The sequence below is a fragment of the Botrytis deweyae genome, assembly GCF_014898535.1.
Source record: "Botrytis deweyae strain B1 chromosome Unknown BDEW_009, whole genome shotgun sequence".
NCBI lineage: Eukaryota > Fungi > Ascomycota > Leotiomycetes > Helotiales > Sclerotiniaceae > Botrytis > Botrytis deweyae.
The window spans coordinates 143,459-414,337 of NW_024066216.1; the positions used below are offsets into that span (position 1 = coordinate 143,459).

General features: G+C 42.8%; 64 protein-coding genes across 65 annotated transcripts; 34 read left to right on the forward strand and 30 right to left on the reverse strand.

Annotated features, from left to right (window-relative positions):
• Positions 1 to 385: 385 nt before the first annotated feature.
• On the forward strand, positions 386 to 2,678 carry EAE98_004691 (uncharacterized protein; the record flags this gene model as incomplete). Its single annotated transcript, XM_038952311.1, has 3 exons — positions 386 to 622; positions 735 to 989; positions 1,077 to 2,678. 3 exons carry the CDS (start codon positions 386 to 388, stop codon positions 2,676 to 2,678), a joined length of 2,094 nt encoding a protein of 697 aa, XP_038810961.1.
• Positions 2,679 to 7,477: 4,799 nt separating this feature from the next.
• On the reverse strand, positions 7,478 to 9,178 carry EAE98_004692 (uncharacterized protein; the record flags this gene model as incomplete). Its single annotated transcript, XM_038952312.1, has 1 exon — positions 7,478 to 9,178. One exon carries the CDS (start codon positions 9,176 to 9,178, stop codon positions 7,478 to 7,480), a length of 1,701 nt encoding a protein of 566 aa, XP_038810962.1.
• Positions 9,179 to 9,529: 351 nt separating this feature from the next.
• Positions 9,530 to 14,081, reverse strand: EAE98_004693 (uncharacterized protein). Its single transcript, XM_038952313.1, has 4 exons — positions 12,903 to 14,081; positions 12,774 to 12,836; positions 12,108 to 12,720; positions 9,530 to 12,034 (listed from the first exon to the last, which is right to left on the reverse strand). The coding sequence occupies exons 1-4, from the start codon at positions 13,083 to 13,085 to the stop codon at positions 11,787 to 11,789; spliced, it is 1,107 nt and encodes a 368-aa protein (XP_038810963.1). The 5' UTR covers positions 13,086 to 14,081; the 3' UTR covers positions 9,530 to 11,786.
• Positions 14,082 to 16,571: 2,490 nt separating this feature from the next.
• On the reverse strand, positions 16,572 to 18,659 carry EAE98_004694 (uncharacterized protein; the record flags this gene model as incomplete). The annotated part of the gene is made up of 2 exons (XM_038952314.1): positions 16,572 to 18,354; positions 18,436 to 18,659. 2 exons carry the CDS (start codon positions 18,657 to 18,659, stop codon positions 16,572 to 16,574), a joined length of 2,007 nt encoding a protein of 668 aa, XP_038810964.1.
• Positions 18,660 to 19,103: 444 nt separating this feature from the next.
• EAE98_004695 (uncharacterized protein) lies at positions 19,104 to 20,482 on the forward strand. The gene is made up of 3 exons (XM_038952315.1): positions 19,104 to 19,467; positions 19,947 to 20,035; positions 20,094 to 20,482. The coding sequence occupies exons 1-3, from the start codon at positions 19,339 to 19,341 to the stop codon at positions 20,137 to 20,139; spliced, it is 264 nt and encodes an 87-aa protein (XP_038810965.1). The 5' UTR covers positions 19,104 to 19,338; the 3' UTR covers positions 20,140 to 20,482.
• A 1,215-nt stretch (positions 20,483 to 21,697) lies between these two features.
• Positions 21,698 to 22,457, forward strand: EAE98_004696 (uncharacterized protein; the record flags this gene model as incomplete). Its single annotated transcript, XM_038952316.1, has 2 exons — positions 21,698 to 21,958; positions 22,013 to 22,457. Exons 1-2 carry the CDS (start codon positions 21,942 to 21,944, stop codon positions 22,455 to 22,457), a joined length of 462 nt encoding a protein of 153 aa, XP_038810966.1. The 5' UTR covers positions 21,698 to 21,941.
• Positions 22,458 to 23,326: 869 nt separating this feature from the next.
• On the reverse strand, positions 23,327 to 25,701 carry EAE98_004697 (uncharacterized protein). Its single transcript, XM_038952317.1, has 5 exons — positions 25,302 to 25,701; positions 24,832 to 25,243; positions 24,657 to 24,783; positions 24,493 to 24,533; positions 23,327 to 24,443 (listed from the first exon to the last, which is right to left on the reverse strand). Exons 1-5 carry the CDS (start codon positions 25,423 to 25,425, stop codon positions 23,525 to 23,527), a joined length of 1,623 nt encoding a protein of 540 aa, XP_038810967.1. The 5' UTR covers positions 25,426 to 25,701; the 3' UTR covers positions 23,327 to 23,524.
• Positions 25,702 to 33,927: 8,226 nt separating this feature from the next.
• Positions 33,928 to 36,570, forward strand: EAE98_004698 (uncharacterized protein). The gene is made up of 7 exons (XM_038952318.1): positions 33,928 to 34,796; positions 34,887 to 34,902; positions 34,963 to 35,042; positions 35,096 to 35,220; positions 35,328 to 35,553; positions 35,607 to 35,775; positions 35,850 to 36,570. Exons 1-7 carry the CDS (start codon positions 34,619 to 34,621, stop codon positions 36,175 to 36,177), a joined length of 1,122 nt encoding a protein of 373 aa, XP_038810968.1. The 5' UTR covers positions 33,928 to 34,618; the 3' UTR covers positions 36,178 to 36,570.
• A 343-nt stretch (positions 36,571 to 36,913) lies between these two features.
• EAE98_004699 (uncharacterized protein) lies at positions 36,914 to 38,935 on the forward strand (the record flags this gene model as incomplete). The annotated part of the gene is made up of 4 exons (XM_038952319.1): positions 36,914 to 37,102; positions 37,369 to 37,500; positions 37,661 to 38,687; positions 38,736 to 38,935. The coding sequence occupies 4 exons, from the start codon at positions 36,914 to 36,916 to the stop codon at positions 38,933 to 38,935; spliced, it is 1,548 nt and encodes a 515-aa protein (XP_038810969.1).
• An 873-nt stretch (positions 38,936 to 39,808) lies between these two features.
• Positions 39,809 to 40,111, reverse strand: EAE98_004700 (uncharacterized protein; the record flags this gene model as incomplete). The annotated part of the gene is made up of 1 exon (XM_038952320.1): positions 39,809 to 40,111. One exon carries the CDS (start codon positions 40,109 to 40,111, stop codon positions 39,809 to 39,811), a length of 303 nt encoding a protein of 100 aa, XP_038810970.1.
• A 281-nt stretch (positions 40,112 to 40,392) lies between these two features.
• Positions 40,393 to 41,632, reverse strand: EAE98_004701 (uncharacterized protein; the record flags this gene model as incomplete). The annotated part of the gene is made up of 4 exons (XM_038952321.1): positions 40,393 to 40,726; positions 40,971 to 41,061; positions 41,178 to 41,386; positions 41,496 to 41,632. 3 exons carry the CDS (start codon positions 41,630 to 41,632, stop codon positions 40,985 to 40,987), a joined length of 423 nt encoding a protein of 140 aa, XP_038810971.1. The 3' UTR covers positions 40,393 to 40,726; positions 40,971 to 40,984.
• Positions 41,633 to 42,089: 457 nt separating this feature from the next.
• EAE98_004702 (uncharacterized protein) lies at positions 42,090 to 43,361 on the reverse strand (the record flags this gene model as incomplete). The annotated part of the gene is made up of 1 exon (XM_038952322.1): positions 42,090 to 43,361. One exon carries the CDS (start codon positions 43,359 to 43,361, stop codon positions 42,090 to 42,092), a length of 1,272 nt encoding a protein of 423 aa, XP_038810972.1.
• A 556-nt stretch (positions 43,362 to 43,917) lies between these two features.
• On the reverse strand, positions 43,918 to 46,385 carry EAE98_004703 (uncharacterized protein; the record flags this gene model as incomplete). Its single annotated transcript, XM_038952323.1, has 7 exons — positions 43,918 to 44,723; positions 44,783 to 45,356; positions 45,408 to 45,540; positions 45,597 to 45,675; positions 45,728 to 45,878; positions 45,934 to 46,206; positions 46,254 to 46,385. The coding sequence occupies 7 exons, from the start codon at positions 46,383 to 46,385 to the stop codon at positions 43,918 to 43,920; spliced, it is 2,148 nt and encodes a 715-aa protein (XP_038810973.1).
• Positions 46,386 to 47,749: 1,364 nt separating this feature from the next.
• On the forward strand, positions 47,750 to 48,558 carry EAE98_004704 (uncharacterized protein; the record flags this gene model as incomplete). Its single annotated transcript, XM_038952324.1, has 3 exons — positions 47,750 to 47,999; positions 48,070 to 48,423; positions 48,476 to 48,558. The coding sequence occupies 3 exons, from the start codon at positions 47,750 to 47,752 to the stop codon at positions 48,556 to 48,558; spliced, it is 687 nt and encodes a 228-aa protein (XP_038810974.1).
• An 843-nt stretch (positions 48,559 to 49,401) lies between these two features.
• EAE98_004705 (uncharacterized protein) lies at positions 49,402 to 53,150 on the reverse strand (the record flags this gene model as incomplete). Its single annotated transcript, XM_038952325.1, has 2 exons — positions 49,402 to 49,551; positions 49,608 to 53,150. 2 exons carry the CDS (start codon positions 53,148 to 53,150, stop codon positions 49,402 to 49,404), a joined length of 3,693 nt encoding a protein of 1,230 aa, XP_038810975.1.
• Positions 53,151 to 54,250: 1,100 nt separating this feature from the next.
• EAE98_004706 (uncharacterized protein) lies at positions 54,251 to 56,279 on the forward strand. Its single transcript, XM_038952326.1, has 6 exons — positions 54,251 to 54,571; positions 54,630 to 54,660; positions 54,717 to 54,799; positions 54,861 to 54,973; positions 55,025 to 55,195; positions 55,262 to 56,279. The coding sequence occupies exons 1-6, from the start codon at positions 54,524 to 54,526 to the stop codon at positions 55,302 to 55,304; spliced, it is 489 nt and encodes a 162-aa protein (XP_038810976.1). The 5' UTR covers positions 54,251 to 54,523; the 3' UTR covers positions 55,305 to 56,279.
• Positions 56,280 to 58,346: 2,067 nt separating this feature from the next.
• Positions 58,347 to 60,200, forward strand: EAE98_004707 (uncharacterized protein). The gene is made up of 4 exons (XM_038952327.1): positions 58,347 to 58,896; positions 59,021 to 59,071; positions 59,133 to 59,362; positions 59,431 to 60,200. Exons 1-4 carry the CDS (start codon positions 58,556 to 58,558, stop codon positions 60,018 to 60,020), a joined length of 1,212 nt encoding a protein of 403 aa, XP_038810977.1. The 5' UTR covers positions 58,347 to 58,555; the 3' UTR covers positions 60,021 to 60,200.
• Positions 60,201 to 62,086: 1,886 nt separating this feature from the next.
• Positions 62,087 to 64,195, forward strand: EAE98_004708 (uncharacterized protein; the record flags this gene model as incomplete). Its single annotated transcript, XM_038952328.1, has 2 exons — positions 62,087 to 62,187; positions 62,251 to 64,195. 2 exons carry the CDS (start codon positions 62,087 to 62,089, stop codon positions 64,193 to 64,195), a joined length of 2,046 nt encoding a protein of 681 aa, XP_038810978.1.
• A 1,572-nt stretch (positions 64,196 to 65,767) lies between these two features.
• On the forward strand, positions 65,768 to 66,657 carry EAE98_004709 (uncharacterized protein; the record flags this gene model as incomplete). Its single annotated transcript, XM_038952329.1, has 2 exons — positions 65,768 to 65,900; positions 65,960 to 66,657. 2 exons carry the CDS (start codon positions 65,768 to 65,770, stop codon positions 66,655 to 66,657), a joined length of 831 nt encoding a protein of 276 aa, XP_038810979.1.
• Positions 66,658 to 70,673: 4,016 nt separating this feature from the next.
• On the reverse strand, positions 70,674 to 72,405 carry EAE98_004710 (uncharacterized protein; the record flags this gene model as incomplete). Its single annotated transcript, XM_038952330.1, has 3 exons — positions 70,674 to 71,611; positions 71,665 to 71,968; positions 72,019 to 72,405. 3 exons carry the CDS (start codon positions 72,403 to 72,405, stop codon positions 70,674 to 70,676), a joined length of 1,629 nt encoding a protein of 542 aa, XP_038810980.1.
• A 1,843-nt stretch (positions 72,406 to 74,248) lies between these two features.
• EAE98_004711 (uncharacterized protein) lies at positions 74,249 to 75,503 on the forward strand (the record flags this gene model as incomplete). Its single annotated transcript, XM_038952331.1, has 3 exons — positions 74,249 to 74,365; positions 74,499 to 74,738; positions 75,162 to 75,503. The coding sequence occupies 3 exons, from the start codon at positions 74,249 to 74,251 to the stop codon at positions 75,501 to 75,503; spliced, it is 699 nt and encodes a 232-aa protein (XP_038810981.1).
• A 1,152-nt stretch (positions 75,504 to 76,655) lies between these two features.
• On the forward strand, positions 76,656 to 78,481 carry EAE98_004712 (uncharacterized protein; the record flags this gene model as incomplete). The annotated part of the gene is made up of 3 exons (XM_038952332.1): positions 76,656 to 76,992; positions 77,049 to 78,353; positions 78,408 to 78,481. The coding sequence occupies 3 exons, from the start codon at positions 76,656 to 76,658 to the stop codon at positions 78,479 to 78,481; spliced, it is 1,716 nt and encodes a 571-aa protein (XP_038810982.1).
• Positions 78,482 to 80,246: 1,765 nt separating this feature from the next.
• EAE98_004713 (uncharacterized protein) lies at positions 80,247 to 83,674 on the forward strand. The gene is made up of 6 exons (XM_038952333.1): positions 80,247 to 80,684; positions 80,749 to 80,776; positions 80,855 to 80,910; positions 80,975 to 81,224; positions 81,276 to 82,767; positions 82,821 to 83,674. Exons 1-6 carry the CDS (start codon positions 80,635 to 80,637, stop codon positions 83,414 to 83,416), a joined length of 2,472 nt encoding a protein of 823 aa, XP_038810983.1. The 5' UTR covers positions 80,247 to 80,634; the 3' UTR covers positions 83,417 to 83,674.
• A 607-nt stretch (positions 83,675 to 84,281) lies between these two features.
• On the reverse strand, positions 84,282 to 84,844 carry EAE98_004714 (uncharacterized protein; the record flags this gene model as incomplete). The annotated part of the gene is made up of 2 exons (XM_038952334.1): positions 84,282 to 84,651; positions 84,717 to 84,844. 2 exons carry the CDS (start codon positions 84,842 to 84,844, stop codon positions 84,282 to 84,284), a joined length of 498 nt encoding a protein of 165 aa, XP_038810984.1.
• A 1,899-nt stretch (positions 84,845 to 86,743) lies between these two features.
• Positions 86,744 to 87,691, forward strand: EAE98_004715 (uncharacterized protein; the record flags this gene model as incomplete). Its single annotated transcript, XM_038952335.1, has 1 exon — positions 86,744 to 87,691. One exon carries the CDS (start codon positions 86,744 to 86,746, stop codon positions 87,689 to 87,691), a length of 948 nt encoding a protein of 315 aa, XP_038810985.1.
• Positions 87,692 to 90,193: 2,502 nt separating this feature from the next.
• EAE98_004716 (uncharacterized protein) lies at positions 90,194 to 91,693 on the reverse strand (the record flags this gene model as incomplete). Its single annotated transcript, XM_038952336.1, has 1 exon — positions 90,194 to 91,693. The coding sequence occupies one exon, from the start codon at positions 91,691 to 91,693 to the stop codon at positions 90,194 to 90,196; it is 1,500 nt and encodes a 499-aa protein (XP_038810986.1).
• A 1,897-nt stretch (positions 91,694 to 93,590) lies between these two features.
• On the reverse strand, positions 93,591 to 95,205 carry EAE98_004717 (uncharacterized protein; the record flags this gene model as incomplete). Its single annotated transcript, XM_038952337.1, has 3 exons — positions 93,591 to 94,669; positions 94,722 to 94,883; positions 94,941 to 95,205. The coding sequence occupies 3 exons, from the start codon at positions 95,203 to 95,205 to the stop codon at positions 93,591 to 93,593; spliced, it is 1,506 nt and encodes a 501-aa protein (XP_038810987.1).
• Positions 95,206 to 96,212: 1,007 nt separating this feature from the next.
• Positions 96,213 to 100,332, reverse strand: EAE98_004718 (uncharacterized protein). The gene is made up of 5 exons (XM_038952338.1): positions 99,677 to 100,332; positions 98,494 to 99,624; positions 98,363 to 98,436; positions 96,685 to 98,316; positions 96,213 to 96,630 (listed from the first exon to the last, which is right to left on the reverse strand). The coding sequence occupies exons 1-5, from the start codon at positions 99,702 to 99,704 to the stop codon at positions 96,568 to 96,570; spliced, it is 2,928 nt and encodes a 975-aa protein (XP_038810988.1). The 5' UTR covers positions 99,705 to 100,332; the 3' UTR covers positions 96,213 to 96,567.
• Positions 100,333 to 104,525: 4,193 nt separating this feature from the next.
• On the forward strand, positions 104,526 to 106,769 carry EAE98_004719 (uncharacterized protein; the record flags this gene model as incomplete). Its single annotated transcript, XM_038952339.1, has 1 exon — positions 104,526 to 106,769. The coding sequence occupies one exon, from the start codon at positions 104,526 to 104,528 to the stop codon at positions 106,767 to 106,769; it is 2,244 nt and encodes a 747-aa protein (XP_038810989.1).
• Positions 106,770 to 107,785: 1,016 nt separating this feature from the next.
• EAE98_004720 (uncharacterized protein) lies at positions 107,786 to 109,379 on the forward strand (the record flags this gene model as incomplete). The annotated part of the gene is made up of 3 exons (XM_038952340.1): positions 107,786 to 107,992; positions 108,065 to 108,799; positions 108,858 to 109,379. The coding sequence occupies 3 exons, from the start codon at positions 107,786 to 107,788 to the stop codon at positions 109,377 to 109,379; spliced, it is 1,464 nt and encodes a 487-aa protein (XP_038810990.1).
• Positions 109,380 to 118,738: 9,359 nt separating this feature from the next.
• On the forward strand, positions 118,739 to 123,190 carry EAE98_004721 (uncharacterized protein). Its single transcript, XM_038952341.1, has 3 exons — positions 118,739 to 120,018; positions 120,084 to 122,290; positions 122,344 to 123,190. Exons 1-3 carry the CDS (start codon positions 119,608 to 119,610, stop codon positions 122,855 to 122,857), a joined length of 3,132 nt encoding a protein of 1,043 aa, XP_038810991.1. The 5' UTR covers positions 118,739 to 119,607; the 3' UTR covers positions 122,858 to 123,190.
• Positions 123,191 to 123,470: 280 nt separating this feature from the next.
• EAE98_004722 (uncharacterized protein) lies at positions 123,471 to 124,661 on the reverse strand (the record flags this gene model as incomplete). The annotated part of the gene is made up of 5 exons (XM_038952342.1): positions 123,471 to 123,834; positions 123,901 to 124,001; positions 124,132 to 124,290; positions 124,381 to 124,434; positions 124,571 to 124,661. 5 exons carry the CDS (start codon positions 124,659 to 124,661, stop codon positions 123,658 to 123,660), a joined length of 582 nt encoding a protein of 193 aa, XP_038810992.1. The 3' UTR covers positions 123,471 to 123,657.
• A 2,572-nt stretch (positions 124,662 to 127,233) lies between these two features.
• EAE98_004723 (uncharacterized protein) lies at positions 127,234 to 129,813 on the forward strand. The gene is made up of 9 exons (XM_038952343.1): positions 127,234 to 127,552; positions 127,609 to 127,724; positions 127,784 to 127,997; positions 128,049 to 128,066; positions 128,117 to 128,184; positions 128,236 to 128,281; positions 128,335 to 128,859; positions 128,918 to 129,469; positions 129,533 to 129,813. Exons 1-9 carry the CDS (start codon positions 127,421 to 127,423, stop codon positions 129,650 to 129,652), a joined length of 1,791 nt encoding a protein of 596 aa, XP_038810993.1. The 5' UTR covers positions 127,234 to 127,420; the 3' UTR covers positions 129,653 to 129,813.
• Positions 129,814 to 129,983: 170 nt separating this feature from the next.
• EAE98_004724 (uncharacterized protein) lies at positions 129,984 to 131,767 on the reverse strand (the record flags this gene model as incomplete). Its single annotated transcript, XM_038952344.1, has 4 exons — positions 129,984 to 130,406; positions 130,476 to 131,072; positions 131,127 to 131,615; positions 131,696 to 131,767. 4 exons carry the CDS (start codon positions 131,765 to 131,767, stop codon positions 129,984 to 129,986), a joined length of 1,581 nt encoding a protein of 526 aa, XP_038810994.1.
• Positions 131,768 to 132,969: 1,202 nt separating this feature from the next.
• On the reverse strand, positions 132,970 to 134,410 carry EAE98_004725 (uncharacterized protein; the record flags this gene model as incomplete). The annotated part of the gene is made up of 7 exons (XM_038952345.1): positions 132,970 to 133,279; positions 133,330 to 133,431; positions 133,482 to 133,867; positions 133,919 to 133,989; positions 134,042 to 134,078; positions 134,129 to 134,148; positions 134,203 to 134,410. The coding sequence occupies 7 exons, from the start codon at positions 134,408 to 134,410 to the stop codon at positions 132,970 to 132,972; spliced, it is 1,134 nt and encodes a 377-aa protein (XP_038810995.1).
• Positions 134,411 to 135,719: 1,309 nt separating this feature from the next.
• EAE98_004726 (uncharacterized protein) lies at positions 135,720 to 138,941 on the reverse strand. The gene is made up of 5 exons (XM_038952346.1): positions 138,194 to 138,941; positions 138,014 to 138,133; positions 137,689 to 137,848; positions 137,022 to 137,630; positions 135,720 to 136,971 (listed from the first exon to the last, which is right to left on the reverse strand). Exons 1-5 carry the CDS (start codon positions 138,419 to 138,421, stop codon positions 136,547 to 136,549), a joined length of 1,542 nt encoding a protein of 513 aa, XP_038810996.1. The 5' UTR covers positions 138,422 to 138,941; the 3' UTR covers positions 135,720 to 136,546.
• Positions 138,942 to 139,462: 521 nt separating this feature from the next.
• EAE98_004727 (uncharacterized protein) lies at positions 139,463 to 141,911 on the forward strand (the record flags this gene model as incomplete). The annotated part of the gene is made up of 14 exons (XM_038952347.1): positions 139,463 to 139,669; positions 139,754 to 139,834; positions 139,892 to 139,944; positions 139,999 to 140,080; positions 140,133 to 140,225; positions 140,275 to 140,357; positions 140,406 to 140,487; positions 140,533 to 140,890; positions 140,938 to 141,002; positions 141,064 to 141,223; positions 141,288 to 141,443; positions 141,498 to 141,708; positions 141,761 to 141,818; positions 141,894 to 141,911. 14 exons carry the CDS (start codon positions 139,463 to 139,465, stop codon positions 141,909 to 141,911), a joined length of 1,707 nt encoding a protein of 568 aa, XP_038810997.1.
• Positions 141,912 to 142,195: 284 nt separating this feature from the next.
• EAE98_004728 (uncharacterized protein) lies at positions 142,196 to 143,969 on the reverse strand (the record flags this gene model as incomplete). Its single annotated transcript, XM_038952348.1, has 6 exons — positions 142,196 to 142,611; positions 142,670 to 143,133; positions 143,186 to 143,315; positions 143,380 to 143,457; positions 143,515 to 143,725; positions 143,781 to 143,969. The coding sequence occupies 6 exons, from the start codon at positions 143,967 to 143,969 to the stop codon at positions 142,196 to 142,198; spliced, it is 1,488 nt and encodes a 495-aa protein (XP_038810998.1).
• Positions 143,970 to 145,091: 1,122 nt separating this feature from the next.
• EAE98_004729 (uncharacterized protein) lies at positions 145,092 to 148,100 on the forward strand (the record flags this gene model as incomplete). Its single annotated transcript, XM_038952349.1, has 4 exons — positions 145,092 to 145,886; positions 145,946 to 146,066; positions 146,114 to 146,394; positions 146,460 to 148,100. The coding sequence occupies 4 exons, from the start codon at positions 145,092 to 145,094 to the stop codon at positions 148,098 to 148,100; spliced, it is 2,838 nt and encodes a 945-aa protein (XP_038810999.1).
• A 2,202-nt stretch (positions 148,101 to 150,302) lies between these two features.
• EAE98_004730 (uncharacterized protein) lies at positions 150,303 to 153,075 on the reverse strand. The gene is made up of 3 exons (XM_038952350.1): positions 151,413 to 153,075; positions 151,243 to 151,359; positions 150,303 to 150,898 (listed from the first exon to the last, which is right to left on the reverse strand). Exons 1-3 carry the CDS (start codon positions 152,175 to 152,177, stop codon positions 150,830 to 150,832), a joined length of 951 nt encoding a protein of 316 aa, XP_038811000.1. The 5' UTR covers positions 152,178 to 153,075; the 3' UTR covers positions 150,303 to 150,829.
• Positions 153,076 to 154,445: 1,370 nt separating this feature from the next.
• EAE98_004731 (uncharacterized protein) lies at positions 154,446 to 154,784 on the forward strand (the record flags this gene model as incomplete). Its single annotated transcript, XM_038952351.1, has 2 exons — positions 154,446 to 154,486; positions 154,625 to 154,784. 2 exons carry the CDS (start codon positions 154,446 to 154,448, stop codon positions 154,782 to 154,784), a joined length of 201 nt encoding a protein of 66 aa, XP_038811001.1.
• A 2,238-nt stretch (positions 154,785 to 157,022) lies between these two features.
• On the reverse strand, positions 157,023 to 166,133 carry EAE98_004732 (uncharacterized protein; the record flags this gene model as incomplete). The annotated part of the gene is made up of 4 exons (XM_038952352.1): positions 157,023 to 159,282; positions 159,336 to 159,466; positions 159,735 to 159,822; positions 159,883 to 166,133. 4 exons carry the CDS (start codon positions 166,131 to 166,133, stop codon positions 157,023 to 157,025), a joined length of 8,730 nt encoding a protein of 2,909 aa, XP_038811002.1.
• A 388-nt stretch (positions 166,134 to 166,521) lies between these two features.
• On the forward strand, positions 166,522 to 167,150 carry EAE98_004733 (uncharacterized protein; the record flags this gene model as incomplete). The annotated part of the gene is made up of 3 exons (XM_038952353.1): positions 166,522 to 166,559; positions 166,613 to 166,736; positions 166,968 to 167,150. 3 exons carry the CDS (start codon positions 166,522 to 166,524, stop codon positions 167,148 to 167,150), a joined length of 345 nt encoding a protein of 114 aa, XP_038811003.1.
• Positions 167,151 to 168,192: 1,042 nt separating this feature from the next.
• Positions 168,193 to 170,098, forward strand: EAE98_004734 (uncharacterized protein; the record flags this gene model as incomplete). The annotated part of the gene is made up of 4 exons (XM_038952354.1): positions 168,193 to 168,748; positions 168,802 to 169,301; positions 169,378 to 169,513; positions 169,566 to 170,098. 4 exons carry the CDS (start codon positions 168,193 to 168,195, stop codon positions 170,096 to 170,098), a joined length of 1,725 nt encoding a protein of 574 aa, XP_038811004.1.
• A 1,398-nt stretch (positions 170,099 to 171,496) lies between these two features.
• On the reverse strand, positions 171,497 to 172,846 carry EAE98_004735 (uncharacterized protein). Its single transcript, XM_038952355.1, has 2 exons — positions 172,597 to 172,846; positions 171,497 to 172,540 (listed from the first exon to the last, which is right to left on the reverse strand). Exons 1-2 carry the CDS (start codon positions 172,761 to 172,763, stop codon positions 171,544 to 171,546), a joined length of 1,164 nt encoding a protein of 387 aa, XP_038811005.1. The 5' UTR covers positions 172,764 to 172,846; the 3' UTR covers positions 171,497 to 171,543.
• A 224-nt stretch (positions 172,847 to 173,070) lies between these two features.
• Positions 173,071 to 176,683, forward strand: EAE98_004736 (uncharacterized protein; the record flags this gene model as incomplete). Its single annotated transcript, XM_038952356.1, has 3 exons — positions 173,071 to 175,093; positions 175,196 to 176,522; positions 176,605 to 176,683. 3 exons carry the CDS (start codon positions 173,071 to 173,073, stop codon positions 176,681 to 176,683), a joined length of 3,429 nt encoding a protein of 1,142 aa, XP_038811006.1.
• A 2,229-nt stretch (positions 176,684 to 178,912) lies between these two features.
• EAE98_004737 (uncharacterized protein) lies at positions 178,913 to 180,389 on the reverse strand (the record flags this gene model as incomplete). Its single annotated transcript, XM_038952357.1, has 2 exons — positions 178,913 to 179,814; positions 179,876 to 180,389. The coding sequence occupies 2 exons, from the start codon at positions 180,387 to 180,389 to the stop codon at positions 178,913 to 178,915; spliced, it is 1,416 nt and encodes a 471-aa protein (XP_038811007.1).
• Positions 180,390 to 187,633: 7,244 nt separating this feature from the next.
• Positions 187,634 to 189,919, reverse strand: EAE98_004738 (uncharacterized protein; the record flags this gene model as incomplete). Its single annotated transcript, XM_038952358.1, has 1 exon — positions 187,634 to 189,919. The coding sequence occupies one exon, from the start codon at positions 189,917 to 189,919 to the stop codon at positions 187,634 to 187,636; it is 2,286 nt and encodes a 761-aa protein (XP_038811008.1).
• A 1,865-nt stretch (positions 189,920 to 191,784) lies between these two features.
• Positions 191,785 to 194,765, forward strand: EAE98_004739 (uncharacterized protein; the record flags this gene model as incomplete). The annotated part of the gene is made up of 2 exons (XM_038952359.1): positions 191,785 to 194,667; positions 194,724 to 194,765. 2 exons carry the CDS (start codon positions 191,785 to 191,787, stop codon positions 194,763 to 194,765), a joined length of 2,925 nt encoding a protein of 974 aa, XP_038811009.1.
• An 876-nt stretch (positions 194,766 to 195,641) lies between these two features.
• EAE98_004740 (uncharacterized protein) lies at positions 195,642 to 196,409 on the forward strand (the record flags this gene model as incomplete). The annotated part of the gene is made up of 1 exon (XM_038952360.1): positions 195,642 to 196,409. The coding sequence occupies one exon, from the start codon at positions 195,642 to 195,644 to the stop codon at positions 196,407 to 196,409; it is 768 nt and encodes a 255-aa protein (XP_038811010.1).
• Positions 196,410 to 196,480: 71 nt separating this feature from the next.
• EAE98_004741 (uncharacterized protein) lies at positions 196,481 to 197,837 on the reverse strand (the record flags this gene model as incomplete). The annotated part of the gene is made up of 3 exons (XM_038952361.1): positions 196,481 to 197,591; positions 197,643 to 197,717; positions 197,773 to 197,837. The coding sequence occupies 3 exons, from the start codon at positions 197,835 to 197,837 to the stop codon at positions 196,481 to 196,483; spliced, it is 1,251 nt and encodes a 416-aa protein (XP_038811011.1).
• Positions 197,838 to 198,457: 620 nt separating this feature from the next.
• On the forward strand, positions 198,458 to 201,183 carry EAE98_004742 (uncharacterized protein; the record flags this gene model as incomplete). The annotated part of the gene is made up of 3 exons (XM_038952362.1): positions 198,458 to 198,616; positions 198,681 to 198,936; positions 199,025 to 201,183. 3 exons carry the CDS (start codon positions 198,458 to 198,460, stop codon positions 201,181 to 201,183), a joined length of 2,574 nt encoding a protein of 857 aa, XP_038811012.1.
• A 182-nt stretch (positions 201,184 to 201,365) lies between these two features.
• On the reverse strand, positions 201,366 to 201,985 carry EAE98_004743 (uncharacterized protein; the record flags this gene model as incomplete). The annotated part of the gene is made up of 3 exons (XM_038952363.1): positions 201,366 to 201,384; positions 201,438 to 201,658; positions 201,719 to 201,985. The coding sequence occupies 3 exons, from the start codon at positions 201,983 to 201,985 to the stop codon at positions 201,366 to 201,368; spliced, it is 507 nt and encodes a 168-aa protein (XP_038811013.1).
• Positions 201,986 to 202,183: 198 nt separating this feature from the next.
• EAE98_004744 (uncharacterized protein) lies at positions 202,184 to 204,052 on the forward strand. Its single transcript, XM_038952364.1, has 3 exons — positions 202,184 to 202,512; positions 202,587 to 202,689; positions 202,740 to 204,052. The coding sequence occupies exons 1-3, from the start codon at positions 202,330 to 202,332 to the stop codon at positions 203,969 to 203,971; spliced, it is 1,518 nt and encodes a 505-aa protein (XP_038811014.1). The 5' UTR covers positions 202,184 to 202,329; the 3' UTR covers positions 203,972 to 204,052.
• Positions 204,053 to 206,188: 2,136 nt separating this feature from the next.
• On the forward strand, positions 206,189 to 207,808 carry EAE98_004745 (uncharacterized protein; the record flags this gene model as incomplete). The annotated part of the gene is made up of 1 exon (XM_038952365.1): positions 206,189 to 207,808. The coding sequence occupies one exon, from the start codon at positions 206,189 to 206,191 to the stop codon at positions 207,806 to 207,808; it is 1,620 nt and encodes a 539-aa protein (XP_038811015.1).
• A 2,239-nt stretch (positions 207,809 to 210,047) lies between these two features.
• Positions 210,048 to 211,161, forward strand: EAE98_004746 (uncharacterized protein; the record flags this gene model as incomplete). Its single annotated transcript, XM_038952366.1, has 2 exons — positions 210,048 to 210,149; positions 210,214 to 211,161. The coding sequence occupies 2 exons, from the start codon at positions 210,048 to 210,050 to the stop codon at positions 211,159 to 211,161; spliced, it is 1,050 nt and encodes a 349-aa protein (XP_038811016.1).
• A 913-nt stretch (positions 211,162 to 212,074) lies between these two features.
• EAE98_004747 (uncharacterized protein) lies at positions 212,075 to 213,234 on the reverse strand (the record flags this gene model as incomplete). The annotated part of the gene is made up of 6 exons (XM_038952367.1): positions 212,075 to 212,308; positions 212,378 to 212,719; positions 212,790 to 212,863; positions 212,911 to 212,967; positions 213,025 to 213,168; positions 213,222 to 213,234. 6 exons carry the CDS (start codon positions 213,232 to 213,234, stop codon positions 212,075 to 212,077), a joined length of 864 nt encoding a protein of 287 aa, XP_038811017.1.
• A 2,383-nt stretch (positions 213,235 to 215,617) lies between these two features.
• On the reverse strand, positions 215,618 to 224,874 carry EAE98_004748 (uncharacterized protein; the record flags this gene model as incomplete). The annotated part of the gene is made up of 9 exons (XM_038952368.1): positions 215,618 to 215,637; positions 215,731 to 216,691; positions 216,741 to 218,196; positions 218,246 to 222,743; positions 222,791 to 223,128; positions 223,184 to 224,581; positions 224,635 to 224,674; positions 224,742 to 224,786; positions 224,841 to 224,874. The coding sequence occupies 9 exons, from the start codon at positions 224,872 to 224,874 to the stop codon at positions 215,618 to 215,620; spliced, it is 8,790 nt and encodes a 2,929-aa protein (XP_038811018.1).
• A 564-nt stretch (positions 224,875 to 225,438) lies between these two features.
• On the forward strand, positions 225,439 to 230,870 carry EAE98_004749 (uncharacterized protein; the record flags this gene model as incomplete). Its single annotated transcript, XM_038952369.1, has 7 exons — positions 225,439 to 225,628; positions 225,694 to 226,320; positions 226,415 to 226,648; positions 226,701 to 230,237; positions 230,287 to 230,442; positions 230,493 to 230,761; positions 230,820 to 230,870. 7 exons carry the CDS (start codon positions 225,439 to 225,441, stop codon positions 230,868 to 230,870), a joined length of 5,064 nt encoding a protein of 1,687 aa, XP_038811019.1.
• Positions 230,871 to 231,319: 449 nt separating this feature from the next.
• EAE98_004750 (uncharacterized protein) lies at positions 231,320 to 234,625 on the forward strand. The gene is made up of 5 exons (XM_038952370.1): positions 231,320 to 231,406; positions 231,464 to 232,015; positions 232,195 to 232,387; positions 232,445 to 234,344; positions 234,407 to 234,625. Exons 2-5 carry the CDS (start codon positions 231,597 to 231,599, stop codon positions 234,466 to 234,468), a joined length of 2,574 nt encoding a protein of 857 aa, XP_038811020.1. The 5' UTR covers positions 231,320 to 231,406; positions 231,464 to 231,596; the 3' UTR covers positions 234,469 to 234,625.
• Positions 234,626 to 235,673: 1,048 nt separating this feature from the next.
• Positions 235,674 to 237,080, reverse strand: EAE98_004751 (uncharacterized protein; the record flags this gene model as incomplete). Its single annotated transcript, XM_038952371.1, has 1 exon — positions 235,674 to 237,080. One exon carries the CDS (start codon positions 237,078 to 237,080, stop codon positions 235,674 to 235,676), a length of 1,407 nt encoding a protein of 468 aa, XP_038811021.1.
• Positions 237,081 to 239,126: 2,046 nt separating this feature from the next.
• EAE98_004752 (uncharacterized protein) lies at positions 239,127 to 242,418 on the forward strand (the record flags this gene model as incomplete). Its single annotated transcript, XM_038952372.1, has 4 exons — positions 239,127 to 240,338; positions 240,417 to 240,716; positions 240,778 to 240,849; positions 240,903 to 242,418. Exons 2-4 carry the CDS (start codon positions 240,676 to 240,678, stop codon positions 242,416 to 242,418), a joined length of 1,629 nt encoding a protein of 542 aa, XP_038811022.1. The 5' UTR covers positions 239,127 to 240,338; positions 240,417 to 240,675.
• A 3,327-nt stretch (positions 242,419 to 245,745) lies between these two features.
• EAE98_004753 (uncharacterized protein) lies at positions 245,746 to 246,522 on the forward strand (the record flags this gene model as incomplete). Of its 2 annotated transcripts, XM_038952374.1 has the most annotated exons (2): positions 245,746 to 246,130; positions 246,269 to 246,522. In XM_038952374.1, the coding sequence occupies 2 exons, from the start codon at positions 245,746 to 245,748 to the stop codon at positions 246,520 to 246,522; spliced, it is 639 nt and encodes a 212-aa protein (XP_038811024.1). The 2 variants fall into 2 exon arrangements, with proteins under 2 accessions (XP_038811024.1, XP_038811023.1); XM_038952373.1 differs by having other exon boundaries at positions 245,746 to 246,522.
• A 7,381-nt stretch (positions 246,523 to 253,903) lies between these two features.
• On the reverse strand, positions 253,904 to 254,480 carry EAE98_004754 (uncharacterized protein; the record flags this gene model as incomplete). The annotated part of the gene is made up of 2 exons (XM_038952375.1): positions 253,904 to 254,236; positions 254,316 to 254,480. 2 exons carry the CDS (start codon positions 254,478 to 254,480, stop codon positions 253,904 to 253,906), a joined length of 498 nt encoding a protein of 165 aa, XP_038811025.1.
• Between the last annotated feature and the right edge of the window lie 16,399 nt (positions 254,481 to 270,879).

A 270,879-nucleotide genomic window follows, 5' to 3' on the forward strand; every position in this document is an offset into this window, starting at 1 on the left:
TCAATAAGTCGAGGACCAAGCAATCATGATAACATGCCACTTCGTTTTTCCGAGACAACTCTTCTGTTGCATTTTATCTCTGGGATATATTAACTATGACATAGATCTCAGATCTAATATGTAGCCAAGACTCAGGGGTAACTTTTCCAGCAATGGGAATACCACAGAGTACATAGATAAATTATGGGTCTGACATCGGCCGAAAGAGCTTACCCCGCCTTTTTGAACCGAGAGCTGAAGTACTTGTTGTACTTTTGTGCTTTAGTGGGACAGCATTTCACAATGTTTATATATATATTGGTTTGTTACATGTACCTATGCCATGAGCTGAAAAGCTTTGGGTTTCGTTTCGGAGTAAGTGGTTTTCTTTATTCTCATAGATGATATGGCTTCTAGATTGTGTATTGCGGGAGCGAAAGCAGGAACGGAAGCCAGAGCTGGAATGCGGGGATGGAGATGTGGAGATGGTTTGGGAATTAAGTTGAGGAGTGAGATGGCGAGAAGCCTAGGAGGCGGAGTGAGAGCGGGGAGTACAATGAGAAGTAGAGTTGGGTTTGGGCTTGGAATGCGCTTTCAAAGGAGAGGTCTGTTGACAGAGAGTTATAGTGCTGGACCTAACGAGGTAATTGGTTTCATTTCTTCCTTCTCCTCCCCCTATACTCGATACCCTCTAACCCCGTCTATCTATCTTCAATCTCTTATAACCACCAAGTTAACGATCCGCTTCCTCTCAGCCGCCACTTCTTCAGCATACTATCCCCCAACATTTCCGCAGCGTCGTCAACGCTCATGGTGATAACCTTGCACTCATATCTCGCTCCCAAAATGTAAAACTTACATATCGAGAATTGGATGAGAAGAGTAATGTTATAGCATGTGGGTTGAGAAATTTGGGTGTGCAGAAGGGAGATAGGGTAGCTGTTAGTCTGGGGAACGGATGGGAGTTTGGAGCAATCACTTATGCAATTTGGAAATTGGGTGCTGTGTTGGTAAGTTGAGGATGATGGAAGTGAATCTCAGCAGAGGTAAAGATGGCTTTGAAAGATCGGGGAGGTGCTAATCGCTGTTTGAAATAGGTACCGTTAAATCCAGCATTTAATACGAAACAAGTGGTGTCGGCCTTAAACCACTTGGCGGCTTCTCACCTGATAATTGGCCATGAAACACATTTACCATTTAAGCCCCCCAGGGACAATACACCTTTACTGAAAGATGTCATTGGGGATCTCAGGCAACTCGCGAATGAATGGAAGAGTGAAGCTGTTCCAAGTTTAAAGAACGTTGTTCTAGTGAAAAGTCCGAATGATGAACTTGCGAGTTTGCCAGCTACCATTGATTTTCAAACGATGATGTCGATTTATGGATCAGAGAAAGAGAAGGAAGTCATTCCAAATCAGGAATTGCATAAAGATGATGTAATCAATATTCAATTCACATCAGGTACAACTTCGACTCCTAAAGCAGCTTGCTTGACCCATCATTCAATTCTCAACAATGGCTATTTTATCGGCTCTCGTATGGCTCTCACACCATCAGATATAGTCTGTTGTCCACCCCCTTTATTTCACTGCTTCGGTTCTATTCTCGGATATATGGCAACCGCTACTCATGGCAGCACAATTCTGTTTCCTTCCCCTGCTTTCAATCCTTCGGCAACTCTTCTAAGCATTCAAGAAAACAAAGCCACAGCTCTTTATGGGGTTGCCACCATGTTTCTCGCCGAACTCGAACTTCTTTCTACGGGTACCATTCCTCATACTGGCTTTGAACATTTACGCACAGGTATCGTAGCTGGTTCTTCCGTTCCCAAATCCTTGATGGAAAAGCTTCATAAACAATTAAACCTTACTGGTCTAACAATTTGTTATGGAATGACGGAAACGAGCCCCGTTTCTTGTATGACGACTCCAACTGATCCGATGGAAAAACGACTTGATAGCGTGGGGAAGCAATTACCTCATGTATCTACTAAAATCGTCTCACCCTCTGATTCCAATAAAGTTCTGCAATTAGGTCAACGCGGTGAATTGGCCGTCTCGGGATATCTGGTTATGAAAGAATACTATGCAGATCCAAATCGCACCGCAGAAGTCTTGATCACCGATAAAGATGGGAAGGTTTGGATGAAGACGGGCGATGAAGCGAGTATGGATGAAGAAGGTTATGTAAAGATTACGGGGAGAATTAAAGATCTGATTATACGGGGAGGAGAAAACATCCATCCGCTTGAAATCGAAGACTGCATCTTTGGTATGGAAGATGTTAGGGAGGTTAGCGTGGTTGGAATTTCGGACCACAAATATGGAGAGGTAGTTTGTGCGTGGATTGTACCTAGACAGGATGTGAGTCGAGGATCGGATGATGCGGGGGTCGCGAACGATATCATGAGTTGGGAAACTTATGACAAACTTGTGAAGAACGGAATTAATGCCAGCAGCCATAATGAGATCTTCAAAGCAGAGGCCGGAGCTAAAACCACGGAGGGAGAAAAGGGCCAAGCCCCAAGATTCACTAAAGAAGCAATTCGACACCATGTGAGGACACATTTGAGTGGGCATTTGGTTCCGAAATATATCTTCTGGATGGATGAATATCCCAAGACGGCTAGTGGGAAGATTCAGAAGTTCAAGTTGAAGGAGAGAGCGGAGTGGATCATTGGGAGTGGAGGAGAACAGTAAGAGTAAGACGGTGGTTAATCGATAGAGTAGAGAGACATCTGCATTCAGAAAGAGAAATTAGAGTTATGGCTTTGCATAAGTACTCCTCCACATCTCACTTCGCGCACGCAAGAATCCCTAATCGCAATCACCTTCCTTCCTCGAGGGTGAGATAGGCTCATCTCGAAGTATGCACATCTACAACGATCGAAATTCAATCTCCCAATGTTATTCAATCTGTTATCTCTTCATCATTACCATATTGTCATATTGTCATATTCTCCATCTGATTCGAATTTGAATTCGTAATGAGATGTTGACTGTATATATATATATATATATATCCATATGAGGGTTGCAAGGACATAATTAAACTAGACAGACGACTATAACTCTCGATATTCGAGTACCTAGCTACAGTACCTAGGTATCTACCTACCTACCTATACAAACCAAACCAAACCTGACTCTCAAAAGAGAAGAGCTATCAAGACTCAAGACTCAAGACTCAAGAGGAAGTACTTTCCCACGATCACGATGACCTCGAGAGATGTCACTCACTATAAAATGAGCGAGCATTCGCTCTTCACCTCTAGCTGGTGATGTGATATAGAGAGGGGGGGGTGAATGAAAGAATCAGCGCGCTGTTAAATGATTTTTCATGGCCTGTCGTGAGTGAATTGCGGGAATTCGCTTTGTATTTTTTATATAATTTTTTTTTTTGCTTTTTTTGGCTGTGTGGGTAGATAGATAGGTGTGTAGATAGGTGTGTAGGTGAAGGGGAAGGGGAAGATTTCAAAGGAAAAAAAATAGGGATATAGCTAGTTATTTATAAAGCGATAAATTGAGCTGGTTGGTATGTACCTCCCCTTTTATAATCTGGGTGGATGATGTTGGAATTTGGAAATGTGATTTGATAGGTCTATGGGGGGAGATATATACTAGACAAGGTACCTAGGTACGGTATCTATGTATATATCATTGGGAAGATTTGATGGTTTGGGGAGATGGAGGGTGAGGAGAGTGGAATTGTATACTGTATATTGAGTTTTGGTTTTATAGTGGATACTCAGAGATGGATGGATATGAGTAGAGAATTCATAGTCCATGAGTAATCGATCAATGAGGATGGGAAAGACCAAGTTTCGTGAATGTAAGTAAAGCGAAGCGAAGTGAAGCGAAGTGAAGGTACAAAAACCTCCCTTCCAAATCATTCATATACATCATCTCCCAACCCCCAAACAAATCCCCACTTCCCATCCCAGCCCTTCACTTAAGCCGAGTGCTCACTCCCAGATACTTATAAGGTGTATCGTGAATACCCAATGGCATTCGTTTTGCAATCCGTGAATATAAAAAGTACTTTACTTTCTGCGTGGCGATTGTTATTGTTGTCTTTATAAGGAGTCTTATTGCACCAGGCGGGAGTATCTTTGTATCCGCGTTTCGAGCAGTAGAGTTAGGGATTGGAGAGTCCAGAGGGTGTGTAGCCGGTGGGAGTGGTGGTGAGGGGTTTGCAGGATCTAGGGGGGTAAGTGAGTGATTATGAGAGAGTGGTTGAATGGAAAATAGAAAACGCACGTCATGAGATACGGAATAAAGGTCTGATAACCGCACTTCTTCCGATCCAACATCTTACTAAACGTCTCCGTCGTCGTATACCAGATACTCTGACTCCAGCTACAGCTACAGCTACAGCTACAGCTCGTCCCGATATTGAAACTCTCCGTTATTATCTCACTGATTTCTTTTCCGGTGCCTAGTCTAGACTCTAGAATTAATGTTGATCGAATACCCGTTTGTGACGGTGACGCTCTGTCCTTGACGCGCACTACATAGCAAGCGCCGTTATCGTGGGTGAGAAGGGAGAGGTTGAGTGGGATGAGAGGATTGCGGTTTCTAGGCTGAAAAGGGAGATGCTTTTAGGAGAGACACGATGGCATGATTTGGATAAGAGAACTAAGAAGTTCGATGAATTCGAGAATGTGAATGAAAATTTCTTTAAACGAACGAGGTGAAGGAAATAATCCCTAAAAGTAAATGTAGAAATGAAAGCAAAAGATGAGATGGTTTGAATAAAAAATCCTTTTTGTATTCGAGTACATACCTCAACTTTTTTATACATTCGATATCTCGCATACATAATGAAAATTAATATCAGCATGAACTGTTCCGATATCCAGCATAAAAGGATTCGATTTCCTGTGCGTTGAAACCGACATTTCATTTCTTGAACGGGAGGATTTATCAAGCCAGGTCCTTATATAGACAACACTACTGATATTTTTTCGTTTTATATCTCTTTCATGACCTCATACAGCAAGAGACGAGGAGAATTTAACAAAACAATTCATGGCTTCCTTTGCTTCCGGGTTCATGGCCAACTCTAAATTAAGGCTGCTTGTCTATCTACTCCTTGTTTAGACGAATCCATTTGCCCCGCCTCAATTCAGATCAGATCTTGTCTAGATGTATGTCTGTATGTATAAGGCTGCAAACCTCTAAAGCAAAACATAGATAGGAAGGAAAGGAGATCTTGGGCATCTGGAGTAACAGACATTGATTGATGATCCTTTTCTCGAGCGAGTGTCTGAGACGGCAAGTGGATATCCTGCAGTTTTGAATGATTCCAACAATCTTACGAAAGCTCAAGTTGACACTACTAAACAAGGTATTTATTAAAAGGGAAAAAAATAGCAAGGTTGAGGTTATCAGACCTAATATCTACACGTTCTTTCAGAACTTAGCATTGTTAGCCAATATCGAGTATAACAACACAATCTCATACACCTTCAAGCATTCCATCCCGCCACACGGAACATCACCCTCAAACCATGAAACATAGCGTCATAAAGTTACATTGATCCAGCACAAGCTAACACGCACGTCAAAGAATATTCCACTTCCCGTCAAAGAATTCCACAGGATGTGGAAAAAGTAGATTGTAACCTCCATATTCGCAAGCGAGTTAGACGGACGATATTCACTAGCAAGTTTCGCAATTAGAAATCGAGCGTCATAGTAGTAGATTAACAAAGGGGATACTTAAAAATTACTCGAGTACCTAGACCTTGATGAGTACGTACTTCCCAATTGGAAAATCACCAACTACCTAGGTGGTAATTGGTGGTCGACTCCTCCTCGGTACAAAGCAAGATAGAAGATATACACGATCAAGCATTACTGAACTATCCATGGATCGTCCCAATTCCACCACAATACAAAATTGCATACCTCATCTCGCTAGATACCTACCTAGTTGAAGTCATGGATACTCGTGCTCCTCTTCGCACACACCAAACGAGATTTCGACGCCAGAAAATCATCTTCAATCCAGGGACTCCCCTCATCCAGAATCAATTTTCCACTCCCTCTCCTCGCGTTTTAAAAAGGCGACAATGTAGAGCTAAAACATGCCTTTCCATGAAACAATCTGCACCATCCAAACGGAAAAGATCACGGCGTGAAAATAAACAATTGATGAGGGATAGACAGGGGCTTAGCACTGCCTGCCTTCTTTTGCTGTCCAATCACATTACTCAGTGACAGTCAAGACTATGAGTTTTTATCATTATGGGATTCGACAATAGTGCTCTGTACAATGAGCAAATAATGCATACACTGCCCACATTACCATACCCATAAACGCAAAAGGAGAAATATATCTGCCTCGAAGAAATCCTCCCACTAGATCCACCGTCATTTCAGCATTTCAGTCACCTCGAAGAAACGCAAAGTATGTCTCCAACATTCTATGCTCCACACTCCTCCCGAGCTTAAATATATCTCTATTCATCTCCCACCAATAAATCAATTGCCGATACTCCACCAACTATTCGAGATATCAGACCTTACCTCGTGCAGAGGAAACCGAGTTTGTACTACAATCCCAGGATTCCATTCCGACTCGAGAAGTTAAAATATTGATAACTACACCCAAAGAAACATCAATCTATAACATAAAATTCCGTATTATGACAGCCACTCCTTAATTTTTTTCTCGAACTTGTTCTTTTCTCCCTCTCGCAGTCCTGACCCGGTGTCGCCTCTTAACATTATTTCGCCCCGAACGGCGCCACTTCCAATAGGTACCAATATCAATCTTCTTTCTCCCAACACCTCTGCATTCACCTCCTCTATAATCCATCTCAATCCTGTATCATCCTCTGCTCTGAACAATCTGACCGTTCTCAATTGCCTGAAACGCATATAAAATGCTCCTTTTATTCATCAGGAAACGCCGCAGAAGCTGGCGAGATCTTAAACGAACTTTCGCGACTACAAGAAACGAACGGCGTATTGTATGCACAGCACACAATAGTATTATGAGTGATATGTTTCATTCTACCTAAATAGTGTTACAACTGTAATAGTATCCTTCTATACATGTGCTTGAATATATGCTCCTGTAAGAGTTATTCAGTCGCTTCTATCTTCTGTCCTTCAACAAATTAGAGATTGAATGGACAAAATGAACCCATGAACCAGTATTTTTCCAAAAGACTTCCGAATGAAACCTAGAACGGGCCACCGTTTGGTTAGTAATGAGCCGTGATGCTTGCACGAGGAGCTTGGTAATAATGGTTGAGGTTGGTGAGGTGGTAGCATGCTTAGATACCCAGTACCGGTGCGTTAGAGACTATCTCCAAATCAAAGCCTAGAATTCGCTATGTTGCTTGCTCAGACTTCATTTCTTGATAAACATCAATCGAAATGTCAGCGCGGAGATCGTGTATTCTCTAATCATAATAAGACAATGTTATAATACAATCCATTATCCAATCACAAGTTCATGTCACCGTGTATTATGCTTGATCTTCTCAAGTCGGAGCTTTTGGAGAGGTAGTAATTTGGTGTGTTTGGACTGGTTGAGTCTTGGACCCTCTAGCGAGATCCTCGCTACTCGTAACAGTAGCAGTGACCTCTTGGACAGTTGCCGAAGCCTCGATAACAGTGGTTTTAGAGGTGAACGTAGTAGCAGTTGGGTCTATACATCGTCCGAACCATCCATAACTCTTACAAGATGTCGAGGTTATCGTTGTCGTTGACGTAAACGTTGTACTCGCACTACCTTCATCTAAGCAACCCCACCAGCCGGGAGTTTTGCAAGTTTCGGTACGAGTCCTTGGCTTTGATGTTGTACTTGCAATAGTACTTGATGAAGTAGAGTGAGGTCCCTTTTCTCGTTTCCAATTGAAGCAATCAACGCAATCGGTCTCGGCAACACACGTCGGGGCTTCATCATACTTCTTGTATACATTTCTGATGGAGGCTCTGATTCCATGAGTCGATAGAGATACACTCCAGCCAAAATCTGTAACAACATCGTAGACACATCGTAATCCTGCATGACACGTCGACTCGAGGGCATAACCAGCAAAAGCACAAAGTGATGTAGCCCCATTACACGTACCCATATATACTGGATCAGCGGTGTGTCCAAAGTTCCAGATACCTACATTGTCACGAGCTTCAGAGGCCGAATTGTATCCTGGTGGAGTAGGAAGAGCCAATCGAGAGATTGCTAATGCTTGAGGAACCGACTCAAAGGTCAGTACAGGATGGCCAAAAGTTAATGCAACGAGAGTAGTGACAAGTCCTCCAAGAGAATGACCTGTCAACCAAACATCTGCATTGGGATATTCCTCTGTAATGTTTCCATAAAGTTCCACGGCAGCTTGATAATAACGATTCGGTTTCTTTAATGCTTTAGAAACACACATTTCATTGCATGTGTATGTTGCCGTCATACAATCACATACTTTTCGTAGCCCCCATCCGCCTTGTCCACAGCAACATCCCGCAAACAGATTATCATTCTCCTTATCATTTGTAGTTGTTTCCGCTCCGTCGAATACAGCTGAAGTTGTACCCTTCAGCGCGATAACGATTGTAGTATTTGTATCGTCGGCATAAACATGGCCCCGCAGACCATCCGATTCCCATCCAATGGAAGATGAAAGATTGAAGGGAGGTTTTACGTCTTCCCACTGAGGGTCATCTGGAGTTCGCTGATATGTGTTTGCTGCCATGACAGCAAAATTGACCACAGTAGATTTGTCTGTCACATTTGGCGCCGACACATCATCGACAGACCATGCCGATGCAGGTAAATCGGCAGGCCATTGATTGAAAGCTTCTATATCTTGTACACTTCGCTTTCGAAGTCTGTGGATGCCTATTGGAGCTGTGTAAAGGGTAAAAGGTCCAACTTCAGATTCGCCATCGCTGACTTCGAGGGCCGCTTTCTTTGTCTTCTCGGGATTGATTCTCAGCCGTCGATGTAACTCAGGGTATTCTTTGGTTCCGCGATGATACACGCTTCGCAGAGTGAGGGTTCGACTCTGACTAATGGCTGCATCGCCTCCAGAGTCTTTGGGTGGTGAGGTCCATTGTCGTAACGGAGCTTGAATTGATGATAGGAATGGCACCTGGAAACCTTCAGCCCAATAATTATTCCATCCTGATACCAGAATAGAAGTATAGATCAGTGGAATTAAACACAAGGAAAGTAGTAACATCACGAATTGTTATAAGTATGATAATGCATGTATGAGTATGTAATTGTTTAGATTGATGATAAGCTCTTCTCAGGTCAAGAAGTCAATGAACGAATGCACTGAGACATTCTAGGTAAGCCTCGGTATGATAACTTACCCCAGATATCAACTTTTTAGCCCGTTCACATCACCAGGATACGCCTTCAACAAATCCAGAATTTGTTCAACAACGTTGAAGAATCAATAATTCCTAGATTTAAATCTTGATTTTGGTAGATACTCTCAAAATAGTTAAGGTTCACGATCCAGCCGTTGGAGATAGCTATCATCTTGGATCTATCAGTATCCCAAACATTTACCTATAAATCACCGACATGCCCCTTTATTGCTGCTATCAGGCATAGTATACGCTTGTCAATTCACCATTTCACGAGTTCTACGTTGCCTAGATCAAATAGTCATTATGTCAATTGATTGGGACCAGTAACATTTGTACAATTGGCTGGAGAATCTAGTTCTCCAGAACGTCTTTCATTCATTCTTTTCCTAAACATTGCAGAAAGCTGCAGTTTCAACCGTCATTTATCTCATTACACACCGTCCATTGGTCTACCATCACAGCACTATAGCAAATAGAAATCCAAATAAAACATGAAACGAAAACTAGTAATTAAAAAGCCATGAGTAGCGATGGCGTAATAGCATCTAAATTTATGCCACCTATGCCGTTTTGTGAGATGATTGAAATGATTATATGTGCCAAAGACCACACCATGCCACCGACCGACTGACCAACCGAACCGCCATGCGTATTATGTTTCCTCACAACCCAACCGGAAACGAATATGAAGTCCTTAAACCCTCCACAAAAGTAGAATGAAACCGATCCTAATCGTACAACTCAGGCCCGCAAACATGCGAGCAGAGTTTCAAAGAATGAAATAACAGACTATTGCCACCATAAATTATTGAAATGACACGCTCTTGAAGCTAAACAATCTTTCTGAAGGTTCCAAATTTTGACAAGCAATTTCCTATTGCTGTCAGCAGTCAATGAAGAGGGCAAATTAGAAGGTTTCCCTCTGTAAAAGTCGGCCGTTGTGCCCCGTGGTTAGGATATCCGTCTTCAGAAAGAATAGCTAACAGCTGCTAGTAAATGACCACGGCATTGGACGTCCTGCGTGGATATGCTTTATGAGGGCTGAATGATGATCAAGTATGCTATCCTGGATTTGAAACCACGCAAGAAAATGGAGAGTGCTGAGATTGGGCGAGATATGACAAAATACCGCAAGGTGCAGATAGTCCTCGGAGGGTTCAGTGGCCACTTTGGATGATTTGTGTGTCTTTCTTCAAGCCCGCTTGGAGGGAGCGATGAATCTTGAGTTGAAATGTCGAGTCCAAACCAGGGATATGCTTGCAATGGGTCGATTTACCGGGTCTCTTTCGTGTAGTTGCTTGGGTGTTGGGTATCTGTTTGGGCCACACTCCTCATTTCTCGGGACTGTGTCAGAGCGGCGCACAACAACCTTCTGTAACCCGTGGAAAGGTCAGATGTTCCGGTGTCCTGGAACGCGATGAGATTCATCTGGACAAGGCGACGAAAAGAGATTTAATTGAGCCGATTGGTCCATGATACACACCTGAATCGAACGAACGCAACGGAGGGAATATCGAGAGATAGCACGTCCAATGGTTTGAACTTCTGAAATCCAAGAGATAGTAGTCCGTAAGGGTAGCAATCCCGGTCCAAATGAAAAGAAGGCTAATCCAGAAAGAGGTCCCAAAACCGGATGGTTTGACTATACCTGTGCTGTGAGGCCATGCTTGAAAGTCAGTGATGAAAATCCATGGTCGGGTCTTGACCACAAAGGAATCCATGAGATGATGTAGATGGGCATTGTTTTGAAGTGTTGAAATTATCCTTTGAATGGCTGCTGTCGATGTATATACAAACTTCTCTACAATGCTGCCTGAACCCAGACCCGAATGCTCTAACGAGTATTAAGATACTAACCAAATCACGAAACGTGGTATGGAGGAAATACCAGCCGGCGAGGCTTCCGGAAATTTGGGTCCAAGGCAGCAAGTATGAGGGATGGTATCCTAAGATAATCCAGAAACTTTCAAGAAAACATAAACTCATGATGCGCCCCAACGGCCTGTGCGTGTGCAAAAACTGATGCAACTGACAGATGAAAAATGCAAGAAGGCAAAAACACATCCATTATCCTCATTTGGTCCTTCGAAGCTCATAAAGCCTGGGATAAATGCTCTGCACATGCAAAGTTCATGATAAAACATCCGTGGTAATTCTCCGATAATACATTCCGTATTCGGTCCAGTTGGTTGTAGTCTAGCGATGGGTATGATAGAAAATCCTGGTAATATAAAGACCATACCTCGATATCCAAGATGCAATACCTACTGCATTCTTGGCTTTTTATTAAGATTCCGATGAAGTCGTAAAGTACCCTTTGTCTCGTCTGGATCCATAATTTAGGAGCTTCCTTTGATTGGTCCAGTGTTCCAGTAAATCCAGGGAATAAAGCAATGAAAAAAACGCCAGGACATGATAAAAGTCCGAGGAAACAGTATCGCAAAAATCAATTACGTCCCAGAGAGAAGATCAATTCCTGCGGCGCTGGTGATGTCTGTCACGGTCATCCCTACTGTCCCGGTCACGCGGTCTTTGAGACGAAGAAGTGGCGGTGCCACTTCGTCCGGATGGCATTGGCTGAGAGTATGATACAGGTTCCTGGTATGACGAGCCTGGTTCAGTATATCCGGCATCTTGCATCTGGTAATCTGAACTTTCCGGGTACGCTCTGCTATCGTATATCTCCGGAGTGGATTCATAATTGCCTGATGGAGCAGCTAAATTGTTAGATTACGTTCGTTTGCGAGAATAAGAACAATTAAGAAAATGGATGCACTTGGGCGTACGCACCACGACTACTATAGTAGGGATCTGTTGGTGCATGGGCGGCATATGCTGGAGTTGATGCAGGTGGTCCAGATTGGGAGTAGTACTGCGTTGCAGGTGCTTGGTAGGATGTACTAGGTGGATATTGAGTCCTAGGAGTTGACTGAGGAACAGATCCGCCGCGGCCAGCGGGTGGTTCAGCAACAGAATAATTGGATCCGTGGATATAAGTCCTGGAGTCATGAGGGTATCCTTGGGTAGAAGGAGCATATGGTTGTGATGATGGCTGGGTGTAGCCATCATTCTGGTAACTTGTGGGCTGACTGTAACCCGCCGAGTAACCCTGGCCACTTGGTTGATATGATTGGGAACTGGGCACAGCAGCCGATGGTGAACTATACATCCCTTGTTGTGCAGCAGGTCGAGGCTGTGTTGCATCCATTCTATCCATTCGAGCAATAGATTGATCGAGTGCATTTGAACTTCTGTAGTCAACTACTATAGGGGTGTTAGATTTTCGAACCATCTCGTTCGAATCCCTTAAAGAGATACCATTTGTAGGGTATTGTGCATTCGATCTAGCAAGTCTCTCAGCTCGCCAATCTGCAGACGCCTGCTTTAAATCAAATATCATTGCCTATACCCAAGATTCATCAGCGACATCACTCAATCGATATAACGCGACATTACATTTGTAAGATTCCTGTAAGCTGTGATCACGTAGACAGGCTTCAGTTGTTTCGTCCTCGGGTCCTGTAGGTGAAGGCATTAGTTTTCCATCGCAGATTCAAGACTGAAAATTTAGAGGCGACTACTTACTTCCACGTCACCCGGTTTGACGAGAGCATCGTTACCAAGATACCGGCAGATATCGGCCGTGATAACTTCTCTGTCGATACCTTCAGCGTCAATAACAAACTGGCCTGTCCTGCCAACAGATGAGTGTGGTGGCTGCGGTTGCGAGCGCGAAGCTCTGCTATCTCTATCGTCACGTCGCGACATGATGATGATGATCCAGGAAAAAGTTGGTAGGAAGAGAAAGAGAAGGACCAGAAGTGAGGATTTTGGAATGCAAATCACACACAAGTCAGCCTAGGGAATAAATGTGGTAGCACACAAAATAACCGGTGACAAATTGGATAGTCAGAAAACGGCCTAGAAGAAAATCCTGTTTGGAGAAGTGGAAAACTTTCTCAATATCCGGGGGAGGGGGTATGAACGGGAGCCTCGAGAAGAAGTAATCCTGTGGAAGTAAGAGAAAGGATCGGTTGGTCCTGAGTAACTTTGAAGTTTGGGAAGCGTATGAGAAGAGAGAGTAAGATTTGAAAAGGTCCTATCCAACCCCAGAGAGTAGTAACGCAGAAGACGCGGAAGCTGGTATAATAATGTCGTGTAATATGAAGTCGTACTCCAGGAAGAGGCAACTAAACAATTTAACCTTTTAGACGAATAATGACTGGGATGTTTTCTCTGAGCTGGCGATTTGTTTGTTCCCCTTGTGTTCTTGTTCTTTTCGATGGTAGTTTTGACTCTTGTCTTTGAAGACTCATTCAAAAGAAGAATTGAATTTTAGATAAGACGGTGAGAGAGGAAGAGTGGGAGAAAAGTGGCAAAAGCGAGAGGGAAGGCTGGGATTGCGAGGATTGCGAGGATTGCGAGGGGTGCTCGGGTGGTGTGTCGAATGTGTCGAATGTGTGTCTTTTTTAACCCCCCCTGCCGACTGGAACTGTAGCTGAATGTCCGTTTAGGAAAGGTGCAGTTAGAATGGTTTTAAACTGGCCGCTTTTAAATACCGCGTACAGCCCAACCAGTCAAGAGAATAAGGATTGAATAATTGGACGACAACACCCAGCGGTATAAATAAGAATGCGTGGAAGATTGAAAGATTTGTGACGGGATTATGCTTATTATTCTGTTTGGAAAGGAAGATCTTTTTCAATCGATTTTTTAATGCTTTTGATTTGATTTGATTTGATTTGATTTGATTTGATTTGAATTGATTTGATTTGGCTTGACTTGACTTGACTTGATTTGATTCGATTTGATTTGATCTGATTTAATATTCAAGAAAATAATAGAGCTTTCTTTTTGTTGAGGAAGAGGAAGAGCAGGAAGGGTCTCTCTCTTTTCTTCTTCTTAGATTATCCCAGGTAATTAATACTGATTGCTATGGAATGCAGTCACAATACCAAATTCTTGTTCTTATAGTTAAGTACTATGGTCGGGATATGACGAATAACAAGTGCAATGCAAAACCAAATGTGGGCAGAGTGAGCGAGCCAGCCCTGTTTTCTTAATCCTCCGAGGTACTTTCGTACGGGAGTATATAAAGGAAGGATGACTGGAATCTGGATGGAATGGGTCGACAAGTGTGGCGTAAGGTTGGATATGGTAAGGCGGAAGATAGTGATGGCACCGATGGGGTTTCAAAGAGGGGCAGCAGCAACAACGGCGGTGGCAACTTAAGGGAAGTATACAGCTAGATAGGTTTAAGTACCTAGCTATGTATGGAGATAGAGATAGAGATAGAGAGAAAGATAAATATGCCTCGTTATAGCTAGGCGTCGGAAGAAGTCTCAAGGTACTTGATAGTAAACCAATCAAAAATCAAATTCCCGTATCGTTTGTTCAAAATTTTATATCTTCATGTCAGGAGTATAGTCAAAAATGTTGACATGAATCATTAAAAAAACTCTAACCAAAACCTTCTTTATATTAAGGGTATCTTTGGGTATACTTATTAGAAAACTTTCAGCGAACAAATCGATATCTCGCCCTATCATCAGCTCATCAATTCATCAACCCATCATAATCTCCCATCTTCTCAAGCCTGAACTATTGGATCCAGTCAGGGATTCAAATCCAGTCCATCACAGTACCGTTCCATGATGATTCGGTCCTACGACCAACGACCCAACGTAAATTCTGGGTTCTGGGGAATATAGACTCGCCGACTTTGCCAGAAAGTGGAACTCCTTTCCTTGCTACTACAGCGGGAGAGTAGGGAATTAGATGGATGGCACAATGAGTGTGTAAAGTGATCGAAGATGACGCGTGAATACATCAGAGGAGAATATCCATCCTGTAATGAGCGACGCCGAGGTTCCCTTTGACCAATTCTTCGTTTATTGCAATCAAAATGTTTGGTCCAATCTGTCTCGAAAGCTTCTTGCCTACCTTGACCTTACATGAACATGCTATGCGATGCGATGCCCGGTGCTATACTTACTACCCACACATGTTGTGCACAGGATTCTACCTGTCACATCACATTAATATCTCAATCTACTGGACCGAGGAACCAATGGAAGCTGTGAGATTCGACCCCCAATCCCGAACCTCGAATTGCACAACAGAAACAATCAAGGCTTGAATGTTCTGTGAAGAACGAACAGGAACTGGAACAGGAACTGGTGATCGTGATGGTGATGGTGAGAGTGAATGAGATCCAAAAAAGCAAAGGGCAGCCAGCGATTCCTGCAGTTTTGCTGGCAAGGTTTGTGATCTTGGTAGTTGGGGTGGTCTGTGATTCTTTTGTGGCGCGAATTCAATCGGGTTGGGTATTGATGCATCCCGGCCTAACGCAAGCAAAATGCTGCCTAACCCATATAAACTTCAATTTCACAGGTTCACACTCGTTCAAAGTTAATTTTCATTTGTCTTTCGAGAAGCCATCATGATACTTTTGGACATGGATTAATTTAAGGCACATTGACAACAAATCCATGCGACTGGCGTTTGTAGATTGTCTAGAGTCACCATAGGCCTACCGATAATCCGATAATTTCTGCTCTTTTACTTCTTCTCACACCCACGAGGCTCTGGATCTCTTTGCGTCTTACTGTATATGTACAGGAGGTGATGATGTACTCTGCCGATCAGGATATCTGACGAGAGACGAACGACTCAAAGTTGGTAGGGCTAACGGCATGTCTTTCATCCCATCCAAATAATGGGTGCTTTGTGTGGGTGAGACATTATCTATTGTTCTTGATGCCTTCAATATTGCGCATGACCGTCCTGAAGATCCAAGTACGAGTGTTGCTTGTTAAATCTGACAGCCTGGATCCATGGCAAACCTGCTTATCATTTGTAAGGCCATAATATGGCCGGGTGGCCGGCTCTAGCTGAACCTCTAGAAGGAATGCTATCGCAGTAATGGTCGTTGTTGCATTACTCGTAGCTTCGAAAAGATCATATTCTACAAATTCGTTATCCAATGGAACTCATGCCGCAGAAATGTGTTTGTACATCCGGACATCACGTTGCATACAGAATGTGCGATCCCGGTGAGCACATTGTTCCAGTTGCACAGTATATCGGAGCAAAGTTCGAGCATGAATTGGCCGTCTTCTGGAACCATAGGGCTCTGCCCATCAGCATGAGTGGTAAAATCTCGGCGCATTCACCTATAAGTTAAAGGTATCGTGTGGCACTTCAGGATAGGGTGAAAACGCGGTCGGTGAGAGTTGTTTCATCTGTTTTTCATTATCCAAATGTCAACTTGCTTTGACCCTTTTCTGGTCGGCTACCGCGTCCATTGCCTCGTTTCTTCGAAGCCACACCCCTTTTGTTGGCGGAGGAAGGAGCAGGAGCTGACGATGTACGCCGTAAACGATCCTCATCATGAAGATCTTTAGCGAAATGCCAATCTTGATGACTCTGAAATGCCTCCGCACAATCCAGCGCCTGATTGCAACGGGTGCATAGAAATTCTGTAATTTGTGATTGTTTTGGGGCAGAGGCATTGGCTGATGTTTCTGGCCTTCTGGCCGCCTCATTCTCTTGCGGTAAACGTGCAGCCTTAAAATCCACTTTGGGAAGCGAATGCCCCTTTTCCTCATATACAATACCTGGCCCGGCTAAATTTTGCTCACCGCCGAAATCATCATCGTGCTCTTCGACGCTATCTGTTTTGACGAAGAATTTCTGGATTCCTGCATCAAGTATACGACGTCTCTTTTCAGGTCTCTCTGCAGATACGTTCAGCTCTCGCGGAGCTGGATTGTTTAGAGTCCTGGCTTCATCGCCTTTGACCAAAAACGCCCCGATACCCATGTTACCAGTGGGCACTCCATCCTCAAAACCGCCGACACTTAAACTCAAATTCGAACAAGGCCATACCTTCCCATCAAGCATGATTTGATTTAGAAGTGTCTTGGCAAGTTCAAAAAGGAGTATCTCATCCATCTGCTTTCCTTGCGGAATGGGCGCTTGTCGAGATTTGTTTTGGGCTCCATGCCTGTGGTGCAAATTGATCGTCTTGGGCCTTCTCTTGTTCTCTAGAACCCCCTCCTCCACTAATCGGGATTGTATATCCGCCGCAAAAATGCGGAGCCACCTGTTAGCCTGTTCGGGAGTGTTGATACTAGGTCGAAACGATTTTGCAGATAACATCGACTTTATCTGAGTTCGTGAATTGACATCACTGACATCAATTCCACGAATGACGTTGTAGATCCACGTCCCGGTATCGTCTCCTAATTTTTGTTTTAATTGCTCCATGGGAACAAGCAACAGATCGTTGACCATATCTGTATTAAATAGCTTGACCACTTCCTCACCTGTCTTGCCTCCCAAATTTCTAATCTTAGTAAACTTGAAGCCTGATAAGAATTGCTGAATTGCCCGATTTCGGATAACAGTTTGTTGATTTGGCTTCTTATGCGCGGAACCCAATTTAGAAAGCATTTTGTTTTGGGCAATGCCGGCCGAACAAGTGTATTTGAGTTTCTCACGTATTGCGGCCCGAACTGTGCGTACGATTTCAGAACCAATCAGCATTGCCATATCATCCCAATCTGGGTCATCAGTTTCCGCTTCATCCTTATCTAGATCCACGAGTGCATCCGCTTTCCAGTCGAGAAAAGTCGTGGGGGGTAGCGGCAGTTGTTCCGTCAAATCATCGTAGGGAGCAGGACCTCTCAACTCAGGATATCTCTCCAAAAGCGTCGTATGGACTTGGGCAGATAGATCCATGAAAACCTCATCTACACTAGCTTTCTCTACTCTCTGCAACTCTTTGGGTAGACAATCTTTTATACAAGCCAATATCCGTTTTGATTCGAGTCTGTAAGGATCGAGAGAGACTTTATGTGTAGCAATATTCTTAAAGGCATCGTCGTGATAGGCCCATTTTTCATCGCCTTCGCGCCAAGTCGCAACATGTTGACATATGAGATCTGGACAAAGCTTCTTTGCTTCCGTAATAGTTATATGACGGTTGAGACCAAATGCCCTGGCTGGATAATTGATAGCTATGAGACCTTGCCTATGTTCAACCCACGTATTAGCTTCAGCAGATCCTCGAAAAGCATGATAGTCGACCATTCATTGAGTAAAGAATCCTCACCACTGTTGTACAGCTAATGGTTTGTCCTCCTCAGTTCCTAATCTTACCATCTCAACCTGCGCATAAAATGCGTCAAGGTCTAGATGTGCGATCACCCTCAGAGGGCATGACGTAGCAGAAAGAGCCAACTGTGCGAGATTCCTATACGTAAATTGACTCTTTTTGCGACGCGACGGTGAGGCTAGCAGAGGGGACGATTGCATAAAAGGTTGCGGAGAAGACATGACTTTGGATTTTCGCTCGAGAAATATGATTTTGGCGTAGTAGGTTCGCTATTCCGTGGCCATGCTATGTACATGCGATAATAGAAGTAAGGAAAAGATATTCTGAGCCTGAGAATTAGACTCGATATCATAAAGCAATTGCGCAGTGTTCTTTTTTTCTTGAATATTCGATTTGGATTTGAACATCAGAATAGAATGAAGGGTGCTTGTTAAGATGTTACGAATTTCGAAGGAAATTCTATCTGTGGTCAAAGATGATAATGATACTCTCATACATCTGCCACTAGGATAGTGAAATGACATTGAGTCTTACCTTTGGATACAAAAACTTATTGGTAAAGCAATCCAGCATCCAGCTCAACCGTGGATCGAAGAGATTGATGGATGGCGTGGACGCGTTAAAGTGTATTTTCCATTTTCTTTGTAATGGGAGACGTGATTGCGCGATGTACCGCGCCTTGAAACTATTCCGTGCTGATGTCATGACTCTGTAGTGGGGTAGAGTACTAGGTACGAGGGTACCTACCTAGTAGCTATTATATTGTACCTCCCGAACTCACGTACATGATATATATTCTTTATTGTACATTTTGTATTTATATCTCCCTATTTTTTCTCACTTATTTACTTTGATTCATTTCATTCGACTTTCAACTGTATTCGATAATTCGAATTAATCATGTCGTTTCTACGAAACCCCGCAGCTCTCTTTGCTCTAAATCTCACTACTTTGGTAGGTGTTGTGGGAAGCACCTACAACTTAAGATCGCATATGGTGGAGCTCTCGGAGGACCATGAAGCAAGAATGGTACGTGGGAGATTCATGCCTTTTGGGTTGTCATTGTTATCATTGCGTCCAGGGAAGGTTAGTTGCTCAGATGCCAGTATCACAGGAGGATACCCATCACCCGGTACAGGGGATTGTCTGTAGTTGGCACAATCTCCGTTTATCAGGTCAACTATCGGTCTAGCACCCGTCTACAAATAAGATTCATGTTTTTCACTGTAACCATGCAGTTGTACATTCCTTGACTGTCTATACTTGCACCTTATTCCGGCCTCGTACATCAACGGCCATGCTGTTAATCTCAAATTGATAGCCGTTTTCAAGCGGGGTTTACAATTAGGAAATGATTGGCCTCCAAAAGATCAGACGTTGGGTAGACCCATGAAGATACTGGCCTGTTTGAAATTCTTATGCGTCCTCTTCCACCCAAACATGTTTCTTGCTCAGATTTTTGCGCTTCGAATTGAGCGAACTTCACTGTGTTAACACATCTTCTGCAGGATGAGTTGGAGGGTACCTTGAGAGGACATATTGGACTTATCGAAGATGCTCTTGATAGATTAGAAGGGAAGCCGAATGGAAACAAGATGTAAGACCAGACAAGATATCTCTTGAAATAATTGTAATGTTGACATGATTCTCTAAAGGGAAGAATATTATGGGAAAAGAGCTAGGGATGAGAAGAAAACTTGATTAGCCGGCAGAGGAAATCTGATCTCAGCATTTCCAATTGAGAGGGCATAAACCAAATTTCGGATCTGTGATAGGTGTACTTAGGATCATTGCATCTTTTTCGGGACTAGACTGCTTGTAAAGATGGCCATTCGTGCGGTCCCCTCACGCATGTGAGAACTTCATCCCTTGCACATGAGGCTCTTTTTGTATTGAGATGTGACAATGAAAGAACTGCTACAAGATGTTAAGCTGGAAAAGTAGTCAACTTGAGAAACACTGTTACGGTCTTTCACTCAGAATCAAAAGAAGGTATGATAAACATAATAATTCTTTGCAGGGATGCCTATCCTATCATTCTAGCAATTTCGTATGGGTTTGCTTTTCTGGCCGCTGGCTTTATCTTCAGTCTTGAGTCAAATGTTGATCTGACTGGTGTGACATGAGCTAAGATTACTCGAGAGCAAGTAACCCTGAATGCTAGCTACAGTTGTCATGCTTATATTAGTTTTAGCCAGCACTAGTTGCATATCTCATGTTACTCATCTATCAAAGTTTTTGCGGCTCAAGGAGCGGCTCCTTGAGGATGATGCGGCAAAGGCAAAGCAATGTTACTTCGTACGGCTTGATTCTGCAGTCAAATTATAGATCTTCTGTCGAATCCCAAGTGACTGGCATGGTGTCACACAACAGACTAACAGGTCGGAGATGCAAAACCCTTTTTGCTCAGTCGGGACTCGGTTCTCATGTATGCGAATGAAACGAGGCTGTGAACATCATTTAGATCTTTTCCCCAAACACGATATTTTTAATGTTTTGCTAAAACGTGAAATTAGTTTTGACTCTTTGCTAGCAAAAATCACCCAGTTACTACTCTGATATCTTCTCACGTTCCTCCTCTTGCGGTGAGATATAGCCCCAGAAGTTCAAATTCGGAATAAGAAAGTCATCATGAGCTTGAGCACCGCACTTAAGAGTGCTGGGGCTAAGAAAAGGCGTATGCATCACTACACACAACCCCTGGTTCTTTGCCAGCCTTACCAGAATGTCCGGCCACAAAAATAGGTCGAAGGATTCAGTATTCTCTTGTAGGAGTTGGGAAGATGCACACTTCAAGAAATAGAGATACGTCACCTCTCCCAAGATGCGCGGTAGTGATTTTAACTTCCCTTCAAGCTATTCTCGTTGACCATAATAGTAGGAGTTGGAATACAATTGACTGTGCCAGGGAGGCTGGTCGAACAGCTACCTTGCTAAAGCTCGTATTGTGACCGATCATTGAAGCGCGCTCAAGAATTCCAGGATGCCGTGGATTCGAGGGCAGGCCACTTAGGATGTATGCCCGCAATGACTAGACCTTGGTACTCACATAACCATTTACCTGGTCCATATCTCCACGCGCCCTATACTAGAGTCATCCTAACTTTCTCATTCATCGCGTAATCGCGAGTGCCCGTCTGTCACCGGCGGATCTATTGGCGAGCTTCCACGTAGCTTCCAAAATGTTCTCGTCTACGTCCAAGGGGCTTATAAGCAGATCTTCGGTGACAAACGACCTGGCGAGATGTGCCTTGTTCCAATGGACCGGTTCCTAAAGGATTCTAGAAAGAGTGACGTTACACGAAAATATCTTTCTCGACAACAAACTTACAGACTTCCATTGTACCATTGCAACTTACGACCGAAATAACCTCTCCATCGATACCAGCTGCGCCACCTCCTAACGATGATCCGGGAGAAACTCCACTGCTAGTCACCATGGACGGTGGAGACTTCGAGGGGCACGGCGCCCATCGTTTAGATGCGATATTGGAACATCAGTCATGGGGGCGTCGGAAAGGTGAACAACTCTGATTTAGTCTGCGGAACGTCAATTTTTCGAAGTATTTAACAGTGTTGGTCCGTCAAGACAATTTGAATCCGCAGCAAGATCATCTCAGCATTCAAAACAGAAACAAGACGCAGCATTCCCGAAATTCATCGGCATCTTCCATCCAAACCCACTGCTTGCTGTTTCACCAAGAAAATCGAAACTTCTCAATAGAAAAGGAATCAAAGCTCAAGGTATTCGAGTCTTAAAAGCCCTCTTGATCATTGAAATGCATACTGATGATTCAGATCGACAATGTCTACATATACTGCAACAAACAACCCGAGCCTGGAGGGATGGTGGGTATGCTGCGCATGCTATCGAGAAGTCGATTCCGAGATATGGGACTGGTACTGTCCCGATTGCTCGCATCCCTACTGCACCTATTGTTCCGTTCCTTAGCAGCAGGCTTGGTATTAGACACCGACTGCCATCGAATACGAGATCAAGAAGCTCGTATGGGATATGAGAGTGGTGAGAATACTGTGGTGAAGAGTTGGAGGAAGGGGGAGATTAGCTACCGAGCGGTGTTTCAGAGTGATAAAAGGGTCATGCATGTGTCAAAATTTGAGATCGTTTTTGTTGGACAGGGAGAATAGGTTGTTGGTTTTGACTTTGAATGATAAGGTGCTCATTTCTTCATTTGGTGCGAAAAAGTTGTCGGGATTGATTATGGAGTTCGCGAGATTGGTTGGCTCCGTGGATTATGGCTATTAGAGTTATGATTTATTTCCTTCCTTATGCCGTACCATATACCCGAGACTTTCGGTTAGTGATTTCATGAGTATTATCTTGTTTGAGTATCAATCTGTTGACTGCCACAACAGCATGGAAACTCCTCTTCCGAAAGCGAACCTTAACAACTGAACTCACATTACAATACTTCATATCCCGTACAATATATCTCAAGATGATGTATCGGATGGCCTGTACCTTTAGCGAGTCTCTTCCCTCGTCACTCACGCGACTATTCTTCCTAGTTTCGGTTGCATCACGTGGAATATTCTGTCTTGCCTTCCGAATCATCTCGAATTTCAAGTGAGTTCCTCGAAAATGGGTGCAAGTTGCTCAAAGGTTGGTTCAATTTTAGAACCTGTGATGGACACATATGGGAATATCTTAGCTCCGGCAGTGTTAGTATGCTTAGAAGCCGGATTTAGGTATGGAACAAGGTATACTGCACCTGGTTTAATACCCTCGCATAAATTAAGGAGACAACAAGAGCAGGCATCCCGAAAACAATATGATCCTTTTGAGCTTCGCATTCGACGAATAATCAGGATTTCGAACACAATGAACTGTGAATACTAATAAGGAGAATGCTCGGGGAGCTTAAAGGTATTACTTTCTATTCCAATGCCTTTCTAAAGTCGAATTAGATTAATTATTACATTTAGTGCTTCTATATACTGGCATCGTGATACTCCTGACGCCAATTTCATATGATGTGAGTGCTCGTTTTTGTAGCAAACTCCGCTCCAAGCCAGAACGACTTCCATTAGTTTGTGAATTTATTTAAAAGGTAGTGAACACATATCATCTATGGCGTGAGTTACGAGCGCGGAGATCTCGCAGTTCTGTCTCATCCGTTTTTCGACCCATTTCTTCATCATTTGGGCTAAAATGTCGCCCCGATTTACTCGCTTTGTCTTTCTTGTGGCGATTTGGCCTGATCCGTTGACGATGTCCTTCAGGACGTACCTCATTAGGTGGAATGAAGCAAACTGAGGCTCGAATGCGATCTACAGATGGGCCAATCGAGAAGTGACTCTCTGTATTCTCGTGGTTGCAACAAGGGCTTCTCTTCATGGGCAGAAACCAGTCAAAGAAATGTTCTCCCATGACAGTCTCCCAATTTAAAAGAGCGGATCCAAGATCCCAGGGATTGTCGCCGGGGGTTAGTGTTTCGAGTATTGCAAAGGTACGCACAGCCCTTTGGTCTCTATCCAACCGCTCAGTATTTTCTGTCGGTTTCTGGAGCCTACCAATTGCTGGTGCTTCAATATTTTCAGACGACGAGAGAGCGGTTGACGAATCATCAGCGATGCCGGCTTCTGTTGATTCCGAGAGCAGATTTCCAGGTTGGACGCTCCCGTTAGCTTGCTCGATTGTTGCATTGGCAGGCAATCCTGTGACACCAGCCATTCGCCTTGCGTCATTGACTGAAATTGGCTCGGACAAGCGATCGTGCCTGATAGTTTTCACATACGGGCGATTTACCCGGATGCCGTCCAAAGGTGCCGGAATGTCTAGCGGATACGTTATCTCGGAATAAGTTTGCGTCGAAGCGGCTGTTACACTTATTTCCGCCAACCTCTGTGGGGATGGCTTTAGTATTGCTAGTCGATGGATCTTTCCAAACCTAGAAATGTCTTCGACTTGTGTCAAATTATTGATTGCGAGTCTCACGGATGTCAGGAACATCGTCCCAGTGAACAGGCCAAAAAATGCAGCTCTGAGTTGTTGGTCAGTAATGAAGCGCATCACGAGGATCACTAACTTACAGTGCAAGAACGGCAATGAACTGGCGGTTTACAGACACTCCCTGGTTGGTAAAATTAGTGCATGTCAACAATATTTTGCTCTCGAGCCCTCTGTTTCGATCAAGTGCAAATCTTGAATTGCATTTGAAAGATTGGGAAAATGAAAGTCCATGGGTCAATCATACCTGGGTGCTCCGCTGTCGATGAACGTATACTGCCATAACTACAAGGACATGTGTACAAAATAAGGAGGTGTACCCAACAAATTGAATAAAAAACTTGAAGTTGTTCTCGCCGATAGGCCCTCCTACCCTGCACTTTGTTAGCCACAAAACAAGAAAGGAGTTACAGTGGACATACCATGGGCAATAATGATCCATCTTGTATATACATCTTCCTACAACACTACAGTGGTGCTGGCGATCCAGTTTCCATATGCAACACTCGGAACACCATTTAGGCTTGCCATCCTTTTCCACACCGAAGACGTCTTTTGTGTAAAATAATTCGAGTCCAGGAGAGTCTGGATCATTCTTGGATCCATCAAAATCCCCTGAAGTGTATTCTCCCCCGCCAATATCATCGTTTGTTCGTTTGTTTCTACGCTGAATCGCAGCAGCTCCAGCTCCAAGTGGCGCATAAGGAGGATCGAAGGTCGTCATATACACAACTCGGAAAAAAGACGAGGCCATGAGGACGAACAACAGAAAATATATTATAAGGATGGGCACTGCGGCGCCCTTACTTTTCTGTTCGATTGAAAGGTAATTTACTGAAAAGCAAGACGTTAGCAGGTCATATTGAGATGCTCATGTCATTCTCCCTCCTACCACAAAGAATGGCCACTATGACATATGTTACATAGCCAACCACACCCGCAAGTGCGAAGGGCATAAAACGCGCAGTCCATATGTTCGCAACGCGTTTATTGCGTTCAATATCGTTGTGCGACATGATAAAATAGTCGTTGGCACGAGTGCTAACAGTGAGAGTAATGTCCGAACCTGCAATAACGATTCATTACAACAGGTACTTAAGTATGTATACTGTTGAAGGTGTTGTAACTCCTGATGTCGAATAAGTATGTGCAAACATCTCTTTCACGGTAAGGTATGGAATAATGAAAAGAGGTGGTGAAATTGAAGCCTGTATTGTATGTAACGTGTTTACGAGTGTCGATTTACAAAATGATTCTTCGAATTAAGGTTTCTGTTTTCAAGCACTGAGACTCGAGAGATTGGCGTTTGTGGTCTAAGATTAGAATGAACGATTGATCCACAGCACGACAGTACACTTTAATTACTAGGTACCTAGGTATCCACTACCGGTAAGCTTAATTTGAACCCGACAGACGACACGTGAATTATTTCATTCACGCCAACATCGATCCTTCGCGTTTATAGATATCTTTTGTATATCTTTTCTTATCTCTACACAAAGTCCATTAATTCAATCGATCTCTTATACCTGTTCAACCCTTCAGAAGTGACTTGATCGTTGCGACATATTAAGCTATCGATACGTAGATAGATCCTACTTTGATCGACGATATACGGGTCAAAGAGTGAACCTGGGTCTTAGGTATCACATTTAATCTCTAAATCCTAGACGTCCCTTCAATCTCTCCCGTTCACACAGTTGCTCGGGAGATCATAGAGCACCTCCAGGTTTTCCTGCTCGGCGAGTGAAACTATATTGATTCATCCTACTCTACCCTTGGTAGAACAATTATCGCCTGACTACAGCGGCCAAAACTAAGCCGAAAACAAACAGATATCACTCCATGTTGGCGGCAAAGATCGTACCTCTGATGGAATCGAACGCCTTGGGCGAAGGAAAAGTTATACAGGTGTTGGGTGTTTACCCTTCCATGCATTCCGATATCGTATCTGGGCATACTCTGGCTTCCAAACCAACTCTTTTACTTATTGTTTAACAATCTCTCACGACGTAGGAAGGCTGGTCTTAGTCTTGCCCAGATGACCCTCCTTCACACCCTTTTAAATCCAACACCTTGACTCTTTTAAACAACGAAGGTCACATTAACATGGGTCTCCCATCCTAGAAGGGAGCGGCAACATGTCTCTTTGCTGACAAGGCTGCGCAAACCACTAGCGAACCCCCCCCTCCCCCCTCTATAGCCATGCAATTATACAATTGTAACGAGAAGGTCCGAAGCTCTTGAAATAAGAAGATGCCTCGAATGAAAGTACGGTAGGCAATTCGATCAGAGGATGTGATGAGTCAATTGCGGCTCCTTTGACCTCCATCACCAGTTTGTGTTTTAGCTGAAGTACGTAAATTCATTTCTTAACCGAATTTAATCGTCTATACTAGACAGCGAGACTCCCCAGGTTTTTATTTCATAAATGCATGAATATAATGGAGTTTTGTTTCTAGCACAAGATCTCGAAACTTCTAAATCTCACTAGAAGCTGTGGTATTTTGAAGTAATGGTCTTTCCTATGAAGTACAAACAATCATTTGAACCTAACTACCTACTCTACCCTAAGAATTCTTTGCCCTCACTAACTGTCCACAGGCCACTCGACGATACCGAATCTACCTTCTTTCGTGGTCTGATAGCAAACAGAACGTTGTTCAGTCCAACAGATCTGGACTCGGTTGTTCCACTGATGCTCTGGGCGGCTATACTATACCCCAGGTTAGACATCGTCCCACAGAACACATTTTGATGCTATGGATGCCACTACAAGCTTTCTGGCATAATGGTTACCAAGAACTTATCAAGCCCATAAAAGAAGCATCGATAATGGCACTTAATGAAGCGTGTTATAAACTAGGAGGTTGGAATTTCATTGGAGTGTGGCGGAAGGAGACGAAACTATATTGTCTATTCGTACAATGACTCGAGTCTTGTCGCGGTGCCCTGTGTACTTGGAGGGTTCATTGAACTCAGCTTCACTTGACTTAAGACCTTGTTCATCCTCCACACTAAAGATCCCAAGGGCCACAATAATGTTACAACAGATTCTACACTCTCGATTCTTTGATATCGAAATCCAGCAATCTCAGCGACCCCAGAGAACTTTATTTCTGGATGCAAATCATTCATAGAAGCTCTGTGTAGACGGCTGCTCTAAATACAGCCCGACGTAACATGGATCGTTGATTCAATATGATAGGAAAGCTTATATCTCAACCAACAATTACTTGAGCTTCTCTCTACCGATGTTTTGGCCGCTAAACGTCAACAGCCACCGCCCCATCTGTCTACAACAACAGCTCTTCTTGATCCCTTGTGGTTCCTTTAGTTTCTCAGTTACAGAAATTTGATCACCCACTGCCTGGTTCCCGGCTTTTTGGAACGGGCTCGGACTCGATTCTTCAACATTTCAAACCGTACAGTATCATTCACCGAACTCTCAATTATACTGCCTAGGGAAAAGTCTCTAGGCATTGAGCGCTGCGCCAACCGACCCACTTTTTTGAGCCGCATGCCTAAACAGGGCTCTCACGGGGCTGATTTGATGCTAATGCAGGAACATCATCCAGCCTTGTTGACTAATCATACTATTATCTCCTTTGTAGAGTCATTTTACTTAATTTTATGGAAGTCAAGTGGAAGTCATCGTCGGAGGTAGCCGCTACTAACTAATTTCTATTCCTGCCTTGTTCAACTGGGTCGTTGATAGGGAATGAAGCGTATTACAGTCTCCGACGAATCTAGGTAACTGCACTAAGGGGTTAAGACTCACCGAGGGCATCATTGAGCTAGAAGCTCTCCTCTGGTCGGATTGGATCTCGCTGCGGTACCCCAAGCAAGACTCATTCCTACCGAGGCAGCTTGCTTGTGTGATGGGTTCGCTCGATTGTCCATGGGTGTATGAGTGACTTCTCAAGAAATGGGCCATCTCTTTGTAGCTTACCGCAGATCATGGAGATAGTAGTCTTCTGTGATTTAGAAGCTGGGGTCCAATGCTAAGCCATAATGTTTTGGGCACGACTTCAACAATTCAGGACACCGAAGAATACTTCGGTGAAATCTTCTTCGGGCGAAGACCTTCTATTTAAATGAATGCTTTGATCTCCTTTTGTTTTGCCTTTCCTTGATTTTTTCCATTCAATATCATCTTTTATACGAGCACCACGTCCGAAAGCGTCCAGAGTATTGCTTTTTACCATAAATTGATTCTTCACCTCTGTCGCTTGAGTAACCATATCTCGCAGTTGAAGATAAAGCAACCCTCTCCTCATCTGTATTTTCAGATTGTTTTATTCTCGCCTCCCTTCTTCCTCGAACCAACCAAACTTTTGTCTTCAACATGCCTGCTGTACCAGCTCCAAAAGCCGGTGTGTATGTTTGGTCTTGCTGTTGGTGCCGTGATTATAGTGGTAACTACACGTCCTCTGGAATGACCACAGAAATCATAAACTGCCCAAATTGTGCACACTTGCGGTGCAAAGAATGTCATGCGGAATGGGTCAAAATCAGGTCTCACCACCACGGCTGAGTACGTTGGTACATAAACATTGGGCATATTTTCATTCTAACGTATCGCCTAGTTGACAAAGTGGTACCTCGGTCATTTCGTGTTTCATCATAGACTGCATGCGAAGCATACTTGGGATTGGATTATCGGTATCGGGAAAAAACGTATTGAGGAGAGATGAGGCAGATTCATAAGGAGGGTTGCTACGCTGAACAATTTTGGTGTTCAAATCATTGGTTGCATTTTCTCATATGTCACTGAATTTCAAAAACGTTTGCATTTGGATGGAGTTTTAGATTCAAAGCCTGCGCTTTTCATGCATCATAGACTTTCACTTGGAGAAGATTTCATATCATAGACTAAGACAGAATTTGAACTTTTTGCTTCATAGGTTCTTTCTGTAAGCACATGCTTTTTATATCAATTTTAAGACGTGAAATATGATAGTGGCAAGCTCTCACACAGACAAATACAAACCGTCTCTTGTTGTGTAAATCGTATTCACATCCTTTATCTTGGTACATGGTTCAGCTTGGAATTTTCAACGGTCAAGATTGCAGACCGGCAACAAAAGGATTTCAATTCTGGCTTCAATAAGAACATTCAAATTATTGGAGATTATAGATTAGATTTCAATATTGAGTTGCTTTCAAGTAATCAAAGATCGCATCTAATTTGCAAGCCCGCCTTTCAGACACTCTGATTCTGCCTATTTCCTAATACAGCCACGTCTTCTTTTTCTATTCTTGTGTCTATATTCTTGTGATGCAAAAATAAACGTATCCATCATGATGGCATTGATCTAATTAACCTCGTCCAAGGACTTTTCCCCTCATGATTACCAGACCGAAACGAGAGGGGTTCTAAGCAAATACATCCCCCATCTCGGAGCCTGGCCAATTATAGGATTTCATTCTGGTTCATCATATTTTCGAGTGGTGTATGCCCGATGAGATAATTTCTTGGAAGAAGATAGCTCTTTCTTTACTCTGAAGCTATCACAGCCACCCCGAAATTCCACTATTTTCGAAGGGCGGGATGGGGCATCAATCAATCTTTCCGGTGAACCCAGAGGATTTCAGCTGTGGTCTATCATACGAGGAAACGTTCTGGAAAATATCGCTCACGGTATGGGGCAAGAGGGCCTTGTTCCGGGCTGCGAAGGGCGGCGTCTGTGTTGTCAAATTACTGTAGAGGGCAACCAATTTCAAGATGCCGTCAAATACCTTTGAACGTTTAAAGAATCTTCAAAACCCCTCCCATCGAAAAGCAATTACCACTCTTTAAGTCCTCAAATCGTCTTCATTTTTGTGTAAGCCATCTATAACTTGTTTCCAATTTCTGAATACTTGTCCGCTTGACCATTCGGTTGCATCCCCTCTGTCAAAATGAATCCTCAATCGCCGGTAGTAACAGCTTCAAATCACGATCACAAGCGCACGCAACCATTGTTACAGACTGGCCATGAGTCTAGTCGCGGCCATTCTCATCACAAACATTCGAGCAATGGCAAACACAATCACAGCAGTAAACGTTGCGGACAGCCCACTGGTGAACCACAATACATATACAATGAGGTCTGGTATTGCTGCTACTGCGGTTTGAATGGTGACGGAGCTTTGACGGCCGTTCTAAACACACACTGTACATCATGTGGACATCAAAGATGTGTGTATTGCACCACCGAATGGATTAAAATGCGAGTTGGAACCTAGTAAGTAGCAACTTTAATTGATGAGCCCGGTTTGAAACGAATGTGGAGCTAATCCAAATGCAGGTCAACACATTCTTCTATCCCCATCTGGGAAGTTGGGTAGGAATACAAGGGAGGAGAGCCAGTTGGGATGATTTTTTATGGAATGGCAGCGCTTACATATCTTGACTCTTTTCTTTTCTGTTACTCATCTGTCACGATATTCGGATATCGAATCGTCTTTATTGTTTGCATAGCGCTGCGCGTTGGACAAGATATCAGGTATGATTCACACCTGAATCGGATGATCGTCTCCGTATCTTAGGCTTCAGTTTCTTTCTGTGGATTGTCGGATGGGTTTGGGTTGTGTCTAAGCAAGAATAGATTTCTGTGCTGAGGGATTGCAATTTCGGATTTTCTTTCCTATTTCGGGTACCGCCTGATTTTCACATTCTTGAGAGGCGCTAAATTAGTTTTCATGAGAATTGCTGTTTCTAAAGAAGGGGCCTACTATCTCTTTTGATATAATATAAGTTCAAAGTGATGCTTACATACACTCCATTCATTCATATATGGTACGCAGTCAAGGCCACCCAAGCTATTGATTAGATGGCATGGCCTCGATACTACCTCCTCGGTGTCCCAGTATAGACAATGTACCTATTTATCTGTAGCCCCGATTCTTCGAGGCAAATTCGCCCGGCTTTAGATTCTGGGCAAGGTTGCTCGCGGCCGTGAGAGAAAAGCGGGCAATGAAATCAAAACTTCCACTTGGCATGATTACCCTCACTTAACTTTCTATCCGCCTTGCGAGCTCTAAATAGGCTTGTAGCATCGGCAATGCGGGCATTACCAAGGTGTCAGTCAGATTAGCATGCATTACGCCAGTCACTGGAGCTTTGGTGGAAAAATTGAGGTTTACCTGGTTCAATGGGGGGTTAAACCTACCTTCCGCTGACCAAAGTACAATAGACAATTGGCTGATATTTCTATAGAGGGCATTTACTCACTCTCCCAATATCTCACTAGTATCATTAGACACACCGAAGTTCAGGCAAGAATCAACCTTGCAAAGAGTGGCTGCATAGGGCAAATTACGGAATATAAGCAGTCTGGGGTACATTTTAAGTTAGAGGGTTTTGTTAACACGGTGAGATGATTTGGGAAAGGCAGTTCATCTCTTGTCTAGCAGTTTTGGCGATACAGCATGGTATTGGGACGGAGATTTTAAAAGTGGGGTAGGTTATACTCGGCGACACTGCGCACGTGTTGAGGCTCTTGTGAGGCTCCCTGGAGATGGCATTGTCGAAGAATACTGGTTCATATTTTGCTGGTGTATTATATTAAAACGAAATTGGTGGGCTTGATGGAAGTATCTTAGTACCTTCTTACTCTTCCGAGATCTCTTAATTTCTTTGCTCTGTCACACCACCCTCTACAACCTTCGGATCTTGAAGCAACTCTTTCGGTCACTGACTCACTGCAACACTATCTCGATGTGTGATCTGATCTACAGATCTGATCTATATAACAGAGAAACTATCACTTTCTGCTCAGATACTCGGTTTAATCTGAGTTCGTCATCGATCTAGAACAATGTGCCTCGCAAATATATTACTACCATCCTCTTGCTTACTTTACTACAACAAGGCTATTATTATAGTGATTCACCTCGCAAATTGTCATTTTGGCGCCATGGGATTTCTCGACGAGTAAACGTCATCAGCTCCTCCCGAATCCGATCAGTATTGCGGCTCGCTTCAGCCTTGTTTTACAGCCCCTACGAACTTCAAAAGAGGGTTTTGGTCTCGATGATAATCTTTCAAGGGAGGATTTGCCGTGAAGAGGAACCATGTCAGCCTCCAAAGAAATATGTTCCCACTCGGGAGATCCGCTTTGGAGGTCTCGTGGGCGGGACCGCTGCGACCCCAATACCCGTACTATGTTAGACTTGATTCTTATTTTAACTACTTGGAATTCACCCCTCGATGTGAACGGCACATAAATTGCGAAAGGATTGCTCCTCCAACATTGGATTTGACTTGAAAAGTATGAAAGAACAATATCTCAAAGCGACAAGCTTGACAATTATGGAGGGAATATCAGGAACAATTTATTTTCGTGAACCTGGAAAAGGTATCAAGATAATGCTTGTCTTGGGAAACACAAACCATGCAAGAGAAGGCCTTTAAGCAGGTCACTATCACACTATCCGTTATATACAGATCCCACATCCTCACCCACCATTCCTCTTCGCTTTTCAAGGTCTCGGCCCGCCATCCTGCAAGCTCGCATTCTCGTCCAATAGGAAGGCTTAGATGGCGATGTAACATTAAAAACGTCTTTCCATCCATACCACGGCTTGTCCATAATGTCGGACTCACATCGCATTCAACCGTCTCGGGAAACTTTCCTGGAAACATGTCTGGTATGACACGCTTTAGGATTGAGGCATAGATGTAGGTATGAAACTGGTCTGGAGAATTTGTGATAGGTACCTACTTCGTACAAGAACCTGCTGAAAGTTGATTACGAATACTGACAATCATTTCATGAAACGTTACAAAATCCTACCGACAATGATTGTTGTAGGAAGTGATTTGGGGTTCATCTTTGGGAATTTGCTGTTGTGGTGAGAAGTATGTGTGGAATGATGACTGCATACATAAATAGGTAGTTGGGTAGGTAGGTAGTAAATATATCGAGCAGAGAGAGGATCAAGGCTAGTTTATCATCACAAATTATACAGCAAAACGATTTGAAGTACTAAATTTATACTTAGGTAGATATATACACATATATAGAATTGAGGTATACGTAGATGTGTTGATATATATATATATATATATATATATATATATATTTGTTACTTCAGACAGAAAGAAGTACCTGGCCTGGCCTGCAGTATTGAATCTTCGATCCTTGTTTGTGGTGAGTAATCGATCACGTGTATGGGGAATTTGAGACACCAATCTATTAGAGAATTTCTTTTACCATCATCTATCTCCCTTTATTCCCTTGTTGCTCTTTCAAAAAATGAATGTGATCTAGATTGGATGGGAATAGCATCATTTCTTTTGAAATCTTCCAATTCCGAACCCATAATACCATAATTCAAATATCGTTTCTTCGACGATAGATGCAAATGAAAAGGTACCCCGTATATGTAGGTCATTGGGCTCTCAACCGGTTTACGGTAGATCTGCTCCGTACCTACGTAGGTCCAGGGATTTATTTTGAATGGATAGATTCACCATTTCTTTTTCTAATCGGATGAAATTGATGGGAAGACCGAACTCAAAAAACGTCATGATACCTCCCGACGAAATCCCCCCCCCATCCCCCCACTATACTACTATACTACTATGTATACAGACAGGTACAATACTGAAGACGAAGAAGAACAAGAAGAAGAACAAGAAGAAGAAAAAGAAGAAGAACAAGAAGAAGAAGATACTGCAATCAATAAATCCACTTACCACTTACCACTCACCACTTACCACTCACCACTCACCACTTGCCTCTTACCTCCTTATCATACTTACATTCCTCAAATTTCACCACATCCCGGTATCCTCTTTACTCCAGAAGAACTTCTCTTCATAGATTCAATTGATCATAACCGACGCAATTAACCTTTTCAATTGCTATACACAGACAAAGACCGTATTGGCGGAGAGTAATAAGAGTAAGACTTGCTCGGACTACCTACCTACCTACCTACCCACCTAGTACTATACATACATGTACACTATCAGTCAATCATAAAGCTCGGTCCCAAGTCGTCGCAAAATACAAATATCGGTATCGGTATATCCATAGGAATCTCCATCTCAACAACTGAGCCCCACCACCCCTCGAAATCAAGTACCTCAAGTTTCGCGATAACCGCATGGCTACTGTAGTCTGCTGCTTCCAGTAAGCCCGCGAAGTCTTCCAAAATAAGAGGCACATCCAAATATTTCTTCTCGCGAGACTCTCACCGTCACGTCAAATCGCAATGGCTGAGACCACGACGGCTGCGGCTGAAGAAGAAAGAAACTTCGTGGCTCACTTCAAAGAGCAGCAAATCTCGCCCCCCGGTGAAATCCAACAAAATCCAAGGAATGAAGGTTTGGGAGCAAGTTCGAGAAATTTGAGTGTGCGAGACTTTGAGTTGGTGAGGACTTTAGGAACCGGTACGCTCCGATGCTATGCGATGTGCTGTGTTGTGTAGCTTAATGACGGAACCTGCACGTAATGTATGCTAATTGATTTTCATTCAATAGGCACATTCGCTCGCGTGTACGATATTCACCCTCATGGATCTCTCGCTTGAATACATTCTGATTTTATATTGTGTAGCTGGCTTGTACGTCTTGCGAACCCCGCTGAAGAGGATCGCGATAAGGTTTTTGCGCTGAAGGTCTTGCGGAAAGTCGAGGGTGAGAGTTGACTGGCAGAAGCAGAGTCAATATCATTGACTGACGATATCTAGTCATCAAACTTAAACAAGTCGACCATGTCAATCACGAGCGTTCGGTTCTTTCAGATGTTGCTGGACATCCTTTTATTACTACATTAATTACTTCTTTTTCTGATCATGATTCACTGTATATGCTGGTACGTTCATGAGATTCACTCTACCGAAATTCTCCATTTTCCATTATCAAATTGGATATCCGGGTCCTCTATTTTCTGTCTGAAACTAATTTCTATCTCTTCTAAAGCTTGACTACTGCCCTGGAGGTGAAGTTTTCTCCTATCTACGAAAAGCCAAACGATTCGACGAGAACACAGCTCGATTTTATGCTGCGGAAATAGTTTTGATTCTTGAATTTTTACATGAACGAGAAGGGGTTGCATATAGAGACATGAAGCCGGAGAACCTGTTGTTGGATGCTGAGGGACACATAAAATTGGTCGATTTTGGATTCGCAAAACGTTTGGGAAACAGTAAGCTGCGTAAATTCGAGGGCTCTGCTGGTCGTTTATTGACAAGAATAAAGGAGAAACATATACTTTATGTGGTACACCAGAGTATCTTGCGCCAGAGGTTATTCAATCGAAAGGCCATACGACGGCCGTCGACTGGTGGGCTTTGGGTATATTGATATATGAATTCCTCACAGGATATCCACCCTTTTGGCATTCGAACCCAATAGAGATTTACAAACAGTATGTATCTCATATTTCATTTCCTCATTGTCTTTGAATCATTTGCACATTGTCTGACACAGAATTGCGTCCAGAATTGTTAGCAAGCCAGTTTCTTTCCCTGCCGAACCTGCCATTTCACCCGCGGCAAAAGATATCATTCGCCAATTCTGCACGCTCGATCGATCACATCGTCTCGGAAATATATCTGGTGGCGCTGCACGGGTTAAAGATCACCCTTTTTTTCAAGGAGTGATCTGGGAAGATGTATATTACAGAAAATACCGTGGTCCAATTATACCCCCTTTGAGATATCCAGGCGATGCTCAAAATTTCGATTTATATCCCGATGAAAAAGAAGGAAGAGAACCATACACTGAGGAGCTCGCAGCAAAATACGATGATTGTTTCAGGGGGTTTTAGATTATAACTCAAATGTGGATTCATTGGCGAATGTTGGGACGAGGATGGGATTGGTGTACGGCTGGCTGTATCAATGGATTGGTTTGCAGGTTTTAGATACTGCAAATGGCGTTCTTCGGGTACGATAATGGGTCGGTTAAAGAGAGGTCGGTTGCAGAGATCAGGGGAACATGTCATGATATCGCTTGTACACTTTCTTGTGGAGATGGGATGAGATAGCGGGTATATATGGGCGAGTTTTTGCAAACTTTACCTTTTAGGGTTATAAAAGCTAAGACATTACCAATTGGATTCTTGATTATTTCCATATTAAATGTGGATCTTTCCGAGTTGCGTTGAAAAATTTATCCGTATCTGGAACCGAAGCTCTAAGCGATATGATACTTGCTGTCTTGCAGCTCGGGAATACCTGCGCCTGCGGATTGCCTGCGGATTGCCTGCGGATTGCCTGCGAAAATCATTGTGATATGGAGTACACGGATACTCGGGGGGAAATCAGTAGACCCAACGGTTCACCAGGCTAATGCGGAGTATCTGATCCTCAGCCATACATGATACGTTTATTGACTAGTGAATGCTTGCTTCCCCATGGATTCTTGAATCATCGATGCTTTCCAACATTTGAAGTATTGCCTCCTCCCTCCCTCCCTCCCCCCCTCATCATTTCTTTCGTAAATCGTTTTTCTATTTCTACCTTGAAAGCACAGATTCCATTCCCATCGCACACCCTCGCACCATGGAACTCTCTCTGTATTCATCGCTGCTTATCGTGTTCGTCACTTGGATTTTCTCGTCCCAATTGACGACGTATGTGCGCTCGCGTCGCTACAATGCAGAGGCGCCGTTGGTCGCGAATTCGTGGTGGGATATTGTGACGTGGAGGGGGTTGTCGGGGAAGGAATTGTTGGTGGGTGCGTATCAGAAGGTATGTTGTTTTTTTGTTTTTGTTGTTGTTGTTGTTGTTTTTGGCTTTGGCTTTGCTTTTGGCTGGCTGGGTGTGGTATGGTATGGATGTTGGGATTTTGGGATTAAGGGATTATGGTTTTGTGAATTGAATTGAATTGAATGAGTGTGAGGTTTATTTTCTTGTTGGGGGGGTTTATTTTTGTTTTTGTTATTTTTCATTATTATTATTTTTTAGAAAAAAAAAAAGATACAACGATGGAAGCTAATGGGTGATGAAATAAATAGTATTCGAAAAATGGAAAGGCGTTTCGTTTGAATGGAATGCTGGGTCCTCAGTGGGCATTACCTACTTCTGTCTTTGCGCAGGCGGGGAAGATGGGGACGGGTGATTTGGATCCGTATGAGGCGAATGAAGATGTATGTTTATTATTCATTCTTCTTTGATATCTTTATATTTTTATCTGGTCTGATCTGATCTGATGCGATCTGATGTGATTCCACTCAATTCGATCCATATAAAAAACGAATCCAGTAAGGAATATGCGAGAAAGAATGCCAAACTAACCCTCCAACACAGTTCCTCCTATTGCGACCCTTCATCTCCCCCGAAAGCGAAGACATGATGACCTTTATCATTTCCAAACTAACCCGTTCGATTCCCGAGATCATCCCGCTCCTCCTCGCGGAAACGACGACTGCGTTTCGAGAAAATTTTGCGCCGGACGATTCGAGTGAGAGGGATGGGGAGGGATGGACACACACGTGTTTGTTTCAGCATGTGAATGTTTCGCTGGCGAAGATCGTGTCGCGCATACTGTGTGGGGAGAAATATTCGAGCGATGCGGTGTGGGTACATAATGTCGCGACGTTTGCGCGGGGCATATTCTTTTCCGGGATGTTGTTGAGACGCTTGCCGAGGTGGAGTCATGGGTTTGTGGCGCCGTGGATGAAGACGACGAAGCAGGTTGCGGTGATTGAGAGGATGGTGACGGAGGATGTGAGGGGCTTGGTTCGTGGGGATGTGACCGGGGAGGATTATGAGAGGGGGGTTATCTTGCCCATGTTGGTGGAGGATGTGAGGGGGAAGAAGGTTTTTGAGGGGAAGGGGGAGGAGGAATTGCTGTGGGGGGTTAATAATAGGATTTGTAGGTTCTTTTTTGCGACGGTGGATACGACGACGCTTACGTTTACTCATGTGCTCTATGATGTTATTGGGCATAAGAAGGAACTTTATGTGGAGCCTATGAGGAGGGAGATTAGAGACGTGTCGAAGAAGTTTGGGGGAGTGTGGAATCGAGAAAGCATTGGGGAGTTGAGAAGTTTGGATGCGTTTATGAGGGAGAGTCAGAGATTGCATCCGTTAGGATATACATTGGGTAGCCGGAAGGTAGCGAAGAAAGAAGGACTGGATTTCATCAGCAAAGGCGAAGATGGGGAAAAGGTGATCCACATTCCGTACGGAGAGAGGATTGAGGGGTTGGCATGGGCGATCCATCAAGATGCCGAACATTACGAAGATGCGGATGTGTTCAAGGGATTCAGAACTCGGGATGAGACGATAGCGGGCTCGAATCCCAGTGAAAGGTTTATGAGTTTCGGATATGGTATGTTTGAATGTTTCGTCTGGTCCGAACAATGCTAACCGATACCAGGTCGTCACGCCTGTCCCGGCCGCTACGTGGCTCTCACGATTGAGAAAATCATGTTGATTGAGTTCCTCATGAACTACGATTGGAAGGAAATAGATAGGTTGAAGGATTGGTCGTTTGGATGGAATAATATTCCAGATATGGCTAGTAAGGTTCACATTAGAAGGTTGAGTGCAGAGGAAGTGGAGAAGTTGTGGGAGTAGGCCGCGTATCTAACAGAGGAAGGTGCGATTTGTGGTACAGAAATTATATGGCCTGCGGTTTATAGGTGGAATTATTGTTGTTACAGAAATAGCTTCCGGTTTTACATATCTTTAATTGCGAACTATGAGATTGATTTGCTCATCAGATAGGGATGTCTCAGAATCATGATAGCTAGCCATTGCACTACCACTACGACTACCATGTCGCCCAACATTAGCGATTCTTGCCAGTTAGCTTTTGTATAAGGAACAATCCTCTCAACAATGTTGGTTTTTGGTTTCCTTGTTGAGTCTCCGATCTTGAAAGAATACACAGTATTTCTACCTACACTCTTGGCTGAGGCAAGCTAGTTACATTCGTCTAATAGGTACTCGAGAATAGCGAACCATACGCAGTATATCTGTCCGCAAGCTTCACTGACCTCTGGAGACAAGCCGATTGTATTGGTCTATTACTAGACGTGGAACAGGTTGGTCAACATGGGATTCATATTCTTATGGCATTTCTTTTTACATCGATGTGTCTTTTGCCGAGTTCAATATCGAGACTGGATGTAATCACTCTATCGTAGTATCCCTAGGGTTGTTTATCTCTATATTTTCCATACTCTCTCGCCTATTTATGTATTCGTGATAGAGACTTCCGCATCAATCACCTTGCTTTTACTGTCATTCAAAAGATACCACGGATATTCATTCGGTATAAGATAAGAATAAGATGGATTGAAGATATCTGCTCTTGTGTGTATGTTTCCTTTGATTTTTCTCGAGTCAACACATTTGAAACTCTTTGACACCATCCATCAACCATTCTTTCTCCCCATACCCCCATCTCTTTCCTCTTCTCACTACATAAACGCACACCTACAAAACCTACACAATACCAAAAAACATTGCCGCCTTGAATGTCCCCACATACTGCGGCGCCCACTGCTTCAACGCAGCCAAAATCAATTGATCCCGCGTTAACCCATGGTCCTTCTGAAATTTATCGATCTTCTTCTGTGCCTCTTTCGGTAAACCATCGTACCATTTGTTATAAGCGTCGATTTGTTTTTGCGTGGCTTTGACAGTGTCATCGGGGACTCCGAGAATTGTGGGATCTAAGCGTGGTTTGAGGGAAGAGGGGGGAGAGGGAGAGCGGTCTTGGAGGAAACGGGGTGGGAGTGAAGGCATAGCTTTGGGGATAGAGTTGAGGGTGATAGAATGAGTGTTTATGTGAGAGGGTTGGGGAGGGTTGCTATAAGTACAATGACTGTAGTCGGGGAACTTCAAGCGTGATCTTGTGGGACGAATGTAGTATGAATGAGAGACAATAGCTGGACACCGCTACAAAGATGAATAAGTGAGTGAGTAGATAAACAAAAAATACAGAAACTTCTGTTCACATCATACTTAATTACACACTGGAGAGATGTACCAAACCATACTTGGCAGTTGGTTTGTTCATTCCTTCCACATATCAACCTAACATGCTAAAACGTCACAAGAACACCGCCACGGACATAAAGGTTATTCGGCCTCATAGAGAACCTATTGAATTGGAAGCCTGTTCCGAATTGGAAGAACTCGGGCCGCAAAGATGGTGGTCAAACTTACACGGCGGCTAACGAAAAATACAGACCGGCCCGACCGCATTGCAGTACAGTGCCAATTCTTGATTCCATCCTTCCTAGAATTAAGCGCCGGCGCTTGTGCCTTTCATTCTCGTAATACAATTGGCAAGGAGATCCGAAAGTTTATGGTCGTGAACTGACATCACGCCTAATATCCGTGTGGTTAGGACTTGAGCTAATAAATATCAGCTGATGACTCCCGAAGAAATGGAAATAGTCGATGTGAGATCGCATTTCTCATGAGCATACAAGGGAAGATAGATGAAATAGATAAAAATGGGGACCCGGATGATTCGTTCAAAAAACAATGCATTCTATGTTCTAGAACGACAACAAAAGAGAAAGTTTCCAGAGTCGCCCGTGACGACTTTCGATCCGACTGAAAATGATTGATATATGGACGAAAAGGGGACACTTACAGTAGCCACCTGTATTACGAACTAAATTCCAGCCTATTTCCCGCAAAATCTCTAGCAAAGAATCTGACAGGGTATTCCACTCCTTTCGCTCCTGAATAGGTCAGTCAATATGGGTGATTTATACATTCATTCTCCCCTCGCGCTTTCTCCGCCTTATCTCTCAAGATCACACTTCTCTTCAGAAAAAGAACTACGTGAGAGACTCACCACTATCAACCTCACCAGGCTTATCAGCCTCTCTCGGTCTCGCCTCTCCAGCCTCCCCACTCTCGTAGAACGTCCAAATTCTCTTCTGCAATTCGATCAAAGCCTCTGGACTCGCGACTTTGAAACATGGATGCCGAGAAGATTTTGGCTCCGAAGGAGATGCGGAGTCCGAGATGTGAATCTGTTGGCCTTGGGGCGTAATGTCAAACCTTGGGGATCTATTAGTACAATTCCATGAACAGATATGGGGATTGGAATTGATCGATAGGATCGTAGAATACTGCTAGAGACAGTGAGGAAGAGGAAGACTGGCCATACCAAGCAAGATGATCTTTCTGCAAGACCGGTACTGGAACCGAGGTGAATCCCAACACTTCGTCGTAGAACTTTTTGGCCAAGTGAAGAGTGCCGGGTAGCACCGTAAGATTTACGTGAGCGATTCCTGTGATCAACATTGTAAATCTACGTATGTGAGATAGCCTAAGAATTCTGCGTTGTTTTGCAGTAATATGTGTGTATTTTCTTTCCTGTTTGTTTGTTTGTCTGTTTGCTTGTTCACAACATGAACGATGAAATCGTAGGAGGGGTCAGGTGGGGGTGGATCTCATACCGAGCGTGGGGAACCAATAAGGGATCTAGCTTATAAATCCTAATATATATCCTCTGCAATGCATCTTTTCACCTGGAAATCACGCAATTTAGAGGGAAATTGTGCCTCGCTATACACTGAATTACTAATAATATCACGAGTGTATTGAAGTGAATCAGATAGTCAATAGATTCTTCATGATTTTTTGGAACCGACACAAACAAACAAAACCATGTATTCTAATATATTTCCGAAGCTGCTAACTCCATATGCATTTTCCAAACTCCAACGCCAGTTAAACAAATAAATAATACGCAGATGGACTACGGTACATTTTTGCTGGATAGGCCACTATTTCCCCTTTCCGCACGTCGTCTATCACTATTTGCTTTATAATCCTCTCGGGAGTTGGGTTTTAGATGTTGGCTTGAGGTCGAATTACGACCATCCTGAGAAGTCTTCCCATCTAAAACGTCCTTATTTTCTTCTATTAGTTTGTCCAAGCTAGGAAGTAAGGTGTCAGTGTTTTGGGATAATCTAGATTGCCCCGCTGCAGATGGAGCTCTTGAAGAATGCTTGCTCTTCGAGGATGATGTTTGAAAAGATCTTACAGATCCATCTTCTATTATAGACTGAGCTCTTGGAAGAGGCTGAATATCAGGGGGTGGTCTACGAGAAGATCTTACAGGTCCATCTTTTCTTATAGACTGAGCTCTTGGAGGAGGCTGAATATCAATGGGTGGTCTATGAGAAGATGCTATAGATCCATCTTCTATTATAGACTGAATCTCAGAGCGCTCCTTTGTACGACTCTCCTTTTTAAAGGGGAGGTGGATAGTCGGGGGTCTTGCAGAGTGTCCCCTGGAAGATACTTTTCCAGAATAATTAGACTGCAAGTCATCATTTGCGTTCCTTTTACTTTCATTGTCTGTGTAGCTCGAATCGTCGGATTCAGAATCTTCTTCCTGTCTCATAGATCTGGAATATTCTCGGGCCTTTCCGTCAGTTCCACGCCCTTTTGAATCAGCGCCATCACGAGAGCGGTCTCTACTTCTTCTTCTTCTTCTTTCTCGGCGATCGCGAGAGAAATCTTCGTCGTCTTTGGAATCGTCATGTGTCTCGCCGCTTCCCCGACGCCGATGATGTCTATGTCGCTCCTTCTCACTATCACCACGATGTCTATGTCGCTCCTTCTCACCATCACCACGACGTCTAGATCTTTCTCCATCTTCAACTTTGATAGTGATGTTTTGCTTTCCCAAATTAATATTAATAGGCAAGTTCAGGTTTTTACCCCGCCCATCAGAAGTTTTTGTAGTTCTAGTAATCGTGTGCTCAGTTACACCACCACCGAGAAGACCAGGGGACTTCTCTTTCTTATGACCAGGAACTAGGACATACAAATCCTTGCTTTTGTCCTCTTTATGCTTGTATCTATACATTCTTCTCACTACATCCTTCGCATCCGATTCCTTTGACACTCTCATTTTTTGGGGATTTTCATATTTCTTCAAATCATACTTCTCGAGTTCTTTTTCTTCAATCCAGTTGTCGATACGTTTATCAGAACCGAAAGAGAAAAGTGACGGGCTCATGGTGATTGTAGAAAGGGTGATTGAACTTTCAGAGAAGTTATTGAAATTGCGATGTGACTGGATGCTATGTGCTGTAGATTGACGATGGGATGATTTAGTATGATATGAAGGACTGCATCTTATCTTAAATACTCAAGAGTACCAACATCTGTTTCGTCAAGAACACAAATATCCGAGCATCGTACTACACCACCAACGATACTGCGCAGGCCTAGAAGTTTCTTCCAGATGATCTACATTTCTTAAGATGTGGAGTCACCCTGGAGGAAGTTTTGTATTGGCTGATGAGTGGGCGATAGGGTCATGTTTGTAAAGCTCATTGACAGGTTTTGAAGTTAATTGAAAAGTGGCACGTTTTAGACCTCATGGCAAAAGATATTTTTTAGCTGAACGACAGGTGGTTCTTCTAAGCAGGCCGTGGTCGTGAATGATCAGACTCCGACGCATAAGGAATTATAAAAAGGGAAACAGAGAGACAAGTGGTACGTAAAAATGTGATTTTGAAATTACAAAACTAACGGTAATTGCGTTTGTAAAAATCCTAACAAGAGATTTATCAAAGCATTTTGAAAGCTTGAAGTCTTTTCATACTTTCTTCGAGACTGCGCCTCTCAGTATCGAGGCTATGTCGCTTTTGGGCCTTTTTTGGATTCTCGCCAACCAAGTTGCTTAATGCATCCTCATTTTGTTCCCCATATAATTTCTCTGAAACATACTGAGGAGAAAAAAGACGGAGTGGACCATCCGGACCAAGCAGGTGCCTTTCAATGACTTGAGTTGCAACGTTGTCGGTGAATCGATATCTAGCCAACTCATAGTAGGCCTCGAGACTATCATGAGTATTCAAAACTACCGCTAGTTCCTTGTCATGATATAGTTCGGTTCCCACAATTTTATCCGATGAGATGGATAGATTAGGAATCAGTGCACCGCCTTGTTCTTGTTTCATCCACGCTTTTTCCTTCGCCAGAATGCTCGTAACTTCGTTAATCCTGTTCTGCTGTCTATGCATTCGCAGTGCGGTGAAATGGGGATGCAAGGTAAAGAGATGACCTTCAATTTCATCTGAAATTAGACGTTCGAGCTCCTTCGCGGCGTTGACTGATGCTTTCTGAAAATCGGCATGCAGCCAGTCCCGCAATTTGACACGAAGATCGTCATCTGAGCAAACACTTTGAAATAATGCCTCATTCACCCGTTCAACAATGCTCTCTGCCTCAGCAAGAGCGTCCTCAGCGATGGCTCTCCAGCCTGTGGTCTGTTTTCTCCACAAAAAGTCGACTACTAATGGATTGAGGTCACCAGGGAATTCGGTCCCGCGAAAGCTCTCAATTACTTGACGTATCCAGCCATAGGTTGGATCTATAGATTCATGTCAGCATTTTCGTCTCTTCGTTGTTCATATTAATATCACTAAATACCTTTCATGAGTTTCTCCGACCATGTCATTCCGTCGTCGGCAGGGATAAGCTTCGCCTCTGCTGTACAAGTAACAAAAGGCTTCACTGGACCCTCTGCCTGTAATGTAGTACAAAACTTGTCAAGCCCATCTCGAATTAGCTTTCTCGCAAACATATCAGACTTATCAAGCCCTCGATAGTTGCCATTTAGAGAATTTTCCGTCATTCTAGAGTACTTCGTTGCAATTCCATTTATCAAGGTAAACTGCTGGAAATTGGTATCGCATGGTGGCCCTAGTTTGGAGATATCATTGTTGCACAGAGCAAGCTTTGCTTTGATCTCGGATAGAAGACTGGGTATACTCTGTTTGACATGTCTATTCCGCATCTTTATCAGATTACTTCGTAGATGATGTCTGCCAAGCCTCTTTTTATTTAATCGATTCCATTCATCGCCTGAAAAGAAGGCATCCTCTATAGCGTCTCTTTCTGCATCGCTGATGTTGGCTTCGATTGGTGCCCTGTTACGCAAACCGTACCACCCTTCTTTCAGGTATCGTGGGGATTGGTCATCATTCTTGATGAGCTCAAAAACCTTGCGAAAGTTGTCAATAAGATATTTTATAGAAATATTAGGTCAATTTACCCAGTCGTGTGATTGCTTTTGCTTGGTATCACACTTGTTGATAACTCCAACTATCCTAGACTCTTTATCCTCTATATCGTCGAGCATATGCAGGACTTCCTGCCTTTCGAGATCGATCACATCAATAACAGCCCTTGATGATGTAAGTGGAATGACCAAGTAAGATATTGTCTAAGGGCCAGGACGTACACAATGATGCTTCTTGGGTTATGCATGTAATGCTGGACAAGAGTTTTGGCTGTTTGATGCTCCGTGTTCTTAGCATCACCTGGGATACACTGTCAGCTCTATAAACATAAGTAAATGATGGTAATATTCACCACGGACGAGACCAGGTATGTCTACAATCGCAAAATTCTTCTCGTCGGGGCCACGTCTAGTTATGCGTAGCACAGAGCTACTTAATCTATTGTATTTCGGTCTTCTACCAGGCCGGACATCGGCATGGTCTTCAATGATAACAGATTCTGCCTATGCACTTGTAAGTAACTAAATCGTAGAGAAAAATATCTGTCTCGAGCCGAACCTGCTTGAATATAGAATTCATGGTTTCCTTGTCAAGCGTGGGCCCGAAAGCTAACGGACGCCATGAGGACAATAACTCCTTCCGCTCTTGAGTTTCATTGGAATCAGGAATGATCTCAACGGTCACCGAAACTGTGTCACTTGGCGAAGTTCTTTTGTGCACAATCTCGGTTGCAAAGCGAGTACACATCTTATCATCGGTTGGAAAAGGAATCTCTGTCACAGCTTGGAGCACTGAGCTTTTACCAACACTTTGGTCTCCAACGACGATCAACTAGAACATGTAAGTTTAAAGTAACACGCGCAAGAGAAAAGACATACTTGGGGCAAATTCACATATTTGGAGACGCCCAACTTGTGCAGTTCATCCATGAGCTCGAGCTCTGCTTGTGTCTGTTCATCTCCAAAGTCATGTCCTATGGGTGATTTGAGATCTGGGTATGCGGAAACCATGATGTGATCGCCTTGGAGAGGTTAAGATTGTGTTGTTGTAGTTGAGAGTCTAAGATAATTTAAGTACTATCGATTGAGAAGTGTCTGCGAACTGGCCCCTCACAAGATTATGCAAAACAGTCCTGCTGTATACGATTTTAATAAGAATACGGTTTTGAAAGTAAGTGGGAAATCCAACTCTTTTATAAACTATGCAATTGTATTTGTATTGGGACTATCCCGAAATTGTTGACACGAAAGTGCATGGATTCGAAGATTTACTCCCTAGCAAGCTTTAGATTCTGCAGCCGAAAGGCTGAAAAGTCACAAATAACATTACAAAAATATCCTTCCTATATCCCGAGATACATGAGGTTGCAATACATCCCTGGGCCGCAATCCAACGGCCAAAAGCGTGCAATTCTCAAGGTACAGCGCGTGTTGGTTGGTGACTATTGGTCCCGCGATTATGGTTCGCCAGGGTGCTGTTCTTATCGAATATGTTCACTGAAGATACTGTTTCAAGTGCAAAACAGTTCGTATCTATGTATCAATCCACTAGGAATGCCACATTGTTGGGCCGACTATTGCATGCCAAACGAGATAAAATGTAAATATGGTGACGAGTAGTGCAGCCTTGTGCCGCTCGTTTGTGATACGGGCGCAGATGTGATGGCCTTTACAGACAACCATTTGATAAACTTTGAATACACTATGTATTGGATGAAACGAGATGTAGGAAGAGACGTGAAAGAAAACAGAGGCAACGAAAAAAGGAAGAACAGCAAGCCTACCTAGGACAATAAGTTTGCCCCTTAGACACGAAATGATGCTTCAATGCCAATCTTTCATCGCAAACATGGGTTGATTTGAGACCATGAGATGAACATTCGATACACTCTATACAATTCAGCCACATTTAATGTCTTAGTTAACTCAAAACAATGAAGTGGTGATATCTTTTTGATGGAGAGAATAAGGAGTGGGACACAGCCAGTGATATGATGTGTTCTCCAGTAGTGAGAAGGCTGGCCCCGAGTGAAATTTCGAGACTTGTTGTCAACTACTCAAACAAATCATGCTCCTAGACATGATCGAAGAAGCAAAAACATGAAGGAGATTTTGAATTGTGAATATGTTAGAAACAAGAAAATGGTGACGACATCTACCTCGAGATCTACCACATTCGCTCAATTTGCTTATTGGCCTCGGTATACTAGATGGCCCAAGCTCCAAAATTTGTCTATCAATCCTCAACACGTAAACACCACACTCCCTCCTTCATTCAGATCAACTTCAAGGTCAACAACAAGTTTTTCTTTCACTCACTCGTACTTCCTCCTCTACCCAACACAAGCCCTCTCTCCCCCGCTGCGATAACAACCATGGATCCCCAAGATACCCGCTCACCCCCCGTCAAAAAGCGTGGTCCGAAACCCCTCCAGTCCTCCAATCGCAAAACCCAATACCTAATCCTCTACAACTTTGTGTCCGCACTTCTCTGGCTCGTCGTTTTGGGTCGAGTAGTTCTCCTTGTCCCACTCGTCGGATTTGGGCGTTTGTATCCTGCTGTTGGTACCTTTGTAAAATGGACACAAACCATGGCACTTTTGGAGGTTGTGCATGCAGCTCTTGGTTCGTTCTTTCCCTCACCGTCCTTTTTTATGCGCTTGTGATTGAGACAATACTAATTCTCAATCTCTAGGAGTTGTACGAGCCCCAATTAGCACAACTGGTATGCAAGTAGCCAGTCGACTCCTCCTCGTCTGGTTCATCGTCAACCCATTCCCATGGGTAGCTAAAAGCACTGGATACTCTACAATGCTCATTGCATGGAGTGTCACCGAAGTAATTCGATACTCTTACTTCGTTATCACACTTAGTGGATACAAGCCTGATATCGTTACTTGGTTTCGCTATAATACCTTCTTCGTTTTATATCCATTGGGGATCAGTAGTGAATGTTGGTTGATTTATAAAGCTATTGAACCTGCGGGAGAAATATATGGATCTCTGTATCCTTTAGTTTTGAAAGCAATTCTGCTTATTTATATTCCTGGTATGTTTCATGGTGATAATCTTGAAGATATGGGGATGCTAACGAGATGCAGGTTCATATATTTTATTCACACACATGATTAAGCAAAGGAGTAAGGTTTTCCGAGCACAGCGAGAGATTTTGAAAGATGAATAGAGCACCCAAATTCCCATAGATTATAGATCAAATAGGGGTGCTAGAATGGTTCGGATGGTGTACATATCCGGTCAGCCAAAAATGGAACATTCATCGAAAAGTTGGTTGGCTGCACAAATTTATAGATTTCTTCTAACTCCAAAGCCCGCTTAACCCTCCCTAACTTGTACACGATGACTGTTTGATTACATTGCAATGATTCTACCAAATCTTGCGGCTTACAAGAAGGTATTTCGAATGCATCGTCATATGTCAACTTCTACGTAGCTTTACTTAAACAACATTCACAAGCAAATAGACTCACCAAGTTTAATATCAACGAGCGAAGAAACACATGTTCTATTCATAAGACTACAACTGCAATGTACAGAAACATAGATATCATGCGTGCCTTTATTCAACCAATCGAGTGTCAAAAAAGTTAAAAAGTTGAGAGAATCAAAAGATGTAGTGGAAGGAATCTCATCTTCTTTTCCCCTTTCCACTGACTGACGCCTGTCGCCCCTTTCCCATACCCTGACATCTTTCCTTGACTTCATGAGTATCCTTTGCTCTTCACTTTGAGGAACAAATTCAGCCACCGCTAGCAAAATAAAAGTCCACGTGCTTGGGAAATGGTATCTCATTTCTTCAATAAGTCGATAGATTGTAAAATGAGCCGAAGTATTATGCACGACTTTGGCTGTAAAACCAGCGTGTCCAGCACACCTAGGAGATAATAGAAGAGATTGAGCGAAACTTATCAGATGTCATGTAATTCTAAACCTGAGAATCGAGATGAGGATGATTATGGCGTGGGTATTCATATTATTATAATTGTACGGGATAGGCTTAAAATCAAGCTCAATGACGTGAGGATGTTGGAGGATGCACCCCGTCACGGAAATCGGCGCCATTGGAAACCGGCTGTGCTTCGGGCTTACGTCCAGCTGGCCAAAAGTCGATAGCCTCAACGATATCCTCTCCTCGCTCATCCTCATAAGCATATATGATCTACAATCAATCAGTATTTTTTATAAATTCACGCATGAATGTTAGATGATACACACCTCTCGAGTGCTCGTATGCAGCATACGAATGCTCTTATGAGGAACAATATGAACAGCGTTAGTCTCAATATTCCTAATTTCAATAAAGTTCGGTTCGAAGGCGAGTATCCAAGGGTATGAAAGTGCGAAGCTCTGTGGTAGTCCCTCCCAATCAATCCTCCAGTCAGGTCTAGCTCGCCATCCATTGCGGTTGACGAAGAAAGAGAATTCAGAGTAGTTGAGAAGAAACTCTCCGTTCAATCGCTCGATGTGTATTGGTCGTACGTTCTCTTTTCGAGCAACGAAGTCCAAAGATGTATCTGCCTGATCGAGAAGTGATTGAGTCTCTAGCGTTTCCAAAGATACTACTTCGAAACCACGTGCACAAGCTACACACAATTTGGATTTGAGGAAATGTATGGACGAAGATTCTGTTGGAATATAGAATTCTTTGAATGCCTTCAACTCGTCTTGACCATTGCTGAACATTTTGAAACCTTTTTGCTTCTTCCCTTTGGACATCGCGTCATTGGGCTCAAATACTTTGATAGTAGTCGACAAAGCCGATGATTTAACACAGCACACAAGGTGGCGGCCTAAGCATATCCCCGTGCGGAAGAAGTTGCAATGGCTCTGTATTTTCTTGGGTCGTTTCGAAAGTGCAGGCTCGTTCGGATTCAGCGCAGAAAGAGGATAAGACTGCAAAGATTTATTAGATAAAACCAGCAGAAGGTTGTATTCCTCGAGAACATCAATCTGTGTGACACTGGTAGCATCCAACACTCGAAGTGGCTTTGCAGCAGCATCTTTTGATCTGCGATCAGAAACGAAGATGCCCGAATCCGTACCGTATATCAGTTTACGTCCACCATCGAACGGTGCCACACAGTTGACCCTGTTCACGGTCGTGAAGAAGTTACTAGAAATGATAGATTTATTGTAGAAATCGCCTCGCGCACGTAATATGGCTTGTTGTTCACCTATGTGCTCCATCCATTTGTTCCTCATCCCTGCACTGCTTGCGTACAGTGTCAATTCATACCCACCTCTACCAAGATGCCTGAAGGTGATGGGGAACCCATCTTTCTTACTATTATCATTTGTAGGAGTCTTGCTAGGAATCAAACTTGATGATGGACGTTTCACAACTCCAAGCTTAGGCATAAACTCATCCATTTCGCGAATAGTTAACAGTTCAAGAGGAATTGGGCGACGATATACTTTAATTTCCTCCTTCTTTGCCACTGTCTTGACACGTACGAGAAGAACAGCGTGGTCGAAAAGGTAGGCCTGAATATCAGTTGGATCTGTTGGTGTCTTCTTCAAGGGTCCCTTGTGGATAAGCTCTCGGTTTTCGTCAGTAAGCTTTAAATCAACACGCTCATTGGGCCTGAAACGAAGCTGTTCGTGCAATCGCTTCAGGTTGAAGCGATTCTCAGCTTTTCCGGATTCGGCATTGACCCTGGTGAGGAGTTCACGAATCATCTTCATGGCTTTCGGGATATCTTCCTTGTCCTTGTTTCCATCGTCGGTATACTTAAGAACATTGTCTAGCAAGAGTGGGTAACGGGCAAGTCTTGTTGTCGGCTTTGTTAGATAACCATTCAGTTCAAGCTTTCTTGACTCTTTTCGCCTCTCTGTCTCGTCTACAAATTTAGAAAACGAGGGATTCAAAGATCGCTCGTTCTCAAACTCAAATTTTCCCGCCAGTTGATTTGATCCGTATATGATAAAAGGCTCAAACTGGGGTACAAATTGGAGGAATATATCACCAACACATTGCACGACAGGATGCTTCCGCTGGCGTTCTGTAAGTGCTTCGGCGAATTTAGAACTGATAGCATGAATGCTCGGTGGATCAACAATGTTTGAGAATATGGTTCTGACTATTCTCTCTTTTCGAGCCTCTGGAATAGGTGATGGAGAGAGTTGATTGACTGAGCGTAATGGGAGAATCCAAAAGTCTCGTAGATATTCGAGATCCTTTACAAAATCTCTTTCGGTGTACATAATCTCTGAAATGACTTCTTGACGTTTCTTCTCCCGTTCACCAACGCTATCCGCAATTTCTTGAGAGACTGTGTTAATCCAGAGCTTTTGCTCGTCAGGTTCGTCGACATCATGCAGACTTGCTTCGGACTTTTCGCGACGAAGACCAGGTTGTGGCTTCAGGTTCAATCGAGATTGCTGTTCAAGTCGACGAGGGCAAGCTATCGAATAGCACAACTGATCTCTAGTACACGTTGGAGAGTAACATTCGGTGAGTAAAACGAACACGCCATTGACTTCTGGTGCTTCATGAGGTTCGTCCATCATCGTTTCTCGAAATTGATACATCTCTGTAGCAGAGTCACGTAATCGATGATCGTAAGTGACATCGTGGAAAAACTTCTGGGCATCAAGAGCTCTTCCAAGCAACAAGGCAAGATTTCGATCGGTGGTCTTGATGATATACGAGATAATGTCCACCGCCTCCGCTCCACTGAAAGCATTTTTGTATGTGAGATCATTCTTCGTTCTATCACCGACATTGATTTTTTCTCGAAAGCAGTCGCCAACCCGCGACAATAGTGCCGGATATACCAGAGGAGCTTTGTGTCTAGATGATCCTCCGGCCGTGCTGCTAATTGATTTGGCCGAAGGCCGATGCGTTAAGACATCCGAATGCTCCGGTGGGACAATAGTTGAAGCCATGGACATCGATCGGCTCATATCTGGCGCAACAGTAGAAGCCATACTAGCAGTCCGTGTTGCAGTTGCGGGAACAGGAGGGGGGATAGAAAAAGCTGGTAGCTCCTGCGGCCCATTCCCCGAAGTCCGTCGATTTGGAATCACTCGTCCACTCATAGTCTGATGCTGGTCACGATCTTGTGGATAGGTAGTCAATGACATTGTGCGCTCATCAGGTCTCTCTGGAATATTGCGTCCGAGAGCGGTTGTTTTTGCGGGTTGGTGTTGGTATTGAGCTTGCCGAAACGCATTGGCGGGAGCTTGATTGAAGTTGCTAGGTGGCGGTTGGTACATTTGTGGCCTGGGTATACTCGCCATCGATTGAGACCGATAGGGATCGGAGGCGAGTGCTGGAGCATTGCCTGTGTAATATCGCTGCTGTTGAGGTCTAGGAGGAAATGGTTGTTGGGGTGCAATGCGCTGAGGAGTAGGGTACGGTCGTCGATCGCTACGAACCTGCTGTGGTAAGGAATGAGGTTGTGGTTGTGAAGGTACTTGTCCAGGAGGTGGTTGTCGGGGTCCTTGATAATAGCCATTCGCCATGCCGCCTCCATTTGGTATATTGTTCCCCTGTTGAGGCCGATATCCGCCCTGGCCCGGAGCTTGTCTGGGAGGCATTCCGCCTTGCATTCCTGACACCTGCGAGGACATCGTTTGTGTGCGACCCTGAGGCATCATTGGAGGAGACACAGATGAAGTCATGGTTTGCGATCGGCCGGGAGGAGGGGCAGCACCGAAGATATTTGAGAAAGCGGTTTCCCGTTGATAGTTCGAAGCATGACCATATTCATTCGGGCGACCACTATTCCCCCGCCCTTGCTGATAATCTGCCATTTTATATGCCAAAGAGTATTTTTGTTATGTGAATGCAATGTAACTCTATTCGTTGATCCTTCTGTTGGCCTAGAATGAGGAGCCAAGACTCGAAGCCGAGGGAATTAACCCCGGGACAACCTCAAGACCGGTGATATTATGGACCCTACTATAACATCCACTAGTACGGGGCTTAAAATTCCAATGTCGAATTGATTTGAGGTGGTTGTTGAGGTTGAGATACGGGTAAGATAATGATTAACTTTGTTGTTTCGGAGTCGGAGGATGAGTTGGGGTTGTAAGTAGTTGATCAGCTCAAGCGAATGAATGATCAGCAAGCCTTTCTAGAGTCGTATTGCGTGTTAATTATTTATCTTGTTCGCAGGAGGAGATAAATAAATGGGATAAAAAGCATCGGAAGAATGACGCCGACGTTAAGATGTATGCTTCTTCTTCTTCTTCTTCTTCTTCTCCTTCTCCTTCTTCTTCTTTCCCTTGATAGGCTCAACAGAATGTTATGAATCTTCCCAGGCTGCTGGTTACTCTAGAAGGGTAACCAGGAGTAGGATTCCTCGTTATGGAAGACTGACTGACTGAACTGAATTGTACTGTATTGTAATGTATCGGTGGTGTTGTTGTTGTGTACTATCTGGAACTAAATTTTTGGCTAGTTCGAGTTCTTTTTTGGCGGCGCGCCGGAGCATTGGATGGTACCGTATCCTTTTATTAGTGTGGCTTTCGGATGCGGCGAGAGAGGAATCCTTCTTCCCTTCGAAGCTTGGAAGTCTCAATCAACACTTCACAAAGCTAGAGAATGGGTAGTAAAGAACACGCTTGGAATCAAAGGTAGAGTAGTAGTGAGAACTCCTGGAGGATCAGCACTTCATCTATCTGCCTGTGCACCCTGATCTCTGATAATTGACTTGGGAAGAGTGATTGTGATTGTAATTATTATTCTTGTATTCACGAACATGATATCAAATGCATACGTCTACGAGGTATCGACTTGAACAATTGGATGTTTTTTCGAATTCGGGTGTCATTTAGGTGACTAAGCCGCCCTTGGACAATTTTGGTGGTGTGTGTGTACTCGTACGGTTCGGGGTAGATGTGACTCTGTAGATTATCTGTCAGTGCACTTCACTGGGTGCAGTACGTACTGTATACTGTATTGTGTGTGTGTGCATCGTGCTCTGTCTGTACGGAGGATTGCGTAGAAAGAGAAAAGAGGCGCTTGTCTAACTTCTTACTATTAGCTCCACCCAACTGAAAGCCTGGATTTGGATAGCTTTCATCAAACAACACAACAACACTCATTTCGCAACCTCTCAACTGTCAACTGTCAATTTCCATCCAACTTTAGTACCTCAATACACTTCCCGAGTAAATCAACCATGGCAGAATCAGATCTGGCCCCAAAGTTCGCCCCCTTCTTTGGAATGGTACGAGGCTCAAACATTCGTCGTCTTGTTAATGTCACTATACTAATAGCTTCTGCAGGCTGGTATCGCCTTTGCGATGACTTTCGGATGTATGCCATCACTCCTCAAGCTCAAACTTATTGCACAGTTCACTAATAGCCTCAAGGTATCGGTGCCGCATATGGCACGGCAAAGTCTGGTATCGGAATCGCAGGTGTTGGTACTTTTAGACCTGACTTGATCATGAAGGTGCGTAATTATCCAAGAAGATTCATACATGCTACACGTACTGATTTGGTGCTCGATTTAGTCACTCATCCCTGTGGTCATGTCTGGTATCATTGCAGTCTACTCTCTCGTCATCGCCGTCCTTATAGCTGGAGATATGGGACCTCCTCCTGGCCAGAGTTACAGTTTATTCAAGTATGCACAGCTTGTTGGGGTTTGTACAGGCAAATACTGACATATTCATAGTGGATTCATGCATTTGGCATGTGGTTTATCGGTTGGATTAACGGGCCTGGCCGCTGGCTATGCAATTGGCGTAGTTGGTGATATGGGTGTTCGATCATACATGCAACAATCACGAATCTTTGTTGGAATGGTCTTGATATTGATTTTCGGCGAAGTCCTGGGACTATACGGGTAGGCTCACTTCACAAAATTATCTTCAAATTATCACATTGGCTACATACTAATTTGTTATCTCAGCTTAATTGTCGCACTCATTCTCAATACCAAGAGCAGGGGTTAGAGATTCATTACCAGAAGTAAATACTCTTTTCCGGTCATACGACAACATTATTTGATTAGATATGAGGTGATGGCATTGCTTGGAGTTTGGGTCGTGTATAGTTTGTAACAAACATGCCGCAAATGTTTGAGAATCGATCACTGTGTACAACACCTTCGAAAACAAGCGCGATTATAATCTATCAACAATCGGGCGGCGAATTCGCGCTTCACAAATTCTACTTGTCACACTTGCCTGATCTCCGTTCAGTATGCATGCGCAAAAGATATCTCTCGCGCAGCATACAAATTCCACAGACTCAGAGGGGTTATTCCATTTCTAGTCAGGTGGGGTTTCCATCAAGTTCTGTGTGGTTGTACACCATCTTTATCAAACATTGTATACTATTCAAACCTTATCATTTCTTCTTGGTACACATTTCCAACTGATAGGGCCCGTCGGTGTTTCTTTGTGTTCTCTCGTGTATTGTTCTACGTTGCCAGGCTATCTCTTTCCGGGACTAGATACCATTTTGATGATGTCGATGCACCTTACCTAGCAATTTTTATTCTAGTTGGGCGCCTAGTCGCAGAACATGAGCAAGGCTTGAGTGCTGCAGCTATCTGCGTTCAAAGGGGATACTATGAAGGTGTAGAAAGCACTGCCTGCCTTGCCTGTCCGGTCGTCGTTGAGAGGAGCGGTAGGAGATAGAAAAATGCATGTAATGTCAACTTTATATATCTCCGATCAATCTTTCAAGGTCTTTTCGTGAAGGTGGTGACCATGCATGATATCCAACTCCAAAGCCAAAAACGAGAACTTGATTTTGCAACGAAGATGAACCAGGTTGACCTAAAGATTTAACTCGGAACAACCGTGATTACTCTGAATAGAAACCCAACCTCTTTTTGAGTGTTAAGCTCAACTTGAATGTTGCGTCAAACTAATAATGTACAGTCCACGAGTATTAACCGTCTATCATCAAATAAATTCAATTGAACGAAACTTATCACAATCCGAAGTAATCATTACTATCGACTGGAATATTTATTGAAGAATAATCCTGTTGGCCGATCTCCATCTTCGGATGCCCGCGAACCCATCAGGTCATGGGTAGATTCTGGAGTTACCTTGTGATATTGCAAATGAATTCTCCCATTGGATGAAACTCACGACATGTTAACTTCCTCGCTTCCTGTCCCCTTTTAGTTTTACTTTGTCAGTATGACTGATGATTGTTCCACGACATAGGTAGTGTAGTGTCTATCACTACATTTGTACCTACCTACCTAGTAATCACTACTAGCTGGAGGTGTTTACTCCAAAAGCACGACATCATTGATGAAATTACCTAAATAAACGTTATCGGTATCGGTATCTTAGCGGCAGGTATCAGCCACACAGCCGCCACATTGTCAAATCTCGAAGCCTCCGGCTCCAGGGCTCCTGCAACACAAAGTTTATACTAATCGTATGGATGGCCCCGGATATCTAGTAATGGAATTGATGAGGCTTCAAGTCGGTACCTAAAGCTAATTTGTATACTATACAAACTTTAGAAACCCGGCGACTTTATAATATTCTTAAAATATAACTTTTCGGAGTATTTGATATATCAAATTAGGTATAGAGCTAGATTCCAAGGTTAGGAGATTATTTTTTTTTCTTAGGATTTTTAAACTCCTTTTGGATTTAAAGCTGTATTCGATTATATATATATATATATATATACTTAGTATTATAAAGTTATTAGGTTTCTAAAGTTAGTTACGCTGGTGTATATATTAGTTGAGTATCAACTAGCTCGCGAGTAATAGAAGAAACCGAATACTAAACCTATAAAATATTTAAAAATCTGAAAATAAATTCTTTTCTAAATTGAATCATGATTGGATTGTATATTTCAAATCTTTTCAAATTGAATCATAATTGGATTTTATATTTCAAGTCTTTTCAAATTAATTTAGGGGTATTATTAGTTGATTATTAATACATCTTTGAATCTTTAAGAAATCATATTGATTTTTTGTTTAAATATCAAATTTCAATTGAAGTGTTGATTTTTGGTATTCAGCTTTTTTTTTCACCCGCGAGACTAGTAGCCTCGACAAATACCTTTTCTAGGTGCACGGTTAGTATCTTTAGACTCGCCAAGGTGCAAACTAACCATTCTGCAAAACCTTCTTCCTATCTACAGATTTTGTATCCCCTCTTCCTCGGGGATCCCTTCTGTCGTAGGCGACAAGTACCTCCGGGACTTACTTAGTTGTGAGAGTATTATGGTCAGGTGTCACGACATCTTGTGTTTGGTCAAACCCTCAATTGCTAGATATCGCTAACTGTTCCTATCTCGTACTCAACTTCCTTCACAAGATTAGATGGATTTCACGTTTAAGGGCATTCTTGCCATAATGTATATGATCAACTGTTGGAGTGGAAACCACGTCGACGTGGTCGTGGTCATACAATCCCTGCTTCACGTGCTAATGTAGATCAGGTACAAGTAAAGCTCACGAGGGCTTAAACTGAAGCTTATTTCCACAAGTGTATCTTCTGGCTCGTTTTACTTCTTTGCCTGCTTGAGTTCCCAGCCACTGCTGCACACGATGCCCGGCATTTGAGATTGTTTCTTCATTATTTCACAAAGCAAATTAGTCTGTTTTTGTCGTTATGGCACAATACAATCTTTTTGCTGGGGGACAAAGTGCAGATCTTCCTTTACGGTGAAGTGACTCTCCGCCCCTTGATAAACCTCCTGTTGTCACGGGATCGCTAGTGCCTTCTGTGCTTTGGAATTTGCTGCTGCAGGCAAGCTATGCCTATCAGAAGGAATTCCGCCGTCCTCGGAGAGATGCGATGATACTAACTTTGTACCTATGCAATGGTCGCAGGTTTGTCTTATGATTGGACCAGAAAGATTTGGATCTGCCATATCTGAAGCCGTTCGGATTCGCTGGACTACCCACCACGAGATCATTGCCTAGGTACTTTTGCAATGTCTTTTTGATATGACACAATGATTCACTACTCGTTGTGAGACAGAACGAGTAGTGGGGGATTGCACAGGACGATCAAATCTAAAGGCAATCTTAGGGCACCTCGGTGTTCCCTGGTATGTAATGTTCCTAGTCGGCCACTAACGAGAGCCAAGTATTATAAATGACAGTGAATCCTCTTGCTACCAGGTCCTTATTAAGTCCTCATCAAGTCCTCAATTCAAGGATCTACCATTCTATCTTCAAACTGTACATCGCCCTCGGAACTTGTCAAAGATGCTTTCCCACATCACAGTCTTCCTCGCTCTCGGAGCAATTGCTCAAGCAGCTCCAACTCCAGCTCCAGCAGCTGCCTCTTCTGGTTCAGCCTCCCACAGTGTAACAGCAATTCACAATCCGAATTATGTTCGCAATGGTACTGCATCTTTGCTCAAGGCCTATGCCAAGTACCACATTCAGCCTACCCAACCAATGTCTGATGCGTTCATGTCGGCACTCCAAAAGAGACAGGATTCTTCTGTTCTAGCTTTCCCAGTCGATCGTGTTGAGTATCTCGTTCCTACTACCGTTGGAGGTCAAACTCTTAACCTTGATTTGGACACTGGTTCGGCAGATTTGTAAGTGCCACTGTTCTTGAATACCTCCACCCTGCAAATCGTGATCTTAGAGGTTCAAATTTGCTTCAAGTGACGATCAATGTATCTCTCTTTGTTTTATCAAATTTACTGACTATTCTATCAGATGGGTTTTCTCCTCTCTCCTAGCTGCCTCCTCTCGCAGAGGTCATGACATGTAAGGAATCATTCGTACCAAAATGAGATAGCACAAGTCAAGAACTAACAAAATGCTTCAGCTACACCTCAAGTAAGAGTTCCACATTCAAGGCTCTCTCAGGTTATACCTGGAGCATCCAGTATGCCGATGGATCTGGAGCCAGTGGCACTGTAGGCACAGATACCGTTAAGATTGGTGAGACTACAGTCACTGGCCAAGCAGTTGAACTTGCCGACAGAGTCTCTTCTACATTTGTCACTGATGAATCTGATGGACTCATTGGTATGGCTTTCAGCAGCATTAACACTGGTAAGTCTTCGCAACCTAGGCAATCACTCGATAAGAAGACCGCGTAGCCTAACTTCACACACAATTAGTTAAACCAAAAGCTCAATCCACCTTCTTTGACAATGCCGAGAGCTCTCTCAGTTCCCCACTCTTCGCCGCCTACCTCCCATTCAATGCGGATGGAGCATACGACTTCGGATACACCGATTCTTCCAAATACACCGGAAGTATCACGCGTACCCCTGTCGACTCCAGAAACGGTTTCTGGGAATTCCCCTCTACATCTTACAAAGTCGGCTCTACCGCCCACAGCTTACCAGGATTCACTGGTATTGCCGATACAGGAACCACACTTGTCCTCATGAGCGACGCCGTCAATACTGCATACTATGCTCAAGTGTCTGGTGCCAAGTACTCCAGCACTGATGGAGGATACGTATTCCCTTGCAATGCTACTCTCCCTACCTTGTCGTTCAAAATCGGCCCAACTGACTATGCGACGATCCCGAGTTCTTTGATGAATTTTGCAGCTACGGATGGAAACACTTGTTACGGCTCGCTTCAAAGTGTAGGTGGCGGTAGTCAGAGCATCTATGGAGATGTTTTCTTCAATGCTTACTATGGTGTTTTTGACAAGAGTGGACCTTCATTTGGTTTCGCTACTAGTGCTTCTGCTTAAGAAGTCATGCATGATATGATGGAATTGATCTGGGGGGTTCGGGTATGAAATTATGGGAACGAATGGCTTCATGGGGCGGAGATTTGATTTGTACTTCTGCGGGCGGGGGTTCTGCAAACCTGGCTCTTAATGTCATATATGGTTGCTTCTCTTTATTATGATCTACACATTTACCAATGTTCCTGCTGTTCTTTTTAATGATTTCTGTGATCCTTTGTGTGTGAAATTTGATTCCTGGTATCATGTGCTGTGATAGGAGGAGAAATAAGGGGGGGGAAGGGAGAGAATAGAAGTAGTGAATTCTCCTCGGCTATGCCAAGAGCTAGGCTCGGTACTACGTCTTGGGTGCTAGCGCTATGAATATTATTTTTATATCTACCTAGGTAATGTTTCAGTGTCCTCCCAAGTTTTGGCCGCGGGTACAAATCATAGATTTCAATACACGGACGGTCAAGAGATCGATTACAAACCCAGCGTGGAGTCAGCAGTACTGTTTTAGATGCTCGAGGACTTGGCGCTTCTGCCAAGCTTTGCTACGTGATGGGGATGAGAAGGCAGTGAGTCAAGGTTCCTAGGTAGTTTTTGATGTTTGCTAGATACTGAGATTCGCATGTGAAGTTAAGCTAACAGGACAGGAAATCACTGAGAAACAGAGGTTGGATAGATCATAGTGAATACCAATCTCGTTATTTAAAAGAGACTCGCTTTGAGATAAGGTTGAAAGTTGAAATGCTTGAAGTGTTTCATGGTATTGTGTATCTAGGTATGCAATGCATTTAGGATCATTGATTCATTCCATTCTCTTACGAGGCCTACGGTTTTATATGGTACGATCACCAGGCAATCCTTTACTCTAGACTTGAGTATATAGAGTTTGAAAGGAAGGGTAAAGGAAGGAACGATGGTGTTGTTCCTGTTTTGGTATTCTTGGGAAGGCAGGTGCTTTCACTAGCGCTACTAAGCCCCCTCCTCTCTCTTCAAATCGAAAAGTCCTCTTATAGGGATGTCAGAATGTAGAATCTGCAGAAAAATTGGAAATGCGTTTGGATAATGTCGTCTTTTCTGACCATCTTTGAATTTCAATGTATTGAATAACATGAAACATCTCGGGCTGTAAGATACCTTCCTCCTTGGGACAAATCTCTACTGCATCTATGTTTCCTTTTATATTCTTCCATCTATAGCTACTGTCTCACAAACCAGATGACATGACAAACATATTGGGTAGGTAAATCGGTCTTGGGTTTAAAGACCCGGCATCGACTCTTCGAATGATGCCGACGAATGATGCAAATCCCATTGTGCATAGTCAACAGCTGTCAAAAAGAAAAATGAGTATCTTCACTATCACAGAATTACTTTGGGAATAAAAGTATACATACCTACCTAGGCACCCATATATACCTACCTATTTACGTAGCTAATGATAGTGTATATGAATGTTCTACTCTCAGGTTCACCAGGTGGTTGTAAAGTTCAGATCTTAAAGCTAACAGCCGATACTTCTTAACATTCTCGGCCAGTTTCGATATTCAAAAGCTCAAATCCAAAGCATCATGATTGCATCAATTTGTCACCATTTACACTTTAGCCACTGGGGAGACAGTATTGATAAGGCGAGACTGGTACTTTTAAAGTTCGAAAATGACATCGAACATCAGAGGTGATGTCACACTGGATGGAAGCAAAAATTTGAGCCCAGCATACACAATTGCTGAGTTTCGACCTGTTGACTGCCATTGCAAAATTTGATGTCTACTAATTAGGTAGTTTCCTATTCACTCTACTCGCTTGCCACGATACTTAGCAGAATTTGATATTGAATTCGCGAGGCAAAAGTGAATCTGACGACAACGCAAACGCCCGTACATAAGAAGAAGAAAGTCATTACAGCCAGTACCTACAACCAATCAACAAACTACAACCGTACGATAGAAAACTATAAGAGATTGATAATCTAATGGTATAAATTCACACATACAGTTCTCTTTTCGCAAAATTAACTCTTCCCTTTCCTGTCTCCAGAACTCACATCATCATACAAATTATTAATAATCAACAAAACAATGTCTATGGAATTCGGAAATCTTCAGTCGACGGCCATTGAGGGCGCGACTTTTACCTTCAATATTGACGATGCGCCAGCTCAAAAGCAGAAGGATGGCACGTAAGTAGTATTTATTAATAATTCACGTGATGAGCGTAACAATGCTGACCTTGGAATGTACAGTCCTTTGAAGCCTTGTCCCAGGACCGATTGCGTCGCACATCGAACAAAGCAAACGCAGCTTGAATGGGAGCTCAAAGAAGTGCGCATGTTGACCCAACAAAAGGAAGAGCAGATGTCGACAAGAGTCGCCCAGCTCGAATCCTATGACCAAAGACTTCAAGCAGCACATATCGATCTTGCAGCTTTTGAACCTATCGTTGCGAAATTGGAAGCAGGTTATATCGAAGAAAAGAGGAAGAACGAAAATTTCGCAGTTCTCGAAGAAAGATACATTCAAGAGAAGCGGAATCTCGAAGCAAGATATACCGCAGAGAAGAAGAAGCAAACCGTCGAGTACAAGGATCTAAGAGAGAAACACTTTGACCTACAGGATAAAATGGCCGAGGCAACAGTAGAAAACGCTGCGACTATAGCGGTCCTTGAAGCGCAGATTACAAAGTTGGAGTTACAAATCATAGAAAAGGACAAATACATCGAACATCTCGAAGTTTCAACGGTTGCTAGGGAAGAGGCGTGCAATGTTAGAGAACAGCGATGTAACGATGTCGAGGGAGAAAGGCGCAATTTGAAGCGCGCTGTAACAGACCTGCAAAAGGATGTCGCAGAAACTCGGAGAAAACTGGAAGAGGCGAAAGCGCAAAATGAGTCAATGATTTACGATATTGATGGGTACAAGGAAGATTTGGCGGACCTTATGACTGAAAAGGAAAATCTCGTAAAACGTGTGGCCGCTGAAAAGCAAAGACTTGATGATTTCAGACACGATGCTAGAGAGGTTCAAAAAGAAAACAAAAAGGTCCAAGAGGCTTTGGTGAAAAAAGAACAGGAAACTCAGGAGCTTCTTGAAAAGATGGAAAAGGCCAACAAAGATCTTGTGGCCAAAGGAGGAGTTGGAGTGTCACCGGAAGTGCAAAAGCTGATGAGAGACTATATCGAGATGTGCCGCAGTATCATAAAACAGATTATAGACACTCGAATGGCCCAAAAACCAGGTTTCAACCCAGCCCCAGGAACTTATCAACCCACGGACGGTGATAGTAGGAGAGGTTCAGCGGCAGGAAGCAAAGACTCTAGCGAGAGTAGCAGCAGCAGCAGCAGCTCTTCTGAAGCCGAAGACGAGGAGGAAGAGGAGGAAGTGGTAGAGGGAGAAGGAGAAGGTAGTCCCGATCTCCAAGTCATCAACAAAAAAACCAGACGTCGCGGACATGGCCTTGCTGCTGGTCCTCCTGAGATCCAAATCCAGATTAAAGAAGTAGAAGTGATTCGAGAAGTTCAAGTTCCCGGTCCTATTCAATACGTTGATCGCGAGGTACCTGTGCCAGGACCTACCGTATTCGTCGATGTACCAGGTGCAGATATCCCGGGACCAATTCGTTATACGCCATTCCGAGTGTTCGCTCACAATCCCGTCATTTGCTGGCTCTTGGTCGAATTCAATTTCCTCATTCTTTTCTTCCATTGGTGTAAGCGGTCGTTGAGCGTTCTTAGTCGGTTCCCTGCAATGACTATTGGACTGGGCCCCTGGAATCCACCACCTCCTGATGATGATGACAATTCCGATTCCGACGACGATGATGCAGCTGGAGAACCTCCGGATGCTAAAAGACCACCCAAAACTGGACCTAAACTTCTCTCTGTATTATTCAATCCAAAGCGTGGAAGATTACCAAATGCCTGGGATACCTTTTGGGGTTTGGTATTTCATATGTTCGTCTATAGTGTACTTTGGTTGTTTCTCTCGGTTGCTTACGAACGCAAACTTTGGCTTGCAGAAAACGATTCTACTCGTAGGTGGCTTTACCAAATAATTGCGCAGCACGGCGGTAATGGTTTCCTTGGTATGAAACAAATCTTACCTCAACGTGTCATTCGTCTATTAGAGATATGGAGGTTTGATCTTCTGGAGCGTATGGGCTATCCTCTTGCATATCAGTTCCCTGGTTGATATGTACGCATGTGGGTTCATATTACCTGGAGAATATTTATTGAGGAATTGGGGCATGGTTATCATGCATAACTTCCATGTTTGATGAGCAGGTCTCTTCTTTTCAATGCGCATCTTGCCTCGCTTCCCTCGAGACACTTCTTCTCGCCGAGTTCCTTTCATGGCACACGCGATGCACAGTCCTATGGAATTGGTGCGGTTCCTCCTTCATGGTATTTTGGATGGATGGATGGATGGATGGAATATCCTGAACTTACTGCTTTACGAAAAGAACAACATGTTCATAATTTCTCCTTATAGTCCTGGCTCTACACACTAATGTATTTTTTCTACTTTGTTTTGTTTGGACACGCACCTACTCGGATGACATGAGTAGAGTAAATTGGGGGATTGAACATGCAGCCTCGAGATAGTACAAAAGGCCGCTGTCCTTCTCGATAGCATATGGCTTTATGTCTGTTCGCTGGCTTCTAAGGTGACTCAAAATTAGCATTGGATTGGCACATATGTATTGAATAAGACGAACTTTCATTTTGGACACTGTTCATATGCGTTAGAGCTTGTGAGGTGGTGATTGAAAATACATTTTTCGGAATATCAGGATGTGAGATAGAGATGATGAATATCGATACTCTGTATACTTTTCGTATTGATCGACGACAGAACAAAAGATGATGATTGTGAGAGCCAGGAAGTATTTAATATTTCTGAACAGAAGGACGTATCTGGAACTACCTATCTACTGCTTGATTGCCTTTCCTGTTTCTCATCATGCCATCATGCCGTCATGCCGTACGTACATATGTCATCCCCATGCTATCTCGGCAAGCAAGAGAATGATGAGCTCCAAAATGGTCACACTTTTAAAAAACCATTATCAAATCAACCACTTATGATTATATATGCAATCTAGTTGAAGAAACCCATTGGCTTCTACTATTTATGTATACAGTATAGGATATCCAGATCTTCAAATCATCGAATGGATTACAATTTCATTTCCAAATCCTCATGTCCAGACCCATTTCATCGTCTTTCTCCATCTTTCCCAATTCTAGGCTTTTACCCCCTGCAGACCAAACTGCCTCGGCATGCTGTACCGTATGCTTATTAAACATCCAATGCTTTCTTCAGTCCAGACTTCAAAATCGAACTCCAAATTATCCATTTGCTGACAGAGAATTCAAGATTGAAATGATTGAAATGATTGCAATTGATAGTTTATAAAGGTTCAAGTATCTGTTTCTCTTTATTTTTTCTCTCACATCTATTTTTCATATCAAATCCGTTGTCAGTAAGGTTACCTAGGTACCTACGTCGTACATCTCCTTCGTTTTCGTCTTCATTACATTGCAAACAGCCAAATAAACATCTAGAACGATTAGAACGATTAGGCGTTGATCACGGGATATTCTCCGCATGCGATAACGTCATAGGATTTTGAAAGTCACTCCACCACCCGATTAATCAATCGATATCGAAGAGTACAACATCATTTCGTACAACATCTTTTCGTACAACCCATTTTCTAGTATCACAATATCCACAAATCCGTACAAACATATTTTCATCATGTCCGATAAACTTGTTCCTTCAGATCCTGAGAAAGTCATGGTTATCCGTGATTTGACGCCGAATGTTACGACACTCTCAGTGCCTTTCTTACGATTTGGCATGATCAAATTCGGCGGCAGAGCTACTATTGGTATCTCTCTCTTCTTGGTGCGCTCATCCCATACAAATGCTAATAGATTATCCCAACAGTCCGTCTCACATCTGGTCAACTCGCCGTCTTCTCTCCCGTTGCCCTCACCCCTTCGGTAACAACCAAACTCCAATCCCTCGGAAACCGCGTCGCCTACGTCGCAGCCCCCGATCTCGAGCACCACATCTTTCTTTCCGACTGGCACAAAGCCTATCCAAACGCCCACTTCATTGCTCCCGAAGGTCTTGCGGAAAAACGTGCCGAACAAGCCAAGTCGGATAAAAAGGTCACCAATGTCCATTTCCAAACGATCTTTACCAAGAAAAACAAGGCTGAGATTCGAATCTCGCCGGAATTCGATACAGACTTTGAATATGAATTTGTCGATTCGCATCCAAATAAGGAATTGGTGTTTTATTACAAACCGGATAGGACGTTGATTGAAGCAGACATGATGTTTAACATGCCGGCTACGGAACAGTATTCCAAGACGGGAGAGAATGCTAGTTCGGGATTTGCGACAAAATTATTTAATCATCTTCAGACGACCAATGGATCGGCGATATGGCAAAAGAGAATGTTGTGGTATTTGTTCAGTAAGAGTGATAGAGAGGGTTTCAATCAGAGCGTGAAGAGAATTAATACGTGGGGATTTGAGAACATCATACCTTGTCATGGAGATACGATTGTTGGGAATGGTAAAGGGATCTTTGAGAAGGTTTTCGCGTGGCATTTGCAGGGAAAGAACTCCAAGTAAGAGTATCTGGCTACAGGGTTGGAAGCGAGGAGTTGGAGAAAGGCGTCTTGTGGAGGGGATGGGTGGGATGTGAAAGCTAATAGTAATTCCTTTCGAATATGTTATCGAATATGGAGTGGATGTTTTTCATTATTTAGAATTACAGGATATTGGATCATCGTTTCCTTGCGAGTTCGGGGAGGGTTCTCAAATTTGAGCATTAGCGCTTGTGAAAAGGGAAGAACAGAACTAGAGTTAATACTTAGCTATCAGATTGTTTTCACTCGGGTTTTCTCTCTTTGAACGCATCTGACTTTTGCTTGTCACATTTTCTTCTTCTTATTGGGGAGGTCGAATTCACCTTGCCTTTATTTAGTGATCATTACCAGAGGAATAAGTATTCACCATACCTTGAACTTGAGAATCGAAGGCTCTATCCAAATCCACCACACATCATCCTTCATTGTGCTGAGCCCGAAACACCCGGTAACATTTCTCATCCATTTTATCAACTTTGTTCCTTCTATTTATCATCCTGTGCAAGTACAAGTGCAAGTACAAGTACAAAAATACTCTAGCTACTTTTGAGATTGAGATGTATATGAATTTATGAGTTTCTAGTAAAAGGTAAACAGTCTTGTGAGGATTAGACAAGCATGTAGTAGCCACCCACCTAATTATTTTCAAAAAGTTTTTGTACATCCCCTAAACGTGATATGTGTATTTGAAGCGGCAAGGATGGAATGAAACGGATTGGAATGAATTGGATTGGATTGGAAGAGCCTACATACATGCAACTGCAGGCGAAAAGAGAAACAAGAAGTGCAAATTGGCGAAATATGCTCGTTGAATCTTAGTCTGGGGAGTTGGGGCTTTTTTTTTAAAAAAAAAAAAAAAACCACGATAACTCGTAAGTGCACAAGTGATAACCTGCGATTGGAGTTTGAGTGGAGTGTGTTGATGATGTGCTATACCTAACCCCTGCTTCTGTCGCTTGGGATAGGGGTCGAAAATTGAAATTATTGTTCGAGCCGAGTATATCATGTATCATGTATCTGCATTGTGTGGAAAGTTTAGTGTTTGGTTGGATATTTCTGGGATGAGTTGTTGGCGTGTTCTGGCTTCGGGAGAGTTTGTCGTGTGTTTGCTTTGTGAGTGCTTGGGTTAGTGGGGAATGTAGAATGGAGAATGTAGATGTGGATGTGATTTCGGGTAATCATTTTCCATAACTCATTACTGATGTCTAGTAATCATATCTACACAGAACAAAGCAGAGCAATTATTGTATTACTCTATTCGTGCGCTACGGCAGGGAGTTATAGAATCTATAATTTTCTTCTCTTTCACGCTTCCTCATTCAAGCCATAGAGTTCATATTCCGAGAACTACTCATCTCGATTCTTACTATGACTGCTCTTCTCTCGTCTGCGAATCAATACCAAACCCACTATCCTCTTCATCCATGACAGCTGGCACACTCCAGTTACTTCGCGTCTGGACGGAACATCTGCGAGACGGGAAGGTTTCCAACCGAATGTTTACTCCAGCCGACTTTTAATCTCAAGCCTGCACTACATCTCTTTCTTGCAATAATCGATGATTTGAAACTGATTTGAGATTCATAACGATTGGTTGAAGATGAGAGAAAATGTAAAAGTAATCGTACACTCTTATGAGTATGTCGTGAGTTTAGAAGTAGTACTTGAATCCTACCGAGAGAATACCCGCGCAGAGATATATATGGCTTATGGTGGTGTGCTTCATCTCTTGCTTCATCTCTTGCAGATGAGCATCTTGATTGGAGTCACGCTTGCTGCTGCTCTCGGTGGTGGTAATATTTCCTTGATTGAAGGGGATGCAATTTATGTAGATGCCAAGTAGGTTGCGCGAAAGTTACCTGTACCCGTGGATAATTCATAGACAATGGGCGGATCATTTGCAGATAATTTGCAGATAATTTGCATCTAGTTTCTTATCACGTGTTAAACTTGGTCTCAAGAATCCTGGGTGAAAATCTAAATGAACCTCCTAGAGAACCAATATATTCTTCACTATTCTATAACCGCGACTACACATTTGTTTTTTTTCGTTTGGGGTTTAAATGACATAATGTTGACAGTCGTTACCCGAACCGGGCTAAGCTACACCATACACGTGCATGGAAGTTCCTCAACACCTCGTTTGAGTACCTAGGAGAAATCACATTTCTCACGGGTTGAAAATAAATCAATTAGCAAAACCTATCTGCAGAAATACTGGCGAGTCATTGAAAATGCAATTTCCGGGAGTGCTACTACCCATACCCATACACGCGAGTCTTTCGGCTTCTCATTCTATTTCAGCCGGACACCATTCCACAAACTCTCAACGACATAATCAATTTCCTATTCCTGAAGTCATGTAATCACATCTTCCTATTCTTTAAAGATACCTATCCTATTTAACCATTTCCAAAAAAAGACCTTGCGCTCACCTTCTTCCAAGTTCCAACCCCCTTCCACCCAACCCTCGAACTCTTCCCAACTCCACATCCCTCCACACACATCTTGTACATCCAAACCAGCCCTTCCCTTCCGTTCCCTCCCACAATCTTCTTCTTTCTTTCCTTCATTCCCATCCTCTCAATCCTCCACGCACCACTCACCACACCAACAAACCCAATAAACCAGAAACCCCACCCCACCCCACACATTCCACATCCACATCCGCACCCCATCGGAAGACCGACCAATTTCACCAGTGCGGTGGCTTGGTGTTTCGATTTCATCTGATCTGGTTCTTGCGAGGTCCACCTGCAATCATATCAACTATTCCTCATCTACGATACGTCGTACTCTACCTCGTATATCCATCCATGGGTAAGACGCAAATTATACTTCCTTGGGAATGTGAGGAATGTGATGCACAGATTTACTTACTTGCTTGCTTGCTAAGTAGGTAGGGAGTGCTGGAAGTATCGGGATGGGATGTGTGAGGACCGGGAGACTTGGGGGAATCGAAAGTTTTAAAGGAGGTGGAGGAGTGGGAATAGATGGATTTGGGATGGGAGATTGGGAGATTGGGAGATTGTAGTGGGATGGGTAAGTGAATAAATAGATGAGAGAATAGACGGATGGATGGATGGATGGATGAATGGATGAATGGATAAATGAATGATATCGTTCGATTTCTAACCGACGAAAATGATGCTGATTTGAGGAGATCAAGTCAGTTTACGCTGATAGAATGGCTTATGAAGTGCTTATGCTAGCGAATCTTATAAGCCATCATATCCCAACTTCGAGAAGTTTTTCTCATCATCAATCAAGATCAAAAATAGCCTTAAAAGCCCTCAAACAAGCGTCAACACAGAGCATGAATCTACGTCGTTGATTTAAAACTTTTCTAATGTATTTGAAAACTATATCACTGCACTTATATACTACAAAGCTACAGACAGAAAACAATCTCTCATCTTCATCACCACGCCTCCGCGTCCTCTCACGCTTTCTCCACGACGTCCCTGCATCGTCTCTTCACCACCCTTCTCCTGTAAAGCTCGCCTTGTCACATTCTCACCCCATCTCAACTCGTCGGCTCACCGCGTGTCATACATTCATGCGTTAGTTGCCTAAAAGCAATGCCAGGCCTCATAAAATTTCGACAGTGCACTGAGCGGAACCTTTCTTCTCCAGCCCAAATGTGCTTTCTCATCGATTTTCATTTCATTCCACCCCCCTCGCCTCCTTTATCGCTCGTCTTATTTCTCGCTCTGTTCTCGTCATGACATTACAATATGTTATATTTGTCAATCTCTCATCCCCATTTCCCCAAGAAGCAGAAAAATATCAATAAATCATGCACCCAACCAATCAGCCACCAAATGCTCAAAAACGTAAAAAATGCTCCCCGCTCCACGCTATGCAAATCTCATCGAATCAAGCACCAGGCTGGAACGACCGTATAGGAAATTAGGCATATATACACACACACAATTGATAGAAATTCGTCTTTCGTATAGTACACTCGCTGTTTGAGTTATTCTGTTGTTGTTTTAATTAAATTCCCATCTTTCTATCCAGAATTGAACTCGGAACACGTGAGCCTCTCCCCAACTCGATTTCGTCACCGGGGTGATGTCTAAAAGCTGGGTTCTCACTCATATTGCGTTGATGGCCCTCGGTAAACAAAGGTTCGGGAACCTGTGACCGATGGGTATACGAAATAGGAATTTCTGGCATTGCTGGGATTTCCATGTCACTTTGTTGTTTCCTTTCTACCCGTCCTGTTTGTTGAGCTACCCAGGAATTGACAGTGCGAAATCGTGGCGCCGTTTCCTCTGAAGTTGTCGTGTATATAGTGTCTCTATTCTGTGGCGCACCTTGAGACGCTGTTGTCCAAGAAAATCTTGAGACTGGAATTTGAGGAGGTGCACTATCATCAGGCATGACAAGCGAGTCACCAAATCCTGACGATATTGAAGACAAGTAACTCATATGATTGACCTCCCTTTGTGAAGGATCAAAGGCATTTGAAGATTGTCCTGACAGTGCTGACTGTTGAGATCTTAGAGTTCCTGTTTGAGAATAATAGTAATCCATATTGCTTGGAGGTCCGTATGATTGACCTGAGCCGGCAACTGGACTAGCAGACATACCAGATCCTGAATGACTGCTCCTGGTTGAATTTTGTCTTTGGAGATCTGTACGTAGTTCCCGCAAGTTTACAGTTGCCGATCCTGGGCGTTCGAGTGACGATTTGTTGTCAGAGTTATAGAAACCACCCATTTCCCTTTCAGCGAATTTTTCATCAATAGGATATCCATTTTGTGAAACTTTGCCGCTAGCATAACTGGGAGGACGACCCGGGTCACCTCTGTTTCTTCTCCATCCATACCAACGAGCTTCTTCTTCTGATATCTCTCCTCTTGCTAATCGATTTAGCTTCTTCATTCTGATTACGAGATATATGATAGCGCCAAAGATGACGAATATACCTATTGGTTAAGGTCAGTAACAGTTAGTTATCACGCCATCTTGAAACACAAACCTATTGACCCAGCACTTATTAGAAGCTTCTCTGCCAAAGGACTAAGATCGCCATCATTTCCGTGGCGAAATTGAGGTGGTATGTCGGAAGGAGATGACCCATCTTCATCTGCTTGAGCAGTCGGCGCAGAGCTTGCACTGATGGCCTCATAGGCAGTGACAGTAGATGTGGTAGCCGTGGCACTTTCACATGGAGCTCCATTGGAAAGGGTACATAACCCTTTCCTTCCAGGTTGCTCTGGGCTTGGTATGCTGAATGCGACAGCCCCTGTTGGCAATGAAGATGTGGCAGACGTAATGGATATCTGTCTATAGTCAGTACACCCACTCACACAGAGTTTCTGTCCCAACTCACTGAAGTCGATGTTGAAGATGCCGACGTCGATGTAGAGCTTGGTGTAGCAACAACAACGACAGTCATCACACTTGATGAAGTAGTGATCGCAGTTTGCGTGGTCCAGGTAGTGGCAGTTTGTGTAGTCCAGGCAGTATTTGTTATTTGGGTCCACGCAGTCCTTGTGACCACGGGTGTAGGCATTTGTGAGCCATCGACCTGTTTATCTGGACGATCGTTGCTGCGCTCGTCGCTATGATCATCATCCCTCTCGCTGTTTCTCCCATTCCCATTCCCATTATCATTGCCTCTCCTATCCCTTTTTGCTAATTGAAGATCGTCTAACATAATATTCCTTTGAACCAGTCGGTTCATATACTCTTCTGGTTGATCTCTCATTGGTGCCATTGTCGTATTCATTCCTCCGCCGAGTCGCCGCTGCCCCGTATCGCCGACCGACAGAAGCTAGTTGGATACGGACATGAACTGATGAGTGTTATTCGTTGTCGTTGTCGTCGTCGTCGTCGTTGTAGAAACAGAGTGAGTGTGAGAATTAGATGCCAGATCTGATTGAGAATATTGATCAAAGAGAGAACGTCACGATCCAGCCGTGTATAGATCGTGAGTGAGAGAACAAACGGTTGACAAGTGAAAGCACCCAAGAGGTAACCAAGTCGAGAATCTTGGACCTCCGAAAGATTTGAGACTAGCTAACAGAGTGGAGAAGAGATTCGCGACATGCTGGTTTGGCACTGGACAGACAATTGAAGGAGGTGGACGTTCTATGCTACTCTCGGAATGGTCATGTATTGAATTTGAAGCTGGGGACCAACCGAGAAGTGTACATAATAGACATAATGCAAGGCCACAGTAAAGGAGTGGTGTATGCGTCAAGCACAAGGTAAAAAGGCATTTCGAGGCTACACTACACTCGCAATATTGTGCTCCTCCACTGTGGTCCAGACTAGATTGAGGTTAGGGCCCAGCATCTCAAGCATTACTGCGTTTGACATGAGACTCTAGGTTGAGCGATGCCCCTGTTAAGAAGTACGAAGAATGCTGCAGATCATTGCCATACGACCAGAAAGTCCGCAACAGTATGCTACAGAAATTGACCGGTGGACTGACATAGCATGGGAAAACTTGATGATATCTGGGACGGAGAGAGTGTTTCGCGCACTGTCCCCTGGTTTCATCATGGACCCGCTCGACTCACTTGATATCTGCGGAAGAGAAAAAAAAAGGGTAAATACAGCAAAGTTCGTTCTAGGATTCTTCTGAATCATTGAAAGATAGCTTCAAGCCATTGAAAAAGTGAGTATACACAGTAGTGAGAGCATAAATTCTGTTGTTGCAACTTAGAGAGGTTCGTGAGTTGGAGAGAATTAAGAGAAACGGAGGTTCCAAAGATTTCGCAAGGCTGAATGAACATGGCATAGCATCATGGCATGGCCTATTTTTGATACCTTAATAAGGTTCCAAGGTTACCTTTACTCCGTCCTGCGTACACACAGATGATTCACAACGCTAAACCTAAAGAGGGGTAATCTTCCGAGGATAAGCTTAGATTGCGGTTTGCTGTACGATAGTTATCTAACATTTGAGCTATGGGTGAGGGGAGGGGGCTGAGAAGTTCCAACTTCCAAGAGGGTGAGAATTATGAATTAAAGGACCGGGGAAGCGTAAGCTGATTTCATAATTGATTATTATATTAAGGTTGTTGTCATTATCATCGAATTATGAAGGTGCATGTGGCAATGCCTCGGCCCTCGAGAATACCTACTCCTCTCGTACTCTCGTATGGACATCTAGGTATACGAGAAGGGTGTCTAGGATGGGATTCAAAACACGAAAAAATCTTCAAATATAAAGCAATTTACATCTCAATGCATTGCCTGGGTAGGTATTCTTCACAACCCGAACTCTATTGAAGACCCATCTTCACAGCCACCCACTGGAAGTATCGTGGCTTCAGCAGAAGTAGATTTCGGCTCCGACACGGCTGGCAATGGCAAGAATGGCCAAGGATGGGAAAAACATGTCTTTAAAGCGGCTGTAGCCATTTACAGATAACGAACACCAATCCATGTGTCCAGCTTTCTCCCTGATAACCATCATTGTTCTAGCACAATATCCAGAATTGGGACATACATGTAAATAGGTACCTAGTACTGCTATAAAATTCTTAACCCACATCATTCACCGTCGTACTTTTCCATTTCTTCCTTGGATCTCAATTCGATCTCTTACAATGGACTTCACCATATCTCGACTGACGGAAGATGACATACCTGGAGCTGTGAATACCATTCAGGAAGCATTCAAAGAAGATCCTTACAACCTGTGGATTTACAATTATCGATCAAAGGTAGAGTTTTTCTTCGAATTTTCAAGCGTCGTAGCAAGTATTGGTTCCGATTCGCCTATAGCTGAAATCAACACGAAGGCGTGTTTCGTGATACTATCTCGTTTGTTCGTCACTGACACGGAATTTTTGACAGCTGAACCTAGTCAGAAACTCGGTTTCTCTTGGCATTCGATGTCGATGGGGAATTCGAAACGGCTTGTTCTATGTTGCTAAAGACTCTCAAAGTCATAGAGTTTTAGGCGTTGCAATGTGGTTGCCACCCAAATCTGCTGGATCGCCGGAGACGTGGGCAGAATGGATTGATAGTTGGGCAATGTGGGCTCAACAAGTTGGTATGAATATTTGGTACGGTCGAGGTGGCCTAAACGTGAAGGTAAGCAAGCTATAACGTACCGTATATTCTGTCTCGTTTCCTTTGGCGCAGGTGCCTCAAAGTCATGAGTGCTACTTGTCTCACTGTGTTGCCGCTATCTCCGTTTCTTTTGTCGGTGTGAATTTCAAGCTTTCTACTAGAATTTTGTTTGACGGATTCTTTTGTTCCGAAGATGAGACTCTAGACAAACGTTGCCAAGTCCTACAAGTAGCGAAGCTAAGTCATATAAGCAATGGCTAAGCTAGCCCTACTTCTGACGCTTTTGAATGTTTCCCCTTCATTTCCAGTGAAGTACTCTATCTTTGTCACATACCCTTTTAATGATTCATGAGATGACCCAATGGTATCATTAGGTGCAGGGTGAGATCTCGAAGGTTGAGAATTAGTAGTCCTGAAAAGAATACTGACGTAGATTCGCCACAGCGTTATTACATCTGGAAGGACAGGCAAGCAGAAGCCCAATCCAATATTTGGACCGATCCCCGAGGATACTACTTTCTAAATATAATGGTCGTTCATCCTGACGCTCAAGGAAGAGGAATCGGAAAAGCGCTAGCAAAGGAAGTAACTAGCATTGCTGACGCAGAAGGAAAAAGATGCTATCTTGAATCTAGTCGAGATGTTCCCAACATGAAGATATACGAAACCTTCGGATTCCATTTTGAAAAGAAGATGGTTTGCGACGACGAAGGCGATACTTGCAATATCTATTGTATGGTTAGAGAACCACAAGCAGACTCGCAAGGATCTAAAAAGGATGTATGAGAATGTGCCTCTATAGGTATTGGTAGATGCTAGACGGTCGTTCTTCTTCGCTAAAACCGTTAAATCATGACGATTTGATTCACCCAGAGGAGATGACCGTTCTCGCCTCACAAGCACGGATTAGATGAACCTTTCTGTGTTAATGAATTGGAGAACGCCAGTTTCCCAAGACTCGGCATGGCATGGTTTGTCCAATCATCATTGTCACTTTCGGTGGTTCGGAAATCCGGTAAACTCTCCAAAATCTCCGAACAAACCGAGAATGACTGGTACAATGTTCAGTACATACGAGTACGTAGGAGATAGTACTGGGTAGGAACAATACATACTCTAACCTGTGTAAAGGATAATTTTATCCGAATTGCTACTTCAGGGCATCTTTTGAATCTGGCCAAGTGCTACTCGTAGGTACGAGGTATAATGAACCATAGTAAAGATAGGGCGTTGAACTTGACTCCCGTTGAAGAGTCTGATTTTGGTGGCGGACTCCACATACCAAATCTTACAAACCGAATTGACATTCCTCGAATAGCAGTGGTGAAGAAAAGTATAGTCTGTGGTCTCCATCACAGTGCCACCGAAGTACCACCTAAGCAGACCCACGATTGCACAATTTCAATATACCATGCGTACTCTGTAGGTAGGTGTGCCCTGAGCCCTCATGCCTTTGGTAATATGTAGACAAATTCATGACTGTTTGACCTCGTTTCCTGCCATGCTGTCCTGGATGGAACACATGCTTATAATTGAGATCGAGGAAGAAGATCAATTGATCAACAGGCATTAGATCAAAGACGCTGCGATATAAGTATACCCAGGTATGAGTGAGCGATTTATTCCAGAGGAATTTCTCTTGGTCAATTTGCATTTGATTCCGAGGTTTCTATTTGGGCGCATGTCAATTCCAATTATTGATGAAGCGTTGGTAAAAAGTTGAGCTTATCTTTCTATCGGCTCCGGTGCGTAATTTTATCCCTGTAAATTTTAGCTCAGAATCCGAATCCTAGCTTTTATCAAAATAAAAATTCCCTTTCAATTTGATAATCTGATATTTCTGACTCCCACTGCACTTCTCCATTACTCTCCGCATTCCCCTACAATCCTCACCTCCTCCATTTCAGGAGTTTTAGGAGTATGGCGTTAGCGACAAGAATGATGAGGTTGCCGACTTCAGCTGTTGGTCTTCGAACTATCGCCCAACGATCATATGCGACATCAAATCGGGTCCTTCTCTCAAGTGCGCGACCCAATGCCAGAGTCAATGTTAACAAGACTGCAATCTCCCAAATTGCTCAACGTACTTACGCAGATGTCGCTCCTGTTACTGTCAAGAAGCCAAAGCGATTCAGATTCTTGAGATATAGTTGGCGTCTCACATACTTGTCTTTGATCGGAGGGGCCGCTTATCTTGGATATGAAGTTTGGGAACTTCGACATCCAGAGGAGCAATTCCAGCCAGATCCAACCAAGAAAAACTTGGTCATTCTTGGTACGCACAATACGTGTCTCCACTTTCCATATGGATAGCTGACATCAATTGGCTAGGTACTGGATGGGGTGCTGTTTCTCTTTTGAAGAAACTCGACACGGAAAACTACAATGTTATTGTTATCTCCCCACGAAACTACTTCCTGTTCACCCCTCTTTTGCCATCATGCACAACCGGTACCGTCGAGCACAGATCTATCATGGAGCCTATCAGAAGCATAACCAGACATAAGAAAGCTGCTGTCAAATTCTACGAAGCCGAAGCCACTAAAATTGACCCCGAGAAGAAGACTATCTCCATCAACGACAACTCTGATGTCAAAGGAGCTTCCCACACAACCGAGGTCTCATACGATATGTTGGTCGTCAGTGTTGGTGCAGAAAACGCAACTTTTGGAATTCCTGGTGTCAAAGAGCATTCTTGCTTCTTGAAGGAGATCGGTGACGCACAAGCAATCAGAAAGAAGATTATGGATTGTGTAGAGACTGCCACTTTCAAGGACCAATCTCCAGAGGAAGTTGAACGTCTTTTGCACATGGTTGTCGTTGGCGGTGGACCTACTGGTGTTGAATTCGCTGGTGAGCTTCAAGATTTCTTCGATCAAGATATTAAGAAGTGGGTTCCAGAAATTAGCGACAAGTTCAAGGTTACTCTCATCGAAGCTCTTCCAAACGTTCTTCCTATGTTCTCCAAGCAATTGATCGAATACACCGAGTCAACTTTTAAGGAAGAGAAGATTACTATCAAGACTAAGACGGCCGTTAAGAAGGTCACTGATAAGACCGTCGAAGCCGAGGCCACTGGACCAGATGGAAAGAAGTTCACTGAGGTCATGCCTTACGGTCTCCTTGTTTGGGCCACCGGTAACGCCGTCCGCCCTGTTGTCAAGGACCTCATGGCACAAATCCCCGCCCAAAAAGACTCAAGGAGAGGTCTCGCCGTGAACGAATATCTCGTTGTTCAAGGAACCAAGGATATCTGGGCCACTGGTGATTGTGCAGTTGCAGGATATGCACCAACAGCTCAGGTAGCATCGCAAGAAGGAGCTTTCTTAGCCCGCCTCTTTAACACCATGGCAAAGACCGATACCATCGAACATGAAATCCAAGAGTTGAGTTCATCCTTGAACCTTGGTCCTGGAAACGCCGCCCAAGTTGCCAAGGATATTGAAGCACATGAGAAGCAATTGAGAAGAATTAAGGATATCAAGCCGTTCCACTACACACATCAAGGTTCCTTGGCATACATTGGTAGTGAAAGAGCCGTTGCAGATGTTAGCTGGTTAAATGGAAACTTTGCTACCGGTGGTAATTTGACATATTTGTTCTGGAGAAGTGCATACTTGAGCATGTGTTTCAGCAGTGAGTTTTACCAATCCATTGTCTCTCATTCACTTTGACTAACATGAATTCTAGCGCGCAACCGTGTTTTGGTGGTTCTCGATTGGCTCAAGTCTAAGACTTTCGGTCGTGATGTTTCTAGAGAATAGATGGTTAGAGAGAGGGGTTAAAAAAAGAAAATGGGCGGGCTGGTCGGGATAGATGGGAATGAGGAGCGCGTGTAACAAATAACGAATTTTCGGGATAGACTGGTTTTGGTTCCTTCTTGAACTTTGCATTGGTGTTTTTTTATAGAATCTCCGGCTCGAGCTCGTGGAGAGTCGTTCGGGGAGTTCTAGGGCGCTGCTATATTATACTCAGAGGATTCCATGAATAAGATCATTTTTCTTCTCTTTCTAATATGCGGTTTTCAAATTTGGGGGTGTGATATGTTTGACAGATGAAATAGGTACGGTATATATTTCTACATAGATGCTGATTTCTGTTAAAGCAAGAGTTGTCCCATTAACCCCTTTTCAACCATAAACTTAATCCTTCCCCCCCCAAATAAAGATTTGTCCACGCAATCCTCTTGCACAGTGTCATAGCCTCATCGATACTACGAGTGCCTAGTAGATTGGCTGTACCGAATTGTTTGCCTCTCCCATCATCCTCTAAAATAAGCGCGCGGATCATAGAGGAAGCAAGCAAACTACATGTACGTACGTCGAGTGCTCCACTCTGTCCTTTCTTCACCTCATCTTTTACGACAGTTAATCCTCCAATTATAGAATGAGACTGGATGGAATTTGTAGGGCCTCGTTCGCCACGGTAGTGGAATAATTGATACTCTTCAATGTGAAATGCTTATAAAATTGATCGTGAAGAAAATCCTATTCACTTTTGCAAGGAAGAAAAAGTGTTGATCTAACCACCTGCACTTACTTCCTCAATCCCTCAATCCCTTGAGAACATCACCAACCAACGCATGGTTATTCTGAAATCACCAAGTGTAGACATCCCGTCAGATCATGCAGACCATATTTACCATCAATAGGTGTTCTAGAACTTTCCAGAACACATGAACCGTAAATAGACCTTTCTCGCCTTTGGGGTTATACAAGAGGCGTGGGTGGCATCATATATTTGTCTTAGATGTATATATGTATATATGTAGTACTGGGAGGGAAGTTTGCCTTTCTCTCTTGTGTACCGTCGGATCGGCATCGCAGGCTTGTTGTTCGTCCTACAGGTGGTGCCGACGAACTCGAATGGAATAGATGGGAAGACCAAGGAACCCCAAAAGTTTCACAGTCGGATGTTAGGGTTCAGAACCTATGGATGTGTGTTTGACATGTTGGGGAATACTGATGTTGAGTGAGTGATGTTGAGTGAGTGATGTTGAGTGAGTGATGTTGAGTGAGTGATGTTGAGTGAGTGAGTGAGTGAGTGAGTGAGTGAGTGAGTGGCCTTTCGTGACTCGGGTCCATAGGTGTTGTCGGATCTGGGTGGTTCGGGGATGTGTTTTGAGCTTCATAGCTAGCTGTCCTGATAGAGTTGTTTGTAGTTGTCGGGTTATAGGTAAAGATAGGTAGATATTGAAGGTAAAAATGAACGAAATGAATGAAATGAAATGTGTACCTAGTACCTACCTAGTAGTTATCAATATTGTCAATGTTCCAATAATAATAAACGTACGAGTAAGAGGCAAAGCCATATGAATACAATAATAATACATTTAGAATCAATTTTATATCAATCAATCAATCAATCAATCAACCAATACATACAAGGGATTCTATGACATTCTTTGCCATGCGAGGCTGACTTATTATTGATCATACTATGGCCGTACCAGGCATTGAATTTATATGCGTGGCCTTCTCGTTGCCTGGATACGCTCCTACGTTATCGATTATTCACCCATTTTATTTTACCTTTACCCCAACCAGTAGTCAGTCGCCTTCACCCAACTCACTACGTTTACTGAGCTGTGCTTAAGCGGAAGAAACCAATAGAAAGATTCAAAAGCTCAACCTACCAAATTTAGTGCGGTTCCGTCATATTCTAACGACGCTACCTTAACTAATACAGCCATCTTAGAGCTGTCTTGATCTCCAACACAACCTCTTCTTTCCATAAATTCTTACAAAAACATCCATCTATCCATCCTTCCTGAAAGTTCAATCTATCTTTCATCCACCTCTTCTTTCTCACTTTGATAAAGTCTCTTTTAATCTTAAACTCTATCGCCATTTGAAAGGACTATTTACAAACAGAACTGATCATTTGTTACGACTGTCAAGGTCAACCCTCTATCAAAATGTCTGCTGAACCCGACCACGTCGAGCACAAGAAGAAGGTCAATCTCAAGTAAGTATATCTTCATCTGCCAGTTCATTACCTGGAGAAGACACAATACTAACATCATGGCTAGTGATGCATCTGGTGCTGAACACAAAGGCGTAAGTTGATCTACCAACCGCCACTATATGACGATAACAAAATCGAGATCAAAAATTAACTAAGTCTTCAAATTATAGAATGATGATATTGCAACTGCCATCTTAAAGAAGAAGAAGAAGCCAAACTCGTTGATGTGAGTATATCGAGCAAGCACCCCACCTCGACCGAAGATCTGAACTGACAGGCGGTGGCAACAGGGTTACTGATGCTATCAACGATGATAACTCTGTTATCGCTCTCTCCAACAATACCATGGAAACTTTACAATTGTTCCGTGGAGATACCGTTTTAGTTAAGGGAAAGAAGCGCAAGGACACTGTTCTCATTGTTCTTGCTGATGATGATCTCGATGATGGAAGCGCACGTATGAACCGTGTTGTTAGACATAACCTCCGTGTTAAGCACGGTGACGTTATTACCGTTCACCCATGTCCGGATATCAAATATGTAAGTATTTAAGAGTCTGCGGACATCTCCAAGGTGCTGATATGTCATTAGGCCAAGCGCATTGCAGTCCTTCCTATTGCGGATACTGTCGAAGGTCTCACCGGATCTTTATTCGATGTTTTCTTAGCACCATATTTCCGCGAAGCCTACCGACCTGTACGACAAGGCGATCTTTTCACAGTTCGTGGTGGTATGAGACAAGTTGAATTCAAGGTTGTTGAAGTCGACCCTCCCGAGTACGGAATCGTAGCCCAAGATACAGTCATCCACTGCGAAGGAGAGCCCATCCAGCGTGAAGACGAAGAAGGCAATTTGAACGAGGTCGGATACGACGACATTGGAGGATGCAGAAAGCAAATGGCACAGATCAGAGAGATGGTTGAGTTGCCATTAAGACATCCCCAACTATTTAAGTCTATCGGTATCAAGCCTCCTCGTGGTGTTCTCATGTTTGGTCCACCAGGTACTGGTAAGACACTCATGGCCAGAGCCGTTGCAAACGAGACCGGTGCTTTCTTCTTCTTGATCAACGGACCCGAGATTATGTCAAAGATGGCCGGTGAATCCGAATCGAATTTGCGCAAGGCTTTCGAAGAGGCTGAGAAGAACTCGCCTGCGATCATCTTCATCGACGAGATCGACTCTATTGCCCCAAAGCGTGACAAGACCAACGGAGAAGTCGAACGTCGTGTTGTCTCGCAATTGCTTACCCTTATGGACGGCATGAAGGCTAGATCCAACGTTGTTGTCATGGCCGCCACGAACAGACCTAACTCCATCGACCCTGCCCTCCGTCGTTTCGGTCGTTTCGATCGTGAAGTCGATATTGGTATCCCTGATCCAACCGGTCGTCTTGAAATCCTTCAAATCCACACCAAGAACATGAAGTTGGGTGATGATGTTGATCTCGAGCAAATCGCCTCCGAGACTCACGGTTACGTCGGTTCTGATGTTGCCTCCCTCTGCTCCGAAGCTGCTATGCAGCAAATCCGTGAAAAGATGGATCTTATCGATCTTGATGAAGATACTATCGACGCCGAGGTTCTCGACTCCCTTGGTGTTACCATGGACAACTTCCGTTTCGCTCTCGGTGTTTCCAACCCATCTGCTCTTCGTGAAGTTGCAGTTGTCGAAGTTCCAAACGTTCGCTGGGACGACATCGGAGGATTGGAAGAGGTCAAGCGCGAGCTCATCGAGAGCGTGCAATACCCCGTCGATCACCCCGAGAAGTTCCTCAAGTTCGGTCTTTCTCCATCTCGTGGTGTCTTGTTTTACGGTCCTCCTGGTACTGGTAAGACCTTACTCGCCAAGGCTGTTGCCAACGAGTGTTCTGCAAACTTCATTTCCGTCAAGGGTCCAGAATTGCTGAGTATGTGGTTCGGTGAATCTGAGTCTAACATCAGAGATATTTTCGACAAGGCTCGTGCTGCCGCACCTTGTGTTGTTTTCCTCGATGAGCTTGATTCTATTGCCAAGTCTCGTGGTGGATCTAACGGCGATGCTGGTGGAGCTTCTGACCGTGTTGTCAACCAACTTTTGACTGGTAAGCTTATTCTTGTTTCTATCATGTGTGAGTGGAGGCTAATTTTGACATAGAAATGGATGGTATGACCTCGAAAAAGAACGTTTTCGTCATTGGTGCTACCAACAGACCTGAGCAACTTGACAACGCTCTTTGCAGACCTGGTCGTCTTGACACCCTTGTCTACGTTCCACTTCCCAACGAGAGCTCTCGTGCTGGTATCTTGAAGGCACAACTCAGAAAGACTCCAGTCGCCGATGATGTTGATCTCAGCTACATTGCATCCCGTACTCACGGCTTCTCTGGTGCTGATTTGGGATTCATCACCCAACGTGCCGTCAAGCTCGCCATCAAGGAATCTATTTCTTTGGATATCGAACGCCGCAAGGCTCTCGAGGCCGCTGGTGGTGACGTTGACATGGAGGAAGAGGATGTTGAGGACCCAGTTCCAAAATTGACCAAGGCTCATTTCGAAGAGGCCATGTCACAAGCCAGACGATCCGTTTCTGATGTCGAAATCCGCCGATATGAGGCATTCGCTCAGAGCATGAAGAGCTCTGGGCCTGGAGCTTTCTTCAAGTTCCCAGAAGCTGGTGAGGCCGCCGAGGCTAATGGAGGAGGTGCTGGTGGATTTGGTGATGCTGGAAACGACGACAGCCTTTACGACTAAATCTGTACTCTTAATATCATATTTTTACGTCATTTTACAGCATACATGAGGAGCTAACGATTGGGAGGGCATTTGACCCGGTGGACTTTGACGTAGAGTTTAGAGATTTCTGCAGATCAAAGTTGCATTCATGACCCCTAAAAGTCATTGTATGAAGGGTTGGGAGAGGTATGGAGAGTTTCATTCATGGCGATATGTGGCCAAGGTGGTGCCCTTAGCATAGAATACCTTATAAAAATAAATTTCATTACAATCCGATCTCGAATGCATATTGAGTGAAATGATTGGTAGATGTCATGATCCGTAAAGACCTATTAAGATAAGTTTTTAATCCTAAAAACGCCGCTTGAGTATGCATGGCGCCTTGACTATTCTACATGATATTCGTCATGATTCTCTTGTGCAATATAAATTTGACGTATACGCCCAGAACATTCCCGGCCTTGTAATCCCTCGTCATTCCCAAATCCCAATGGTTCTTTTAAACTCCTAGTATACTCCACAGGTAGTTCACTCATTACATAGAATGAAAATACTGCATAACAGCCACCCATGCATCAGTTCCTCATATCTGCTTCAACTGTGTCGTGCTATCTTGATAAATGATGTAAAAAATAGAAGCGGATCTGGGAAAGTTTTTTGGAAGTCGATTCCAATTTGCCCATGCATCCATATTGAATCCACCAATTCCTTTCTTTAGATGTCTGTATTTGTATCGAGGGGATCCCAGAACAAATGCAGGTCGCCTCCAGTGATATATATCCCTCCCCGCTTCTTCGTCTCCTCTTTACGCCAATGCTGATTCCTCATCACCCCTCCTTACTCAACTCCCAGAAATGTAACAACCCCAAAGACGTTCGAGGGTTCACTCCACAACCTCACAAACAGCTTCTAATGATTCCCTCGTGATCCTCACACCTTCATCCACGACACTTTTCGGCAACGCGAGACTTTGTCCTCTTTCACCTCTTCCTTTGGGCGCGGCGTCTTTTTCTTTTGCTTCCTTTTCCTTTTTGTCTGAAGATCCGTTGGTGGAGGGGTGAGGGGATGCGTTGGAGGGGTCGGATGAAGTAAGTGCGATTGTGTCGGCACGGATGTCTTCAAGTACTTTGGCGATGAGCAGCGGGAATGTGGTGTAGTGTCCCGAACGCAGGAGGGAAAGCGCGTGGTTTTGGATTAGGGTTGGCCAGTTTGTGGGAGAGGAGTGGAGGGAGTGGAGGAGGGTTTCTTGGATTCTGTTGAGGGGAGAGGTTAGTTGGGTTTTGGATTGGAAGGAGAGAGAGCGGGGGCAAAGACATACTTAGCAACATGGCCATCTTTTAGTAATATAGAATTTATCTGCGAGCGCAAATCCGCATCTTGGGTTGTGGGTGTGTAGTTTGCGGCGCTTTTCGATACGCGCACAGGTGTGGTGGGTTCGGAGGCCATTGTGATGGGGTGTGTAGATTCGGGGTTGGATAGATGGGGTTTTGGTATGGTGTGTTTGGATATATAGGGACGGGGTGATAGGAGGAAGTGAGTGGGGGATTTGGGATAAGACGGGATGGATAGAAAATTGACGGTGTACAATGCGAGAGGAAGCTTGGGGCATGAGATTTCCAAGGAAGAATGGAGGTTTGGGTAGATGTTGGACTTGAGCGGTGGAATTGATGGCTTGTTGTATGTTTTTTGAGACCTCGTCGGCGAGGCTGGATTGAAGGCTGAATTTATTTATGTGTTGGACCAATGAGGTAATCGGATGGGAATTTGGTGATGATGTGGGGTAGGATTAGTATTTTGATAGAGACAGTCTCTACGTAGGAGAAAAAAGAGGCCGATTTTGACCACATAAATCTTTAATGAAATCTCTGAATTAATTGAATTATAAATCAATCACAAATAAAATAAATAAATCTGAAAATATCAAATTACTTTTTACCTTTTAATTATACTAATTCTTATTAAAGTTTATATTTTATTTCAGGTTTAAGAAGAAGAATTTGGTTATTGAGGGTATTAAAAAGTGATCAAAACCGGCCTCTTTTTTCTCCTACGTAGAGACAGTTCGGTAAACGAGGGGTTTGCTTCTACTGTTTCATCAGATTCACACATTAATTTCCTTTCATAACATATCATACGTGATTAGTCTACGATATCTCCATGTCCATTGTAATTATATATTCCTCAATATTCTAATTAAGGCCTCACTTCAGTTGTCTACTTTCAATCCGGCCATTCTTATATATATCTACAGCTGAATCAGCCTCAGCTTCAGGAATACATTCTACATGGGCGAAGCGTATTATTATTGTCACACCCATGAACCATTTCATTATCCAATGGATCTTCATACTATTTTCACACTCCACCATAAAGTGAAACCATGAAACCCTTTCACAAGTTTCATAGGCAAACAACCACACAAAGTCTATTCCATTCCCATCTCTTTTCCAAACGCTTTGCTTCTACCCATTGGGTGAGAAGATGGCTGTGCCTAGACGATGAAAATGGGTGCTTCATCCAATGCCGTGTTGCATTCAGGTCAAATTCTTATAAGCCACGGTATTCCTGTATTGAAAGGCTGAATTCAGATACTCGCAAGGTCGAATCAATGATGTAGGTTCCCTTCCTTTACCTATTACCTTTCTCCCGGAGTGTTTGATCAGCTTGCTCCTTTGATCGTCTTTTTCCCGTTGATTGTATTACTCCTTATACTTTAACCTCTCATATATTCATTCCTCTGTTTCCTCGCCCTTTGTTTCTTCTCTGGAAATATCTTCTCTTATTGCATCTCTTTTCTCTCTTTGCGTTCCTGTCATGATGCACCAGCATTCATTATGCATAGTGCCGTTGCCACTTCATATCGAATGAACAGCTCATCGCTATAACGGAACGGGGACCAAACACTAGAACATCGGAATTTCATTTTTTCCCTCCCTTTCTTCTCTAGAACTGCGTCATCAGTCGGCAGGTACCGTTCTGGCGCGAACTACCTTTTCAAATAGCATCATAATTTTTTCAAAATAGTAAAATCCACCGCTCGGTTGGGTTGTATCAGACAGATTACGTCGCGAAAGCAAGGCTATTGTGGTGTGTTGAGTCGGATCATCCAGTACACACGAAGGATCTCAAACGTGACGAGTTTCAACACCTGGCAAACTCTTTCAACTCCCGTCAACACGAACGGTCTGGAGAGCATTATTCCGATCATTATTACGATCTTATTATTGGATACATCATTCAACTCAAGACTTCCACCAGGACGTTGATCCAGGTTTGGGCTACATTCGAACGTTTTTTTCTTTGCAAGACCTGAAGGCCTGCAGAGATATCACCAATCAATGCAAGATGCGGCGGCATCTTTTAACGACTATTGCTTGCTTATTCTGTATTCTACGTCTTACAAACGCCTTGTCACTTGCAAACTTCCAATTAGTCTCACCAACTGCAGTTTCATTGGTTTGCTTTGTGGAATATAATACTGCAATTTCAGATTGCAAACTATCAGACTTCAATGATGGGTGTTCCCTCGACTGCCAATCAGCCTTAACATCAAAAGCTACATGTGTTAGCAATGCTTGTTCGAAAGATAATGTAGCTTCCAATACATTATTAGGAATCGTCAAAGGTGGTGGAATCATTGCAGCTTTATGTCCGAATATCAAAAGTTCTACTACAAAATCAAGATCAACCTCGACTACAACAGAGACGAAAACTTCGACTACTAGTGTGAGTACTACATCGTCGAGTTCGCAATCGACTCCAACTTCAACTTCAACTTCAAGTCCAACTCCAACTCCGGCATCGACTTCGGCTTCATCCCAAAGCTCTAGTTTTACTGCTGCTACAACGACATTCTCTGCGCTTCCCACGACGACCCAATCCACGATTACGGATACTTCGAGTTCCGCTCAAACTTCGAATACTCAAACATCATCATCACCATCGTCCACTTCATCAAAATCCACAACATCTAATTCTTCAGAATCAACATCTACTTCTTCCAATACGAATAAGAATACAGACACAAGCACCAGCACAACACTGACCACGACCCAAGCACAATCCACTACATCCACATCTACAAAAACTACAGCAACAACATCAAAGTCAACAACGACAACAACCGCAGCATCGAATAATGGGAATGGGAATGGGATTAGTGGGGGCGGAAGCCCGTTTGATATCGATGCGAATAGTGGTGGTTTGCCAACTGATTTCGGTAAACTATCACAAAGGTGGATAGCGGGCGTGGTGTTGATTTATGGAGGATTGGGTGTATGGTTTCTTATTTGAGATGTGGGAGATGAGAGTTTATGGGGACTGTGGGATTGGGTTGAAAACGATAATGTTTATAAGAATTCTTAGGGTTTTTGTTTTGTTTGTGTTTTGTACGATTAGCGCGGCTGCGGGATCTCACAGATCAGATCATCATGTCATTTGGACTGAGAAATGATTTAGAAAGAGATGGAGAGAGGTATGGTACAGCATAGCAGAGCAGAGCATGGCTAGCGCGATATGTATATTATTTTATGACTTTATGAACAAATTTGAGAGATGATGTAGGGAGATGAGTATGGGATATGGAGGGTGGAATGAATGAGGACATGGGTTGAGGTTTGGATATGGGGATTTCGATTCTGGATAGCATAGGATGTCATGGGATGGGATGGGATAGGATGATTTCATATAACAGAAACAGAGATCGGTTATGAAAAGCAAGTAATTAAACAATAAATAAATGAAATAACGAATTTGTATCTCTACATTATAATTTTCATGAGCACTCGCGGTACGAGATCCCTCCCCCTCTTTCGATACTCTGCGTGCTGGATACCTACATACCCTGAGCTAGCGAGAGAGCGGATGCTGTGTTTACTATATACATTCATTACAATTTTCCTGATATATATATGTATATCTTTCCTACTCGGAAAAACTCATGTTTCGCTTTGTATATATACTCGTATACTCGTATGTATTTATTATATTATATAATATACAAACCTTGAAAATAATAATTATATGAAATGAATTTTTGAAGTTGGGGATATCTACTTGTATATATATATATAGAATAGAGTAGAATAGAATAAAACAAAGTAGAATAGAGTAAAATAGAGTAGAATAAAATAAAATAAAATAAAATAATAAAATAAAATAAAATAAAAGAAAATAAATAAAATAAAATAAAATAAAATAAAATAAATAAAATAAAATAAAATAAAATAAAATAAAATAAATAAAATAAATAAAATAAAAATAAACTAGATATAGATATAGATAAATAAAATAAATAAATAGAGATTTGTATTTCAATATTTAGTATTTAGTATTTAATATATGTAGGAGATTGGGGATTGGAGGTTGGAGGTTGGAGGTTAGCGTTTTTGAAGACTTGTAGATAGGTATAGATTGGGGATTGAGATTAGATTGAGGATTGGGGATTGGGGATTGGGGATTGGGGAAAGGGGATTTGGGGAAAGGGGATTGGGAAGGGGATTGGGGATAAGGGCGATCTGGGAAAGGGGAGGGTGAAATGAGTGAGGCTAAGATGAGTAAAGATGAGTGAGGCTAAAATAAGCGGAAAAATAAACAATGAGTCAATATAAGCGAAGATAAATAAAATAACATAAGCAAAAAATATAGAATAGAATAGACGGCTGGATTACAAATACAGGATGTAGATTAGAGATTGAAAATAATAGTATATAAAGATACTAGATACTCGGAATTATATATAATATATAGAATAGAGATGGAGGACGTTTAAAATAGTAGAGGGCTGGAAGCTTGTATATGGAGGGGATTGAGGGAAAGACGGAAGGAAGGAAGAAAGCAAAAGAAGAAAGGAAGAGAAGAAAGGTAGAGAAGAAGGATGAGATGAGAATGAAGGATGTAGCTAGGGATTGAGAGAATGGTGATTAGTTAGTTAGTTACTTAGTTAGTTAGTTAGTTTACTTAGTTAGTTAGTTAGTTGGTTAGTTAATTGATTTAGAGTTTGAAGTTTGAAGTTTAATATAGATGAGAAAGTTTAATATAAGTGAGAAGAGAAGAAGAGAAGAAGAGAAGAAGAGAGAGAAAGAAGAAGAGAAGAAGAGAAAGAAGAGAAGAAGAGAAGAAGAGACGAAGAGAAGAAGAGAAGAAGAGAAGAAGAAAAGAAGAGAAGAAGAAAAGATAAGGAAATTCTGAATATATAATATAGCAGAATATAGTTTAGGTAGAAGAATCATAACTTTATATATTTATACTACTTATCTCTTTACTTATCTTATTCATTCATCCAGCTATCTATAATATAAAAATTTATATTTTCAAAGAGATAAAATAAGATATATAGGTATATATATATATATATATATCAACCGATATTTGAGTACCCATTCATTCATTCATTCATCCATCCATCCATGAATACACACACACACACAACCATATACTCCCCATGCACAATTTCAAAATGTCAAATTCAGCCGCACGTATGAGAATCATGCAGTAAGTAAGTACCTAACACCTAGTACCTATGTAGACATATCTCCCAAGAAAAGTCATCGGAACCTTTTTCCCCAACTCCGTAAATATGCCCAGGTATCTCAGCAATATCAACATCAACATCAACATCAACATCAACATCAACAACGACAAAGTGCTTCGCAATTGTATCTCTTCACCCTCTTCACTCCCTTCACTCCAATCCCATACACACACATCATGTATCCCTCCTCTTCACTCCAACCCCATACAAACATATCACGTATCCCTCCTCTTCACAAACCCCACCATCACACCCCCCCCCCTCTAAAAGAAAACACTCCTCTTCTTCTGCACCTTCGTCATCTTCTTCCCGCCAAAAAATCCACTCGAGCTAGCCGTCCCACTCCCCGGCGCTTGCAAATAAGGACTATTGATCTGCGCCTGCGGTCTCGCCTGCGACGACGACGAAGGACCACCCGCCCCAGCAAATCCACTCCCCATCCCCATCGCATAGCCCGCCGGACCGGGCCCGGTACTCATCGGTCTCGCCGGCATGGGCGCACTATACGGCGCACTATACGGCGTTGTAATCGTCGGTCTCTGCGGCGCCTGCTGCGGCGCAAACTGAACTCTCGCTCCCGGATTCACATTCGCATTTGCATTCGCATTTGCATTCCCATTCCCATTCACAGGCATAACGCCATACTGTTTCCTCAAACGTTCCGTCTCCTTTGCAATCTCGGCATCTCTTCTCCGCTGTTCCTTTTCTTCCTGCTCCAGCATCTTCTTAATGCGCTTCTCTTCCAACAATTCCACGCGCTGGCGTTCCCGCTCCTCAGCTTCCACCAACGCTTTGAGACGCGCGGTTTCGGCGTCAATTTCCCACTGCGTGCGCGCATTGACTGTGGGCGGGGGCGAGGGCCCCGTCGGAAGCGGATGCGAAGTGCGACGGGGCGGAAGACCGGGCATGATTCCCCCAGACATCACGGGAGATATCGACGGCCTGCCATTTTCTCGAATGACGGGACCGCTATTGTTGCGCTTGCGCAACGCCCCCGGAGTTTCATTGGGTGAACTGATGTTAAACATTTCGCGACTGGCATTGAAGAATATATCCTTAATCACTGCAGCCGAGAGCAAAAGCACCACCTCCAGACCCTTGAAATCTTCAACATCAACTCGATGCATGTTGGGTTGGTAAATGGTAAGATCTTTCCCCCCCTTAAACATAGCCACCGGAATATCCGGCTCCTTATTCCTCTTCCCTTCGGCCGTCTTGCCCGACAGGAAACACGACAAATCTTTCGAGAACTTCCCATCCTTCTTCCACTTAAACGCCACTTTCGGCGTGAGCACCGAGAAGGCCGGATCGCTCTGACTGCGATCGAGCGCCGACGCCGACGGGGCCCGGAAACTAATCTGCGGCATCTCGAATTCCCAATACGCCGAACTATTCCACGACCCCGCGATTTGCTTCACCAGCACCTGCTGATCCGGATTGTACAATTGGATAGTGAAAGCATTCGGCACGATGGGGACGGGCGGGGGAGGAATGCCATTCTGCGCGCGCACTTCGGCCTGGGAGAGAGTGGGCTGCGTCCATTCGGGCTGGACCAAGACTTCGGCATAGAGGACGTCCGGGTTGCAGGAATCGTAGAGGGCGACGGCGTAGCAATTTTTCGAGGCGGCCAGATTGGGGTCGGGTCTGCGGAAGAGGTATTCGGGTTGGAGGTCGGAGCCATCTTGACGGAGGAAGATGGGTGTGGAGAGAGGGGTATCGGTCGATGCTTTGAAGAAGAAGGTGGGGAGGTTTTCGTCAAGCATGATGATTTGATGGAGTTGAGGGGGAGGGGGGCAGGCTACAGGATGTGTGTGGTTGGGCTTTCAAGGCTTTTCAAATCGTTCAGAAGCAAATGGGTAAAGGGATGATGTGTTGGAGGTTTCTTGATTATCACTCTGAAACACAGAGCAGAATTAGTATAGTAGTAGTAGTAGCTAGGCAGATCTGATAAATCTCGGCACCGCTGCGAATACGATTCGTACAGAGTTAATATGATATGGATGTGTATGATATATACCTACCAGCAACCTTAACATATCAACTCAAATGCGCAAGGTGGATATCCATTACCCTTTTCACAGGGCTATGAAGTATCTGAAGTGCCCGTAGATGAGGCTGAGCCTTCCCGCTCACATGCATTCACCACGCGTAAACCATTGTACAGAGTAAAGAAGATGTCTTGGAATATTCCTTGATGAATCAGATCTGCAAACAATTCCATGCTTTATAAACGTTTATTGGTTCGATTAGGTTTCGGTATCGTTATCCCCATAGCCAATTTCTATTTTTACATCGTTGATCCTTTAGTCTTGTAATCGATTTGCTTATATAAGCTTCTCTCTATACGAGGGCGTGTCTTTGATGAATGCCGGACTGAAATTTAAGCGAATTTCCTTATCAAAACTATGCTTTATTTTATATATTTATAAATGAATAGTAATTCAAATATTTATTATAAAACTTTGAAATTTGAATTGTATAAAGAAAATTGATTAATAATTGATTTGATATTAGATTTATTAATTTTTGAATTGAATTGATAATAAAATTCTATATAGAAATTTGATTCTTAAAATAAATATTATTTCTTATAAATATTTTAAGTATAAAAATTCAATATAAATTTTGATTTAATTGAAAGCTTTAATAAAAAAACTAAACCTATATTATTAGATTTTAAATAAAAATTTATTACTTTTATAAAATTTCAAATATATAATAATATTGATTGATTTAATATTGAATTTTAAAATGAGTGAGTTTGGGTAAATTTTGGTGTGAAAAAGTGCTTGCGCACGGACCCGGCATTCATCAAAGACACGCCCTCGTATATCGTACACCAGATAGCATTGATATCGTCACAAGGAAGTTAATAAGCATGCTCATTCGCTGCTTCGAAATTTGTTTCTCGATGATGTTATACTCAGGTTACGTACTCTTCTACCCGAGGGAGGCTTCGCACACTGATTAAAAGTACCTAGGTATCCAGCAGTTTCCGATTGCATCTAGATAGGCTTTCTCCACGTATTATACGAGAGGGTCTGCAAATGTTTATCAAATGCTTCAAGGCTGGCTACCTGTTAGACAAGATACCTAAATCAATTAGTCGAATATTAATCCCTACGAATCAACATGAAACCTAACTAAAAACTCAAGTCAAGACAGAAAAGTCGTCAATCGATAAATCTCTGTAAATCTCTGTAGATTTCTGCCGGATATCCAATAATAAATCGTCTTCATTTGATTTAAATGTCTTCCTATTTCCTAGTGTTCCTTTTCCACGCAAGCCAACCCAGCCCCTCTCAGCTTTGCCCAAGGAAAATGTCCCAAGGTTGACTTGTCCCTGTCGGCTACCCGTATGTCCCAACCACGAGTTTCATCCAAGAACTCCCTTCCACAGTCAAATTCGACCAAAAACCGAGTATTCAACCATTCATCTCATGATACGCCTCATATAAAAATATGACCAAAAGATACCAAAACAGCTAGCTAGCCGAAAAAATAATAAACTGGATTGACCCTGAATTGTAATCTCCAAAATTCCGTTTCCAATACACATACACTATCCCAAAAATTGGTGATATCGCCTACTTTCGCTATGCAGTGTAAACCAGTGCAGCAACTCCAAGAAATAATGTCCAATCCAAATGTTCGATTAGATCATATAATGCCGCCGGGAGGGTCGTATATGGAATTGTTTCCACCGCGACCACCATTTCTACCGTCCAGACCTGCGCTTCCAGGGACATCTTGTATGCCAGGTTCCGTATTGGGGCTGATTTTTCTTAACATGAACATAGGCTTTTTGCCTTCCTTATCCAATTGTTTAAAGAGAATCAGCGGTTTTTCTTCCATACCCAAACATCTTTCTTTATCCCCATAGACGATGTATAAAGCGTATTGTTCCCAGGGTGCGTTGATATTGTATTTTTTTAATGCAGCAGGTAAAACCTTGTAGCATGGGTCTTCCATACTGACGCGGAATGATTTGAATATTTCGACTGAGGCACCACCCCCACCAGAAGGTGGTTCAAGGGCCGGTGTTTGGGCTCGCCGTGAGGGTGCTGGTTTGGTACTGTCGCGAGAGTATGTCGATGGAGGATATTGGTCGTTGTCGTTCTGAGGGAAATTGCTGCGGCCTGGTGTAGGTTGTTGATCGGATCGGTACGAGCGTGAAGCTAAAGTGGATCCACTCATATGGGAAGGAGGGGAAGTCGGAGAGGGTTGATTGGGCGAAGGTTGTCCAGGTGACAGTGATTGAGAGCCGTTATTCATAGCATTGAGGTGTGAAGAAGAGAGGACTGCCCGCTCGGCAGCATTTGCAGGATCAAGAGCGTGTTCCATCATAGATCTATCCTGGCTAGATTGTAAATTGAAAGTAGGAGACGCATTCTTTGGCGTTGATTCCAGAAACAGCTTTTTTGTTGAGAACTTCCGCGAGAGCCCACCTGATTGACTTGAAGAGGGTGTAGGTGCAGGAGGTGATATCGTATTGTTATTATCGTAAGAATATAGGCTTTGATTGTTGGTCCCAGGGGGATGGTATGGCAAAGGCTGCCCTTCCTTATGCATTCGAAATACCGGTAAGAGATCTTCCCTCAATCGAGTGTACTCAGACGTCAGCCTTCGTAATTCCATCTCTGCAACGCTCATTCGTTCGTCTCGTAATCGTAATTGTTCGACAAGATTTTTGATGTCTTTGAGTGTCGCGGTGGCATACTGGGCCTCGGCGTCCGCTGCTGCAAATGAAGTCAGTTTGATTATTCGGTACCATCCAATCGACCAACTCACAAAGTGGCACATAGTGGTCACTCTCAATAGGCACGTCTTGCTTAATCTTGATGTCGTAAACGTTCTTCAGAATTGTGAGTCGATGTCCCACACTTGCTATTCCCATCTCCTTTAGGTCGGTATGCTGTAATGCCACCAATGCTTCCCCAACAATTTCGTTTTCTATCCCACTCAATTAGATAAGAGGTTAAGGACAACCAATATTGCTTTAAAGCATACCTAAGAATTGATCGCCATACTGCCGCAGTCCCAGACTACCTACAAAATCGGCGCAATCATCTGCGGTCCATTCCGTTATGATAGAATCTGGTAAAGAATCCATGATGCCATGGTTACCATACGTAGTTGGGGTGTGTTCGCTGGAAGAAAGGCCATCGGAATCCTCTGAATCGTTGGCGAGGACCGGGGAACTGTTATGCACACTTCTCTCGTACTCGTCGTCCGCATCAGATTCCGGATATGCGGTGCCGGACTCGAATGCCATAATTATATTTCAAAAGAAAAATGGTAATGTTGCGCAAAATAGAGCAAAAGGCTTTGTCGCGGCGATTCAAACCAAGTTCCTTACAAGAATCGTAGGTGCAGATGAAGTCGCTTAACCTTCTATGAAGGCGAGGTCAAAGCTCTGCGCTTAAATCTATGGAGTATGTAGGAGTAAGAAGCCGCTGGTGGGTTCGCCGGTAAGTTAGCTTTCTTCCTTTCTTTTTATGGCTGATGAGCTGGGTCGCAGAGTGAGCACAAAGTAATCATCGATGGTTCAGAGTGAAGCGGGCGGCTTAACGGGTTTCTCAGTGGATGAAATGAGTAAATGCCTCAAATGGGAGTAGTGTCGTCCTATGAGGGTGAAAATGTATCAGAATTAGATGACCGTCAATGGTAGTATTCAAAACAACTTTGGTATCACACATCTGAAAGCCAGAAAAGCTGACATCAGATTGTCTAGAAAAGTAGGGAGGAATTTATCACTGAGAGTGTGTGGGAACAAGTAGCACCATATCACGGCTGTAATTTGCCCTACGAGTATGGTAAGTTGGTAACATTACCTCCGTGTATAATGTTTGCGTCCAATATAACAACAATAAATGAACGACCTTCTAATTTCCTCTCCAATTCCCACCCAACCAGCCACAAACAGAAGCATACAATATCCAATGAAATCATGACATTACTTCAAACTAGGATCTACACATTAACCAACGAATAGTACTTCGGAGAAATTAATTGGCCATTCCCTAATTTGGATTCGCGAGCGTTAAAATATACCTAGGGGAACGGCCCCATAAATATCCTCAGAGTATTTAATGTAAAGAGGTATTGATCTTCATCATCATCTCATTAGTACTAAGAAATAGCTGCAATTCGCGCGATAGTCGCCGTTTGTTTGCTTATTTGACGACTACATGGTGTAAATATCATCACTTCATGCACATCACCTACAGAAAAAACAATGCATGTAATGCAGTACTTGAATCAAGATCAATTCAGGTTTTACCGAAGTGGACGAAAAGTTTCATACTACATCATGTGTATGTGTGTACCTTGCGTGTAACCGCGAATAAAAGTAATCTTTTGATATATAGACTCATCAAGAGCATTATAAAAGTAGAAAAAAAAGCAGAATCAAAAATAACAAGCCGACAATGCAAGAAGGACTATGTACAAGGTGTCCTTGCCAATGCTGAATGAACAAATCTTTCAAAGATCCAATGTTGTGGTATAAGGTATCCCCTCCCCCATTGCCAAACCAACCCTCCTTTTCCCAGTAGCGCCAGAAATTGTGCCCAAACCAGTCCGGCCTCATCATAAATTCATTGATTCATGTAAGATATACAATTTTATGGAGCGTTCATCTTGAAGATTGTGTCCTCATTTTGCGAGCTAACCAATCACCAAGCATTCCATCCAAGCGCTATAATATAGTCAGTATAATGTAATTTTGTTTCCACGTTCATCAAAAACTCACGTTGGTTATATCCGCCAATTTGGCATTCTCTTCTTTGAAAAGATTACCCACAACTGGATGATCTGATCCTGCTGGTACTACTCCTGATTTGTCGTAGACAACGACTAATAAATCTCTAATATCTGTGTCATCATCAAAGAATGTTCTAAGATGCGAGTCACTCCACGTAGGTGTTGATGCTGAAGTGGTAGAGCTGCCAGTGCCCTTCTTAACATCGTCATTGTCAATCAGGTCAGGCGAAGGTGAATGTGATGACGACATCGGTGACGGTGGCTCTTCTTGACTAGACGTATCTACCATGAGTGCTGGTGGATGAGAATTCGTCGGTGTAATTGGAGAAACTTGTACTGGAGATTCCGACAATCTCTCTTCCATCGCATTACGATTTTCCGTTGCAGGAGTGGCGATGTAACTATCTGGGAAGCTACCTGGAATAGGTCGTTGAGCCTGTTCACCTGAAGAACGAATAGGCTCTTCAGCTTCGGACTCTTCAGAAGTTGAATCAAAATCATCCAACTCGACTCGGGCCTTTGCCTTCTTGGCTTTGACAGGTTTGGGCTCTGAACTGCTAGAAATTGCGGACTGCAAGATCTTGGATATTGGCCCGGGTGACTTAGGACTCGGAACAGTGGGTGAACTGGGAGCTTCCTGCTGATTCGAGGCCGTTGTTTGTGGCTCAGGCTGTACCAAACGCAATGAAAGCCCGGGTGCCGAATCGGCTGCAATTGCGCGCTCGGAAATCGCTGCAAGTTGTGGTTCTATCGACCTTGCTTCCCTCGCGCTTTGCTTTCGACTTGGTGACGTTTCCGGTCGCGGTTGTTTTTGTAACTTACCAGGATGCTTTTGCGCTTCTGGGCTCGATTCTTCGACAGATGCAAGATCTGAGTCTTTGCTAGGGGATGGAGATGATGCACGATTCTCGCTTGAATGTTTGCTTGATGAAATTGAATCTTCGAGGTCATCATCTTGGTGCTTCGATTTCTTGTCTTTTCGTTTAAAAAGCCCGCTAAGCATTCCTGGTTTCTTTTCCTTCTCTTTCTTCTCCTTCTTGTCCTTTTTGTCCTTAAGTTTGTCTGACACAAGATCTTTCTCAAGTCTATCGAGGCTCGGCCTCTGCTTCAGTTTCTCTGAATCATTAGAGGTTCGAGTCGAAGTGCTAGAATCGTCGCGAAGCAGATTTGGTGTAAGTGTAATTTTCCGAGTTTCCACTGTATCATCTTTGAAGAATGAATCCGTGTTGCGTAGAGTACCATTCCTAGATTTGCTACCTTCCGACTTTCCTTCAAGAATCTCGTCACTGCTCCTAGTTGTGTCCAAGCTGGATTTGACGTTTGAATTATCACGTTCTGGACTTTCAGATTTGACTTCGCGAAGTTCATTGCGCGGTTTGAGTGGCTCTATTGCAGCAATCTCGTCATCCTCAACGGTCTGCTTTTGCTGTTCAGTTTGTTGTTCTTGTTGCCCGTAAAATCCTCCATCGCCGTCATCTTCGTCAGAAGAGTAGTCAACATCAGAAGCCTCAACATATGTTGGCGCCGTAAATGTCACAGTTTTGGCATTCCTTCGTCGGATTGCTTTCTTCAGGGGGTTCTTTGACTTCTCTGCTTGATCTCCCAACATGGCCGACGTAAGCTGTTCACGTTAGTAATATTTCGAAACTCCAAAGAATGTCACGTACATCAATATTCCTATGCTTGTTAAGTCGAGCTAATCTCTCAGTAGGCGTTTCGATATGTTCTGCTGGTAAGTAACCTGTGATTGGCAAGAGTGTTAGTGATCATGGTGGAGATAACTGGTGATATGACTTACCTATACTGCTGTCCTTGACTACCCTAACGAGCCACCAATAGCTGTTACTATCGTCTAGTAAAACCATTGTGTCTCCTTTAGTTGCATTGGCTTGGCCTTCTACTGTAGCGACAAAGGTATGGAGCGCGTAGACGAATTCGAAATCGATGTCCTCTGATTCTTGTAAGCACTCTCCACCCCATCCGGAATCAACAAATCTAGAGTCAGCAGCATATGGAATATCATCATCATCATCATCATCATCATCATCATCCTCGTAAAATAGGTCCTTCTCGTCTTCGGAACTTTCGTATGGTATGGTCATTGCCTCGTCGTATTCGTAAGGATCGAAAGCCGAAGTCTGGGCAATATCCTGGTCCGAATCATGCATTGCTGTGAGCTGGTCATGAAAATACTCCTCATTATATTCCTGGTCATGTTTCTCCACGTAAGGCCCGTACTTTTCCGGAGTCACTGGTATGGGCGCATCGGTGTCGTAGTTGGACGTAGTACTATTCGCTCGGTCAAGATACTCACCTAGATGATGATGATGATATTGAATTTCGTGGGCCACCTGGCTCAGGTCCATATCTAGCTGGTCGCTCATAGGCTGTAATGGAAAGAAAGTGGGTGGCTCCACGAAAGGGGATGAACTTTCGCCGCACGCTTGTGAAAACGACGAGGAGCTTGCCCGGGAAAGGGAGTCGGACCTAGAAGGCCATATTTTTGGAAGAGAATACCCACCATCGTCGATTGACGGGGAGCTTGAGATCTTGTCCATCATGTCATCATCCATGCTATCGTCTCCCTCAGCATCCGCCATGTCTCCATCCTCGCCCCCAGAACCTGACAACCCGCCATTTTGAGCAATTGCCAAATCGTCTTGTTGATTGTTTCCATTCATTGCAGCGTTCCCTCCAGCAGCCGAATCGTCACTCGTATAATCTTGTATCATTTGCCCTTCGCCATTGGCCCATTCTCTTGAAACCCTTGGACTTCTATGTTGTTCGTCTGCGACTTCTGCTGCGACTTCCCGCAATGCTTCGGCCTGGTGTGGAGCAGGCGGCCCCGTGCCTAACGGTGCGGTGTTTGCATGTTTCTTCGAATGGTCTTGCGCCGATGGGGCATTTGGGTCTTGAAGGTCAATTGAATCTATAAAATCAGTTATCATGGAAGGGAACGGGTGAGACATTTGAGAACGAACCAGCGCGAATGATTTCCGGGCGCGTCATGTCTCTATTGTATCGTGAGGTCGCAGACCTCTCGAGAATAATAAATCTGGTTCTGACGGTGGTTTATTTAATTACCACTTTATGAGATGATTTGTGACAGGCACGAGCACAGAGATTACGATTAACATCCAAATGAAACCCAGCAAGATTGCTCTGCCACATCTAAGTGTTTAAAAGGGAGTGAATGTGGCAAAAGAGCACCGAATAATGATTATAGGGTCCAAAAGAATCGAGCGATTCAAGCAGTTCTCGTGTTGTTTCCAGGGTTGCTTTTTTCTCAAGGTTAGGAGACCAAATAACGAAATGACAGTCGAGCCTTAGCACGGGGGCTGATTAGGAGGATCGACTTTTCAACCAGTAGGTCATTAAGAAGAGACTTTTTTCTAATGGGAATCAAGAAAGGAGTGTTTCGAAACGTAAAGGCGGTTTGAAAGTTTAAAAGAAATAGATGGATGTATCGAGCAGAACGTAATGAATTGAAAGTATTATGACAGTAATTGATATAATAATATGTAGTAAGTAAGTCGGTCGATAGGTATCTAGGTGTCTAGGTACTCTCGTACGGAATGAAGTGCAGTGTGTAGTAAATCAATCTAGAATCACTTTCTGATGAAATTCTTGAAAGAGGTTGATTATTTACCCAAATGTTTCAGTTTGATTATCATCAATTTTTACTACAATTATATTATTGTATGTATCGTACATATTATCAGTTATAATAAGAAGTTATGCATTACCGAGACGAGCTAGGTGTGAAATGCCAAGACTCTCCCTCCTGAAAATGGTACCGAAAATAGGTGGAGAGGTGTATATAAAGAAAAAGTATAGCTAATTGGAAGATTCCCGTGTCGAAGATTGATGAGAGTGAAGGAGGGAGTGAAGGAGTGAAGGAGTGCCGGAGTTACCTGGGTGCCCAATGAGAGGTGAGAAGTGAGAGGAGGCGAGAGAGAGATTACAGGTACATATCATAAGGGTCGATTTCGCCTCACAGCACGCACATCTCTCGTAGTATCACTTCGCCATATCAAATTACAATCTAATTCCTGCTAACCCCGCGTTTAAGAGTCATTATTGTATGCATATGAGATACCTCGCAGCTGCTAACGTATGCTATATGCTATGATTCCAGCATATCATCATATGTGATATATTCCATGGTTTGCGGGTACCTGTGATTGTAGATCTGGGCGGGATGGCTATTGGAATTCGCAATTCGTTTCATAGAAGACCCTGCGAGTAGGTAGTAGGTAGGTAGGTATTTAATAGGAGGAAGACAGACCAAATCCAAACGGTCAGCTTGTACCTACTCACTGCACAGTCAGTATGTATGATACCTAGGTACCGTCACCAGTACCTGAGCATCTATCATGAAGTGAAGTCATCAAAGAATCTGAGAGCGACATCATGCATGCAGTATCTAAAAAGACTGCACCTAGGTAGGCATTAATAAAGGGGATAATGCTCCCATTCAGACAAATTTTACAGATTTCGGAAGCAAGGAACAAAAAGGTTCATGTACCTGTGCAAGTATCCATAATTCATTTCTCCTAGCCTCCCAACTCCATCAATCCATGTTACATAAGCCACCTGCATAAATGAAAACATGAGCCACATAAGATGATCTTATCTGTGGCTGGGGAAAGTTCGATTTTCTGTTGATTCGGAAGCGGGTAAATCACTGTCCGTGGTGCCTATGTAGGCCCTAGGTAGGTGGCTCGAGGGTGGATAGCTGGGTGAAGTTGAACAAATATACACCTAGGTACCTAGGTAGGTACACCACCTGCAGTAGTAATCAACAATTGAAAATCGCCTGTGATCACTTCAAGCAGCGCATCCAAAAGCCTCTTGTTTGGCTTCATTCTTCATTTTCCTTCATTTCCTTCGCTTCCTCGATTCCTCGTTTCCTCATTTTCTCGTTCATCGAAAAGTACTATCCATATGTCCGATGAATATGTACGACGAATACGATGAGATGAACAGCTTCCAAGATTCCTCTCCTTTCCTTTCCTCTCCTTTCCTTTAGTACTCAAAACGAACATTTGATTTGATGCCTTGGTGTCATGATCACATGTGTAAAGCGACCGACGTACGTAGTATTTTCCGCTTATCATTAAAATTTCAATGGCCCCCCTCCCCCCCGCGAATGCCCAATGACTAGGAGGTACTCACCTATGAGTATGCTGGTATGGTGTCACTACATTGCTCTAGAAAACTCTGGGCTGCAGATATATGTATGTCCCATGTTCCTCCTGCCATCTTGAGCTCCCTACATGAATATCCGGATTTATCCGCTAGAGTAAGGGTGGACATGCGATGCGGGATTGAACAAAACTCATTCTTTGCATTCCCGTTTAAGTGATGAGATAAATATCCCTGACCGCATCTCCCGTCTTCCATTTGATGGAATGATGGGTGAAAGACGGAACGAGACCCTTTGGAGGAAATAGAAGAAAGAGTTTTGTGGAGTGCCGATTGATGGCTAAAAGTCTCGTGTAGTACATAGCTCGATTGTATTGAATTGCTTGCGTTGGTTGTGAAGATGTAAGATCTTACATTTTGGGGGAGAGTTACTTAAGCTTTTACTCTTCACGATGGTGGATCAATCATTTCAAATCATGTATGATGTCTGATTTCATTGCCAATGCCAACGCCAGCGAATGAATTGTGGAAGCACCACCGAATCGTGCCACTTACCGAGATGGAATCCAGCAGACTTCCCCAAATTCCCCCAAGTTTTTGGTCGTACAATACCAAGTTGTCCCCCTTCCCCCCGATAGCTTATTAGCACCAAGCTTTCTTCCAAGGCATGTCACCGTTACTTGGCGATGAGATGAAGAAAAGCCACGCTTTCTCTGCCATTCCACGCTTCTTCGGAGGACGTTTAAGACACAATCAGTTTAGCATTTCTCTGGAAGGTTAAAAGTATAAAGTTCACATTGAATTTCCCACCGTGGTGAAAGGACAGAAGATCCTGAATGAGAATAGAATGCGAATGGGGTGGAATGTGCACGTCAATGTGATTCCGAGCATGGTACGAAACTTTGGGTTCTCTGATACCGAATGTAACCCCATGAGGAATAAAACGAAACGACCCGAGTGAAATTTTCAAGCCCTCGCAAAGTTTTACCGGCCACGATGGAACCATCCATCCTCACTTCCCAATACCACGAGTGTCTCGTTCTAGCTTTGGCTTGAGATTTGCTGGCTTACCCATGTATGATCGGTGGTGCTTTGGCCCATGGCCAGTTGCAACATGAGGGTAAAGGGTAAAGAGTGAAGGAAGAGTAGCACCGGGCAATACAAAGTGCAAGACAGACACAGGGTCAAGCTAGATAATGTGAGCTGATGCGAAAAGTAAATTGGTCAAGTAGCATAGGACTAGGTGTGTACATGATCTTATTGACGACACTGGGACATGACCACGTCCGAGGCTGTTACAATCTAGAGTTCTGATCAATCGGTTTCCATGACCACTCTGGCTGCGTCTGGCTGCGTCTGGCTGGTGTCGTGAATCTAGTATCACCTAGGTAGGAACTTGGAAGGGGGGAGGGAGGGTTGTACCGATACGAATTTGAGTTCGAAATGGAAACATGTAACAGGTGTTTCCGAGAAAGATATATCGGCTACCTAGGTGTTAGTTGGGGGGTTGGAAAGTATAATAAATGGAATGGTGTATTGAATGGTGTATTAAATGGTGTATTGAATGGTGTATTGAACGGTGTATTGAATGGTGTATTGAATGGTGGATTGAATGCTGGTGAAAGGAGAGAACGAAAGGGAAAAGAAGAGACAAGGAAGGAAAAGGAAAGCAACTGCAGTCGAGAATGGAGGATCAATAGGTTGAACATCATATCATACATATCATACATATCATACATATCATACATATCATACATATCATACATATCATATCATATTCATATTATAAATCCGGAGAGCAACCCTGGAAGAAATGAAATGCATATACCTCCCTCCCTAGTAGGTATGTGTGGTATGTACTCGATACGATGAGCGATCCGTCAGCACATTCACACTACTCTCCATCCAGGATTCCTTCCTTTTAATTGACTCTTATCATAATAATACATACCCTTCTCCTCCTTCCCTTCTCCTTCTACCCTTCTACCCTTCTTGTGAGTTGAGACCTTCTCATACCGGTGCGGACATAATTATATCTTACATCCATTCTATCCCATTCTATCCCTAGTTGCTCACGACTCGCCACCAATTTAATCAGATTCAATGAAACTGATCTCGAACATTTCATGAATCCAAACTCATAAACACCCAGCAACACCTTTTTGCCTTCTCTTCCCTTTCTTCCCTTTGGACCCCAAAATAACTTCAATCTCTTTTTACTTTGCTCCCTGCTTCTACTGTATACATTGATTGATTGCACCGTTCATAAAATTCCAAAGTGGAAGTGTGAATAATCTATTATTCTTTGCATTCTAATTGTGATTTTCATTCTCTCTTGGAACTTGTCTTGTCTTTCTCTCCTGGCTTCTGATAATTATTACTCGAAAGACGCACCGCCCCGTACCCTACCGTACTATTCAACGAAGCCTGAGCGACTCGAACACCACTACCTACCTACCTACTACCTACTACCTACTACCTACCAGCTTTTTAAATTGATCTTCAATTCACCACTTCACGACCAACACAACGCAACCCAATTATATATATCGCAATCGTTCAAACAAGACGAAAATATTCCATATCGATTATTGATCAAAGCCGTCGAAATATTATTAACATGTCGATAACTTCACATTGAGTTTGTATGAACGATTAGCGGCAGGGCCGCCCCCCCGACAGATGAAAATGGACCGAAGACAATTAATCAACAATTTGAAGCCTTCCTCGACTTCAGTGGCTACAACCGCTACTCACCCTCATTGCACGCCTTTCACCCTTCCTTCCAACGGAGTTATTAATCTGGGCGCATCCGAGTATTTCACTCTCACAACCAATGCCATCTTCAGTCCCGAATGCACAGGTACGGCCGATATTGTCCTCACCAATGCAGGCACTCCCACTTCGTTCGTCGATCTTCGCGATCCCTTCTACGCTTCCACGATACCGGCATGTTACGCACTCGCCGCCACGACTGTGATTGCATATATGCTAGTCATAATGCTTTTGATTACCCCAAGGACATTTCTCGTCCAAGGCGCCGTGGTTTTAGGACGGCGCGGATTCACCAATGGTCCTTCCGGGAGTGATGCTGGGATTGGCATCGGTGGACGACCTTGGTTACAAAAGGTTGCAGCATTAACAGTTGCAATCTCTTTAACTATTGCGACAGCAAACACATTCCGTGTCGCGGAACAACAATACGAGCTTGGACTCATGAATGCGACGGCCCTACAAGAAGAAGTCGAGGGGGGCAGGGAACTCAAGATCATTCGCATCATCTCGGATACCTTCCTGTGGCTAGCGCAAGCCCAAACTCTGATAAGATTGTTTCCACGACAGCGGGAGAAAATTATAATCAAATGGACCGGATTTGCTCTGATTACACTGGATGTTTTATTCAGTCTCCTCAACAATTTTGTCTACAACGGCAATTCGCGACCCCGCCTTTTTACAGATGCTGTGCCCGCCTTAGCTTACCTCTTTCAACTTGCCCTAAGTCTGCTGTACTGCGCTTGGGTCATATACTATGCTATTTCCAAGAAGCGCTACGCCTTTTATCATCCGCAAATGCGGAACATATGTTTGGTGGCATTATTATCATTGGTATCAGTGCTAGTGCCTGTGGTCTTCTTCGTTCTCGATATATCCAAGCCAACGCTTGCTGCATGGGGTGATTACGTACGATGGGTTGGAGCTGCAGCAGCAAGTGTAGTGGTATGGGAGTGGGTGGAGCGAATTGAAGCTCTGGAAAGGGACGAGAAGAAGGATGGAGTGCTCGGAAGGGAAGTTTTTGATGGGGATGAAATGCTAGAAGTTACTCCAACATCAGATTGGACAAAGCGTTTCCGTAAAGATAACGATGACAAGGGAGGGACTTCTACGGGTTCGGCTTGGCCAGCAATGTCTGGGCTGGCTAATCGCTATAGATCCCATGCCACGAACGATCTCGAGACTGGATCTGGTCCTGGTCCTGGTCAACGCACTGGCAGGCATTTATTAACTGTCCGTCCTCCACTTTGGCCCACTCGACCCCAGCCTGCTGCTACACCTATTAATAGGGCGGATACAGCCAGCGCCGAGAGCACTGCATATACAGTGAGATATCATCCTATAAGTGAAGCAACTCCGCCAATAGTTGCTAGGGATACAACACTCTCGAGAAGTAATAGTGAAGCTATATCCATTAGCAGGTCCATTAGTAATGAAGAAGTTGACTCGGATAAGCCAGTCATTCTGGAGCAGAGGAATCAAGCCCCTGTAGTCGCGGCGGGGGCTCATAATTGGCAGTGGAACTCCTTTAATCCATTTAAGCATCGAGTCCAAGGGCCTCCAGCAGAAGTTTCGTTGCATACTGCGAAGCCTCCAACACCTTTTGGTAGTCATGAATCTTCGAATAAGTGGGATGTGCGTGCTCGAATTGAAGGTTTCGTGGCAACCCAGGCAGAAAGGTTCCGTGAAAAAGCACGTCCTACAGTAGATACAGACCCGCTTCCTCTGACGGTGATTCCAGCACCAACTCGAAGACGTTTTACCGCGAGGGAATTGGGGGAATCGGATACAGATTCAATCAGTCCTACGCCTGATGAATCTTCTCACATAGAGATTACTACCTCGAGGCAAGATAGACCTGCCAGAACAACCGATCCTTACACTCCAGATAGCCTTAACCAACATTCAATTACGCATCGCGGGAGTATATCATTTGCAACTGCAGTGCAACCGGAACTAGATCAACGAGTTGAAAATGCCACTGCTTCCCCAACTCTTGTAGGGAGCCGTCAAACCCCTACATTTTCGAGTTCACGAAGTAGTCCTGTTCAAGCTCGAAGTCCTGTCACACCGTCTCTTCCTCCAATTATAGATGGTTTACCAGTAACGACTATACCGGCACCGCCGCGACGGCCAAGGGTGGAAAATCCTTGACATAGCAATTCTGGTATGATTCTGATTTGAGCATGAGCATAAGCGTGGCGTTAGGATTTGAGCATTTGTACATTGATGTATAGGGACACCCAAAAAGGAGTTTCCCCAAAATTTACGGCTGGACTTTGGGAGGAGGGAAAAGGATATGGATATAGATACCACAGCACAATGTATACGAACTACGATTACGTTATACATATAGTAGTAATCAAAGCATGAGACCACGAATATCATAATGGAGTATTGTTTCAAGCATAGTGAAGAATTAGCAACGTGGTTTGATGTGAATTCCAAAGATACCCCTTTTTATTTTTGGATCGATAATTGCGCCAAGAATATCTACGTAATTCAATTGACATTTGCGATTTGTGAAGGAGTCTGAAAACTACGAGGCCAAAAACTACGAGCCAAAAACTACGACTAGACCAATGAGTAGCATTTTGGGAACACAAGTGGATGCTCCTTTCATGAGGACATCCGGCTCATAAGCAGTAGCATTTTTTGATTAGAGGAACTAGTACCCTTTTGGGTGTCGATTTCAAGCATATGCATGCATGTTCAAGATTCAAAGTCCCGTTTGCGATTTAGACATGACCGAATATGAAGACAATTATGGCATTGATGATGTAAAATCGCTAGAGGTGCATTGTTCTGTTGAAATATCCTTTGATGAACGATAACAGGGGAATGCCCAAAGTGATGTCGGATGGTGGAGATGGATGTCCGAGGATCCTAGACGAATTTGTAAGTGAGCATGTTGTACGTACCGAGTGGTAGTTCGGGATGCTCATAAAAAAGTTGTATCGTCCCCCAAGTTATCGATTCATTGAAGTTTCTACATTTCTTTCAAAACCATTGCATGTTTCTTAAGATTGGTTGAACCATTGCACATACTTCTTTTGTAATTGACCACTTTTTTCTGGTATTCGGGAAGTTGTAAATCAGATAGGTCTACAGGGAGAGGAAAGTTCATTGATTCATAAAGATTACTTGGGTTGTTCATCGTCTTCCCAAATATGCCTTCTACGACGGAATCTTTCCCGCAGCTGGTATCGTCAGCGAAGCAAGATAAATTGACACCGCTCAATGCGCCGAGCAGTATTGAATCTCCGAGAATAAGACGGCGTTCTAGTGGGTTAGGTGGTGAAATTAGAGCTGGAGATACTGGTGCGCCGGCTTTTGCTACAGTCGATGTTAGACCACCCTCTCCCGGGACAATTAAGGTCAGTACTTTCTCTTCTCTGTCTTCTCTTCTGCGGATGATTGCAGACACTGATGGATGTATTGGTATTTAGGCACAGGCAGATAGAGATCGAAAGAAACCATACTCGAAAAGGCGCAAAGCAAAGACACTGTTGCAACAATATAAAAGATATGCATTGAAGCATACTTGGGTTACACCTCTCGCTATCATCGCCGCTGTCCTCTCCTTATACGCCATCAATCCTTCGAAATCCAATCCCCTACACTATTTCATTTTTCCAGCTTACGAACTTCCTCGCGAGGAAGGGTCGGACCCGGGAGCACCAATTCAATACGGCAAAGGACCGTGGGATTTCGCTTTGGTTTCTTTCTACATTGTGGTTTTATCCTTCACTCGCGAATTCATCATGCAGAAATTCCTCAGACCATTGGCTCGCAAGAGTGGATTGAAGAGTAGGGCTAAACAATCAAGATTCATGGAACAGATGTACACTGCGATCTATTTTGGGTTCCTCGGTCCCTGTGGTTTGTACGTCATGAGTCGAACCCCGGTTTGGTATTTCAATACACATGGAATGTATGAGGGATTCCCGCACAAGACACACGAGGCGATATTCAAATTCTATTACTTGTTCCAGGCTGCATACTGGGCGCAACAGGCTCTAGTTTTATGCTTGGGTTTGGAGAAGCCTAGGAAGGATTATAGGGAATTGGTGGGACATCACATTGTGTCTTTGTTCCTTATTGGGTTGAGCTACCGTTTTCATTTCACATATATGGGTTTGGCTGTTTATGTCACTCATGATATTAGTGATTTCTTCCTAGCGGTATGTTTACAATTCTCTCATGTCCTAAAACGTACGACATGGACTAACAATTTTTTAGACATCCAAAACTCTCAATTACTTGGATCACCCTCTTGTAGGACCTTACTTCGCATTCTTCATTGCTGCTTGGGTCTACCTCCGTCATTATCTCAACCTCAGAATTCTCTACTCGGAATTCAATGAATTTAAAACCGTCGGTCCTTATGAATTGAACTGGGAAACCGAACAATACAAATGCCTACTCTCACAAGTAATCTCAACCGCTCTTCTCGCTAGTTTACAAGCTCTCAATCTTTTCTGGCTCTTCTATATTCTGCGTATCGCCTACAGATTCGTTTTCATGAGTATAGTAGAAGATGACAGATCGGATAATGATGAGAATGAACTGGCAGAAGAAATGAAATTAGATGCATTGGCAAAGGAGGGGCTTGATGTCGTGGCTGCTAAGAAGGTCTTAGAGGAGACCCCTCAACCAAAGATCAAGCTGAATGGAAATTCTATTAATGGGAGGGGTACCGGGGTGGAATTGAAGACGGATGGAGTTACAAATAGGAAGGAGAATGTTAGATTGGATTCTTGAGGTGGATTGGAGGGTGGTGTTGGAAGAGAATATGATTTGACCAGAGTAGGAGAAATAAGAGGTTTGAAACCAGAAATTGGGCCAAGCTGGAGGAAACTGAGGATAGGTGGAAATGGTCGAAATCGAAAGAGTCGGACATCCATGGGAATCTCATCTCAGGATTGTGGACTTGGAGGAGAAAATATGATATGAGTATACGATACTCATGATTAATGCTAACGTTCAACTACCACGCAAATGAATCCATCACCACTCTTTACGGTGGTACGTGGTCGCTTATGGGTATAGGCGGTGGCAGGGGCTTATGTATATATTAGCTACTGAATGACTTATCGCTGTATGGATATTTTCGTGTACACAATCGCTTTTTGGGAGAACTTCTTGTGTTGGTTTTTTTTTTGGATTTTGGAAGGTGGAAGGGGGGTTGGAGAGGATATTTTTGAGGGAGGATGTTGTTGTTATTGTTGTTGTTGTGTTGATGTTGATGATGATGGTGGTGGAATGAATAGATGAATAAATATATATATAGGTAGTTTTAATTATATTATGATATTATGGTATGGTATGGTATGGTATAGTATGGTATAGTATGGTATAGTATGGTATAGTATGATGTATGATGTATGATGTTCTTTTCTGAATGATTTTGGTGGTGATTCTTTGTTTAGTGGTTTTTTGGGAAGGGGGAGTGAGAGAGTGAGAGGGTGAGAGGGTGAGAGGGTGAGAGGGTGAGAGGGTGAGAGGGTGAGAGGGTGAGAGGGTGAGAGGGTGAGAGGGTGAGAGGGTGAGAGGGTGAGAGGGTGAGAGGGTGAGAGGGTGAGAGGGTGAGAGGGTGAGAGGGTGAGAGGGTGAGAGAATAGAATTGGGATTTGGAAAGTTGTTGGTATATAGGTATATAGGTATGTAGGTATGTAGGTATGTAGGTATGTAGGTATGTAGGTATGTAGGTATGTAGGTATGTAGGTATGTAGGTATGTAGGTATGTAGGTATGTAGGTATGTAGGTATGTAGGTATGTAGGTATATAGGTATATAGGTATATAGATATATAGATATATAGGTATATAGATATATAGGTATATAGGTATTTTATAGAGGAGTGGGGTGGGAATGGAGGAGTGGGAATGTGTTTTTTTTTTGTATAGGTAGTTGAGTAGTTGGATATGTGGGTAGATGGGTAGATAGGTAGATGTATGGGAGGAGATTTGTGGGAGGAGATTTGTGGGAGGATATATGTGAAAAGGAGGTGGATGGGAGGTGGATAGTAGGTGGAAGGGTGTGAGTGGGAGGGAAGGAGATAGATAGGGTGGGATGGGATGAGATGGATAAGATGGATGAGATAGATGAAATGAATAAGATGAATGAGATGAATAAAATAGATAAAATGGATGAGATAAATAAAATAGATGAAATGAATAAAATGAATAAGATAAATAAGATAAATAAGATAAATAAGATAAATAAGATAAATAAGATAAATAAGATGAATGAGATAAATGAAATGGATGAGATGAATGAGATGAATGAGATGAATGAGATAGAAAGAAATAGGTTAGAAAGAAATAGGATAGAATAAAATAGATTATTTAAATTCTAGAATTATAATATACCAGAACTGAATTTTCTATATTAGAGAAAAGAGAAAAGAGGGGGAGGGGAGAGTTATTCGGGTATATGGTGTGAAGATGGTATGATTGGTGCTGGTGTTGGTGCTGGTGTTGGTGCTGGTGTTGGTATTTGGAAAAGGGGAGATTGGGGATGGGAGATTGGGATGGGAGATTGGGATGGGGTTAGTGTATAACCTGGAGAATAAAATCATGTATGCGCAGTTTTATGTAGAGGTAGGTATGTGTATATGTATTGTATATATATAAAGGAGAAAATTACTAGGTAGTCGTTGTATGTGGATCTTGATGTGGTTTAATAATGTTGAGAGTTTGAATGGAAATGGGAAATGGGAAATGGGAAATGGGAAATGGGAAATGGGAAATGGGAAATGGGAAATGGGAAATGGGAAATGGGAAATGGGAAATGGGAAGTGAGAACTGAGAAGTGGGGATTTGGAAAGTATGGGGGGGAGAAGGGGAAGGGGGAGAGGGGGAGATTTATGAGGAGTGAATCTTGGAGGTGGTTTGGTGGGTGGTTTGGTAGCTTGTTTGTTCCTTTTTATATTTGTGGTAGAATGGATGGATGGGTGGTAGCTTTGGATTTGGATTTGGATTTGGATTATCTGTTGGTGTGTTTGTGTCTTTGTATAGAGAGAGAGCTGTTGGATGAATTTGGGTAGACAAGGAATAGGGATAGGGAATGTGAGGGGTGTAAATGGGCTGGAGTGTTAGAGCGGAATGGATGATTGAGGATATGGACTTTGATGGGTTCGTGGTTGTGGTTGTGAGATTGGGATTGTAGATTGTGGATTGTAGATAGTGGATTGTAGGTATTGTTTTGGTGTATGAGGAGAATGTTCAGGTTGTGGATAATTCTTTTGGGGTATGGGGAGGATGTGTAGGTAGGTGGTGGGCTTTGTGATGATGATGATGATGATGATATATGAAGAGGATTTGTGTAGTTATTCATTTATCTTGTATATGATATTGTGAGTACGAGGTTCTAATATCGTTTAGAGGGGAGAAGGGAGAAAGGCGGGAGTAGATGGAAGTGTCATGAAAAGTTTGTTTGTTGTTGTAGTGTTGTGCTTTGTATAGTTCTATGATTTTTGTAGAGAATGGAGAGTGGGAAATTTAGGGGTAGAAAAGGGATGGTGTGAGCGAGGTGAGGAGAGGAAAGAATACACATAGGTAGGCAAACCAAGATATTTTCACGAGAAATCGAAACAGACTCGCTTCGTAGAATTTGTAAACTGTCGATTTCTTTTCGACCGAGTTTCCTGGGGAGAATGCTGGGGCAACTGTGGTTTGAGTGATGGTGAGATGGATTTGTAGGTAGGCAAGAGATTGTGATGGGGTTTGTGAGGATGATGTTGGATGTTCATGCTTGGAGTAATCTACGTGTCGATATCAAGTGTCTCTAAATAGATTTATGTTCTTATTGCAATGGTGGTGAGTGGCACTATTGATGTAGGTATGCAGATATATTTGATTACTTCCCAGCTTACATGAGGTTAATGTATCTTGTCATCCATATTGTATTGCTGAATCCGAGTCTGGAAAATTATAGTGAGAGATTTCCGTTGAATGGCTACGTTGTTGTTCCTCATACGTATCCGGCATCAGATATAGGAAGGAGATAGATGGTGGGGAGATGAAGGAAAATAGATGATGAGATGAGAGATGTGAACGAGAATTAACGGATCATCAGTATTCGTTTTTCGTCTTCTTTTCAATTCGAAAGTCTCTATTGGAACATCTGGGGCCGGCTTTAAACTTTTGAAAGGATGGAGATCACTCACGTCTCAGCAGATGGAGGGGAGAGGGTGTGTCTTTGAATAGGAGAAGATCGATGATGGGAATAATAGTGATATATGGTGATGTCAGACGTGCAAAGATTCGTTATTCCAGAGTGACTTTCTTTGCAAACTTTGAGTGTGTTCAGCTGAACATCTGATAGGTAAGTTGTATTCAAGTGTCTTGAAATCAGATCTTTTAGTTCACATGTACTATTATATCCGATGATCATTAATGACAGATTTTGAGACTACATCCTTCGCCATGAAAAGAACAAATTGAAGCAAATTGAAGCATGGCTAAACAGTGTCAATTTTCAAGACACTCGTTACAAAAGCCCAGGTCTCAAAGATATCAAAGGATCGTTCATTCCACTACAATGAAGTGTTCTCAGTCCTCCTCGCCACAACGATCTACCTATTCGGAAACATTCCATGCACCCAATTGTCGATGCTATGAATTTCTGCATTGCTATGCGGCTCAACCTTTCACCTAACATTGAACGCTGCAGCTGAATACAAAATTCGCAAAACCTGCAAACCTTTGAAACGGCGGTAAAGATATCAGAAATGTAAGAAAAGGCTTTATGGATTTGATCGCACTTGCACAATCAGGTGGTTTTTCTGCACTCAGCAAGCGAAGGAAGACTTTGCAGCGACATGTGAAAAGACTCGAGTGATGGCGGATTTGAGAGGATAGTGTAAATGAGCGAACTTCTATGTGGAGGACACGAGAGCATATGACAGGACGCTGGGAGATATAAAACGATATTGTGGCTTCTGTCGAGATGACATGCTTGCATGGATACCTCTCGAGGATGTCCCACAAGATAAAGTACATGGGGACACCGAAGTGGGAGTTTTAGCGGTTTTTGGCGCTGCTTTGCGAGATAACCATGCAAGTCGTTTCGCGATTCCTGGTGTAACCTTACTCGTGTTGCCTGAGTGATTCAGATGTCGTACGAGAGAAGTGTGAGTATCGGCAATTCGCCGGGTAGCTGGAAGGATTGCAACGGTTGGCCGAGATGTCGTGTGTTCTGCCTCGTTCTTGCAATGCCTTTCTCTGTGGACCGTAGGGCCTGAACTTGTGGTACCGATTCTCGGGCAAAAGAACCGTGTGATTTATGTGCATGGCGCGCAAACTATATGCCGGTAGCTTGGCAATTCCAAAATCCATTAACGATGAGTTTTCCTCAATTGTTGAGCCCTATCTGAACAATGGGAGGCCTTTGGGTTTCGGTCGGCTTCTCAAACTGGGTACTGCCATGCCCGGTTTCTGGGTTTATACGAACTGTTCATTATAATATTTCGTGCAGCAAAGTAACCTTCTCCTCATCTCTTTTCATGTATGATGAGGAATGCGGATGCGAACCAAGAATTGAAAGTTGAGGCTAAATGAGACGAATATATATGCAGGGACAGATCGCGAAAATTTGTGGTTCGCGGGGAGGATGGGGGCTTCGTAATATGTATGCGCTGATGTCAGCATGGAGCGCTGTGAAAAAGGTGTGGAGTTTAGGGTAACATTTGGAGCTGTATGCAGCAGAATATGTTCCTGAAGAAAAATATGTAATGCATTGAGAGATTTCACACTCTCTCGTCCAATGAAGTTTTGGAATTATTTCAACAACTTCGCGGTGGGATCCATTGGGAGCACAATTCAAGCAAAACTTGCTATATTTCGACCTGTCAGACTCGAAGGACAAGTTCGACCATGGTAGAGGTAGGGATTATGGGCCTGTGAAGACCTAGAATCAACTGATTATGAACTATTCCCCTTGAGGGTATTCTTTATAACTAGGATACTGATTTTGAAGAGGAAAGCCAATTCTTCAGATGGGATAGGTTTCTGTCTAGAAGCAGTGTGCAGTGTTGAAAATGTGATAGCGACGGAAATGCAAGAAGGATGGCTAGCCGCTAGCATATGAGTGAGCGGCAAAGCCGACAAGATGAGGAACATGTATAGTGATGAAAGATCAATTGATCAGATCCGATCTCTTGATCAAGTGCGATCAGCATACATTGATCACACATTGATCGCCGAATGAATGTTGTCTTTCTCCGGCCAGAAATCGGCGAGGTAGAGCCAGCCGAAAGATGGCTTTAGAAAAGCAATGATCCTCACTCGCCTTGTTTCGAAACCCCTCCCCTTTCTTTACCTCATACTTACGAGATAGATGGACTTGGAGTTTTCAGCACTCGTGAGTCGTGAAAAGTCAAAAATTAGTTCACCGGTTCGTTGTTGCAAATAAAATAGACGATATATATGAGGTAGCAGGCATACTGTGGCTAATGGGAAACGATAATGTTTTCCCGTACCCCACAATAGTCTTCTTTTCCTTCTCGAAGATAACATCTACCTCCGGCTAGACGAAGTATACCCAGCACCGCTTAGATACTTTTCAAGGTATATCGTCTAGCACACTCGAAATGATAACATTGTACATGGAGTTAAAAGAAGGAAAAGGAACCTAACGAGGAAAGTCCACTCACACCATCTCTACTCGGCCATTTCACAAGCCTCCGAAACGCCTCTCTCACCGCCAATCTCGATCAAACCTGAGGTAAAGTGGCATGCCGTTCGTTATTGATTACTTTATGTCCACGGAAGGGTTGTTGACAATCACAATCACACCTCCACTCGCATTATTGGAGGGTATCCATACATCCATATATTATTAAAGTACTGTATGGGATGTAAGTTAATGGATTAGAACATGTATTTGTAAGTTGTTACGCATCTGCGCGGTCGGCCCGAGTGTCACGGCAGCTCTGCCCAATTCCGCGAATATGTGTGATATGTATGATATCTGCCCGACGGCAGTAATGCATCATATCGAAATCATAGTCTCTTGACATATTGGCAATGAAAGAGGTACGAGAGTACATAAGGAGATGTCTGCCATCTCTTTGGTGCTTTGACGAGAGACGACGAGGGGTACGGAACGCCAATGTTCGGAGAGGGTGTTGCCGTAAGCCAGATCGAAATTCGCTACCAGACTTATCACTGTCCTGTGCAGTGCCGTACTTTGACAGTAATACACATGTGCGATACCGATGCTTAATGCCTGAAAGATGCAGATATTCACATGTATGACTCGGATCCGACAGTACTTTGTTTGGATATAAATTATCGTGCTGTTCACGGCTTCGTTTCCCCGGCTGGATAAGTAGGCTTGAAGAATCGCATAGGCATTGAAGGTGTATTCTACAGTAGCATAGCAGAGTAGTAACCATGTAGTCGTCCGTGTAATAGCAACTACCTGGGCCCGATAGATATTATACATCGATTATAGATTACACCGTTACTTCCCAAAGACTTTAAGTAAACCGGCAACATGTAGATACCAATGTAGAACTACTCCACTCTCAACAGTACATGGATACATCTAGGCCATGACCTACCACGTGTCAGTAACCTAGTATCTGACATGCAGTCGATCCTGATTCATTCTCGAGTACTTTAGCGGAAATTCTAGTGTCAGGGATGAAGTGGGGTTTTCCTGCAGAGTATGAAAAATTTGGGAGCTTGCCCAGGTGAGGATAAGTAGATGAACGCTCGGACCTCTGTGGCTTCGGGTTGTGTGCCAATTGTGGTGCCATTGGATCGTAAAGGTCTAGGCCTCATCCATACTGGGGGTTGATGTAATATTACCGGTAGAGAAATTTGTAGGGATAAGAGAATATCCTTGGGCAGTAGACGGTAGACTGTCGATGTCACCGGTACGGAGTAGGTTGCAACCCACTAGACAGACACAATTAGACGGGAATTAGACACAACTCACATGTTGCAGATAGACTTCCAGTGTATAGATGAGAATGGTTTTGGAAGTTCGTGCTCTTGTATCACTGTAAGACAATCAAGCAACGAAACAGACGGCAGGCAAGAGCACTTACCGAGACTTACCGAGACTTTGCTTCATCATAGCGTTGGTGTACAAAGTACCTCTGTAACTAATGAATGCTTCCGTAACGTTGTCGGCCCCCCTTATAATATGAAGCTGCTAGCCCCCATACTCATGAAGTAGGAAAGTTTAAAGCCCAACCTAATAGACCATCACTGCTTGTTTTTCTTCCCGCAATTAAACCCCTTCTATCTCAATTATTATCAGGGTCCAAGAACGCTTGTGAAGTAGCGAAATATCGAGTGCCTAGTAGTTTCAGCTCATATATCTGGGCAATAGTAAGAACATCTCGACTATTCGTATTTGTTACACGAGTCGTCAACCACATATATCGGTGCATGATACATATATTGCATACTTTCACAATTGATGATGTATGGGTTGCATGCTTGAGAGGAATGGTAGGTAGGCGAATTATGCAGTGTATAATACTCAAATCACGACTTAAACTCCATGTGGAGTGAATTCTAGCCTGTCTCCTAGCTTTTACTTTCCATCTTTCAAGTCCCAACGCAACCTTCATCGTCCAGGAAACTTTTCCTCTTTGAACATTTGATGGAGCATATCCAAAGCGCATAGGAACCCTCATCAAGCCAGTTCCCACAGCACCTCCTAACCCCCATTGGTGGACATTATACCGGTACCGACGCTCTAATTGATTTGGATCCGAAGCACACTATGCCTTGATTGAATATCATGCCTGTGCTCTGCTGGCGGTCAAAGAAATGAGGAGGCTCTCATGATTCATCAACCATTAGAAGCATAGTACGAAACAACCGACAGAGATGAAAATACGAGAAGAAACAGAAACAAGCCAAAAGAAGCGGAACGCGAAAGTCTAAAGGAGATTATATTTGGCATTGCACTCCGTACATTCTTACCGCACCTACGAAACAGCTACCCTACGTACGTACGATACGTACTATACACACCTACCTACGTGGTTTATTATTAGTACAACAAATATCATACCCACAAGAACAATCACATTGACATATTCAGATCAGTACCCAACGCCATTCACTGACTGCACTGCAATATAAGAAATTGCAACCCCTTCAACCCCTTCACCCCCTCCCGCTCCCCTCACCCAATCATTGAACATACCAAACAAAGTTTAAATCGATGCGGGAGAAATCGAAGGACTGAATCGCCCTTTTGTTTTATTTTCGTTCTTCTTTCGTCCAAACTTTGTTGTAGTTGATTGACATAGGATACCCAATATTCAAGGCTTTGGCTTTGGCTTTGACTCTGGCTTTATTTTATTATTTTTATATGCTGCATGTGCCTCTCCATCCAAGTCCCTGCACACCCTTTTACCACTCACACACCTCTGCCTACGTACCGTATCTACACCTACACTTACACTTACACCTGCATCCACACCTTTGCATCGAACCTGGCGCATCTATTGTCGGCAATCACACTCCCGAAGACAGGTATCCGGGTCCCCATCATTGGATCGATCAAAAAAAAGTTGAGAAGATTTGATTGAGTTCGAGATCTGGGATATAAAAGCCAGCCAAGAAGCATTGAGAAAGACAGCCAGCCAGCCAGCCAGCCAGACAGACAACTTACAACTTGTTGAGAAGGGTACATTGAGAAGTTGATTTGTGCCCAGAGTGGAAGGAAGCTCAAAGAGAGTATAAAGGTTTTGGAAAGTGCAAGAGCCAAAGGTAAGATAAAAAAAATGTTTATATTTCTTTGAAGTTTGGCTATTTAGATCAACAACACCGCCCCCTCCCCGATACAAAGTATCAACCAGCATCAGAATTACCTACCTCCCTCCCTCGAGCCTACCTACCTACCTACCTACCTATCTATTCTCACTCTCATTCTCAATCTCAACCTCACTCATACTTTGGGAATTTCATGTCTTTTATACTTTTCTTAATATAAATTTCAACATTCAGAAAGCCACAGAATTACAATACGTACTACATACATACATACATACATTCATACATACATACATACCGTGCATATTAGTACCTGATATCTTGCTTGACCTTCCAACAAGTTGTCATATACTGATAATTCACTACTTCACTACTTCACTACCTCACTACCTCACTACCTCACTACCTCACTCCCTCATACCTCTTGTATAATTCATCTCATCTCATCTCATCTCGTCTTATCTCGTCAATCTTCTTCTACTTCCACTTCTACTTCTGGTTCTACGTCTAGTTCTACTTCAAGTTTCACATCTAGTCCTACTTCTAGTTTTATTAGCACTGTCAACCGATCATTCATTCTTCTTCGTCTCAATTCGTCTCAATTCATCTCAGAAACTGTCTTCCTCTTCCTCTTCCTCTCCTTCCTCTACCTCGTCTCCTTTCTCTTCCCATTCCCATACCTCTTCCTCTCTCATCTCATCTTCTCATCTCCTCATCTTCTTCACCTACTTTTGATCCTCACTTTATGGTCCAGAAACACAAAGTAGGTATTCAGTATTTAAGTTAGTACACGAAACTATTTAAAGTATTTTTTTTGAGTGAAGATTCCCCACCACCATCTCCGCCACCATCACTTATTTACAACTCCACACTCACATCTACTATTTGTTGAAGCCCATCCATCATCTCCTTCTAAACTCGACAACTGCGTTTGTTGGTTACACCGCAAATCGCAGATGAACTACTTTAACTCGAACTCCTCTCGCTGATCATTCCTCTTTTAATTCCTTTTTAGGTATCAAGTCCAATTTCAATCGTTTTATACCTCGGTATCGCCACACAGCCAGCCACAGCTACTTTGACATCGCGCTTTCTCGACATAGGTACAAACTTCCTCCCCCAAAATTAAGCTCGCCCCAATCGAAAGGGTCATGAGCCGTCCACGATCGCTTTCAAATCCGGCATACTGATGAGGGAAGGAAGGAAGGAAGGGGAAGTCTTTCAAACATAATATAACTTGTAATGGCGGGCGTCGATGAATACTCGAGCTTAAGCTCCAGCATGTATTCAAATGGAACTGGTACTTATACCACAGCGACAATATTGAACCTCACGCACTTCAATTATCCATGGGTTCTTCTAGTCGTCTTTCTTATATCATTCATCACACACAGCATTTTAACTGCGGAATCTTCCGATGAGACTGGACCGATGCTCACAGGTCCTGGGGGAAAACCTTTACCGCGGTCTGCCAGGAGGACAAAACAAGATAAGGATAAGCTCAAGCTGCAGGATTTCACTCCTGTTCAGAAATTGTTATTTCTTTGGCTTTCAGCTGGCATTCTAGTAACGTTTCTCGGCAATGCGATCAACATCGTCGTACACGCTCTTGATAAACGGGAGAATGGTTGGTGGTGTGGCGAGGCAACTGCTGTGAGCATTCACTTTTTCGACTTACCATTGTGGATGAAATAGATACTGATCATTGTTTCATGCAGATATACGTCTGCGCCTCTCTTTTTTTCTATAGTGTCTTTCTCATTTCGTTGGTCGACACAACTCCCTCACCTTCGATTGCACATCAGGTTACATGGTTAGTTGCGCTGGTCGGCGAGATTGTACTTCTTGCCGCTTCGCTATCCTTATACACCTCAGCTCACCGGGAACTCAACTCGCTTTTCAACTTCAATCCGGACTTTCACAAATACGCAACTCAATGGGAAATTGTTGAGCTGGTACTCGATGCAATTCGGGTAGTTCTACTTTTCTTCTGTGTCGCTTTTTATTGCATCTTCACTTTGGGACGTTCAATTAAAGGCAAAAATAGAAGCCGGCAGAGCAGCAGTGAGCCTGATGAGAACAGTCCCCTTCTTTTCAATGGCCGAGCGAATGGAAACGGCCATGTCTCTGGAAATGGCTCAATTGCAAATGCGTCTGCTTCCGACTCCTTATCTTTGAATGGACATGCGACTGCGAATGGTTCTGCAGCACAGGGCGTTGACATTCAAGGAAGACCGATTGGTCAGCAGCGTGTGGACGAAGTGCCTGCGTTTTATAAACCCACAACAGCTACAACCAAAACATGGTGGGAGTATTTGAAAGGATATTCACTCTTCTTTCCATACCTCTGGCCAGCTAGATCCGTTCGCTTGCAAATAGTAGTTGTTGTTTGCTTCCTTCTTGTCGTCATGCAGCGAATAGTGAACATCGCGGTTCCTTTGCAAGTCGGAAGGGTCACTGATGCGCTTACTGGCGATGATGATCACGAGGTTACAATGCCATGGCTGTCCATTTCTCTTCTCATTGCTTTCAAGTTTCTTCAAGGATCTTCTGGAATCCTAGGGGCTGCTAGATCGGTTCTGTGGATTCCAATTTCTCAGTATTCATACAAGGCCTTGACCACAGCCTCATTTGAGCATGTTCATGGTCTGAGTTTGGATTTCCATCTCGGAAAGCGCACTGGAGAAGTCCTATCAGCACTTAGTAAGGGTAACGCCATCAATAATTTCCTAGAGCAAGTGACCTTCCAGGTTCTTCCAATGATATTCGATCTTGGAGTTGCTATCGGTTATTTCGCATATGCCTTTGACGCATACTACGCTCTCGTGGTTAGCATCATCACCTTTTCCTATCTTTATCTGACCATTCGGATGGCAAGATGGCGATCGGATCAACGTCGACAAATGCAGAACCTCAGCCGCGAGGAGGATGCTGTCAAGAATGACTCTTTAACATCTTATGAGACTGTTAAATACTTCAACGCTGAGACTTATGAATTTGATCGTTACCGACAAGCGGTTTCGGCATTTCAAAAGATGGAATTCAAAGTGACCATTTCTTTGAATATTCTCAACATTAGTCAAAACTTGGTCTTTATGGCTGGACTTCTTGTAACTTCATTCATCGCTGCATACCAAGTCACAACTGGTAAACGTCAAGTGGGACAGTTTGTGACTCTCATCACATATATGGGCCAACTTCAACAGCCTCTGAATTTCTTTGGTTCTTTCTATCGGGGGGTCCAAAGCGCTATGATCAGTGGCGAACGTCTCCTTGAATTATTCAAAGAAGAGCCGACTGTCATTGACGAGCCAAGTGCGAAGCCACTGCCAGCATGTGAGGGCCGAATCGACTTCAATCATGTTAAATTCTCTTATGATACCCGTAAGCCTGCACTGGAGGACTTGAGTTTTACCTGCAAACCAGGCACCACTACAGCATTTGTTGGAGAGTCCGGAGGAGGAAAATCCACCGTGTTCCGACTGCTTTTTCGATTTTACAATACCCAGAATGGTAGTATTCAACTGGATGGCCACGACATTAAAGACGTCACCATAGACTCGCTAAGACATCACATTGGTGTTGTACCACAGGACACAATTCTCTTCAATGAGACTCTTATGTATAACCTTCGGTATGCCAACCAAGACGCGACTGATGAAGATATTTACAATGCCTGTCGAGCTGCTTCGATTCACGACAAGATACTTGCATTTCCGGATGGTTACGATACGAAGGTTGGTGAGCGAGGTCTTCGTCTCAGTGGTGGTGAGAAGCAACGAGTAGCCATAGCACGAACCATTATCAAAAATCCTCGAATCATCATGCTTGATGAAGCTACTGCCGCCTTAGATTCTGATACCGAACAACACATCCAAGAAGCATTGAAGACCTTGTCCGAAGGCCGTACCATGCTAGTCATTGCGTAAGAACTCCGACTAATTTTCATTCGCTCTTCACTAATTTTTATAACTATAGCCATCGATTATCCACTATTACTAATGCAGATCAAATATTGGTCCTTCATGCTGGACAAGTTGCTGAAGCTGGAACCCATAGTGAGCTATTACTAAAGAAAGGTCGATATGCGCAGATGTGGAAGAAGCAAATCAGGGCCGAACGAGCAGCTGAGAAAGCATCCGAGATGGTAGCTAGAGCCAGAGCTCTCAGTGAAGCAGCTTCCATTCAGACTCCCAGTCACTCTAGCAAGGTCAAAGGTGGCAACACAGAAGCGAGCGACTTTGAGGCAGACCATCACAGTGATATAAATCTTGTCGCTAAAGTGGAAGCGACGAGAGCTCTTGCTGGTACTCCGGAGAGCCGAATCAATGATGACAGTTCTAGCTCTAAATCTAGTTCCAGTTCAGACACGGATGGCCCAAAATCAGATGAGGAAAAGCAAACAGGAAACGATAAATTTGACGGAAATAAGAGCGCCGACCAAAGTGGCGGTTCGAGGCCACCCTCAAGGAAGCAAAGTCCATCTAACTAAGGAAATACAACAATCAGTCGACAAATGACATTCTGATATTGAGGCCTCAATTCGAATGTCTTCTTTGCCTCAAACTAATACGAAGACATTCTTCTACTATATATTCCTCAACGGCCACCGTTACAAATTGCATGTACTGGTGGCATAGGGGCTTCTTCCATTTCACTTCAGCGCGAATGGATTGGTGTGCTTCTTATCATTGAGTATCGTTGAGCTTTTTTTTTGCCCTTGATTCATCCATGGGTTCATTCACAATACCCCTTAAACAACTTGCAAAATTCTGCATTTGCTGTTCAGCTGTTTATAATGCACATCCACATGGCGACGACGATTCACGACTCAAGCATAAATGAAGCATGTTTGGAGGTTAGCGATTGGGTTTTTTAGTCTTTTTTTTTTATCAACCGGATTATAAATTTGAGCTCGGGAAAGGGCTGGCTTGCGAAATGGAGATGGAAACGTGAGAGCTTGGAGCTAGTTTGCTGGAAATTCGTGGGGTTTGGTTCGCTTCAAAAAAGAATGGGGGGGTGGACAAAATGACACGGAAAATTTGTGCTTTACATAGAAATATTGGAGCAATTCCACACCAAACAAAATAATCGAATGAAAATAAAAGTAGGCAGTTCAAAATTGAAACTTTTAGGTATTGAAAATCGATCATGGAAGCGCACCTTGCATGTAATCAAATCGAGCACGACTAGTGAAAGGTTATGAGAACATGTCAACTTCGCGCTCTACTATTCTACATTCCTACCCTCGTCTAACCTTGTCAACGCACCCGAAACCCCTTCCTTCTCCCTTTATCTGTATTCCGGTTTAACGAAATCAGCAAAGGTCTTTGGCTCTTCGTAGTTGTGGTGTCCATCATCGTGGTGGTCGTGGTGGTGGTCGTGAGCATCTTCTTGTGGACCAACATATTCCATCTTCAAAACGTTTCCGCACTCTGGGCAACGCTCAACGGGGCGGTCGCGGGACATCTGTGGAAGAGTTAGTACTGGAAGGTGGCATGTAGAAAGAAGGAATGAAGAGTTTGTGAGACGTACTGTAAGCCAGATAGTAACATGCGAGTCAACTGGGTATCCAGTACAGCCGGCATATTGTTCATCACCGAAAGACTTGACAATGATTGGGTTATCCAACGTGCCTATACAATCCTCATCGATTAGCAAATCCCTTCTGTTTTAATTTCATCCGTTCCGTTCATCTCACTTCCCAAACCTCATGCACAACAATCCAAGCCGGACATTCACCCTAAGAGACCCACGCAAGCGTACCTTTTCGGGAAGCATCCAAAGGCTTCATATCAAAAATATCAACTCCCTGCATCTTTCCCAAGATCTCAAGACGCTCGAGACCAGTCGCTTGGTCGAGATCGGTAGGGATAGTTCCTGGCGCGGCACCGGGTCCGAGAAGATCGGCTTCGGTCTTGATTTCTACACGTGGTGCGCATTATATATCAGTCCATTTGTCCCCATCTTTCCTTTCTCCATTTTCCCGCGCCCCGGCCTTGCGAATAAACACACCTTCGAACTTCTTAATCTTTCTGTCGCTCGATCCGGCCGGTGGTGCGGCTTCTCCTACGCATAACAATTAGCCCATGAGTCTCTCAAGCCATCCTCTAGCAGTCTATCTTTTTCTCAAGCTTCAAACCCAGGATCTTCGGTACCCGAGGTCGAATAGTTTTCGGGATACAACAAACGAGGATAAACATACTTCTGATGATACTGGACGAGAAGCTGCGTCTCACGACGGGAGAGACGGCTGCTCTGCGAGCAGCAGCAATGGCTGAGCGTTGGAGAAACATGGCGGGTGTGTCAATTGGAGATGCGGTAGTGGTACGATTTGTAGGTATTTTTGGAGATTTCGTGATGTTGCTTGGAGTGAGCCGCTAGTGGGCATGATTAGTAAGCTAGGCTGTTGATACACAAATGGGATGAGAGGTATTGATGATCACGTGTGTGGTGTAATCAAATGGGAAGGTGGGGATTGGTGATGGTGATGTGCGGCTTGGATTGATTTTTTTGGGTGTTTGGAATGAGATTTTGAAATTGCTGTGTAAAATCTACCATCACCACTTTGGTTTGTTTTTCTAATGGAAGATTGCCTCCCCTCTTCAATTCTCTTCAATTCGTACCTTTCTTTTTGCAAGTTAACGAAGTTCCAGATAGTATATGGAATTGCCTACCAATGCTGAAAAGTAGTCTTCAAGGACCCAGAGGTCGGTGAGGAGAACTCATCAAGTTTTTCATTTATATTCATTGCAAGATCTTGCAACCAAGCTATTATTGGCACTTTTCTCTGCATTACACAGACAAAAGTGCTTTAATAATTACTTTCATCCGATGGCATAATCCTCCGGAGTTACACCATCACCCAGAAGCTCTTGAGCGTTGTAAGTGTTCTCATCAAAGTCCATCAATGGAGTTAGTCAATACTTTTCAGAATTTCTGACATTCTACATCATCAACGATCTTGATAGATCTCATCTTGCTCTACAGGAGAAGCCTAAGAGGTTATCTTTTGATAGAGCTTCTCCAAAGTGTCCATAGTTCAATCGTTCAAAGGCACTCTCTTCACAAAATCTACAAAATCTCTCAACACTTCATTGTTTTTCAATTCTTTTTCTTGAGACGATGAGCAGAGAAAGTAGTTGTTTTCCTTCTCATCAAAAAGAATCGTTTCCCATTCCTTTCTGGTGCTATGATCGAAGTCCTGAAGAGCAATATATTCGGAATCAAATGTACGACATGAGTCATGTTCAGTTTTTAGTGAAAGTCGCTTCTCAGATTCTTGTCACCTCCCCTATAGCAATATTTCCTGTTGTTGTTATACGTACCTAGCATGTCAAATATAGAGCATAGTCTACACATTCAGACACAAGTGGACTAAAGAGGAACACTCTCATAGGATCTTTGCTAGGTGGAAATGGCAGATCGCTGACCGCACGTTCGTCATTCAAGATATTAGATGATTATGGAAATTCTCCGGCTCACAAATAAAGTTTATGCCGTGGTCCGTTCGAGAAAAAGTCTGTCAATCTATAGAATGCTGCTCTAGTCAAATAGCTGCAAAACGAAAAGATCATTTGGAAGTGCGGATGTATACACTCGCCTATACCACTTCAAATCGCCCATTATCTGATCTATGTTAGACTAACCGTGCTCATATGAAGAGACATTAACCTTAGGCTTCTGATCTATACCCACATAGAAATCCGCCGAAGACTTTTGCCGCGCAGAAGGTTGTTCACGATTTCAGTACATCTACTTCGAAGTACCTGATTTTATACTCTAAGTTTCCGTTTCTTGACTCTTGGTTGCCCATGTTCTTACCTGGTGGCTACATGATACTGAAATCGAAATGATAGTGATTGAAAGATCGGAAAGTCTCCCCCCCCCTTCCTTCATCACGCATGTTCTACTAGTGGCTCATTAGGTGCGAGTAACATACTAAGTATGCTTCATCTAAGCACGGGGCTAGCATCACAGACCACTTGGTCAAGTGGGTTTCACAAGATCATCCCCTCATCTACCCTGACATAGAATCGTGAGACACGTTACCATTCATCTTGACAACTACTTGGCTGGCTAATGAACGGGGGTTTCGAGACATAAACTCGATTCTGAACCACATGATCGTTAATTTCTACAAGGTAATGGCACAAGCAAGAGCTATTCATTGACTAATCACTTCTTCTCTCACTTATCAGGATCCATGGTAAACCAAATCACCACCAGTCACCCCACCATTGCATTTCGAGTCTCGAATTGGAACAAAAGAGACCCAATGTGAAAAGGATTGATAACCCTGGAAAGAATATTATAGTGAGAGTAATACGATCATTTATCATGATACACCGAAAAACACTTACATAGAAGGATTCTCCTAGGTTTACGGGCTTACACTATGCGTGCATACAGCCTAAATATGCCGCAATATCAAGTATCTCGGGCTTACGGTCGCATTCGGTCGCAAGATGCTCCTAGATAGCTTTGGGAGCCTGTACTCGAAAATTTGCATTGGGCGCATTCACCAAAACAAATTCTCTAGTAGTGAGTAATAGAGGACAAATGACCATAACCCTCGCTAAAAGGGTTCGGAGGCTTCATTGTGCCCTGGAGGTAGCAGCTAAGATATGTCAGCTCAAGATTCGAGAAGAATCGTAGATTTTCCGGATGTAACCAAAATCAAGCTATCGGCATCAATGGCGTGTGTATTTTTAATTTCGCTGGGCTTATTGCATACCCATATCTACTTTTATTTGTCTCCCTTGCAACCTTGTCAGAAATACGGTATTCTCATTTGCTACCGGAACACGGCAGGGATTCAAATACATGACAGCCATGTGGGATTTAGAGCCACGCTCCATAATATCGCCACACGCCTGCATACTTCTAAATGCTGGATCGTTTATTTGAATATTAGCAAAGGCTACTCAAGATCGTTCATCTTTGTACAAGCACAAGTACAAGTATAAGTTCCTGGCTCAGTACTTCAAATTTTTATTTGGTTATACAAGAGTCGTCTTTTGGGGTCGAGAAACATCTCCAAACCTCATTTGAAATGCTCTTCGCCGACTTCATCACCCAAGCCACAACTTTGCTCGTGGCAAGCTTGTCTCAACTTCAGACCAATGGCTTGTCATTATGGGGGACGCTCGATGCACCACAATTACCTCTCTATAACTTAACAAATGTATGTTCTCTAGATGCCATCTTAGCCGTCTACCGAGATTAATGATAGTATTCCAGGCGCCACAGACATCGCTGCAGAACACTTATGGAGCGATTCCAAATACAGGGCGTACCGTATATTATGACTGGACCATAACTAGAGGATATATAGCTCCTGACGGAGTGAACAAAAGGTACTTCGAGACAGATATTCATACGGCAAACATTTTTTGCTAACGAGATTGTAAAATAGCGTCATCCTCATTAACGGGCAGTTCCCTGGGCCGCTTCTTGATGCCAATTGGGGTGACATGATCCAAGTCACTGTTCGAAACCATATCAAAGACGAAGGAACTACAATTCACTGGCACGGGCTTCTGCAGAATGGCACACCTTGGATGGATGGCGTCCCTGGAATTAGCCAGTGTCCCATTAGTCCTGGCAGCCAATTCACGTATCGCTTTAGAGTATGTTCAGCTTCATATGTGTCTTTGTAGCCCTTCCTAACAAACTTGCAGGCAGATCAATATGGCACTGTAAGTGATGAACTTTCCAATACAATTCCAGTCTAATTAAAAAATTCAAGTCATGGTATCACAGTCATTACAGTGGTCAATACGGCGCTGGTCTTTTCGGACCATTAGTCATATACGGGTTCGTTCGCTCCCAATCTTTCCTAAGGTCCTATCATTAAAGTTCAAACAGCCCTCAGAACGTTCATTATGATATTGATATCGGCCCGGTTATGCTCGTAAGTAATTCTTAATAGATCATCCGTGTTCTTGGGCTCATTTTTAATTGCAGCATGATTGGTATCATGCCGATTACTACCAAGTGGTGGAACGACTTTTCTCGGTGCCTGCAAATCCACTTGCAGCCAACAATAACCTGATCAACGGAAAGATGGATTTTAATTGTAGCGCGATCACTGTGAATGCCTCTTGTACAGCCAACGCCGGGCTTTCTATGTTTCATTTTCACCCGGGTAAGACGCACCGGCTTCGTCTCATAAACCCAGGCACAGAAGGGAACCAGAAATTCAGTATCGATGGGCATGTATTGACAGTTATTGCTGTTGATTTCGTTCCAGTCGTACCATATGACACGAATGTGGTAACTGTAGGAGTTGGACAGCGCACAGACGTGATAGTTAAAGCTATTGGCAAGGTGGGATCATCATATTGGATGCGTTCCAACTTTAGCCAGCTGTGCGCATCTAGCCCCAGTCTACAGCCGAACGCTCTAGCTGTAGTATTGTACGACGGCGCCAATCCAAACAGCAGGCCCAAGTCCACACCATTTCCTTACAACGAAACGAATTGCTTGAACGTAAGCGGCCCACTCTTAAGGCCATACATGAAAGTACCATCTCTAACCAGACATTCAGGATCCCCTTAATACAACTACCCCATATGTCAAGAGTACTCCGCCAGTCACACCACAAGTCACCCAAACAATAGACATAAATTATGTTATCAATGGCTCCGGCATGTTTCTATTCACCTTCGGTGGCAGCTCTTTCCGGGCGGATTACAACCAGCCAGTTCTTCTTACAGCCGCAACAGCAAAAACCTCAACATCGAACAGCGGTACATATACCAACAGCACATCGCTCTATCCAACTACTATGAACGTTCAAGATTTTGGAACGCCTGCCTCTGTTCGTCTAATCATTACAAACAGCGTGCCAGTCTCTCATCCTATGCATCTTCATGGTCATAACTTTTGGATACTGGCCGAAGGAGTTGGCACATGGGATGGAACCATAACTAATCCATCCAATCCGATCAGAAGAGATACCTTCATGATGGCAGCAGCTCTTAGAACAGGCCCAAAGGCATACACTGTCATCGAATATGTTGCTGATAATCCTGGTGTATGGCCGTTTCACTGCCACGTCGCTGGACATGTCTCAACTGGGCTGTTAATAAATGTATTGGTGCGTACCTTAACCTGGAAACGAATCCATGGCCTCTATATTTCATTCACTGACTTTCTCCAGGAACAACCGGGTGTGTTAGCAAATAACTCCCAGGCTTTGAAATCAATATTGCCGACGTGTGAAAGTTGGCAGAAATGGACGAAATCTCATTTGGTGGATGAAATCGATTCGGGAGAATAGCTTGCCAGTCTTCGTTGAAATAGATTAGAATATGAACGGGAAATGATATGTGGCGATTTCGCACCACCGTTCTTTTTTTAGATGAACACTGTCACAATATTCGGCGGACAATGATCATTTCTGCGACTCATGATGAGAAATGAGCGAATCGCACAGGTAGACGCGGCAGCTATTTGGAATCAATCTTGGAGTTAGTAGAGTTGATTGGCAATTTACACATACGATACATTGTTATTTTCCATAAATAATGTGAGAATTTGGAAAGTCATGTATTTTGAATTGGAAGACATATAGCTATCATTGAGATATCTAGCTTCACTGACGATAGGTCTCAGGCAGACAATCCGACTTCCTTATCATGTCTCACGACAGGAACCATTTCTAGAACGTACGGCTCCTTGACCCACAAGCCGTATGTCTTTTGCTCCACCCACAACTTCTTGTAACAAAGTTCCCCTTCCCTTCCTTCCGGAATGCGGAAATCAAAATTCCACAACAAACGACCTAGTATGAGCTTCATCTCGGCATGAGCTAAAACTTGTGCAATGCAGTTTCGTGGTCCAACACTAAACGGCTGCACAATCTTGAAGTTATCATCTTTGAAGGTTTCCTTGTCGAAGTATGGATCGGAGGTAGTTGGTTCGAACAGAGAAGATGAGGTTGACGATAGCCAGCGTTCTGGTATAAAGCGGTCGGCATGGGCAAAGTGATCATGGTAGCGATATGCAGCGATTTGAGGAAGTCCGACGAATGTCTTCAGAGAGGTGGAGGAATTAGTTGTGTTTCAATTTTATTAGGGATGTTAAGACTTGACTGAACTCACGCCTCCTGGATACATATCTCCAGCAATTGTGTCACCACCATCCGGCACAGTACGTGGTATAGAGCACGGCACTGGCGGGGTATATCGAAAATTTTCTTGGAATACGGCTGTGAGATAAGGGAGGTTCTCGAGAGCCTTCAGGGTAATTTCAGACTCGTCCGAGAACGTCTCTCTAATCTCTTTCTTCAACTTTTTCATCTTCTCAGGCTGCAACATTAGGTTTCTCGTTGTTGAAAGTAGCACTGTCGAAGTGGTTTCACTTCCTGCAATGACCAATGTTCCTGCTGTTGCTTCTATTTCCGGCATGGTCATTGTATTCTTCGTATTAGCGCCAACGATATATGACATGAAGTCATTGCGACCAGTCTCTAGATTGAGACGTTTTTGTACCCATTCTACACTACGGCGAAAATGATATATACGTTCGTTGAAGGCTGATTTGGGGATACAGTACCATAAAATCTTATCAATTACCGGGTAAAAAGTTATACTGGCTAGGAGGCACGATGCTTTGAGATGGGCAAAGAGGAACGATACCCAGCGATGATATCTTCCTTTCGCGAGACATTCAAACGACTGTCCAAATGTCAAGTCACCCTGTGTTTCCTGTTGTCAGAATCTAACACAATTACACACGAAGATTACACTTGCCGTAATATCAAAGGTAGTAAAATTGTACCAATCTTTCAGATCCAGGAATCTTCGTGTTCGAGCTTCTTGTATCAACAGGCCCGTATACTTCTGCAAGAATGGCTCTTGGGCTTTCAGAGCGCTAGGAGAGAAGGCATGATTCAAGATCTTCCTTTGCCTTGTGTGATCATCCTCGAAAGAATCCAGAATTGAGAAGACTCCATTTGGAGCTGGTCTAATCCAAGCGGGATTTTTGGTAAATTCAGCATGCCCACGACCTCGCGCTCCATAGATGTCATGCCATGCTTGGCCATCGATGAAAGATAGTTCGTCTGGTGCCAATCGTACAACCTTGCCATATTTGGTGTGAATGGCCCAAGTGTCATGGACCAGGTTACCGCGAGACAGAGATATTGCGTATGGAAGACGGGAAATCCTCCAGAGCAGTGGGCCTGGGTACTTAGACAGCGGGTGGAAGAAGTGGTTGTAGAAACATCGGAAAGTATTATACTAGAGACGTTTCAGTACGAAACAGAGAAAGTAGGCACGCAAAATTTAAGGCAACAAAGAGGACTACAACTGTAACTCACTGCTAGAAAAAAAGCCACAAAGTACAGACTGACAGCCTTTAGGCCAAACTCATTAGAAAAATAGTGATCCATTATTCTCCCTATACATGGTGGTGGAGAGCACGGGGAAACGGCAGACTATGTCTGTGTTCAACAGTTCTAATGGGAATGCCCTACTACCCGGAAACCATTCCAGATTTTTCCACATCGTCAGGAGACAGCAATCGGCATGAAAGCATTGTTGCGACTCGCGTAGGCGTCGTGAATGCCATGTAGCAATATCTCCTGCAGAACCCCAGGATTGAGAACCTGGAAAAATTACTCCGGAATAAAGCACGGAAAAGATCTACAAGCTTGACTTAAGCAATGTAACATCTGACGGACATACAGGACCTCCACCACCATCCGTAAAAATAACGTTCCCGTGTTTTGTGTAATCTCAAATTATGGAGGCAGTGACATATGCCTAGGATCTTATTGGGCTGATTTCTGAGGAAGTCTTGGTCACTAATCATAGATAAAATCCCTCAGCTTTGAGACTTAGGGATTGTATATCAATCACCCTATTCAACCTGTAAGTATGTGCTCACTTGCATAAGCAGCATTAGTCTTGCAACTCTCTTGTTTACTCGGGGCAAGAAAGGCTAGCGTCACCAGCCCCCCTAGCATGCTGACCCACCTGCCGAGCTAACGCCTAAAGCTTAATAAGACCATAACGTTTGACAAGACAAACGAGACAAGCTAATGAATGCCTAAACAGAAGGTACCTATCGTACAGTAGTATTAGTTACGCCTCGCCACACGTGTTCATCTGCGAAGTGGAAAGTCGAGATTGATTATCATGACATCTTTTTCATCAGGTGCGCATCACACGATCACACTTTAGTCTCTAAATTCCTTGTTCCATCTCATCAACTACACGATACCAACCTATTCACTCGGAAATTGATATGTATGCATCAGGGCTGATCGACTTGAAGAATCAACAGCTCAAACAGACTGAGATGATTGTCAATTCAAACCAGCCAAGTCACGTGCCTAAACACAAGCGCTCGTCTGGCCAAGAAAGAACGCAACACAAAAAGGACATACTCTCTTCAATATTCAAATCCAATATTTTCATAGATTTTCTGAAAACGCCACTGTGATTCAATATAGGCAAATCTCAGTATCCTCAGTGTAAGAGTTGGCAGCCCACATTTCACGTGTACAAGATTCTTCGGGTTGAATTATTTTAAGATTACAGAAGAGCTCCACCAGTACACGCCACTGATGATACGCTGAGAGCGAGTATTCTACACGACGGTCTGATCTACCGTTCTAGTTTCTCTAATGGCACCATCAGGTATCTCATCAGAAAAACTCCTAGCACTCTTTCTATCAAGCTCAATCTCACTATCTTGTGGTAAATAGTGTTTGGACCGTGGGCCTCGTCGATTAAATCCGGATAAAGAGCCTCTGCTTGCAGAACTTTGAGTTGTACGGGTTGAGCCGAAAAGACTTCGTAAAGACTGTCCAACTTTTGTGTTGGTCAAGACATAGCGGAAAAGTTGTGGACAGACAAGCAGACACGAACAGATGATTGTTACGTTCAACTCGATGGATCTGATGCTTGTTAGTTCAGTATCATTCGCCGCGATTGCAGAATTGCTTACATCCATACGGCCTCGTACATAACGTCCCAGGTTTGATCTGCGTCACTATCCTTAAGTTTCACAGCTATTTCAACGTTTCGAGCCAGAGTAGCTCCCACAGCACTGTTTTCCTGGTCAGAATAATGTTTTTCTCATAGAATGTATCCACTCACAATCCACCAATAGCAAATATTGCTGCCAGTCCCAACTTTCGTCCCCGACTTAGCTGTAATCTGTACAGCATGGGCATGGGCAGAACAAGAATAATGATATCCGTGAGTAGATTTAGGGCACCAATTGCAAGGTCAGTCACATAGCCGTCTAGGCAGACAGCTTTTTTGCCGGGGGTTTTGATTCCGAACGCCGCAGCGACGGGATTGCACCAAAAGATCTGCACCAATGTTGATGCGACGAGGTAACAAATCGTGAATACCAGAGTTCCATAAACAGTCCAGCGAAAGGCTTTGCTTGGTCTGAAAATCGACAAATAATACATCAAGATGGATACTTTGGCGCAAAGGATTCCGGGGGGCCACATTATATCCCCAATTCTATGAAGCTATCGTTCCGTTAATTTGGAGCGCCCTTCTTAATCATCTCTGAAACTTACCAGCCAAGTATTTCGATTAAGTGGGAGACGAAGGTCCCAAACATGATGCGCAATCCCATAATGTTCGATGTCTAAATATTCTGAGCTATTATGCGAATCAACGAAGGATCGAGTGGTACTGACCAACAATGAAGCAGGTGGCTCTGGCAATCGAAAAGGCCTACATGATGTAAGCAAGAAATTCGCATTTGCTCTTGTTGGTAGTCATACCAGCGCAAAAACGATCAGAACTGGAGACACATTAGTATTGTCTGAAGAATGCCTAGTATTACAATGACACTTACCATCATCCCATCCTAGCTTTCTTCCTGCCATAGACACTTTGGTCGTCAGACGAAGTACCACAAAGATGAATGCAACGCATAGTGTTGTGAGAGTTCCTGCCATGTACATTCCGCCATTGCTTTCGGGGTGGTCGAAATTTGGTGTCACTCCTGGTGGAGCCGGTGCTGCAACGAAGCCTTCTCTACCGATGAGGTCAAAAATTGCCATTGTAAGGAACGCACGGGCTCTGCTAGTCCAAAGAAAGTTGTGGAGAAGTGGACTCAATCAGCTTGTTGTAGATGTCTTGATGGCTCCAGTGCGTATATTATACAGAGTTCATTAGATCCAATTTCTCATTCTTGATTGCATAAATAAAGACTTCAAAATTCAAATGTAGAGATCCTTCCTCTCAAATCTTTCGCCATGGTTTCAAAAAGGCCCCCTTCAAATGCTGATGGAGGGTGGTAGTTGGACATACAACTTCGGAAATTCGTGAAACCGTAAGATCCAGTCATCTTGAATGTATCTAAGCAGAAAGATACGATATTGATCCATGAAGTCCTCCAATAGTAACACGCGTGAGAAAATAGCTAGTGGCTAAGCCATAAGTTTTAGTAATGGTAGCAACAGTGGGTGGTATCGTGTCTATCCAATGATGAGATAATGACCCTGGAAATCAGCCTGTGTAATCATATGCCTCCTGTTTCCGCTTACAGTAAATGGGATGTCTGGATGGCAGTAATTACTTGAGCTGACAATAGATCATATCTGACCATATTATTAGCCACCTTGTAATATAGTCATGTATATGTTAAGGGATCTACCGTTCAGGCGGTTAAACTTCAACAGCGCAGTACATGCATCTATTTGCTGTTTTAAGTTGAATACATCCGACGGCGCAGTGCATGTATCTAGTAGAAAAATTAACTCATAAACATACATACTAGGAGGTCGAAATACGTACTTCGATAGTCTATGCATTAGTGCTTATGTACTATAGCATCGTTATTAGTATGTCACCCATCCTGGTATATAGTTTATTGCTGAAGAACTACTACTATAGTATAGATGAACCCCCGAGGTAAGGAAGGGCACATTTTAAGCGCCAATTTTGTCCGGGGCGGGCTGTTTCCAGGTTCAACTATGCGAGGCCGGACCGACAAGGTAGTAATTGTGATAGGATTCGAATGATTTGGATATAGACGAGGTCAAATGCTGAGGGTTGTGATTGAGTGTTTCATTTGTCCAATCCCTACTCCCACTTCCTGCAATTTTGTAAGGAAGCACGATGTGATTGTTCATATCGACTTTGTTTGAATCTCCGATTTCCTGATTATGCACTTTTGAGAACTTGCATAGGCACATTTCTTAAATCTCTTATTCCGCTTGGAAAATACTTGGAATTGTGGTCTAAGACGTTCCGGATGTATTTGAAAGCATCAAGAGACAGAGGTCTGCCCTTGTTCAAGGCTCAATGCTCAACCCCATACCCAACCCCACCCCCACCCCCCTTCATAGGCGAAATCCCGGTATACTAAATCACTTAAATAGAACCATATATTAGAACACGTGTATTTCGATATCTTCCCAAAATGTCAATCTTTATGTTATACTATACTTTGAAACCTCTTAAACATACGAAACTTCTCAAATTTCATTTCAAATAAATGATTGCTCAATTTGATGTCGAATATTGAAAAGAGCGAAACGTTTTGGATCGTCTGGGTTTTTTGTCCTGCCTCCCGTGCATTATCCTAGCCAGCAAAACTTTCAGAAAGGATCTACATGGATCGTCGGATAACAGATTAAAATCTCACATAAGATTTCTCAATTTATCCTTACGCTGGGGTCTCGAAAAAATTTGACTGCTTAGACATCCTATTGTTCGATGTCGGCTTGAGAAAGCCTCGTTTAGTCTTCTGGGGTAATTCCTCGAAAGTTGTTTCAGTCTTTCAGGAAAGAGTTCTTAGTGGTTATCATTTTCCGATTTTAAATGCCTTCCTATTCATGTCCACCTTCATGATGTAGTCGATGAAATAGGAAGGTAAAGCCGTTAGAACTGCCTCTCCAAGCAGACCCCGACAGATTTGAAGTGGTTAATATTGACAATCAAGGGTTGTTATTCGCCATCAAATATGCCTTTAATGTAGATGTGTGAGCGAGAAGGCACAAATAAAAATGCTTCATTCTTCTCAAAGTTGAGTTGGACCGAGTTCCAGAAAACATTAAAATGGGTTTCTAAGTATATAAATTTCAATTCTGAATAGAAGAATTAGGAGCATTCGATTGTAAGAATCAGTTCACCCCCCAAACGTATGCAAACGGCAAGAGAATTTCGGTATGGCAATTAAAAATGAGACACCATTATATACTCCAGGGGCTGTCTCGTTCCTTCATCAAAATATGTGCTGTAGGGTCTGGGAAACAATACTCATGAGCTAACAAATTTCCTGGTCGCGATTTGCCTTCTGGAAATTTGAAATCGTAGTTGAGAATAAGATGAGCAATCAGGATTTTAATAGCATGTGCTGCAAAGAATCTGCCTGGACAGGAGTATTTTCCATGACCAAAATGCATGTTATTCTTATCAGTCATGGCGAATTGATGAAGGTTGCTTTGTCCAGGCTTTTGCCTCTCGTGATAGAAGCGAAAGCCTTGGAAAACACCAGGATCGGGAGTTACAGACTCGAGAGCAATCGGCACGACAGGTACTACCATATGTACACCCTTTGGAAGTATTGTGCCGTCGGAAAGCTGTATGTCTTCCATTGCAGCACGTTTGAAACCAACTAAGCGCGTTAGGAACGTGTCTGTATAAAGCAACTACAATAAAACTTACTAAGACTTGGACCGTTTAGTCGTTGTGACTCTTTCATGAAACTATCAAGCTTTCTCATTTTTGTGAGCGTCGTCTTCTGCCAACCTCCATCCTCCTTTAGAGCCTGCAAGATCTCTTCTCGAAGCGGCTCGAGGTATTCTGGATGAGCAATAATATCATACAGAACCTGAGTTGCTGTCATAGAAGTTGTATGAACAGACGCCAACGCCAAGACAAGTAGTCTATGAACCAGCTCTGCCGCCTGACCATCCCGCTCGTTCCACGCCTCATCCATCAACCATTGCAGGAAATCATTTGGTGGTTTGTAATCTGGATCATTGACTGTTTCCATTCGCCTGCGCTCTTCCACAATGGGTGTGATGAGTCTTTGTGCGTTGTGAAGATTCCGAGAGACGGCCCAAGTAGCTGGCATGAAATATGATGAGATTCGTTTGAGGTAGGGCGGAATGACTCTCATTTGAATTGCAACTCGGAAGACATTCTCCGGGAACATCCTTTGGATTTCCATCCATTCTTTGTTGCGCTCCAATGAGGCAACTGATATTCGTGCGAAATCATGCACAACCAACCTTACTACGGTATCAAACCCAAGTATGGAAACCCAATTATCTGGCAAACGTTAGTTTCTGATAGCTGCCGAGGTGAAAGTGGTTTATAGAAGCCGGACCTTTGCACGGAGGTATCTCTTGCGTCAATGCCCATTTCATTTCTTCACATATCAAAGGCACAAAGAGACCAAGCTTGGGGGTAAGTCGCGTGTGAATGGCATGAGTGTGTAGGTTACCACGCAGCAAGATATCGATAGTGTTATAATTGCCTTGGAAATTCTACATGCAGGTCAGTATGAAGCTTCCAATAGTTAAAAGCGGTGTACTATTCGAAGCCAATTTGATATTTCAAACAATTTGAATCATCTTATTGGTTCCCGACAGTGAAAACTTGTGATTGTAGGACTGCAGTCCGGACTACTAAAAATTCCATGGGTGACTTGCCTCAATATTTGCAACCATAGAGCTGAGTTTTTCTTCCGGGATCGCTCGAAGCTCATTGATGTACTTGTTAGGTACAACTAACATATCATTTCCATTTATTTTGAAGAATTGATCTTTGTACTAAGTACTTATCAGAACAATTGTTTATGGAGTCATCGATGGAGCAGATGAAGGCTTTACCTGATGATATCCTTCTTGAAGGAGGTTCATTGCATTGTTGAGATACTGAACCCTCGCGGGGTAGGCCCATCTCAGGCCAACAATAGGAGCTTTCACTGCAGCATTGCCATGGGGAAAGAGCACAGCCCTGAGCCACGAACCGAATAGAATGGAACAGATTGCGACCAGAGCAAATAACGGTTTTGTTATTGAAGCCTCTCCATAACCCGTGATCTCTATGAGGGACATTTTAATCGAAATTCGTCAACTCTCTGATCGGTTTGTATCTCAGGAATTCCAATAATTCCACTCAGTAGCATATAAACGGATCTTCACCTCTAATGCCCTCCCCCGCACTTTCTACATCTCTTAGCTAGCAATATCTTCGATCCTAAGGTCTCTATCCTTACTATCTCAATCTAGCACTTGCTCCATAGCTTTGCTGCCAATGCACGAATCCTTCGCAATGTGATATAATGAGGCGCAAATAAGACATGTACATATGCACTCATCTCCTGCAGTGACAGTAGTATCTTCATGCGCGACTAACAAGGATACTTCCAGGTTCTCATGAATCAGAATTTGTCATGTGTCGGTGTTATTTGGATATGTACTCCGTTTGCGAAAGTGACTACTCACCTAGCTTAGCGTGTATACCTGGTTATAGAAGTTTGATGGCTTCCTGGGGTCAACAAAGAGATACATCAAGTTACTCAATAGAACCAAATGCCGAAAATACTCATATTTCAATACTTATATGATCATATCACTTTGTGTCGTAATTGTTTAATTTGGTACAAAATATTGAAAATACAATGAATGGGCACAGTAGAGACAGTGCGGAATTCGGTAAATGTAATACATACATGTACCGAGATACATACGGTATAACGTCATCATAGTGTCATCACGGAGTATTTCGCAAGATCCGATTGGCTAAAAAGAAATACATGAATCTTACAACCGAAAGTCTCCTTGCTAGTGCTCACCTTGTACAGTAATAAGACATGATCATTTTAAGTGCAGTGGATATAAACGAACTTGCGAGCGATCAAGGGATACATCGACCCAAAATTACCCCATGTCGTGTTCTACAAATTCTGTTGGACCGCGACCCCAACACTTTCCAACATGCTTCCAAGTTGGTGCTACCTACTAGAAATGGAATAGATAGAAAGAGGCGGTGTCTATAGAAACAAAAAGCCCAAAATGACTGCGGCCACACCTCAAGTGAGTTGCCAGTACTTTCACTGACTTCTCTTACCCTGTACAATCACCAGTCTAGAGATTATGGAATCCAATCCAACGGGCGCGCCGAGAGATTCTAGTGCCGTCAAAGATAACGGTCAATCGGTTATGATGACAGCCGACGAAGAAAAAGCAGCAGCAACAGTGCCTACGGGAGATGAAAACCAGGACCACGATGCAAAACTCGAGACCGGGTCAAGTCAGCCTGTGAAATTGCCGGAAAGACAAAGAACTATACATGGCATCAAAGTATTGTCAAGTCATTTCCTTCAAACTGGCTCTATGGTCATACCTAAACAATAGTGCAGGGACTGACGAGAGTATACCTTTTAGTGGGTCCTTTTAGTTGTCGCCATTCTCTCGAATCTTTGCTTCTATGCCATCGATAATACAATAGTAGCTGTGATTCAACCTGTATGTCCTGCCAAAGCGAACAGGTACCGTGTGTCAAACTTACACCATATTGTGTAGGTCATCGTCAAAGATTTCGGTGAAGTCCAAAATTTACCATGGATTTCCGTCGGGTAATATGAGTCCTTTGCAACCTCCAAAAATGGGCTATCTGACATTTTTTTGAGTTTCTTGATGGCTGGAACAGCCACGGCATTAGTTAATGGGAAGCTCTTTGCGTCCTTCAACGCCAAGATCTTGTACATAGCGGTTTGTACCTTGACGATGACGCTCTTCCACTATAAATTTCTGACACTGAAAGTTCTCGTTACTTTTCGTCGTCGGCTCCATCATATGTGGTGCAGCTCCAAATATGACAGCACTGATTTTTGGTCGTGTGATAGGAGGAGTTGGTGTATGTAACACATCATTCTCCTACTAGCCATCACTGACCATGTCAAAAGGGCACTGGAATGTATCTTGGGGCTCTCACGTTGATATCGGTCAACACTAGTCCCAAGGAAACAACAGAATATATGGGATATCTGTAGGTGTTTCTAGAGATGCTTTAGGTTTCAACTAACGATTCGCAAAGTGCTTTGGTCTGGGGATTCGGATCTGTTATTGGACCCCTCATTGGAGGTGCCTTTACGGATAGTTCTGCAACTTGGAGATGGGTAGGTTTCGTTGATTAGACTTTTTGCTAGGCTCACATTTTCTAGGGATTCTATATCAATGCACCCGTGATTTGCATTTTTATTCCAGTGTATCTCTTCATAATACCATCGTACACTCCTCGTCCAACAGAATCCTTTCTTTCCAAAATTCAAACCATAGATTGGGTGGGCAGCGTACTGAGCTGCGGTGCTTTCGTTGCTGGTATCATAGCTATCAATTTTGGAGGCACACTATATCCTTGGCACAGCTGGCAAATCATCGTTTTGTTTGTAGTTTCTGGAGCATTTTTCATCGCCCTCTTCCTGCAGCAGCACTTCAATTTCTTGACTACTCAGGCGCTTCGTGTGCTACCGATTCATCTTCTCAAGACAAAGGATATGATCATATGCTGCGTGTGTCAAGGTAAAGATATTTTAGATACATTCGAGACAATCACTTACACCTCGCAGTTGCCGTTGCACTTATAGTGCCTGTTCCGTTATACTATATCCCGGTTTTCTTCCAATTAGCTAAGGTATATTGCAAACCCTCACCTCTAATCTTGTATCTTTCCACTAATGTTAGTACTCGCAAAGGGAGATTCTGCTCTCCGAGCCGGAGTCAAAACACTTCCTTTGATATGCTTCTGGGTGACCTCGAGTGCCATTCGTGGACGTCTTATGGGGAAGCTAGGATGGTATCAGCCCTGGTATATCGCCGGAAGTATTTTGAACATTCTCGCTGGTGTATTTCTGAGTATGATTTGTTCTAATTTCTTCTCTTGATATACAAATGGAAGCAATGTTGACTTGTATGTTAGGTCGTATCAACATCACCACATCAGATGCTGTCATATACGGACTTCAGGTCCTATCTGGAGTAGGGACGGGCTGCTATGGCCAAGCAGGTTTTGCAGTAGCACAACGATTAGTGCCCCCAGCCGATATTCATCGCGCAATATCCCTCATGCTAATCGGTACGAAAATTCCCTCATTGCTGACCAATTGTGCTGATCACCCTTCCAATATAGCACAACTCACTGGAACCACACTCGGTCTTGCAATTGCTGGAGCCATATTTCAGAATGTTTCACTACCTCGAGTGCGGCAAGTAGTGCCATCCTTCTCAGCTTCGCAATTGAGTAATCTAATCACACAAATTGGTGGTGGTCTTGATGATCAGCTGAATGAAGTGCAGACTAAGGAGGTTCTCGCCATCATTGTTGATGCTCTGACAGATACGTGAGTATAAACTTCTTTGTGTTTGATCATTTTCGAAGCTAAAACCATTTAGATATATCCTCATTTACGCAGCAGCAGCTCTGTCCCTAGTACTCTCAATATTCTTCACCGTATGTTTGCTTTATCTCCATCGGATGTTTCCCACATATCTATAGGCTGTCCTTTTGCTGATGACTACAATGTAGCCTAAGAAGCTTTGGTAGATTGAAGAAGTATACATGGTAATTGTCAGGCCATTATTCACGTCTTCTTGATGAATGTCGAGGCGTGCTAGCTTACCAGGATACAGTTCAGGTAAAAGGATGTTGAGAGAAAACCATCATATGCCCAGCGACCCCCTTTAAAAGTAACATTTTCTTTTTTGATATTGTGCGGCGTTCAAAATTATAAAGGCCCATTTCCTCCAATTGATTCCCTCGATATTCACTTTTTGCTTTCATCCACCATTCATTTGTGATAGCCATAGAGCAATATAATTACATGCCTTTCAATTTTTCCTTCTCAAAAGAATTTGCTGACTCAAACTGACTTGGTTCTTTTCGCCTTTGACTACATTATGTGGGCGTTCCGTTTGCCCCTCCGGATAGCCAATCTCAAACTCGTTTAAGAGAACCATCAGCAATAACTTAATTTGAGCACTAGCCCAGAAACGACCTGGGCAAGCAAACTTTCCTACGCCCCAAGACGGATTCTCTGAGCTCAAAGAAGAGAATTGGTATCGCTCCTCTTGGCCTGGTTCTTGCCGTTGTATGTAAAATCTCAAAGGGTCAAACGTGTTTGGAGAGGGGTATATCTCGGGGTCCTTGTTGATGAGGTAATGGGTCATCGAGATATATGTGTTTTTGGGCAGAGTCACTCCATTTGAGAGCGTTACAGGTACTGCAAGTTGACGATTGAAAGTCACTGGACAAGAAACATATGTTAGACATTGCGACTTGTATAGTTGTGTTGGTGGTCATACTTAAGCCAAGAGTATTTACGCGATGTGATTCCTTTATGAAGCTATCCATCTTCTTAAGAGATGATAGCGTCCGAATAGTGACATCGGCTTCTTCAGATTCTTCGGTTACGATTGTCAATTCCTCCTTCAAAGTTTTGAGGTCCTCCGGTCTAGCACATAGATCTAGTATGGCGTTTGTCGCGACCTCTGCCGTTGTATGTATGGCAGCTGCGTTGAGAAAAAGCATCCGTGTTACTAGTTTGTCTATCTCTGCATCAGGTCCACGAGCAGAGTCGATTAGCCATTGTACCATATCCGGATGCTCTTTTGAGGTGGTTGACCTGCGCTCCTGTATGAGTGGAAGTAGAAGCTTGCGGGCCACAGAAAACCGATTGCGGATCTGTTTATAGGATTTAAGGAAAGGAGCAATGATAGGGTGGAGAAGTCTATAGTGCTTCTTGAGATCGGTAGCTACATTTCCGGAGCTATAAATGGCATGAATTAGTAGGCAAGCGAGACAGACGATGTTCAACTCACTCTACAGTATAGCCGGTTGCGGTAGCCAACCATTCTGGATCTCTACATAGCTCCGGTCCAACAAAAGCACGAGCATTGGCGCTGGTAATAAGTTCAATGGCGAGACGAAACAGCGGAAAGCTATAAATGCCTGGCAGTCTGTCAATCAAGCTGACCACTAGATATGTTATACATGAAAAATAAACTCTACTCACCATCTTTGCTCTCAGTCTTCTCGAGTTTTGAGTTTATTGTAAATAGTATCTCATCGTATGTAGGCTGAGCAAGACGACCTTTCAATTGTAAGCGAGCTATACATACCTAGCTCAATGAGATCTATCATCCAATACCTATATTTTGAGATAGTTGCCCTGCACAAACAAGGAATTGCAGGTCACTTTCCTCCGCAATGTCGAAGCCAGTATATGGACCAGCGTGTCGAACCGATGCAGTAAGACGCACTTGTTTTCTTGGAAGAACACTGAAATCTTTCATGAACTTTCGAGAAACAATGACTCGATCCATATCTGTCGTCCATAATGAATACACAGAGTCTTTGTACTATTCACGTGTCAGAAACATGGATGGAAATAATACTCAAAGGATCAGCCGATACCTTTGAATAACCCTCTTCAATGAGCTCCAAGCTATGTTTGAAGAAATGGCTATCGGATGTGTTGCCCAAAAGTCCTGGTTTCTTGCCAATGCGAGGTATCTGACCCTGTTGCTTTGTGGGTCGAATGACGAGTAAATACAATGAAGTAAAGGTCGTGACCAAGGTGGCCACTAAAATCATCGACAGCATCTTTTGTCTTCCTTATCAATGAAGGATTCAAGCCATCTCACAAAACAACAGAATTAGAAGTAAAAAGCTTGAGGTGTTAGGTGCCGGAGTGTTGGTGTACCGAAAGGTTACATTGAGATTCAGGGGTGTCCATATCGATCGATACTATATGCACACCATGGGATCCGTGCCGAAAGCCCGCACTACCCCCTCTCCCCCTGAAATTAACAATTGGACTTTCCTCATTCTCACTCATCAGTTTGCTTAGTAAATCTGTGCCTCCGGCATAAATGGAGGACATATAGGCTCTATGTAAGCAAAAAAACAGGCGGGAATTGATCACTATTCGAAAGACCTTCAACAATTAATATCTCTTTTCGATATAATATTAAATAATAAAAACACTTAATCTCAATACAAAGAAGACTCAAATTTTCGTTTGCTTTTTTCAAACTTCAATATTTAATTTGAAATGAATTTATAATTTATTAAAAAAGACCTTTGAAAGAATACTCAATTTCCGCCTGTTTTTTCGCTTACGTAGAGATAGGTACCTACCTATGCAGTGAGAGTCACGTCACATTATGTTCTATGCTGCAAAGCTCTCGTCTTACTTACATTGTTTCGCATTTCATCCGAATCTTCATCCACTCCACCTGTCGCCCGTCGTTCTCCATTGCAATCATGCGAGAGTGATAGGAGAGCTTGCCACGAAAGGAATGGGCATGAAAGAAAGCAACAAGCAGTATCATACCCATAGCCTTGCAAACCTTACCCCGCAAGTTGCCACAGTCGAGGATTAATTGCCCCGCTCCGACCTTCTGGGGTTTGCAATCAACATGCCTCGATTGTGCAAAAACGCTCTTGGCTATTTTCAAGGAGCTTTTGCCATTTATGGTGTCTATTTCCCATGAGATCGGAAATCATCGCTGGTCTAAACTTATCAGCTTGCATTTGTAACGGATAAGCCGACCGTAGTCTCAAGCCAAAGATGATTGTCAGCAGGTCACCAGTGTACATGCAATTGGACTTGATATAGAGGACATCTGGGTGTGCCCTTTCCGGTATGCATTACTTTACCTTGCTTCAATTAGATTCCTGCATACTTTGTGTACATTATTTCTCCCGTTCCAAACAGTACAAATGGATCACTTCGATGTATTAGAAGCCAAGTTTCTAGTCGGCAGTCTAGCCAATGAGTCTTTCCGAGCAGGTGGCTCTGGATCGATGTCTACATCTATCTATGACACGGCATGGGTATCTATGGTATCGAAGGATGTTGACGGGGTTAGACATTGGCTCTTTCCAGAAGCCTTCCAGCACATAGTCGATGCCCAGGCCAAAGATGGCTCCTGGGAATCTTATTCGTCGCAGGTGGATGGAATCTTGAATACAATGGCGGCTCTGTTGGCCTTTGTATCTCATCAAAGTGCTAACAATTCCTCCTACTCCATTTTGCCCCCTGACATTGATGCACGAATACTCAAAGCACAAGGTAGTCTTAGACATCAATTGCAGGCGTGGGATGTCAGATCTTGTGTTCATGTTGGATTTGAGATTCTTGTCCCTGCGCTTTTAGGAATGCTAGAGCAACACAATGTCGTCTGTGAATTTCCTGGTAAAACGCATCTACTCCAACTGAACCAGGAGAAGCTCTCGATATTCCAGCCAGAAATATTCTATCAGAATATACAAGTGACTGCCCTACATTCCTTGGAAGCATTCATTGGCACAATAGATTTCAATCGAATCAAGCACCACTTAAAGAATGGGAGTATTATGGCCTCTCCGTCTTCAACAGCGGCATATCTAATGAATACTTCAATCTGGGATAACGAATCAGAAATATATCTCAGAAACACCATCATTGAAGGTGCTGGAAAAGGCAACGGAAGCGTCCCTTGTGCGTTCCCGACGACGTTTTTCGAGTTCACATGGGTACGATACATCCGTTATTCAATCTAAACTTGTACTGATCAAGCTGATGATTTATCTAGGTTGTCTCTACGCTTCTGAAAGCAGGTTATACCCCAGAAGAATTAGGAGAGTATAATCTTAGCATATTGGTGGACCATCTCCAGCAAGAATTAAGCCACAGACAAGGGGTCATTGGTTTTGGTAGGTCGGAATCGCCCGGAAACAGTCCTTTATAATAACTCTGATAGCTCCTTCATTAATTCCCGATGCTGATGACACTGCGAAATGTATTCTTACGCTGTGCCTGGTCGGAAGATCCGTTTCGGCAGAGCAAATGATAGCAAACTTTGAAGTCAAAAATCATTTTCAGACATACGCGCTTGAGAGGAATGGAAGCATCAGTGCAAATTGTAATGTACTCAATGCTTTGTTGCATATCAACGAGCCCAACAAGTATGTCGGGCAGATCCTCAGCACAACTGAGTTTTTGTGCAATTCATGGTCGGCTGGAAAGATCGATGACAAATGGGTAAGCATATTTATTAGCTTGCTGTGATCGATAAACTTTGTCAGTATGCTAACAGAATGGATAAGAATCTCTCCCGGCAGTATTCGATGATGCTCTTAGCTCAAACATTCAGAAAGCTTGTGATGGTTTGGGACAGTGGAGCATTACCCGACCTTCCAGAAGAACAATTGAAAGATAAGATTCCTGTAATTTTATTACAGATTCTACATCGCACATTGCATACTCAAAATAGCAATGGTTCTTGGGGTACTTCAGGCTCGTGCGAGATAACTGCTTATGGCATCCTAACTTTGATTGATGCGACTTTCTTTCCCTGGGCCGGAGAGCTTGACAAGCAAGTGCTTAGAGCCATTCGTACAGGTCGAACTTATTTGAATCGGAACCGAGATAGTTGGGATAAAGTTACTTATACCTGGGTTGAAAAAGTCAGTTACGGATCAAGCATTTTGTCCAAAACATATTGTATAGCAGCGACCCATGCAGCGAAGAATTACCCTACGAACTCAGCACAATGGAAACCACTTCCAAACATCCTCGGTATTCCCTTTGATAGAGTTGCGAGGTTCGCCAAGTTTTTCTCTGCAATTCCTCTCTTCGCGAGTGAGAGCTCATGGAAGCTTACTGCCTCTATTATGGAAGGATATCTCTTTCTTCCACGACTACGTCGAATTCGCTTGAATATCTTCCCCCGCCAGAACATGGCAGAGGATAAATATCTAGAGTACATTCCCTTCACGTGGACTGGTTGTAATAATAAAGGGATATTCCTTGAGACCGACCTAATTTGGGATATGATGGTCATCTCAATGTTGAATTATCAGGCAGACGAATTCATGGAAGCTGTGCTTGGACACAACGGCTCTGCGAAGCACTTAATCCGAGGCCTGTTTTCCAAGACAAATCTTCGAAGTGATCCTCTATCGGATCAGGAGAGTTCTTCGTTGAATCATGGCGTCATCACACCAGTGAACTCCGATGATGGTTTGCCAGATGACTCCACAAATGATGACAGAGACACTCTCATCCGCTTCAAAGACCACGTTCTAAACCATCCTTCCATCCAAAAAGCTTCAGAATCATCTTTAGCTCATCTGAGCAAACAACTGGAAGCTTTCCTACTCGCCCATCTCACTCATTCAACCGACAATTCTTGGTTCGCGCAACTTTCAGGACACGACTCCGATGCTCCCGTCACATTCCCAGCATCAAGAACCTATTGGGATTGGGTACGCAATATCTCGGCCGTCCACACATCATGTCCCTATTCATGGGACTGGATATCGTGTCGAATGACATCAGAACGAGGAGACGAACCGTTCCCCACCGCGCTCACAAAGTATCTTTCCGCGGAGCTGGGCCAGCATCTCGCAGTCATGTGTCGCATGTACAACGATTATGGCTCGTTGGCACGCGACAAGGCGGAAAAGAACCTTAATAGCGTGAATTTCCCCGAGTTTGAAAAGTGCGCCGGAAGTTCAACGTCTTCTGATGCAACGGAAAAGCAGACTACGGCGGAACTGCAAGAGAGGAAAAGCGCATTGATGGAAATGGCAGAATATGAGCGTGAATGTCTGCTTATCGTCAAAGCGAGATTGAGACCTTTGGTTGATGAGAAGGTAAGAGGCGTGCTGGATGTCTTTGTCAATGTGACGGATTTGTATGGGCAGATCTATGTTGCGAGAGATATTGCTAGTAGGATGTCGTAGACATTTGTCTTTTCTAAACTTTGGATGGCTGATTTATTTCTGTAATATTTTCTCCGGTTAGTTGTGTACTATGTTGCTCTCATTAGTAAATCACTCGCTCGTTGTCGCTCAGATATATGTTATCCTTTTCCTCTCTCAAGTAGCATCCTGAAATAAAAATCAAAGAAAATTGACACAAAAAACAAGAATTACAGCGAGGCCTATCACTACCTAGGTCTGTTGACATGGAAACCCCCCTCACACTCTCTCACCAGGTTCTCTCAAACTCAAGCATACATTCTCACAATCCATTCTATAACTAGAGTCCAATCAGGAAGATATAAATGAATTTCACGATTACTTAGGTACCTATAAAAGAGTTTCTATATATCTATCGTATATACAACGGATATCTGCAATCCCATCCCATCCCCTAACCCTCACCCCTCCTCCTACCTCTCCCTCTCTCCCTCTCTCCCTCTCTCCCCCTCCCTCCGACCAAAACTCCCAAACTCCCCAATTCCAAAACACAACACCCCCCTCCCCCTCCCCTCCCCTCCCCTCTCTCGCCTCGTCTCGTCTCCCGACTTTCCCCCGACGACCACCCCCACCCATCCATAGTAACTTCCATACGCCCCACCCACTTCTTACCGTTACACATATCATATATATCACACATCACACATACATCACACATACATCACACACATACATACATCACAAACCTTCCTAGGTACATATATATCCATATCCATCCCCTTCCATCTACCTAATACATCATCTACCTAATACACTAGGTACACAATACACAAACCCAATATATCACAAACATCATAAATATACAAGAAACATATCTACCTACCTACCTGGTGACCTAGATATTCAATTCCGCTCACTCCCCGCTTCTAGATTTTTTAATCCTCATTCTCATCCTCATTCTCATTCTCATCCTCACCCTCCTCCAATTACAACGAAATAAGTACGAATTTCTCATCCTCCTCCTTTGATTTTTTAAATTCTAAAGAGTTATCTAAATAAATAAATAAATATGTAGAAATAATCAATCAATCAATTAATCAATCAATCAATCAATCATATAAACAAACAACTTACATCCCGCGATAAATACTAGATAAGATTATATATATAGTACCTAGGCTCCTAGGTACTTAAATCGAATCAAATCAAATCAAATCAAATCAAATCAATTCAACTCAATTCAACTCAACTCAATTCATCAAAGACGATTAATTATGATTATGATTATGATTATGATTACTACTCTACCTAGATAGTTTTCCATTTTCCATTTCCCCCCCCTCTCTCTCTCTCTCTCTCTTCAAAATCGCGAATAGGTTATTTACGATATGCTACGATACGATACGATACGATACGATACAATACGATATATATTATACTATCTAATACCTTCGCTCGCTCACCAGCTCCTCTCCCCCCTCAAACTCCCTCCTCAGGCAACACTAGCAACACTAGTAACACCCGCCAAAAAGTCAAGTCAAGTCAAGTCATCCAAATAACCTTCGATAATTTAATTTAATATAATACAATACAATACAATACAATATAACCCCCCCAGAAAAAGATAAAAGAGATCAGATCAGATGAGAATCGAATACCTAGAATACAATACAATAGAATAAAATCGAATACAACAAAAGACCCAGACCCAGAAACCCTGAATCACCACCATGGATCCATAACATAAGCCAGCCCTTCCTTCTATCTCTCTCTAGGTATTCAAAACAAGTTCAAATCTTCAATTCACTATATCGCAAACACACATACATACCTACCTAGTACATCTATCACACCCCTCTCATCTACTCGTATACGCCCCCCTTACATCATGTGTCATTTCCTCACACAACCCCGCTTATCCATTCATTCTCAAACATACTCTTGAATCTTCACCCCTCTTTACCATCATCATCACCATCATCATTATCATCATCATTATCATCATCATAATCCTCACCATCACAGAAATCAAAAACAAAAACAAGAAAAAAATAACACGAAAAATAAAACTCGCTACTAAAATGTATATTCCAAAAAAAATCCATTATTCCATCCAAAACCCTGCCTTGGCCCATCATCCATCATCACATCAAAATAAGGGGTATATGAAATTTTTATAAAAAAAAAAGACCATGTCCAACATGATAAGCAGTCATCCAGAAGATATACCCCCCTCGTCTCCCTCGTCTCACCCCTCTCACCCCTCTCACTCCATCAGCCATCTACCCTATGTAACCCCAACCCACCAATTGTACAATTACAACTTCCTCTCGCCCCTTCCATTTCTCATCATGAATGGTATTTTTTTGTGTATTCGAATCTCGAAAGTTTCCATGTATATATGTGCTCCTCCTTTCTCTCTTTTATTCTTCCTGACTGAAACGAAATATAAGGAAATGGGAATGTAGTTGACCATTAAAGTCCAGAAATAAGCAATGAATAGATAGATGAATGAGACAAAAAGCGATCCAGCCGCTTTTATCCGGTATTAGTTTGTGAACTTCTTGCTTTCGGATTTTCAAATAGGAAATGTTGTATGCTGGGTATGTGTAAATGTGTGTAGTGCAACAAATGAAAATATAATGCGAAATCTGAGTCGCGTCGGTAGTCTAGTCGGCTGTGCTGGCTGAGGGAGTATTGTGTATGCAATGTCTGTGCTTATGGGTAGGTGAGATGCAAAAGAAACTTGACAAAAATTGGTCCGCGTGAAGTTAATATTCTGAATCTTCGGGTAGATTTTCAGGTTCTGGTGATTGTAATTCGGAATCATCGGGGTGCATCTAAGTTGTGAGAAGAAATGGTTAGCCTTTTGTGTGTTTGTGTTACGGAAGCTGAAAAGAAAAGGAATATTAGGTTGTGACAAGCGCATTGATGATGCCACCCAACTTAGGTGACCAATGGACCAATGACTTTTGCTTTTGACATTGCTTTTGGGCAGGGTTTCAAGTAGTCTGGATTGCAGTCCAACAATCAGACTTTCCCAATGTTTAAAAGCAATACGATCTTCAAAATAGATCTGGCATCTCAAACTATTGGAATAGTTTATTTGGATTCAGACATTCAAAACCTCCGATTGTTGGACTGCAGTCTGGACTGTTGGGCATCTTGATTCTAGGAAACTCACCAGTTCAGTCCATTTATCTTTGCAAGCCGTAGATGTAAACCCGGTCCCAACTTTCTGTGCCACAATGCGCCATTTTTCTTGTTCGTAATCATGGACCGCTGTTCGAAGTTTTTGAACCTAAAAGTTTAATCAATTATTGATTCTCAAAATACAAGGTTCAAATATCTTACCGTCTCGTCAGTCCATTGAGTTGTCTTAGCCTTCAATTTTGTGCAGTAGCGGACCTGTAATGTCCCTGAAGAGCGCCCTGGGAAAAACTCCGCAATCTGCTTCCAAGTCAAAGCCTTATTCTCTTTCAAATCTACTAGTAACTGATCATCCTCGGGAGTGAACTTTAACTTTGGACCTCGCGGTCTTTCTGCAGGCATCGGCATTCCGGCAGTGCCAACTACACTAGGTGCACCTTGCGACATCATACTTGAATCCGGACCTTCGCCAAGACGAGGAATCTTCGTACCTCGAGGTCCTTGATTAGGCAATGCATGACTGTGAAAAGCCTGAGGGCCACCACCATAACCACCCATCGTTTGTTGAGCCATTTGTGAAGACATGCCTTGCATCTGCCCATGCATTTGACCTTCTGACACCCTTCCCATCCCAATTTCCAAGTCGTCATGAGTTCTTGGCCTTTTTCCTACACTAGATGGTTGTTGTATTTGCGCACCCATATACCCGATGTGTTGCCCACCTCCATATTGAGGAGACTGGTGGTGGGCCATGCCGTGTGAATCTAGCAATACTTGGTGGTGGTGGTGATGTTGTTGCTGTTGCTGTTGATGATGCCCTCCCAGTTGAAGGGATTCGAGACTTTGCGCACCAACTTGCTGGAGCTCTGGGTGATGCGACCCGTAAACGCGCTCTGGATGTTCTTCGGATTGAGCAGCATAATCGATATAAGGATCGTGCCCTGGATTGTGGCGTGAATAGCCAGACATACATGGATTCCTCCACAGCGAACTGCTCTCGCAGGTCGCTGGGGGTAATTCTAAAAGGTGTTGAAGTATTGCCGCAGCGCGTTAGGTTTCCAGAACGCTTGTTGTGGTTTTGTTGACCGTTGTTTACAAAGCAGATGCGACTGTGCGCGTTTCGAAAACTTATCTATATAATGCCGTTATATAGGTGAGAGCCGAATAATGCATACCTTGGTAATATGCGATTTACCAACGACCAAAATGTTTCCAAACTTTTTCGGCAACTTGTTGTATGAATGAACCACTGCAGATTAGAGCCGTTGATGAAATGGTAAAAGGAAGGAGAAATGTTAAAGAGAGAGGGGGTGCATCTGCATTTATCTATCGTCTGATCTTTTAAGTAAAGCTTGCATAGACATCAATGGCGTAGGGCAGTAGCAGTAATTAAAATGACCAAAGCGTTCCAGCGATTCGCATCGAACGAGACAGCTTCCGTGTTGCGCAATGCAAATGATGCATGTTGGCAGAACTTTAGCAACGTTCTCTGCCGGGGAGATGGGAATTCGATTATGCCTGGCGTCCCAATTAGGGTTCCAAGGTGAGAAGATCCCGAGCGAATGCTTGTAACGCTCAAAGCATGGTTATCCAAAGAAGGCTTGACAATGTTGAGATACAAGGAAGGGGGTGATGAGTAGACCCGCCAAGAAGATTTGGTATCGAAAGTTAGGCAGAGTGGAGGTGGACAGCCATGGGAAGAATGTTGGGTTCTCACTGCTCAGGGCATTAGAGCTCTGGAAGAAGTATAGAAGCTTTTGAAACAAGAAATGGATTGTGGCGAGAATAAGAAACCGGCAACAGGGATTTAGGCCCACTTCACCCAACCATCTTAACTCCTGGATGAACTTTACTTCCCGAGCCAAGTTAAAAAAAACCCCTCGTCCCTATTGAAGTGTGGAGAAGTAAGGCCATGTTCCACCGGCGCTGCGACCTCTTTCTGGGTTTGAAGCATGAATAATAACAAAATTTGTTTTAATGCTCAGGGATTATGGGATTAAAAATAGTATCGAGGCAGGATGTGATAGGATCATGACGATTGAAGAACGGAGATGAATTAAATGGCAAAATAATGCGTTGATTTGTCAAATTGGCTTCTTAACCTTACTCGAGGAGACATGCAAGAATAGTCAGGCGCAATAGGACTTTTGGCCGAATGGTGTGGGAGGGGCGCATAGGGACTGATCAATAACCCTTGAGTAGGTAGGCAACGAAGATACCTATCTAGGTAGCTAACACACGCTGGCTCGAGAGTGGTTCCCAAGTCTCAATTCCCAATTGTAGATTCCCGTCGATGCTTGAAGGTCCCATTTAACCATTTAGCCATTTAACCTCCACGCTATTCCTCTCCCATCCATATCAAATTCAAGGGTTATAAATATAAAATCTCCGAGAGTGACTGCTGGGAATTCCCCTTTTTTCCCACCCCTTGTACGCACTTACTTAAGTCGTGGGAGATTTTCTAATTGATCCATTCATCGGATGATTCCCATTGAAAAGCAATAAGAAACTGAAATGACGCGCGAGATGAGGGCATATGGGTAGCAGCTAACGGAGATTTGAAGTCGTAAAGACCACCATTTCAGCAAATAGGATAATAAATTGATTCTTGGAGTGGAATGACGGATGAGCCGGCTTGGGCTGGCTGGCCTTATCGACAGTGACCCTGTTCCTCAACCTTAACCCCAGTGAAGAAGGCTGAAGAACAATGTCAGAAGGTTCTTCAAAGATCCCAATGATGATCCAGATCCACCTTGCAGATTTCTATACTTAACTTCTTCGTATTTGAGGCTTTGTATGTAACGTACCTACCTAGGCAGTGTAGGTGTTTTCTTTTGGTTTGGTCTGTCTGCCGGTAGTGACATTCAATGTGTAATAGAAGAAAGAGATCATAGCCATGTCCCCGTCCCCTAGATGCCGAAGGAAAAAAGACTCGATTGTGTATTTGTCCAAGGGGGCATTCAAATCGAGCCATGAATGGAGACGTGAAAGCCCTGCTTAGCTTTCCAATTGGTGACATTGATGGAGTTATTCGCGACATTGCCCGTTCATGCTTTTTTGATTGTCGCACCTACACTTTTTTTTTTTTTTTGCTTTCTTTCTTTAAGGCATTGATGTTGACAACCAGGGTCTGTAACCCATTCCCAAAAGCAATATAATTCAAATGACATGATTTCGACTTCTTTGCTCAAAACCCTAGGTAAGCATAAATGATCGGAGCAAGGGGAAAAGACTAATATGGACCAAGCTGAGTATTGGTTTTCTCGAAGAGGGAATATGTAATTGAAGAGCTGTACGGATTTCCATGGTGACAAGGTTTGCTGTGTCGATTGTTGCTTCTCCTGACACCATTTTGTCCGTATGCTTCCAGTATAGTCGCAGTACGTGGGCATGCTATACCGATTGATCAATTGAAGGTATGGATCAATTGGATCAAAGGGAGCGAAACCAAAGGGGGAATGCATGCCGACTGGATATATTGATAATGGAATTACACGTCGATGGAAAGCGAAAGAAGAAGAAGAGGAGGAGGAGGAGGAGGAGGAGAAGAGAGATGAAGAATTATTGAATGAATGAATGAATGAATGAATGAAGGAAGGAAGAGAAGTTTAATTCTGATTTCAATAAAATACTCGACTTATTATTGCCTAGGTACCGGTATTGATTTACACTTTCGGAGAAAAGCGAAGGAGCCACTCTTGACTCTTATGTCTATACTGAGTATACGTACCTAGGTGCCTACATATATTGATTCAAATTGCATCGAATCATTTGAATCATCTCTATGTCCTTCAAACCTAATCTCTGTATCTCCTTCTCCTTTCACAATCTTCCTGTGTGTCCATTGTACACATCTAGAGTGGCCAGCATGACATGAACAGTATGTATGTGCTGGGCAGGTGTCTCGGCGTGCTAGGCTCAGGTACTGACTGGTAGGTAGGCTGGTACAGTAGGCATATATCCCACGGTACTTGATTGAATCCAGTCCAGTGAACCGACGAGTATCCAAGGTCAGTACTGTAGTATCGCAACCTTGCTTGCCACTGCCCGAAAAAAGAAAACATACCAGTAGGTACCGATAAAAACGTTGGAATGGTAATTAATTGGCGTGCATACGGCAGATGTAAAATGTGTGTCCTACAGTCTACAAGGTCAGATACGACCATCACTCATCACTGGCTGGCGTAATTGTACAGATTTTCCTGCAGGTCCCGCCCAAGGAAAAAAGTGACAATGTCACAATGGTCGGTCGGCTCAAGCCTTACGTTCCTAATCCAGCGACAGACCCCCGAACCAAGATTTGGGTGGATCGACACATTGTGATAGGTAAGCCCTTACTCATCTACCTATTGGTATGATCTTTCCACATTCGAATCTGGCCATGCATCCATTTCAAGTTTTGCATCTGGCTCGTTTGATGCTCCGTTCTATAAATACCCACTTCACTGGCAGCGAATGCATTGATGATGTAGCGGTGATTCGTACCCACTGTCGATCATACATGTGATATGTAAGGCGCAGCAGCAAGGAGGCGAACATCGAACGAGAGCGTTGTGTAACCGTAGACAGTCGACTAGACTCCGGTTTCTAGAGATGGCGGTATGGAAGTGAACAGGCTGTAGACACTAGATGGGCGAGCTGGCAGAGGGTACACACAAAGAGTGAAGGGTGGGTTTCGTATTTGTGACGCATACATGGAACAAGAAAGATATGGAGTCCAGCTGTATCATCCGAGTTGCAAGCTAAAAGGCCGTGGGGGTTCAATGGCCTACTAGGTACTCAGATGAAGATAGGATATTCATCCAGTGTTGAATCTTGAGATTATTTGGAATTCCATGACAATCTGAATGTTGAATACAATTTGAACAATTCAAGCAATTTAAACATCCAAAGCAATTTAAATAATCAAAATAATTCAAACGAACATTGAAAACAATCTGAATATTGATATTAATTCGAATACTAAAGACAATCTAAAAGCCCGTTCGGATCGATTTTTTTTAACGATATTGATAACAAATGTAGCCTAAATAAGCCGCTTGTTTACCGAACGCGAATGTAGCTCAACAATTTATATTGATAATAAAATTGAAAAAAAGTGATTTGTTGAATGCTGATGTTGAGCTACAAAAAGCTACAAAATGTAGGTCAACAAAATTTAAAATTTGTATGGTAAATTCGTCAAATCTGTAATACAACTTTGACCAGCATTTGTCAACATACTGTCACTCTGTAAACCTTTAACAATAAATTAAAAAAACAATCCGAAGGGCTCTAAGCAATCAAAAAAAGTCGAACATTGGGAACAATTTGAATACTCAAAGCATATTATACATCCAAGGCATTTTGAGCAATAAAAGCAATTTAAGCATTCAAAGTAATTCGAATCTCGAGAACAATTTAAAATCCTCAAAGCGAATTGACTCTACATCCAAAGAATTTTGAACAATCAAAATAATAATACCCACATTCATCAAAGCATTTCGAGTATTGAAAGCAATTTGAACATTCAAAATGATTTGAGCACTCGAAGAAAAATGAAACAATAGGATGCCACAACTGAAACATTCATAGAGGGTTTGAAAGTTCAAAATTAACACATCATCGTGGCATGATCAAATTCATTTCATTTTGCTACCATATTATTCATCTACAAAAAAATACATTGTTACAATGCGTGTTCGCATCAAACGCCCATTGCCCAGCCCAATTTGATACAGATGCACGCTGATTAATTCATCCTTCCAGTTCCAATCTTCCTTCCCATATTGTTCTGCTTCTCCTTTTTTCAACCCCCTCCCCTATATCATTAATCTAAGCAAGCTTGTCCTCATTGTCAACCCAAATATCCTCCAATTCAGCAAAGTTCTGGAAATGCAATGGTCTGTGTAGGTCGTTGTAGAAAGGCGTAGGTGTATCGACCTTCACGTGTATTGGCTTCTTCTCCAAGCTTCCAAAAGCACTTCCCATAAAACTGTAGTTCCATGAATTGGTCTCGGGTACCAAGAAGTATCCGCGGATCTTGTCACTAAGCAGAAGTTGACATTTCTCACCCATGTTCGTGCTGAACCCTTGTGGCTGGTCGCTACCGAGATCTTTATTCTCCGCACCCCATTTATAACCATGAGGCGTGAGCGCCCATGATGCTAGTGAGACACTTCCGGGAGTGAATGAAACAGTCATAGTAACCGTCTTTTTGTCCCATGATTTATGCGCATTCATGAGACGTGCATGTTGGGTGACATCCATGGCTGTCATATATGGTGGTTCGTTACCAGAAACGGTGTGAATAATTCCGAGAGGTTCCATTTGGTCTAGATACTCGTGTTGTGGTAACTGCTGAGGCAATTGTACATCACGTGTACTACCAATTTGAGGTACCATTACGATACAGCGGATTTCCTTTACTTGGTCATTATCTGGGGGAGATGAACCATACAGATATCCAGCCACTTGAACTCGCAAATCCGCAATTGTGATGAAGCGCTTCAAGATGTTCTTTGGCATGATATAAGTGTAGTGATCATCCTCTTTGACGTCATCCGAAGAGATATAGATGTTGTTAGATCGTGTCCTCAAGTTCGAAGTTGCAATCGCTCTAGTTCTCCATTCAGTCTTCGATGCAAAGGTTTGTTGTTCGAATTGCGAGGTAGTGGTGACAATAATATCCTCTCCGTGAACGTTTTGAGTCTTGGTCGTGACAGCTGTAAGCTGCTGTTGTTCTTGTTGTTGCTTTTCAATTTCGGCCGCTTGCTGGCGTTGCATTGATGGAGCACTGATTTCCATACCCAAAATAATATCACGTACTTCACTACTGGTAAGACTGGAAGTGTTGACATTGTTTTTCTTGCCGTAATCATTCAAGATGAGATCACGCAGTTGGGTTTCAACCTTGATCCAATCTTCATCCGATAACGTGGGCCAAATATGATGCTCTTGAGTGATCACAGTCTTGTCGGGTCGAAGGAGTAACTTTGTCTTATCCTGATTTACGTGCAAAGCACGCAAGATAAGGATCAAACGAGAGAATGCAGTGTACGATGAAATTGACTTTAGCCATTCGTCGTAAAGATTGAAGAGAACCATCTGAGGTTCAGTGGCACGAAGAATCATATCACCGAGCTTCTCGACCTTCATGGCGGCCTGGAAGGGTAATTGCAGCTCAGAGGCACGGATTGATATATTAGGGAAGTCAAGCAAATGTACTTCAAGTGGATCAAGAAGACCCTTTCTCGTAACGATGAGCTGTTTCGGTTGCTCTTCGATAGGCAATGATCGAATGAGAGCGGCAACTTCTTCAGCAGTCTTCCACTTAGCTAATTGTCCCAGACGTTTCTGACCTGCCCAGACACTTGTATGAATGATCTTCAAGAAGAGTTGTCCAGTACGAGGATTGAAGATGAAAATTGCTCCGTTGATTGGTTTGGTTGTCAAGTTACCTTCAAAAGTCTTGTGGATAGTAACACGGTAAACATTTGTGTCGTCAATGAAGAGCTGAATTTGGTTGCTGAAAAGTTCAGAGTAATTTTGAGAATTCAAAAACTCTTGGTTACTTTCGGACGCATACAATTGAAGACCCTTCCTAATACGTTCGCGCAAGACGTACAGAGCTGGGTTTGCCTTCATGATTTTGGCCATAGCTTGCTGTACCAATTGCTTGAGACCGGGGAAGTATTGTCCATATGCCGAGTAGAGATTGTAAGCAAGATCGATACCAATCATTAGACCAGTGGCCGAAGGATAAATACTCATACTATCGGTTGTATAATCAAGGTATTTCGCGCGGACGTATCGTTCAATGTCGTGAGAATCATAATCTCCGTAACGAAGTTGAACATCTACCCAGAACTTGTTCGTTGTGGTAGCTTCAATTACGTCTTTTGTGTCAAAGAGAATGGATGGGCGAGTGACGTTCCATTTGTGGCTCGCGAACAACAGAATATCAGCACAAGAGCTGTTCATCTTGTAAGACTTTCTGGGATGAATAGTCTCCTTCTGTACGGTCTCGATGCCAAGCTGCTCCAATTCTTGATCAAACACTTGTGCCAGATCCATGACTACACTCTCATGTATTCTATAAGATGAGGTTAGTGATGAAGGAAAAACTAGTGGACATGTTAAACTTACTTCTGCCAAAGATGGGCGCGGAAGATTTGGATGAGAGAAATCTTCAAAGTTGGAATTTTTCCGTGCAAGAAAATACCAGTAAGATCTAATTGGACTTGGAAACCAACGTAAACGTTGGCTCTGTTGATAGTCTGAATTTTAACTAGATGTCAGCTTGTGTTCACGACTTCAAATGAATAGGACATTATAAAGTAAATTTTGCCTCAGAAGGCTTTTCGTTATTTCAAATTGGATAGAATATTTTAAAGCAAACTTTGCTTGAGAATATTTTCAATATTCTAAATTGAATAGAATGTTGTAAAACAAATTATGCTTGAGAATACTTCTCAATGTCTCAAATTGAGCTTGACAATCAAATACCCTCTCAGGCAAGATAGGGATTGGAATAATATAACTTACAGGTGACCACCAAAGAGTAAATCGTCGATTAGGAATCTGGTTGAGACCCGATCTTTGAGCGTTAGTCAACTTTTTGAACTTCATAGACCTAAAAATCAAAAGTTAGCCAATTTTGGTATGTATTTCAGGGTAAAAAGGTTCTACTGACTCTTCAAACCCGCTATTATGGAGTACAAGGTAATCGTGACGGAGATACAGCTGGTCTTTATCGACTCGGAACCCAGCCCACTTCGTTGCCTCGGATTCAAGGGAGATGTCTTTGATCTTGAAGCTGTGCGTTTGCGGAATATAACGCTCAGATCCCTTCTTGCGTAGGAGTAAACAGGGCACTTCTTTCACGTTGCCAGATATCTGGGCTACGAGTTCAGGAGTTTTTCGTGAATGGCTCGGATCCCACTTCATACATTTCGTGGTCCAGACGCTGAGACCCAATGATCTTGCCAGGGCAACAACGTCCCAAAAGAGAGTCTTATGCCTCTGTGCGAACCCAAGCATATTTTCGGGATATACGTACCAGCCGTCAGAATCAATCAGACCAGCAAGAACAGCGAGACGAACTTCGCGCGTGTTCTTCATGTAAATCGACGGGATGTGCTTCTTGTGAGCCTCGGGTCCAGTAGTTTTACAAGACACACCAAGCTGTTGGAGGGCACGTAGAAGGGTATTAACACCTGTTTTACGACCGACCGAAGGATCGAACGAACCGGCTGGAGAATCGACCGTGTCGATTATCTGACTCAGGAGCTGGTCTTGCTCTTCAGGCTGCAAGTCACCGTATGCTCGACGTCCACTTTGTAAGCGATGGATTCGTCGTTGAGAGACAGAGTCATCCGAGAGATTAATATTCCCAGTTCGGTCGCTGGGTTCTTCGTCATTTTCGGCTTGGTACTCAGTGATATCATCCTCGTCGTCGCTAATTGTCTCGATAAGTTCCATATCGAGCTCATCTTCCTCATCTTCGGACATATCATTGACATCTACAGGTTCTTCGGGGACTATAGACGGGCCAGCCATTTCCATAATGCCTCTATCGGATCTAAGCTGTGGCAGAGCTTCAGTTGGAATCGAGTCAGCTGGAATAACGGGTGGTGATGAAGGAATAGGCGATGAAGTTAAGTTATCCATGCCATCGACAAGCTTCTGCACATCGACGACGTCGATATTGGCTTTTGGCAAGGGTCTGTTAGCAATGCGAGTACTGGCAACAGTCGGATATGAGAGGCTTCCGTGCCAAACAAGGTGAAGGTCTAACTCCGCAGCATGAGAAACGAGAAACTCCCTGACTTCGTGCTCGTGATTACTGAAGATTGTGGTCGAGCTACGGCTGCCATCTCCTAACCAGAGACCAAGAAAGTAGGGGTTGACCGGGACATCTTGCTCGGGCAACTCGAACCCAGGAGAACGAAAGAGCCTGTGCTTAGATCTCTCATTTTCGTCCAATTCTGCGAACTGGGTTGCTGTCATTAGAACTGTGTCGTAGCGTTCGGTGGAGGAAACGTCTCGGGATGCGGTAATTTGGAAATTCTGGAGAGTCAGTGTATTTTCTCCCTCGTCGTTGCCATCCTCGATCTCTTCTTCTCCTTTCTCCCGGTGGAGGATTAGAATATGGTTTCCCGTGACAACGAGGTCTTCTTTACGTGAACCGACCTTGATTCGGTAAAGCCTGTCTTTGCCACTGACGATATTGAAGGCTCGACGGGGTTCGCCGTCCGGACCGAGAAGTAGATCCCCTTCCTTAACGTCCTGAACGACGACGTCGCTACCGTCGTATCGTAAGACTCTCGTATCCCAAGCAAGACACGCTTTTTCCCAAAATAGGCCCTCCCAGGATGGAAATGCTGTCGCCTTAAAGAGTGTGTGTTCAAGAATGGTTTCGACACCACCAAGCGCTTGAATAACGTCGGTACGATAGGCGTTAAGGTTCCACAATTTACCATCATGACGTTGACTAGTCCACCAGAATGGATTACTCTTCATAAGTTGGTATGTCTTGAACTCGGTACGCGCGCGGAATCCTTTGTCGAAACTCAAAGTGCTCCTATCCTTTTGGAAAAGAGTGTTAATACGAGGTAATCCACGATCCCAACTATCTTCAAGATCCTCCAGTGTCAATCTTCGGTTTTGTTGATTTGCCTCTTGACGTTTCTGAGAGTATTCAGTCCACACACGCTGAGAGTCAATGAATTCTGCTTCCCATGGTATGATGTATCTGAAAATATTAGGAATAAGAGTGTCTTCGTCATGAGTCATGCCTGCACGATAATGCGTAACACCAACATCGGTTTGCTTGGACCATCTTTTATCACTTGTAGGAATGAGGATATGTGATCCAGATATCATACCGAGACCGCCAAGTTCCTTAGGGGTGTAGAAAACCGCAGGAGGGAAACGAGAAGGCATCTTAGAATTAAGACCGATCTTAACTCTGGTCTGAATCTTCGTTTCACATTTCACAATGGTATCTAGCAAGTTGACCGTGGATACAGCTGCTTCACGATAGTATGTGAAGAGGGCGATCAAAGTAGTGTTCCACTTATTAGCGATCTTCGTGAATGTAGTCGAACCTGAGGACATCAGAATTTGACGAATGCGATTGTTGAATTTGGCAATGTCCTCCTCGGTTACCTGCAAGAATGCATGCGCCGTTCTCTCCTTGCTGGTATTATCGACCAAGGACCAGACGCTGTCCTTGACCGGGAATTCGTCATTTTGGTTACGAATCTTAGGGAGAATTCGAACTTCGAAACCGCACATAGAGAAAAGTAAATTAGGGTTATCTCGGCTGTATACACTTGAAAAAGTATCATCCCATTCGATTGTAGTAACAGATCTTGGTAAGCGGTTCTTCAAGTCCCAAAAGACAGCACGTCCCAGGTTGACATCGTGTCTCATAAGACGCATTCTAGAATCTCTTGGCCAACATTTCTTGTTCTTGTAGCCGATTACATTTTCGAAATTAGGATCCGGTTGCTCTGTAAGGAAACGCTGGATGAGATCGCGTGATTCATCAGCCGAGAAGCGGAAGAATACCCAAATGCGATCAATATATCTAGTATATAGACGAATGGGATGTCTCGTTTCCGTCTCGCGGTCGCGGAATTGAAGGAAGTCGTTAGGACCTGCTGGTGGACCGGCAATTTCACTAGCGCGCTGTAGACCAAGTAATAAGAGATCGAGAACAAGTCCATAGTACTGGAAAACGAAAGCCGAGAATTGAAGACCTCTGATCATTCCGTAGCTGTTCACGTGATTCATGTCTTTGTAGGTCAGTTGAACGTTATTTTTAGATGATATGTAATCAGCCAGATTGTGATCCATAATGAGTCGAAGTAGACGATTAAGAAGAGTCAGATCGATCTTCTCATACACCTTAGATAGTTGTGTTTCGATCATGACGTTGCACTCTCCATCTGCAGTCTCCCAAACTTTGTCGAGGTTGTTGATACCTTGAGCCCATTTGTAGGTTAACAAGGGTGGGACTTCGGAATCGGAAGGCTTGATCCAGGCTGGGAAAAGATGGCGTTGATCGGCTTGATACCAGAGGTATTGGTCTAGATAGGCATCACTGATCTTCTCCACGGGTTCGATATCATACACAGGGTTAATCGTGCTATAATTGTCGTTCATATCAATTCCGACTTCCTTAAAAGCTCTCTGTGTTAGTAGGAAGCGCTTGATTCTCTCCAAAGTAGTTCCAGGACTATCATAAGCTTGCTCAATCAAGGCCAATTCCTCACGCTGGCTCTGGTTTAGTCGTCCCTTGACAGAGTATGCTTCACGAAGTCGTTCCAACGCAAGGATAAGGATTTTGGTGTCGTGCTTGTATGAAACACTGGGGAATGGAATGGGCGAGAATTTTCGTGACTCCAGCCAATGAACAGTGGTTGTATAGATGGCGACAGCTTCTTCAGAAGAGACGTATGGGCCGTCCTTCATATAATTGTGTTGTCTCTCTTGTTCGGCCTTGAGCCAAAGTCTCGTGAGACGACCAAGGTTCTTCTTTGCAACTGTTTTATCGACAGTTGCTCCCCGGCGAATACGCTCACGATTGTAGTGAGCGACGGAAATCCACCAATCCGCCTTACTCTTCACATAACGAAGAATGATATTCTCGATAGGTGCTGGTAAACCCGGAACCTTCCAAGGAATATTACTCTTCCAGCATCTCCATGCCTCTGAAAGATGTTGAAGTACAGTCTGAACCTTGTTTTGCTTAATACCCTCCGGCATCATATCAAGAAGATCGGCCATAACCGATGCTCGCAATTCAAGATCAAAGTGCGACTCTACACGTTGTTTTGTAACTGTCTTTGCAACACCTTTACTGTGACGTCCTTCAAATTGCCTAGAAAGGAGGTTTCCAAGCCATCTTTCAAGTAATGGAATTATACCACGCATGAAAAAGAGCCAAACTCTCCAAGCAGGTGCCCAGAAGCCGCAACCAGGTCCTTTGCCTACTGGCCCAGAGTTGAATCGATAATAGATTAAATGCTTCAAATCTTTACACGAACGAATTTGATGCATCAGCTTATACTTATAGCGGTACATTCCAGTCAGCTGACCGACGTGATTGAAAGCGTATAAAATACCATCTGCAAGTTGAAAAGCGTCGATATTGCCAAGACGATACTGAACTTGTGCGTCAACAATCAACTTTGTCATTTTCAGAATCTCACGCATCAGATGGAACGCATTTCCGAATCGAGACTTCTTTCTCTCCTTTGTTGTCAGTGTCTTGACAGGCTTCAAATTGAAATTATAATCAAGATGTAAGTATGTAAGGTTCTTGCGATGAATGAGAAGATTCAACATATTGAAACCCTGCCTGCAGACTTGAAGTCCAGCTTCAACCCAATCAATTGTTGTTTGCTGGAAGAATTTCGTTTGCTTCAACGATTTCATCAAGCTTTGTTTACTTTGTGCTTTTGGCTTCCTCTTATGCAGCTCGTTCAAGACATAAGTCTTCAGAAGCTTCTGGTATGAAACTCGAACCTTTACTGGCTGACCTTGAGGGCAATGCTCAAGATACCACTGCTTAACTAGAGGTACGTCTTGTGCCCGAACCATGCGACCGGATCTTCGATCGAACGGGAAAGGTGCCCACCACAGGGAAATGGCTGAAGCTGTTTCGCTAGTGTATAACTCCTCGTCCGCGAGAAATGGCTCAGCATCGCCTGGTAGTCTGAAAGCGTCTTCTTCTGGCTCTTCATTGCTACCTGGACCAAATATTTCGTCTTCGTGACTGATGGTGATGTTTTTGGGGGCAACAGATCTGGAAGATATTGGGTTGATAACGGGATCGAAATAGAATGCCGGTAAACTTGGATCCTCAGCACGAACATATACCACTTGCGGGTGCGAAAACCAGGAAAGCTTAACGCTACGAGGTAGTGAATTGTATAAGTAAGGAAATGCTACACGATACTCTGTTCGAATTGGAGCTCGGAAGATGATGCGATCGATTGCATTAAACTCTCCGAAATCTTCATCGTTAGGATCCACATCTTTGTACAGAGGTTCAAAACGTGGACCACCAGGAATTGCAACATTCAAAGCTTTGGCTGTTTGAAAGCTCTTCAATTCGAACATGTGAAAGTAGTTCTTGTCGACCAAATCACTCAGTAATTGTCGACTCAATCGATATAAAGTCGCCATTTGAGGTAAAGTAAGGTTCCACTCCTTATAACTCGGGCCGTTGACATGTGGCGTGTCAAGTAGTGGTCGATTTTCGTAGAACCATTCTAAGACAGCAGCATCCTCTCCTTCATCGAGTTCCAGTTGAATTGGTTCCAGTGGTTCGACATCTTCGATATTCTCCGACCACGAAAGGGGTGGTTCTTCGTCATCGAATGGCGGAAATCTCATTCTCTTGAAATGCCGTCTATCACTCTTTTCTCTTCTCATACAAATCCACATCGTAGCCCATTGGGCATGAAACACTGGTTCGATAACTCTTGGTATTTCATTAACCAAAGTCAGACAACCGTTGACGTGGTACAGCACCTTAACCTCCCTCGCAGACTCCCAAGGCATTGGCATGTTCTCCAGCAATTTCATCACGGCATGTGGCATGAATTTGAGTGCACCGAGATAACTTCGTTTATCACTGCTGAATTTCTTTTGTGATACATCTCCAATGTCCTTAACGATCTTTCGCAGATGCTCTGGTGGCATATCAGCTTTCTGAGTTTCTACAAAACCACCCTTTCGTTTTTCGCCGAATCGATTTCGCTGTGTTCGTAACCAATCCTTCTTCTTCTGTGCAAACTTCGCAACATGTGGATCCGCCGGTGGTCGATAACCTGGAGGAGGAGGAGCACCAGGTGGCGCGCCCAAAGGCATGGATGGAGGCGCAGAAGAGCTCCATCCAGGCGGGGGAGGTGGTGGAATTGATGACATTTTTAATGTCTTGGGTACAAAGTCCCAAATTCCATCAACAAGTCGCCTTCTGAATAGAACTTCACTTTGTCGTTGATGGGTATAAAGTTGATAATTGTGTTGTCGCGAGCGCGTTTAGATAAATTTTAACGCTACACGGAGAGCTTAAGGAAATGCCCGCTAGCGCATCCGTTCAATTAATCTTTAATTCTTGTTGCCTGAGTCTTAAGGTGCTGATGTAAGCACAAAGTACAAGGGCTGTCGGATTAGCACGTGAATGATCTAACTATAAGCGTGATAGCTCTAGCGAGTTATCGCGCACGAAGAATTTGTTCAATTTGACAAAACTCAAGATTCAATCGACAACGCCAACGACCTCAATCGACCTCCGAACCAGAAATTCGCCAACATGTCGTCCAACAGATTGACCTACAGACGCCGAAACCCGTGAGTTTCAATTATTCAACGTTGGAAGAAGAGCCAAATATTAATTAAAATAGATACAACACTCGATCCAACAAGGTCAGAGTTGTTAAGACCCCCGGCGGCGAGCTTCGTTATCTCCACATCAAGAAGGCCGGTACTGCACCAAAGTGCGGTGACTGCGGAATCAAATTGCCAGGTGTAAGTTGATATCTTTCGATTAAATTACAAGGGAGGAGGAAAAAGCGAAAACTCGAAAACTCGCTCGCCAAGTTGGAATACAAGCGCGAAGCATCTTTCTACATCGCACCAGTTGTTACTTAGCGATGGCCAATATATGGGCTCCAGGCTCTTGAAAGCAGCGATGGTTGATTACGACGGGCTTTTGATTATAGAAAATTGGTTATGGAAATGCTAATTCATTTCCTGTAGATCCCAGCCCTCCGACCCCGCGAATACTCCCAGATCTCCCGCCCAAAGAAGACTGTTCAACGTGCCTACGGAGGATCAAGATGTGCCAACTGCGTTAGAGATCGTATCGTCAGAGCTTTCTTGATTGAGGAGCAGAAGATTGTCAAGAAGGTCCTCAAGGAGTCCCAACAAAAGAAGCGTTAAGCGGTTGATTAGTTCTGGGTCCTTTGGTGTTTGACTGGGAAGGCTGGAATGAATCGCAGCAGGAAATAGCTGTATAAATCTCAGGGCTTCCACCAATTCATGAGCTTCGACTACACTGAGTGCCCGTCCATTGTGAGGTTGGCGTCAGAATGCATAAAAGTGAATGGGGTTCGATTTGGATCTGTTCACCGGTTAGTGAAGCAGGCAATTAATCGGGGTTTTCGAGCAATTTATGAAGATATTGCAAAGACAATGTTCGCCTTTTCCTACGACTATGTGAGCCGAGTGTATCATCCCATGATGAAATCCATTCGACAAATCAGACAACCGGGAAGATGCACATCTTCAATACCAAACCAGAAAAGTCTTGAATACAGCCCCAGCAGCCTTTTGGAACTATGTATAGGTTTCACCAATGTGTGACGTCGTGACCTCCGCATCGTGATATTTGTTTCATCTCAATTTCCCTTTATTCAAAATTTACGCTGAAAATTCTACCTACCAGCTGCAAATCCATTCATGAATATTGACCAAGCAGAAATCGCTCTTTTCAGATATTTGACAACTAGGTAAAGGCAACAAAATCATGCTCTCTGGTATCAAGAAGTGATTAATCAGTCGCAGTCCCAAATACTTATTCACATAACTTACGCGACCTTGCATTAACGAGTTTTGATACCAAGTGATAACTGACTGTTCTCTAAATTCCATAAATGCTAGGTCTTATCGGTAGGCAGATATCGTTTCTCTCATCAAGTTCTCGGAAGCTCTACTATTGATGTCTGTACTCGAATTGAAAGATTGGTGTGCGTGTTGCGAAGATCTGCCTGACACTTCCTGTACACCGATCTGTTGGTTGCCCAGACAAAATAGCGCCCTGACACTTGCTTGCCGTGCCTAGTGAGCTCTGCTGTCTCAAAACCGGGCTGACATCATTAAGTTACCAACCCCAGTGGTAAGTATCTGTCTGCGAACTCATACCTTTCAACGATAGGTGAATCTTATTCATACATACAACTTGACAACCTCAGCGCAACACCTAATGGCGCCGAATAATAACAGTCCGCTGTTCGCGTCAGGCAGACCCTCTTCCTCCAATTCCGAAGAAAGAGCTGCGGCAGAAGACGATGCGCTTCTTGGTAATCGACGGAAGAATTCCTACGAATCCAAGAGACCTGGATTCTGGAGAGAAATTGGGCTCTTTACCTGGGCTGTTGTTGCTACTGCTGCTGTCATCATCCTAGGCGTTTTATTGTCGCAAAGCCATCAAGCTCCAAAGAAGACAAAGCAAAATGGAAAGCGCAATCTTATTTTCATGGTGAGCGATGGAATGGGCCCGGCATCTTTGAGTTTGACGAGAAGCTTCCGACAATTCCAAGGAGATCTGCCCATCGATGACATTCTTCAACTCGATCAACATTTTATCGGTTCGTCGCGCACGAGATCGAGCAGCAGTCTTGTCACAGATAGTGCGGCGGGAGCTACTGCATTTAGTTGTGGAAGAAAAAGCTATAACGGCGCAATTTCTATGTTGCCTGATCACACCCCATGTGGTACTGTACTCGAAGCTGCGAAGAGAGCTGGTTATACCACAGGCTGTAAGTAAACATCTGCCATGTTCATTCAGACATTGAAGTGCTAACTCCTCCAGTGGTTGTTACAACAGATATAACGGACGCGACTCCAGCTTGCTTTGCCTCACACGTTGATTACCGAATGCAGGAGGACTCGATAGCTTTACAAGAGGTTGGGGAACATCCTCTTGGACATCGAGTTGTTGATTTGATGTTAGGCGGTGGACGCTGTCACTTCCTGCCCAACACATCAGAATCTAGTTGCAGAGCTGATGATCGCGATGTCACAAAATTGGCGCAAGACAAATACGGGTGGACATACATTGATACCAGAGAGGATTTTGACGAGTTGAAGCTTGGAAAGAAGGTTCAGCTGCCACTTTTGGGTCTATTTTCTGATACAGATATCCCTTTCGAGCTTGATCGACGAAACATGAACGATATCTATCCTTCCCTTGATGAAATGGCAAGAACAGCTTTGACCGCACTTGAAGCTGCAACCAAGGATAGTGATAAGGGTTTCTTTCTCATGATTGAGGGAAGTCGAATCGATCATGCCGGCCATGGAAACGACCCAGTAAGTTACTATGGATCACTTGGAGGCGACATAGCAAGTCTCAGTACGAGTAGTATGACTGACTAGTTTTTTTTAGGCTGCCCAAGTTCACGAAGTACTTGCCTATGATCGAGCTTTCCAAAGTGTGGTCGATTTCCTGGACAAGAGCGATACTGAAGGCGCTCTTGTTGCTACAAGTGACCACGAGACTGGAGGCTTAGCTGTTGCAAGACGTAAGATATACCAGCTCACCATACCCATGAGCTATTGCTAATTCATATCCAGAACTTAATCCATCATACCCTCAATATTTATGGTACCCTGAAGTGTTGGCAAATGCTTCCCATTCATCAGAGTATCTTTCTAGGGTTCTAAGGGCTCATGTTGCTTCTTCCGAAGCGATTACCAATGGACGCCCCTTGAGTAGGCGATTCGTGAAAGAAGATCTCATTAAGAAAGGTCTCGGGGTTATGGACGCGAGTGAGGAAGAGATCGATCGCGTACTTGACAATCCGGCACTTTCTGCTTATGCTTTTGCCGATATCATCAGCCGCAGAGCACAGATCGGTTGGTCAACTCACGGCCACTCTGCTGTTGATGTCAACATATATGGCTATGGTGCTGATGTACTTCGTGGAAACCACGAAAATATCGAAGTCGGCAAATTTTTGAGAGATTATCTCAATGTTGATGTTGATGCAATCACAGCAGAACTAAACAGCAAGGCTAATGGTCAAAGTATCTCAGCTGCTTCAACCCCCGATATTCCAGATTTTGGACGATACGAAGAAAGACTCAAGAAGAACTTGCCACAATAGTTTCCAAGTGCCATTTTGTCTTTTCATTATACCCAATCTTATTAGAGCTAGAATCATTGAAAATTTACGAAATTGTTTCAGAAATTTGTTGAGCAGAATCCTAGCTTCCCGTGACCTTCTTTAGCAAACTGTTTCTTCCGATTAGAGTAACACAAAATCTTCTTTGCCCGTATCAATCTTCTCATTCTTCACTTAATACCATGCATGAAACAATCTTCATCACAGTCAGAGATTCAGCAAACAGCTGACGCAGGACCCACTAACTCATCTTTTTGTGTAGCCGTTTGAGGTTTGCAAAATGCCAAACTCAAGCATCAACATCACCTCTTCGCAATCTATATGATGGTGAAGTTCTGATTAGAGGAGTAGCTATCTGCTCGCATCTTTTGCTTGTTGTCGGAGGATTTTCTATGAATAGTGCGCCGTTTGAATAACCGGGGATGATGGCCCGCCTTACAGCGAAGAGTATTCTTTGCGTACAGCAAATGAAGACTCATATTGTAAAGAGCAAGTGTGTCACATTGATCAATGATGGGAGTTTTGAGTTATAGGAGAATAGTGAGAGAGCTTGTGTTTCCGGTATAAGTATACTTCTTGTAGCTTCGTATCCCGAAGTCTTCTTTTGAACAATTTTTGGATTGCAAGTGTGATCATTGATCTTCCTCCCTTCCCGTTCGAATCGATCAACATCTACAATTCATCTAGCTCTCAGTCCTAAGCCCCCAGATTCATACTTGTTAGATCTCTCATCTGAACCAAAACCAATCAAATGTGCAATTACTGGAGCATAGAGCCCCTTTGCGGCCACCGCACTCTCCACGCAGGACCCAACTGTTACCTTCTCTACGCACAATTAGCACGCATCAATGATCCGCGAGAATTAGCACGACCGGGCTTGCCGTTCGAACTTCCAAATGAATGTTTACCGAATCGCTGGAATATTCGGCCGAAATATGTTAATGGGTATTGTTCTTCGGAGTGTAGGAACAATGGGATTTTGTATGCAGGAAGAAGGTGCGGAGAAAGGGATGCGAGATATGGGCCGGGGAGTGAGAGAATTGGGGTAGGGTGGAGGTATTGATGGTGTGATGTTGGACATGGAAAATTCGAAAATTCGAATGTGATCACCTCGTGGATGATGACTTAAGACTGGGCATTGATATGGAATGACTGTGCAGGGACGGCTTCTTGACGCATTGGAGGACGAAGTTCTTGATGGACGTACATAATCAGGGTTGAAATCAGGATTGGGGGTTAGTGTCGAAAATTGGGCTTTAGAACCACATTGCAGGAGTTTTTGATGGTAATGAAAATATGACTTGGATCCGTGGTATCTTCAAATAGCTGGAACTTCAATAAGTGATCATTATGCCACAGACTTTGATGTAACGAGATAGACTAGCCTGCATTTTTGGCTAAAAAATTTGATTGTGAATACTATTACATCAAAGATTTCGTCTAGTATACGCCCAGTATGCCTTGTATGGCAACTTCCATTCTCTTGTCCTGAGCTCTGGCCTGAATACATCAAAATCAAGTTGTTCCAGCTTTTCCAGCCATAATCTCGTAGGGACTGCCTGCATGAATACACCGAATCCTCTCTCTATATCACTGACTTGGGTGTTATCACCTTCTGCATAGTAGTGACCATCCTCACCTTGATGCTCAAACTCGTGACCTGCATCTTTACCCGCTTGGAGGTTCTTCAACATCTCCCTGGCAGTAATCAAATGATCATTTGCTCTGGTCGCCACTGTGAAAATAGCATCTTTCAAACCAGGAGCTTCTGCGCCGTGCCTCAATACATCCTCCTCTTTAACACCGGTTTCGGCCATGACATCTAATGGTAAAACGACTGCTCCTTGTCGCCCACCAGCATTGCCACCCAGAGCGCCACCAAAAGCTGCATTGTTGCTATGATGGTTTGGTGGTGGTGGAAATGCTATCAGTGGCAAACCCCTCAAAACCGCAGCAATTCCAGCCGCTTTACCGATATGACTCGCGACATGATCGGCTGCCATTGATTGTAGAGGTAAAGCTGCTAAAGTCAAGTACATTAATGTTGAATATGTATTCTCCGCGTACATCTCAAGCGCATCCATATTTGTATAAGGTCGATTATCCATGTATTGTTCCCTTGTATTGATCACTTTCATAAACCAACCCTTCATCACACTTGTGCTGATTCCATCATATCGCGATTGAAGAGACGTGAGCGCATGATGTAGGAGAATGGCGACAGGTTCTTTCGGAGGTGTATTCGCAAATGTTCGGTTCAAATTATCTCGCCAGAACTGCATGCGCAATGCTCCAACTGTTGGATTTGATACAATATCTGGTATACGAGCTAATTCGATATTGAGAGCACGAATTGAAAGGTAGGCATCTCTTGTTGAGGGAGGAATAAAGGTTTGAAGAGTATACGATGGCGAATCAAACTTTCTAGACATCAATTAGATATGGGGAATTGAGAAACTCACAGGGCTCGCAGAACTAACTGGATAAGATTGGAACAATATGTCCTGGCTTGATTGATATCTTCTTCAGTCAACCGGGAGGCAAATGGCGCAGGTGTACTGTAGGAGGTAGTAGCATAGGCGCATCTCGAACTGATATATGTCTTGGGACAGCTTTGGAGCCGACGCAGAATTTGGGATTTGTACATTAGAATTATTGTTGTTGCGGGCGACCAGTGAATGAATTGTAAATTGCAAATTCTTTATGATTGTCCCTCTTCGAATGGTTGTATGTACATTGACAAAGCTGTTAACAAAATAATTTACAAGGATAAGATAAGAACCCCCGACGTCACTTCGTAAACATCTTAATTATTTTTTGTCGCGTCCGTCCATCGCGTGACTGCGCGTTTCCATCAAATCAGCAGTGGAATATTACTCAGTTGCCCTTGCTTTTTGTTTTTGTTTTGAAATGACAAATTTAATTCGTGTGAGAATTCCATAGCTTCTGCGGATATGGAGGGGCCTCCAGCAAAGAGAAGAAGGTTCTTTACGGAAACAGCTGAGGGTTTGGAATCTTCACCAGGTGAGGAGGCGACAAATGTACCAGATGAAATCGACGCGCTGCCTCCAGCAATTGCCTGCTCCACAAACGAAATCAGAGACCAGAATCCTCAAGATGATCAAGTTTTGGAGGAAAGAACCCTTGCTGGAGATTCGCAGACTATATTCGACCAGGAAATGTTTGAAAACTTCATTGGCGACAAAGTGACTCCGGAAGAACTGAAAGGGTTACGAGAGGCGTCTGGAAATGATATAGAGAAGGCTGTGAATATGTACTTTGATGGATCTTGGAAACGACCTGCGCTTGTCTCCGGTCTCTCCAGATCTTCGTCAAACTCCAGAAGCGCTTTTGGTTCTTTCGCGAAGTCTGCAAATGGCGGTACTGTTGATGGCCCCAAGGCAAGCTCTCCAAAATCAAACACCTCATCAAGAACAGTCTCGCCTCATCGAACCATGCCAGAATATCGGTATATAGGAGCATTTGGGGTTGGAGGCTGGGCTACGAAGAGTGGAACAAATTTAATCAAACATGGCGAAGTTGTGCGGATAGAGCGTCAAAAGATACAACCACCCAAGACACCGGCCGGAAGGGGGAAAGGCAGAACATCAGCAGCTCAAACATTACCAAAACCTAATAGCGCTGCAGCACGGCGTGTCGATGTCATTGTACGTTTTACCAATTCGAAGGGGTTTGAAGTTGGTCGTCTTCCTCAGGAAACGGCAAATTGGGTTTCTACTTTAATTGATCAAAGAATATGCAAGTTCGAGGGTACATGTGTATATGCGCCTGAAAGAATTCGTACCAATGATACTGTCTTTCTCCAACTCAGGTGCTCATTGTTAAGGACTGCTTTCGATGACCGCAGTTTCCAGGCACCTGATAATCGGGTAACTGGTTTTTTTGAAGAGAAAGAAAGTTCTGAAGAAAAGGGTCTAAGACTCCGTCAGGTCGCGTTAGTTAATTTATTTCAAGAGATTAATCTACTTCCTACGCAAACGAGCGAAGCAACCGCAAAACATAAGCGTCAGGGACTTTTAAGTGCTGCAGAGGCAGCTGAACATTATGATAAAGATGAATCTAAAATTACTGGTTCGGGCACTGCCACTCCCCCATCTGAAGAGGCAGAGGAAGGAAAAGAACTTGAGCAAGACCAACTTGACACGTTATATAGCAAAGCTCAATCCTTTGATTTTAATGCTCCTGAAGCAGAACCAGCAAAAAGTTTTGCAATGGATTTGCGACCATATCAAAAGCAAGCATTGTATTGGATGATGGCGAAAGAGCGCGACGAGCAAGATAATAAGAGGAAAGCCTCGATGCATCCTCTGTGGGAAGAGTACGCTTGGCCTTTGAAGGACATGGATGATAAAGAGGTCATTCAAATTGCTAATCAAGATAAATTCTACGTCAATCCATATTCCGGTGCACTTTCCTTAGACTTCCCTCTTCAGGAGCAGCATTGTCTTGGAGGCATTCTTGCCGATGAGATGGGTCTAGGCAAGACTATTGAGATGATGAGTCTTATCCACTCTAGTAAGTCTGATGTGGCTATGCGGCTCGATGAGAAGCGCTCAAAGGCTACATCAGTAAACAGTTTGCCTCGACTTCCAGCCAATTCATCATCTGTAGAAAGGGCACCCTGTACAACTTTGGTCGTGGCTCCAATGTCCCTTCTTGCTCAATGGCAAAGTGAAGCCGAAAATGCTTCTAAGGATGGAACCATGAAGAGTATTGTTTATTATGGTAGTGATAAAACAGCAAATCTTCAAGCTCTTTGCTGTGAAGCTAACGCTGCATCGGCTCCTAATGTTGTTATTACAAGTTATGGTGTCATTTTGTCCGAGTTCAATCAAGTTACCGCTAGGAATGGTGATAAGGGTGGTCATGGAGGTTTATTTTCGCTCTCATTCTTCCGTGTAATTTTGGATGAAGCTCATTATATCAAGAACCGGCAGTCTAAAACCGCGAAAGCATGTAAGTCAATCTGGATATATTATGGGACCAAAGAATGATAGCGATTGTCTCGTTATTGTTAACATTCTGTGAACCTTGACACTGACTGTCCCAACTTTCTAGGCTATGAGATTGCTGCCGAGCATCGATGGGCACTTACTGGCACGCCCATTGTTAATCGATTAGAAGATCTTTTCAGCTTGGTTCGATTCTTAAGAGTAGAACCTTGGAGCAATTTCTCTTTTTGGAAAACATTTATCACAATACCATTTGAATCCAAAGAATTTATGCGTGCCCTTGATGTCGTTCAAACGGTACTGGAACCTCTAGTGCTCCGTCGAACAAAAGACATGAAGACACCAAATGGTGAAGCACTAGTTCCTTTACCCAAAAAGACCATCGATATTGTCGAAATCGAGCTATCAGAAGCCGAACGCGAAGTCTATGATCACATATTCACGAGAGCCAAACGTACCTTCTCAGCCAACATCGAAGCAGGCACAGTTCTCAAAGCCTATACAAGTATCTTCGCTCAAATCCTCCGACTTCGCCAATCATGCTGTCATCCCATTCTCACCCGTAACCAAAGCCTAGTAGCTGATGAAGAAGATGCTGCTGAAGCCGCAGACGCTGCAAGTGGTCTTTCAGACGACATGGATCTTCAACATCTCATCGAGCGCTTCAAGCTCAACGAAGAATCAATCGACACCAATATCTTCGGGGCACATGTCCTCGAACAAATCCGCGACGAAGCAGAAAATGAATGTCCAATCTGTTCGGAAGAACCAATGATCGAGCAAACTGTCACCGGGTGCTGGCATTCAGCGTGCAAAAAATGTTTACTAGATTACATCAAACATCAAACCGACAGAGGTGAAAGTCCCCGTTGTTTCAGCTGTCGCGAACGCATCAATCCACATGATATTTTCGAAGTGGTAAAAGATGAAGGACATCCCGAGAGTAAAAATGGGAAAATTAAAATAAGTCTTCAGCGAATCGGCTCCAATGGGTCGGCGAAAATCGCAGCTCTGTTATCGAATCTCAAATCCATACGGAAAGAATCTCCGTCTATGAAATCAGTTGTGTTTAGTCAATTCACATCTTTTCTCTCTTTGATCGAACCTGCTTTAACGAGGTCCTCGATCCCATTTTTGAGATTGGATGGTTCGATGCCGCAGAAAGCGAGAGCGGCAGTTCTGGCTCAGTATAAAGATAGTGAGAAGGGAATTGTGCTTCTACTTAGTTTGAGAGCGGGAGGAGTGGGTTTGAATCTGACCATGGCGAAGAGAGTTTTTATGATGGATCCGTGGTGGAGTTTTGCGGTGGAGGCACAGGCGATTGATAGAGTGCATCGGATGGGACAGGTGGGGGAGGTGGTGGTTAAGAGATTTATTGTGAAGGGGAGTGTAGAGGAAAGAATGTTAAGGGTGCAGGAGAGGAAGAAATTTATGTGAGTTTTTGTGATTCTTTTACTTTTGGGGGAGGGGTTGCATTCAGGAATGGGAAGTGGAATATATGCTGATGGTTTATAGTGCGAGTTCACTAGGTATGATGAGTGACGAGGAAAAGAAATTACAAAGAATCGAGGATATCAAGGAACTTCTTTCCTAAACATCATATTTCAGAGTAAAGGATTATAACGGTAACGAGCAAGCTTGCTGAAGTCAAGCGAGGAACCCTGGCATAGGAGATACGAGGTGGGTAGATAAATAAATAGATAGATAGATAGATGGATGGATGGATGAGTAAATAAGTCAAACGACAGACGAAGCAAGACATACTATTCGAAAGATGATACAAGCTTTGTATATAAATACATACCGATTAGGTAGCGTATATTGTATATTTTATTATAACCCTATGGGTATATACATCTACTTATCCAGATCCATATTCATATCCATCCACCAACTCAGCCTCACTCACCTCCACATCATGGAGAGAAGAGAAAGGACAGTCTGAGATGTAGATACACCTACCTACCCACTCACTTAATAGAAAAGCAATGGAAGAGAACAGAATGGAATCGCATCAAGCAAATATCCTTCGTGTATATAATCCTCACCTAGATAGGTGTGCAAATTCACCATCCATCCGTAAAACTACCCACCTTACCTAGATAAATACCTAGATCTATCATCGATCTTCTACTTAGTATTCTCCAAGAATTTTCCCTTTTAAATATCTTCAAACATCCCCTTCTATTATTCAGTAAATATAAAATAGAATCGAATAAAGGAGATGGATAGGTATAAGTAGGTATGTATTTATAAATACATTCCTATAGATATCTATATATATATATCATCTATAAATATAATCTATAATTATCTATTCTTATTATATATTTAACGAGAGAGAGAGAGAGAGCTAGCTACCTACTCACTATATTATACCTACAAGGTACTAAGTAAACTGTTATAGATAAATAGAAATAGAAATAGAAATAGAAAGAAATAGAAATAGAAATAGAAATAGAAGTAGAAATAGAAATGACTCAATTTTTTCAGCTCTCCCCTCTCTCACCCTCTTCGCCCATCTCCCTCCTCTACTCCTCTCTCCCTCTCCTCTCCCTCCTCTCCCTCCTCTCCCTCTCTCCCCTCTCTCCCTCTCTCCCTCTCTCCCTCTCTCCCTCTCTCCCTCTCTCCTTATCTCCCTCTCCTCCCCTCTCTCCCTCTCCTCCCTCTCTCCCTCTCTCCCTCTCTCCCCTCTCTCCCCTCTCCCTCTCTCCCTCTCTCCCTCTCTCCCTCTCTCCCCCTCCCCTACAAAAACAACCTCAAATCTTTCATAACCCCAAACCAACACCAAGCTCTTCAATACCAAACACCCAAACACCCAAACACCCAAACACCCATCCATACCCCATCCAGCCCAGTATCCAGCATCCCCCATCCATCCCCCATCCAGCCCAGCATCCTCCATCCCCCATCCCCCATCCTACCCCATCCAGCAAGTAAGTAAACAACCAAGGTAGGTACCCACTAGACACCACACCTACCTAGTAGATAAATAAACCAAGCGAAATGCGAAATGCGAAATGCGAAGAGTGAGATGAGATGTTTATTTTTATAATATAGAAATATAGATAGATATCTATATCTATATCTATATCTATATCTATATCTATATCTATATCTATATCTATATCTATATCTATATCTATATCTATATCTATATCTATATCTATATCTATATCTATATCTATATCTATATCTATATCTATATCTATATCTATATCTATATCTATATCTACCTATCTACCCATCTACCTACCCACCTACCTACTCACCTACCCACCTATCTACTCACCTACCGACTAAATAACAAGAGAAAATTCAAAGCATCAATTCAATCATAACCACATCACAGAACTCAGAAAACACACAAACAAACAAATAGATAGCTCCCGAAAAGTTGATTCCATTCCAATTCATTCAATTAAACAGCTAATTAAGCAATACCACTTCTATGTATATATAGGTATTTAAACAATTACTAATAACGCTATGTAGGTATATTCTCTTTTCTTCTCATCTCATCTCTTCTCATCTCATCCCATCCACACAAGCAAGAGTAGAATTGTATTCCCTTTGAATTAAAATTAAAAATAAACTCCATTTTTTTTCCATCCCAATTCATTTCAATTCACAAGCATAAACATATGCAAGTGAAGATCCGTCCATAATTTAGGGGGTATATCCGAACAAAGCAAGTACGCCTTTAGCCCAAAGCAAATATCAAATCCTCTTTTTTTCCCCCGGATGCTCTATGCAAATGCATCTAATTTTCCCAAACGCCGATAATTTTCAAAGATTCATGAGTCATGAGATGTATATCTGATTAATGAGCTCCGTGGTCACTTCCATTTGCGCCATCCAAGGCGGGTAACTGTTCATAATCGGGAATGGGGGGTCCGTCATATAATTCCGAATTGACATACGTTGGGGGACTGGCGGGAACATTCTCATATAGAGGAGGTTGTTCCTCATCCCATGAGATGCCCAAGCCCGATCTCTCGGTAACGGTGAGGTTGAAGTGCATTCTTAAAACTCTTGCGCCTCCCGTTGGTGTTACTTGTGTGGGTTTTTTGATAGGTGCGAATTCTTCCGAAACAATCATCTCGACAATGAGAGTGTGGAAGACTTCTGTACCATCCTCAGCTTTCATATCGCAGATTGGTTTTGCATCAGGACGAATCGAGATGGGAAATTCGATTTCAATGGCTCCATCCGCGGTATCGTAATTTGATTTCCATCCAGATTTGATCTCCTCAGTAGCTAGAGTACGGGCATCTTGATGAGCAGCACCTTTCTTGTTCTCACCTTCCTTGGTCACTTTTAAGGCATGTTTGGGGCATGCTGGTGAGATAACTTTGTGAGTTTCATCCAGACGCCATGTCAAACGCTTCAACTTCCAATGGTTCTGTGTCTTTGCGTCCACATTACGGTTGACAACACCATCCATGCGCATGGAGATGTTTGCTTCACCAATTGGATAGATGACGGGAGGAAGTTGACAGTTGGCAGTCAAATTTGTTGGTGGAAAGATTCGGATCGAGTTTCGAGGTGTGTCGGAAGGGATGATGGCACGCTTGATGTTGAGGATGTGGGAGAGTTTCATTGGCTCGCCAGTCTTTGGCACTAATGTAGCTTTGAGGACGTATTCGATGTTGGACAAGCTACCCTTCATACTTGCGGGTAGATGTCCAGGAAGGAGGAAGCTGAATGGAAAGTCATGTTCACCTATAAATTTACATTAGAATTTTTCAACATACATATGAGAATGCAATGTAGTGAAAATTACCTTTGCGGAGTGTAGCTGGACCTTGAAGGAAATTCCAAGTCGTTAAATCCTTTGATTGGTGGGTACATTCCTGGCAATGCGCATGGAATGGTTTCTTTTGCGTGACCTCCAATGCCAATCGCATTTTGAAAGACTCAATTGCAAATTTCTCGTCGTGAATGTGCAACTTTAATTGACCCGAGAGTAATGCGCCGGTACTCGAGCTGGTAGAACCATAGAGAACCAATGGAGGTGACTCAATGGCACAGTCAAGTGTTGCACCATGATATTGGGGAATGGATTTCGACGAAGTCTTGGGTGAGTGAAGACCGGGTATCGAAATACGTTTGTGTGGAAGAGAAAGGTCAGGCATCTTGGCTGCTTTGTCTTCTGCTATAGAAGAGGCTGATGAAGATGGTGTGCGACTTTTCAACGATGGTCTACTACTTGAATTCCTTCGAGAAGTTTTCTTTCCTTCAGTTGGTAAATCAAATGGATGGGAATGAGATCGAAAGAACGACGTAACGTGCTGCATTGTTGCAGGCATTGGTGGGGTCTTTTGGTGGTGGCGTCTTGGACAAGGGAAATAGAGTTTTTTCTTTCTTTCCGTTTGGCAACCGCAGAACAGTATCGATACTGCTTTTAATAGTAAACTTTCATTCGTGTTGGAAGACGTTGAGTTGGAAGTGGTGGTTTGCTTCAAAGTACCCTAGTAAGTAAGAGTGAATGACTGGTGAAAAAGGTGAGAGGCGAGAGGCGAGAGGCGAGACTTGGAGAATTTGAATATCTTTTTGGGGGTGATGTGATGAGTGATGAGTGAGTGAGATATCAAATAGAAGAAGAGGAGGATGATGATGTAATATATAAATCTGTGATATGTAATGTAGGTATGTATTTTGGGAAGATATTTTAGTGATTTTGATATAGAGTTTTTATATTCTCTTTGTTTGTATGGAGATGTGAAAGGGTATATATAGCTTGAGTATCGTGTATATATGTCGTATATGTCTGTCGTATATATCGTATGTCTGTATGTATGTATATATATGAATGAATGAAGCAGTGACGGAAATATTATATTTTGATATTGAATCTTGGGACGAGTATCAAGCACCTTGTTGGAAGAGAGCAGGAAAGGACTGGAGCTACCTACTATACATATTATAGTATTGTATATAAAAATTGCACATGTAAAAGACGACTAAACTACTAAACTACTAAACTACTAAACTACTAAACTACTAAACTACTAAACTACTAAACTACTAAACTACTAAACTACTAAACTACTAAACTACTAAACTACTAAACTACTAGACTACTAGACTACTATAGTATCACCATACATACCCGTGGACGTCTCTTACCTGCTCATTAGACATTCTTCTCCAATTCTCCCATTCTCCCTTCCCTTTCGAGGAATTCTATGTGTCAAATGGATTTCTAGTCCACCAGAATTTGAAGTCTGTGATTTCATCTTTTCCCTGGTTACTAGGTACACATGCCAAAAAAAGATGAGCCATTGCCCCTCAACATGGGAAAATTCGAATTATCCCTGTGAGTTGTTGTGGGTCGTGGACCATGGTGCATTGTTCCTGTTCTGCGGCTGCTCAGACTCAAATACTAAATTTATTATTATTATTATTATTATGGGGAAAAGAAGAAGAAAAAATCGATTTTACCGGTGATGGAGGACGCAGGAATGGTCGTCTGTGTGTGTTATTACTACCTACAGTAGTTGGTCTGTCGTTAGTCTGTACATGGTATGTTTTTGGTCCAGCCGTTTTGTTTGGTGTTTCTAAGTTCTAACTGCTGTGACCGGTCTGATTTCACGCGGTTAAACATCGCACGAGTCGTAGATCATGGGACTAGAAGCATAGAGATTCTACACCGCAGAATGAAGTGTAGATGTAGGTGTAGTATGTGTATGTAGGTACAGTAGTAGGTATGTGTATGTACATGGTCAGGAAACTCTTTGAACCCTTTGAACTCTTTGAGGACTAGGTAGGTAGGTAGGTAGGTAGGTAGGTATGGTCTCGAGGCTAATTCTCTATATTCATCCGTGAAGCTTACTAGGTACCTAGGTATTGAAGGCGTATCATCACCAGAGCTCAATTGGTTTGAATTATACTATTATATGGGAATCTCAAATTCTACGGTAGTGCTAACCGAAGCAGATATTCATACTTGGGTAGATATTCAATGCTGACTACCTACTCAACTCAACTCAAGCAAAAAGAATTGGTATTTCCCTTTTAGACGTCAGGTACCTATAGAGTAGCATTGTAAAGGAGGACCTACATACTCCTAAACACCTCCCTTGTAAGGAATTACGTTTAGCTTCTTCTGGGGTACGCCCTGTGGATCCAGTGCATTCAACGTCAAACTTTTTTTCAAGCCAGTCAAATTCAAAGGTTTAAACAGCTGATGAGCAATCAGATCGATGACTGGTCAAATGTGCGTGAACATTCAACACTGCTATACTGACGACACTTGGGTATGGTCGTTGGTTGAAAGCACGTCAGCAAGTTCATATTCCTTTTGCGATGCATACGATATATCATGTATGAGTCTCGGAGTCTAGGAGTCTATGGATCCAGAAGTCTACTTCGTATACATCTATGACACTACCCCGATGGCCAGCCAGCTACTCGGCCTGTGGCTATTCTAAGATCACGACCGGACCTGAGTCTTCTATCCGAAGAAACGGCCATGTTATGATTGAGACCCTCGCAATTGTTCTTCCTCGCCAATGATGTACTCTACAGTCTGTACTACTATATATTACGATTATTCCAGGCATAATGACGGAAATCCAAGGATTATTTTCAGGATTATCAAGGGGTCGTATGCCAAGCGATGTTGATGGGCGAAGAGACATCGCACTAATTCCTACACAGATGAAGCGTTCATGATATTATTACCTTGTAAACGGTACCTAGTGCTTAGACATTGATATTGAGGATGGCAACTTTCACGAATACGATATTTCTCAATTCCCCATTACTGTACATCGTGTTCGCTCCAAGGAGCTGCACCTCCTGAGTCCTAACATTTCTTCGATTCGTGTTCAACTCCGCCAAAAAAAATCAACCCAAAATTGTGACAGCACGAAGAACACGATGGTGATATCACCACATACCACATGATGTGATTGATGATGGTTGTGGACTCTGGAATAACCCTTAGAATCATATTGAACCAATCTCAAGCCAGTCAACGATCATCACCCATATTATGATATTCTCTTTAGGCCATAAGGCTTGGAGCTCACGCCATCAAATGAAATATGGAGAATCTGGTAGATCATTCACATTATGAAGCGATATGCGAGCATGTCATCCATCCATCCATTAAAACTCCATTTCGGCCCACTCCGATTTTTTTTTTGATCTTCTAGAATCTTTTGGTTGTCAAGGGGATTTGCAATATGCTTCCAGTGTCCACTGTCAGCCATCGACAGCAAGAATTATCATGAAATTACGAATGATTACTAACTCATGGTGCAATCAATTCCAACACATGCGGGGAAATGATACAATTCTCGAGAGTCTACATACAGTCTACACTACAGTCTACAGTCTACAGCCCAATGTGTCAAGCTGTGCAACTTTTGAGAATTGTCTAGTATTTATCCATGAGTCGGTGACTCGTACATTGGGGTTAATTCCCAATCCCCCCACAGAATGGCGTTGCACAATTGAATTTCTCCTCGGAGAGAATCATGTGCTTGACGCATTCCAATTTGATCCTCTCCATCGGATCTATGGCTTCACCTCATGCATACCTAGGGACGGAAGAGAACAAGCGACGACATGGCATTATTTTCCATTCTCACCGTGAATCGTGATACACCGGGAACTTTTATCAACCATTCCAGCAAGAATCCCCCAAATCGGGATATACCTTCCCAATCCGGCTGGATCTGACAATAGCCGCAAAACCCCATCCCATGTGATTCCATCGAGTAAGAAAAATCACATTCGACGACAAACTGGAAACGCATCGTGCAACGAACCTCCATCTTAATTTTCATCGCGCTGTTCACAATTCCAGACCGATCTCTCAGCTGTCCAATGAAACCCGGAAGACCTTCTCAAATCCTATTCGATCATATTCAATACCTGTTACATAACATTAAACCTTATTTTGTCGAATCCTTCACCACTTTTCATGCCCTCATGCCCTCGTCAATATCAAGACTCAAGAGTGGAAGAATCACGGCGAGGTGGGAAGATTTACTCGATGAGATCCACAGGCAGGTACCTTAAGTATCCACCATCGTGTACTGTCGTCGTCGAACTGTTCGAACAGTTGAACGCATACCCAAAAAAAATCAGATCTTCCAAGCTTTCCAGATGATACTAAATTAGTCTGAGAAATTTTTAAAGAAATTTTAGACTTCCCGTCGCTTCGCTCACGGTCCAAGTCGGCTGTATCTCCACTCATGTACCGCATGTACCCTCGATTGCACTTTTCTAGAAATCTGATGTTTTGCGTGCGAGATGAATTCTACCGAGAAAAAGCGAAAGACATGGCGTGACAAAATCTTCCGATTGGATCATACGGATTCGGGGCTGTCCTTCCTTGATCTTTAATGACTCAGGGGGAAGACACGCAAATCCTTCCCCGGTTCGGCGGCTGTCTGTCTCCATATGAAATTTTTCTTTGACCAGCAGGGCAGCAAAATTTGGTGCAAAGCTTGAAGCTTGAGCCGTGAAGCTTCTTCTTCGTTTTTCGCTCACCGATCAAGGCCGATTCTGTGGATCTTCTCTACCTCCACAATTGAAAAGGAGAGCAGGGAGACCCCGAAATAGGAGAGATTCTAGAGCTCCAGAATCTAGATGGTAAAAAGCCTCATCCTTTCATCGTGTTACCATTTGTGCAGGCCTCAGGAATTGAAGATTCATCATCACTGTGGAAACGAACGGTGAAGAATGTATTGTTGGAGAATTGGAGTTTGAACGAATAAATGTGAAGAGTGGAGCCTTTTCTTTTCCTGCTACGTACGGAGTACGTGCATGGTTGTTGCATTGCAAACTTGCAATTGACAGATCATGATGGATGAAACGAAACGTCAAATCTGGGCAGGGGGATGTGGTTCTTGCGAGACGAATGATCATCCTCTGGTGAATTTTCTTCACTGTTTCTTCAATGGTAGGTAGGTGGATATCAGTATGGGTGGGTAATAGGTATGAGAGGTATAGAGTGTCGAGAGTCGAGACGGTTTTGAATGTGATGGGTGCATCAATTAACGTTGCTGGCATGTTACAGATGGCCGAGTATGTGTATCGTTGGCTTTCTCTTCTCCACAAGTGAAAGAGTCCAGATGCATATGGGCAGAGTATCAAAGTCGACAGAAAGTCTATTCAACAATAGCCCTGTGGTCAAATATACACACGCACTGTAATTATTCCAGCAGTAGTGCTGTGGATTTAAGATCATAGAAATCTTCTAACATTCATCGCAACAAGATATCATCCCACGGTTTGGCATCAGGATATCACAGTCTTCATCATTCTTGAAGGGCAAACCTGCATGGCGAGCGCCGGTTTCCGTTATGGTGGTCAACTAAATCATTAGTAGGTAACCTTTCCCACTTCATATCCCACACCCATAACATCATCAACTATTCAATCTCAAACCACCATCTTCTTTCTTGATCTGTATCGAATTTTCTCTCCCTCTTCCCCAGTAATACTAGATGAACATCTTACTTACAATCCATCAATCTACCTACTACGTACATCACTTTACCCTCTCCCCCAAATCTCACATCCCCTCCCCTCCCACAAACCACAAAAAACTAAGCATTCGCACGCACGCACGCTCCCATCCCAATATTCCAAGTCCAAGTCCAACTCCAACTGCAACTCACTAAGCCCTGTCCTGCCCTGCCCTGCCATGCCTAACTAAATTCCCTCACTAAAAAAACCCTTCTAAACTCTCCCCCACCAAACCCAAACAAACCCTCTATCAATCCATCCGCCCCACATGTACAAATAAGTATACCTACCTCAACAACCGAACTAACCAACCGATACATTTCCTCACACCAACTTAATTTTTTTGGTTTTGTCTTCTCCAAAAAAAAAATATAAAAAAATGAATAAATAGGAAAATAAAATAAATGCAAAAATCGATGCAAACACAACCACCTATTTGACCTACGCAGGGATCGAACCTGCAATCTCTTGATTCGTAGTCAAGCGCCTTGCCATTGGGCCAGCAGGCCGGGATTTGGGTGTTTGGATGGTTTGTTGAGGAGTGGTGGGGGAGGGGGATTATGTTGTAATAGTGGGGTGGGAGTATGTGTGGAGGGATGGGAGAGGAGGGGAGGAGAGGTATGTATATATATATATCTTTTTTTAGAGGGATTTTCTGATATATAAGAGGAGTATAGGAGTAGTATAGGAGTATCTAGGTAGGTAGTATAGGAGAGGTAGGAAATATAGGAGAAGTAGGAGAAGTAGGAGAAGTAGGAGAAGTAGGAGAAGTAGGAGAAGTAGGAGAAGTAGGAGAAGTAGGAGAAGTAGGAAAAGTAGGAAATAAATAGATATACTAGGTAGATATTGTGCGAGCGGAATGATAAGGAGCTTGGGAACTTGGAAGGAACTTGGAAGGAAAGGAAGGAAGGGTATGATTTTTCTTTTTTTGGGGGGGGGGGGGGAGGAGGAGGAGGAGTGTTGGGTGAGGAGCTAGGGTAGGGAGGTAGGGAGGTAGATTTAGTGTGTATGTTTATATTTTGATGTTTCTGGTTTGAAATATTGAAATATTTGATTAAGATGGTGCGAGTGTGAGTGTGAATATGAGCATGTATTATATATCATGGATACAATTTCTTCTTTTGAGAGAATAGGAAGGGGAAGAGGGGAGGAGGGGAGGGCGAGGATGGGAATAGCATGTTTTTCTTTAGTTTTTGGATGGATGGATGTGTGGATGTGTATATGGTTAATTTAGTTGGGATTGGAGTTGGAGTTGTTCATTGTGGTGCTGTGGTGCGTGGTGCTGTGATATGTGATATGTGATATGTGATGGTAGGATGGTGGAATAGAGTGGGTATATATGTGTTTCTCTCTTTCTCTTAGTAGAGGAAGAGGAGGAAGAGGAGGAAGAGGAGGAAGAGGAGGAAGAGGAGGAGAGTATAGAAGGAGAGCATAGATTTTTTCTTTCCCGACAAGTTTATCTATGTACTGGCTGGGTTGTTTAGGTGTATACGTGTATGTATCTGGGTGGATCATCATTACTGTTGTTCTTACACGTAAATAGTGATTCGAATCTCCTTCCCTCTCCTCTTTTCACAATACCACACATCTCAATGATCCAACATCAAAATCCTCATTCCCTACTATCCCAAACAACCATTCTTGAAACTTAGGCTCAAATAAAATACCGAAAGCATTCTTTTCCAGAAAAAGAAAAAAGGAAATGTCAAGTGCTCTTTATATTCCATATATCGACATATAAACACCTACAATACCAAATATGAACCCTGGGTTTCATTCTCTCTCAACTCAAAAGTACAAAGATACACCTCCGTCTTCTTCTTCAGAGGTATCGCCAGAATGATAATTCGCTTCGGACATGTTTTGATCTTGCTGATGTGGAGCACCCTCATTCTTTCTATTCGCTTATGATAGATCAGAATGTTCATTTTTGATATAGTGATTGTTGATTATTCGTTTTTCTTCTTCTTCTTTTTCCTCTTCCTCTTCCTCTTCATCAACTTCCCCTACTAGAGATTCACAATTCTCCTCCTCGTCATCATCTACTGCAAACTCAAAAATCCTCATTTTCAATACCATCACCTCCCACTCCACCCATCTCATCCCTCACAAAAGACCCACCATCCCTCCCCCTCTCCTCCGAAATCTCCGTCAAAGAATCCGGTTTCCACCCCCCCGGCCCTCTCATCTCCCTAATCTGCATCAAAACCTCCTCCCTAAAAACCCTCGACATCTCAATCAACACACCCTCTCTAATCTTTTCCCCTTTTCCATCCCCCTCCTCCACATCCGGCGCTCTCCAATTCAAATAATGATTACAATGACTTCCCGGCACTACAAACTTTCCCGGATGCACTCTAATATAATGATAACAGCAATAACACGCCGGCTTACTACACGCGATATTGCGATCCTTGTCTACGAAATGGAGATTCCTTGAGTGGAAATGCTGGAGCAGGAGTAACTCGGCGTGGATTTTGGGACGCCAGTTGGGGTTTGTGCAGTGGGAGGAGAGATGGGTGGAGAGTTGGTATTTGTGGTCCATTTCTGCGAGGGCGGCCCGGTAGGAGCTGATGGCGAGGGGGTCACTCATGGTTTGTCCGATGAGGGCGGAGAGAGTGGGGTTGCGGGCTTGAAGGGGAGGGGGGAAGGACGAAGAGGAGAGGAGGTGGGAAATGGTGAGTTGGGTGAAGAGATGAGGAAGGAGAATGCGGGTGGATAGGAGGATTTGGATGGCTTTGGGGGTATGGTTTAGACGGCCGATGGTGTGGCGGATTTGGGTAAATCGAGTGGCGAATGGAGAGCCGAGTTGGATGAGTAGCTGGAGGTATGTAAATTCTTGTGACACCGTTGTACATATTTTGTGGCAGAAACGGCAGAGTTGAGATGGATACTCGGTGAGACTGAGAAGCCCTTGAAGCCATGTGTGAAGATGAGTCGAGGATTCTAAGAAGTTGATTTTGTCAGATAAGAAGCGAAGACACATGATGCATATGAAACTTCCTACCTTCATCTTGATTATCCTCTTTAATTGTCTTCCATTCTCCCAACACAAACTTGATATCCCGAGCCAAAAAGATGCATAGGAAGAAATTCTCTTCTCAGCATATTTTACCGATAACTCGAATATGTTATCTTCAATCTCTTCCCTCTCTTTCTCGAAATCCTTGATCCCATAATACCCAGCAAATCCTAAAAGTCCCAACACCTTTTTCAAAAACTCCACACCCCTTTCCGGTCGCGAACACTTGTTCCAAGCAACATGATATACAATCTCCCCCGTATCCATCTGCTGCAACGCAATTGCAGTGGTGCTATCGCCTCCTTTTTCATAATCACATAAATAGGCTAGATTTCTTGTAAATGATCTTCTTAGCTTGGTTCGACCCATTTCATCCATTTCGTGCTTCTTATTCGCATCAAGAGCGCTGGTTTTCATATCAATATCCAAAATCTCATCGTCGAAAGTATCGGTTGGGGTTTCTTCCTCTAGAATTCGTGAGCCTCGGTTAGAACCAAAAACGGTGAGGAGAATTAACGCTTCGTAGAATCGCTTGAGAAGTTTGGGGGCAACGGGGATGAGGGATGGGGACGGGGACGGGGACGGGGATGTAAGTGGAAGTAGAAGTGAAGGTGGAAGTGAGGTTGTGAGTGTTAGGGAACGATGTTTTTTGGACTGAGATTGACCTTTTGGCGGGGGTTTGGATAGAAGCTGTGTTGATTTTGGGGGGCACGAGATGAATAGAGGGGGGGAAGTGGTGGGGAAGTGGAATATGGATAAGTTATTCTCATTGAGTCGGTGGGGGGTTGGGATGGTCTTTCGTATACTGTGTTCTTCTGGATCTTTCCCTTTCCCTTTACCCTTTCCTTTCTTTGGGAGGGATTTTAAAGCTACCACACACATAGCTGGAGAGGCGACATTTTTCCCCTGAGAATTTCTGGATTTGGTGTTAGGCGAGTTGACGATACGTTGGCGCTGTATATTTTCTTCGCTTTTTGCTAACTTGTTTTTTGAAGCCTGAGATACTTTGCTTTTCACTCCGCTTTCGACATTTGGGGAAAGCGGTTTAGTGACGATGGGAGAAGAAGCAGTAGAGGAAGAAGTGGATGGTAGAAGAGAATTCAGTTTTGTCTGAACTTCCTCTATAGTCACCCCCTTCTTTAAGGGTCGCGTACTTTTTTGAATAATTGTTGGAGTATCTGTCCCCTGCTTCTTCTTTGTACTGCTTCCTCGCCGATTTAGACTATGCAATGTAGTCACTTGATCGCTATTTCCACCCAATCCAGTTTTTAAAGTAGACTCGGACGTGCTTTTTGACTTTGTTATAGATTTCGTCATCATGGTTAGTATTTATTGATGATAGCTATGAAGAACTATCTCCCTCGAGGTGGAGTGCTAGTAGAGAGCAGTCTTTGTTTTATGTTGCGATAGCCTTGTTCTACAGTCATCCATGCACGTATGCAGGCATCTGCTGGCGCGAGTCTTGACCCCCAGCTTCCCCGTAAGTTGTCCAATGAGTGATATCATTGCGTGCGGGGTTCATGTAGACTTCTACGATATAATTGATTGAAATAGACACCCGAATCGAGAGTTTTGGACGGAGTGCAAAAATCACATATGGGCTCTTTCATACACATCTGATTTGTTACACAAAAATATGTAAAACATCTCATTGGTTCATGTGTAGTTACACTGATCGATAAAGATAAGGATTTACGAACGAAAGATGTATTTAGCTTGGCCTTATCCTGTGGAGTTAAGAATGAGGTGATGGCTTTAACTGTGTAGCGTATATACATGTGCTTCTCATCACATATTGAACTTTCGCGTGCATCTATCGAAATGCTATGTTCTGATACCTAGGAAAAGACGTTTAGGTTTGGTATATGATTTTAGAGTTATTGAAAATACCAATTCCTGGAGCTGTGCAGATATTCAATGTATGTAAAAGATTAAGAATCGGCATATGGATTCTAACACTCCACATAGACCCCCGAGTCTTGCTCTTAGACTGGAGAAGAACCTCTAACCAACCTGACAGCGTAAACAGACCATAGATGATTATGGTATGTATATTTAATGGGAGACATTGGCTTCGAAAGCTACAAACTAAGATACCACTAGACTACAAATTGTAGAACGACCACCCGGCGCTGCGAAGACTCAATTTTCGAGCTTCATCTAAAAATGAACATCATTTTCTGCATTCGAGTTAGGTAAAAATCGGATCAAATCGGATCAAATCGAGCGTCCGAATGTTTACAATATCTTACCAACTCATGGAGGTCCAACAAAAATTACATTAAAATATACCTTGCATAAGTGGTTTTGAAACGATTAAGAACGTATAGTGAGAAGCATAAGATGGATTTTTTTAATGGAGCAGAAATACTCAACAAGTTACGATCTTCTGATGAGTCAATATAACAGCTTCACCAACAGCTTGACTGGACTAAAAGATAACAAGTCCAACTGGGCTTATGTTGAAGGAAAAACGAACACATTGACATGAGTATACATAGAGATACAAGAACATGTTACAAGGGATCGTGCTTCCAGAAATTGCATTACAGAACCCAGGATTAGAGAACAAGGCAGACCAACGCTTTCTAGATATGAAATCTATAAGAATTATCAAAATGACTTCTTTTGAATGAAGTCTGATGGGCCTGGGGACTTTTCGGGCTCAACAAAGACCACACATTGCTCATTTCAGGAAAAATGCTGAGTAGGTGGCCTGCGAAAAATGTGAATCCAGACAAACAGCACATCAATAGAGAGGCTTGAAAACTTCTAGTAACATGTCCCATGAAGTGGTCCATTTGGCCCATATGTGTACGAGTTTAACAATTAGAAAAGTAAGCAATGTTCGAAGAAACATTAGCAAAACTCGAGTGCAATGAAACATGGTCAAAGTGAGACATGGAGATGATGAGGTTTTCACTAGAAAACGGGATGTGATCGTAAGTTCCAAATCGTATAAACAAGCTCACTGTGCTTTCCCAGTGAAGTTCTCCCAAAGAGGCACTCCTGAGGTGCTTTCGAGGTATCCGTTGAATGCTTGAAATTCAAATGGGCAGGCATTTGATCTGCAATTGATTACCTAATCCGAGCCGAGATTCTCCCAATCTAGCTTACGATAACCAAAGCTCCAGAGCTTCATGCCACATTGGAGGTCCATACCCCATTCGACATCATTCATTATGCGACTCCCTCTAAATTTGCTATGTCTGACTCTGTCAATACTTCCCAGAACTTTCGCAGTCTTCGCAGACGAAGCTTACACGGTCGACTACCACCACGAATTACTAGGTCTCCCACAATCAGACACAACCTTCTTCTACAAACCTAGGGAAACTGAACAAGGCGCGCTATTATATACATTAAGTGATCTTGGCGTCCTTGGAGCTATCAATCCAGGCACCGGGGACGTTCGATGGCGACAAATACTGGCGAATGATGATAATCACGGAGAGGGCTTTCTGCGACCAGTTGAGGGAGCTGGTACAATTATTAGTGCTTTGGGCAACAGAGTAGATGCTTGGGATGCGAAGAGTGGAAGGGAAAGATGGGGAAACACTTTCACAGGACAAGCAAAAGATGTGGAGGTAGTTGAAGGTTTTGACAATATCAAGGATGTTTTGACTTTATTCGAAGATGCTGGAAAAGTCGTGGTACGAAAACTTAATGGAGATAATGGAGATGTTGTTTGGGAATATGTTGATGCTAGTGGTGATTTACCTCTACAAGTCAGCACAAATGTTAGAGACATCTTTGTTGTCACTCTTCACGGTGCTTGGGGAGGCTATAGCGTCAAAGTTACCACTCTTGACCATTTGACGGGTGAAAGAGTTACCGAATACACACTCTCCACCAAAGGCGATGTTCATACACCGGAGGATGTTTTACTTGTCGGAGCCAACTCTGCTGCTCCTATCATTGCTTGGACCGATAGATCGCTAAAGAGTCTCAAGGTCAATATCCTGGGCAAACCAAGCGACTTGCAGACATTGCCTCTAAAAGAATCGGATGGCGAGCTTACAAAGGTCTCTATTCACGCGCCTAATTTGGCGCAATCCTTACCACATTTCTTGGTACACAGTCACTCGGCAACTTCAAACAGAGCAGATGTTTATCATATTGATATGAAAAGTGGTAGCATTAGCAAAGCATATGAGATCCCCAAGCTTGCAGGGAGCGGTGCTTTCTCAACCAGCTCGCAAGGTGCCAATGTCTACTTTACTCGTTTTACCGAGGAAGAGACCTTTATATTTTCTTCAATGTCTCATGGAGTTTTGGGCAGATGGCCAATTAAAGCAGAGAAGCAACATGACCGACTTCGATTTCTCCATGGTGCATCGGAGGTAGTCCAGAAAGCACCGGATACTTATGCTGTAAGATCAGCTATGGTGAGTGCGGAACAAGACTGGGTTCTGGTGCGCAATGGTGCTGTAGCTTGGTCTCGTGTCGAGGGTCTTTCTGGTGTTGTGGCTGCCGAATGGGCTGAAATACCAGCCTCTGAATCATTGGCAGAGACGCTCGAGGCAGAAGCGCACAGCAACCCCTTGGAAGCATATATTCACCGAGTCAATCGTCATATCAATGACTTGGAATACCTTCCAGCATACTTGGAAAAGTTACCAACCCGGTTTTTAAGCGCCATCTTACCTGGAGATTTGGTTACACCGAATGAAAGTGTTTTAGAACGAGATAACTTTGGCTTCAACAAGTTAGTTATCGTTGCAACCCAAAGAGGTCGTTTGTATGCACTTGATGCTGGATCTCAAGGGCGCGTTGTATGGAGCTCCAAAGCTTTCGATATACCAGCTGGCAAGAAGTGGGACGTTAAGTCCATATTTGTCAACAATGCTAAAAGTACAACAACCGTTCGAGGTAGTCAAGGAGAATACATCATCGTGAACACTACAACTGGAATGGGACTCGAGGCTATAAACCCTGGGCAGTGGCCACCTGTTCGGAGCGCGGCTATCGTTGACAGTAATCTTGGCAGGTGGGTGTTACCTATTGGTATCGATGGAAATCCTGGCGATATACCAAAAGATTGGGCACCAAAAGAATTGCTCGTGGTTCGGCGCGAGAACGGTGAAGTCAGAGGTTTAAAATTTGACATTCAAGGTGCTGATGCCAAACCTATCTTTACCTGGTCATTTCAACCACCTTCTGGCCAAAGGATCGTCGAGGTAGTCTCCAAACCCGCACATGACCCGGTTGCGTCGATTGGGCGAGTTCTTGGGGATCGTACTGTCATGTACAAATACTTGAATCCCAACACAGTTTTGGTCACTGCCGTCTCAGATGAATCCTCAATCGCCTCCTTCTATCTTCTTGATACAGTTTCTGGCGATGTTCTTTATTCTGCAAACCACGAAGGTGTTGACACTAAGAAACCCATTGCTTCTGTTTTCACCGAGAACTGGTTCGCATATTCTTTATGGAGCGATGAATTATCAACCACCACCTCGCTGCATGGATCAAAAGGATATCAACTTGTCGTCACCGATCTTTACGAGTCTCCTATTCCAAATGATCGTGGAACCCTCGGCTCAAATGCGAATGCATCAAGTCTTGACCCATCAGATGTACCAAATGCTGGTCCAGTTCTTCCCCATGTTATTAGTCAATCATTTGTGGTTCCCGAAGCGATAACCCACATGTCTGTTTCCCAAACCCGCCAAGGTATTACTACACGTCAACTTCTTTGTACTCTGGAATCCAATTCCATCATTGGTATTCCTCGTTATCTTCTCGATCCCCGTCGACCAGTTGGCCGAGATCCTATCCCTGCCGAACAAGAAGAAGGCCTTCTTCGTTACTCGCCTGTCATCGAATTTGATCCAAAACTCATCATCAGTCATAAACGTGAAGTTCTTGGCATCAAAGGTGTCATTACCAGCTCTGCTATACTAGAAAGTACCAGTCTGGTTTTCGCGTATGGAATTGATGTTTTCGGAACAAGAGTTAACCCTAGCGCTGCTTTTGATATTCTCGGCAAAGCGTTCAACAAGCTGAGTTTAGTGGCAACTGTTTTAGCATTGGGAGTTGGTGTTGCAGTTTTGGCACCTATGGTAAGTTATTTTACTTTGTCTATTGTTTCATGAGTGCTGTGCTAATATTATCATAGGTGAGGAGGAAACAAATCAATGGCAGATGGTTGAATGCATGATTATGATAATGTTATAGAATTTTGTAAATTATGATGATATAAGGAGGGTTAAAAGCGTTACTCTCAACAAAGATTAAGGATTTCACTCATGCTATTAGTGAACTCTATGTATGTTTTTTTTGGCATAATTCCATCTTGTTACGGAATTGCTATCAACCATATGAAATGATAAATAATGTTGATGTTTTTGATTTATAATTTTGGCTGACATATATCTTCACCTTGTTTGACTTCGGCAGATTTGTAACCGACTTATATAATCTCTGCCAATGCCTCATCCCCGTTTAACTTTTTGAGATACATACCTATTTATCGTAGGGGCAACGCACATGGCATTAGCAATCCACGAATGAAAATTAACGTTTTCCTTCAGCATTCCTCAATCTCATTATTATTAATTGAAGGTTGTTACCAAGCAAGTATTTACATGTATTGAGATGCTTCTTCATAAATCGTCGTGCTGCGCTTTGACGAGGTGAGGTTCACCAGGTTGAATTGAGGGGATCCATGGATTAGTATAGTAATTCATAGGATGAAGATAGTGTGGAGAACCGTTGACATTCATCTTCGTCATCGATTCTTTTAGTCTCAGAAAAGGTAGGTAGGGTAGGTACCGGTATCTCCACCAAAAATACGGAGTACCCCTCCATTTTTTATTTGTGGAATGGGGAGGGCTGCCGAGTCTTGCTTTATTGATGCATTCGGATTTATCGCTTTTAAGATAGGTATGTCCTCTATACGCGCAAGAGTGTTTTGAGTTTGGTTCGGAATTTGTATTTATATACCATCTATTCGCACTTTGGTTTGGGATTCATTCATCCAGATCCTCTTTCTTCATTCATCTATCTTATTCAATAAAATAGTCGAGTAGCAAACATGCCCGGAAAATACCAAAAGCTCGTTTCCAAACGCGTCCTCGTCGTAGGTGGTTCCTCCGGGATCGGATACTGTGTTGCAGAAGCCTCACTCGAAAGTGGTGCATCCGTTACAATTTCCTCTTCCTCTCCAGATCGCGTCGCCAAGGCAGTTGAGAAACTCAAGAAGAGTTATCCAGATGGAGAAATCAACGGGTTTCCATGCGATCTCTCTAAACCCAGTCTCGAAGCCGATGTTGAGAAATTGTTTGAACAGACGGGGAAAGTCGATCATATAGTTTTCACAGCCGGTGATGCACTATCTCTTATCCCGTTTGAGAAAGTGACGCTTGAGGATATGCAGAAGGCGGGACAAGTGAGATTTTTTGGACAATTGATGGTGGCGAAAGTTGGGAGTAGGTACCTTAGTGAGGGACCACAGGCTTCGATAACGTTTACGACGGGGTCGACGGCCGATAAACCGGTGAAGGGATGGACTGTTGTTACCAGTTTCGCGGCAGGGTTGCATGGGATGGCGAGGGGTTTGGCGGTCGATTTGGCGCCCGTGAGAGTTAATGTCGTGAGTCCTGGTCCGGTGAAGACGGAGTTGTGGAATGGGATGATGGGACAGGAGGAGAGAGAGAAGATGTTTAAGGAGATGGGGGGTAATTTGTTGACGAAACATGTTGCATTACCAGAAGAGGTTGCAGAGTCATATTTGTGGTTGATGAAGGACAGTAATGTAACTGGAACCGTTGTAAGAAGTGATTCTGGTGCGTTGCTTGCTTAGCTGCAGACAATTGTGCTCCGGCAATAGCGCTCAAGCAATACAACCATCGACATTGGATGTATGGTATAATGTCATTGGTATAATTTAGCAATTCTGTTTTTGATAATAAACTGATAAATCTCATCAAAATTATCAGATACCATAGTAATATTGCTGGCATTGATTTTCCAACCAACACCCTCACATGTTTGCCCGTTATTATACCACTTCAATTGTGGAAGCATTTGACTAGCGACCCATCTTGCTGTGGTAGTATGTCGGCTCCCATCCCCAAAAGGTTCGTCCGTACGATCGGGGCGACTTCTTGGATCAGACGAGAGCTCATGTCCCAAAATTGTTGATCGACCATCAGCAAGTGCTTGAAAAATAACCAGTTGATCTTGAAGATACTCATCTACTAAACCTCCCTTTTTGAACTCGGAATCAAGATCTTCAACAACCTTCCCTGCTATCTCGGCCGATATGTCTTCTGGGGTTCTGTCCTTTGTCTTTCTATCGTACAGCCAATCGCGCCCAAATCTTAGTCCGGTAGAAGTGTGAGCTACTAAAAGTGTGTATATCCGATGTGTATTCTCTCTTAGAGCAATATTGATCTTTACTTCAGGAAAGCGTTGCTTAATAGTTGTAGCCAAAGCATTTTCAAGCGGTCCCTGAAGTGTTTCAAGTACTAGGATCGAGATATCTATTTCCTTCACGATTCCGCGTTCAGTTGGCCAATTGGGGACTTTCAGAGACTGGCCGAAAGGTATGGGATGTATCTTGAACTCTGCATGGCCCAGTTTTAATGGACCATGTGACCATCCTCTAACTTTGAGTTCTCGCTCTACACAAATACCGAATCTTTTGAGAGTTGGTAATAGCACTTGATCGAGATACTCATATGATAGAGAGAAACTTCCATTGGTTCCTCCTTTTATGGAAAGACTGATTGGAAGGGCCGCGGCATCATTTGCAAATAGCACGACTGGAAGAATTGCCTGAAGTACAAGTAGGATGCTAGATGCAGAATCTGCATCAATTTTGATATCTCTATCAATAGTATAATGATGGAGAGAGTTGGGCTTAAACTCAATCGTCTTGCTTCCAACAAAACATCCGGTTGTCTCGGCGGATGTAATTTTCGCGAGCCATTTTATAGCAGAAACGTGCTGTGCCTTTAGACCAACATTTCTTTTGCCCAATCTTTATTTATCAGTTAACGTATCGGGTTAAATTTGTAGATAAATGCTTTACCTGTTACCTCTGACATTCGTAATTAGGAGAGGAGTTCCGGTCAGAGCAGCTAGTGAAACCGCTATCCTGACAAGTCTGCCAGAAAGAATCAACAAAGCATGCAAAACTGATATGCTACTTAAACACTCACTGTCCACCGCCTTCGCCAGTTCTCCCATCAAGCTTTACTAATTTTTGTGGTGCCGATTTCGCCATTGTTGCGTCTGTAGACTTTGTCGTGAGAGTAGTAAAGCTATTGATATGCCGTATTGAACGTTTTACTTTCCAACTTACAAGACTCCAAGAACAGCGATGATCTTGAGACCGTTATAAAGGGCACGATCAAACCAAATAATCTGTGAGATCGTTTAATCTTATGCCTCTGGTGTACAAGAATGAGTCATTGACCGAATAAGGAGTCCGGACTGCGGCCATGCTTGTACATGAAGTTCTTCAACAATTTATGACTCGAAAACGATCGATATAACATGCTGTCAAGACACTGCTCTCAGTACCGCGCTTGATGCTTATTCTCGAATTTCTTTTTCATATACCAGGTACATTGCGCTATCGATGGAACACATATTTGTGGCACGAGCACGAGCCAGGTCAACCACATGAACTATTCTCACCCCGCAAACTGATCCGCTCAGCCTCCCCACAGATCTTTGGTCCAGACCTTGGCATTACACTGCCTTAGCAAGAGAATGTCTCGTCAACAGCCTTACATATATTGATACCTCATTGTGATCCTCTACGGCACCGTCCATAATGATCAACAAGAAACTCGACCTCGACACACTGTTCGCAGGAAACCCGACAAGTTCTACATCAAAATGTCGCGAATGGGGCGACAGCAATCGCATGCGAGTGGTTTGAATTCCCACTTGCATCCAAAGCCAGGACGCTTTTCACTCTGGCCCGGGAGGAGAGCAAATGTCACTGCCGCGAGAGAGGAACCTGCTATAACTAGTGGTTCTGGGTTAATGCTTGATGTATGTTCCGAAATATACACCTTCGCGTTCTATCAACCCCTTCATTTCGTTAACATCTCCGCAGCCCCCGCACAGCGATCTAATCGTTAGCTCGCCCGTTATTCTCCCGGAGATCGAATTAACGAAATCCAATATATCGCAAGATCTCTTTATCGGCGCATTGCATGATCCTAATTATATTCAACTGCAAGAAAATGTGCGGAAGGTGCGTCGAGCACTGGTGGGACCGGAACCTAAAAATATAGATGCCGCCTGGGAGGTTTACAAAAGACAGAGAGAGGAATCTCTGGAACATTGTCGAAAGTTGATTGAGAAATCGCGTAAGTCCTTTATTATTTCGGATAATGTACACCCTATTTATAACTTCATTGAATTTGTTCATGAAACTAAATGCAATAATACATTTAGAAGAGCATCATGCTCGAAATCCATCATTCGAATCCAGCATAGGCCCGTTAGATACGCGATCATCTCTCAGCAGTGGATCATTTGACGATGGATCTCTACCATTTCAAATCAATAACTCGTGGCTATCAGCTATTTGTGATTATAAAGCCTTCCAGGAAAAACTTGCCACTACCCTTCGTACTTCTCTTGAAGTAACGTATGCTGCCTACGAGCCCGATGCATCTCAACGCCAGCTTGAAATCTTCTTAGCAGATAAGGAGCATCGGAAAAGTGTTATTACAAAATGGCGAGATACAAGTGTTCGTAGGGTGAAGTCGGAAAAGCCCGAATTCTTCGAAAAGTACAAGATACGATCTTTGAACTTCGATAAATTGAAGCATGATATTGAAGAATCGGAAAGCTTGTTCGACACAGGTCATACACCAAATAGAGTCGTTCGGGAATCTATTATTTATAAGAATGGAGACACAATCTTAGAATTTGCAAATCGCCCTTCGGATAGTCTTCCGGTTATCAGATTTCGTGTGTCGTCCCATTTTTTGAGCCCAGACGATGTTTCACCGTTGTTCTCTCAAATGCTCTGCCCTGGACCAATGATTCCGCCAGATATGATGAAGGATCTCCCCAAAGCACCAACCAAGATATGTGGAAAGGACGGGATTGGAGTAAATGTTTATCGTATGCCACAGATGGAGCCTAACAGCCATGAGGCACTGGCACTTCTCTTTCACGCTATACATGGACACGCCCAAAGGCTTCCACGGGAAGATATTGATTTTCCAGTTTTCGTTAGTATTGCAGATGTATGCTTAAGGTACAGGTGCACATCGCCAGTAGAGTTACAAGTGGAGTATCAATGGCTACCTCAATGGGAGTCTCAAGCTGCTGAAAGCAATCCTGAAGAACTTCTCCTTATCGCGTATACCTTTGGCGCAAGAGATCTGTTCACGCGTATCTCTAGGAGCATCATTTTAAACTCGAAAGATGGCGACGATGAGACTCAAGGTCAAAGACTTTGGCCACAAGCTATCAAGAAGACGATCAAAACACGCAGGGCAATATACATGGAACAAATCCTCGATTATTGTGCGAGTGTTATAAACGAATATCTTCAGCCACCAAGGCAGAGCGCAGAAAGATCTGTTCATGTAGGATCACTTGAGCTCTCCACGGTACGATGCCCAAGGGGATCACATACTTGCGACGCCACAAATTTAGGCTGGCTTATGCTAGTTTACAACGAATTGGGTGTTTCTCCTCTTTCCCCTAAAGCATCATCGAAGCGCAGTCTAAAGGAACTGATTGACTGCTTGAGATTGATGCCTAGTCCACCCCAAACTCATATTGGTGTCTGTGATTTTGCTCCCGACTTTAGGAATAAAATAAATGACATTTCGAATACCATTATAGGTCTTACACTTCACGATGTCTCGGGTCAACATGGATGGGCCTTGAGTAAGGGTGACGATCCACAAGATACGGTCCCAGAAGAGATCTTTGAACTACCCGCACACGTTAGCACAAAAGAGTGTATTGTTGAAGCCGAGAAAGCAAAACAGGCAGCAAAAAGTGCTGTCTGCCTCCGAATTCTCTCCCTTCTCGAGAACCTCGAGGATCTTCATGCGGCAGCAATGATCGATAAGTCATTCTACGGGGCCTATATCAAAAATGAAGGAAGACTACTTCGGAACATAGTAAAAGCCGGATTGAAGCATGCTTCCCGGGTAGCCGAAACACAAATTAGCCCAGCGGATCGGATGGCCGAAGACACTACACAGTCTTTGGAAGCTACCGCTGTTGACCTTATTGATGACTCTGAATCTGCTGTGTCTTCCATTTCGGAGAATGAATCGTTTGATGCTCAAGACGGAGATCTATACGACGTTTCACCACCATTATTACCTATTGATATAACTGCAATGCCTGTACCCACATCAGAAGAGGAGGCACGAGAACTTCTCACACGCAATGTCGAAGCTACCAGTCGAGCCTGGGCGATGAGAGACTCGTTACAGTCTTCCGAAAGGCATGTAAATTTGACACAAAAAGAAAAGTTTCTGGCAGGAGATTTTGCACATATAGAAGACAAAGCTCGGCTAGAGGAAGAAAGCAAACAGTTACAGGCTGAAAGGGATAAGTTTGTAAATCTCAGAGGATAGCGGCATTTCCCCCACCCTTTTATTTCATTTTTGAGGGTTTTCGTCGCGGTGTTTTTGGTCAGATATTGGATACAAACTGCATTTTGATGATTCATGAGGATTTGGTCGGAAAAGTAACAAGGCGCCATATACCCAATTTGAAAGAAAGGTTCAATTTCCACGTCAATTTTTTATAGGGGGGTTTAGATATAGTTAGAGATCCTTCGATATTCATCAATATGTGCCCCATTAGTTCAAGGAAGACGTTAACTTACTCAATCAAATTCCCATCGGGATCTCTACAATAAACACTTCTCAGCTTGCCTTGAGCACCAGTGCGTATCACAATTCCTTCGTCAGTTTTCTCTGGGCTCAAATCGACCATCTCCACACCTGCATCTATTAGACGTTGGCGCACATCCTTAACATTATCATCCGTTATGAAGCACAAATCTGCGCTCCCATCTTTCACATTTTGAGCTTTGGGCTCGAATTCCTAATGAGTTTCAGCGCGGTGAGATCGCATATTCCAAGAAGGGCATCGAAGCAAAGTTACCTTTCCGAGTTGATGTAAATTTATTTTCTGCGAACCAAAAAGAAGCGAATGACGAGTGATATCTGGTGTGGCACTTGAGACGAATTGCTCGGCTTGCATGCCAAGATTCGCCTTATACCATTGGGTGGAGCGGGGTATGGAGGCGACAGTCAAGACGAGATGGTCGAGAGATTTGATATGTGCAGCTGGTGTAGAAGTCATCTTTCGAATGTGTTGAAGATTGGTATGGTTGATCAATTTCGGAATGCTTCTTGTGAACATAGACATAGTGAAATACCGTAATGTTTAGTTGTCATCTCATGAATACGAGTAAAAAGCACAAGACAATTAGCTGAATGATTCACTGTTCCCCATCCGCCCCTCCTTATGTCATATCACACCAATCAACGCCCGGGGCACCCCGCGACGGAAATTGCCGTCAGCCTTTTGTGAATTTCAAAAAAAGTTTCATGTAAACAACGGCGACAATAATATGCGATAAATTCTACAATGGCTTGTGTATAGTTGGGAATAGGCACATACATGACATAGCCTAGTTCCATCATTACGATTACGAAGATTACGAAGACCAACGATTTTGTTACTCTCACGACAGACGATTGTAATCCACCATGTCGAACTTGATCAATCGCGTGGGAAATTCCTCACAAGCACAATTTACAGCCACTGCGCTTGTATCTGGTGCGGTAGTGGCAGGTGCAATTTTTAGTTACCAGGCCCTGAGAAGACAGGAGAAAGTGGAAGATCTAAAGAGCTCGATACCTAGTTTGGGACGGGATCATCATGCTGATTTGGTATGTTTTAGATCTGCCACCCGGCAACCGAGTGAGATTGTACCCAAGTGCTTTTACTGACGAGAGAAGTGAAGCTTACGGATATGGGGATTGCGCCCAAGGGTACGGGCATGAGTAAAGAAGATGAGAGGGGTGCTGCATTGGCGGAGAGAGCGAGAAGGGGCGATTACGACGATGGTACTTTCAATTCTTCTACGAGAAACTATGAGCATCACTGATTTGTGCAGAACTCATTTTAGAACAATTGGCCCGAAATCGAGTCTTCTTGAAAGATGATGGATTACAAAAGTTACGCTCAGCATTTGTGGTTGTGGTTGGTTGTGGAGGTGTTGGATCGCATTGCACGGCAGCTCTTGCGCGCTCAGGGGTTTCACGTATACGTCTTATCGATTTCGACCAAGTTACTCTCTCGTCTCTTAACAGACACGCTGTTGCGACGCTCGCAGATGTTGGTACACCGAAAGTAGGATGTTTGAAGAACCGCCTACAACAAATTGCCCCATGGGTAAATTTCGATTTAAGAAACGAACTTTTCCACGCCAAAGCCGCGGACTCCCTCCTTGAAGAATGGGATGGTAGAAAGCCGGACTATATTGTAGATGCAATTGATAACATCGATAGTAAGGTGGAATTGCTGGAATATTGTTACAAAAACAAATTACCAGTGATTTCGTCCATGGGCGCAGGATGCAAATCAGACCCTACCAGAGTCTTCGTTGGAGATATCTCTGCTAGTACCGATGATCCACTCTCTCGCTCCACTCGAAGAAGACTCCGTTTACTAGGAATTACGTCTGGTATCAATGTAGTATATTCAACAGAAAAGCCCGGACCAGGAAAGGCGCAACTATTACCTTTACCGGAGGAGGAATTCAAGAAAGGCTCAGTTGGCGATCTTGGTGTATTACCTGATTTCCGCGTACGAATATTGCCAGTTTTGGGCACTATGCCTGCTGTCTTTGGATATGTAGTCGCCAACCATTTGATCCTTCAAATCACAGGTTATCCGTGTGAATACGTTCCAGCCAAAGGTCGAGACAAGATGTATGATGGAATACTCGCTCAACTTCAAGGATTTGAAGAAAAGCTAGCACGTGCTACCACTGAACATGAAGATGCACAGGGATTGAAGGTCCCATTAACATCTGCCGATGTGGGATACATAGTTGAGGAAGTTTACAAGGGAAAATCGGCATTGAGTGGGGTATCAACAAGATTGTCGTTGACGAGGTGGAGGAAACCTGAAGAAGGAAGTACTCTAGATTCGAGTGTTGAGGGACAGAAAGTAAGCAAAGTTAGGGCGAGAGACTTGGTCTGTATGACAAGGGAGGAGGCAACAAAGCACGAGAAACTTATATTCAAGGAGGGAAAGAAAGTAGAGGATGTGTATGATAGTACCACGATAGAGAAAGTAGAGGCAAGGATCAGAGAGGAGATTGGGTATGAAAAGTATAGATGAGAACGAAATATAATATCGATATACTATGCCCTAAGAAAATAAATGGTTATAGAAGATGTATAAAAATGCCGTTGAAGATATTCAATTTTACTATACAATATGATAAATAAATAAAGCAAGATTTTGGGTAGAAAAACTGTAAGGAAATTGTGTGAGGAATTGGGCCAAAAATATGCATCTGTTAACGTTGAAAGGGGATGTGTATCTATGACGATTAACCGTTTGAAAGATCGACAAAAAGCGGTAAGGGGGGTAAACGAAGTAGGGAAGATGAAGCTATTCCCAATTTTCGAGTTGATCTGAACTTTAATTTATCATTCATCAATGAATCACTATTTCACATTATGTGTGAATGGGTTGTATTACCATTGAGCAATAAGTACTATAATGTATCTCTCAAAACACTTTTGCTAGTAAAAAGTGTTTACATTTGGAATTTCGAATAAGTTCGAGAAAACATTCCTTTCTACGCCCATCTTCTACCTTTAATTCTTTCAACCTTTTTCGAAATCTTATATCTACATCTATATTCTCTCTGTGAAAGTTTCAATTTCTTTCAAAGTTTGAATATTTCATTCTTTCCCAAGTATTTGTACTGTAAAATCGGTTCGAAGGGGCGCCGGGGGATCAGAAGTCTAAAATAAGGGAGAAAACTCTAATGAATAGGGTTGGTAAACTCTAAAAAGTGGTTTCAGCTGAATGGGAAGAAGGTTAGAATTCAGAGGGATAAGCTTATTCTACTCCTTTCTGTATGGGTTAGAAAATGAAAAAGGGGATGAAATGTTATGATTGAACATCTGGAACGTAGATTTCCATTCAGGATGGGATGGCTGTAGAACTTCTTAGGAGTTCTGATGGTTCGTTCGTTGCTTGCTTTCTCCTGTTGGTATTGACTATACTCTAATTCGTATGGTTGGCGATTCAGTATGTATCACCAGATAATCTACAGCACACAACATGCAGCCATAGATTGAAGATAATGAAGCTATACCTACATATCTACAAGTTGTTGACAGAATTGTTTGTATGATGCGATGGTTCTTACGATGCTATGAGAGCAGGAGTAGCTAGTCCCGGTTAGGGTTAGTGCTAGGAGTGATCTGACACACCAGGACTTGTTTACTTCACCGATTCCTCATTTTTGGATCATTGTACAGTCTGAATGCCTTCATTCTATGAGCTTTATACTTCCCGTCTGTCCTGTGAGGAGTTATAAAGTTACACTTTGATAGAGATATTCCCATACAAACAAAGATCATGATTGGCTATTCTGAAAATTGTGGGAACAGCTTGAAAGATCAGGCACGGCCCGTAAGCCCAATTTTATTCCATGGTATCCAATCATATGGATTTCTCCCACGTTTTTCTCTCGCGTTCGTTTGCTAGCTACTTCAGAAATAGTCAGCGGCATGGATATTATCAACTGCAAAGTCCACTGTATTTCGGACGAACAGGATAGAAGAAGCGAAAGTAATCTGCTTTCAGCTCGCTTATGTGTTTAAATACCTATTTTTGCTATCTCATCGTTCCATTGTGGTACGTGCAGAGTATCGACCTTTCAGTCTTTTCAGATCTAGATTGCTCACAAGTAATCTAACACACTTATCTAGCCCTGCGCGTGGGAAAGCTCTTCAATTGCGTTGATACCAAGGGTAGTTAAGCTTCACGCTACAGTAGTCTGTTTAAGCTCAAATAGATCTAGAGACATGAAGCTGTTTTGCTCGAAGATCTTAGATCAGGGGTTCAATTTCTCCATACCCACTTTCTGACTCTTTCTCCAACGAAGCAAAACTTTGGCCATGGTGTATAGATCTGGGAAACCCTACCAGTACCTTATTTCTATCAAGGTCATCTAAAAATGCACAGCCGCAGAGGCCTCTTCCTCTCCATTCATCTGGATAAGAAAACCTATGCGCTGCTGATTAAGGCCTAGCGCCACGGCTCAGAACTCCACAGTTCAAGCTATTGATATTGACAGCAGCATTCAGCCTTCAACACTGTTTCTCTGCGGTTCAAACTTGATGAGAAGCTCATGGGTCCATCATCCCCGGACATATCCGAATGCAGGAGTTCTTCTGATATGTCCCAACACGGAGGTAGACCTTCGAAAAGTACTTATTTCAGTGGTTTCCCATCTTCCCAAGGGCTTCTCGAATCGACATCGTAGACTCTTGAATCCTTCTTTTATTTCTCGAGTTAAGCACAATAATCTTTATAATGGTTTCCACACTCCTTCCATTAGTTGTCCTTGCGACTCCAGCCGTTTCTGCCATTTTGTCAAATGGCACATACCCAGCTTCAGCACTTGATGATCAATTGTCATGTACCACCTCATTTGCTTCAATAGCACCATACAGTGTTCTTACATCCTCCAAGACAGAGACTTCAACCCGGATCGATACAAGTATAGTCACCTATACTCCCTCCATTTCCTTGACCCTCCAAGCAAGTACTCTTACTGTGGGAGAATTCGCCACCACCACCGAAACAACTATCGTTCCTCAAGTTACCGATACGTTTTACAGTACATCAACTTGTCTCGCCACAACCTCCATCACCAGTGCTATTGTTGAGACAGAGACCGCTGCTGCTACAACGACAATCAGTGCAAGCCCAGAAACTGTTCACATCGCAGCTCCATATGGCTTTACACCAATCGGTTCGGCTGTTCCTGGTGTAGCCAAGCGTAGTGAATGTGGGCCGGCCCAGCCTTCCCAGGCACCACTCACCGTTACAATTACAGTAACATCTACCCTTGTTTATTCAAACGATGTATACTATACTGTCACAAAATCAGGCGAGTGGAATCATCAACGACCAAACACCTTGCAGTCTCTCACGAAAACTACCACCGACTCTCAATCCGCTTCAGAAGCTGAGCAGCAAAGTACAGGAGTGCCTGCGTTAGCTCCGTCTGAATCTTGGTCTAGATATCATTACTATAACACCACATCTCGCTACATCGCTGCCTCTGGATATGCACCATCTGTCAGTAAACCTGTGGACACAGCTACCAGTAGCGACATCAAACCATTTGAAGACCCAAGTGCTTCCATGTACGCACCAACTGGCGTCATTCCTTCCAGTATGGTTAGCTTCACACACGTTATCAGTGCAGACCCAAGTCCTCCAACTGGTGTCATCCCTTCAAACAGAGTCAGCTTCACCCCCGTAAGCAGCGCAAACTCAACTACCAGCTCTACCTCCCCATCCATCTTTGCTCATAGCACATCCTACCCAGCAGCGGTCGAATGTACATCGATATTGAACATTGGGTCTATCACCACAATCACCGAGACGGCAGCAATGGTTACCAATCTTGCAACTCCCTACGTCACAGAGACTTCAACCTCCACTATAACAACAACAACAAGTGTTATGGAAGAGGATTGTTCCACAACCCTCGTAGCTACCGAATATTCAACCATCTCAAGCATTGTCTTGGCCACTTCTACAACAACCCTCACAGCCACTCAAACCGTCAGTGAAGTTTCCGGCGCAACCCCCACCAGCTACGCCGCTTGCGCCGCTAACAACTTGATCTCTTCCGTCAACGGAGCACCCGTCACACAAGTTCAATTCCTCACGAGTGTCCTCTCCGCGTTGAAGACAAACTCCGCTTATGATTGTTGTGTAGCGTGTCAGACCGCCGCAGGCGGTTGCGCTGGTTCCGTCTATTTGAACAGTGGCGCTTGTTACTTGGCCGCACCAGGCGCAACCTGTGGCGTTAACAGTATTATCACGAACAAATTCTACACCTCATCATCGGCAGGTACTGCTGGTGCCTTCACTGTTTCGAATGGACTGTGTGGACAAATGAGCTATAGTGCATATTGAGGGAAGAGGTATTTTTTAGATATGTAATTGTAATTGATATAGTTTAGAATAAATGAAATGTAATCTTACAAAAAATTAATAGATAAAAATCAACTAAGTTTTAGATTTGCAAGATTTGGTGATGAATATTGCGATGTATATTTTGTTTATTCGAATATATACTATATGATAATGAAGTGATTTTTTCGTCGTTCAATAGTTTTATGGAAGACGCCCGATGAGATGAGTATCTACCTCGTTCCTAAATTACAACTTCATTGAAATTTTCATCAGGGTCCATAAAGCTTTGGTATATCGCCATCCCCCAAAGATAAAGACAAAGATAAAAATACGCGAGTTCAAACTCAAGTGAATCCAGTATTTTCATACTTAAGCGATTGGGACCGAAAGAAAATCTAAACGATTTCCTGCTACTAAACAAACTTCCATCCCCTTCCAATAACAAAAAGTCTTGCATACCCTCCTACTTGACTCCCCTCACACACTCTCATACTTTATAACTTTGAGGGGCGCAGATATATTGTATTCCTCGTTTATCAAAAACGAGGAATACGAACGCCTCTTCCCCCAACATGCTAATAATATATACAAAATTGAAAGACTCTCTGTCACATACGACCATAGACTGAAGAGAATTGGGCATCCCGTCCGCTCTGCCATACACAAGCTTCAGATCGGTGGATTAGTAGTTGGGTGGGTGACCACCAGCGAATCCCCACTGTTGTATGTTTTTTTCCTTTTGGATCTTCTATATGTGGTTGGGGCGGAAAGGATGTTGGTCGATGATCTGGATGCCGGTACCTGTTGGGAGATTTTGTGTGAGATGTTCCTTTCAAAAGTTTTTTTTAGCTGGGGTGAGAAGAGAGAAGTTCAATCTTACAGGTCGAGGGTCTTCCTGGGGTTTATCGGCCTCACAAAGACCCAAAGGACACCTAGAACGGGGAAAGCTGTGTTCTTCCAAGGATTGTAAGAGATATCTAGTGGAAGAAGTAAATCACAGTATGATTTGATAATTTAGATGTAAATGATACGTAAACAATCAAACGAAGCGAATAGTTTTCTACCTGCTCTGGTGGTTTCTGGACGCTCAAGTTTTAGATGTTTAAGTCGTCTATGGTCTGTGTCTGTTGAGGAGAAGCGAGAAGGGATATGAATATAGATAAACTTGGCTATACCGGACTGGGATATACCGGAATCTTGAATATGGATACTAAAGTAATTTTCTGATTTGATTACTTTTTATATAAAAATACCGGATTTTGAGCAAAATCAGAATATTGAATTAATTTTTTGTGAATCTGATATAAATTTTAATAGTAGATTTAATTAAATAAGCTTTTTTTATATTAAATAAATAAAACTGATTATTATTATATAATTTTTCATAAAATTATTCAATCTAGAATCTAAAATCTAGCATAAATTTCATTCGAATATTTAGATTATTATTATTTATATCAGAATCTTCTTTATACCGGATTTGATTGATTGAAAATTTCAGTCCAATATAGCCAAGTTTATTTGTAAGAGAAGGAGGTGATGGATTGGAAATGATGCGAGCAAGTTACAGAGCGAACCTCTTTCTTTCTGCTTCTACCTCTACTCTACTTCTCTTATCATCAATAAGGCTTTTGGACTTTGTGACTTTGAGAATTACATATTCGGGGAGGGGAGCTTCAAATTTTCGCGCTTAGGATCTGATTCTGTTGATAGCCCTTACTTACTATACATTTTGATCCAGTAGTATACTACCTAGGTAAGGATAGATTGAGAAAAACAAAGGTTGTATTAGAATCACGGGAAACAGTGAGCTGGTGAAGCAGAGTGTTTGTTCGTTGGTTCACTAGATTTTTCATCAACGCTTGACATCTCTATTGAATTGACTTATTCTATTATCAATCAAGGTTGTCCACATGTAAACAGCGATCTGATTGGAATCTATATACCAGTACCTGGGTGATTTATTGTACCCCTGCTTAGCGTATTCTGGTACAGCGACAGCTGCAGCCCTACAAATGGCTCGAGCGTTTTTTGGAAAATCTGGGGTCAATGCCTTTGATCCCATTCCCAAATTTATTATTTAATAAGGACTATTCATCCCCCAACATATATCATATCTACCATCATCATAACAAATATACCCCACTACCTCAAGTAACATACATTTCTCCCAGATCATACATATACAACTCGTCAATATTGGCACCATCTCTCCGCCAAGTATTTACACCCGATCAAGATGTTCCGACGAACACTCTTGAGATCTGGATCGCCCATCATCTGGAGACCACATCGTGTAAATTTCCATAGGAATATGCAGAGTCTACCCAATCTACAACAGGCTAGTATCTCTATATTATAATTGTTGCAGGTTCCACATGATATTATACTAACAATGATTACAGCAGGGAAATACAGCTGATGGATCAGCCAATCATTCGGGAGGCCAGGATTCCACTTCTCCTCAAGATCAAACGGTCAGTCTTCTTTTGAATCAGCCAAAGGGAAATACACTCACGAACCATGGCTATTCCCACGATATAAACAGCATCACGGTCAAAGAGATGCTAAGCGAGAGGGAGTCAAGACTACAGAAATTGGAATACAATTCTCAATTTTGTAAAAAGAAACTGGACGATATTCAGTTAAGCCAACAAAAATTGAAAGACGATATCAAGATATTACAAACTTATAGAGACCGAGAATATGCTGGAGGGGTGGTTAGCATAAGGAATCAACTGGCTCAGATGTTTCTCCGCACGACGCAAATTGTACAACGTAAACAGCAAATTGCTAATCCAATCGATATACGAGTCAATGTATACGATCAAAACGAATTAGCATACGACGTCAATTTGTCAACAACAATAAATCAAGCTGACATGCACCCTGACTACTTTGATATCTGTTTAGATACGGTTTTCGGAGCACCAAAGAATCACATCAAAATTTTACTTGAATGGGATAAGACTGGTGAAAATCAAGTTTACAGCATTTTAAGTGACCATGGAGAAGCTTGGCACAAGGGTTTTGCCAACACCTGTCCAGCGCCTTTCAGAGACTGGCTGGAAGCAATATATTGTCTTCATCATTACGAATCAAATATGCTCCCTGGTGGTTCTTCTCTCGACCATATGCTCCCTGGTGGTTCTAGTCTCGAATATATTCGGATGCAAAAGGAGGGAGTTGAGGAATGTTTTCAAGAATGGAACGAAGCTTACACGACGGATAGGTCAAACTACGGAAAGAAACGAAAGGAATGTCAAAAAATAATTACAGAGGATTACAGGAAGAGAGGATTAATCCCACGAATCAAGAAGAATTTATTCCATGGGGTGAAGTTGGATAAATAGAAAAGTGTTCGGAGAACGAAGACCAAGAGGGGAGGAGGGAGATTCTAGATGCTTCTTATTGCGAAGTTGAAGTTGAAGGATCAGGAGACTAGAAACTTAGTCATAGGATTGGGCAAATTTAGGACATGGGTGATTGGAGCTATTTGCAAGCTCACCTACCTGATATAAATGATAAAAAAACATTTCACCTCTCACATCGTGCTAAGAGAACTTCCAAAAATTTCAGATCTTGCATGGGTGATTTATATAGTCTCACACAAACTTGTGAAAGAACTTTTGAGAATCCAAGTCGTGCATGTTGGCTTCAAACTCTTGAAATACATAAAGATCGGTGTAAAAATTGAGAAGGCTAGGCTACAGCGGATACGGATACTTCGCCGCTAGATGAGTCCAAATCATAACTAGAGACACCGAACCAAGAAAAGATGTTTGAGGTTGTGAGAACTTGTTAGCGTATCATGAGAATCTCATTGCAACGGAGGGACTATCAAATTTCATGGTAATGTATGGACGAATCTTGGATTGCCATAGTAAATTGAAATGTCTAAAAAGTTTCATCAGGTCTATCTGCATAAATAGACTAATCATTGAGAGGATTGAACCCACTTCCAATGCGTCTTGATTTTATTCAAATATAGAGCGCCCACAACTAATCTGCTTGTGAGAAACACTGAACACCCTGATCGAACCCCGAAAGTATTGTCAGAAGGCCGTGAAAGATTTATTAGCAAACTAAACGCCAGACCTGAAATCTTCAATATCATTTCCACTGTCTTACCCAACCTAAATGTATAAATTCTAATAAACTGCGCTGAAACAAACGTCCTCCTCTTGAATTTCTCTATTCATCCCAATGTATTCACCCAAAGTATTCATTCCCATACAACCATTAATATTCATCCCTAATCAACACTCACTTCCGTGAACTCAGATCTTGCAAGCTGGATCCACTCAGAGGAAGATGCGACTTTTCTCTCTGTTGTCTCCATCCGACATTCGTCAAGAATTTCGCAGGATGATATACATTGAACAGAACCAAAACCGGCAGCATCAATGCGGCCTCAAAGACATAGAAATTCCATTCGTGAACCGAGAGATACCCATCGAAGCCGGTTGTGAACTCTACCATTCTGTATATCGAACGAGCCTGGCTATGTGTTAGCACTCAAACTTTGACGCGCTCGAGATAGTAAGGGAGAACGTGGGGTGAACTTACAAAGATCAGCCCACTAGCAATGTTAATCGCCATCAACAATTTCTTCCACTGTCTATCCGGCCATGAACTTTCGAATTTCTTTGAGAGGAAATGGAATCTCAAAGAAATGACTAAGAAAAATCCAAAGCATACTAATTGGATAACCAGACCAACTTTCATAACATTATAACCCCGTTGAACAACCTTTGGATCTTTGGAAGTGGCGGAGGTGGCGCCGAATACTTGGATCAAAAAGGCGACGATGTCGCAAGTTACGAAGATGGGTGTCATCCAGCGGGGTGGTACCCAGAGGTTCTTGACGTTTCGGAAGGAGGAGGGAGTGATGTGGAGAATTACCCGGCCCTGGGGTGATGTTAGACTGGCTTCATGGAAAACAGTATGATGAACAAGATGGAGAGAGACAAGGACGTACCATTGCCATGTAGCAAGACGCAGCCATAAGCGCAGGCGCGAGGAAAATGAGAACAAATTGAACAATGTATGCGTCTGGTTCGTTAGCATCTGAACTATACATGCCGTGCTTCTTTACTCACTTCTGTTAGTTGTGTCATATACCGAGACTACTCGACCTATGTACCCGACAGACTCCACTGTTGGGTATTAGCATTGTACTTCTAATCTTTTATCTAGGATGTAGTAAGACTTACTAGCTGCCGCTAGTACCATGAACAGCCAGAACCAACTTTTGAGCCAGATGTACTGGAAAAGTGTGTATATAAAACTGCCTGTGTATAAGATGGCAAAAGCAATCGCGGCCCCCTTTGATGGGTCGTAGTCGTAATAACTAGCATCTGTGAGATGGATGTGAGCTTTTGAAGACCTGTCTTGCTTTGGAGAAACCTACTTTTGCTAGACATCTTCACACAGAATGCTCTAAGTACTAGAGACAAAACAAGAAGGGTTATAGTTTTTTTGTATATAATGATCTGAAGAGTTCTGAATATTCAAATCTAACTTCGATATCGAAATTTCACAGTGTTGAAAATCCCTGAAAGTAACGAGCGATTAAAGCAAAAATTGGTGAAAAATCAGAACTGTAAAAATAACCTATTATAGAGAATCTGATAAATAACGATAAAAAAGGGATCGGAGGATAAGATATTCATTTTCCAAATACCTATCTTAAATCAATCAAAGCTCAAATCCATGCAGGAGAACATGTCAATATGCATATATCAACAGCATGCCTCGTGTTAACCGAGCTACCCTTTCATTCTGACACAGCCCACTCCCATCCCATGCGTTGACGCGTCCGAACTTCCTGGTTACCCTTTTGGGAACCATGTGAGATGAATCTCGTATCTAGCGAGATCCGATAGGTCAAAGCACATTCGCGAAAAGACCTCGGGAAACCATCATTTGTTTCGCGTCCAGTCACCTTCTAGAATTCGATAGGCAGGTGCCAGAAAAAGCATCTCGATTGATGGGATTGTATGAGCAGTGTGAGGACCCGTAAGGCTGACACATGGAATGAGACAATGAGACTCCGCCCCCTTTGGTAATTTTGTTTTCCTCGCTTACACGAGAGATGTGGGCTGAGAAGCCCTTGCCAGACGGACATCGGGAGCGGACCATGAGTGTCTCCCAAACCCGCCTTTGTGTATCTCCGTCCCGGTACCGAAAAACACGGTTCATGATTGGTTGTGGAGCAGCACTGCAGAGAATTTTATTCAGGCTATCGTATGCTTGAAGGGGTTGTCGATTCTGGACCCACAAACCAATGACAGGGTCCAACGACAGGGTCCGTACGAACCAATAGTCATTAATTGGGAAGAAAGATTGTGATGTGAGAATAACTTTTTTGGCATCTCATTCGCGTCGAGATAGAAGGCGAGATTCCATAAAAGTCTGAGAAAACCAGGTTGTAGAAATCAATGATGCCTTTCAAGTCAACATAGGAATTTGCCCTAGGTTGATAATGTATATAGGGTGTATGAATTCCTTGCTAGATATGTACAACGCACCTCGTAGCAAATGGTCAAATCGAATGGGACAATTCCTTTGAATTGTTAGCACTAATACTCTTCTCGAGATATTGAAATAATCGATGAGCAAAGCAGTTTAACCAAGCCAGAGCAGAGCCGTTATATGGAAGTTTCAATATCCATCAGAAACTCGATACTTGAGAGTGAATATAAATATCCTGACAGGACCAATAAAATACTTATCCTAGCAGTGATACCGAGATTACATATACAAGAGCGAATATGGGGTTCGGGTTGAGACGCAGGTCTTGATCCAGCCAATAGAAAGCCTATCCGATTCGTATAAGACATGCAACAAAAGAAACCGGCATATGAAAGAGTGAATCTGGAGTATCAAGGGCGGACCAATGCATTTCCAGTACTGTAATGCGTATCCGAAGTCACGAATCTCGAGTACTGCCTGCGTCTTGTTTGAATGGAATCAAAATGAATGATACACGAGCATACGTCTGAATGGAATATCTGAAACCAATCGTGCAGCTTCTATTCAGAAATTCCGTGAATAATGTGTGCAAAATTTGTACATAAGAAGTGCTTGCTCTTTTCTTTCTAGACAAACGATTCATAAAACTACACCCTACTACAAGCATCTCCGCAAAGAACAATCCATCAACGTACACCCTACTACAAGTATCTTCGCAAAGAACAAATACATACAAGCACCACATCAAAACAACTTGCATCTCCAATACAACATGGCGCTTTGGTATTGCTCCAGTTGCAAAGCCATCCTGCTTACCGGCGACGAAATACCTATCTGCAACACATGCAATATTCCAATGACCAGTCAGCCGGCCGACTGTTACTTTGAGATCTTGGGAGGAAGAGAATTATGGCTGAACGGAAGGGGCGCATTTAGGGGAGATGGGAACGAAAAAAGACTCTTCAATATTCAATTCTAGAGGTTTCCTGGTGATACCTAGTCAGTGCAATACGACACCCTATTCTGACCTCAAGGGTCAAGGATGCTTTGTTCCATCGTTAGATTTAAGTTCATTACATCGAAGTGAATGAATATTATTTGCGAGGCGGTTGACAGTGCACTTTAAAAGTGGTGATTTCCGTCCGCCAACTTCTCACAAATCAAAAAATATTCATTATTTCCGCTTCATATAAATCATTGAAATGATGACTATCTATCGCAGATCTTATTTTGGAGAGATTCGCTAATCTATAGCACCAAGCTATGCCCGCTAATAAAGTAATTGAGATTATGAACATTTCCCGCAAATATGATAGACAGCTTAGCTACCCTCTACGCGTATGCAGCCCAACCTATATATATTAATTAGCGTTTGTTACGAATAGATAATATCAGCATGTAAGATGAAGATATGGGAGAGACGGCGGGAGTGGGATAGAACATACCTGAATACAACACTGCCAGATTCTTCTCATCCCTCGCTTGATTGATCAAATCATTGACTGTGGCCTCTACACTTAACGTTTTTGACAATTTCTTGTTGACCACGGTCAGAGCTTTATCAGCTTCACTCGGTTGGTTGACAGTTAACCTTTCACCACCTCTCTCATGTCCCATACCAGGTTCCGGCGCAACACTTTGCGCCACCTGCAATTTTGCAAGTCGCACGGGTGATATAGACCAGCTGTACAATGGATCATATCGTAGAACATCAAGAATAGTCATGATACTATAAACTTCCTTGCGCAAAGCGGAAAGAGTGAATTCGCAGCAGCGTCTGAATACACCTTCGGTTTCTGTTATGCCCATTCCGTCGACAATATCGCGGGTGAGACGGAAAGGTACCAATTCTGGGACCGGAAGAACCCGACCCATTTCAAAAGCCACACCAAGATCAATATGTACTACTTCACCACTCTCAAAATCAAGAAGAATGTTGTGACCATGCCTGTCGCCCAATCCGAGAACGTGACCTAGAATCGATATAGCAGCTGTGCTACGAGTGTATGCTAGACGCTTGGTGAACCATTCGTCAGGATCGTTAAAATGCTCTGTAAAGAAGTAATGCATAACGGGACGAAAACGATCGATGACCCATCTATATTTCTTGATTCGTACTTCTGTTGGTTGACCTTGGACTTCCCCAATCTCTTTGCGACATGCATTCCCTTTTAGATCTTTTGGATTGAAGCGCTCATGTGCTGGCATGAGATATTCATGCAAGGGAATTGTGTTCGGCACAAATTCAATGACTCCAGCTATGGACGTCAATGGTAGGACTTTGTAGGTTCTGATGCTGAGGTTTCTTTGTCGAGTAGCTCTGTTCGTTTTCAAGAGTTCACTGACTTGAGCAAATACCTGTTCCATGATGGCATCTTGGCGCAGATCATCATTGCCACCTTTTACCTAATATATGTTAGCTAAAATAGTGAAATGCAATATGTCGAATACTTACCAATTGTTTAAATCGCGCTCCATTATCCGCCACAGCAGTGATGATTTTCGGTGCACTTACTCCTGATGCTATACTCATCTGTGACTCGAATTTGACCATTTTTGGCACCTTAGAATAATCTTTATCTGCGCGAAGATTTATTTGTATTGTCGGAGGAGGTATTGGGTACTTCTTTAGAATGTTGTTGAGTCTCAAACCCGAGGGGGAATCTTTCATCGAGAGCTTTTTGCCTGTTTTGTACTTCTGATCATCTTTCTCGCCCGCAAGCTGAGTATATGGCTGGATAACATAATTCAACGCATTCCAAATTGCCCGCGAGCTCTCAGCTCTTTGTAGTTGCTCAGAAACCTTGAGAGTTGCCTTATTTCTCGAGATAGCTACTTCATCCTTGGTATTTGGCCGACTGTGAGATCCAGCATATATTTGGTACATACCGTGGTATGGATGATCCATACAGATCCGTAGAACTAGACCGAAGAGATGCTGCTGAAATTTTGAGTCATTTTCGAGTAACCGAGAACTGAGCTGGTTCATGAGCGTAGCAAATTTTCGACTAGGCACCTTGGGTAAAACTTTGGCTACAGCTTCATTGGCAAAGTTCTCTGCAGAGTTTTCAAGCCATAGAGCGGTGAAACGTAGCGCATTACTATCATGATTATCCGAAGCAGCTAATGAGAGAAGGTAATTCTCCAGGCATTGGCGTAGAAATTCGTCCCTGTTGGAGCAATGGCGGCGATATTCTCGCTCATCTAGTCCGAGCCACGTCTTGGCTTTCTTGAGATAACTTTGATGTCTTTGTCTCTCTGTTGAAGATGTTGCATTCTTCAAAAGTTCCTCGTAGTCAGCGACATCGTTAGATCTCATCTCGCTTAACTTCTTCATTCGCTCTAAATCTTCCAAACTATCAGGGTCCTGCAGTTGTTGATCACAAAATACGGCAAATTGATGGAAAACTTTCGCAGCTTCATAGCCATCGGAACCTTTCAAGTCCTTGAGAGCAGGTTTTAGGTATCTCTCAATGATTCGATCAGGCTTCTCAAGTCTGGCTTCGGAAACTTGGTAACCAATCTTTGATAAGAGATCAGGACGACCAACAGATATAGTCTGCGATTTCAGGAAGGATGCATTATCCAAAGCTCGTAATATACCTATTGAGGACGTCATTTCACCTTGCTCCCACAAGGCATTTGCGGTCTCCATATGAACGGCAGCTTCAATGTTTAAACCAAGAGACTGACACGGTTTGATAAGATCAATCAAAGAAGTTGTCAGAGATAGAGATTCTTGTAAGGCGCCGTGGTCACGATTTAGTGATGAAGCCATGAGGGCAACATGTACCTCGACTAGTCTTGTATCTTTGGAGGAGAGATTGAGTATGTCTCGAAGACGCGGTTGCTGGCTTAAGGTGCTTAAAGTTGTCCCCCGACAAGAAATCAACTGACTAATGTCATCAAACCTATCTTTGTATTAGTTATGATTACGGTAGAGTGTGTAAGAATTTTTACCTCCCCGTCTTCATCCATTCGGAACGATTCCGAAACCTTGATAGAATCTGTTCAAACTCTTCGGATCCCCGAGAGCTGAGTACTTCATCCATCTCGGAAAGAGCCGCTAGGGTTCTAAGAGATTCGTGAAGAGCACTGGCGCTAAGGTCATCTCGCACGAGTCGTTCCATTGTCCCCTCAAGTCCTTCGTTGATTACTTTCATGAAGGATCCACGGTCTGTAGCAACATGAGCCGATTGGAAAGCCTTATAGAGAGTGACTGAGTGATTATCGCTGGTAGGAACAGGAATATCCCATTGTTCTAGTTTACGTGCGGTGCGAAACATAGAATCTAAAGACGTGCCAGCTATTCCAGAACCCTGCTGTGCTTGTAACAGAGAGTGAGAAAGACCACTGAGGCTAAGCATGTCTAATGCACTAACAAGAGACTGCGCATCCCGGGCAGCTCTAGGATCTCGCTGCTTAACGTGGCTGTCATATTGCGCACCTCTAAAAGCAAGACTTTTGGGCCCATCTTTCTCATATTCCAGTCTCGCTAATATGGTGCTTAAACTAGCTGTTTGCTGCACTCCGTAATATAGATCTGGATCATCAATGTTTTCAAAAATTGCGAGAAGTAAGTCTGTGGGTATCTCGGGGATCTCACCGCCATCTTTGGTCGTCGAAGACCGTCTAGAAGATTTTACTGGGATCAAATGGTGTTCTTCAACAAACATCAAAGCCGTTTTAAACATTCCACAATGTATGGCGGCTGTGGCGACTTTGAGGTAGTCAAGATCCAGCCAATGCAGACGATCCGCTGAAGACTTCTCGTGAGGCAGAGGTTGCGTCCGTAAGTACAAAATCGAATTAATTATAGCCTTTAGATTGTTCCTTTCGACGGATTGTCCTCTGGAGAACCACACCGCAAATGCATTGGATATTTGATTACGGTTATTCTTTTGTGCAGGCGAATCTGTAGAGAGCACGAGGTGAAGGATGAAAGGAAATGCTTGATTGGCAAAGTCTGGCACGTTTCGAAGAACTGGTGCTAAGGCGCACAGTATGGGATCTTTAGGGACAGCTCTGACCAATGCAATAGAGAGATCTCTTAACCAATTAGGAGAAAGAATGCAATCTGCCTCGAGATGTTTCCTTAAGCTATCCTTATCATCTGTGGGTCCTGCCATCTCACATGGAGGAACAGGATAAGGATTCCACGCTGACGCTTCAAATACTGGGGGCGATAGAATTTGACGGCCAATCTCCAAAATATGCGCGTCTGAAGTTGTAACAATGATACGCAAAGCCGTTTCGACAATTCCCACCGTCGAACCATTATCCCCCAAGATCAACGATTGTAAAAGACTCAATATACATGCTCTTGAGGAAGAACTGACTTTGGATGATATTTTCAGTTCCTTGATTTTTGACAAAGTGGATTCTTGCAAAAGCTCCTGGTGCACATGCCCAGTAGCCGCAAAAGCTCTTCCGAGAACCCGCGCAGCCCAAGACATATATTGTTTGTTGGAAGAATTCCCTCTGCAGGACTTCCATACAACAGCAGCCATTCCTTCAGCAGCTGCATCCTCACCGTATATATCACTCCGGTAGGAGGCAGGGCATTCAAACTCGGAGCATAGCATACTGAGCGCGAGCTTCCGAGCAGGCAGAGTCAGTAACGCGCCTCCATTTTTTTCGTCCTCTAGTAACCGGTCCAGTAGTGTACTCTCTATTGTTCCTCTTTCAGCATTTCCAATTGCTCGAATCTCCTGGGCAGAGGCAACGAGAGCTTTGAAACTCGAACTCAGAGACCCCGCCAGAACAGGAGATTCATAACGTGAGGCGTAATTCCCAACCCAGAGGTGAAATTTCTGGGCTTTGGACATTGTCGCTTGGTGTTGACTTTCTTGGGTTGTGCTAGATCTACGCTCCTGCATGAATACGCGCAGAGATCCGAGTATTGAAAGGGTAATACTTGCAACAAAAGATGGGGACAGCTTTAGATACTCAGAACCATGACTCAGCAGATATTGTAGAATGCCAATAGCATCATCAGCACATTCAGGATCGTTGAGAAAGGGCCTAATGGATCTTAGAAGCATTTCTAGAGGATAACCTTCGGTTACAGCGTTTCCGGCAAGCGAGATAAGAACACGAAGTTTTCGCAACACCGAGCAAGCATGTAGCGAACCAAGTGCAGGGTGAATAGTCTTCAGTAGTCTTCTAGCAATGAAAGCTACTAAGCTTGGGGTGTATAGATCGCCTGCCTCATGCACTGTTCTCTTACACAAGAGTTTGATTTCGTGAAAGAGGTACTTTGCCTTGAATGCAGGTTGCTGATTGGGAGGCAAAATCATCTCAGACGAGCTCAGAGATTTGATCTCTCCCATGATTTTTGCGGCATATCCTAAGCTCTCCTCTTTTGCAAATGACTTTTCCACATGTTGCTCTTGATCTATAACATTAAACAGGGTTGCAAGTATATCTGTGAAATGCAGATTGACGCATTCCAGGTACAGTTCCTCACCGAGGCAGGTTTTCAGCCGATGCTCACCTTTATGTTTCTTGCCACTCAAAGGTGATATGCTTATCTCGTTAGCAATACAGTATGCCGTGACTTTGGCAAAGCATTTCTCAAGCAGTTTGACAACAGGAATCTTCAACAATTCAGCGAGGTGTTCTAGCTGAGCATCATCACCCCGCATCATTATCAAAGCGGAAACCTCTTCCTGAACGGATGCCAATAAGTCGCCGAGAGCGGCGAAGCCAAAGATTTGGTATGGTATATCCTCTATTGCCTCTGCCTCGAGCCAAGTATAGAGTATTTGAGGCGCAAACAATGCGAAGAGCTCCTGCGGACAGTCTACTGCGAGCGCAGAAGCAACATCGAACAAGCACCGAGTAGCATGTCGAATAGTACCTGGAATTCTACCCGGAATTTCGAAAATATGATAAATGCATCTTCGCAGAAGAGTTGACCAACGGGAAGCTAGTTTTGCCAGGACGTAAAGTCGAAACGCGATACCTTCCCACAATTCTGGTGCAGAAGGTAAAAGTGCAAGCACATCTACAAAGATTTTGTCATGCTCCTTCAGCGTAAAGAGTTCGAATATTGTCGAAATCTGGTCGCCAATGAAGAATTTAGTAGCAGTATTGCCTTTCTCTAGGAGCTCCAATAGACTTGTACGCGGTGAGGGCTGAGAAGGGGCATTTCCATAGTTTTGATTTGCTCGCAGTAGTTGTAATAGCAGATTAACAATGCCTAGCTGCACGATTGTGGAATCGGCGTTTCGCCGGATCCGAAGTATAAACCAATCATACAATTGCTTAGCGTGATTCACAAAAGAATTCTGCTCTTCCATTGACCAAAAAGGTAAAAGTCCTATCATTACGTCCAAGCATGCGCACATTGCAACTTCGCTGGCAAGGAAATCATCTGATGAAAGAATTTGTCCCACGCGCTCGAATATGCGATATGCATCTGTCTCATTCAGAATGAGATCTGACTCAAGCATACTGCGCATAAGTGGACGACACGAGAGTAGTTCTTCATCCTTCATAGAGACCAGCTCTTCAACAAAAGAATTTGATACCGCACAGCTTTCAGAAGACTCGTTCAGGTCGGCGGCCAACATCAGTCGACCTATTGTATCTATATAAAAGGACGAAGAACTCATTTCCAGCGCCATGGCTCGCCTAGGAATGTTCAATTTTTGTGCTTCCGTTGACAAGTGACTTCTCTGGCTAGAAATCTCATCGTCGATATCCATGGGATCATCATCACGCTCTGGAATTGACTCTTCGGCTAAACGGCGACTTTTGATATATCCCGAGATATGGGATAGAAACTGCAGCAGTTGAGATTTGTGTTCCGCGACATGCTTGAATTGAGCAGTATCGCAAGGAGGTAGATGGGGTTGGATTGTTTGCAAGATAGTATGGACAAACTCTTTGGTGGCGTGAAAGTCTTTAGCATCTGATCGTCTGAGGTATTCCAATAACTCATCGCTCAAGTCCCGGAGGTCATTCCTTAGAAGAGATAATGGCTCTAAATTAGCGTTGGCAAAATGTGGTAGTAAATGAAGACTCGTGATACATGTATTTAATGAGCCTCGATACATATCAGTTGAAACCTGCGATCTTTCCGTATTGAAGCTTCTCCAAGATAGTAGAAGCTCGCTACACTTTGATGACAAGAACTCGAGTATCATTCTCTGGGTAGAACTAAAGTGAGCACTATCCAATCGAAAGATAACATCATCATCAGCCGTAGACTTCGGGCAGTGTTGGCAGGTGAAATCTGCTTCGACGGGTTCATCGGCATCAAGTAGTAAGAGATAACGAAGAACCTTTTCTTTATCTAAGTGTTGTTGCCATGCTTGAAACAGCGCACCTCCTATTTGGCGACTATTTGATTCATCAGACAATCCCGGTAGGCCAAGGCTCGTTCTTATCAATGCAATGATGCTAAAAGGGTGTAAATGTTTCCCATATTGAACAATAAATAATCTGTCAGCTTAATATGTGTCAGCTCTGGTCCGATGAAACAAGCAGACTTCGTACCTGGATTCCATCTTCCGAAAAGCCAACGGATCACATGCTGGCAGGCAGCCAGGCTCGCGCCAGGAGCTTCATTAACCTTAACTTGTAACAAGTGATTAATCAGGAAAATCGACGAGTCACAGAGGACTGGCGGGCCACTGATATCAGCCGTGGTGATGATGGCGTTCACACTGTCTTCAATATCACGATAATCTAAGAGGCATTTGGCATGTATTGTATGGAGTGCTAGAGCAGCAGCACGACAGGTCCCCGCAAAAGTGAGCGCTTTAGCTCCATTATACCAGTGCTGTTTCCAGTCTATTGATGGTCCGTCTGCAGCACATACCTGATAAGTACAACTGTGATTTTGTGGTCAGTTAAACTAAGTCCAGGGATAACATGGTACTGACTGACCTTGCTATACCAAGTAATGCCCATGATGCAATGTTACCACGCTTGTCCAAAGCAAAAATGCTCAGTTGATCCAGTAACTCTTCTAGAGAAGAAGCTGGGAGTTTGCAGTTTTGTAGTACGAATGGAATTAATTGCAAACCGGCCAATAGTACTTTCTGATCGCCGGACTTGAGAGGTTCAAGTAGTCTTTCAGACGATTGCGAGATACGTTGACGCTTTCGTGGATGGTTATCTAAGTCACCTCCTGATTTGGGTTTCACTTGAAGCACGTGCTCTTTGACTCTCACCAATCGTTCTAGGACGGCCAGAGCGAGTAGGTTTGCCCAATTACGCTCGGCCGTGCGATTATTGTGAGATTTCAGTCGGAAGCAATGTAGACGAAAAGGATCGCAGCTTATCTTTCGGGTATTCAAATTTAGAATCTCCACATCGTCCAATTGAAGCTGATCATTGTCTGTTCGCCGAAAGTAATCTGCTCTTAAGGCGTCAAGTAAATCATTCAAATCACTATGAAGCTCGACATCATCATCGTTTATGATATTGCTCTCCAGGTGTAGATGAGTGTAGTACAAACTAATCAGCATTTCATCTCGAACAGAGTTAACCATTTCGTCTTTGTGCAGAGCTTTAACTTGCCAAAATCGACATATCAAAGGAAGCAACTCTCGGCCAATTGAAAACGAAAATGAGGTGTGATCTTCACCGAAACATGACAAAACGATATTAAGGACTGAAAATGCTACTTGATGTAGCTTGCTTACACTCGAAATATGGTACTGCAGCAAGCGCATGATTACGGCGGCCACTCTCTCAACAATTGGAAATGAAGGATTATTGGTAGAATAGAGAAGCGAGAAGAGGATTTGGCAAAGTTCTTCTACGTTGTGCTGAGATACCGAACTTTGTACCCTTGGTATACTCCCAAGCCCAGAGGAAGACCTAGGCAGTGATGGGTGACCAGCCCCATTGCCAGACTGTGAAAGATCTTCACCAGTATCTCCGAGGTACGATTCGATACCCACGATGGAAAGGTCGATGAGTTCGACCCGAAGATTCTTGAGGCTTGCTACAATTGCTGGTTGCCCAAGCAAACAGCCCAGTGCTTTGAGATAGTCACTTAATATCGGCTGACAGTAATCTCTTGTTGATATCGGGATCGTATCAAGAATATGCTCAATCAGAGCGTTGACAGTCGTTTTCTCGAACCTGTGTACTCCAGCAGTCACGATGTAATTTATGGCCTTAGCACATAGTTCCAGCCTAGTGACCGATACTTTCACTGTTGGCCTTTTCGACTTGCCTAAATATTTTCGTTTCTCCTCAATAACAATTTCGAATAAAATCTCGAATAATTTGTCGTATGTCTTGCTTTGAAGTTGTCCATTGATGTGCTGGCCGCTGATGTCTAAGTTAGCTCGCAGCCTTCGATACCAAATGAATGTCTGACTTACATATTAGCAGCCTTATGGGGATAAAACATGTCATTGAGATCTATATCCCGCTGTCAACATCTGTGAATCTGCCAAGTAAGTCCATGGCTTGGATCGAATGGATTTACCTTTCAAAGACTTCGTGAAATCTCCCTTTCTACTCTCCAGGGTTCCTGAGTTTTATTTAACTTTTGTGTCGGCGACTGCCAATCGAGAATCATAATTACCCATAACCTGCCTTAGAGTTATATCTGCAGACATGTTGAGATGAATTGCGACGACACAGGTTTCGACGCATTCCTAGCTTGGAGCTCTCACAACTGTTGTGGATATGGAATATGACGAGCTCGGTGATGTATAAGTAATCTGAGAGGAGCTCCAAATACATTAAGGATTTAGTAAAGATCAATTCAAAAGTAGTTTATAAATTGAGCAGCATCACAATTTTGAGACTCGCAGAAAGTAGACAACACCATGGAACTAAGACATCTTGAAATTTCATCAGTAATTTATTGAACGACTTTTTTTTTTTTTTTTTTTTTTGGTGGTTGGCCTTGGTTACAGTGCAAGTTATGACCTTTCGCGACGCGATTTTTCGTGTGCAGGGACCTATTGTACAGCTTCAAAATTAACATCGCTTGTTTGTTCTATCAAATAATTTTCTATGTGACAACAGGTAGCCCAAATTACTGCTTACAGCATCCGCGACAACGAAACAATTACAACTTGCCATGAAAGGGATACAAATCTACCCCTTTGAACTTTTATGAGTTCTATGCCAGATCGATTCCCTGTGTTCCACGCCTCGGCGCAACCTTCTCAACCATGGCGGAGCAACCCAGTAGTAGCTTGAACGAAATCCAGGCCTTGCATTCAGACCTTCTTGCACTATCAAACTCCCGTCTTTCGAACCTTGACCGATTAGCCATTGAACTGGAAGCTCATATTACAGCCTTTCGTAACCTCCTGAACCAGAAGAATCGAAATGAGCAAAGTCGGCAGAGTATCACAAAGGGTATGTAATTTTCTACAGCCATGAACAACCCGACAAAAACCCCAAAACTAATATAACCATAATAGAAATCTTGGAGCGAGATGGGCAGATATACAAGATGAACGAGGACTTCCAACAGGGAACCTTTCAGCTAGCAGATGAATTGAACCTTGATGAAATTGAAGCTTCCCAAATCTTTTTCGACGCACAAGACGACGCCGATGCGACAGGACGTTCAGTTTTGTCCTGCTCTATAATACGCTTTCATCAGTGGCGAAAGCTTCTGCTGGACTGCTTGCGTCTTACGCTTCAACAAATTGCTGAATTGGAAGGCAATACGGAACAGGAGCAGGAACTGAAGATATTCCTAGAACATATCATCAAAGAAACGATCACTCCAACTACGGCCACTACTATAAACGCAACGAGAAATGCGCCAACGTTCATTTCAAAGTGTATCTCTGCCATGGGTGATATCAGACAGTGGCTTCAAAAGATTTCAGACAAAGTTAGTAGTGCGTCTGTATTAGGGCAGCCATCACAGCCAGAGCTTCTGGAAATCATGGAGTATCAGCGACACAGTCTCATCAAACAACATGAGTTACTAGGCGTCATTATACTCTATTTGGTGAAAGCAGATCGTTCTAGCGTGGAAGATTTCGAACTACTACTTGGAGTCTTGAAGAAAGCGGATAAGTATGATAATGTTTTGGGTAAGCATTGTTTAATTTTGTAATCAGGATCAGAGCTGCTACAAGATGTCGTCTGTTTTACAGCAGTACAATTTTAACTAACAAATTATTACAGTGCATCATTTTCCGGCTCTAGCTGCTTATATTTGGCGCTTTGGTTCTCCGGAAGGTGGATCAACGATACAAGATGCAAGAGCGCTGGACAAGAAGATCAACGTTAAAAACGACCAGAATGCATGGGTATTGCCTTATGCTCATGCCGCATTTCGAGCATGGTGGTTGGCGGAATATAGTGGGTGGTATGTGGAACACCACGATGGATTACCACATGGCATTAATCTTGAAGAAGGTTAGTCATGTATGAACCCTCGCTTCTCCAACTAATCTAACGAAAGCGTCAGAGGCCAAACAGCGATCTCAACAGTTCAACGAGGCTTTGAAAGATGGAGCATTCGATTTCTTATTGTCTCTTTCTGCTGATGTCAAGGCCGCAAGCTGGACAGAACCGTCACGTCAAGGATTTCGGTTGTGGCTACAGAGAAAAGCTCCTCAGCTTTTGTCTGATTCAGTCTCTTTCTCCGATTTCTTCGAAGATCAATTCATGGAGCAACTTCAGACGTTTATTGAAAGTTTCATAACAAACTTGCCAGACGTCTTAAGGAAGTTGAGGATAGATGAGGATGAGCAACGTCAACTCAGTCATGAGCATGAGCACGATCTAGATCTAGAGCGATTTATTATTGTCATCTCTTATGCCTTTGATGGACGCCCAAAAGCTGCTTTGGATGGATTTTGGGATGTTCCAGATGGTGTGTTGATCGGTTTCATGTACTGGGCTTCGCGGCGTGCTTCAACCCCGCTGGTCTCGGCATTTTGTGAAATGCTCCAGTCCATTTCGGGTGATGATGAGTGTGCAACTGCTGCGCACGAATTTCTGCTCGACGAAAGCCCTCAAGCCGGAAAAATGAAACGAGCTCATGCACTCACGTGGAATCAAATATTCAAGGAACTAACGTTTTTCACCAATAAACTTCGGGATCAACCAGTACCACAAGCTCAGGCTTATCGCCATGGGAAGCCAAATCACGACCAAGCAGAACTAGAGCCAGAATCTTATATTATGCTGGAGTCTTATCTCCGCCTCATATCTCAACTCTGTTCGCATAGTGCAGTCGCCAGGCAATTTTTGATGCAGCATCCATCGTATCAGCTCACAGACCTACTTTTCCAACTTGCATCCAGTTCGATACCATCGCGATTCAGAGCTGGTGCTTTCACAGCACTGCGTTCTTTGCTAAGTAACAAAACAAAAGCGGCAGCCGAGTACTTGTGGACAGCTCTTGACATCTGGGTCTCCGGGGGATACGTGCATAATCCCAGCACCCAAAGAAATACAGCTCCTCCGTCCTACGCACCTGACGCAATTCTCCGCAAGTTTGGCACAGGGTTCGAAGAACCAGATTCATTCATCCTACTTCTCCATGCTCTTGTACTACCTTACGAAGAAGATAGTGCCCTACGAGATGGCTTACCATTCCCCGAACTTCTCGGAACTTCCAATCGCATGCCTGGAATAGATCCATATGTCGATTTCGCGGTTGGCCAGGTGTTTGGATCTAAAATGAGTGAGATAATGGATCCCATACAGCTGAGACTGCTACAACTGACGTGTCTTACTTTCATTACAACTTGCTTGGAGACTTTCAATGAAGATCTTGTGATATTTGCAAATCGTTCCAACATATCAGTTGACACAGCTATAAAAACTTCCGATCTACAAACTTACGTTTTATTACATCCATTTTCTAGGGTGATGGAGTGGATGTACAACTCCAGCGTAATGGATGCGATATTTGCTGCAATTCACCAAGACGTTAACGAAGTTGCCAGTGCGGCCCCTGATTCACCATCAATCATGTGTCTCCTCCAAGGGATACGTGCAGTCACCTTGATCATGGATCTGCAACCAACTTACCGAGATATCGTTCGACCTCTAATTAAGCATCAGGCTAGCCATCGGCGCGCCCCGGTTCCAAACACCGCGTACGCATCTTTTGAAGACGGAGTACTCAACCACTTGAGTATCATTCCTGATCTGGGCTTATACTGTAGCTCCGGCAATCCCGAATTGGTGATAGCATCTCTGAAACTGCTTGAGAAGCTTTCTGCCTCGCCACGACTTGCCCCCGCTCCTAAAACAGGTAGCAGAAGGATTGACCGTAATAAAGCAATTGCTGCTCTAGAGGAAAATAATGCAGCGGAGGCTATCTCACGCGTACTCCTGCAAGAGATGGAAGCAAGTATTGATGAGACCCAAGGTCAAACGTCCGATTCATATATCATCAAAGTCCAAATACTAGATTTCCTCATCGCCTGTCTCGAGGCGTGTCCAGGTCAGACTACAATAGCTCATTTACTTCTCGGTTTCCAGTGCAGAGATGATCATTTAGAAGTCGATGTGGATTCGCTTTTCAGCCGTCGGATTTCGCTCTTTCATTCGATATTAAGGTTGGCTAATGACATATCTTTCGAGGGTGAGGGAAACATCTCTTCATGGCTTGTCTCCCTAAGATATAAATGCCTGCGACTACTTAAACAACTATGGCATTCGCCCATTTCATCGAGCCTTGTTATGATAGAGATGCGGGCAAATAATTCATTTTTCGAAATGTTTATCAGACAAACTTTGATTACGCCAGGCTTACTGTGGGATGGCCGAGATCTCGCAGATCCTGAATTTTTGGACGCGACTTCCGCCTCCTGCCTCTCAAACTTTTTAAATCAACGTGCCAACGTCTTGCAATACACATCTGCCGAGTTACGCCAGATAGCACTCGATCATCTGCCTTCTCTGAAGGAGCGAATGTTTAACACACTACTTGGGTCAACAATTGTGGAAGAAGGCCAACAGGTTGATAATTGTTCCGTTTTTGATCTTTTTGACTTCATGGATATACCTTTGAACCAATCGATCGCTCTTGGCTCGTTATCCTGGTTCAAAGATATTGATGTCAGCGCATGTGAGGAGGTCCATACTGATTGCCCTCCATTATTCAACATGATGAAACTTGAAGAGCTTCTCACTTTGCGAAGATCTGAGCTCGCCGCTTTGAAGAGACTTGAAAATCCTCAAGACGTAGTTGCATTCAATAACGAAGCCCAAATGATGTTCAACTACTATTTTATCGATAACAAATTGAAGGAACTGAGAGCAGCTCGGCACAAGGCGCTGCAATCTTGGGTCCAATTATTACTCGTGATGGTAGAGACTATGTCTTACGACGAACCGACCAAGATAGTCTTTGTATTGCAGACTTTGCAAATAATTCTACCTAGGCTAGAAAACTGCCTAGAAAATGCAGCTGATGCGTTAGAGCTAGCTAAACTCACCAAGGCACTCTTGTTCAGCTTGAATCTAGATTCCAACACTTTCAAGGAAGGTGACTTGGGACAAAATTTAAGCGATAAGCTCTTCCATGTGTTCGAATTGTCGCTTAGAGCTATAAACGCCGTTGGGGCTAACGGTTCCTTAAAAGAAATTTTCTACAGTATCAGCTATCGCTATCTTACAGGAACGTCAGAAACTGAAATTCCAGCTATTTCCGAATCAGGTAGCCTCAACGGCGACACGTACCGTGCTGGTCGGAGCAATCAAGCTCCTGCTCCTGCTCTTATTCCTGGGCTACGCAAACCGCATAGTACGCAAACAGTAAAATTGGCTGGTGATCGATTAATAGATATAATCTGTGATGATGCTTTGGTCGGAGAACATAACTGCAGAATTGCAGCATTGCTACTTCTTGGGGCCTTGGTGAAAATGGCTAAACAAGAAAACTCCAATTATATCATTGAATCTCTCAACCGTCTTAACTTCATAAGTATCCTGGTAAACTCCATTAGGGACTTGGCAAGGAGTCTACAAGAGACTTCGCGCGAAGGTAAGATTGTATTCCTCGTTAAAGCTAGACATGTATTAACTTGATGCAGACTCAACCATCCTTCTTTCCGATTTTTATGCTAGATTGGCACTTCTTGTTCACATATCACAAACTCGCTCTGGAGCTACTGCCGTCCTGAATTCGGGCCTATTTTATGCCATATTAGCCTCCGGGCTATTTGCCCTAGATACCGACCTCGAAATTGGTAAGTTACTCCTTCGAGCAGACCCCTATGCATATGCTAAGTATCTTTAGATTTCGAAGACTCGGAGGCAGTCAGTAGGCATTATAGTTTACTTGCGGCAATCATGAGGGTCATTTGTTGTGCTCTCGTAAGTCGTGGCTTGCAGAATGAACAAAGTTTGGACCAAGGGAGGAGATTTCTCGCCGACAACAGAGCTGCCATATTGGCAGTACTTAAGAAGTCTGCCGGACTTGGGACTGGGAGTGATTCCGCAGAGCAGAGCATCGTTGATATATCAGACTCATTCATGCTACTCATGACTATAACTCGCTTTGTCGACGTAAGTTGAAAATTCCTTCTATAGCTTTTATCCTTTCGACCTCTGATAGTTTTGTTAGTTTGAAGAGACAATCATCCAAAAACGACCCACCCTGAGATCTTTCACTTGAGAAAATGAGCTAGGATTGGATATTTTGTGTATCAAGGAGATGTGGGCGGTGATAGAGGAACTGCTCATGATATTGCCTAATCAGAAAGGAAGGATGACTTGGTGCTCATGTATAGAGTTTAGAATGCCAAATATCATGAATTGATCAAATCCTATAATCATCAAATTTCTCGTGTCTGTCAATCTGGAATCTAATATCACCATAACATATCGTCCATGCCATTCTTTCTCTTCTAGCTGTATGAATAGTGGCTTAATTGACCTCCATATTGAACTACCACCATTACCTATTTACAAGTCTCATTCTCATTACGAGTATATCATCCATCAATTGAGCAACCTCGGAATAAAGAAACCCTCTTATCGCCGTTATCGCCTATCAGTAATAACCTTGGAATCTGCCATCCATACCTACCTACCCATTCGCGGCTTCCTTCCAAGCATATCATCATCCCGTGCAACATTCCTATTTCTACGATATTTCCCCTCATGTAACATCCACGGGAATATCAAGTTACAAGAGGGAAAAAAGAAAAGGTATATCCGTCATTAATGTACCATCAGCATTAATGTTGTGATCTGACACGTAGAAAGAGCTGCAGCAGGAGTTACAGCATTTAATCTCCAATCCAGGGAGCTCCCCGAGCTTTGCGGCCACTAAGATCGACCCCTCACCTCACAAGAGAACGGAAGGCGAAATTATATCATTTGTGTTTACTTCACTTCGATGTGGCCTTCACACGATCGTGCAGTTGATCTCTCCTCGACATCCTCCAATTCATCAGCCAAAAGAAAGCATCGCGATCCTCAAGGTCCAAATCCAAACTCGGCGAACACGCCCCCCAGTACATCCAAGGTTGATTATCATTCTTCGAAAAAGCTAAGGTCAATTTCATCATCAACAAGTCCAGGTTTACGGTCCAACATGAACAAGACAATGGGGTTTTCGCGTCCAGGAGTAGTAGATTTGACGAGGCCATCGAATTTTCAACCGCACACTGGAGCGAAGAGATTGGTGATTAAGAACCTCAGGATAAGTTCTCCAAATGATGGAGAGCAGTATTTCAAGAAGACCTGGAACGAGTTAGATGCTGCTTTGACATCAGTGTTTAGCAACGAGCAGCCAGTAACACCATTGGAAGTTCTGTAAGCTTTATTGACTCTTTCATCTTGCACCCCGATTGTCAATCCTCTTTGCATCTTCTATCTTCTCCTCTAATCCCGCTGCTTCCATTCCTCGCCCTTTCTGATAATCTTGCTCAATGGTCAATTACGCTGCATCTCATCTTTCCCAACAGGCAATCACTAACCCTTTAATATTGCAGATGTCGTGGAGTCGAATCGATTTGTCGGCGTGGAAAAGATAAGGCGGATCAACTATACAGACATCTAGAACTGCAATGCCACACACATATCAAGGATGGACTCTTACCAAAATATTTAAGCAAAGGAGATTCCAGCTCGGTAGAAACTCTGCGGGCTGTTGAGACTGTATGGGGGATATGGAGAACCCAATTGGTAGGCCTGCTAATAGACTTATGCCAATCTAGAGAAAAATACTGACACCGAGGTCAGATTCTATTGAGGTCCATATTCAGCTATCTCGACAGATCATATCTGCTGAACTCGAAGACACTTCCGCAACTCGAAGATATGGGTATACGACAATTTCGCCAAATCGTGTTTTTAAAAGGAAAGGAGATCAGTAAAACTGGAGCACAAGCTATACTGGGGATATGTGAACTGGTAGAGTATGATAGGAAGTCTTTGGATTTGTTTGATTCATCCCTTCTCCGAGCTTCCATCGCCACAATTCACATACTTGGTATATACACAAGCCTTTTCGAGGAACGATTCCAAGAGCTTTCTTCAGCCTACCTCGAGAATTTTGCATCAGAACGGAGCTCTTCGCCACTAAGAGAATATATCTCTTCTTGCGACGACCTGTTACGACGAGAAAGTCTCCGTTGCGATACATACAACTTTGACAGCACTACCAAAAAAACGTTGCTTGACACCGCTCACGATATTTTGGTCCGCAAACGCGCCGATGTCCTCCTGGAACCAGTAGCTGTATCTAAGCTCTTGGACGACAAAGAAATGGCATCATTGAAATCTTTATACCAGCTATTGAGACTTTCGGATATCCAGGCACAGCTCAAGAAGCCTTTCGCCCATTATATAAAATATGTTGGATCATCTATTGCAATGGATAAAGAAAGGGGCGATGAGATGGTTGTTCGTCTGCTCGAACTGAAGCGGTCATTGGATACTGTCATCCGTGATTCCTTCAACAAAGATGGGACGTTTACTTTCTGTCTTCGGGATGCGTTTGGACAATTTATAAATGACCGCCAAGTTGCCAAGGCATGGGGTACAGACACCTCTAAAGTTGGGGAAATGATTGCGAAATACATGGATGGTTTACTGCGTGGGGGACTTAAGGCCGTACCTCGTTCTCTGGTATCTGATGCCACAGATCGCAATGAGGCTGAGAAGAATGGACAAGCTAGTACCGGGGATGAGGATGCAGAATTGGACCGTCAACTAGAACAAGGTCTTGAGCTGTTCCGTTTCATTGAAGGGAAAGACGTATTTGAAGCTTTTTACAAGAAAGATCTGGCACGTCGCTTGTTGATGGCACGCAGTGCAAGTCAAGATGCTGAGAGGAATATGCTTGCTAAGTTAAGAGGTGAATGTGGTAACAGCTTCACCCATAACCTCGAACAGATGTTTAAAGATCAAGATATCTCTCGGGATGAAATGATCTCATATAAGCAGTCTCTAAGCAATACAAGCAAGACAACACTGGATCTACAAGTTAGTGTCCTCTCGTCTGCTGCTTGGCCAACTTATCCGGATATCGAAGTCAATCTTCCTGTCGAAGTTGCGAGACATATTGAAAAGTACGACCGGCATTATAAGCACAAACACAGTGGGCGCCGATTAACTTGGAAACATTCTCTGGCACACAGCGTTGTCAAAGCAACGTTCAAAAAAAGCGTTAAGGAACTTCTTGTTAGTGGTTTCCAAGCTATAGTACTTGTTCTTTTCAATGATCTTGAAGATGGCGGTCACCTTTCCTACAAGGATATCTCTAAAGCAACGGGTCTCGTCGATGTTGAACTAAAACGAACCCTCCAGTCGCTTGCATGCGCCAAAATTCGGCCCTTGGCTAAATATCCTAAAGGCAGAGATGTCAATGATACCGACACTTTTACCATCAATCTCAATTTCTCAGATCCAAAATATAGAATCAAGATTAATCAAATTCAATTGAAAGAGACTAAGGAGGAGAACAAAGAAACGCATGAGAGAGTTATTCAAGATAGAAGTTTTGAAACCCAAGCTGCGATTGTTAGAATCATGAAGTCTAGAAAGACGATGACGCATCAGAATTTGGTGGCGGAGGTTATCAATCAAACTAAAGGGAGAGGTGCCGTGGAGCCGGCGGAAATTAAGAAACACATTGAGAGTAAGTCTTCTTATTTACTATTGGACATTCACCGAGGATACAAGGACTAACAGTTTTTGAAGAATTAATTGAAAAGGATTATATCGAGCGAGAAGACGGCGGTCATTATACATACCTGGCATAGAAGGCATGGTGACGTCTCGCATGTGGGAGTTGTGGCTAGCATTGTAAGGAGTCAGGATTTACGTCCATATGTATGGTTTGATATGCATCTACGAATATAAATATTTTTAGCAAAGATTCAATGTTGTCGAGGAAAAAGAACACTCATAAATTTGTTGTTTGTTTCGATGTGAGAGACTTTATAGTAGTTCCCTGTGAAGATGATTTGGATGTATAATTCTTTATTGGATCAGAATACAATCACTTGATATTTGTTGACTCATACGCGGTTGGAGGTTAATAAAGCGGTAAGTTTTGATCTGGGGTCCGACATGAATTAAATGAGAGCATTGTTACTATTATAGCGTTATTGTAAAGCTTAAAGAAAGGAAAACCTTCGGAAAAGATTGCATTGGGAAACGGATTGTGAGGAGAGATGGATGGATGGTATGGTATAATGAGAAATGCAGGGAGAAAAGAATTCGCATCATTGAGCTTTGAAGGGTGTATTTTTCTTCTGGGGAGGGTACGGGAAAAGATATCGTGAGGTGCTCGTTTGGATTGCATTATTGGATGGATGTATTGAGATATTTGGGTAGGTGTATTGATAAATGTAGTTGGAATTCATTGATGAAGAGCTGGTGTTTGGAGATGGGGATGACGATCTAATTATATATATATAGAGAGAGAGAGAGGTTCATATTGGATGGTATTAATATTCACGAGACGTGTGTCGGAATTACATTTACGACATAAAGCAGATATGCAAGTTTAAGGATGTTCTTATGGTGAGTTGAAGACTGGCTGGTTATTTTGTGGATAATTATATTGTTATTATGGTTACTATTACTATTGCTATTACTATTGTAAAGACAGTGCATCTAATGTGCCCAATGCAAATATAGAGGAAAAGAAGATTGGCGATTGTAATGTTACATTATATCTTTTCTCTCCGTATCTTGCTTTGAGCCGTGTGGTTTACGTCGGATGTTCTCCAATCTTCACCTCCTGGTTCACTAGAAACACACTGTCTACTAACAAGCTTTTCGCACGAGTATTCTCTGCCTTGAACTTTCCTGTACTCCCATGCCATACCCCAACCCAAAACTTGCTGCGCTGATATCCTAGATATCCGTTTGATGAAGCAGAGACGGGAATTCCATTCGCAAGTATCGAAATCCCCAAGCACTGACCACGCACGCAAGCCTACAGAGCACAGTTCTTGAATTAACAACGTCGCATTAACCTAAACATATACCATCCAGCTTCATAGGAGGTGGTAAGTACCTGCCAATCGAGCAAGGTCATGTATCGGATAGTATCCGTACCACCCAACCATCCCATGACGATCTTGTGAGCGTAGGACTCCTGGAAGCCGCATTGGGTGACGAGGTTTTGGTAGATCCAGTTGCGCGTATCGGGGGTGTTCCAAGACCACATTGGCCGAGAGTTCGCGCAGATAGGGGGGTCGGCAGGGGGTTGTCGCATGATTTTCCACGATTCGGGGAGTAGGCTGGGACCTTCGAATGGTAGGAGAGGGCCGGTGGAGGCGGGGGCGCTGGGGATGAGATCCATGTTTCTGGTTACGTTCCTGAGGAAGGATTGCTCGAGTTCGGGTCGGGAAAAGCTGACGCTGGGCCATGTTAATGGATATGTGGAACGGGGTGGATATAGGAGAGGAGAAGTAAAAGCTCGCGGGGGATATATTGTGGAGCCGGGTTGACATTGGAGCGGAGAAAGATAAGGTCGCATGAGGCGTCTGATGGCTCCGAAGTTAACTGGTGCGGAGGGCTGGGGGCTTGGAGTTCCTTTAGAGCTCGGAGCCGAAGTTGTGTTGCGCGAGGGTAATCGTGGGAATGTGGGGTAGGACTCCGAGGGAGGCGATGAGGGTGTCCAATATGAGTTGTAATATTTGTAAGGGGACCTCAGGTGACTAGGAAGCTCATTGGAGGGATTGTTGTCCTCGCCGCCATGCGTTCCGGCTGTTGATCTCCAGGCGGAATCATTACTATCTGCAGGATTCAATGGCGTGGTAGATACAAGACAATTACGCCTTCCGACTATTGGGTTCATTGTGGAATCATTACTATCTGCAGGATCCAATGGCGTGATAGATACAAAAGAATTACGCCTTCCGACTGTTGGGTTCATTGTGGAACCAGCACCTTCTGTAGCATATCTTTCTGCCCCAAACTCTGACCTGGCACCACCACCGTGCTGACTATCTTCCCTCTCGCATTGTGCTTGCTCAGTATGTCCTTCGGCGCCATTTTGTCTCATGTGATAAGCAACCGTGAGATGATGTTCTGTTTCCATTAAACTGCGGGCGCTTTCCAGGTGTTTCAATTGGGAAGCCCTCAACATTTCGCACAATCTGTTGTATTCGTCCTCATGGACATTCTTGCCTGTTGAGCATTGCTGTGTCTCGGTGGTGGTCGCGCGTTCTGGGCTTCTTCCTCTAGGAGCTACAGTGCCAACGGGATATGTGAATGGATCTCTCATACGTTCGACAAGACGTGTGAATGCCTCTAAATCAAAACCCACATTTGGGTCATTGCCACGACGCGAATGATCGCCTGATAGGCGCACTCTCGGAGAGGCGCTTCTTACGCGAAGTGGGCGATCCTCACTCATTGCTGCAAAGACGTCTCGAAGATTTTTGGAAATAGATGAGATCTGGTAACGGGGAATGAGGAATAGCTGTGTTGATTGAAGTAGATAAGATTTGAGTATTGGAGATCGATAGTCGCTTAAGATGGATATATCTAAGGACTAGAGATGAGAGGATATATTGAAGTAATAGTTGTGTTGATTGAAGTAGATGAGATTGATAGTTGCTTAAGATGGATAATATCTATGAACTATTGAAGAAAATGTTGTTGGAAATGGAGATGAAAGGTTTGGAATGAACGAAAGAGAAAATTTCTCACAATTCGTTTTGTGCGAAAAATTTAATGCTACTAATTTAGAGCTGGTCCTAAAGACAAAGCTAACGTCTTACTATATCCAACTTTTGAACACCTGTCTACATTGTGGAATATTTTGTTCACAGGAAACAAACAGGGAATGCAAATAGAGCCTCTTGAACGCTTCATATGTTACTTGATTTTTGTCAGAGATCTTAATGTCGGTACCCGGTAGGACGTTGTAGATTTGTTACAAAAAAAACTCGAGAGTTTCCCCCTGGGAGACAGCAGTCTCTCTGGCATTCTCCAGTTCTCCGTTCATTCGATGGGCACCCGTAGAAGACTACCACTGGCGCCATTTTGGGCAATGACGATGAAAAGATGCTGATCATTCCAGAGACGAACATAATACTTGGCTATACGAACCGTCTCCCGTAGTATATAGATCCATGATTGTACTTTCCCCTTAGGGCTCAACGATGAAAACTTTCAAAGAGAGCAATGGTGGTAACATCATAACCACAACCAACTTCATCAATTTCATCATCAATCTCACGTTTAAAGATCGAATAAACAGCGATGAAGGACCACTGTCCACTGAGACAGTGATTGGTATGGTACCGTCCAATTTACGTACGAAGTTGTACGCAAAGGAACGTTTGTGACCTGGTGCTCAGGTGTATGAAGACCCTTCCAATCCAAAGAATACGACCCAAGCAGCATTGATAATCCCATGTGGCTTACGAAAAGACAATACGAGGTAGTTTTGTCGATAGAGAATAAATGGGGAGATTGAATCCATGTAAAACAACAGCATTTGAGGCATGGAGGGATTAAAAAATGAAAATTACATGTTTTCTTGTTTGTTGATACTGTACCGCGCCGCGTACTGTCCTGGCCTTGCAAGAAGAGGTCACGGCGTGGACTTTGGCGAAGATAACTTTCGGCCTTAAAGACCATCGCAACGGTCAGGCCACATCTGTTGGCAGAGACTCAAAAGGTCGAAAGGCTTTTGGAAAGGCTCTTTTCTCTCTTTCTTATAGACCGAGAAGATGCTAATAATAGTAGTACAGAGGCTTGTCGTACTGACTGCAAGGATAGAAGATTATTTGTCGAATACTAATGGTCAAATGGTCAAATAGTCAAATAGTCGAATGTATGAATTTTGGTTACAATACCAAGGTAGGTAGCCACAGGAAGGTAAACGAATTGATATACTTTTGGAGATCTCAGACCCGAAATTGGTACACATCTGTGCACACCACACGAACAAAGTAAAGGTACAGCTCATTTCAATTGCTTGGGAATGGGACGGCGTTATACCTCATAAAAATGTCATTGAATGCACCGGTAAGGGTGCCTATGTACTTTATAACTCGCCATTCCGGATAGATACTACCCAGATACTCTGTGTCCAGTCAACTGGCAAACTTAAGCTATGATCTATTGTGATCTTTACCATCGAGTAGCAGGCTAATAGGTCTCTGGCTTCCGGGAGAGGGGATATATTATACGGTATATGAAATACCGTTTGTTCTACTTCTCCCCGGACACCCGCCATTTGGATTACTACGGAGTATACAGAGTACGGACTCGTCGAGAGTCGAGACGGACTTGAGACGGAGTATAGCCACCCAGCCGTGCCAGCCAACTGAACTTGGAGCCAAGAAATTCAAGATCCACTATGATGTCCACTATGAATCTGTGATCTCTCCTCGTGAATCTCGTCGAATCCCTTGGTTGGCTCTTGCACCCTCAAGAATTACGACATAGGTAAAGATGTTTTGGAATCTCACATCATCATTGATCAACATCTCCTATTTCATCCCAACTGATTCGTGAATGGCGTTCTGGTGTTTCCAAAATCACAGCCACAAATCAAATCAATGATGTCGAATAGCTGACCACTCCAGCAAGACACACTCAAAATAAACATGTTTGATGGTCATGAAAGCGCCCTGATGGAAGAAAGAGAATCGGTTGGTGGTGACTCTTTTACACCAAAATTGGATCTCCACAAGGGTCATGCAGATATGGCTGGTGCGACACACTAAAAGGGATAACCGCCGTTCTACCGCCGTTCGAAAGTAAGAATTTTAACGATGATTCGAAACTGCCAGCATTCAAAAGGTCAAAGAGCAACCAAAGAATTCATCTAGTAACATCTACACCCGCGCTTGGTCAAATATAGCGTCAGGGCACTTCTTCCATCTCCAGTGATTCAAGTGGCGATCACTTCAAATTGGACAAACATTCCGACGTTGTTCAGTCACAGCGTTGCTTCCCCCCACAGCATGGCCAGACGAGCAATCCGAACACAGTATGGAATTTGTGGAACAAACATGCTTCGCCATGTGAGACGGCACTCCAATGATTGTGTCTAAATCTATACATTCATCGTGAAGTGTGGGTGACCATTGACTGGTCTTGGAAGACGCCCCTACTTATGCTGGGTGCTGCCATCAACCTCCAATATGCTTCAAGGATTGAATGGCACGGTATCTAGTCGATGCCGTGTATTCTTTTTAAAAAGGTTGTAATAGCTCTGCTGATCTTCTCTCAATCTCAAATGTTCTTTTGGAAATTTTCTTTTTCTCTACTCGTCACTCTTTCCTTGAACCATTCCTTCATGGGAAATATCCACTCCTTTACATCAAATATCTCTTCTCTCTTTTACATTCCTGGTGAATAATTATCAAACGGCCCCAATCTCTACATCGGTCGACCTCAAGTTGTGGCTATAACCTCTATCAGTAAAGGTCGAGGGGAGCGATATTTGGGGAACTACCTTTCACTCATCGTGACGAGCTTCAGCAGTCATTCCATACACTCTTTACTCACAAAACATTCAACACCACCTCAAAAATATCTACCATTCCAAATTCCTGGAACGACACATTTGATCCACTTTCATCGTCTGGGTTATCCATGATCCATCTAATAAACCGTCCATCTGAAACGCAAAACATCAAAAACCGACTGTCAGGTACGAGCACGGTCCGCGCTTCATAGATTCCGATTTCTCTACCAAGGCCCCAGATCGACCTTTCTGACCACTTCTAAGTTTTCGTGCAATTCTGTTGGAGTTTTACTACTTGCATATCCGATAAAAGCTGTGCTCATCACGATTGCTTTCTCATCTTGTACTTTTGCTTCTTTTTACATTCATTAGTTGTCGACCTGTGGGGCTTTAAAAAGGAATCCGAATTTCTTCAGCCTTTGTATATCACCAGACTCCCCCCATATTGCATGTTAAACTTCGAGACACTCAATGGGCATTGTTTGACTTCCATAATTACCAAAGCTATTTAATATTATTCATAATGGGGTGGTTTGGAAACCAAGATTTGTCTGCCAAGTTCGGGTGAGTCTCTCAACAATGAACATTCATACATGCATACATGTGTCTGATACATCTTCTATAGCATTGTCCTTGGTGGTGCAATCTTCATCGTATTATCCGCCGGCCTGATAAAAGTATGGCTCAACAAAAGAAAGTAAGATGAAAGCTTCAAACAGTTGAATTTACTTTTGCTAAACGTATTACCAGGCTCGCAAGAAATATCAAAATCGAGGAACTGGAGAAGGCAAACAGCACGCAGGAGAGACTCAATGTAGAGGAGCTTGGTGAAGGTGATCTCTTTGGTGTTCGAGCAATCGAGAGAGGTTTCTTCGGGGGTGTTTCACAATCTCGAAGCAACTCTCCCGCCCAATCAATGTTCGGTCCACCCTCAACAACCGCGGTCGACTTGACAGAAACTTCCAGAGCACTTGAGGCTATCAGAGGTCCATCAGCTGCTAGCAGCAGTAATATTAGTTTATCGAGACGTTCCAGCGAGGTCTCCGCTCCCAAATCGATCAAACATAAGCCGTCACCTCTCCGCTTACAGCCTTCTGCAGCGGAAATCAGACGCTCTGCTCTGCCTAATGTTGGAGGCTCATACATACCACCATCACCAATCAAGGAGGTCAAGCCACAATCGAACTCAGTCGAAGTTCAATTCGGGAGACCCTCGGTTTCTGAGTCTCCCCCCAGCAGAACTCGATCTGAAGAGGAGGTATCTCAACTACATTACCAAGGAGAGGTTCCACGCAACTTCATGTTTTTAGCAGGTCAGCACTCCAGCGTTAGATCTCAAGCAGGATCTATACACGGCAGCGCCGAACCATCGCCTCAGAACCAAACCAAGATCCCCAAGATCCCTACAGTACCAGCTCCAACACACGTCTTTGGATTCCCTCCCCGATTCTCCGGACGATCACGATCTTCATCCCCCGAAGAAGAATCTTCCAACAGCGACCGCTCCTCAACCTCCTCCCCCGAATTACCCGTCCCCGCCATCCCCTCTCCCTACAAAAACTCTTATCAACCCACCGCCCTCCTCGAACAAGAACCACGACAACTCAACACCAAACCTCGCTCCTATCAACCCACCCAGCCTTCCGAACCCGAATCCCAATCCGACTTCTACACCCACTATCGTGAACCCAGCGTCGCCAACTCCATCCTCACCACCCGAACATCTATCCTCGATGACCCGTCTCTCTCGCGTTCCGGCTCCGTGAACCCCGTCCGCGGCCGTCCCGCCTATAAATCTAATTCCCGCACTCCTTCCGCCGCCTACACCCATGGTCAAATATCCCGCACCCACGATTCTCTTCGCATGTCTCGCAAAGCCTCGCTTCAAACACAGGAACGTCGGATTTCGCGCGACAGAGATCAGATGCACTATGATCCGACGCTATCTTCTGGGTCCGCGGTGAGAAACCGCAGCGGGAGTGTCCAGGGTCGCGCGGTGGATTTTGATCGTCCGAGAGAAAGCCCGTTTAGTAATGCGAATGCGATTGCGGGGTCGGAACATGGGAGACAGGAGAGTTACTCGAGTGTGAGTACGGCGAGTAGCAGGGAGAGTTCGAGGGAGGGGAGAGGAAGGAGTGGGAGTGTGGGGGAGGAGGAGTGGAGGGGGAGAGGGAGGGGGAGAAGTGTTGTTGGGGAGACTATCGTGGAGGTTTTGACGCCGCTGACGAGTCGGGGACAGAGATTTGATGCTAGTGATTTGGTTTAGGGGAAGGAGGTTTATTTCATTTGTTTTTGAGGTTGGTAGGGGGTGAGTAGGGGAAGATTGTATTTTATTGTATATCTATTGTATATCTTAATGGTGTATTGGTGTTGCTTGGAAGTATATCTAGGGGCGGGATAGGAATGGATAGGCCCGGGTAGGATAAGAAGGATATGGTTAGCAAAAGTTCGAGACGACCCCATTGGGAATCCGACATTTTTTAGATAGATATTCCATCCCGTAACACGGTATTGCAAATAAATTTATTAATTTTGCTATTCTAATACACCATTTATACCCTCCTCATGTCCAAGTGTCTACTGTAGAATATGACTATCTGCTAATATATTTAGAAGTCTAAAGACTGGAATCTAGAATCCAGCTTCTACAATCTGAATTATCAAACATGGCATCTAAAGTCCAACAAGTCCATCAATCCCAAGCTCCTTTCATAACAATCTGTACATCGCGACCTAGTAACCTCCTCCAGAATCAAGCAAAGCACAAAGTGAGCACTCAACACTAGCAGAGATCCTTATCCCATTATCAAACAGGAGATATCAAACAATAAAAGGTACGCAGTGATCTCTCAGGAATCACGTTTGCAGTCGGTATATGGGATGGGATGTGAAGGAGAGGGATTCTAGGGGTTTGAAGAAGCGATGGGGAGGAATGGGTATGAATATCGGATGATGGTGCGGGAGTGGAAAGAGGACAGAGGGAGTGGAATGGAGAGGAGAGGAGAATAAAGAGGTGGTGATGATGAAAAATCATCGTTGTGATTGTGGGTTGTGTTTGGCAATGATGATGTCTGTATTTTTCACATTGTGAGTGTCAGTCTGTATTTCTATTGTTGAGTAGCTGCTATGGTGAGAGTTCTTGCGGTGAAGAAGTCTAGAGAGGGATCTTAAATGGATGCGGGTGATTAGAAATTGTGAAAGCGGTGAATCTGGTGGTGTATATTTCCGATCCTAGAGCTGACGATCTGTGAAATTCTTCCGTTATGAGTTTGGAGAGCATGGTGAGGTTGGACAATCATTTATAGTTGAACTTCGGTAAGGTGTCGGTCGGCATCGGATGGTCTTGATGGTTGTGGTTCCTCGGGAGAGTGAATGGAGTTGAGATGAATTGAAATGAGTCAGGATAGAGGGCTTGAGAATCGTTTCGCGATGGGCTGCAAAGTGGTTGTGTGGGTGTAGAATACGAGATGAAGGGCTTGGGTTGGGTTGAGGGGAGAGAATGACGGAATAGAGTTTACGGAGAGAATGTCTCTTATGCGATTTCAAACTTCTAGAAGAAAATACGATATGGGCTATTTCAAGGGTCTGTTTGGGAGACTTAAGAATACTCGACTACCAGATTATAATATCGGGATATGGATTTAAAGATTCAATAAAGTAGCCGGGGAAAAAGCAATACGAGAAACACAATGGGGTGATTGGAAGACTTGGGGGTTATGCTGCCTATCTGTGGGTCATGTGTTTTGTTAGCGTTGGGGAAATGGTTGGTATCATTGGTATGAGAATATTGTAAATTGACATGATGTATTTCGATTTCTGGAAACCCCGATAATGGCAGGTAGGAAACGTTCAAGATGTGCTCTGGAATGAGTAGAGAACCGATACGAGGTTTAAAAATGGATCATGTAGCAAGTACTTCTATACGATTCATGATGTGGGCTGGCTGCATGGCTGAGCTAAGTATGAAGGGTCGCAGTTCTCCGGCCTTATGGCTATCTATCTAGGGCTTCGTAGATAAGCTCGAAATACCATCAATCTTCACCGGCATCGTAAATCAGAGCCTCATGTAACCAAATGCAAACTTGACAGCCACTACTGGTAAAACAATTGATTAGCTGTCAACTTTCAGCCCGTCGTTCTGTGGAACACTTTGAAGTTTTTTGATTCATCACCAGCGGGTGAGTAAATAGTCATTGAAACAATATGCAACACGATACAGGCATCCAACAAATCGGTGTGCCACAGTGAGAGAAAATGACTGGACATCGTAATTGCGGATTTCTTCTTCAACCATTCAAACCCAAAGGCTTCAAGCGAGCAGGCCCCAAAATGGTTCATGTGAGACTGATGAGTAGATTAAACAGTTATCACTAGATAGTTATCACCCTTATCACCCTTGCTTTGACTTCTTAGAACAACTTTGCTCATCCTTTTAGAAGTTTAGCACGCCTTTTAGCAAGAAATTTGGATGCACGATGCCGATCCCTTTCGGCCACTACCACTTAACATTGATTGTTAACAAGAGTTCAGGGAATCAGGGCACTGATCATCACCCACACTACCATTAAGCATTAAAATTATGCTTATGACACTTATCCAGAAATTTCAATGCTCGGTGTTGACGGGAAATGGAAATTTGAATACGGATGGTAGGGTTTATAAGTGGTTCTTCGAACATTTGACCCCTGCGGTAAGAATGATAACGATTAATTTTCACTCTACGTGCTCCAATCACATTGTGATTTGTAAGCAAGACGCCGCATGTGTTCTCCCGCAAACTTGCAAGCTTTCTCAGGAATCCTCTGATACGACGGACTCCAAATGAAATTAATTCCATCTACTCCGTAAAAGCTTCTTGAGGAGCTTGGCAATCAACACATCCCAGAGGGGAAAAACTCTCATGCTGAGAGGACGGAGAAGAGAACGGTCACTATTCTGCTGATATTGTATAGGGATGGATAGCTTTGTTTACCTGCCGCATAGTATTCTACTCATTTGGTACATCTTTGCACCTTTTCGCCCAATACGGTAATCTTCTTCCCCCTGAATCGGTTACTTGGCATGTCAGAAATCAATACGAGAGAAGCACGCCTCTTCTCATAGGAACGGTTAATGAGATGATCAGATTTGCCATTTGCTCCTAGGTAATTTTGAGAAAAACAGAAGAAAAAAGCAAGCTACACACATACAAACGAGAAAAAGATGCTGGCTTAGTTACACGGTACCTGCCAAGAGTACTGGCATTACAAGGATATATGTTGGAAACTCATGAATATTGCCCGAGTGGGCGAAGTTCAAAATCTCGTGTTCCAATCCCGAAGTACTTTTAATAGTTTCCCGCCTTAATCCTACCTTATCCTAGATGAGTATCGGATTTTCGTATATTTTACTACATTTACTTCACTCAGTCCTCTTTCATTCTTAATCTCATCATCTGCCTCAGCTTCTTCAAAATACAGACACATTCGTTTTTCTGTTACATCTTAATTGTTCATACACAACTCGTCCTTCGTTCGTGACTATCTAATCAACACTCGCTCAACTACTATTACCAATTTTTAATTCTCCCAAAACAAAACACAATACCTTTACAATGGCTCGTTACGCTCTCGCTTTCACTGCGCTCTTCGCAATTGCTCAAGCTATCAACATCACCTCCCCATCTACCAACGGAGAATGGGATCTCAGCAAGGGAGCTCAAACTATCACCTGGACTTCAGTCTCCACTGATCCCCAAACCGTCGATATCTACCTCGTCCACATGGCATCCAACCCACCTCTCAGCGATGTTCTATTCACCAATGTCGATATCAGCAAGGGATCTGAGAGTGTTAGCGGTCTCCAATTGCCAACCGGTGGCAACTACCAAATCAACTTCGTTAGCCCAGGAAAGGCAGAGCAAATCTTGGCTCAATCTCAACAATTCACCGTCAATGGAGTAGCCTCCAGTGCAAGCAGCACACTTGCAGGTTATACTGGTGCGTCCTCTACTTCCTCTTCCGCTTCCTCTACCTCTACCTCTACCTCTTCTTCCTCCTCCTCCTCCTCCTCAAGTGCAACCTCGAGCAGTTCGACTGCCTCTACCTCTGGAACCAGCTCCCTAACCTCGAGCTCAGGATCCGCTTCCGCTTCTTCTACCACCTCCACCGGTACTTCCACCTTCACCTCTACCGGTTCATCCACCACTGTTACCGGTACCACTACCTCCACTGGAACTGGCTTGGTTACCTCTGCCTCCGCTGCTAGCCAAACCTCTTCCGGCGCATCTTCTTCCTCCAGCTCCACTGCATCTGCATCTGGTAACGGAGCTGCTGCTACTGGTATCCCAATGGTCGGACTTTTGGCTGGTGCCGCTGCTCTTTTCTTGTAAGAGATTTGAGTGTACTAGGGGATGGGTGGAGAAGGAAGGATGATTATAGAATCGATGGTGTAATGATGAATATCGCAGGATAGGGATCGGAGGATTACTTTTGGAAATTTGTATTTTGGTTTTGACTTGTTTGGTCACATCTACTTGGAGACTACGTTTTCAAAAGTAAATGCGTCGTTGAGATTTTATTCTGTACGATAAGACGTATATGAACGAGGACAGCTATAGACTATTTTTCACGATTATTCGTGTAATGGATTGGGAGAAAATTAATATTTGGTTTACCTTATTCTATCTTTTCATGTTTTTCAGTGACAGCAAACAAACAAAGGGAATCAATCCCCTTTGAAAATCAAAAATCACTCAGATCATCGTGAAGAATATTAACTATACTATCCAATTTCCCATCGCATGAACACCCCCTTCACATCTTCCACTTCTCACTCCTTAACCCCCAAACCACTCACACACTCCACTCACCAAAGATGCAAACAAACACATTAACATTCCCAGCATCTCCACAATCACGAGGAGAAAAAGAACCTTAAAGAGAAGCACCACCGTAAATCAAGGTTTCTTCTAAAATTTTCATCCCGGTGTGCAAGCAGGTACCCGTAAAAGTTCCCCTGTAGAACCGACTAGCACGCCATGTGGAGATTTGTTCGGCGAGCTATCGTGCTCCATGGCCCACTGATATGGTTTATGGTTAAATTACTCGTTGGGTAATTGGTGATCGGAGGGAGGAGAGATCTGTGCGAGTTTTTGTGAGGGGAGTGGTATGTTGTGTGTTGTTGTTATTGTGTTGTTATTGTGCTGTACTTGGGTATGTAGCATGTATAAAGCAGAGTTTATATCCTGGATTAGACGAGTGGGGTTGTAGGTGTATGATGTATACCGAGTATATGTACTAGGGATCTGTTTGTTGTTTTGGTGGAAGATTGATGAGACGATTTAACAAATATTTAGGATTTGTTAAAACCTTACCATTATTCCCAATTTCACGGAAGGGCACCTGATGAAAATGCTAATGGAGTGCAGTATTACACTATTCTGGGCGTGTTTTTAGTAGATTTAATACGGAAGTAGCTAGTCGGTTCTTGTGATAAGCATAAAATACTGCTAGGGGTACACCTCATAATATAATATACGCTTCCCCTTTCCCAGACCCCAAAATTATACATACCTAGGAAGCCAGTTGTGACATTTACATCCCGCCAAATTATACTTTTCATGCGCTGTATATGCAGAGGTACAGAACACAGCATATTTACGCTCCGGCTAGGGCTTGTAGGTTGTATCCAACCTCGGTGCCTGGGTCGGACCTGAGTTGTGACACTGGGGAGATTTGTGCGACGGGGGTGAGATTGATGTAGGAGATCGTATTTAGGGCTGAGGATATTCCGCTTTTATGAATGGAAGATAGGTGCTGAGTATAAATATATGATGCTGATTTTCTCTACTCTTTGATTCAGAAAGCTCTGATAAGATTTATTCATTCATGAGCATGTTTGCTTTTGGCTCTGTGTTTTTGTTTGGTTCTTAATTTGAAGGAAACGTATGTTCTCCCCGCCGCAATGGTGTAGTTCATGGATTCGGTAGCCTGGAACATATATTTACATAACTGAGCGAACCATCGTTCATAACCAAGCTGGTATAATGGTTTTTTTTCCACCAGCAAATCTCCTTTCGAACAAGTGTTCATGACATACTATCGTACCTCAATAGAAGGACATTTGATATACCTTAATCTCTGTACCCTAGGTGCTCCGTCTCAGATGTCAGCATGCAACCCAAGAACGACGAACGTAGTAATGATCGATGGGACATACGTTTCAGAATTACCTGAATTATCGAGCTGTTGTCTTGGAGGATCAATCCTTTCTCCTCCTCTACGTTTTGATTTGTGTCAGATATTCTCGTGTCGTATTGTACGTGTTGGAGAGGAGGCTGGGGTGGGTTGGGATTCAATGTCGATATCTTTCGTCAGATGAGTAAAACTTTGTTCTGTTGAGTATGAGGTTGTCTCTGTTTGACGTAGATTCTGGTCAATTTCAAGCATACATGAACGCTTTTCCCTTGCCTTTAAATATATCTTGGTAATGCATACTACACCCAATCAGGGCAAGGTTAGATTCGAGGAATAGTATTCGTTGGAATGTTTCCTCGGCTGTCATCATGGTCTATTATCAAATTCCGAGTATGGCAATGATAATAGCTCATGCTTGAGATTTGAAGCCAACAACGACTGGATGATTAGAACTACAAGACTTCAAATTCAGCATTCAATGATTACGTCAGAAGCGTACACGTTATTATATTTTTCACTGGCTTTGCAAGCAACTTTCTCTCTCCTGATTTGCGCTAGGAAATGTCTCATAGTGAAGCCTCTCTCCTGCATTGGAAAATTCTACCCCGCCAATTTTTACTCTTTTCAAAAGAAAAGTTACAAGTCTTATATACCCAGTCATTACTTGGAAGTCGGGGTACAGAGCTAGAATCTGTTGATCCTCCAAGCCCTAGAGTTGACAATGCGGGAATGATACACGTGAAGACAATGAACTGGCGATGTGCTATCATATCCACCCCCATTGACCCCTCATCTCCATGTCACAGATATCACATACAATTCTGGCATTTGAATACTTCTTGCCTATATATAAAAGTCTTTGTAGCCTGTAGGTTCCAACAGAGTAACAAAGAATGCAGGTCAAGAATATATCGTGGTATGAACTAGGGAGATGGGTAAGAAAAGTCAGTGTAGCACCAGCATTGTGTCGGGCCTTTCCTGAAATATTTATCCATACACTTACCGCGGATCATAACCTTTATTTCCTCCTTCCTCCCCGCCTCGAGAATGAGGGTTCAAGTGCAATAGGTCTCGTCGACAGTAATAGCTATTATATATCAGAGACAACAATTACAATTCACAACCAAAGGGATATTCAACATATATAATAGCTCTGAATATCAGCTCAAATTCAGTACTGGTAATCCGACCGTTCATATTCGGATCTCGGGAACGAGCACCAGAAGTCCTCAACTTTCTTCGCCATCTTCGCATTATCTATCACTATATTTCTCAACAAGACAGCCAGCAAGTTTCCTTATAGACCAAATCACAGTAGGATTTTTCAACCCAATACCTGAACTAAGCTATGGAAAATAATGGGAGTACGTGTAACACTATTCACCCGAATTGAGATCTCATTCCAAGTATTCAATAGTCCTCGAGCAGTCCAAATCTCCAGGCATAATGTAGATGGCATAGCGAAAGTATATAAATGGCAGTTCTAATCTCGAAGCTCGCTATTTGTGCAAGTCTTATCGAGTTTGAAGCACCGGTTATGGACAGTAATCAAGTGAAGCCAGGGAGAAAGTTCTCATCAGTTCTGTATGGTGATTCAGGTTCCCATCTTCTAATCAAATTGGGCGATTCCTTTCGATGTCATATCATCAGGTACCGAGAAATCATAATTTCTTGTATTGATATGACAATGAGGATGGTATGACGACCTTAATGAATGTCGGAAATAAACTCACCCATTATTAAAATGGGCTATTTGTTGTCATTTCTCGGAGTTAGGATTGGGTTAGTAACTGCGTTGGAAGTCCTGCTAGGTATTTGTAATCAACTAGTATTTTTGTTCTCGGTGGAGTTGAAGGATTTGTAGATGAGAGATGTTAGATTTGCTCCAAGAATGAGAGTGGATGAAGTAGTAGGGGAAGGTAGTCAATGTGCATATAGGAGTGGATTGATAGTTACGATAGCTGGGAACACGTGTATATGCAGAAAGATATCAAGCATATATATGTAGATCCATCTCAATCTACTACATTCCATGAGGTCATCCTCAATCTAAAGCCCGTGCTATGAAACTAGTATTGGACTTGTTGATACTTCCTAGCTCGATATTTCATGTTAAAGCACTGCTCTTTAGCGAGGACACGATCATCAATCTTCCTTCTTATATGTTAGAATTGGCTAGCAGGGCGGACTATCTACAGTATAGATATCATTGACATAAATGTATCTTTTTCATATGATATAAATGATAGGGTATCCAATAGTCTGGATTGTAATTCAACAATATAAAGGTTTGAATGTCTACAAGTAATTAGAAATCTGAAAATAGTTTAATATTCTAATCGAATTCAATATCTGAGATGATTTGAATGTTTCAATCGATTTGAGTATTTAATCATTTTCATTATTGAACTACCATCTGGACTACTGAACACTCTAACATTGAATAGTAACTAAACAACTATTTATATAACCCCCCCCCCCCCCCAAATCCAATTCTAATACAATACTCAGGAAGACAGAAAAGAAAGGAAGAGATTTTGTATTCATTTCCAACAGACCAAATAAGCCAATCAAACTAACTATTCACTAAAGTTTTCCATCACCTCCTTTCGCAACCGAAATTCTTGCTTCTCATCTACAGACTCTCAATCAATATCCGAGCAGGAATCAGCGATTCCTGAACTCTAGATGCGAACTTGAAATTTCTTCATACTTACTCTACTGTCCTCACATCGATATCAACATTGGGAAATTAACGGCCTTGGTTACTTATGACAGGAAAAAATACACGACACTTCACATCCAACAATCAGATGAAATCTTCACACAAGTAAGAAAGATAGTATAGTTAATCCCTCCTCCAAAGCGTAAAATCTGACTAGCTCGGGAGGGAGTATATCATAATACTCATCTACACCACAAGGAAATTTTACAGTCATCTTGTGTGGGAATCTGCATTCTAGATATTCAGGTGTAATCCTATCATTCAATGCTCTTCGATTACTTTTTCCGATTGCTATTCTTTAGGAGTATGTATACGATGAATGTATGTATTCCTTAGGATCCTATCCATATCCTCAACGTGCGATCTGCCCACTATCCTGCGACCGCTTTGAGCTTTTCTTCTTCTTCGAAGGATCTTTCCACGTGAAAGTATAATTTCCCTTCACCCCACCATGAACTTCTAGTCTATACTTCTCATTTTTCCCCGTCGCTTCTTTGGCAAACATTTCTACGTCCTCTCGCCTAATGTTGATTGCGGATGAATTCTGTAATTCCAATCGACCGTCTCGCTTATCAACCGTTTTCAAATAAAGTGATTCGTCAAATCTGCGGACGATCCAATCAAGATCTTTGACCATTGCTTGGCCTATTTCCCCTCGTGAGGCAGTTACATCCGGTATTATCTTCTTTGTAGGCTTTAATTGGGCTGAGGGCTTTGATTGGGCTTGGGCTTGAGATTGAGGCATTGTCTTAGTGTGAGGCTTGAGATGCCAAGATTTTGAGTTCGAATTCTGATATTTTGAAAGATGGATGTAGGTTAGATTTACAAGCTTATAATGACAATAGATATTGGAGCTTTGAAATATTTCTCGAGGTTTTAGATATATGGATGATGAGGGGTAGAAAGTTGATGTTCGTATGATAGAAAAGTATGAAAGTAATCAAAGGTATTTATATTGCAATTTTCAACATGAATTTTCATGCCTACGTTAAAGATCTGCCTTGATAACCAACACATGGACTCATCATGAAATAGGCTACAATCTATCGTTGACAGAGGATAGATAGAGATGATTATGAGATGTGGTCGTTTTTTGTTAGGTACCTAGACATGATCAAAAAGAAGACCAGTTGTATTCATTCACTTAGACCATCAAACCCACATGCACCAAAAACACTTTCATAACCCCCCCCTCCTTCCATCCAAAGGGAGACCCAGATCACACACCTACCAGCCTACCTTAAGATTCACAAGCGACGATGAAGATCGAATATTCTCCTTTCTAGCTACCCAGACTCTACCTGAGCGAAAAAAAGGCGGAATTCGAGTATCCTTAGAAAAGACTTCATTAGGTAATTGAATTATAAATCCATTTCAAATGAAACATCAATATCTGAAAGGACCAAACGAAAACTCGAGCTTTTATATATAGATCAAAAACTAGGATTATCTGTATCTGTATATGATATATAACTAAAGAGCGATCTGAATTATCAAAGTCCTTGTAAAGAATACTCAATTTCCACTTGTATTTTTCGATTATACAGAACCGAACCCTCTCATAAGTTTTGAGAATACCATTCGTAGAAACAACATAACGCACGAACAAATACCACGAAATAATCAAATAAGTACCTATCCAGAAAAGACTCCATATCTACAAACCCAACCAACCGGCCTACTTCACTTCCACTCCAAAATGTGAAATAAAACCTATCCCTCATCTCACCGTCTCTCCCCTCTCAATCTAATCCACCAAATTCTCTAGATAACAAATCCATCCATCCTACTTAGAGTACTGTATTGTATGTATACCTTCCAACTACCACCGAAAAAGAAGAAAAACAATTAAAAGAACGCCCGTGATATCTTTCCATCCCTCATCTATACCTCATGTGAAAATTACCTTTTTATTCTATTTCTGTCCGTACCTATGCAATGATACATACATATTCATCGGTATACACAAAAAGCCTGTCTTGTCCCCGGCCCACTAATCCTCACCCTAAAACACAAATCTCCACTCCGCATAAATATATTCCTACACAGTGCCCTCAACTTTCACATTCAGTACAAAATCTAGAACTGAATTTAACAGCCCGTTTGGCTTAGCGGTAAAGCGCATCACTAGTAATGATGAGATCCTAGGTTCGATTCCTAGAACGGGCAATTTCGTAAGATCTAAAGATTCCTTTTTTGACTTTTTAGAGTTTGGAGATTTTTGGGGTAGTAGGGGTTTTTTTTTAATTGGTTTGGGGTTGGATGGAGAGAAGATTTTAAGGAAGGGGGAGGAATGGTGGTGGGTGGGTATTAAGCCGATTAGATACCTACCTATGTAGTATGTAGGTAGATGAGTACTCAAATACCAAGCAAACGTATAAAGATACAAAAGTTCAGAACATAAACATAACATAAATAAATCCATCCATTTCTCATAAAGGGTATCGAAGCAACCAAACGCAATCAAACTAAAACTAAAACTAAACGATTCTGGTATCCATCCACCTAACATTCCTTCTTTCGTTCCCTTTGCTTTCCGCATCAAAATGGTATATTTCGCAATTAAAATAGAGAGAAAACCATTCCTCTTCAACATTTCTTTCCCCGATATCTTTAACTTCCATCTTCAGTTGTTGGATTTTAGGTAGGTAGGTAGGTAGGTAGGTAGGTAGGTAGATATTCGAGATGATTATCGAGTGCTTCATGAATTTCGTAGTATCCATGCCTAGTACCCGACCCACGGTAAACCAAAAGAAAAAGCCATTCTCGCTCCTAACTGATCAAGAACGGCAAGATACCATTCCCATCACATCTTCCATCATATCTCCCCCCCTCACTCTCTCACCCTCTCAAACCCCCGGACTTCCACTCCTCCCCCTCGCCCTCCCCGTCCACCTCGTCCTCTTCTCCCTACTCCAAAAAAGCACCATCCCCGCCACACTCCCCGCCCACAACAGCGCATTTACCAAATCAACCCACACTGCATTTTTCATCCTCTGCACGCCCGCATCCCCTTCCGCTTTCTCACCTATATACATATTTCCAAAGAGACCGAAGAGGGCGATCCAGAGGATAAAGAGGACAGCGTCCCAGAGAAAGAGAACAGGGATGAGATTGAAGAGGGGAATGAGATGCAGGAGTGAGGTGAGCGCGGAGAGGGTACCGGTTACGACGGCGTAGATCTGGATGGGGAGTTAGTTCGTGGTCTAGGAATTTTTGAGGGGGATTTGGGGAGAGAGGGAGAAGAAGAGGAAGATATACCCATTTTCCATCTGAATATTTATGCTGTTTATTCGCATTCGCGAGATCGGTTCCATATAATCCAATGACGGTGAGTGCCAATACGAATTGGAGAAATCGCCATAGAGCGTGTGTGGTACGTCCTACGCCGTATCCGAGCGGATTGAAACGTTCGAGGATTGACATTTTTGGTTGGTTGTTTGTTTGACTATTCGTGTGTTGGTGTGTTGTATTTTGAGTGAGGAGTGTAAGTGGTTTGAAAAGTTGCCAAGTACGTCGTCGTCGTATTGTGTGAATTCGAAGAGATGGATAGAGGATTTGCTTCTGATATCAAATCCTCGTATGACGTTTTTGAAGGTATTCACAAAATGATTCTGTCAAGACAGGTGAATCCTTCTCTTTTGCTTTCCTCTTCCCCAAGTCGTGGATCCTTACACTGATATAATCTCGTATCTTGTATATCCTCCAACTCGAAATCAGATTCAAAATCAAAAGTAAATGAAACAAATCAATAATCACCCTCTCTCTTTCTCGTTCTCTCTTTCCTTCCTTCGTTACATTTAAAACTCTCAAACACCAACCACAAAAGCAAGCAAACAAGTTAATTCCCTCTCAATCTTCAATCTCTCAATTTCTCAATTTCTTCAAACTCAAATATCTTTCTTATTCCTATTCTCATCAATTATTCTTCCAAAAAAAAAAGAGTATCATAAATAAAAAACCAATTCGCAATCCCTTTTTCCTCCCTCATATCAACCACCCCTCTATATATAATACAACCCAACCGCAAACCACAACCAGCCAGCAAGCCAGCCGGCCAATATCTTGTTTTTATATTTTACTTACACCTACCAACCTACCAACCTTCCAACTTCCAACTTCCAACATCAAATTTATCCAATCCAATCCAATCCAATCCAATCCAGTAAACACCAATGAGAAAATAAAAGATCCGACCTAAAAATCAACCGCGCCTGCCCTGTCTTGACATATCCTATCCTATCATGTCATGTCCTGGCCCTGGTCCTGTTACAAACGAATGATAAAATCCAATCATTTATCTCCCATCTCTCATCCTCTCATCCTCTCATTCATCAAACACTTCACATTTTTCAAACTCCAAACCCCAAATCCAAATCCAAACCCCAAACCCCAAATCCAAAATCTACTTTCTGAATTCCAACTCCCCACCCCATATTTTCTAATCGCGCGATTTCAAATCTTTTCTTACAAATACCTCCAATATCATCCATCCATTTATCTGTCCATCCATCTACATCCACATCCACATCCACATCTATTTTCCTATACCCTTCCCCTTCCCTTCCCTTCCCTTCCCTTCCCTTCCCTTCCCCCAGATTTTCAAAAAAAAACAAAACAAAAACAATGACGAAATATTAATTTGTTGGTTCCCCATCGATTCATCTATCCATCTATCCAGCCCTGTCTATATCCACTATCCACTCCCGCAGCCCACCAGCCCAGCCCATAAGCCCGCTTCGCTTACAAATACTTCACATCATACTGTACATATTAGTCTTGTGAAAGTGGGATAGGATGAGATGAGATGGGGAATCACATCACATTACGATATCTCGCGACCCGACGAAAAAGGCGTTTATTAAAATTCTATAAGAACCTGGAAATATAAGAAAATCTCAAAACAGTGTTTTTTAAAAGTTAATATAAATTTTTTCATACATTGTAACATTTTCAAAATTAAAGATTTAGAGAGATTTTTGAATAAATTTTTATTAAAGAATTTTATTTTTATTTTATTTTTATTTAGATATATAATAATTAAAAAGAGTAAGTAATATAAAATACATCTAAATATATTCTTAGTTTTAGTTTTTAAATAAATCAAATCATATTCCTAATTAAATATTTATATAGTAAACTCTATGAGTAGATAATAAATATATTATTATACTCTATACGAAAGCGTGTTTTTGATAAGAGCTCAGATCTATACACAAGTACTTTTCACACTAAAAATCATTTACTTTAGAATTCAATATCAAATTTAATTAATATTATTATATATTTGAAATTTCATATATAAATAGATTTTAATATGAAATTTTATAATATAATTTTAGATTTTTTATAGCATTTTTCAATATAATTAAAATCTATATAGAATTATTAGGATTTAAAATTATTATATAAAATAATACTTATTTTAAGAGTTAAAATTCTATATAAGATTTATCAAATAATATGTTATCAAACTTAATAAAATTGATATAGAAATAAATATTCATTAAATCTTTAAATATACTCTAAATTTTAAGATTATATAATGAAAATTCGAATTATATTTTATTTATAAAAATAGAAAATAAAGTATACTTTTAGTAAGGAAATTCGCTTAAATTCAACCCAGGCTGTATGGACAAGGGAAATCACTCAAAGGAATTCACTTCAAAGAATTCACTTTAATATAATAATAACTGTATTAAGGGTATTAAGCGAAAGTAAAGAAGACTAACTCTTTCAGTAGTGCCTATATAAGACCTATTATTTCCTTTATTTAGCTAGTTCCTTAGATTGAATACAAATAGATATTTAGGGATCTATACATAATAAGAACCATGTCTTCCGTATTTCTTTCAAATCAATACTAATTAATAATATTACAAATTATTTATTCGAAATACTTTTTCACTCTTATTTCTTTTGCTTTTTATTATTAACACCATAACATCTCGGACAAGCACTAGCACTAGCTTTAAACAAGCTAGCAAGAAATCCAAAGTTGATAAGAAATCCGATACTAGCAAGAAACTGGTTTTATTCGATTAATCCATCAGTATAGAAGGATATATCGATACAACAACTGATAGTACTAATCCTCTACAAATAGGTTTCAGTACTTCTTTCTACAAAGATCTAGATATAACTAATACTCTTCCTTATTCTCAGTCTACTACTCCCCTTAACTTTTACATTCCTCCTAACAAAGTATTAATTGAAGAAAGAAAAGCTTAGGAAACTAAGGATTTGGAATTCAAAGGAGAATTTCAGAATTATTCTTTTCTAAAAAACCTCAATAAAGTCAGACAGTTCTACAAAGGATATACATTCAGATTGAAAACAGAACATTAGGTTAATGAATACTTTCTTTTTAGAATTGTTGTGTATTCGAAGATAGAAATTATTAATACACTTCTTCAGGATACAATTATATCCGATTTCGAGTACATTTGTAAAAGTATATTAAGGAATATTAACAAATTGATATTATATAACTTTTACATAATCTTACAATATTATAGAGTTTATATTGATATCAATATAAATATCGAAAACGCTTTTATAGAAATATTTATCTATAACAAATATTACAATTAAATTACAAATCAACTTTTGAAATATCAAATTAATAAAATACAATTATTTATATTAATAAAATAGGCTTATCTTCCTATCGAACTCGGTTTGAGATTACAAGCTGAATTTCTCGAATCTCAAGATAGTGATACAACTAATTAACTAACTTTATCAAAACCTAGTAAAGTTATAGGTAACTCAATAATAAAAGGATTAGCTTTATTTTAATCTTTATTTCAATCTAGGGATATACAAAATATATTTTTATCAGATTTTAAGGTTCCACCAATTAATACTTTTGCAGAATCACCTAATAACAATAATAATTTAAATAATAATAATAATAATAATAATGGCTGAGGTAGTAGGGGCGGTAGAGGTGGTGATAGAAATGGTAGTAGAAATAATAGAAATAGAGATCATTATAATTATTTTAACCACTAGGAAAATAATTAATATAATCAGAGTTATTATCTTATTAATGTTAGAGTAGATAATAGCAATGAATCAACTAGGTGTAATGTAGCACAAAGACTTTTCATTAATCCTTCTAAACTATGAAAATTCTACAATTTATAATTGTGCGCGGGTTGGCGTCGGCCCGAAGTAGCCCCGCAGGGGCTACTCACGTGCCCTCGCCAGCCCTTACACGGATTGACCGTGACAGAGCCCCCCATATTGCACGTCGCGTCCCGAGACGTGTATGTTTACCTCCCGAACTCGGCTCGTGTAACACAAGAAAATGGGACGCCGAGTGATCGCGTCCGTGCCGCATGCCAAAAGGAAGTAAGAACGCCATAAAGCCACAAACAATCAATAAACAACATTCCAACGCGTTCACCGCTCTCACTGGCAGATCACCAGGGGCTCTATAAGTTCCCTCCAATTTCCTGAGTTCGTTTCCCCTTCTAGCAGATCATTCTTTACTACCTTTTCACTAGTCCTTGTCTTATCATGGCTGCCCCTCAACCCATCGGCCCCCAGGCGATTGCGGCTCGGTCTGCAGTAGGTCCTGCTGGTTTGATTATCCCTACATGTCTTCGTTGCTCCAAGCGTATTGCGTCCTCTGCCCCCGAAGATTTCTGTCACTACGACAAGGGTCCTCACGCTAAGTGTAGCTACTGTCGTGCCCAGAAAAAGGTCTGCCAGTCGGTGCCTCCCCGATACATTCCCGACGTCAACTTGCTGTATCAAACCCAAGCTTTTTGGCAGGCTACTCCTGCTGGTAGTCAAGAGGAAGAGAACGCCGAGACTGTGATGGTACGTCGAAATGAGCGCTACGTCAGGAGTGTGGAGGCCTTTTTGCGAAAGGAGGATAAGCAGGGTGGTACTAAAAAGCCAGAGTCATTCGAGGCATTATCTCTGCTTGCCATAAAGAAGTTGGATCGAATAGGCGATCTCATGGAGCGCCTTGTGGACTCTTATCGAGCTGTCGTCGGTCACCCTTCGTCTCCCCATAGTGGTGCTCAGCTGACTTCTTTGGATTCTAGAATAATTTGCCTGCACTGGATGCCGCTGTTCCAGGCTCCGTCATGAGACTGGTAGCCGCAGTAGATTCGGATGATGAGGGCGACTTCATGGCTCCGGTTGTTCACCCCCGCGCTGTCAACGCCCCCGCCCCGCCCCCTGCTCCCCCAGGAGGTAAGGCTCCGGGTGCCGTGAACATGCTAGCTGGTTCGGAGGGCCGCATCCCCCCTCGTACCGACACTCAATCGTCGTCTCGCCCCCGTTCCCGCACTCGTTCCTCTATGCCCAAGAAGGATCGCCTTAGGTATCCTGATGAGTCCCTTTCTGATCTTAGTGGCGACGAAGAGGACGACCCTTTTCTCCACCAGGTTACCGGTGCCCCTCAACGTTCTGATGTTCCCCGTATTTCTAAAGGTGACATCAGTATTACCACCCCTCAGGCGAAGAAGCGTGCTGCCGGAGATTCGACAGCTTCTGCCCGTCGATCCGCCACCGGGAGCTCGGCCACCCAAGCCATCCTTCCTCCTCGTAAAGCTTCCCGTGCAGTTTCGAAACAAAAGGCAGCGTCGGTTGCTGCTGGTTCCCTCTCTGATTCTCGACGTCGGGACACTGGCGCTCCGCCAAAGGCTAAGGCTCCTCGCATGAGTCGTCCCGTCTACACTGGAGAGTCTGACGCCGTTGCGAGTTCTCCTGAAAGTGTTCGATCCCGCAAACGCCCGCGGGTTGCCGACAACCCGTCGACGGAGGTTCGAAAGTCCAGCGAGGCCCTTGTGAAAATGGAGGAGAAGGAAAGTGTGGATGAGGATGAAGTGGATATGCCTTCGGCGGATGAGGGTGAGCGAAGCGATAGCGATGTAGGTAATGCTATCTTTGGGGTTCTCCTCTCTACACCGGATCTTCTTGATGTGTAGGGTAGAAGGATTAATTCTTGCTATAGGACCCTCTCAACACGCTAATGTAGCGATGCCTTTACGACGGCGTCCTCGTGTTAGTCAAAGGCGTACTCTTGCTAGGGACGAGGCTTTATGGAAGGAATGGCGACAATCTCATCAGCCGAGTACCGACGAAGATTCAGATAATATCGACCCTGATACTCATGAATTGAAGCCTGAAGCATTCCAGAGACGTCAGGATGAGTTGGTGCGCTTGGCAGTAGCATGCGGTATGCCGGCGAGTGAAGGGTTGCGTCCTCGTTCTTATCAGGGTAGAAAGGAGTGGAGGGAGGAACGTCGCGAACAGCTTCGTATTGCTGGTGGTTCGCTTGTGGGTACGCAGCGGAACCCTATTGTCTTGTAGCTTTTTTCCTTTTTTCTTTTGAGCTGTGTATTGGTAGTTCTCTTCTTTTATTGTATTCTTCCAGTACTTCTTTCGCGTTGTCGAGATCGCGGGGGGCTTCCCACGTATCTTCCGCTGGTTGGTAGCCTTTCCATCGGACTAGGTATTGAACACCTCTGCCTCTCTTTCTATGTGCTATGATCTTCTCCACTTCGTGTTCCAAGTGATCGTCTATCTCCTCTGGTGGCGGTGGGTCAGCGGTACCCTGTCGTTCATGCCATGGTTCCAGTAGGGAAACGTGAAAGACATTGTGAATCTTATAGGTAGGTGGTAGCTTGAGTTCATATGCTTGACCACTGGTTTTTATACCTATTACTTGAAAAGGGCCTATGAACCTGTCCGAAAACTTCTTTTTGGGTCGAAGTTGCTTGATATTTCGGGTGCTTAGCATCACTTTGTCTCCGATGTTGTATCGCTGGGTTATCGTGCCATCTGTATCCTTTGACTTTCGGTCTATAGCTGCTTGCCACAGTTCTCTCAATTTTTCCCTTTCTTCATTGAGGGAGGCGATTCGCTCGCGTGCTGCTGGTGCCCTCCCTGTGGCATCGGCGTCCTCGCCGATGTAGTGGAATGTTGGTAGGAATCCGTACATCGCTTGGAATGGGCTTGTGTTTATTGTACTATGCCACGTAGCATTATAAGTGAACTCTGCGAGTGGTAGTAGTGAAGACCAATCGTCTTGTCGGTAATTAGAGTAACAACTGATATAGTGAATCAGGTTCTGGTTCTGTCGCTCCGTTTGCCCGTCGGTCTGAGGGTGGAACGCAGTAGACAACTTGCGTCGTATTCGCAGATAAAAAAGAAAACTACTCCAGAACTTGCTTGCGAACTGTGGTCCCCTATCTGACACGATACCTTCCGGTGCCCCGAAGTCCTTAAACACACTCTGCATCAGCGTTTGAGCGAGTTCCGGTGAGGTGATCGTTTTATTAACGGGTACGTATCGGGCAAGCTTCGTGAACCTGTCGACAACCACTAAAACCGCATCATACACATGCTTGCCCAATTTCGATGGGGGTAGATCTGTAATGAAATCCATAGTTATCTCTTTCCAAGGTCCATGGGGAATAGGGAGGGTCTGTAACTCGCCGTAGGGCTTATGCCTTTTGACAGCGGTACGCTGGCATACCGCGCATGTTTTAATATGCGTTTTTACATCCTTCCTCATTGAAGGCCAGAAGTATTTAGATCTCAAGATTTCTAAAGTTTTAGAGACACCCCAATGTCCACCCGTAGGGTCATCGTGATGGGCTTCCAAGATCTCTGCTCTCAAAGCAGAGTCTGGCGGTACGTAGGCGTTCCCATTGTGTCTAAGAAGCCCGTCGGCGCCCACCTGCCAAGGTGAGGCGACTCCAGCGGAGCGCAGTCTTTGATTCAGGTACTCTTTATTCTTTATAAAATCGTCATCCGCTTGGAGACGCAATAAAGCATTTCTCATCGTCTCTGATACTGGCTCGAATGCTGTTTCGTCTCCTGCTAAAACACAAGCTATCCGACGTGGTATCGACTGTTTGCAACCAGTTTCAACCAGTGAACACTTGAGTTCACGGAACGGTAGGCCACACCCTTCCCTTTGTAAGAGGCCTATGACGTTACGCAGGGGCTCCGTCTTCTTGACGGGGGAACTTTGAAACAGATTCATAATCATCGACCTATTCTTCAGTTTATTCTGAAGGGTCGGAAGCATATCATTTATACCGTCCGTATCGACAGCGTAATCAGGGCGGCGCGACGGCCCATCTGCGGGATTCAATCTTCCGGCCCTATATACTATCTCGAAATCATATGCAGCCAAAACCTCCGCCCACCTTGCTTGCCGGCCATTCAGGCTTTTCTTTGTCATGAAGTGCTGGAGGCTGTTGTGGTCCGACTTAACCACGACAGTATGTCGACTCCCTATCGCATAGTGGCGCCACTGTACGAAAGCGGTATATATTGCTAGTAATTCTTGATCATGAGTGAAATATCGTTGCTCCGCTGGACTCAGCTTCCTCGAATAGAACGCGATGGGGTGCCACCGTTGGATCGGTGCCTCTTTGGTTCCTTCCGAGAAGAGCTGTGACAACACGCAACCCAAAGCAAAGATCGACGCATCGGTTTCGATCATCATACGGAGTAAGGGGTCGAAATGCCGGAGAATAGGTGCCGATGTGAAGGCTTTCTTTAACGCTTCGAACGCCTTTTGTGCTTCGTCAGTCCACTTGAATTCGACCACCATCTCTCCTTTCTTCGTTCCCTTCAACAATGCGGTCATACCGTGAGCCACCGCCGAGTAGGCCCTGATAAACCGTCGGTAAAAGTTCGCGAAACCAAGAAACACCTGTACATCTCTAAGGCTATTGGGTATTGGCCATTCCACTATGGTCTGAATGCGGCCTGGTTCCATAGTAACGCCTGCGGGCGAAACGACGTATCCCAGGAATTCCACCTCATTGGTATAAAAGACGCACTTCTTTAGCTTTGCGTAGAGCTTGTATTCGATGAGTCGCGCGAGGACCTTTCGGACATCCGTCGTATGCGTGGCTCTATCTCTTGAGTAGATCAGAATATCATCAAGATACACCACACAGATGCTATCCGTCAAGCCGGACAAGGCTTGATTGATATATGTCTGAAATGTCGCAGGGGCATTGGTGAGGCCGAAAGGCATTACCCTATACTCGTACTGGCCATACCGCGTGCGAAACGCAGTCTTCCACTCATCCCCCGCTCTTATGCGGATTCGATGATAAGCGTCCCGTAAGTCTAGCTTGGTGAATATAACACCTTGTCGGAGTCGGTCTAGGGATTCACTGATAAGAGGTAGGGGGGTTCGATCCTTTCTGGTGATCCGGTTAAGCCCTCGATAGTCGACACATAGTCGATGGCCTCCCCCCTTCTTTGGAACGAACATGATAGGCGCCCCTGCCGAGCTGATAGACCTTCTTATCCACCCTTTTCTTTGGTACTCATCTAGGTACTCTCGTAGTATTGCTGACTCTTCCTCTGATAAGGAATAAATCGGGCCCCAAGGGGGGGTCGAACCGGGTTCGAGGTCAATGCGATGCTCCATCGGATGGTGTTCGGGCAGAAGGCTACTTTCGTCTTCCGAGAAAGCCTTCTTGTACTCCTGGAATTCTTCTGGTATCTCATGTGAGGTCAATGCGAGTACCAGGCGGCCCCCTTTTATTTTTGATTGCGAGGCCATTTTGTCTGGGAAGATCGCGAAGACTGCTTTGCCTTCCTTCATTTCCCGGTAAAATTCTTTCGCAGGAATGATCTCGAGATTGCTCAAGATGGGGCGGTATCGGAGTGACGTCGACTTCCAATCGATATCGGGGTTGACTGTTTGTAACCACGGGAGACCTAGGATGGCGTCTATCCGTGGTAGGTCCAGCACCGCTGATGTGAAGCTATGAGTGTGGGTTCTCTTTTCCCCTTTTTCATCTTTCACTTCGACAGGGAATTCATGGTCCCCGTACGACGCAATTGCGGTACCATTTGCCGACACAAGGGGAGTGCTTTTCTTGGTAGGGGTCCAGTCCCATTCGATACACTTGCTTTGCTGTATAATATTGGCTTGCGCTCCCGAGTCGACGAGGCATCGGAGCGCTATCGGCTTGCTGTTGTTATTAAAGATCGCCGTGACTGTAAAGATTGTCCGCCCTTCTTTGTGTGGACCCAGCGTCAATGGGACGCTCATTATAATTGCTGGGTCTAGGCGTTTCCCGTGCGGGTAGCCTCAGGGGGGTTATTTTGGCACTCGTTTTCTTTATGCCTTCCCCCACAACGTCTACACGCAAAGTCGTTCCGACAGTTCGAAGCGATGTGCCCTTTCTGTTGGCATTTATAGCATATAGCGGTCCGCATACGCTCCGCATACGATACGTTGGCGGGGTGTCTTGATGTCTTGAAGGATTCCTCTCGAGAGGGTTGATTTGATTCTTGGACCTCTGTTTTAACAGTTAGGGTCGGGTTGTTTTCCAGGTGGGGGCGTTTAGATGGATTTCGATATCGAGAGGGTGATTGGTTATGCTTGCGGGATCGATGTGAGTCCCCTGCGTCTCTTCCTCGGAATAATTTCTCCACACTTTCCAGTCTACAGGCTTGTCTTATAAGCTCATTGCGCGACTCAGGTTGTTGTGGGGATTCCGATATTTTCCTGGCTATACTGGGTAGTAGACCCGCTAAGAGCCTCTCGACCCGAACACTCTCCGCCTCCTGCTCGATGTCCTCCTCAAGGCCTTCTAGGTAGGTTACGAATGCGTTCACAGTTTCTCCTTCTTTTTGCCTCGCATGCACGATCTTTTGGATTGCTCGTCGCTGTCTAGTCCCTTTGTCCATGATAGCGTCATACATGTACTCCCTGAAGTTTTCCCAGTTCATCTCTTCGTAACTTGACTCGCTCATATACCGACGCCAAATCGCCAGGGGCTGCCGTTCAAAGTATTGGATGACATGTTCTATTTTCTTAGTATCGGTGGGAAAATGGTACCCACCGTCGCTTCGAAACATGATTTCTGCCTGGAAGAAGAAGTTCTTAGCTTCCTCGATATTCTTTCCTTCGTATTGTTTCAATCTCTGCAACTTCGGTGGTTTTCCCCGATCAAGGTTGGTACCCTGGTGGGTTGCATTCGGTACGGCTGCGGGTCGGTTATGCTCGACCGGGGTGGTTGCATATAAGATGCGGTCCATAGCCACCCTGTGAGCCTCTCTCATAGCTGCCATTTCTTCTTTCATTTCTTTAAGTTGTTGGGCCAACGACACATCCTCGTTGTCACCAGGGGGGTGCAATTGGGCCGAGTGGGCATCGCTGCCGATACTCTGCAGGAATTGATCGATAGTTTCACCGGATTGGTCTTGAGTCGCACTGCGGGTATCCCGCTCTCCCCTTGGGACAGGTGTTCTTCTTGTTGAAACCATAGTGGTACCGATGGTTGCTCGACTAAGAAATAGTTGACGGATTGCTCTATATAGGGGAATGAAAAGAATTGTTAGAGTAGATAATAGCAATGAATCAACTAGGTGTAATGTAGCACAAAGACTTTTCATTAATCCTTCTAAACTATGAAAATTCTACAATTTATAATTGTGCGCGGGTTGGCGTCGGCCCGAAGTAGCCCCGCAGGGGCTACTCACGTGCCCTCGCCAGCCCTTACACGGATTGACCGTGACAATTAATCTTTCTAAAATCTATAAAAATAACAATAAATATAAGGGTATTGATAATTCTTTTCAATTAAAAATCCCTATATTTGCGGAGTATTATTATAAAGTATTTATACCAACCAAAATGACTTTAACAACCTTTCCCATTATACTCTCAAATACTACTAAAAACTTTTATCAAATTAACCTCAATATTCTTCCTAAAATATATAATAGTATATACAAAATAATAATTAATAATTTCGAAAAATCTAAATATCAGTAAAATATACTTCTCAAATAGAATAAAGTTATTTTTAAGGATTATATCAAGAAAAACCTGATTAAAAAACCTTAGAAAATATTTAATATAATAATTATAGATTTATATTTTATTTAGCATACTATTCTCAGGAATATATACAACTCCTAATCATACTATATTAGAATCTTATTTACATACAACAATATTCCAAAATACTATTCTGTAATATACAACTCTCAATTAATTGTTACAGAATTTATTAATCAGATTAAGCAAGTTATTAATTCTTATCGAAAAGCATTTCCAAAACAGGATACATCATCTGAGATATTCCTTACAGATCGACATTTCTATAACAATAATTCTTTAGGCTCCTCTTCTCGAAAACCTTATAATAAGTATACTAAATAACAATCTTTCTTTATATCAACTAATAAAAACAAGAATAATTATTATTTCCCTAATTACAAAAAGAAGGATTATAGATATTATAAATATATACAAAAGAAGAAAAACCAACTTAAGATAAATTACCATATCAAATATAGCAATCTTAATGATAAGAGTTTTACAAAACGATATAAACAGTTCGTTATTAATATTGAACAAAAAGATAATCAAAATAATAATAATAATAATAATAGTAATAATAATAATAATTATCTTATTAATCAATATCTTACTAATACAAATAATTCTAAAGGAATCTTTAGAACATTCTTTACCTCCATAGATATTTATAATAGTTTTTTAATAACAACTAATCTCAATAATATTATAAATGCTTATAAATTAATAATTGAGATATTTATTACAAATAATAAACAATATAGTACTGATATATTCTTTAATATTATAATCAATATAAGTACAACTAAAAGATTATCTATTAAATATAATTAATATTTAGTATAGAAAAAGATTGAGGATATTAAATATAATATAATTATTACTGAATAAATAATAATTCAGTATAATATTGAAATAATAATTTTTACTAATTCGTTTTATATTAAGCTTCTATTTGAAAAAATAAAATAAAATATAATAGAAATTGACCTTCTATTTTTGTTTTTTTAATTAATATAAATAAACTTAGATTTAAATATAATAATCTTAATAATATTGCTATTATATCTAAAGGTATTTATCCTATATATCAATAATTTGATTATATATTTTTATTATAAAATATTAATATTAAGGGATTAATTAATTATTCTATTGATAATAATAATTGCTATTTTATTGAAATTGAATTATAACAAATTCATCATTGATTCAGTTATCTATCTATACATAAATTCTATAAGATGCTTAAATATTCTGGGTATGACAAGGATTTTGAAATAATCAAATAGCTTATTAAGTTTTGTTATCATTATTAAGTTCATAGTAAATCGCCTGATAAATTCAAATTCTCTTTATTTAATAAAAATTTTGAATTTAATTATATTATATTTATTAATATATTTTATATTAATAATAATCCAATTTTGTATATTATTGATAAAACTATATACTTTTAAACCGCTTGATGGCTAAGTAATATATCTACAAAGTATATAGAATAAATTTCATGAGTACTAAATCAATATATATATTAATCCATTAGAATATGTTATTTATAATGTTAGTATTAATTTTATTAAAAAAGAGTTTCAATAATATACTATATTAATATCTATTTAAATAAAGACAGTTCTTGTAAAAATATATTATTTGATTGATATTATTGAGAGATTTCATGTATTATTATATAGATCTTATAAAATTATTTATAAAAAAGTTTATAAATTCGGTATTCACAAGATAATTATATTCTAAATAATTATAAAGGCAATTAATGATATTACTAGACCTAATGGTTTAATGTTTATATTACTCGTTTTTGGGATATTTCCTTATATAATTAATACTAACCCTCTAATATCTACTATTTAATAATATACTACTATAATCTCTAAAGCTATAATAGAGGTTTGTAGATTATATAATTCTATATAAATATGAAAAGCCTTAAATATATATAATAAACTTTCTATAACTATATTTTATAATTTATTATTAAATAATAAGGTTTTGATCTAGAGAAAGGGTAATAGGATAGTTATTAGTGAATAAAAAGGACTTTTTTTATTTATCAATATAGAAGGGAAGATATATACTTTTGATTTATTTTACAAACCTTTGAGATTTAGGTTTATATCGGTAAAGCTGTATTATAAATAATTAAAAGTTGGATATATTGAGAAGATTGAAGAAGTTGATTATGATATTGATTTCAAGATAACTTTATTAAAATCCGGTAAAGTTATATTACCTCTTTTAGGAATAGCAGTTATATGTATAATAAATCTAAAAGAATTCTTTTTAGATTTATTTAAAAACAATCAAATATTTATACTAATATTTTTCCTATAAGTGATTATATCTCAGATTCGAGCTTATATATAAAATTACTATTCTGAATATTTTGCTATTGATTTTAAGAATTCTATTATATATAAAGAATTCAAAAAAAAAGAAATTGATAAATTGATAGTTAAGGGTATATTCAAGATTATATCACTTTTGGATATTCCTTTTGATATATATATTTTCAAATTGCAATTTATTAATAAAATCAAGAATAAAGGAATAGATATTGAATTCCGCAAGTCGAGATTAGTTATTCAAGTATATAATGATATTAATAAGATATTTATATTAATATAATCCCTAACAACTCAATGATTATATTAATATGTTTTAGTTTTATTAATTATAAATATTTGAAAGATAGGTATAGGAGTATATATTCGAAATATTATTTAGATATATACTTAATTTATTTCGAATTTGTATTATACTTTTTATATCTATATTTCAAAAGAAATGAATCTATTAATTAATATAATTTTATTAGTTATTAAACTATTATATAATATTTCTGAGGCAGAAAATTATTGGTTCTGGATATATTATATCTATTATTACAAGAAGCTTAAGATATAGTAATCTATATATAATTTTTATCTTTTGTATATTAATAATAAGGGGATTAGATTCAGTATTGTAGAATTTCAAATAGATAATACATTTATTATTGAAAATAGTATATTTATATAAACTAAGAATAAATAATTCAAATAGACTGGTTTTATAACTAAAGATTGCGAGAAACTTATTTACAATTATTTGTTGAAATTTAATGGTATTACTTTTATATTTAAGGATAATGATATTCATTTTAATCAAAAGAGATAATATAATAATTTACAGTTTGTATCTACAGGATCTATGGATATGTATAATATATATAATAAGATTTGAAAGCATGCTTTTATATATAAATAATATATTGTATAGTAAGTCTGTAGAGTATATATTATAATTATATATCAATTCAAAGCATTTTTCGATTTATCTATAACAATACAAACAATTCAATCCAGTAAGGATGATATTGTAGTATTAAATAAGCGAATTAAATAATAAAAAGAAAACTTTACCAAAGGATTCAAATATATACCACTTAATCTAAATTCATTTAAAATTGTTATTTTTATTGATATCTTTTTTATAAACAATAAGGATTATTTATTCCAAATAGATTATATAATTGTAATAATGGATAAATATAATAATACTAATATCATTTATTACTTATTTATTAAATATAAAAGAGTTATATATAATATTTTAGTATTCGAATTATACAGATTAATTCAGGGATTTGATATCGAAATAGCAATTATTTCTATAGTTAATACCATTCTTAACAAAGAGATTCCATTAATTCTATATATTAATTCCAAGTCATTATATAATTTACTCATAAAGCTAAAAACGATTAGTGAAAAGAGATTAATAATCGATATTATAGTACTATATCAATCCTATAAGCAAAAAGAGATTATTAAGGTAATCTGGATTAATGGTTCGACTAATTTGGTTGATATAATAATAAAAGAAAAACTATATCAAACTTTTTCTAATCTGATTAATACAAATAAGATTGATATCAAGGTAATAAAATAAATAGAATAGAATTAAAAGAAGGGATTAGTTCTGCCGGTAAGAGGTTAGGGACTTTAATCAGTAGATAAAGGATTTTTATAATTTACGAATTTCTTTTCAGTTATTATACTTGAAGTTATAAAAAGAGAATTCTGAGTATATGGATAAGGGAATTCACTTAAAGGAATTCACTTCAAAGGATTCACTTTAATATAATGGCAATTGTATTAAGAGTATTAGGTGAAAGTAAAGGAAATTAGCTTTTTTAGTAGTGTTTATATAAAGCTTACTATTTCCTTTATTTAGCTAGCTTCTTAGATTGAATACAAATAGATATTTAGGGGCCTATATATAGTAGGAATCACGTCTTCCGTATCTCTCTCAAACCAACACAGGCCCTCATCAAAAACACGCCCTCGTAATACAATTATTATTATTAAGATACGAGTAAAGACTTATATTGTATTATAAGAATAGAAGAGCTATAGAAGGGTAAGGCCCTACTTATAGAAAGTAGGGTACGCTAATGATCTGTACCTGAGGCACGAAGGCAATATCCCCTAGACCGCCAACTTAGGACTCCTTTGTAGTTCGTACGCTGAGCAAGAACATCAATAACCTCATAAACAGTATTATAAATAAAAATACTTATATTTAGAATTAAAGATTCAAATTTCTTAAATAAATGATAATAAATATATGAAGTTTATTCCTATATGTTTTTAATTAAAAAAAATTGATTGAAAACTTTTATAAATATTATTATATTTTACTTCTCAAAAGAAGAGAACTTTAGATGTGATTTATAAAGAATTTATAATAATAATAAGATATCAAATTAAAAATTTAATATTTATTTGAAAGTTGAAGATATATATAAGATTATATAGAAATATAACAAATGTATTATTTATTTTTATTACAATCATAACTAGTTGATATTTATTATAAAAAAACGTTTCAAAATAATGAGATCTCTTTAAATCCTGACGATTTGATTGGTCAGTATGACCCTGTATACGCGAGGAGTCCTAAGTTGGCGGTCTAGGGGAT

Excerpts from the sequence above, each read along its gene's own strand:
- EAE98_004706 (XM_038952326.1), top strand. The coding sequence starts at position 54,524 with ATGGCAGAATCAGATCTGGCCCCAAAGTTCGCCCCCTTCTTTGGAATG. Across the intron at positions 54,974-55,024 it reads CAGAGTTACAGTTTATTCAA|TGGATTCATGCATTTGGCAT; the intron begins GTATGCACAGCT and ends ACATATTCATAG. Across the intron at positions 55,196-55,261 it reads GAAGTCCTGGGACTATACGG|CTTAATTGTCGCACTCATTC; the intron begins GTAGGCTCACTT and ends TTGTTATCTCAG.
- EAE98_004718 (XM_038952338.1), bottom strand. The coding sequence starts at position 99,704 with ATGACGCGCCCGGAAATCATTCGCGCTG. Across the intron at positions 99,625-99,676 it reads CCCGGAAATCATTCGCGCTG|ATTCAATTGACCTTCAAGAC; the intron begins GTTCGTTCTCAA and ends CTGATTTTATAG. Across the intron at positions 98,317-98,362 it reads ACAAGCATAGGAATATTGAT|CTTACGTCGGCCATGTTGGG; the intron begins GTACGTGACATT and ends TAACGTGAACAG.
- EAE98_004697 (XM_038952317.1), bottom strand. The coding sequence starts at position 25,425 with ATGTCGCACAACGATATTGAACGCAATAAACGCGTTGCGAACATATGG. Across the intron at positions 24,784-24,831 it reads ATGGATCATTATTGCCCATG|GGTAGGAGGGCCTATCGGCG; the intron begins GTATGTCCACTG and ends AACAAAGTGCAG. Across the intron at positions 24,534-24,656 it reads ATCGACAGCGGAGCACCCAG|GGAGTGTCTGTAAACCGCCA; the intron begins GTATGATTGACC and ends TTTACCAACCAG.
- EAE98_004730 (XM_038952350.1), bottom strand. The coding sequence starts at position 152,177 with ATGTCTGGCTATTCACGCCACAATCCAGGGCACGATCCTTATATCGAT. Across the intron at positions 151,360-151,412 it reads CTCAATGGACTGACGAGACG|GTTCAAAAACTTCGAACAGC; the intron begins GTAAGATATTTG and ends TTAAACTTTTAG. Across the intron at positions 150,899-151,242 it reads AAGATAAATGGACTGAACTG|ATGCACCCCGATGATTCCGA; the intron begins GTGAGTTTCCTA and ends CTCACAACTTAG.
- EAE98_004735 (XM_038952355.1), bottom strand. The coding sequence starts at position 172,763 with ATGTACAAATCCCAAATTCTGCGTCGGCTCCAAAGCTGTCCCAAGACA. Across the intron at positions 172,541-172,596 it reads TATTGTTCCAATCTTATCCA|AAAGTTTGATTCGCCATCGT; the intron begins GTTAGTTCTGCG and ends ATTGATGTCTAG.
- EAE98_004750 (XM_038952370.1), top strand. The coding sequence starts at position 231,597 with ATGTGGCCTTCACACGATCGTGCAGTTGATCTCTCCTCGACATCCTCC. Across the intron at positions 232,016-232,194 it reads GTAACACCATTGGAAGTTCT|ATGTCGTGGAGTCGAATCGA; the intron begins GTAAGCTTTATT and ends TTAATATTGCAG. Across the intron at positions 234,345-234,406 it reads AATTAAGAAACACATTGAGA|AATTAATTGAAAAGGATTAT; the intron begins GTAAGTCTTCTT and ends CAGTTTTTGAAG.
- EAE98_004721 (XM_038952341.1), top strand. The coding sequence starts at position 119,608 with ATGGCGGGCGTCGATGAATACTCGAGCTTAAGCTCCAGCATGTATTCA. Across the intron at positions 120,019-120,083 it reads GGTGTGGCGAGGCAACTGCT|ATATACGTCTGCGCCTCTCT; the intron begins GTGAGCATTCAC and ends TGTTTCATGCAG. Across the intron at positions 122,291-122,343 it reads CGTACCATGCTAGTCATTGC|CCATCGATTATCCACTATTA; the intron begins GTAAGAACTCCG and ends TTATAACTATAG.
- EAE98_004693 (XM_038952313.1), bottom strand. The coding sequence starts at position 13,085 with ATGTCGCGACGTGACGATAGAGATAGCAGAGCTTCGCGCTCGCAACCG. Across the intron at positions 12,837-12,902 it reads TCAAACCGGGTGACGTGGAA|GACCCGAGGACGAAACAACT; the intron begins GTAAGTAGTCGC and ends CTTCACCTACAG. Across the intron at positions 12,035-12,107 it reads TCCCTACTATAGTAGTCGTG|CTGCTCCATCAGGCAATTAT; the intron begins GTGCGTACGCCC and ends CTAACAATTTAG.
- EAE98_004713 (XM_038952333.1), top strand. The coding sequence starts at position 80,635 with ATGTCTGCTGAACCCGACCACGTCGAGCACAAGAAGAAGGTCAATCTC. Across the intron at positions 80,911-80,974 it reads AAGAAGCCAAACTCGTTGAT|GGTTACTGATGCTATCAACG; the intron begins GTGAGTATATCG and ends CGGTGGCAACAG. Across the intron at positions 82,768-82,820 it reads TGTCAACCAACTTTTGACTG|AAATGGATGGTATGACCTCG; the intron begins GTAAGCTTATTC and ends ATTTTGACATAG.
- EAE98_004726 (XM_038952346.1), bottom strand. The coding sequence starts at position 138,421 with ATGTCCCTCATAGAGATCACGGGTTATGGAGAGGCTTCAATAACAAAA. Across the intron at positions 138,134-138,193 it reads TTCAAGAAGGATATCATCAG|TACAAAGATCAATTCTTCAA; the intron begins GTAAAGCCTTCA and ends ATAAGTACTTAG. Across the intron at positions 137,631-137,688 it reads AGAGATACCTCCGTGCAAAG|ATAATTGGGTTTCCATACTT; the intron begins GTCCGGCTTCTA and ends AACGTTTGCCAG.
- EAE98_004695 (XM_038952315.1), top strand. The coding sequence starts at position 19,339 with ATGTCGTTTCTACGAAACCCCGCAGCTCTCTTTGCTCTAAATCTCACT. Across the intron at positions 19,468-19,946 it reads AGGACCATGAAGCAAGAATG|GATGAGTTGGAGGGTACCTT; the intron begins GTACGTGGGAGA and ends CATCTTCTGCAG. Across the intron at positions 20,036-20,093 it reads AAGCCGAATGGAAACAAGAT|GGAAGAATATTATGGGAAAA; the intron begins GTAAGACCAGAC and ends GATTCTCTAAAG.
- EAE98_004744 (XM_038952364.1), top strand. The coding sequence starts at position 202,330 with ATGTCGAACTTGATCAATCGCGTGGGAAATTCCTCACAAGCACAATTT. Across the intron at positions 202,513-202,586 it reads GGGATCATCATGCTGATTTG|CTTACGGATATGGGGATTGC; the intron begins GTATGTTTTAGA and ends AGAGAAGTGAAG. Across the intron at positions 202,690-202,739 it reads AAGGGGCGATTACGACGATG|AACTCATTTTAGAACAATTG; the intron begins GTACTTTCAATT and ends TGATTTGTGCAG.
- EAE98_004707 (XM_038952327.1), top strand. The coding sequence starts at position 58,556 with ATGCTTTCCCACATCACAGTCTTCCTCGCTCTCGGAGCAATTGCTCAA. Across the intron at positions 58,897-59,020 it reads GACACTGGTTCGGCAGATTT|ATGGGTTTTCTCCTCTCTCC; the intron begins GTAAGTGCCACT and ends CTATTCTATCAG. Across the intron at positions 59,072-59,132 it reads TCTCGCAGAGGTCATGACAT|CTACACCTCAAGTAAGAGTT; the intron begins GTAAGGAATCAT and ends AAAATGCTTCAG.
- EAE98_004698 (XM_038952318.1), top strand. The coding sequence starts at position 34,619 with ATGGCTGAGACCACGACGGCTGCGGCTGAAGAAGAAAGAAACTTCGTG. Across the intron at positions 35,221-35,327 it reads ATGATTCACTGTATATGCTG|CTTGACTACTGCCCTGGAGG; the intron begins GTACGTTCATGA and ends TCTCTTCTAAAG. Across the intron at positions 35,554-35,606 it reads CGCAAAACGTTTGGGAAACA|GAGAAACATATACTTTATGT; the intron begins GTAAGCTGCGTA and ends ACAAGAATAAAG.
- EAE98_004723 (XM_038952343.1), top strand. The coding sequence starts at position 127,421 with ATGCTCTTCGCCGACTTCATCACCCAAGCCACAACTTTGCTCGTGGCA. Across the intron at positions 127,725-127,783 it reads CCTGACGGAGTGAACAAAAG|CGTCATCCTCATTAACGGGC; the intron begins GTACTTCGAGAC and ends ATTGTAAAATAG. Across the intron at positions 129,470-129,532 it reads GGCTGTTAATAAATGTATTG|GAACAACCGGGTGTGTTAGC; the intron begins GTGCGTACCTTA and ends GACTTTCTCCAG.